Source organism: Ammospiza caudacuta, chromosome 4 (assembly GCF_027887145.1).
Source record: "Ammospiza caudacuta isolate bAmmCau1 chromosome 4, bAmmCau1.pri, whole genome shotgun sequence".
NCBI classification, from domain to species: domain Eukaryota; kingdom Metazoa; phylum Chordata; class Aves; order Passeriformes; family Passerellidae; genus Ammospiza; species Ammospiza caudacuta.
Genome location: NC_080596.1, coordinates 76,983,206 through 77,271,563, shown reverse-complemented (window position 1 = coordinate 77,271,563; position 288,358 = coordinate 76,983,206). Strand labels below are relative to the sequence as shown.

General features: G+C 45.1%; 1 protein-coding gene and 1 long non-coding RNA gene across 2 annotated transcripts; both read right to left on the bottom strand.

Moving 5' to 3' along the window:
- Positions 1-1,488: 1,488 nt before the first annotated feature.
- On the bottom strand, positions 1,489-18,020 carry LOC131557203 (uncharacterized). Its single transcript, XR_009274707.1, has 3 exons — positions 17,988-18,020; positions 3,193-3,288; positions 1,489-2,340 (listed from the first exon to the last, which is right to left on the bottom strand). It is a non-coding gene; the product is annotated as an uncharacterized LOC131557203 (long non-coding RNA).
- A 43,427-nt stretch (positions 18,021-61,447) lies between these two features.
- Positions 61,448-230,705, bottom strand: FGFRL1 (fibroblast growth factor receptor like 1). Its single transcript, XM_058803368.1, has 7 exons — positions 230,529-230,705; positions 229,348-229,457; positions 148,299-148,571; positions 77,012-77,092; positions 72,085-72,369; positions 69,330-69,683; positions 61,448-66,133 (listed from the first exon to the last, which is right to left on the bottom strand). Exons 2-7 carry the CDS (start codon positions 229,406-229,408, stop codon positions 65,721-65,723), a joined length of 1,467 nt encoding a protein of 488 aa, XP_058659351.1. The 5' UTR covers positions 229,409-229,457; positions 230,529-230,705; the 3' UTR covers positions 61,448-65,720.
- Positions 230,706-288,358: the final 57,653 nt, after the last annotated feature.

Genomic DNA, 288,358 nt, shown 5'->3' with positions numbered 1-288,358 from the left:
ATATCTTCCAGAATAATCTTCTCCGTAACTTTACCAGGCATTGAAGTGACATGAACAGGCCTGTAGATACTGGGGTTCCCTTCTTGCCTTTCTTTCACCAGCTTCCAATCAGCTTCCAGTCAGAAATCTTATTCTTCATATGCATCTTTGTCTCTGGACAATCCACCTTTTCCTTCATCTCCATCCTTTATATGGTGCTTTGGAATTCCAAACACACTGCTTAAAGTTACCTGTACTCATTAATATCTGGCTCTGTATTGTATTTTTACCAGACACCTCTCACCTTTCTGGGTGAGAGTCACAACAATTCTGGATGTTGTTTGGGTTTGGAGTTTTTTTGGAGTCCTTATTAGAATAATTTCTCTATTTCAGGAAAGACTAAGACAGTCTCAGTAGACTTGTAGGGGCCTCAACCCAAAGAAGAAAAACATGCAGCTTCAACCACTCATAATCAGTTTAGTGGATCCATTATTCTACCAGTGCATGCAAATTTAGTCAAAATGAAACACTTCAGAAAATGTATTGATTTTGTCAGCACTTTAGTTTAAGAAAATAAAAAGGGGAAAGAATTTCCATCCTGTTGAAATGTGCTGTTTTAAAAATGCTGCTATTTTGGGCTTGGTTTTGTTTCTGAGAAACTTTTCTTTGGCATTTTACCATTGTGTTGTTGGGTGGTTTTTTAAGCATAATCGAAGTAAAAATCAGAAAAGAAATGGTTTTGTTGAATTCTGAAACCTGCAGGTTTAATTTAGAAAGAAAATAATGCATATCTAGTTCAGCAGCAATCAGAACTTGTTTCAGCCGAGATCTACTCTAAGCCAAAAAGCTTAAGTAACTTCCTTACCATCTCCCATCATCCAGCTCTGTCTGGGGAAAGTGGGACTGCAGGGGATTCAAATAACAAATTAACATGGAATCATTACGAGTAATTTAACTTTTGAAATGAGATCTTTCTGCATGAACAATAGATCCATCTTGAGCCCCCTTCTTTCCCACAACTGTCAAACATGCTTGTTTTTATGGGGCCTGGGATAAAACTCAGTTTGACTTCTCGATAACATCTTCTTTGTATCAAAGCAAGTGAATGTATTCTGAAAAACTACTACGTTCATTCAAATTCCAAACTGATTTTTATGTCACATTTTTGCTTTCTCTATGAATTTCTCTTTTCCTCCCCTTTTATATTAAGATTTGAAGATTTTCAGTGTAAAAGATTTTATATAGAAAACTCCTATCAAAGAAAGCATGTGGTTTTTTTAATTAAAGTCTGCTGATGTTGACAACTTTTGATGACTTCTGACTGATCATTCCTAAGTGATCAGTTAAAGCATTTGATCATCTTTTCAGACTCCACTGGGGATAGTAGGCAGTCATACCAGCAAAAATGGAAAGCACATATCTAATTTTTCTTATGCCAACACAATAAAATCAGTCATTAATTATAATGTTAGAGCAAGATAGTTTTATTATTCTTAGTAACATGACGGAGTGTGGGAAGCTAAAGGACAAAAAAATTACTATATGAGAAGAGTTTGGTGTCCTTAAAGATCAAAAATGTCATAATTAGGAAGGTCCAGCAAGAACAAGGTGGTTGTGTGTCATCCCATTAACGAGCAATTAAAGTGTAATTACATGGATGGAAATCAATATGATTAGAAGTGAAAACTTACCATGCCCCAGAAAGAATTTTGTTACAATTCGTAAAGGAACTGGTTGTTTAATTATGAACACACAGAGGATCAGACTTACAATCAGATTCACTATGTATTTTAATTCATGAATCAAGCTTTTGTGTAACTGAAAAAAAGAAGGAGTTGTGATTTAATTAGTGGCATGAGAGTTGGACAACCCGATCTCATTAGGATTAATCACTTTCCAGGAAGCGCCGGGCGCCGTCTCGCACAGCATCTCCCAGAAATGATCACTATTCTGCAGACCTGAGCTGTGTTTAATGCCACTGTTGCAGGAAGCTGTCATTAGCTGTGTTAGGGAGGACAAAATGGGACAGAAGGCTGCTATTCTCGAAGTGAGTGTGGCAATACAGCCTCTCACAGCTTCCTCTTGCTCATTAATCTCAAGATTCGCCATCTCCTCCAGTACAGGCTCGAAGAACAAATTGGATTTTGTTAAGGAGGGAAATAACAGAGGATAACTCCAAAGAAACAAGGAAGTTGGGCAGGAAGGAGTCAGATTTGGAGAAGGTGATGCACAGATGTTTTCAGGAGTTAATACATCCACGTGGGAGCAGCCATCAAAAGAACCATGCAGGGCAACAGAGGGTGCCGTTGTGCCACTGTGCTACTGGTGTAAGCCTTGGTGGGAATGGTTTCTCTCCCAGATCTAGATAAAAAACAATCATATAAACATTTATTTATTTATATAATATTAATATAATATATTTATTTATAAATATTTCAAAATTTTTTTCATGGCAATACAGGCAGGAGAGCATCACACATTTTCACGTAAATATATGTATATATATTTGTATATATGTACAAATAAATAAATATATTGTTGAGGGGGTGAATAAATATAAAAAAAGTTCAAGTCATAGGTAGGCTATGATAAATGTCTTCAGAACACATTCTTTCCTAGCTTCATCTGCAATCCACCCTCTAATTTCTTGATCTGGCAACACACAGGCTCCCAACTGAGCCCTGTCCCTTCCCCTCTCACAAGTGCTTTGTCATTGGAATTATTTCCCCACAAATCTGCTCTGGCTTGTGGTCTATCAGATCAAAGTACTCAGTCATTGACAGCATTTGTTTATAGTAAAAAATGCCATAGCTTCATATCCAGATTTAGCCCCTGTCTCTCAGTGCTGTCAAAAAGGGACATTTTTAGATATCGATGCTCATTCCTGGTTCTCAAGTTATCAGAATTTACAGTTGTAATGTTCTTATGAACAGAGTAGGCTATTTTTGGTCAGAATGATAGACCAAAGCAATTAGGGCCCCGTACTTTATTAACAGGATGGAAAAATAGTCCTAATTAAATATTTTTCAGCTCTCCTAAACATTCCTAAAATAGCCCTTTCTGCAAGGGAAGGGGCATAAGCAGGGGGTGTGACAGGGCAGTGTGAGTCTCCTGGCACTCCTCTGGCTGTCTGCATAATTCATAGCACTTGTTATGTGCCCTGCCCAACATTCATCTGATAAAACCCTCTCCCCCCTGCCGTGTGCTCCTTACCCACGTCCCAGACAGGCACTTGCACGCTCCGTGTGGGATTTGCTTCGCGTGGCAGGAGACGCTCAGGGAGTAAAATCACCGATGCCCTTTAGATCTCTGCAAAGCAGGTCAAGGTCTTAAAAGCTTAAGGGGAGAAGCTGAGCCCTGCAAATGTTGGTGTAAAAGCTCCATTGTACAAACAAGAGCCACGTTCCAAGGATGCTGTCACCTTGGATTTCACTAAAAACCACACCCCCCCCCTCCTTTGCAACTGCTGAACTATTTAGACTGTGAATCCTCAGGACTGGCGACCTTTATTTTGAACCTGGGGATCCTCCAGGGCTCACAATCTCTTCTCCCACCAGGGCACAGGCTTAGGTACATGTTGTGTTGTTGAAATGCAGATCTGAACACAAGTTTTGCGTTCTCTCTGTGTCTGAATGACAATAAAGACCCAGCAAATGACAGGTGCCAGTTGTTGTTTATGGAATATATACATATATATATATATATATATATATATATATATATATATATATATGTATGTATTCAATACAATTTTTGAGCTTTCAGAGGGAACAGCAATGAGATCAGCTAAGCCTCAAAGTAGTTCAGAAACACTGAAGTTTTGCCCCTGGAAGTTTTTTTTTTTTTTTGAATGCATGTTTTAGAAACAAAACCATGCCAGTTATTCGTTATTCTTGCTCCAAAAAGGGTATCTCATCACAGTGCCATCAATTACAATGGACTGGAAACTATGCACAGTATTTCAGTGAAAATCAACATGAAAAACCTTATGGCAGAAAAATAACATGGCTCTTTTTGTATAGACTGATTTGGAATGACTTCTTTTTCTTGAGTTTTTCTTTGAAGGTGAAGAGGATCAGGTCTGCAATAAAAATGTCTCATGGAAAGAGAAGTAGAATTTATCAGTTTGAACAGGTTCAAAATATATGTAAGAAGGACCCCAAAATGTCAGTGGTTTGGAGGTAGAGGGGAACACTTCTGCTCCTATGGTGAATGTCCTAAAGAGGACTGAAAAGCTTTCAAACTTGAAAAATACAGAGTTTTTTTGAATACAAATAAGAGTGACTAACTTCTAAGCAGCAGAAATCTCAATGTGACTGGGGAAGCCAGAAGAGAAAGAGCAAGGCTTCTTTTCCCACCATGTGCCAAATACCAGTATCTGAAAGATGAACAGTAAACCCAAACCCAAACCCTAAACTCCTGTGGAACAGTCTGTGATGGCCAGGACAAAGGAGAAAGCAGCATTTGGCTGCAAAATCCTTCCTGGAAGTGTTCAAAGCCAGGTTGGAAGGGGCTTTGATCAAACTGATCTAATACAAGGTGTGGCTGTGGGTGTGGAACAAGAAGGTCCCTTCCAACAAAAACCATTCTGCGATTCCTTGAAGTTGTGTGTGGACAATGCTCTCCCACATTGCTTTCTTTGTCAGCAAGCAGAGGTGTGTTGAGCCAAACAACAACCTGACCACTGCCACAACACCACTGGGCTGCCAACTTAAGTCACAGTGTGAAGGAGTAACCATGGAGTTTTTTTCTGCTGAACGTCTTGAACAAAACTTGTGTTGGTGCAGGGGAGGCATGAACCTCCACCTACTGTAAATTTGTAGGAGCTGTCATGATCAGCCAGATTTTTCTTTGGAACAAAGGAAATTCTCCTTTTGAGACCTTTATAAGTTACTCTGGTGTCGAATGTTGCCACTCTTGCCCTTCCTGTCCCTTCCCCACCTACCTTTGATGGTGAGCCAGGTATTGTTTGAACGACTTTTACACTGAGGTCTGTTAATTCCCCATTGAAATCGGCCACAACAGGTCAGCTCCTTCTTTACCTGAGCACATTGTGTGCATGAGGACTGATAAACTTACTCATTTTCCATAAGCTCCATGGAATTTATGTTCACAAATGCTCTCTGAAAATGATGCAGTAGCAAAGAGTCACCATGGTCCCTCTGAGCTAGCAGCAGGGACAGTCAGTGCAAGAGAGAAACGTGGCATCTTCTTGGACATGTGCCCTTGACAGAGACCTGAACAACTCTTAAGGTTTCCCCTTGCACTTAAAAATTACTTGAGGACTTAAGTGCCTGGATTTATTCTTTAAGAGCATTTAAATTCTATTTTGCTCTAACTTTTAATCTTCATTTCTCTCCTAGTGCTAAGTCAAAACTGGAGTTTCTATCCTGTGGAAAATTTTGCCATTTCAGATTCTGTTTCCATTCTCAATCAGAATTAAAAGAATGTGTTTAGAAATTTCAGCTTGGGGAAAAAAAAACTCATTCCCATCACCTGAGCCAACTACATTTAAGTATAGCTGAAATATTTCTGCCAATCTGCTTTTATTTCCTCTTTCTATGATAGATAAAATAGTTTTTAAAGTTTCTATAATCTTCTTAAACAAGTCAAATCTATCAGAAGAATTTTTGTTTTGACAGAACGGTATTATTCTAGCAAAAGAAAAGTTACTAGTTATAACAGTTATAAGCTATAAAAATATAAGTCATAATCTAAGTCTAGTCTTTTCCTTCCTTCTGCCAAGTTCATGAGAACACCGAGACATGGAGGAGACCCACTCTTCTTTCTAAAGATCTTTTTCCCTCAGAAAAATCTTTTGCCACAAAAATCTTTTGCTGTGAATGAGGCCATTCATTGATTTGATCTTAACTCTCTGCCCCAGCAAAAATAGAGTCCATAGAGAGCTGTTCCCAATCAAAGGGGTTTGTAGAGTTTGGGAAACAGCTGGCTGTGGCCAAGATGCTCAGACTTTCTTACCTAGACAATTGCACCTTAACTTGAAACTCTAGCACTTAACACTGCACTTAGTCTGCCATGCTACATCCATCCTATGATCTGGAATACCACAAAAACCCAGACAAAGTGCTGTGTTGCCTCTTCTGAAAGAAATGCTGTGCAATCACTTCCCAGAAAGGGCTGCTGTCATTCTGTGCAGAAGCACAGCATGTTGTTTTCTCAATCCCAGAGGTACTCTTGCCCCTGCCCTCCCATGACTGGAGGAGAAGAATGGCGAGGAAAAACAGAGGCTATGGCATGAAACAATTACACAGCACTTATAATTTTCAAATGGGATAACAGTAAATGGCATGAACAACGCACTAAAATTGCAAAACTGCAGTTACCACTGATTTTTGTATTGGTATACTTCACCCCTGAATATATATCAGAAATATAGTCAGATCATGATGCCGTTTCCCACCAGCACAATGGTTTGGCCTTTTTGTTTCTAGAGCTGCGAGAGAAGGTTTTATCCTAACTAAAAAGAGAGGAGAAGATACAGATAATTTTTCTAAAAGAAGAGGTATTTAGGAAATCCTCTATAGCCATAATAATGAAATTTTCCCAGAACATTCAGGTTAAATATTGGACAGCTGCCATCACTATTGAACAGATAGGGAAAAGTGTACTTGACCCTGATGCATCCATGTGCATTTCCCATTGATGATCCTGGAGTTTATGGGGTGCTGAAGTGAGACCACTGTGCTGCGCTAGGTGTTCCCCTGGAAAATGGGCCTCTGGTGGTGGACCTTGCAGCCAACCCCTATCACACACACTTAGCCAAAGGGTCAGACATGGTGTGCCCAGAGCATGGGGACACTGAAACACCTCCATGAGCCTGACAGTCCTTTAGACAATTATCTGTTAGATCTTGAAACTCTCAAATCCCCCGGGGCTGCCACGCCACAGGAAGGTGGGTACCCTTCCCAGCCCATCTTTCAGCAGCGGATCCACGTGCTTTCTCTGGAAGGTTATCCACGTGCCACTGTCCATCCCTGCGTTAATCACAGGCCATTATCTAGCTGCCATTGGCTGGAGTCCTGTCTCCAGGGTTTTTTGGTGGTAAAGGCCCCAAATGAGCTAGGTCAGGATCCAATCTTAGTGTAAGAAGGAGGCTTCTCTCAACTCCTCTTGTTTCAGGCGTAGTCCCTCATTTGACACACATGGAAGATATTTTAATAGTAATTATTATCTCCTGATGCCAAAGTTTGCTCTATAAATTTCTCAAACCCAACTTTTTAGCACACTTTCTCTTCAGCCCTCTCTCTGTATGTATATTTGCATGCACACACACACAATTACATCCAAAATGAGACCACACACTGCCTAAACAAGGCCGTGTTGTGTTTTTGCCACGTAACACAGTAACAGCTAATCTCATCCTTCAAAACTCAGCACCTCATCCAACTTTCTGTCCTGCACAATTGCTAAGTGACCTCCCGAGCTGTGGGATCAGCCTCAGTGTTACACCACGGGGCCCCCAGGTACAGCTCCCAGGCCTAGGGCAGGGGGAATCTCTGCTTGCTCTGTGGCATCTGTCAGCATATTGCCACGAGCTTTCATTCTATATTTATGAAAAGGTGCTGAGGCACAGCAGGCATTATGCATGATCTTCGCCATAAAAAAGGATCATGCCCTTATCATGTTTTCTGCAGTAATTTGCTAAATGTCATTGGTGTTACCCAGGTCTCATTCTGCAGAGCCCTGGCGCGCCGTGGTGCTGCTGAAATGTGGTGCTGTCCTCGCACTCATGTGAGTGTTTGCTCTGTCATGAGATCTCCCAAATGCTGGATGTTTGATAGGCCAGTTAGCTGCCTGAATAAATATTTTCACTTTCTTGTAGTCAACACTAGAGCTAAACATTCAACTGAAAATAGCTTGGGGTAAGCATTGTTGGTTTAAAATTAATTTTGTAATAGATTCTGTTTGTAGAATCATTGATTAGTGTTCCTGTGCTGGCTTTTAAAACACAGCTTAGAATATTGCAGAGAAATAACATTTTTACCACTAGAAGTATTATATTTTAGTTGTGTCTATTTTTGGAAGGCTATTTGAAACTGCTCATGGAAAAGTAAAGCAAAACATTCTAGCTCAAAACTAGAGATCTATGCTACTAATAGAGATTTGATTTTTTTACCTTAATGGCCTATTTTATTTACCTACAGTTAGTTTAGTTACCTACCTATTTAGCTACTTACATTTTGTGAAGCCCAAAGACATTGTAAATTAAAAAAAAAAGAAAAGAAAAAAGAAAAAAAAAAATAAACTTCACCAGGTGCAGATTTAAGGAGAATATTTAAAACCTCAGTAAGGGTTTTAAAAATACATAACAAAAAGGTAAGATCCTACTTTGGACAGGGAGTTATTTTTGACATTATTTGATACAAGAACTCAACATGGATATTTTTGAAGTATGGTTCTCATTAACATTTGGATAGAGTACATTTCCTTTTCTTGATTCAATCATGAAAAAATTCACTTACAGATAGTCCATACAATAGTGCAACCTCTTTCACACATTACTACATCATAATCCATTTGGCTGCACTTGCTTCAAACAGGTCCACTCTACCCATATGGGCTGGCTTCAGTATTTCTTGCTCCCATCTGTTTTAAGTTATCTTCTTTGGGCTGTGTTTTACTGAGAGATGCTCTTCAGCCACATGCAGAAAGGCTGTTTCTGAGAGAAAATGTGAACAACAGGGGACTTTTCTGCTCTCACATCTGTGGGAGTTCATTGGAGTCAGCTGAGCCTACTGCTGTAGATTTTGGCTCTGCAGAGTCTGTTAAAGCCCATTTTGTCTGCGTGGTCTAAGTTTTCATTACAAAACCCGAGAGGCCTGGTTTGGAAATCCTTGATTCGTGTGAATATTCCTGCTGAAGAGCAGTCCTGCAAAAATATGTCTTTTTATTTCCTTTTCCTATTCACCTCTTTCCCTGTAGGACCACGTCCTACATCGTGAAGAAGCAGAAGAACAGTCATTGCCCACGGTTTTTCATCCTCAGCAGACAAATTAAGTCAAAATCTACCAGAGGTTTCTACTGTCTTTCGCAGCCTTTGGTGAGTCTCAGGTTGGGCTGGGCAGCCAGGAGGAGCAAACCCAGCTCACAAGACCTTCCCCTACCCTCCAGCCTCACTGCATGCTCATGGCGTGGTGGCACCATGGAAGTCACTGCCTTGTTAGGAAGTCCACAATCTTCTCCTTTCTTGTTGTGTCCTGAAACTCGATGTTCCTGACACAGTGATGCCACTTGACATTACTGATCCCTCCTAAACACCTGCTATCAAATGCATCAAATCTTTTCTTGTCCGCTTGCGTAATGCCCCAGGTCTTTGCAGCATCGAGCAAAACTGATACCACACAGCTGTTGTAGAGCCTTATTTTTTGTTTTGCAGACATGTCACTGCCCCATGCTTTTGCCCTTGAATTTATTTGCATTGATATTCACCTTATACTGGTCAGGCTTGAAAGGACATTGGATGAAATCCAGGCAGAGTGGTCCAGGGTACTGGAAATGGGGATAAAATATGAACCCTGCCATGACTGTGACTGACCTCAGAGAGGAAGGACAAAGCCACTGCTTCCTTTCCTCACTAGACCCAAAGCCATTATTTAATCAAGGGCTTTGATGTTTATTTCTAGTGAAAGCTTCTATTTTTAGGATTTTTCTTTTAAGGTGATCGCTGGCCTTTGGGCTCACCAAAGATGAGACAGAGGATTTTCAATTCTCATTAATAGCTGGTCATATATTTATGAATAACTTGAGGAAAGGGGGACAGAATGCAGCGGATCTTAAATAATGTATTAAGAATGAGATATGGGTTTTCTTTTTCAGAAGTGAAAATCTGTGATGTTACTGAATTTATTGATGCAGTTCTGCACCAAAATTTAGAAAGAAAATAGCACAGAGAAAAAAAATTAATTAAAACTCTGTGCATAATTGTTTTCATTTCTCCAGAGGTAGTAAGACCATTTATCACAATTTTTAAAATACTTTCTAACTTTAAAATGTTACCTAAAGAATGCAAAAGAAAACCGACATAGCTCAATCCTCTTGATTTTTAAATTAACCTTTCCTTATTTATTTTGTCTTCTGTTAAATCTTTCTTTGTCTGAATAAGTGTGAAACAATAGAAAGGTGTGTGACCATTCCTCTATAATACTGAAATAATTTGTTACAAATGTAAAAAAAAATCTGAAAGAGGCTAGAGCTGTGTAGAGTGTACGTTTATTTTTCTGATATGCAAGTTCAGGAAATCTCCACATGGCATAAAACCAGACTATTCCAGCCCATGTAGGGTATCACATATATTCAGTAGAGGTAACATTATGTGAGAAAATAAAGAAAAGTCCTTTCCTAAAATTACAGAATTTTATGAAGAAAATATTAATGATATATGACTTGAACATAGAAACCTATAGTAAACAGAGGCCACAAAAAATTAGCCTATTCCTCAAAATTAAAGAGGATAATAATAATAATAATATTATGAAAATATAAGTTAAAATAGTATTTAAAATATAGATATTAAAAGTAGAAAAAGTAATAAACTATTTAAACACAATTTTGTGGTTACATTTTATATATATAACATGTTGTTGTGATAATATATATTTAATAATACTCTTCTTCTGATATAATAGAATAATATAATATTTTTCTTATATATTAATATAACAATTATAATAATAGATCAATAATATACTTTTAAAAATATTGGAACAAGTATATAAAAATAATTTTCTGTAAGTAGTTCTATGTTGCTAATTTTAAATTATAACGTTTTTACATAGTATAATACTGCATACATTATATATAATATTGTTAGCTATTAAATGTAGGAATAAATTCTACATTTGGCACTGCCACATTTCCGGTGATTATCATAAGGCTGTATAAAACTTGGATGTAGTTTAATTTTTTTTCTGCTTATTAAAAGTCATGTGAGCATAAAATTATCTTGTATCAGATTATAATTTATAATTTTCACCTAACTTTTATTAATTTAGACCAAGTTCAACTTTATGAGAATCCTGAAATATTTTTATCTTCCACAGGAATAACCTTAGCATGAAAGTAAGGCACAAAATAATTAATACATTCAATAGTTCAACATGTGAACCTTTACTGTGACCATTTTCCACTTTGCTTGTTCCCCTTTGTTTGTTTGCTTGCCTTTATATTTTACATATCTAAAAATATATAAATGGAATTAAATATTAAAAACACATTTGAGAAGTTATTCCTTAATTGCTAGGTAGTTAAGTGAATTTAGGTTGGAAATTATTCCAGTCTGATCTACAAAACCTCTGTAGAGCAAAGATTTCCATTCAGAGGGGCAGATATTATAACTTTATTGTTGTTTCTATATTTTAGTCCCAATGAAGACAGAAGAAATAGATTCATCATGACTGTAGGAATAAAATCTAACCATAAACAGATATCAGTTCTTGTAATTTTTTCTCTGGAAAATTCTCTTATCTAAAGATTCAAATTATTTACTTCTTTAAAGTTAATAACTAAAAAAATCAGAATTTTTAAAGTTGTTCAGCCACTTGATTTGCAATTTTAACTAGCATTTGTTTGAGGGAAAATATTAATTTCACCCCAAGGAATAAATAATATGAGTTACCAGTACTGCAACTCTGATGTGCAAATAAGTACACATTCTTCCTCTGTAAATAGTGTGCTTTCTAAAATAAAAGTCACATTAATATTTCACCTCTACCATGTTTTCTTAACAAAATGGAACTTTTGATAATTAATTCTATAATTCTTAAATCCCACCTTATCTGAATTTGCTTTGAACCCGACAGTAGCACTGTCATGACAAAGAACATTTTAAAAGCTTTGAAACATGGGCTGGCCACTGTGCAGAACGTGTCCCTTAATAGCAGCAGTGGCAGGAGATAGAGGTGCCTTTCAGCTGTCTTTTCATTTTGCCAAGACCAAGTCAAAGGAACTGAAAGGGGACGAAGTGACAATGGGCCTTTGTGTGTCTCAGGTCACCATTTCTGGGCAATGAGCAAACAAACTCTGAGCAGGAGTTACCTGTGCAAAGTGCAATAGCCCAGGTGATTTTAACTGCAGCTTCAATAACGTGCAACATGATATTTCCTCACTGTAACTCAAGAGGAATTTTTTGTTTGGATTTTTTCCCCCTCTGCTTTATTTTTTTTTTTAATTTGGGGACTGTTGGATATGGCCAGAAAGAGCAGCACATCCCTGGCCCAGCCCGGATGGGCTCTTTCCTTAGTCTGGAAAGAGGCATTTGCATCCAGCAGGGCTGGGGACTAACTCAGCATCCAGCAGGGCTGGGGACTAACTCAGCCTAGAGAAGACAGCAGATGAACAAGATAAATCCCACCCCAAAATGAGGGAGCAGCATTGTGAAAATGATACAGTGGGTCAATGAAAAGACACCTCAGTCTCCAGTTCTGGAGGGTGACTGAGCTGCAGTAACAGCTCCACCAGTGAGATGAAGATGTTGGATTTGGGAACATGAGGCTTCATGAGCCCAAGAATGGGCAAACCTTACTGACATCAGGAAAACTTTGATTTCTTGCAGAAATGAATTTGGAAATATGTAAACATATAGACACTGTGTGCAGAGTGAAAAATGATCTAGAATAACACCAAAAGAGTATTTCTGTGTGGGGAATGCGATGTTGTCCATCTGAATTGTTCCCCAGGGCACAGTGAGTTGGACAGGGCTCCTCTGCAGGGGCTGCTGACCGTAAGGGTGGTTGGCTGAATCACTGCCCTCCTCCTCATGGGATGCTCTGCCAGCTTTGATCTTTGGATCCAATGCTCCTGAGGCTGAGCAGCTGCTCACAGGGAATTTTCCAAGAGGGCTGCTGTCTCTGAGCTCGTTAGCCCTTCCTTTGGCCTGAAGCAGCCAAGCCCCAGTGACATTTACTGCTGGTGGAAAAACCCCACCCATTATTTGGCTCTTCTAGTGGAGGATGAGATTAAGAGAAATTCAGGGCATTATACAGCCTTGTGGTGACTTTGGATGGATAGCTGGAGTAACTTGGGGAATAATGCCATGTGTGACAATTTTGACTTTGCACAAGAAACCTCGTGAGCTAGAGGCAGATAAATGGGGTTATCAGCTATGACACAAAACTCGGTCTTAAAGTTGGTATATTTCCTTGTGAATAAGGCCATAACATGTGTTCAGGCAGGTATCACCCACTAAAGCAAGATATAAAGCTTCACTATCTTTCAAACTCCTCAAACTTTGTCTTCTCTCCATCCCAAACGGGAATATTTTAATGTAGTTTTTTAGTTCTTTTTTAAAATTTATTTACCTGGGAGCCCCAAAGGGAGCTACTATGAAACAGGCAAACATGATTGCTGGATTGCAAAAAAATGCCATAAAAATAGGTCCTAAGGTACTGTAGCAGAGGGAAGGTCAACGAAAATTTAACTGAAGCAATCGGAACAGAAGTTGTCAATACAGAAAAAAAATGCCATCAGGATAAAGCAGCTCAGTACACCTTTACTCACAGCCACACCATGGATTAAGCTAGATAGAAATATGGATTTCCAGCTCCATATCCAAACTCTTCTTTCCCTATTCAGTATCCCACAGCCCCACACCCACCAGTGTCCTCTCCCTGTGCAAAGATGTCAGCAAGAGCTGAACCTTGGCTTCACTCCATTTCAGAAATCCCACGGGACTGAGAGAGGAACAGAAAGTGGCTACTGTTCTGGATTGAGAAGAAAGCTCTGAGGTCTGAAGGAGAAGATTTTGGGCTGTTGCTCTTAAATGCTGGAGACACCAGGGTCAGACTCTGGAGACTTGGTAGAGGAATTATGTTCTGTGATTCTGCCCTGCACAGCTTACTCTGGTGGACAGACTCATTAGCAACAATTAACATCCCATATCCAGGCAAGGCTTGTAAAAGTACCAAAGTAATCACTGACTCAAAGCTGAAGTAACATTTAGAAATCAGTTTTCCTGCACATCCAAGCCAAACAAACCAGATTTGAGTTTCTGCAGACACTCAGTAGTCTCATGTGCTGTTTCTGGGCAACAGGGAGGCTGTTACACAAACAGCCCTGCGACAGCTTCCAGTGGGCTGAAAACAGGCTTTTTCAAACCATTGCTGAATGCCTCCCAATTGCATTTTGCCTCCCTGCTTATTTGTTGTTTTGCATTAGGTGACCCTGCTAGCAGTGCACCATCACATGGAGAACATCAAAAGGAGGGTCAGAAGTTATCCCAGCTCTTATCTCATGGCCAACATCGTTTCCCAACCACTGCACATCTGCCTCGCATTTTGTGAATTTTAGCACGTTGAAATCATCGTGGCTCAGAAAAGCTTTCCTGGAGCCTGCTTGGTTGGTTTTCACTCAGATCACTGCTGGTTCATGTCCTGCTCTCCAGAATTTGAATTACTTTGCACATCTGAGCAGTGCCATTGACAGGGGGAATGTCTGAGTGGGGGAGTGTCTGCAAGCCCCGGACCCTAAAGCTGAAATGAGGCTGAAAAGCACCAGCAAAAAGGGGTCAGAGAGAAGGAAGGACAGGACAAAACACAGTAAGTGGTGAACAAGTTCAGGCTGTGAAATCTGGTTAATTTAACTTCTTATAATAAAGTAAGGAACTATTTGCAGAACAGAAAACACAGAAGGAAATATCAGCCTTGAAACAAACGTCATCATTCTCTCCTAATTGCAATACGCAATCCGTGGTGGAAATTAATAAAAATGCAACAAGGGAACTAAGCAAGGAAAAAATATAGCCACAATAATGGGACAATTCTGCAGCATTGACTAGAAGATGTTGCTAAACTGGTTGACACTGATTTTAGACACTCACTACCACCTACAGCAGGTTAAAAATAAAATCTTACAAAGTTTGGGTTTTGGAGAGAGAACAGTGGCAGCTGAGACACAGCAATTTGTACACAAGAGGCCAGAAGCAGTTTGAGGCAGGGATTTGTGTTGTGATATATTTCTACACCTGAACCCTATTACCAAGAAATATTATCAAGTCATGAAAAGCTGGTTAAAATAAATAAAATCAGATTTTTGTAAATCATGCTGTTGAAGACCTGCATGCTCAGGAGTAGTGTTGCTCATTCAGAGTCTAGTTTGAGTTTCCAGGATCAGAGACAGAGCAAAATAAGCCCTTCCATTACCTCAGGCAGCCTGCAGTGAAATGCAAGGGTGACTTCCTTTGACCTGCTGGTCTCGATTTTGGTGTCATGCCCTGATTTCACGTGTATTCTACAAAAATACAGTTTCTGGTTGTTGGGTGATTAACTGTTTGTCCTGCTGCAGTCCTTCCTTCTCCCCCTCAGTCCCACACTCCAGGGTGGCAGGAGGCACGAACTGCAAATTTACTGGAACAACACCGCCAGCAAACCCAGCACCCTGTGACTTGCGTATCCTAAAACCACAGTGTACTTTATTTACTTTCTCTTTCAATGAATGATTGCCATAATAGGGACACTGAGGAGTTAATGCACCCTGTGACTCGCATATCCTAAAACCACAGTGTACTTTATTTACTTTCTCTTTCAATGAATGATTGCCATAATAGGGACACTGAGGAGGCAATGCACCCTGTGACTTGCATATCCTAAAACCACAGTGTACTTAAATTTAAATTAAAAACCCCACACTTTATCTTTCAATGAATGATTGCCATAATAGGGACACTGAGGAGGCAATGCACCCTGTGACTCGCATATCCTAAAACCACAGTGTACTTTAATTTAAATTAAAAACCCCACACTTTCTCTTTCAATCTGAATGATTGCCATAATAGGGACACTGAGGAGTTAATGCACCCTGTGACTTGCATATCCTAAAACCACAGTGTACTTAAATTTAAATTAAAAACCCCACATTTCTCTTTCAATGAATGATTGCCATAATAGGGACACTGAGGAGTTAATGCTGAATGTGTTTCTGGGTGGTGTCAGAGCCTTTGCTATCCCACCCTGTGTCACTTTGGGTGTTTCTGAGTGCCCCGTTTGAGAGCCCCTGGGGCTGGAGCTGATGAGCACGACCAGAGCCTCGGCTCCTGGCATCAGCATTGCCAGAGAGACGCAGTGAGATGGGAACGGGGAGAGCAGCAGCCTTCCAGCGGGGAAAATGCCTGTTTGTCCCAGCTGAAATGCTTTGCAGCAGCTTCCAGACTTTGACAGCCGCCTAGGGAAGGGGGGATCGACTTCACCTCCCTTCCGACCCCGAACAGCCGCTGATGTGTTTGTGCACAACAGCCCAAACTGCAATCTTGCAAGGCTCTTTTTCCAAGAGGAGCAGTAATCTTGGCGGCTCCATGCTCTGGGGATCACTTCTGGAAGCCCCAAGGGACTGAACATCAAATCTTTGAGTAATCGGGGCTCAGCAGAGCCAAGCAAATTCAAGTCCTTTGGTTTGTTTGTTTGGAAGGTTGCCCATGAGCACAGATCCATGCCACTGCCTGGTTTAGGTGAGAAACTGCCAGTTTCTGTGCAGGAACATAGACCTTCAAGACCTTCTCAACACCTCCAAAATGTTCTCTTATTATCTATTATTTTCTTTCCACTTTGTGGGGTTTTTCTAATGCCGTAATTTTCTTTCTGAAAATCATACTGTTATTTAGCTATTTAAAATTGCTATGTACCCGTGAATACAAATCTCTTATCTATTTCCATATTATCTGAGCTATTCCATAAGTTTAAAATCTTAAATTATTGATTGCTTTGTCAAGACATCATTTCAAACATGACTGAAGAGCTGAAATACAGCATTTAAAGTTAGGACACTTTTTACCCTCTGTCTGGAGCTCTCCTTCTCATTTAAATAAGGTGCCAAGCAGGTCACTATAACTTTTTTCACTTATTTTTTTTTAATTTGTTTTGCAGAACTTCAATAATTTATTTCTTAAAATGTTAGTGTATAGCTTAATTTATTAACTTTCCTTTGAGTGATGGAACACAAACTGTGATCGCTTACTGAGCCTGGTAATCAAATATAATTTGAATATAATGTGGCCTCAAAATTAATAGCCCTGAAACAAATGAGAATAGCAGACTCTAAAAAAATTGCCAGAATAGGAGCCCAGCAGGCTTTCTTTAAATGTGTCTTTTAGAAAAATTGCATACTAATAATCCTATTATTCAATGGAAAAAAAAATTATCTTTCTATTTATTATATGCTCTGGAAAAGCCACAGCCTTTTACAATGCTGCTTCTCACAAATCACTTCAGTTTAATGATGTTACTGTACATTTCATCTCTCATTTGAGTAAATATGTTTATTTCATCCTGGAGAGAGATTTTATTTTAACTTTAAGATTATAATTTCTTAGAAGTCTGTCACAGAACAACATGAGCTCTGCCAAATGGAAATACATACCCACCCCCCTGCTGTATGTTTAAAAAAATAAGGATTTTTTCCTCCAGCACAGAAAAAAACTTATTTATTCTGACAAAGAAGCAAAGGACAGCTATCAGAGACACTAAAGTTAACTGCTGCCTGAAGTCATAAACATCTGGTGGCTATTTTAATTGCATTGTGAACTAACCACCAAATCCTCCACTAAAGAATAAAAGTATTTCCCCTGTGCAATACTGTATTTTAGAATTCTTCTCTTCTGAATCAATGTCAGACCTGATTACAGCACAATGAAGTCTGTGTTTCATGCCTGCATCTTCTTGAAAACACCACACACTCTTATTACAATTGCAGGTTTACTCAAAGCATCTCATACAGACAAATTTTTCAGGTTACTTCTGCAAACACTGACTTAGAGATAAAATATAATGCTTAAATCACTGTAGTTTGTTTGCAAATATGTTAGACAGATCAGTACATCTGCACAGAAATGCTGGACATTGGAAAGCACACAGATAACCACACAAGCACACAGATTTGTGTATATGAGATATGGATGTGTACATATATGCATACACACACACAAAAAATGCAGATATTCATACACATATATGCATATACATGTATATATAAGAGGAATTTAAGTAAGTAGTAACACCACCTACCTAAATGTGAACAGAAATTGTTGTTAATAAAATACTTGCATGAGTTGTACGGGGACCTTCTAAATGTCTGTGCTTCCTGGGGAGACTAAATGACCTCTTTTTTACAGATACCAAGATCAAAGCTCTTGGTTTAGATACTCCAGCTGTCCCTCTCGTTGGCATTTGACATGCTACCCGGTCCATTTAAAATCAGGGGGCATGTAAACATTTTAACCCTTGGCAGCAGTATCTGAGAAAGATGCTGGCAATAAATGGTCGTAACTGCCTGGGCCAAATCACATTTGGCGTCCTCCCTTTGAAGTCCATGCAGGCACTGTACCCTATGGTTTTGACAAAGAGCCAAGTCCAAAAAAAGGATGTAGGCTCTGAAGCTGTCCGGATGTGGACTTTGGGATCCAGAGTGGCTCCGTGCTGCTGAGCAGTTGCCTCCAAGCCCACTGCAGGGCTCCCTGCCTGACCTTGGAGGCTTTTTGCCTCGGCTCTGCTCTGGTGCACTCCCTGCGTTGCCCTAGAACTCAAATCCCAATGTTTTTTGTACAAGCAGAGGGGCACCTTCATCCCTCGTGAAGCTTCCTTTGGTGGGTGTACATGGGGATTACACATGCTGATAGGATTAGACCCTGCTCTGAATTTAGTCACAGCTATTTATTTAATTTTTTTTTAAACCATTGCCACAGGAGGGTGCCATTTTTCTGTTTAAGCTCTGGTTGAGCCATGGGGTTCAAATAGTCTGGATCCACCATGCCCCAGGAGAGCAGGAGATGGTGACTGTGATCCCAGGACAGGTGTCCTTGCATGCCCACACCCTTCCCACCAAAGCCAAGTCAGGTCCATGGAGATGGATAAACAAACAGCATCAACAAGATCCTACGGGTAAAAGTGTTACTCGTGGTCCTCACCAACAGGTTGTTTTCTGTCACATTTTTAGAGAAGAGAGATAGCAATGGAAAACCAGGGCCCTTCTCCTCTGCAGCCATGCTTTGAAAGAGTGAGTCTTTTCTGTCTCTCTCTTTCCAGTCTTTGGAGAAACAGTGGTGAACCTCATCCTATTTGATTCCTGAAGGTACTTGGCTTCTGTACTAGGTACCCATGGTCCGCAGAAAGGATGAGCTCCACACCCAGCTAAAGTGTGTCTCACGGGCCTGTGTGTGGCCTGAATTCCATCCTCCCATGCTGAGAGTCCAGTTGCTTGACCCACCTTCATTTTGGGTTTCAGGCACTTAAATACGTTTTCCCTTGAAATGCCAAAGTGTTTAAAGTGCCCTAGGCCAGGCAGTGAGGCAGGCTGATGTGACAATGGTTATCAGAAGTTAGAGCAAGCCTGGCACACAGATGCCTCAGAAGGTGACGCAGAACTTGTTCAACACCACGTATTGCCATGGGGAGGAGGAGGAGGGCACTGCAGGTGGTGGTACATCCCTCCCAGAGACACCTGTGTGGTAAGGAGGGGGCTGAGAAGGCAGCTCTGATGGTTGCTGTCTGGCACTGCAGTGGGGAACTGGATGAGTCCACAGGACCTGGTCCTCAGGGGAAAACCTGAGAACTCATTTTCTTCTTGAAGAACGTTCATGTAGTCAGCTGAAATGGCAGAAATAATGCCGCTGGCAGAGTCCCAGGATTTTTCCCTCTCTAACTACCAAACAGTTTCTGCTGCATCCACTCATTTGGTTTCTCCAAACATCTCCAGATGTTCTCTCTCCTGAACATCTGAGTTTCAGGCCCATAACCCTCCTCACTCTTCCTGGTGCCATTTTCCTTGTGGACAGCCACTTGCATGAAGGATTTGCCTCCTCAGTGCCTGCTCAGCAAACGTGCCTGTTCATCTGTCCCTGCACTGCCTGCTCACCCCTCAGGTCCATTTGGGAAGCAGTCAGGCATCCTCAGGAGCATCCCTGTGCCTGAGATCTGATGTCTATGAGCAAATCTCTGAATTCAGGAGCAATCCCTGAATCTCAGAGCAAACAAGGCCTGCTGCTCTGTGCCCATGCTGCTCTCCTGCCAGTTCTTACTCTCAGGGGTTCATCCAAGGTGGAAGCTGCTTCTGCCCTGGACGTGGCTTCCCATGACATGCTCACAACTTCTCAGGCTCTGGTGGCTCCTCCAGTATTAAGTACATAAAACTACACCCAGAAATGAATTAGCAATATTTAAGTCAAACTGACTGCAAGTGACTTACAGCACATTTGAGTATTTAAAGGCAGTGGCAGGCACTATGCACAGCAAATAAAGGTATTCATGCCATTCTAAGTAGTGGAGAACACATTTGCATTCAACATCTATTGTCAGTAATCGTGTGAGCATTTTATAACAACAGAGATCTCAGCAAATGTGATCTAAGGGGGTCGTTGAAAGGGGAAAATGTAAAATAATGCTAAGCTCTGAAGTTTTTTCCCCAATTATTCTTTCTTACAGAACAGCAGCTATTAAAGTGTCTTGTTAAATATGTGGCCTTTAAGTAAGCACCCACTTCTCTGGGCTTAATATTAAAATTTACTCAGGCTTAATATTCTTTTAAAGTTAGGTTTCTACAAAGAGATCAAACAATCTAACTACACCATTTCAGAGTTTAAACAAATACACTTGGAGCTGTAATAGCAGGATTTGGTTGTTATTAACTGATTGTAATTGTATCAGAGCATTTATTTACACTTCCAGATGATGTTACAGAACACTTTTGGGGAGGTTTTCCTAATAGTGCAAGCATAGATGGAAAAGTTGAAAGAAACAATGTCCAGAATTTCTATAATTAATACAGAGCTGACTGTAGGTGTTTGTAGTCAAGGGATTGAAGAAATTGATGTAATACCTTGAATATTGGTGCTGTTTGAGAATGACTACCACAGCAGAAAGGCTGAAACCTGGATTCCAAGCGTACCAAGCCTGCACTCCCTATCAGTTGCTGATATGGATCACTGGTCACAGCTCTAATTGACTGATTACACAAAAGCTCTTTGCAAAACCAGGACTAAGCCTCTGCAAAGGAGGAGCTGCAGTTCCTAGTGACTGGCTCCAACCAGAGCTTCAAAGTTCATGTAGAGTCACCAAAACTGAATTTGAGGCCTGAAAAGAAAAACTTGGGGGATTTTTCCTGTGCATTTATAGAGTCTGAAGGAGTAATAAATAGGACCAGAACAGTCAGATGAAACATTAATAGCCAGGGTGTAAATTGAGCAGCAGTGTTTAAGAATGTATTTTGTGTCTGTCTTCAAGTAAAAAAAGTATTTAGATCAGAATTTATGAAAAGTTTGGAAGATCAGCTTTTGATTTGCTGATAACAAAATTCAGATGAATTTCAGGAAAAATAACAGCATGAAGTAGCACACCTCTAGAATATTATTTCAGTGATGGGGCTATAAGCTTGTTTTCCTTTTACCTCTTTCAAAACCAATTAAATTAACTGGTGCTGTAGCTCCTTGCACCATAATCTCAAATTTAATTCTGCAATTGGCCTTGAGAAATCTTTTCACCTGTTGCCTTGAAAACAGGAAGAAAAGCAGAGGCAGAGAAAGGGAAGTGTAATCAAAATTCCTGGTAGCAACTGAGGATCTGAATATCAAACTCTTCATCGTCACAATTATTTAGAAACAAGCCATCTCACTTCCAGTATGTGCTGTGATCTCACCTGGCAAAGGGTGGAATACCAGATCAGGAGAACAGAATTTATGTAATAAATTAGAATGTATGTAATAAATTAGTCACATCAAGCACAGTAAGATTTTTGTGTTCTATTTATTTTTAACCCTTTTTCAAGAGAGCTAAGGCATGTTGGAAAAGACCCTCAGAGTTTTCATGGACATTTCAGCAGACCAAGAACAGAAGTTATTATAGCACTGCATCCTAATAAATTCTACCAAACCAATGGGTTTCTCCTTCTCCTTCTCCTTCTCCTTCTCCTTCTCCTTCTCCTTCTCCTTCTCCTTCTCCTTCTCCTTCTCCTTCTCCTTCTCCTTCTCCTTCTCCTTCTCCTTCTCCTTCTCCTTCTCCTTCTCCTTCTCCTTCTCCTTCTCCTTCTCCTTCTCCTTCTCCTTCTCCTTCTCTTCTCCTTCTCCTTCTCCTTCTCCTTCTCCTTCTCCTTCTCCTTCTCCTTCTCCTTCTCCTTCTCCTTCTCCTTCTCCTTCTCCTTCTCCTTCTCCTTCTTTTTAAATTCAGAGAGAAGATAAATGAGTTAAAGTAACAAGGAATAAAATTACCTTCCTGTAAATCTTTGACAACTTCTAGTTTATGGAAAAAGACAAATGTAATTTGTGACAGCAGATTTGTTTTAAAACTTGACCCTTTACAACTGGAATGTCCACAATGGGTGGCAGCTGAAAGACCTGTTTTATAACCCCAACACTTCTTTAACAGTCTTGCATGCAATAATTTCTGCATTCAATTTCCTGTACACGTGTACAACAGCTTGCCCAAGGGAATTGGGCTCCCCTATAATCCTTCTTCTTTTCCTGAGCATTTGCAATTTCTGGTTACTGGAGGATAAAAAAGGAAGAAAAAAAAAAACCCCATTAAAAAAAACCCCTCACTGTAACACTTACCGTATTTATGAAGCAATGAACAAGTTTGCATTTCTTGCTTCCAGGGAAATGGAAAAGATCACAGCGAGATCTCACCAGGCTGTTCCACAACTCCAATGGCTGGAGGACAAGCCCTCCTCATTGTGAGAGCAAAGCTCTCCCTCAAAAAGGTGTGTTCCCCTTTCATCTCTTCCAGTTGAGAATGGAAGAGGAAGGGGAAAAACAAGAGTTAAACTCAGCCTTGCACCTACTGGGGATAGTCCTGAGCCAGCTTTGACAAGGAATGGTGAAGATGTCATTTGGTTTTAATATTTATCTTCTTCACAGCAGTACTGGTCTGTCATGGCACACACTGTATAACTTAGAATTTATTATTTGGCATGGGAAATCATAAGGAAATCCTTTACTTAACAATGGAAAGTGTTTTCAGCCCATTTAATAACTGACACTTCCTTGTCTATTGTTGCTGGGTTTGATGTGGGAACTGCTGGAGGGAATCAGGAGCCCTGGCTTTGCCCAGAGGACTGACCAGACAACTGATAAATCTCCTCTGGCTGGGTGGTTCTTCAGAGCTTACAAACAAATCAGCTACTGAACTAAATAAGGAAATTTTATGCACTTGGTTATCTCTGTTAACTAAAGCTCCAGGCTTTTGGAGCTGGCTTTTGGCAGACAAGGAGCCTTAGTGCTTTCAGGAAAAGCATTTATGCCCTGCTCTAGGCAGGAGCCTCAGCCTCGCCAGGGCTCTGAAGGGACATGTCATGCAGGTCGTGTCTCTGGGATGATGGTGCTCCCACCCAGGCTGTGCCAGCAGATGGGATGGGAGGCACTCCAGGGATGGAGAAATCTATGTTTAAAGTCTGTGTGTGCCTATAGCTCCCCGTCTATATGTATGAAACCCATAACATTTAACAGCTCCTCAGCCTGAAGTGTAATACAGGTGTTAAAGTTTTGAGCTAAGACTGGATTCATTTCTGGGTCTGTTACATGCATCACCTCTGGTTTTGGAACAGTCAGATTCTCCTGGAGCAACTTAAGGAGCCTTTGCCCCCGTTGGAATGAGGATGGTCTCCTGCATGGGTTAGCTCTGCACTGCAAGGGCCTTGCAGGTGCAATTGTGGCATAGATGGTGGTGATAGCTCCAGAAAATTAAACTCTTTCTTTTTTTTTACTTTTCTTCCTATTCTTTCAACAGACAATAGCCACCTTAAAAATCATTTGACCAGGAAATGCTGCTCACTGCACCCAAATACAATAAGAAGTCCAACAAAGGAGCCAAGATATTAATCAATTTTTCCAATTCATTTTAAAAAACCTTTGAGTCGTGTGGCAAAATGAACTCCCATCTGGATAATTTCTGTTGACACAATAGTGGACATTGTGTAGTGAAGCTGCCTTCTTTGATTTGTTTCATCCAGCAGCAAGGATAAATGGTTCTTAGCTCTCCAGCTGCATTATCAGGGAGAGCATTAGCATGGCTGCTGTGCCATTTTTCTCCTGTGCCTCCTGACACGTGCCTTGTCCTGCTGTCACAACAGATATTGCTGCAGCTGGGGACGCTCTGCAGTGAGCACAGCAGCCCAGAGCAGGCACCTCTGCTGAAGGAGGGGAGTGGGAGCCTTGCACATCCTGAAAATATAAAAGATTGTTTCTGCTTTACCTCCTGAGAAAGGAAGGGCACATGGACAGCACCCATTATATCACAGACAGTGCTTGTGCACCCAGGAAGGGCACAGCTCAAACTGGTCTGAGCCAGAAGACCAGGAGCAGTATTATGCATGACTTTTCAAAATTTTTTTCAGCATTTTGGCAGCTGTAAAGCCACATAAGCCTTCTAGTCATTTACAGAATCACAAATTGATTGAGGGTGGAAAGGACCTCAGTAGATCATCTTGTCTGAATTCCTTGCTCAAGAAGCAGCACTTAGGAGTGGTTGCTCAGGACTGTGTCCAGACAACTTTTGAGCATCTCCAAGGTTGGAGACACCACAGAGTCCTTGGGCAATATGTGCCAGTCACCCTCACAGTAAAAAAGTGTTTCCTGATGTTCAGAGGAGCCCTCCTGCGTTTCAGTTTGTGCCTGATGCCTCTCACTCCTTTATCACCAAAAGAATCTCATGTGTCTTCTTTGCACCCTCTCTTCAGTTATTTATTTATGTATTGACAAGGACCCCCAACCTTCTCTTCTTTAGGCTGAACAGTCCCATGTCTCTCAGCCTTCCCTCAGGGCAGATGCTCCGGCCCCTCCAGAATTTTCATGGCCCTTTGCTTGATCACCTCCAGCATGTCCGTGTCTCTCTTTCACTGAAGAGCCTGAAACTGGACCCAGTTTTCCATGTGAAAGACCTTTAAGACCTAAGAACCAGATGGCCCTTTCTTCCCTTTCTTTATGCAGGCTTCCATTTGGTGCACTGCAATAATAGAAAGGCTCTAGAGTGCCAGAAACTTCTCTGTCCACAACACTTGCAAGTTGTCAGTCCTCTTGCTGTGAGTTTGTTTTTCTTGTCAAGGACAGCGCTGACCACTTGTGCTGGCTTAAGAACTGCAGCACTTGGTGCCAGAGGCAGACCTGCAACTGGATTAGTTACAGCTGCTGAGCCTTGGCACCAAAAATCTCCCTTTGCAGAGGCACTGGAACACAGCACACATCCCTCCACGCTGCCCTATCACACAGGTCTGCATTTCCGTGGTGGCATCCGTGCAGTCAGTGTCACTCCTCTGTGTTATTGGGCTCAGCATCACCAGACCCTTCCCAAGCCCTTACAGCAGGGTCAGAACCCAAACTTGGGCAAGATGGATTTTTTTTTCAATTTTTTTGCTATCCAAAACATGTTAACTGAAAGCCACATTCAGATGATCAACAAGAAGGTTTCCCAGGATGGATGTGTAGGTAGTACAGGAGCAGAGCTGGCTGCTCTCTCCACCTCACCTGGAGCCACCAGAGCACAGAGGCTGCAATTCCATGAGAATCCATGAGAATCCATGAGGATCCAGCTGCTGTCTCCACAGTTCTCACAACCTAAAGTGCACTGATTTGCCATACAACCTTATAGATAGATGATGTCAAGGTCTCAACCACCAGTTTAATGTCACTAGCCAGGCAGTGTAGCACTGAGAGAGACTGGCCACATATTTACAGGGAGGTCACAGGTAGATTAAAAAAAAGGCAAAAACCCCACCCTATCTTGATAAAATTCTTTATTTCTGACTTTAAAAACCAGTATCCTGAGCACTATTGAGCAGACTAGGTCCTGCTTAGGAAAGCAGCAAGAACTAAAATGCCTGAGTAAGTGACAGGCACTAAGCATCCTTTTGCTCCTAGGCCTAAAATGCTGTTGTTGCAGGGGACTGACAGCAGACTTACCCTGGGAAACTCTTTCTTTAGTTATTCTGAAGTGTTACATTTTGTTCTGGTCGTGGATGCATCAGTGAAATCAGAAGGGACAACCTGCCCTTTCCACCATAAACTAAGCCCTAATGTCCTTTATAAAGCAATAGGGAGGGATGGTGCAGGATTTAGCACAGTTGGGTTTATTTCACATTCCTTCTCAAACTCTTTATATATTTATGAGCAAATCATCTTATTAGTATGAGGCTTTATTGCCTAAAATATAAAAATACTTCTTGTCTCTGCAATCCTTTGTGTCTCTTGTCTGTTCAGCTTGTAAATTTTCTCTGTGTAAATGCACATTAACAGGACTCCCATATGAGATGGCAGTTTGAGCACTACTGCAACAATACTGTAGCCAGCTCACATTAAATCACTGTATATTTGGTGTGGAAATGACAGTTTCGGTGGAATTAGGAGAGAAATTTATCCAAGAGTCTTTAGCAGTGGTTTAGACATGAATGCCCTTTTTATGTAAAGCGATAGTTGGAAGGATTAAGATTGGGAGGTTAATCTTTCCTAACGGCCAGCTCATTGTTTTCTCATGATTCCAAAATTCTTTGGTGAGAGACACGGTCTGCACAGCTCACCATTAGCAAGTTTGGAATGGAACGCTGACCGCAAAGCAGTCAGGGCTGGATGTCTTGCAAAACTCACTCAAACACTGATTTCCTTCTGAGCCTTTTCTTCTAAAGATGCCAGACACATTCCTGTCCGTGTCCAACAGCTCTGTTTTCTGAGGCAGGAAAGCTTACACACACACACACACACACACATCTCTGAGCAGAGACACACTCAGAAGAGGCAACTCAAAGCCTCTGCCAAAGAACACGTACGCTGGAAAATATATTGATTAAATAACTCGTTTTCTTATCACAGCCTGAGAATGCTCCTCCTTTGTGAGAAAGGCTTCTGCTCATAGGGGAGGCTAACATCAAAGTTAATATTGATTAATGAGAAATTCTAATGATTTTTCTTTTTTTTCCTTTGGTTTCTGAAATGGGAGGTGATTCCAACAAATATTTGGGAAAGAAGGCAATTGTGCTGCTAGGCCCTCCCAGAAGGAGAAATACTTTCTGTCAGAGAACTGGTGGAAAGCAAAGAGGGAAGATGCCGTGAACACTTTTTGACTTAAATCCCAATGTCTGGAATTTAAAATGAAATCTCTTGGTGTCCTGCTCATACATACTCAGTTCAAATCCGCTTCCAAACCCTGTTTGAAAATATTATTGTTAAATCCAGCTATGGAACAAGTTAACAAAACATTTTCATTTCCAGCAGATTTCTCCTTGGTCCTTCTGAAACAAGTTTGTGGTTTAATTTTGTGTCCATCAGGTACTGTGTACATCTATATTTCCTCTGGGACAGTTTAGGTTTGGTCTTGCCATTTGGTGGTTTCATGGCTGTGAACTCAGGGGACCCTGGTCCAGCCAGAGTAAACCTTCTGTCATGAAGATCCAAGCACTTATAGTCAAATACAGAGAAGTCTGTGTTTTTTAGGGGGTAAATCTTCCATATATTGGCTCTGATGGCTTCAGGGCATCTCAGGTTCAGGAGTGACCCAGCATAGCAGGGGCTGCTCCCCTTTTCACACAATCAGCTCAAAACAAACACTGGGGCACAGGGCCTACCAAACAGCCTTACTTTAGGCAAAATCTGCCCCAAAAAATCTTCTGTCCGGTGATATCTGTGGGGTACAGCACATCAATGCACCAGGGAAGGGCGGTCTTGGAAAACCTCCAGGCTACAGAGCTGTGGGATGACATTCCTCAGTCATGCTCCAAATTCTCCTGTTCTTCCATCCTGTTAGAAGTGAAAGTTCTGTTGCTTGGAAATTATTAGTTAGGCTTCCAGATTCTAAACAATTTTAAAAGGGCTATCTTGTGTTATTTATGGCACAGCTGCAATTAGAAATAACTGGCTATAAAAGTGTCATTGTTGGTATCTGGTTCGGGAGCAGCTTTCTTCTCTCTGTTGTTTTTTCCTTCTCTCTGATGTTGGGGAGTTTCAGCCTCTCAAGCTCAGCTGGGGAGCTGAGATTTAAATGGGGGAATTTCTGGCTCAATAACCATTAGCAGTACTGAACTTTCCACCAGATAGAATCCTCCATCTAGACACAGATTTATATTGGTGGGATCAGAGCCTCCAGCATATAAATTCTTTCGAGGCCAGTACTGCCTATATTTATGTTTTTTAAAGTATCTCACTAAAAGGGGCCTTGGAGCCACATTATGTTGGAATTAAAAGTTATTTTTAAATCAATGTGTTCCTGAATCTTTTATGCCATTTTGGCCAACCCTAGGCATTACTCTTGATAGAAAAACAACAATTTAATTTTACTGGTTAAATCATTCCTGACACCTTTCAATGAGGCACTGACCAGAGATAGAAAAAACACAGCAATGAATAGTGTTTGAAACTTCAACTAGGAAGTCCAAATTAGGAGGAATAGATTTCGTGCCATACAAATTTGGTTACTGCAAGTTTGGGACTGAGCTGTATCATTATATTTTATAGTACTATAAAATGAAAAAGTGTTTCTAATGAATCCAGTCCTAGATGTCCCTTTTGGCTTATCCAGTGCAAGTGTGCTGTGCACAGGATATAATTAGCTTGATGCACAAACTAGTGAAATAAATGGCCTTTTAATGAAGCTCAGGGTGTGCAAAGAAAAGAGTAGCCAAAGCAAAAAAAAAAAAAAAGGCAAACAAAAAAAACATATAACAGGAAGTCAAATAAATTTTCTTCTTGCAAATGGGTCAAGATGGGAGTCAGGACCTCTGAGCTGCCCCCTCTTCACTGCAGTAATGTCATTCCATCTCCTGCCGTCCTTTTCCCTTGGAAGGGAAAAAACTCCACAGATCCTGCTGACTTCTGATTCTGGCTCTTTCTGCCCAAGAGAGTGCAAGTTCAGTCCTGAACTAAACAATCCATTTCCTCAGGAACTGTCATTTCGAGAGGAACTTGTCTGGCTTAAATGACTTCAGTTCTTAAGTGCATATAATTTGTAAAGAGCACAAGTCTCAGGCTGACTGCACACATCCCGTGGCTCTTCCTATTGAAAGGCCTTTCTCCTTCCACAATGGACTGAAAAAGGTAATTAATCACAAAATAATCACAAAACATCAGTCTCCATGAGCTGGGCAGAGTGCAAGTGTCTCCTTTGCTCAAAGCAGCTTTGGGCTCTGAGCCCTGGGTCATTTGAGCTCGTGCATCCAGCAGCATGAGTTTGGCCTTTGGACATTTATGATGTTACATGGAACCCAGGATTCTTCCTGGATGAGCCAGGAGAAGGATCCCCTCCAGCCCACAGGGTCACGGGCTCTGATTCTCAGTCAAACACACACAACAACAGCATCAAAAGCTCATAAAAGAGACAAGTTTGGAGGGCAAAAGAACTGTCTGCCTGTTTCACAGAAATCCAAAAGCAGTTGTGCAACTGCAAACACATTAAAGTGTGAGTCAGCCCAGCACTTGGAGGGAAAACAAATCCCATGGTGGACAGATACAGTGAGTAGATGGATCACAGGGCCCACTGCCAACCTGTATTGCTGCTGGTTTAGGTCTCTTCTATTATATCATTTGTAAAACCACCTATTCAGACCAGCTCTCGTGCCATGAAGTGGGCTGTAACCTCCCTGTACGTTGGGGTTTTGCCCCAAAACTCATTATTTCTCCTGCCACACTCACAGTTTTTTTATTTTTCTATGACTCAGGTCCCATTTTTATTAACACTGCCTACTTTTCCTCTTTTAAGGTTTCTCTTCCTTCCTGCTCACACCTCCTCAATCCCAATGTTTGCAGTTACTCTCATTACTTTCCCACCAGTTGGCATCCTTCTGACCAGTCAAACAATACATTTAGGAGCTCTGTTGCTTTCTTCTCACACCGTCCCATATTCCATGTTTCTTCGACTCAGTGCCAGTGTCTGTACTCAATTATTTTTGTCATTAATTTATGTTCATATTTATGCTAAGTTTTTTCCCAGTTCAATCACTATCCTCACCCACCCAGTCTGATGAACTCCTCCTTTGTTTTTCTAAGGAGCATCTTTGTTAAATGTTCTTTGCCTTGACACATTTGCGGAAAATTCATCCTGGTGGAAGCTCAGCTGCTAAAAACCTGCTTTCTTCACTGGAAAAATGAAGATGAGTCAAGGCACAATGAAAGATTGCTTTAAAAGCAGAATTTGACCATTCCCCTTCTACTAACAGGTGAAGTCAGCATCCCCTTCCTCACCTTGTTACACGTAGCTTGTGGCAACATTTACAGTATGTGGGAGAAACAAAATTTCAGCTCGAGAATTTTACACACTGCAGTTATGAACTGTGAAACCATGGCAGGCTTCCACCCTGAAACAGCTGGACTTGCCTGTGGATGAAGCAAGCCCTGTATTTTACATTTATACTTGTCTTATCTACCATAAGGTAAGGAATTCTGGAAAATGAATCAGTCTCTGCATTAATACACAAAGGCCTGCTGCTATCCTCACAAGAAGTGTCATAGAAAGTAATGAAATTATCACACATATCCCATGATACATTTGCATGCAGATTTTCAAACCCAGCTTGGCATGTTTTCTTGGAAAATGTGAGGTTTCAGGTGAAGGAGCCATTTAGTTGTTAAAATATTGCCTTTTCGCAGAGCAGGATTAAACGTGTCTTGGATGCCAATCAGCTCACCCAGTGAAGAGAAAGAGCAGACGAAGCTCTTGGAGTGTTAAAAATCTCCTTAGCTGCTGTCCACCTTCCTCAGCAGCCAGCCTGGTGGGGAGCTGCCTTTTCTCTCCTGCAAAAACACTTGGACATGAGCAGTGAACGGCCTGAGCAAAGCAGCTTGCAGCAGGAGCCTGTGGCTTCTTCCCTGGGAGCAGGACTAAACTCAGTGGAGACAGAAATGAAAAGTGAAAGGTTAATATTTTGGCTCCAAAGCCTTTCTGGCAGACTTGGGATTGACTTTGGATGTGTCAGGAAAAGTTTTCAGGACAAACCCCAGAGCCAAGCATTTCTGAGCATTTTTTGGGAAACTCAGCTGTGCAGTGTCCAGCTTGAGAAGGAGGGATCTGATGGTTCACCTTGTGAGAATTCAGGTCCCTTTGCAGGGATGGAAGGAGTTAACTCAGTACCCCACTTCCTATACATGGGAGCAATGAGCAAATCCTTCTCAAAGTATTTCTCCCCAGCAAGATATCTCAGCAAGACAATTCTCATTCCAGCAGGAGCGTCTGGGCCACGTTATCATCTGAGATGTTTTTGTGTTTCTGCTATTGAGCTCTAATTGCTTTCAGTGAAACCACTCCCAGTGGAAAATCAGTGACAATTTTGTCACTTACTTCGGTTGCACTGAGATTTCTCACATGTGAGAGCTGAGATGTCAGCCTGCCTCTTCAGAAAGGCCTGGGAAACCACTGACATGAGGACACACCGTGCTTGAACATGTGTTCATCAGTCAGACCTCAAAGCTGGCTTCATTCAGGGTAAAACTATCCTCCTTTCCCTACATGGAAAATGAGTTCCTCACTGAAATCTGTGGGGTAAATATAGTATAACAGAAGAGAAAGTCTGTCAAAAAATCAGCCTTTAAAGTGTATTCTGATTTTATAGACATTAGCTCAGATCCGGAGTGTGCTGAAGACAAAGATTCTGCAGCTTAGAAATTGCACTTAAAATGTGAAGGGAGATCTTGGTAATATGGGAAAAAATTAATTAAAAAAACAAATTAAACATTGCCATGCAGTTAGGTACATAACTCAGCTGTGAATCCTCTGCTACTGTGTCTTCAAGGCCGATCTGCCTTTTCTCCAACCCTCTCACTTAGCTGTAGATTGAAAACACACACCTGAAATGTAGGAGATCAAACCCAAGATTTGAAAACATTATTTCTCCTCCAGCTCACCCCTCCTTTTGTCCACCAACCTGATGGGTATTTGACTGTGTACAGAAAGTGATAGGAGTTCAATAGGGCGTATGTCTTTAATAACCTAAAGGTTGTCTGACCTCACAAAGCATGAACGGATAGTCCAGCCTCAGATGAGCTGGAGGGGAGGTTCTCTGCAAGGACACACGTCTGTAGCTATCACAAAGGACCATGTCCCAGCTATCTGAACATCCCTTTGGTCCATAGGTAGGAGTGGGAGAGGAATGGCTCTTCTGGGAATCCCACGAGGTCCATGCATGCCTCCAGGTATCTGAGCTCTGCCAGGTCTTGGCAGGTTTGCTTAGACTTTCTAGCAGAAACTGAGGCACCTGCTGTGTCAGATGGCAGCTGAGAAGAAGTCTGGAGCCCGTGTGCAGAATTCAGGCACCTCATCATCCAGCCCATTTCCCAAGGCCTATCTGGAATTTGATTCCTTCATTTCCCTGAAATGCTGCTCTGAGCTCAGACTTGCAAAGAGGCAGAGCTCAGATGAGATGGTGAAGCCTCAGGGAGCTCTGCTGCACCAGCATGTCTCCAAGTGCTGTGGTCCAGAGGTGTCCAGCATCCAGATGTGCAAGATTCACACTTCTTCAAGCTGGCTGTGGTCTGCCCTGTGTGAGTTAATGACACTTTTTTCACTGGAAAACATTCCTTCCACTTGCTAATCAGGGCAGGGATAGCTGCATCTGTTGATTAAGGAGAAACCTGTGATTAATTGATCCTGTGTGGATGGATCAGGGCAATAGCAGCTCAGTTGTTGAAGGAACACACAAGCTTCAGACTCCAAGTTGGCTACCTCCCACTTGTACTACACCCTCGACACTCAGCCTGTGAGAGCCTTTTTTCACCCCCAGACTTTGGCAAAAGAGCAATGGAAAACAGAACATTTTCAGCATGTAGGAGTGTTTACTCTTGTCATGACACAATTTGGGATTTTCCGTTTGAGCTTGAAAAACAAACCCTAAACAGAATTTATTAGGAAAATAGTAGCTATGAGGTAAACTTGCATCAATGAGCGCCAAGAGGTCAAGGAGACGACACATGACATTTTGGTTGAATATTCTGTGTGTTCCTAGAAGCAGTGTGAAAACTGTCTCACAAAGTATTTGCTGGAACATTACAGTGACTGGGGAATAGGGTGAGTTCAGAAAGTTCCTGAGAGCCAAGCCTTGTTCTGCTCACTTATTACAGAGGCCTTTTCTTTATCCACCAACACTGAGTGCCCCACATGCCAAGGCTGGGCATTGCCAGGGCATGCAGACACCAGCGTGGCCAAGCTGCCAGCAGGAACCACAGGATGCAGGACAGGCTGGTGTCGCAGACATCCCTGCTCCAGCCTGGGTGGAGAATAACTCTGGTTTTTCCCATGCTGCTCCCAAATTAAGCAGTCACAATTCCTCCTGAAAGCAGCCCTAACCACCCTGCCAATGCAGGGCTGCTTCTGGTGAAGGTGCTCTGTTCCCATGAACAGGACAGAAATCCACTCAGCCAGCAAAAGGCGAAGCAAAACTGATGGTGAAAGCTGAATATGAGGAAGAGGAGGGTAGCCATCCTTCCTTGCTTCAAGTTCTGTTATATCACAGAATCATAGAATCATTAAGGAAAGGACCTGTAAGATCATTGAGTCCAACCATTAAACTGTTAACTGATTGTTGCCCTCGTTAATTATGAACCTTTACAGTGCACATCTCTCATCTTTACATCATACTCATTTTTACTCTTGCTTTGTATTTTAAACTCCATAAGTTCTGTGCTTAAGAAGAATTTCACATGCCATGAGATTGCTAATGAAGATCACAAATCAGACAATTCCTTTACTTAGACAGCTGTGGAGGCTGGGTAAATCCTGTGTTGTCAGAGCTCTGCATTCCTGGGTTACTAGCTGTCCACCAGAATCTTGCTGTTGTCCATCTACAAGGTGCCTTGGCATCTTCTGAATAGAAAAAACTAAATACATAAATATTTTAACTATATGTTTTGATAGTTACTCTGGTTTAACATATTCCAGTAACTCTGCAAAATTTGTATGTATTGCTATGTCCCCTTTCTTCCAATTCTGCTTATTGTTTCAGTGTTAATAATGCCATTTCCATGTCTGCATTTCCAGAAATTATTCTCCCTGGTTTACACTGTAGTACAGAGTGTTTGCAGATGATGAATGAAATGTACTGAGATTATGAGAAGGGAATTTGAAGAAAGTCACCAACTGAGACAAACAGGGCAAATTATCATCTCTACTATCACTAGAGCACTCCAAGAATATTAAGTTTTGAGTATTGTGTAGAACTATTTTGCAAAGAGGTAAAACACTACAAAGTGCCCTCTCCCTTCAGTAAACAGGGAAAATACTCCTACAAACACAAGCTATTCTTAGACCATGGGTTGAAACCCAGTGATTTAGGAGAACTCACATACCAGGATTTAGTGTGCTGGTTTTCATGGCTGTGATAACCACACTGGGATAACCAACAGGTCTCTTTGTAAGCTGCAAATGCTGCAGAACACTGAGGTGTGCACAGGGGCCCCTGGAAGATATCAAAATGTGATTCAACATTTTTCTGTGTATCTCTCATATGAGATTCAAATTCACATGCTTTACGAGATGTAATTTACAATGCCAAAAAAGAAGAAAAATAAGTAACACCAGAGAGAATGAGAAAGGTGGGAAAGAAAAGATGTTTCAAATGATGGAAAAAAAATTCAAACTGCATCCGAATGACCTTGGAGGGTAAAGCCACAACTCTATCAGCACATTTCCATGGACTGGACTGTAAACAGATGATCAGGTGTACAGACCACGGGTCACATCACGATGGCTGACTGGGAATGTTCTGGTGGGTCTGATAACCCCAGCTGCTCTGATTGACCTCACACATTAGCACAGGTAAGAACATTTACCCAGAGTCAGAGGTGAAAGGAAGCAATTCCCCTGCTCCCTCTGCCATGCTCTAAATCTCAATTTACAAATCTCAAGTAATTCTGAAAAACAGAAGTTTGGAGAATTTACAGCCATTTTTTCTTTGCATCATCTGTGATAACTTAAGATGTCCAGTAAGACTTCAAAGTTGAAATCCTGTTAGGATCAGAGTGTATTTGAGCATCCAGACTCCAAAAAGAACACAGGTTCAGGTCCCCTTATGTGTAAAATGTAGGTGCACTGAGTCCTTCTGATGTAACCCTAAATTTTCCCCTAAATATTTTGACTGGTACTGTCAGCTACGTTTCTAAGAGCAGCCTTTCTACCAAGCAATAAAATCAAACTGAAACCTAGGTTCAGAGTGAACCACTGGTCTGAGCAGAGGTCCAGTGGCAAGCTCCTACTCAGACCAGTGGGGATGCAAAGGTAAAACTGGCTTCCCTGATATCCCAGTGGCTGGAGAATAATCTTCTACAAGAGAATAAAAATCCTGAGCCCTGGTAACTTTTTACACATATGTATGTCATACGGACTGACATGGAAGGATCTCTAGACTTTAGATGAACACTTAATTGAGATGCTTCAATTGCTGGGCTATCACTACCCCACATTTCAGGAGGTGCAAAATTGCAAACACAGACCCATATTTAGCCTTTCCTTGGGGTTAATTAGGAGGACTCTCCATATGTTGACTGGTTCACACCCTTTCTTAAGTGGTCTGTGAAGTGCATGGGCTAAAGCCCCCAAATCACAGGTCTGGATCTCTTTCTAGAAATTAAGCATTTCAGGCTGAGCATCTAAATGTCTGACATTTTTCAATCTAAATCTCTTATTAGTTCTAGTTCTGAACCTCCAAATACACCTTTGATAATTAGAGTCAGGGAATATCTTATTCCATCCCTGTGAAGAGCCACATGTGCACCTCTCCAAGACCAACAAAGGATAAGTGCCTGGTTGAGGCATCTGTCAGTGGCAGAATGTGACACGCAGACGTTAGACGTTTGTGATGAGGACTCAGTTTTAACTACAGGGCTTTAAAATGTCAATTTTGAACAACCAGGTCCAGCCACTGCTGACACAGGGGAGCACGGAGTTCTAGGACTGAGATAAAGAGGGAAGAAGAATCCAGTCCTCTCTGCTCTCTCCCAGCAGAGCCCAAATCGTGCCTTGGGCACCCTGGCCAGATCTGGCTGGTGTGTGGAGGCATTCCTAACAATCCCACAGCAGATCCCAACTGAAAGACAAATGGAGGTCAAGGCAGGTCCCCACCCTCCCATTCTTTGATGCTGCCCCCTCCCCATGCCCCCACTCCAACCCTTGATGCAAATGGGTCAAGACTCACTCTCCATATGGGGCAATGAATGCTATTTTTAATTTTTGAAAGTTAAACCATCTCTGAAGCTGGATTAGTGGTGGAAGATCCCCCTAAACTACAGGCACGTAAACTGAGGGTGGACAGCTGCTCTGAAGTTCCTGGCTGGGAACCCAAGCCCTAAACACACTGGATGCACATACATGGCTTCTTGGCTGCCCCTTTTGTGCCCATCTGTCACGATGGCACCCTGCCTGCTTAGGAGCTGGTCAGATCTTTGCCCTTGGGTAAGACACCAGGCAAGGGTGGCTGTATAAGGACAGCCTGCATGTGGGGGCAAGAGGTCTCTTCCCCAGGAAAGGCCTTTTCCTGCTCAGCTTGGTGTGGTGGTGCATCCTCACCCTCCAGGTACACCTGTTTGATTGTTGCCTTCCTTATAAATGAGGGAGCCAAGGAGATGAAAAGGGGCCTGGAAAGTTCTGGCTGTCAACAATGAGCCAGGTTGGATTACAGAACATTCCTGAAATACATGCAGTCACCAATGGGGGCATCACCATGATGGTCCCACCCACTGCAGCTCTGCATGACAGGCAGCAGGACCAGGGCACAAATCAAATTTCAAAGGATTGCGCGCATCTGAGCCCAAGATACCACTTGTACATTTGCCTCAAGAAGAGAGCCAAGGGACACAGCCCTTCCTGGCCTTTAGTAGGGTACACAGTGCCCTTTCACATGGGAGCATGACAGGGTAACCATGCCAGTGAAAACTGGGGATTTCATGATGTTCCTTTCAGATATATTCATTTCCCTTTGTATAAAATGGGAGAATCCACTTAATTTGAAGACTGAGGGTTTATGGGCTTCTCTTTCTCCTTACCCAAATCATTTTTTTTTTCCAGAAACAAAGATCTCAAGTTTGTAAGACAAGTAATTTTTGGCTTGATGCTGAAACAGGCATGCAGTGATCTGCCTTTGTATTTATCAGAGACCTCAGCTGACATCTAAGCCCTGGTCACTCTTCAGGACAGCTTCTGCCCTGGGAAGCATAAGATATAAAAATATCAAATGGATGAAGGCAAAAAAAGTAATGTTATCCTGCAACTGACTACCAAGAAATGGCTTATCTGCGCTCACAATGGAAAGTTTTATTTTGGTAAAGCAAATTAGATATCAATGAGACAAGTCTTCCTTTCTTAGAATCATCTCAAATATGTTTTCACCACTTCAGGCTGTTAAAAATGCTGCCTTTTCCTCTAAACCTTTCCCAGCACCTGATGATTATATTTCATGTTGATCTTCTTAGTTCAGCAAAAACTTAAAGAAAAGAAAACTGTTTTGATGTCCCCTGGGAAGTCGTCATCAGGGAAACGATCCCCCAAGATCCAAGACCCTGGCTGAGGAGAGCAGGACCACGTTGGACCCAGTGAGGGTGCCACAACCCCCTCTCCCAGTAAATCTGCACCAGTTTCCAGAGTGCCAGGCAGAGCCCAGCCCTGTGAGAGCTCCAGGGCCCAGAAGGCCTCAGCAGGCCGGGGCAGGCGGCTGGCAGCCCTTCAGAGGCCATTCCTGCACGATGATACACACGTCCCCAAGGGTAGGCCTTGGAAGGGCAGCTGAAGGTCTGGATCCCACTGAAACCCTATAGTCTCCTTGTCCCCCCAGGCTTCTACATAAATTGGGAATAACAGGAAATCTCCAGCTTAGAGGAGCGCTGTGGGGCTCTTGGGTGCTGATGTAATTGCATCTATTTATGTGCTTCAGGTGGACGGAGCTGATGCATCACCCACCACGGCCCTCGTGCAGTCCAAACCAGCCTCCGGCCTGTGCGCACTTTGCTGGAACCTGCTGGCCCCTGTCCCATCGCTGACAGCTATTGAGAGAGCACTTTGAGCCTCTCTGGTGGAGCCTGAATCGCTCTATCACCAGCATGAGACAGCATTTTAATGAAAGCACACGTTTTCCTCACCACCACCAGCCACCACTTGGTGTGCACCCCTGGCTCTGGGGCTGCGTGCAGGGTGCTGGCCCACAGACCTGCCCCAGGAGCCAGGAGTGGACAACGTGTGCAGTTGCTGACCGTAGGCCATTTCCCTCACTCTAATCAAGTCTGACAAGCCCAGTTTCTCCTTACACGTTGAGCTCATGTGTTCTCATATGAGAAAATTTTGTTCCAGCTGCCATTGTATAGTCAGAAGTATTATAGGTTTTGTTCTTCCTTGCCAGGTAGTGTTTTTTCTCTAATTGGATCCATAAGAATGCCCTTACCTCTGAGATGAGTCAGACTTTTGCCAAGTCTAATGTGTGCAGAGGGGATCTAACCTCATTTATACCTTACAAAGTCGTGCTTTTAATCCAGCAAAATGATTTTATCGTTGTGTTCTTTGGAAGAGTGATACGAGATAGAAGCCACCGAGGTGACCTCATAACTCTTAAGTAGTTAATGACATGAACTCCTCTTCCCAGAGAAATCTTCCTTCAGTGTTGTGTCTGCTGGCTGTGCTTTGTAAAATGCTGGTCCTGACAGGTGCCTAAACACAGTGGGTGCACACCTCGGAGGTGAAACAGCCAGAGAAATTCCTGTTGTGTGCAGGCTGGCAGGATTAAGCTGTAGGTGACGTCTGTCTGTCCAGCACGTTCCAAGTTTAGTTGCTTGTGCTCAGAGTGCACTTCTTACTTATGTGTGTATATATATACACAGACACTTTGGTGCCCAGCAAACCATCCTTATCTTCTCACAAAACGTGCCAAGGAGTTCAAAATAGATCTATCCCAGCTTCTCAGCCTTTCAGTGTCCTTAGGGGCACGGAATATTCGTGTGAAGGACCCCTCCTTCCCTGTGGTGCTGCCTCTCTATGTCTTGACCACTGTGAAACGTGTCATGAGGTGAAATCTGAGGTCACGCATACAAAAATCACATCCCCAGACTCCAGCTGCACACACAGACAGCAGCTGAGCCAGGGCTGGAGCATCTCACTTTTGCACTTAGGACTACAGGGAGTTTCCTCTTCATTTTGTGGAGTGAAGTCAAGAGCACAGATACTTCTTTTCCAAAATGCCTTCTGCTTGTTAAATCATATTTCTGTTGGCAGCTGAGAGCTTTTGACCTCTTTGAGCAGCAAGTTCTTTCCACAAGAAAGTTTATATCTAGACTGGCTAGTTCATTACCACACAAAGATCACTTCTTTATAAAGAATGGGGAGAGCATGGTTAAAAACAAAGGAAATTGGTCCCTTTTGGGCAGGAAATCATGGAAATTCAGCAGAATGAAGTCACTGAAACGCTGCTGCATTCAGTGACATGAGACAGGAAAGGCACAACACAAAGCTTCAATGTGATGCTGCCAGGTAATTGCCAGGGCTGAAATCACTCCTGAACCAAAGACCCAGGGAATCCAAGGCTGAGGGCTGCCAGTGCTGTCTGAACCCTTTCTCAAAGATTCAAACACCAAACAGACCTAGGAAAGCTGTTTGAGTAAATGCAGCTTTGAGGAGCTCTGCCCTACAGAACACTTGCAGGCAGCTACACTACCATTTCAGGCTGACTATTGGGATGACACAGAAAGAAAGGGGGGAAACACAGGGATATGTCCACGATGTCTGCCTTACACAATACCTTCCAGAAGAAAGGCCAAGATTTCTAACTTCTTGGACATACTCACCCAAAAACTTGCCAAAGCTTTTCATTCTCTGTGCTGTGAACAGGAATAAGGTAATGGTAACGGGAGGTGAAATTCAATTAGGTGGAACAAAAGGGACCTTTTATGGATTTTCCATCATAAATCCTTTACTCGGATTTTATTTTTTGGGGGAGGGAGGGGGGAATCATACTGTTTAAAGAAATGAGGCATAACTTATAAACCAGTGATGGTGATTAAATAAACATAAATCTGCACTTAGTGAAAATCTGGTGCAAATGCAATAGCAGCACAATCTGCCATTGTCCTTTTGCCAGGAAGACTGCTTAAAAGTAATGGGTAAAAAAACTGCTCTTACTTAGGCATCATCTAGGCACCAGATGGGTGCCAAATGGCATTTGGGATTTTAAATCACTGTCTATGTACTAAGTTCAATGAATCTCAAGCAAGGGACCATTTCCATTTTTTAGAACTTCTGCACTTAATTCATGCTGACTTCCAGCTCTTCCTGTCCCAGTATGATGAGGAATTACAAGGCATAAATCTGGGCTTTGTCCATTGATACTGAGGATGGACTTAAATCCTACTGATGTCAGGGCAGTTGCTGTAAATTTAGACCCTGAATACTCTCTTCATTATGTTATTTTCAATTTTTCCCTGGCACATCTCAAAACATTGTAACTACATAAATATTGTCACACTGTATAAATCAGTGGTGCTTCTACATCATCTGTTTTCCTCCACCCTCAAAACCTCAAATAGCAAAATGAGGAAAGTGAGCATGCAGCACCCAGTATGACTGTTTTCTTTCCTTATCCTTGAGTTATAGTTCCAGAAAGAACAGGCTCATGATCCCACCAAAAACTTCTGGTAGGTGACCCAATTTTAGCTGGTGCTGTGGCCAAAGGCAATGTGGGGTGTCTGAAGGCTTTGGGGCTGCCAGTGATGGAGAGTTTTCTGCCCTGCCTTTGAGGGAGCCCCTGCTGGACCAAGGAGGAGGATGAAACTATCATGTCCCACATCCCACCGTCCAGTTTCACATTACTCCAGTACCAGTGATGCTTCTCAAAAATCCTTGTCAGAGCCATGGCCTCTACGCTTTCCTCTGGGGCATTCATAACCTTTGGGTTATACATCTTCCACTGCACCCCAACCAAAGAAATGGCTCATTGCTCAGCATCTTTTGCACAAGCCAGGCCTGCCAGATCCCCTGGCACTGCAGCCAGACATGGGGGTGATTTGAACACTGGATCTGTTTCTTCAGGTGGTGGATGAGCAGCAGCCATGGCCCCCAAGAGGTGTGCAGAGATGTTCTTTCCAACTCGAGATATTCCATGGTTCTATGCTTATCTCCATGCTGGGTCCTATCTCCCTCAGGAGAAAGGAAAATGGGTTCTGCACTGATTAGTTGGCTTAACTTTCTCTTCCCTGGAGAAGAGAATATGGCAACAAGGAAGTCTGTCTTCTTGTAGGGTCCAAATCCCTTAGGCAGAGCAGCTTTTGGACACAAAAATAACACACAGGCTTTATTACAGAAAATCACACCCCACCCACTTCAGAAGAGGGAACCACATATTTTTCCTTTCCTCCAGAAGCCCACAGCAGCCCAGGCCTTGGAGGGGGAGGATGTGGCCACACCAAACACCCATCACCAGGCAGCATTTACTGCTCCTGCCCCCAGACATGCTGGTCACACATACATGAGAGCTCAGACAGTGGCCCATGGCTAAGTGTGCAATTTTAAACCCATCCAGTTGCATTCTTGGAAACATTCTCCCCCAAGTCAAACCGAGAAAAATATCTGTTCCAAACACCAATAAAGGCTCAAGGAATTGCTTTACTCTTCTATGGCTCCAGGGTTGCAGCATGGTCAAACAAAGAGGGAGGCATGGGAAGGGCAGGATGCAAAACTGCAGCACTTGTTGTCACCTCAGAGGAGGTTTGGGGGTCCCTGGGTTCCAGGAGGAGGTCACAGCACCAGAGCTGTCCTAAATATCACCTATAAAGATGGCAAGCTGATCTCACACAGGACTCAATCTCGTTCTTGGTGAAATCAGTGTCAGGGCTTCTCCTGACCCTCACTGAATGAAGGCTCCTGCAGTGACCCCCGAGTACAACAGGACATCAGTGTGTCCCAGTGTCCAGCTGTCCTCACAGCAGCACACCTGTGCACTGGTGACATGGTGAGTCCACCACAGACACAATTATGCACCCACACATTCACAGGTGTTAGGTCTGCAAAAAATCTCCTTTTGAACTTGATGATGAAAATGAGCCGTGTACCTTTAAGAAGGTGGAGGCTTCTCTTAGAGAAACAATGCTTTGTTTTCATCTTTTCAAAGTGTGAACAAAAGAGTGGTAGGTTGAATTAATGTTCTTTTTTGCAGGGGTCATTATTTGCAATTTCAAGAATAGAGATCTTAAGACAAAATCAGATTCCACCTGTTCTTTAATCGGCCTTTCTTAGAATCTCTCTTTTCTTTGTAGACATGTCCACTAGTCCTTAACCTGATTTATGTGATTGGTCAATTGTGAGTTAATGAAGGGGATAAAATGTTTTCTGGAATGCTGGGGTAATCGACAAATAGCAATGACCAGTAACTGGACCACAGCCAAGACAGGAACTTAATCCCCTGAAGTCCAAGGGTATTGTGAAGTTGCACTGAAGTGGGAACTGAAAAAAACCAGTTACATCATTCCACTTGCTTCCTTAGACTGAGACAATGCACTCACTCCAGAAAGCATATTTGAAGACTAATTATACAGGGAGAAAACAAGCTAGGAAAGAATTTCTCTACTTCTAGGCAAATGTGGTTTAAGCTCAGTTTAAAGGGTTTAATCCTCTTCGTTTCTGGCGACGTTTTGCTGTTTGATGCACTCGGTGCAGGTTTTGTTTCTCTCAGAGGTCACAAACTCCCATCCCATACCTCTGCCTTCCCTAATGACGCAGAGCAGCTCCCTCACCCTCTGTCAAACATCTCCCCTGAGTTCTCAGCGGCAACACCACAGCTCAACGGTTCAGCTGCAAGGATTGAAAAGGTGGGTTTGAAATGCACGTGCACCCTTTGTGTGTAAAATTTAAATTAGAATACAGAGACACTCTTGCCTGCTCTGCCGTGGACTTCGTGCAAAGGTCAGAATTCATCACTGCTGGAGCCCCACTGAGTTGAGCAGGGATGAACTTAGGAAAGCCAAGGTTTCTCAGCCTGGCGGTGTCTGGTTTTGAGCACACACCTCAGGACACGTGGGGGAGAAGGGGGACAGAGGATATTTCGTTGGTCAGTGTTTGAAAAGTTGACACAAAGTTGATCAAAGCTCAGAAGCTCAGCAACTCAGCAGGGACTGAAGCACAGCCCCTGCCAGACAGCCAAGTGAGTTACCACACCTTTGGTGGGTGCACCGTGGGCAACCCATGAGTGATGGCAAGAGGACAAAGGGGACACTGAAATATCCCCTCTGCCCGTGGTGGCTGTCACCAGCGCTGAGAGCTGGCCAGGAGCAGAGGGGAGGCACCCACTTTGCCCTCAGCCTCTGGTTTTAGGAAATTTGAGCAGTTTTCCAGTGAGTTAGACTTTATATGTCCATACAAAGAGGTTTGTATGGACATATGGACACACTCAGTCCTTGCACTTGGAGTGTGCAGCACATCTCCAGAGGGGATTCTGGGGGTACTGCAGGATGGCCCCTTCAATATCCAGTTAACAACCAGATGTTCAGTAATGTTTTCTCAAATACACATCATCTCAGATCTTAGGTCTTGCTAGAATGAAAAAAAACCCCAAAACCGTACAAACGAACTGAAGCGACAGAAACTCTTCATGGACTTCCAAGCTAACACCCTTCCATGTGTTTCTGTGCTGCTTAGGATCATTTTTCTTTCAATGAGTGGTTAATTTTTATACCATTTTAAGGATATTTTTTCCAACAAGAGGCCCTGGAGAGCTCATGTTGAACATGCAGGTGGATTGTAAGTTCTCTGGGGAGAGGACTGAGGTTTATTTGTCTCATTTGCACCTCAGACAGTGGGTCCTGATTTCACTGCTACGACTAATTCATGTAATTGATGGGTAAATAATTGAACAGCTTAAAATGCCTGGGGAGGCCCAGGAGAAGGTTCATGTGGAGCCTTTCCCTCCCTTACAGGAACAGTTGGGTCAGTAATGATGTGAGTGTTGAAGGGAGCAGGAGATGATGTTTGTGGTAATGAGATTTCCAGAGTCAGAGGCCAATGGGGAATTACAAAGGAGAATGAAGTGAGACATGAGGAGTGAGAAGAGATTAATTAGTGGTACGAAACATCCTCTTGGGACACTTTAATAAGCCAGAATCCTCATCCGTGTAAGAGCTGTGTTAATAACCCATGGCAAAGCGCTGGACAGGCCAGCACCAAGCTCCAAGCTCTGCATCCAAATGCAGAAGCTCTTGGCCAGTCCTGGTGGCTCTTGGTCAGTCTCTTCTCCCTGTCTGGCTCTGGCCTGAGCTTGTGGACAACTCAGCACCCCAAACTGAGTCAGGTTCCTCTTCCACATCCCCCTTGCTCCTCAGCACCAGCTCCTTTATGCCTTGCTTCAAGACTTTTACCTCTTCATTAGCATTTAGCAAGCTAATGGCTGCTCTCCCCCGAGCTGGCTGGATAACCGTATGGGCCAGGCAGCTGCATCTCTGCTGTGCTCAGGGATTTGTTGATTACAACAGTTTCCTCATGCAGGGTGACCCGAGGAGCCCCAGCTTCCCCTGCTGCTGATGAGAAGCACATGTTGGTGGGTCTGGAGCCTTTCACAGCTCATCCACAAGGCAAGGGGATGGACAGCCAGCAGTGCAAATTCCTTCTTGCCGTGGGTTCAGGACAGATCCGTGGAGGCTGATGGCAATCAGCATCATAGAAAACTCTGCCAGTAGCCCAGGGTGCATTTAAGTCAAAATTAATCAATAGACATCTTCAGAAGGCAAAGTCCTTCTACAGAAAGACTGGAAAGGGTGGTGTTGGCTGGGTCAGGTCTGGGAGGTTAAGAGGTGGCATTTATCTAATTTCTAATAGAAATTATTTATCTAATTTCTAAAATAGACTTACAAGAATTATTGTAGAAATGTCTTGGGGAGAAATAGAAATAAAAACTCTTCTCATCAGGTTTGTGTGTGGTGTGCTGAGAACATTTACTTACTTTTAAGTAAATTCAGGGGAGTTCTGTCTGCAAGGTGTATCAGAGGTTTCAGAAGAAGCTTTTGTTACTGATCAGCTTTCCAATGCCCTGAACAAAGCTGGAACTCATTAGGTTACAGCCCAAGGTGCTCAGCCTCATCTCCACACATGTTTAACCATAGAAAAGGCTTGGAAGAGGCACCCAGAAAGGTTTTAATTATTCCTTTGTTGTCAGTCCTTAAATGCCGTATTAAGGTATAGCCTATTAAGGTCTAATCTGAATTGAGTTTAAATCAGGAATACAACTGGCCTCAAGCTGCACCTGGGGAGGTTCAGGTGAGATAATTGTAAAAATTTGCTCATGGGAAGGATTGTCAAGCACTGGAACAGGCAGCCCAGGAAAGTGGTGAAGTCACCATCCTTGTAAATGTTAAAAAACCACGTGGATGTGGCACTTGGGGACATGGTTCAGTGCTGGCCTTGGCAGTGTTAAGTTAATGGTTGGACTTGATGATCTTAGAGGTCTTCCCCAACCTTAATGACTCTATGATTCTATAATAATATATAAGCAGAAAGCTGTGTCTATGAAAGCTCAGATCAAGGGCTGATTCACCTATTTCAGGTCTCTTAAAACCTGCTGTGGGTGATTTTCCCATATTCTTTCTCCCGTGATTTGGATCTCGTGTGTCTGGAGTACACATTGCTTGGGCTGTAGGGTCTGAAGCTGAACAAAGCACTCCACATGTCTCAGATATGCCTCTCCCAATTAACACCATGAACTGGAGCTGCCAAGTGGTGACTTAATAACAAATCTATTAATAGTGACTGTTATCAGGGAAATGGGAAGAACAGCAGACAGACAGAAGAAGGAAAACAGTATTAAACGAGACATTTCTCTGAAAACACACTCCAGTTTACCCACAAAACACAGCCAGATAGCCTACAGGGTTATGGCTATGGTTGTGTGGGTGGTAAGGCTCCCTTCAATTTCTGCACAGGAAACTGCTCCAGATTAACTTTTCAGAAGTGATAACAAAAGTGATTTATTCCTACATGCACAAAACCCCACAACAGCGTGTTTATGCATTGCCATGGGCAAAGTACCTTCCAAACACTCAAGATTTTTCTCTTCTCTAGGCATTGTGCATATCAAAGGCTGGTTTTGTTGCTAACTGGGCTATAGCTGATTATTAAGTTTGAAACAAAATCTCAGGTAACGTAAATATTTAGAAACAGCAATCCAGGGGGATTAAACCAACACACAGCCAAACTCTGACAGGATTTATAAATCCCTGTGTTGCTATTTAACATGCAGAGATAGGGAAGCCAGACTCAGTAGGGCTGTGTTGATTAGAGCCAAAGACTAAAGCACATATGAATGGTACTAGATTCAGGAGAAGGCTTTAAGGATCAGAATTAGACTCTGCTCCTAAATCCTAATGAGGGAATTCCTGAAGAAGGTAGTTCACAAACCTCAGCACTCTGAGCTCAGCATAGTGCCTCTATTAAAAAAATTTGAAATGCTGAAGGGGATGATTTTAATGTGGGATTAACAGCTGGAGGTTTTTTTGTTAAATCTAAACACTAAATCAGGTCAGTAATTCTTCTCCCTTCCCTCAAAGAATACTAGAATTGAAGTGTCTTGTGCAAAACTCTGCTGCCCCAAGTAATAACCTACACATCTGTGACGTGAGAGACCCCCTCCAATGTCCACACCCATCTTATAGCTGGATCATTATATCTCCTGGTGTAATTAAGGGTTTTCCTGCAGAGGGGAAGGGGGCTTGGTGTGGTGAGGAGAGCAGGGAGAGGGGAAGGTCTCTCTGCAATACCCATGGAACATTCCCTTCATTTCTCACACGTTCTGTGCCCTTCATTTCTCACACGTTCCTCCCATCTGTGGCCTGAGGAAAACCCCAGCCCCAGCTCAGAGAGGGGAGGCAGCTTTACGTGGTGAAATGCACAATGAGCCCCGTTTGGGATGGAAACCCCAGCCCCAGCTCAGAGAGGAGAGCAGCTCTATGTGGTGAAATGTACAGTGAGCCCTGTTTGGGATGGAAACGCTCAGCTCCAGCTCAGGGAGGAGAGGCAGCTTTACGTGGTGAAATGTACGATGAGCCCTGTTTGGGATGGAAACCCCAGCCCCAGCTCAGAGAGGGGAGCAGCTTTATGTGGTGAAATGCACAATGAGCCCTGTTTGGGATGGAAACCCCAGCCCCAGCTCAGAGAGGGGAGCAGCTTTATGTGGTGAAATGCACAATGAGCCCTGTTTGGGATGGAAACCCCAGCCCCAGCTCAGAGAGGAGAGCAGCTTTATGTGGTGAAATGCACAATGAGCCCTGTTTGGGATGGAAACCCCAGCCCCAGCTCAGGGAGGAGAGCAGCTCTACGTGGTGAAATGCACAATGAGCCCTGTTTGGGATGGAAACGCTCAGACCCAGCTCAGAGAGGAGAGCAGCTTTATGTGGTGAAATGCACAATGAGCCCTGTTTGGGATGGAAACCCCAGCCCCAGCTCAGGGAGGAGAGCAGCTTTACGTGGTGAAATGCACAATGAGCCCTGTTTGGGATGGAAACGCTCAGCTCCAGCTCCAGCACCACGCTGGCGTCAGGGGACTGACCAAGCTATAATTGCATCTCTTTGTGTTATGGGTCCCTTGGCCTCCCTAGGCTGCAGCAAGCTGCATTTGATTTCTTTGGCATCATGCAGAGTGTGTTCTGCCAGCTCTTTGCCCTCGGTGCCTCGTGTAAGCCAAACTGGCCACTCCTGTGACCTCCTGTTCCTTCTATACATGGAACACATTTCAGTGAATTTATAACTCCGCAAATAAGGTCTCTTTTATTCTAATCTGAATGCCCTGTTAACTCGGTTTTGGATCCTCTCCCAGTCTCCAGAATACCTGGTGCTTTATATTTTGGATATACCAGACTGCCTGTTGCTCCAGGTTGTGACAGAGAGTGTCTGGCTCATGTACTTCCACCTTTAGGTGCCAGATTGTTTATTCCAGTTCCCCAACAATCCTTTAAAAGAAACAAAAAGGAGTGGGGGAAGATCATGAAGCCACTGAAAAGTTGCCCATCAGCTCACATGTGTTGCCTGACCACCTAGCAACAAAAAATCCCTCTTGCTGGTCTGTTCAACTTATCCAGCCCATGATTTTGAACAAAGTTCTTCCACACAGGTCTAAGGGCAATGTCCCAGGCGTGGATCCAGAGATGAGGATCTCCCAAACAGTGCAGGATCTCCCAAACTGGCGTGAGAGGAGCCACATTTCCTGGAAATTGCTTTGTCAGAATCCAACCTGCTCGGAGGAACATTTGGGGAGGAAAAACTCTCCAGACAAAACATTTTAAAAATACACTTTGCAACTCTGTGTCTTCTTATTTTTTCCTTAAATGAATGATTTCTTTTTATTCTAAAGTACCATTGAAATTACAGTACACTTACACTTCCCAAGAGCTTTTCCTGATCTTTAGATATCAGAATTGAAATAAACTGGTCCCACATGCTTCAGATTAAAAATTTCTGTGGAACCAATCTGAAATTGGAGGGGAAAAGTTTGGCGTGGAGAATTTTACTTGTTCTTTTTATTTATTACAGGACAGGAAAAGCAAAATCTCTGAAACATCTCACAGGATGGGGAACAAATTTCCTACTGACCTGTGGTGCCAAGCTCTCCAGGCAGAGAGCAAACCAGCCCTTGTGAAGGTTTCTTTCCATTAACAGATGGAGAGAAAACACTCCCCTCTCAACTGGAATATGGTAATGGAGGGTGTAATGAAAATTGTTGAGTAGACTAAGCCAAATGATCAATCCATTCTCTCATTTTCAACTCACCTTCCTCCTATTTCTCCGAATTAATTTGGGTTTTTTTGTACATCTCCTGCTTAGAATGAAGCATGAAAGCTGTGGCTCTTGTGGAGGTCAGAGAGGAGGGTGCAGTTGTACTGAATTATAGCAGCTGACCTCAAACTTTCCCTACTTTTCATGCTCTTATGGTTCCTTTTGATTTCTCGCACTGTCACTGGCTTTGGTCATTTATTCACAGCACTTCACCCTAAAAAGGCCTCTCAGTTCCTGAAGCAGCCTCTTGTGTCTCCCTCATCTGCAGATTTCCCAGCTGAAGCATCCCAGACCATGCCAAAGCTGATGTTTTAGAAAAGCCTCCCAGAGAGAAGATTCAAGTGTTTCCCCTGTTCTCCCCCCGTTCCTTTTCACACCTTTTTTTTCTTGGTTTGGACTCTGGGCTGTATCATCTTTGCAGCCCAGTAAATCTTCCAGAATTCAGCATGTGGGTTCCTGAGTTTCTGTGCCATGTTTTACTGCAGCAGTCAGGAGAAAACAGTGATTTCAGCAGGGAGAAAAAGCGAGATTAGCAGCCCTGAGTGCCTTGCTGGTCCTTGCTCTTGAGATGTTGGGAGGTGCTCAGCAAGGGCTACTGGGCACCGAGGCCTTCAGTTTCATTATGGACATGACTGATGAGCTTCCAAAGGGTTGTGAGGTCTTGGAGGTGTGGGCAAGGCTGTCTGCCACCCTCGTGAGCTGCTGGAGAGCTGATGTCAGTCTCTTTTCAGGTGCTGCCACAGAAGCATATGGTTACTTTGTGGGATCTCAGCACCTCAGGATGGAGGTGCAGAGAGGCCGAGACCACCCTTGGGGGGCTCGGGAGTCCTGGAATGTTGCCAGAAGCGTCTGGTGGCTGGACTTTGATCCTACACAGGAGACCACACCTGTATGAGGACTGGGAGGAATTCACTGGGTGTATGGTGAAGGGATAAGTTAGTTAAAGTGTAAAACACAGGGTTTAGGATTTTGGTACAGGGGGGTCTAAAGAAGTAAGATGGAGGAATTGGGGCGTGTCCTGTCCTTCTTCTTCTTCTTCTTGGCCTCCATCTTCTGTGGTGGTGGTGGCACTTTGGGATTGGTTATTACTAAAAGTGCACCGGTTAATAAGGGTAGAAGGTATTGGGGAGAAATGATAAATATTGTACACGTAACTTCGGGTGTAAAGATAAGTGACCGCCCCGGGGGCTCGCAGTGTGCCCATGGCTGGCTGCTGTGCAGACCTCTGTCGGGCTGAAAGAAAATCTTTTAGATAAACAATTAATAAACACCGAGACCGAGACAAGATCAGAAGTCTCTCCTCGTCCTTTGAAGCGCCGGGCTCTTCAAGGCCATCCCTGGGCCTTTCCAGAACACCTAAACAGCACGGAAAACCTTACATTACTTGAGTATTTTCTTTCCCTCCTGAACTTTGTTTTGCCCAGATAACTATAATACAACTTTTTCTTCTTATTGCCTGTCCCAGGTTTTCAGTCAGAAGGAAAATGACCTGCAGAGGCAAAATGTCATTAAATCTGATGGGACAGCACACAAGGGAAATTCCTCCAGGTGCCAGATGTGAGTGGACAACTCCTGGCTGTGCTCCAAAAGCCCTGCCACATTTGTAGTGGAGGAGTAATGCTGTGTAAATGCAGAGCCATCCACTGCTCTGGGAGCAGCTGCTGCTCATGGCAGTGCCATGATTGGCTCTCATAATCCTGGGCAGTGGGGAAGCTGGGGTTTGTTTGAAGGAACTGGAGAAAAGGAGGCTTAGAGGTGACCTTGGTGCTCTCTACACCTTCCTGAAGGGAGGCTGGAAACAGGTGGGTTGGTCTCTGACAGAACCAGAGGACACAGTCTGCAGCTACGTCAGGGAAGGTATAGGTTGGACATTAGGAAAAAAATTTTCACTGAAAGAATAATAAAGTACTGGAATGCTCTTCCCAGGGAGGTGGTAGAATCACCATCTCTGGATGTGTTTAAACAAAGACTGGACGTGGCACTTGGTGCTACAGTCTAGTTGAGGTGTGAGGGCACAGGTTGGAATCCATGATCTTAGAGTCTCTTCCAGCCTCATTATTCTGCTATTCTGTGATCTGTGATCTGTGATTCTGTGATTCTGTGATCTGTGATTCTGTGATTCTATGATTCTGTGATTCTATGATTCTGTGATTCTGTGATTCTGTTCCCACAGGAGTCCTGTGACCAGTATTGGTCAATAAGGAAACCCAGTGACTTGACCAGTCCAGGTCATTGATCATTCTTCATTGCTGTAATTTTGGATGGTCACAGGGCCAGCAAGGTCCCATGAGCAGCAGGAAAATATTTGAAAATGTTCCCCCAAAATCCAACTTGCCTTTTCAGCTCTGTATCTTTTCCTTTGCAGAGAGGGGGCTTTTCTGGGCACTATTGCAAAGATGATGCCAAAGGGGGAGGGAGGTGTGAAAGCTAAAAGGAGGTCAGGAGCAGAAAGAGATGGCAATTTGGGACTGGTCTGGACCAGAAATACACGACAGCTTGGAATGGTAACCTTACCCTAATCTCCCAGGTAAGGAAAATATCCAGGGTTTACAAGTAATCCCTATTCAGAAATAGAAAAAATAGAGATTTGCAATCAATCTATCCCTACATGTCACTGATGTTCTGAAGCTTAAAATAATAGCCTGTAATCCCAAGTGAGGAAGCAATTAGTAATTATGAGTGCAATATAGAAAACACGTGCAAAAGAAATCCCAGTTCCTCTTTCCTTTCCTCAGAAATCACTCCCTGAATTTTGGATGGGTGGCTTCCATTCATCAGCCCCCAAAAGAGATTTTGAGCAGTGACTGTCAGGACGGCTGTGGATTGCTCTGTTAGATTTGTCTGCACAATTTCCCAGCATGAGGTGCCCACACTGCCCTTTGCAGAGCCAGAGTGGCTGCAGCAGCTCCCAGCAGCTCCTGCACAGGATCTCAGTGGCAAAATGCACTGTTCTACAGCATGAGGTGTGCTAAAGGCTGAATTAAATTACTGTAGAAATGGGTAGTTAAAGAGATTAAAATATTTTAAGACATCCCCAGTGGCTGCCCCACGTGTTTGTAAATAGGAAATTTGATTATTTGGTGGGCTCTGGGTTTCTGATGAACTTGGAGAGACACAACAAAGTGAGGCCCTTCCACTCAGAGCCACAATGTTTTTGGTCCCAAGCACTGCACAGTGCAATAAATACAATATTTCAATGCCAGCAGAGCAGTGATATCATGCAAAGACATGACAGATCACACTTTTCTCATGTTAGGAGAGAGGGCTGGAACATGTGAATATGTGTACAGGAGTCTGTTTGTAATGAAACTGCCATTATGGGGCCCTTGTGTGCTTGCAGTCTCATTTCATCGAGTTAAGAGTGCTCACTTTTCTTAATGTTTGCTTAATGTGTTTACTTAAATATATTTAATATCCCATTGAGTCCATTTCCATTTACTGATGGAGCTTTATTAGAGCATCATAGTGGCAAAGCTGAATAAGATACCTGTGAAAAACATACGTATTGAAAGCACTAAGTGTAAGAGGGCAATGTTCAGTTTTTTAATGAAAATAATTAAATGAGAAAAACCTTTGGGACACACTGAAATAAAGCAACCAGGCAGGAAGGTAAGAAAATTGTTCTGCGTACCCAAAGGGAAACAGTGAAGAGGGCCAGTTTCTTTTTTTATGATGTTGCTCATTGTGGAAATAAATGATGCCCAGTTTGGGAAAAAAAATTTAATAATAGTACAAGATATTGCCCTCTGTGCTCCCAGTTTGCCATGTGACCTCATCACTATTGTATTCCTGGATGCAAAACAGCTCAGTTTCAAGGAAAATACTGGAGATCTCTCAAGAAACCCTATGAGCTGGTAGCTAGGAACTCTGTTCATCTGAAGGAAAGGAAGCTGTCAGAACCCAGGACATTCCTCTGGCTGCCTTGGATGGCTCGAGACCCTGGCAGGGGACTCAGAGACCTTGGCACCGAGTTAAAAACACCTGTGCCTTTGAGTTTAGCCCATGGAAAAAGTTACCAACTTTGTGTGAAGATTTGCAAGCCACGAGAGTTTGAGTAGAATGATAGTGAATTTGTCACAGAGTGAAAATGTAGAATTTTGGGGATTTAGAATGGGGGTTCAAGAGGCAACATGGAGGACTGTGGGTGTCCTGTCCCTCTTCTTCTTCTTCTTCTTCTTCTTTTTCTTCTTCTTCTTCTTCTTCTTCTTCTTCTTCTTCTTCTTCATCTTCATCTTGTCCTCCATCTTCTGCTGTCATGGTGACACTTTTGGGCTGGTTTAGAGTAGAGACAGACTGTCTAACATAGGTGACAGGTATTGGAAAATTATTGCAAATAAAGTACACATGGCTCTTAGGATAAAAAGATCACACCACCCCAAGGACGGTCAGTGTGCCACAACCCGACCTGCCAGACAGGTCTCAGCAGGTCAGAGAAAGAATGTAACAGATAAGAAAAAATAAACAACCTTTAAAACCAGAGCTGAGGGATCCTGACTTCTTCTTCGGTCACGAAGCTAAGAGAAAAAAGACTTTTTAATTCCTGGGGAGCCATTTCAATCGCAAAAACCCAAGAGGAAGGTGTAGTGCCTCCTGGCCTCAGAGATCACCTAAAATCTCCTATTTGCCCCTAGGTGAAGCCAGTAGCATGCAAGCAGCAGACCCTGCAAGGGCAGAGCTGTCCTGGCCACGCTCTGGGACCTTCTCTGGGCAGCTTTGGTTGGTGTGGAGCTTTGGATGGCTCTGGAGCTCCAGCTGGGACATCACCACCTGGCTTCACCATAACAGGTCCTACTGCAGGGAATAATGTCCAGGGATTCCTGGCAAATTTCCTGCAGCCATTCTCATTTCTAGGTCAGTATAAAGCAAAATCCGCACTCAGTGACCTGCAGGAAGAGGCGCAAAAAGCCCTAAGGCAGAAACACCAAGAAATTTGTAACCCACCCTTAAATTGCAGAAATGTTGAGGGGATTTTGCACTCACCCCTCCTGTGTTTCCGTACTGGGAGTGTGGTTATTTCTGCTGGAGGTATCTCAGTGTTGGAAAGACAGGCTGTGGTGGCAAGGGACACAATGATCTCTTCAGAGGGGTCCCAGCTGCCTTCCCCTGCTCAGTGTCACTCACGCTGCCAGGCCTGGGGAGCCAGTGCTCATGCATGCAAAATCACTCTTTTTAATTTTCTGTTTCTGTAACATGACCTGTTACTGCACTACATCTCCATGAGGCAGAGCTGTCTGGAGAACATCTGTTGCAGCCCCAGCTGTTCGGGTACTCCCTCTGTTTCTGCCCTGCTTCAGATATGTGCAAATCACTGACAGCAACACATCCCCCAGCTCCTCCTACAAATCCTGTTTTCTCTGCTCTCACAGGAAGAGGGGGGAAAAGAGAAAAAGAAACTTTGCATGGTTAAATACGGGCTAGATGCTTTATTCTCACCAAATCGCACCAGTGGGGTCATTGTGGACTGACTCATACCAGACAGACAGTAAAAACCATCCCAGTGTTTATTCCCTTTGGAGCCTATATAATTAAAGCTGCCCACCTGCTGCTGAATTTTGCCGTCATTTTTTGATGCTGTGGGCAATGTGATACTCAGTTATTATCATAAACTATGTTAAGCTCTACCCACCATGGGGTTTATGACAACAATCCTTGAGAAAACCGTAATCCTCTGTGCTCAAGTATATCTCCTTGTTATAATGCTTATGATTCTTGGCTTGAGATGATGGCAGATGATGGCCATGAAAGACTTCCAAATATGGGTCCTGGTGACTTGCTCTCTGCCCAGCCTGCCTGCCTCAGGGATGTTGGATGGAGCCATTCCCAGCCCGTCCTTTCCAGCCTTGCAGCACAGCCTGCATTCTTGGTGCAGGACGCATCACTGAGAGATGTGACAGCCCCAGGGGAATAGTGCCCCTCATCTCATCCACACAACCCTGCTCAGGGTCCAGGGGGATCCTCAGTGGCTGCAAGGAGGTGCAAATGCTGGGGTGTCCCCTGAACAGCTCTCAGGCAGCTTTGGAAGTCCCTGCCTCCTTCCCCTGCCTGCCCACAGCATTTATTTCCATTTATTTCCATCCCCACACAAGGGAAAGCCTCAGGATGCCTGGCTGAGGGTGCTCAGAAAGTCACGATTTGGGGCAGTTCTCAGGAGTCTGGATGGAAAATTTGCAAGGGCTGCAATGTGCAGAGCCCTTCTCTCACACCTCGAGTGAGAGTTACCAGCACCTGACTGTCACATAAAAAGGTGTCAAACCCTCTGGGTGTGTTTTAAAGGGAAACGCTGATTGAGCTTTCAAAGGAAGGTTGAACAGAAGAGCACTCCAGGCTGGGGCCCCAGGCAGACTCACGGAATTTGGTGCTTCCAGTTTTGATATTTTGCCTTGGAAAAATGGGAATTATTGACTTGTCTTCTGTACATACTGCACAGGCATTGCCAGAGGCAAAGACCAGAACATGTCTCCAATGCTACACATTTAATCTGCTAAATTAAAAAAAAAACAACCCTGGCTTCTGAGTTCCAAATACTGTGAAATATCCTAGGGACATTGACTGAAAGTATTAAAAATACGACCAGGGGACAGCTCAAATATTTGACAGTTTTGGAAACAACAAAATGGCTTTCCTTATTGACCAACACTGGTGACACATATATTAACCAGAATAAAATAACTGTAACTTCCTCACTAAATACAGCAGTAATAGATTTTGTCTCTGTAAACTCTCTTCATGATTTCTGTAAAATTAAAAAGGTATCAGGAACATATCTTTATATTAAATTATTTTTAATGGCCCACGCACTGAAGATTTTGGAAGTTCATATTTTTCACGACCATTCTTTAGAATTTCTGAGCAGCCAAATATTGAAAATTTAACATATAGTTAGAAAAAAAATCCACACCTGGTATGCTTGTCCCTGTACTGATATCTTCAACCACAATCTCAACAATGAAAAACGATCAAGATTAACAATCCAAACACGTTTCCTGCACAGCCTGGTCATCCATAATTGTTGGAAGCAACCACTTCTCTTTACTGCCAAAATGTTGTCTATCATTTGTTGCCTGATACTCCTGGAGGGACTTAACAGTGTTTAATAAATAATTTGAACCTGCTTGGTAAAATTTCCGTTTAGTGATAGTTGAAATGTGAATTATTTATCATGATTTTGCCCCCCAGCTTTCTTAAGGACAACACATGGTCTTAGAGAGAAGCTTCTGAATGCTTGACATGCATGAGTTGGAGCCACATACAACTGAATTTCTCTAGTAGCTATAGGACAAAGGTTTGGTGTTGACACAGTTCCTCCAGGATGGTACAAATTTCCCCTCGCATTTCTCTTGTACATACTTGTCCAGAAAATAAAGGGAAAAAAATTATATACCAGAGTGCTGATGACAGCAGCTGTCAGAAGGCTGCCAGCTTCTTAAAGGAAATGAGCTTGCCTCCCAAAAAGTTCAGCATGAGAATCACAGTGACTTCCACAAAGCCAAGTTTAACCCAAACCACTCTGATTGCCTCATCCAGCACCTGGGGAAGCAGCTTCACCTTTTAGACAATGTTTTGGAAGAAAAAGGGACAAGTGAAGACCCTGAACAGAGTAACAATTTGGCTGTGCCTTCCACTGGCTGAGAACCGAGCTTGGAACTCAAAGCCACCCCACTGGGGCTTCCAGTATCCCCATCTTGCCACCAGCTCTAATTTGAGGATATAATTGACCTTCATCTTGCTTTGCTACTCTGATGCTCTGAGAGACAGTAAAACGCAGAATCATAGAATTGCTGAGGTGGGTAAAGAGCTCTGAGATCATTGAGTTCACCCATTGATCCAGCCAAGGCCACCACCAATCCATGTCCCCAAGTGCCACCTCTGCATGCCTTTTGACTTCCAGGGATGGTGAATCCACCACTACCTTGGGCAGCCTGTTCCAAGGCCTGACCACCCTTTCTGTGAAGAAACTTTTATAATATTGAATCTAAACCTCCCCTTGTGCAACCAGAGGCCATTTCCTTTTGTCCTGTCTCTTGTGCCCTGGTATTAGAGCCCACAGAGGTCCTGTGATTTCCCAGCATCAAAGCAAGCACTGCTGACATAATGAGGAAGGTGATGGCTTTGGTGCATGGATCCAACTTCAAATTTCTGCTCTTCCTGCTCTATAAAGACCTTTTCATTTATCTGCATTTCAATGTCTCTTCTATACAGTGAGAGGGATTATTGCTATGATTCACAGGGATGTAGAAATTTTTAGTGGTCAAAAATGTGTGAAGACACTCTGGAAATTGAGAGTTACCATTTAAGTACACAATGTATATAATATTTTATCATAAAATTATTTAATGAGTAGGTTATTTCTAAGTTCTATTTTGGCATTGATTTGCCCAGGTGATTTTCAACCTTTTGGTTTCTGGGTCCATTCCAGCCAAGAGGGAAAATCAGCTCAAATGCTGCAGGGACTGGCACCTTAAATGCTGACAGCAGTCATGTTTGCACAGAGGCCCTAGCAGCACTGTCAAGGAACCAAAAAACAAGTGCAAACAAAGCTGTGCTGACTTTATGGCCCCTTACAAATCTTTTCTGGCGTATGGGAGTATTAGGCCTTAAGAACCAAAATGAGAGAAAAGTGTTTTTTCACTTCTCTGTGATAGCGGGCTGAACCTGTCCTTACACGCAGCCTCTGCCACGAATGCACTTTGGAAGGGAGCTCCAGATAAACATCAAACCCTCCTGGTGTGATGTCAAGTGGGAGAGCTCGTGGCTCCCACTGAACCGCGGCAGAGGCCAGCTCGGGTGCCCAGGGCTTGGCCAGCAAAGAGCAGCTGGAGCCGAGCGATGGAAGCGGGGTCTGGGACCAGCAGAGACCCCACCCTGCCCTCCTCCACCCTCTCACCCTCTGGTTCTGCTCCCTGTTCCTACAGACAGGGAGGGCTCAGGAGACCACCAGCCTCCCAGGCTGCACAACACAGCAGCACAAGGAAAGCCACCTCTATCTGCTGACACCTCTGCAAAGTCTGGGCAAAGGTAACAGAAATGGACACTTCACCCATTTGCTGCATACTTATATTTTTTTTCAGCATTGTATTTTATTGTCAAAGCCAGGTTCATCCTTTTGTTTCATGGGATCTGGGTAACAAACTCAGCTTATCCTATTGGCTTTAGTGGAAGAGGAAACAACATTGAGGATCTTCTTCTCCACGCAGTAACCAATCCACCTTTGGGAAGTGCCAGTTTCTCTTACCTGCTTTAGGAAGCTTATGATTACTCTGTTGTTAATTTCGCCAAGTCACTTAAGAAAAAAGATTAATCTATATTTTAAAACATCCTTCCTTGTCTTTGCAAGCCAGGCAAGACATGAACACACTTAAAATGAAAGATGTTCTGCAGTGATGGGCCCAAGAGAATTTGCCTGTTACACAGTGGGCACTGAGTGCTCTAGTTTGTCCTGGGTCTGAGGAAGCCTCCACAGGTTCTCCAGCTGCCTCCTGAGATCCAACACACGTGGAGTTGCCAAAGCCTTGGCTTGACCCTGGAAACCTCTGGTGACATGACACCACTCCCTACCTTTTTTTAATTGATCTTCCCTTCCATTCATGATTCCTCTTTTCACATTCACCTCCTGTCTCAGACAGCATTAGTGAATATATTAGTGTATCCAATTTTCAATATTTATAAAATTAATAAAGTTAATAATAAAATTAATATTGGGTTGAACCTATCCTGACATGCAGGATAACATTAAAATTAAAGTAACACATCAAAATTTGCCTTAAACCCTTACCCAGGCCCTCATTAGTATTTCAATCCGAGCTCCTATTGGTTCCAGGATCTGGACCTCCACCCTTATCTCTCTGATTAAATCATTAACTTTAAAACCCTTCACAGTTTTCAACCCAGTAATAAAGCACAGAAAAAAAGTGGCTGCAAGCTTCACGAATATTTATTTTTTCAGCAAAGAAGGAGCAAGTTTACCCAACAGCTTTTCTAACTGATTGCCTGCAGCAGAAGGAAGCTGTGGCCACGTTAAGGCAAGCAGGAGTAGTTTATTGTTTTAGTAGACACTTCTTTTTCCTTCCTTTTGAATAAATACACGGCGGGGTCTGGGAGGACGTGTGCCAAGAGCATTGCTGGGCGCAGCAGCAGCGAACAAAGCGCGGTCCCAACCGTAACAGAGCGAGCAAGCATTGTTACAAATGTTCTCTTTAGCATGGAAATGAGCCAGCCGTAATAAAAACACCATAAAAACGTCAGAATGACCGATTGCCGTGAAGCGCTCGCCTTCTTATAACCAAAACTTGCAGTGAACTTAGGAAAAATCCTGCCTTAAGAGAGATGCCGTTTTTACTTAATGTTATTGCTCGACTTCTCACTTCACTGCACAGTTAAAAGATTGCAGAAGAGAACAGCTTCAGAGGGGCATCAGTAAAGTCCTGATTGATATTAAATGGCATTCAAGCACCATGGTGGACTCGGGATGGGAGCAAACTGTTAACCGGGGCATTAACATTAACACTGCCACTGCCTCTTTATGAGAATATGGGGCATATTTAGGTGCTAATTGTTTGGACAGCATCAATAACACATAATGCTTAATAAGATACAAATGAAGAGCTGTGTAACTCGTGTAATTCCATCAGAAAACGCTCAGGAACAGCAGCTTGACTTTAATTACTCAGATCAAAGGAAAAAGGCATTTTGAAGTCTGGTCTAAAATGTTATTTATTACTCCTTTCACTAAAGCATAGATCAGCTTGGATAGAAATAGCACTTTGGACTGGATTTGGTTAGTGAAAATAGGGAAAAAAGAATATTCATTGCTTTGCTGATGTCCATGCATATTGGGGAATATGTTAAATCCTAATTACATCAGACCAACAGAAAGGAAAAGAAAAAAGAAGGAAAGAAAAAATGCATAAGCTAAAATGAGGACAAGTAAAGGTCATAGCTCCATATATTGTTCACAAAGACCTGAAGCTGGTAAACACACACAAAATGCAAAATGGGCATTCTCTTTTCTGCAGACTCCACTCCATAAACAGACAATATATATGTGCCACCTAACAGTCAATACAACACCAGCATTTTAAATGTGGTTTTATCAGCCATTATTTCCAATTTCCAACTACAGTAATCCACATTTTTGGTGCTGGGATTTGCTTGTGGCTTTTTTACGTTTGTAGCAAACTTTTAAAAGCTGAGAATCTTGGGCAAAGAAATGCTCTGCTGATAGGAAAAGGTGAAGAGAAAGTCTCTGCCTACAGCTCCCTTCTTAGCAGCATTTTCTGACAGGTCCAGAATGCAGAACTGACCTGGCAGGTGGACATCCCAGCGCATTTGGATGACAGACCCTAACCCATCCCAGAACACCTGGATCACAGAGCATGGAGTGGGTTGGAAGGGACCTCTAAAGATCATCTAGTCTCACCTCCTGCAATGGGCAGGGACATCTTCCACTAGATCAGCTCAGAGCCCCATCCAACGTGGCCTTTAATGTTTTCAGGGCTGGGGCACCCACCACCTCTCCGGTGTTTCACCGTTCTCATTGTAAAAGAATTTTTTCCTTATGTCTAGTTTGAAATTTAAAGACTTAAAGGGCAATAAGTAATTGGAAGATATTAATTGGTTGGTGGTCTTGAATTTTTCTCGGCAGTTTGGTTCTGTGTCTTGGTGCTCTACAGGATCATCAGGGTTGGAAGAGAATCTCAAGATCATCCAGTCCCACTGTCAAACCAGCACCACCATAATCACCCCTAAACCATCTCCCTAAGAGTGTGCATTTCCCATTTATGTGGGTCTGGCTTCACACTGGGGAATTGGAAATTAATTTCATTAATTTCTGCCCCATCTTTCTCTTCCAATGGGCAAGCCAGGGAAAAGATGCAAAAATCTGGGAATGGCTCCATGTGTCTGACTGATTTCCCTCTGGACACTGCAAGGATTTTTTTCCCACTGGCATCTCAAAGAGCTGGAACAAGCTCTGTATGGGTAGTAATTCCATTATTGTAAGGATGTTTTCCAATTATTCCATGTTAATCACCAGCTTTGAGCAGTCTGGAGTCCTGGGCATGCTCAAAGTTCCTCATGTAGGCAGAGGTGCTGCCCAGGTAGGAAAGCCATGATAAATTCCCCATTAATATCTGACCACATCCCAGGGTTTGCTCACCTCTGCATCTCCCCCAGGTCTTTATTCCAATATTTCAAACCTCTCAAGAGTTCCAGACAGCCACAGAAATGGAGTCAACAGAGAAATATTTCCTCTCTTCTACCCCAAGTGTGCAATTTCTGCACAGGGATTTTGGGGTCAGAGGCCCAGGTCAGGGCCCTTTTGGGTGAGGGCCAGCTTTTCTGAACTTCAGATGTCACAGCTTGGACATTTACTGCCTCTGGAGTGAGCAGTGAGACACTCACAGGTTTGCCTCAAGAGAGGTGGAGGTGCTGAGCTTGACCTTGAAATCCCTGGTCCACTCCAGGTACTCCAAAATTCCATCTTGCTAATTAAAATTTGGCTCCTAGTGCAGTTGTAGCATTTGGCTCTAGAGGTGAACAGATTAAAAACTGCCCTTTTTCACTGAATCTCAGAAATCTTTCCCAAATCATTAAAAAAATAAGGCCTTTGCTTGATACACAGAACCCACACAAAATATCAGACCAAGCTGTGGCACACAGGTAACTTGACAATTCTGTTTGCCCTGCCAGCACAAACTCCTGATGTGTAACACACACACACCCACACAGAGCCACACTTCCCTTCAAAACACAGAACTCTAAAACACATTAACACAACTACAGGCTTTTATTCCTTTTTTTCTGCAACTTTTATTACAAAGCCACAGACACATGGTGCCATTCTGTCTCCTTTGATGTGTTCAGTTATTGTATTTGTCACCAAATGAAAACCACAGAACACTTTTTATCTTCAATGTCTGATAAGTTTTCAGTTTGAAAGGGGCTGACCACAGAAAGATTGTCCATACAAAGTTAAAAAATGCACAAACTGGTAGGTAAAGCCATGTTTGATCTGTAATGCAAATAAAATTAACAAAGATAGTGAGTTTTAAGCCTAAAATTCCTTTGATCTTTGAAGCTCCACAGTTTTAAAAGTACAATTGCCTTCTGTATCACAACTTGGCATGTACATCTATATGCCTTTATACATAAAATGAAAAATCTTCTGTGTTCAACATAGGGTCAGTTACCAGAAACAAGACAATGGTTTTCTTTGAACACCCTCTATTTAGGAATGAAGATGCATCCAAATCTTTTCCCACTGAATAAAAAACATGTTCATACACAAGTGTGACCTGGTTGAATTTATTTAAACTATGGAAGACTTTGCAACATAAGCAAGGCACAATCAAGCCCTAAAATTCAATGGCATGCAGTAGGGCTTGGGACAGAGTGACTCAGAAAAGGTCTTAGAGGTACCTTGTGAAGGAAAAATAATTCCTCAAAAATGTGAAATCCACCCGGGCACAGCAAGCCAGTGCAAGGCCCAGACAACAACCACAGCCCCTCCTAAACAGGGCACGTGAGGGTATTTCCCTGGGGGGAAATCTCACACCATTCCTGGTGGTCAGGATGGAGCAGACAGCCAAGGCAGGATGAAATCCCCAGGCTTTCTGCAAATCAAGGCCTTTCTGGCATCTCTCACGGTGCACCCAAAAGCAGAGCAGCATTCCCAGTGCCACAGCCGAGAGCTGCAGCCGCCCTGGGCTGATGCACCGCCCACACAGGTGGTTTAATGCAACATTTGCCTCTGGAGAGCTCTGTCAGCAGCACTAGAGATTTATCTCTGCGGGCAGGGGGAAGCCACTCCTTCCACCGGAGCCATCTGACAAAATGTGGTTTTTGCCTGCGTGATGCAGCACTACGGAGCCGGGTCACAAAGGGCAGGTGGAGAGTGCTACAACAGCCTGGAATTCTGCGCTGCGTGGGAAATGCAGGAGTGCTTCTCTTAGCCCACCAACCCCTCTCTGAGGCTCAGAGCTGCCACTGGAGCTGGTGCCATCAGGAAATCTCTCAGGGTTTGTTAGGGCTGAACCCACAAAGCCAGTGCCCAGCTCTGAGGCTGGTGTTGGTGCTGCCCACAGGGCACGGCCAGAAGCGTCTCCTCGCCACAACACTGGCCCAGAGAGCAGAGAGCAGCCATGGGTTTACAGGGGAACCCTGCCCTTCGCCATGCCCCCGTGCTGCTGGAATGTGCGGGAGTTTGGGACACGCCACGGTGCAGTACGCAGCTTCCCACAGGCACGGGATATGAGATGCAGACTTTAGTATCTCTCAGGGAAACATACACTTAGTGTCTCCTTGAAATAAAGGCAATGCCCTTAGTGTGTAGAGGCTTTTTTATTTATTTTTTAAAATGAAATGAGTCGGTATACTTCAGCCATTAAGAACTCCTGCCCAAACCATGCCTTATATCCATGCCTTATATCAGTGCTCACACTTAAGCTCCTCTCAGTTCTCCCTGAAGCTGAGAGGATGCATATAAAGATATCCTTAATCTGAAATTTAGCAATTTCATAAATCTTTTTGAACCCTCCTGCTGAAAAATACTAGTTATCAATAGGTTGCTTTATTACAACCTCTACAAGAGAGGGACAGCCTTCCTTTAGAGGTTATTACATGGATAACCTCCTCCGAAGGCAAGAAAAGGACTTTTTGGAGCAGAATGCATTGGTGAAGAAAGCAGGAGCTGATTCAGTGTTTCACTGAACCGGGGCCCCATCTCAGCAGCACGGCTGAGCAAACAGGGAACTGTTTGGTTTGCTGGTGATTCAAACAAACCACCAGAAAAAAATCACTGCGGGTCAACACAGAGCAAACACCTCCACAAATGTTCAGAGAAAAGCAAAGCCTAAAGCACAGCTTTGTTTCAGATTAAATAAAGTGTTTCACTTTTAAATGGAGCAGCTGGTTTGGTGGGGATCCCTTTCATGGAACAGGCTTGAGAAGGAAGTGATTCCAAACTTGAAAATTAGCATGTTTCAAATTTTCTTCTTTTTTTTTTTTTTAAACTATCAAACTCTAAATGAGTAGAAAATAAACAGTTCCATCATTGCTGAACCTGCCTTCTCCAAAAACAATGCTGGCCCCTGAAGAGCTGGGTGCCCCTGTGTGGGGTGCAGCACAGGGAAGGTTCAAGCCCCACTGAAGGGAGCAGCTCCTGTGTTCTCACTGTGCCCAGCTCACCCTCCACTGGCTCCTAAAGCAGCTGCAGCTACAAATCAAGTGTTTCACCCACATTTCATGATTTCCCCTTCCGAGCACCCTGAGGCCGAAGTTCCTTTTACAGCCTCACAAATTATTATGCTTTGATTTACAAAATTTTCTTTAAAAAAACCCAAACCAACAAACCACTGCAGGCCTGGGCTTAAAAAACAAATTAATCATCCTCCCCACGCCCCCAGAAATGCACAGCGAAACAGATTTCCCTGTGAGAGAAGAACTCTGCTGCTGAAGATGGCTGGGGTCCATGAGGAGTGATCTGGGCACTGCAGAGCCCCCAGCCAGAACACAGCCAGTGGGAAAGGTAATTTTCTGATGGACGGGATGGCACCAGCAGCACCTGAGGGGACAGGAGATGGCACCTGGCTGGTGTGAAAAGGCACAGAGACAGGTGGCCTCCAGGTTAGGAGAAGCACAGTTGTTCACAAGCTACATCAAGTGTGTTCTGAGCATGGCATCTACAGAACCTGAAAAAAAAAATCTTTATTTTCTTTGATCAAAAATACATATAGAAATGCCTGTTTCGAGGAAAATATCATACATTTTTTTTTCTTGTTTAACAAAATAAATTAAATATACATGACTTCTGTTTAAACTCTATATAGAATTACAAAGGTTTTATATTTTGCAATTGGATTAATTCCCAGTCCATATAGGTATTTAATATGGTCCTTAGTTATTTTCTCTTCTTTCTGTTTTTCCTGTTGTTTGAACTGCAATGCTTTATCACTTACGAAGTGATATCTGAGGGGAGGGGACAACCACACACAACCTAGGTGGATATTTCTCAAATGCAATTTTTTCCTACAAGATTATTTCACTCTCTTTGCTTCTTACAATTTTTTCTAATACTCTCACGTATTTTGCATTGACGCAGAAAATCCAGTAGCTTGTCACTCTAAGCCATCAGAGAAGGACAGTGTGTTTTGCTTTCTTCACCATCAGCGGTTCAATTATTATTATTAATTATTATTATTTCTTAAATATAAATATAAAGGCGTTCTGTACAATGTTCCTTTTTCCTTCTTTCCTTTTTTCCTGGCAGTGGCACTGAGTCCTAGGACCAGAGGAGCGGAGCTGGTCTGCAGAACATCCCACGGCAAACAAGATGCCTTCACCTTGCAGAAACTGAACCAACCAGCTTGCTTAGCTGATTGTGCTGACCACGACTGAGAAGCACGTGGCATTTCACCTTGTGAACAGAAATTGGTTTTTTCAGACCCTCTTGTGTTATTTCCTTTCCCTGGAAGAGATGAACGGGTTATGTCTCCTGGTGCTTTGGCACTGAGCCTCAGGTGTGTCAGAGCTCGAGTCACTCGGGGCAGGAGAGGTCTGGGGGCTCCCCACCAAAACAATGCCCAGGAAGGAATCCAGGCCCAGCCAGGAAATACCACACACACCTCTGGCTCTACCTGCTCCCTTCAGTAACACGGGGAAGGTGTATTGGTTCACATCCCTGTGCCCCATCTCACTTGTTGCCACTCTGATTAAAATATCCAGGAAGGCTCTGCTGCTGGAGACGGCTGTTTCTCTGCTGTGAATTGGAGTTCCTTCATTATTCCTCGGCTACATCCTGATTGCAATAATTAAAAAAAAAAATCTCTTTTCTCTCTGTGTCTTTCTCTATTATATATATATTTATATAGATAGATATAGATATATACACATATATATATACACACATACACACACGCATATACAATTATATATATATGTATATATATATATTTAAAATTACATATATAACCTTTTCTGTCTGCTTTGCCTGCTGCTGGCAGCGCTGAGCTGGCTCGGAGCAGTCTCTGCTGAGGTACCACGAGGGAGAAAAGCCCAGAGGAGCCGCGGGGCCAGCCCTCAGCACTGGTACTGGATGTGCTGGTGCTGGTGCACCTTGCCCTCCACGTGCGAGTGCGTGTGGGTGTGGATGTCCGTGTAAATCTTTGGGTACATTTTGGGGGCCACGGCCGGGGCCAGGCCGGGCGCCTGGGACAGCAGGTGCTGCTGCTGGGCCACGTACTCGTCGTAGGCGACGGAGGAGAGGCAGTCCTTGTCGGGGAGCTGGGCCAGGCCGGCGCGATCGCGGGGCGCCGGGCGGGCCGCGGGGGCCGCAGGGCCGGGCGGGGAGCACGGCTTCTTCTTGGACTGGCACAGCCACAGCAGCACGGTGCCCAGGATGAACACGGCCCCGGCCGGGATGCCGATGATGACGGGCCAGGGCAGGCTGCTGGCTGAGGAGGGCGGCACGGCTGCGCTGGGAGGCTTGGGATCTGGGCACGGAGAGACAGAAAGGGTTAATGGAGCGGATTCAAAACGCGTGGCACACCGGGGCTGGCTGCCGGACAGACTGCCTGCGGCTCTGCCAGAGCAGGGAACGAGGCAGAAACCAGCCAGCGCGTGATGGCTGGAAACCGCTCTGCTTTCAGCGCTCCTGGAAGGACCAGCAACTCATTTTCTCTGGTTTGGGGGTCAGGAGGGGATAAAATCTTTGGGGGATTTTATAACTCTCTTATCCAGGCTTTAATGGATGCACACTAGAGCCAGCCTGAGAGAGTTCCCTAACGCTCTCACTGTGACAGAATGGGCTTTGCTGCCCAGACTGAAGGACACAAGCCAGGACACGCCAGTAAAACCTCACTGTCGCCAGCCCAGGTTGCACAGAGCCACAGCACGCTGCCCACCCACCTCTGCCAGCTGCAGCTGTGCCTGCAAGGGCTTCAGGCACTCTCTAGAAATCCTGTCTGCCAGTCCTGGAGCTGCCCAGCACCATGGCAGGGAGAATGAATGTGGGGTTTTGGAGGTGTTGGCTTGACTTTCCTCTGTGGCTAGCAGGAAGGCTGAAGGATGGGAAAATGTAGAGGGGCTGGTGGCCCCTCCTTGGTTCCCAAGCCATGGAGAACTGAAAGTTCACTCAGCACTGAAGTGTACCCCAGCTTCCTATCCCAAATGGGCTCTACCTCCACCAGTCTCTTTGGAGCTGCTGCTGGCTTTCCAAGGGCAGTAAATTCAGCTGCTGGAGGAGATAAGATGCTTTGGACATCATCTTTCACAACTACCTCCTCCTTTATCTCTCTGCAGCTGGCAGTCAGTGGCTATCCCTGGACAGCCACTCCAGTTTCTCAGCCTGATCTCCTCATTTATAGACCCAAAAGGAGTCCTGGGGATAGGATTTTAGCTGTGAAAGTCCTTGTCTAGATAGCTACCTGCTGGAATATCCAATGCCTTGAAACATACCCAGGCACAGAATTCAGCCTGCAGGGAGACACCCAGAAAACTTCCAAAACCACAGGCTATCTTAATCATTCAATATGTTATATTCAAACATCTATCACTTAGCTTCCAAGCTAACCTTCTTTAAGACACTAATGTCTTTTTCCCTCCTTGACAAATAATCCTATGGGTAGCTTGAAATGTTAAATATATACCATGTGGTCTCTTTGAAGTTGTGGGACCTATACTTTGACCTTAATAGATGAAATTTTGATTCACCAGCTCTGGAAATTAGAGGATAATTTAGGCTGGAAGGCGAGTCTGGCCCAGCCCCCTGTTAAAAACATGACAAGATCAGAGATCTGACCTATCAGCTGACCACAGAAAATAGAAGTCGTCATGCTGGTTGGCAGAAATCCTATGCTGGGCTGAAAAGAAAGTGTTTTGATATTCATCCACGTTCCTCAGAGCTGTCAATGTCAAATCTGGTAGATTTACAAGCAAAACGGTCTTTTTTAAGCCATGGCTTTACAACCACATCTTTGCATCTTAGGGCAAGCTGGGTTCTCCTTCTCCATCACTGCCAATACCAACAGCCCTGCAGGCTCTGGTTCTGGCACGAGGCCTCACTACAGTCCCATTCAAACCCATGGAAAGTCTCCCCTGGTTTCAGTGGGAGCTGGATCAGACTCTCATCGGCCACAAACTCCCAGAGGCTTTGAGTTATATCCCACCCATGCTGCTTTTTCCTGGGTATTTACAGGCCTTTCAGTTATAGTCCTAAATCCAAAATGTTTATCAGGCAGAACTGCACAGTCAGCAGACAGAGGAGCAGATGACCAGGCTGGGATGGTGAGTCTCAAACACAAATGATGCAGTCTCAGCTGGATGTGGCCACCAGCCCTGAGCTCTGAGTTTGGTACAGGGGCCCCAGGGGACCATTGGATGAAAATTCAACTGATCAATCGCTCTGTTTTTCACACTCATTCATTTCATTTCTTTGTGACCCACACAGTTTTTATTCTTCCCTCATTTTATGGGCCCGTATCATTGTTTCCTTTTAGTAAAAGCAATATAAATAAGGGCAAGAGAAAGGAGGAATTTTAGGGAATGAGGTTGCAAACTGTGTTCTTATTCAGTTCCCCTCTCTCATCCTGCAGTGATTTAGTGATTTAGTGTCTGCAACTGCAGTAACTTTCCCCAGCTTGCTCCTCTTTCATACAGGAGTAGATAATTCAATTTATGTCACCTGGATGACTGAGAGGGGCCTCAACAATGTCTGTAAGTATCTGCAAGGAGGTGCCAGAGCATGGACCAGGCTCTGCTCCATGATGCTGAGCAATAGGACACAAAGAAAGGGCAGAAACTGATGCCCAGGAAGTTCCACCTGAACAGAGGAAGAACTCCTTTACTGTGCAGTGACCAAGCACTGAACAGATTGCCCAGAGAGAGTGTGGAGTCTCCCTCACTGGAGATATTCCAGAACCATCCTGACACAATCCTGTGCCACATGCTCTGGATTGACTCTGCTTGAGCAGGGAAGTTCGACCAGATGACCAGCAGTGGTCCCTTCCAACCTGACCCATTCTGTGATTCTGTGGTCATTCCCCACAAAGGGAGAAAAGGAAATATCAACAACAGGATTTCAGCAGGGACTGACTTAAATCAGGGCTGATGTAATCCCCCATTCATTCTTATCAGAACTGGGCTGGCCTAAATCAGCACAGCATCAGAGAGGGCCAGGGAGCCAATGGGCAACAGCAGCTGAATGAATAAATACCATGATGTCACAGACATATTTTATGAAAAATCCTTTCGTTAGGATCTTTTCTCCTGAGAAGCTGAGAGGCCTCAGAAACAAAATGCAAACAATGATTATCTGCTGCTGTGGAATGCAACAGGTGCATCTTTGATTGGTCTCATGTGGTTGTTTGTAATTAATGGCCAATCACAGTCCAGCTGTCTCAGACTGTCTGGTCAGTCACAAGATTTTATTATCATTCCATTCTATTCCTTGCTAGCCTTCTGATGAAAAAATTTCTTTTAGTGTAGTTTTACTATATAATTTTCTTTTAATATAATATATATCATAAATAATAAGTCAGCCTTCTGGAACATGGAGGGAAGAGATTCTCTTCCCTCGTCCTGGGACCTCTGTGAACACCACCACCAAATTTGATGACCCCGAGTGAGGAACACTGCCACGCCATGACACAGAAGACTGATAACAGAGGGGGGAAAAGCATCACAACTCACCAGGCAGGACGGTGAGAAAAGCACTCCGGAAGCTGTAGCCCATGGTGTTTGCCCCGAGGCAGATGTACATCCCTGCATCCTCCTCCTTGGCTCGAGTGATCATCAGTTTGTTCAGGTAGGAGCCGTCGGGGCGGGACCAGACCTCGCCCGTGGGCAGCACGACGAATTTCTGCCCCCCGACGTCGATGGTGGAGTTGTACTTGCTCTCCGTGCCGTACTCCACCCGCTTCAGCCACTGGATGACGGGCTTGACGTCGCTGCGCACCTTGCACTGGAAGGACGTGGTGCCGCCGTAGTCCACCGTGGTGTTCACGGGGTGGGTGCCCGTCAGGATGGGCTTGGACCTTGTCCTCTCTGCACACAAACACAGGGAGCGCCGTGGGAAAAGGGGTTTGCCAGCCGCAGTAACTTGCGTTGTGGAAACGGAGGGGAAAGGTGTAGGAGGGATGCAAAATCATCGTCCAGTCCAACTGCCTGCCCCAAGGCAGGCTGAGATTTCTGCAAACTTCTCCTGCCAGCCTCTTGCCAAAGCCTCCAGTGGTAGATGCTCTCCAAACAACTCCACCATTGTCTGAGGCTTTAACAAGTCTGTTCTCATGCTCAACCTGAATCTTCCTGTTTATAACAAGGAAGTTAATTTTCCACCTGCACCAGACCTGGAGAAAAGGATGGTTTCCCTCTGAGCCCTCATATTTTGGAAGAGCTTCACAAGACCATCCTTTCCAGCAGGATTGTAAGTCTAAGGTTGTGTCAACACCACATAAAGTGAAAGGAAAAATGTACGCCTCCTTCTGAGGAATGTTTGGATCTTTTTTAGTGTTAGGATCAGATAAATCAGTCACAGTTTCCAGACAAGGAGGTAATGCAAACCTCTGTCCTAGGCACAGGAGAAATTATGGTATCACAGTGGGTGGTAACTGCTGGCAATCATCAACTCCTTTTGATGGCAAACACTGTTGGATTGAGCATGTAACAAAACAGCTCCCACCAGCACTGGCTTTGGAGTGAAAGGAAGGAACAATGGACCCTCTTTCAAAAACTCGGGATACTTTCAATATTGAGGGCTCTAAAGATGTGCTTAGGAAACAAAAATACCACAGTAGTCTCTGTAGGCTTTGCCTTTGGGCTGTGAGCAACAATCACAGCTGGGGAGACTGAGACTCAGATAAGCAGGACTTAGGAGTGGAGGCTCAAGGGAGGGGAAAAAAAGGAGGAAATTGAATAAAACCTGTAATGCTCCACAGAATGATGTTAAAAATAGAAAGATGTCTGAAAACTGCTTAATGCCCTTATCTCCTTGACTCTGGTTCCAGCTTTGGTTACTGTTTTCACTCCTAGCCAGCAAAAGCTAATGAAAACAAAGGTTACATACATCTTTAAGTTGATAAAAACCAAGATAAACAGGGACACAGAAAGGGGTTTGTTCCTGGTGCTGTCTGGTTTTGATGAAGTGAAAATGCCACAGCTGCCATTAGGATGGGGCTTGATTCATTTCCCTGCCTCTGCTCCTGGTTTTAGTGTAAACACATGTTTTAACTGTCTCCACACAGCTGCATCTTTATCAATCCCAGATGTCCAGCAGGTTTGTGCCTTCAGAGCCCAACAGGGCTTCCCACATGTGCTTTTAATTCCTGCGATTCTAGGGAAAGGACTTATCAGAGAACAGATCTTTACCTTTAAGAACAATCTTTCACACTGGGATAAACTTTCTCATGCTAAATTGTATGCACAGACAAACAACATGATTTCCAAGTGGCTGGAAGCAGCCCTCCATGCCCCTGCTCCTCATTAATGAAGGCTATTCAATCTTCCCTCCACTCAGCTCATCTTCTCTTTCTTGAGTTGGCGACTCCGTAATCATTTCCATGACAACTTATGATGATGTCATAGGCAAAGCACAGTGATTTAAGAATAAGAGCTCTTCTCTGGCAAACTCAGGAAGGATTTGAGTACAATTATCCTCAGCAATAATAGGGGAAACAGAAGATTAGAGAGCGAGACTCAGAATAGCTAGATAGTAAGAAGAGCAATTTACCTCACCACAATGCAGGGTAATCCCCCACAGCTCATCTTCTGAGGATTGAATCTTTAAAGCTATGTAGGCATCTAAAGATACAGACAGGATCCTAGTGGATGTTTTTAAGGTTTGGTTTTTTTTTTTTAGTAATTAATTTCTGCCTGCCTGGACCTTCAGATGGCCAAACATTTTTTATAATCTGGCCCTAAAGCCTTGTCTGGATAGTCACTCTAACCATAAGATTTCTTGTTTTTCAAGTTTCCCTTGGGAAACTTCTCAATTAAATTTAAAATTGACTGGTTTCCCCCATTCTGACATACTAATCTGGGCTATCCTACATATTTCCCTCCCTCAGCCATGGTACTTGAAAGGAATTTCTCTGTTAGTTCTCTGTCTGTCCTTTAACTGATTCTCTTGTGGAAGACTGACCTGGGCATGACTTTCACCATGCAGGTGCCTGTGGAGATGATTGTTTCCCAAGTACCTCTCCTCATTTCATCTCCTCAATTTTCTTCTTGCTACTCTGTCTTGCCCAATTTTCAGGCCCATTCTAGAGTTCCAGCAGTGTTTTTTTCTAATGTTTTTAGCACTTCCCAGCACCTGTCCAGACATCAGTATTCGCAAGGGGGTGTCAGAGCACGAACCAGGCTCTGCTCCCTTGCCGCCCCACACTGTCTTGGCCGAGCCAGTCCCTTTCTCAAAGCCCCTCTCTGCTCTCCCTCCCGGAGCCGCACTTACGGATCACTTCGACTTTGTACGTCGCGTTGATTTCCCCGACTTTGTTAAACACCCTGCAGGTGTACTTCCCGCTGTCCTCCGGCTTCAGGTTCTTCAGGTTCAACGTCCACTTCTTCTTCTTGTTCTCCCCAATCTCCTGGGCGGTGAGGGGCTTGTTGTCCTTCAGCCAGGTGATGTCGGGCCTGGGGTTGCCGCTGGCCACGCACTTGAGGCGGATGGAGCTGCCGACGGGGCGGGCGATCACCCTGCGCCTCATCTTGGCGGGCTGCGTGAACCTGGGCCGGGCTGCAAAGGCATCACAACGGACTGAGGTGAGCACAGGACACGAGCGGACAAGGAAACTTGTTATGTCTTGAGAGGCAGCCCCATACTAGCCAGTGTGTGCTCTCCCTCATATCAGCTCAAACTGTTTTCCTTAGCGGGGATTCACCACCCACCCAATGCATTTGAATGTCTATGGGATTGCTCTGGCCAATGCATTAACTTTCTGCATAGCACAGTCTCAGAATTTCTGTGTCTGTAAGGCAATTGCACCAGACCATCTCACAAAATAATACCAAAATCACGCTATTGCAGCTGAAGGCAAAATGCGGCCCCATAATCGCACTGTAATTGTTCCCATATTCCACAAACTCCTTGGCCAAGACCAAAGGAAAAAACTCAGATTCCTGTCACGCTGACCATTTTCTCAATTTTTTGCTTGTCATATGAAGCTTCATTTCCTGAAGATGTTTTGCCTCTTAGTTCTCAGTGGTTTTAAAGGGACTTAAGAAGAGTCAGCATCTTTTACATGCATAGGAAAGTCTTAGAAGTGTGACAGACTTTTGTACATTGGTCTGAACTTAAATGTGTGCAATTCATTCAGCTCCAATTTGCAAAACATTCATGTTGAATGGTCCAGAGAAGTGAACAAAGACCCAATAAAACTTTATGAGCTTGTTAATAGAGGATACCCCATGCCAGCCCATCCCAAAACTGGAGAATCTGAAGCAATAGCAGCTGGTGGATAGAAGCATGGGTCATCTTGTCTTAGCAAAGAAATCAACAGTATTTCTAAGAGTGCAGAGACAAGAAACTTAGAGAAATGCAAGGGCCTCCCCTGGCAAAATCTGAAATTTAATGAAGAACTTAAGAGAAATAACAAATTTCTTACAGTTACTTTAGCTATGCCTGTCCAGGAGCACTTCTAACTAAGCCCATCATAGAACTGCTGAAGTCGGTAAAGACCTCTTAAGGTTATTGAGTTCAACCATTAATCTAACACTGCCAGGTCCATCACTAAACCACGTCCCTAAGCAGCACATCTACATGCTTTTTAAGCACTTGTAGGGATTCCCTGGCCAGCTACAGGATGGCCTAGTGGAACTTCCTACTTGACAGCCAGCCCTGCTGCCCAGGGCTGAGGGCCAGAAGCTCTGGGATGTGCATTACAGTGGAGCTTTCCTGAATGGAGGAGGCAGGTCTGCAGCCTCCTGTCTCCAAGCTCTGGGGAATGGCAGCCACTGCCCTCTGAGTCTGTGAGCACACCCCTCAGCCCTCACCCCGCTGCAGCCTTGGCCAACATCCCTCCCTCTGGAAGAGGACACCCTTTGGCATACCCCTTTTCCACAGGGGGAACCATCTGTCTCCACAGCCTTCCCTCGCCCCCCTTGGCTGTCATCCTGGGTCCCAGCCATTTCATGTTATTTCAAACTCCTGCTCAGAAATGCTTTGCTCTCCAAGCAGAGGCTTTCATGTGTAATCCAATGAACCGGAGTAACTCCGGCACTGGAAGTCTTTGCCGTGACAGCTGAGCGGCAAGTGTGACATACTAACCCCCTCCACAGGTCCTGGGGCCTGAATTGCTGGGCTCTTTGGGGTCTTCGCTGCGGGAGGCCCCTCACAGCAGACACAATCCCCCTCCCTGACAATGAGCCCTGTCAGAGCTGCACGCTGTGGGCAGCGACATCGCAAATTTTAGTCGGGGCCGAGGGAGACGTGCTGATAAGGGCTGTCACTGTGGAAATTGAGAAAATGTCTGCAAGGCTCATGGAGAGGTCAGGAAGCAGCCATGCAATGGGTCTGAACAGCTACTCTGTAATATGGCAGTAATTTACTCTGAGACCAGGTCTAAGCAGAGGGGAGATCCTCGTGGACGGGATTCCTGAGCGGGGACTAACATACCAAAGAGCAAACTGGAGCCAGGACAGACACACTCCCCAGCAGATCGAAAAGTCAAGTTAGTGACTCTGAACTCTCAGGAGGACTTGCTGGCACCCCTGCTCAGTAGGGCATTTTAAGACAGAAAGCCTTTCCACCCAAAAAATGCAGGTCTTTAACATTTCTGGTTTTCTTCCCACTGTGACTCCCATGAGCCTGTCTGGAGTTCTGCATTCACTCCCTGCACATGGTTGCACAAATACATACTAAACTACAGGTAAAGCTATATTTTTTTGGACCTTTCAGCCTTTCTTTCTTTCTGTTTAAAAAGGTTAAGTGATTATGTGGTCTCAAAAGCTACTCCAGGCTGCGTGCAATATGCTGAAACCAGATCCCATTTACACAGTCCTGAATGTTTCCTTGACAAAAGCCTGAATTGGACAAGTTTAGAAAAGGCAGTTAACAAAAAAAGGAGAAAGAGAGAGAGACATTCACATTAGAGAGAAAAAGAGACCCAGCAAGCACAAAGGAGAAAGAGGAGAAGCAGCACTGTGAGAGACAGGAAGAAAAGGTCTCTTTTGAGTTGATGCTAAATGTCTGTCCCCAAATCTGTTCCATTTACAGAAGTTTTGCTTGTTGGAGTGCCAGCAAAGGCAATTACAAAGTGCCTCTGTGTTATTCACATGCTTGTTCTCCTCCACATCACTTGGCATTTGCTTCATAAACATGAACCACACATTTGTACAGTATAAATTATGTCCCACTCAAGAGCAAGGGAAAACACAAGTGGATGGGGACAAAGAGACAGTGTTGTGTATGGGTTCCTGGCTGAAATGCTGTTTACCATGAAGATTTATTCAGAGCTAATGAAAATTAAATGCAGCACAAAGACCTGTGAAGGAATTCAGTGGTGTCCTCTCCCTGTGGCACACCTTGAGAGGCACGGATCAGTCCCTGAGGCTCCTGTCAGACATTGCTCACACAAAGTGGGGTGATTATCTGAAAATGTTGTCTGCTGTGGTGCACCACCATTACCCCCATGTAGCGACAGTCACTATCACTTCAGCTTTCATGATAATTACAAAAAAAAAGTCACAATATGATTATGGATTGAAATGTATTTCAAGCCTTCTGTTTAAGAGCTCAGTCAGTTGTGGGAAGACATGGATGGAGGTCTCTGTCTTCCCCCCCCTGTTCCCAGAGATACCACTCTATGATGGTAGATGGAAAGTAAAGTGGAGCTTTTATTTCCACCATGCTTCTCCTCTCACACTTCTCCAAGGGCCCAGGACTGTGACAACACCACCTGCTCCTTCACCCACCATCCTCCAGAGACCTGCAGACACACACCCACCCTCCTGCACACCAGCTCACACCAGCCATTCACTGGTGAGCAGTGCTGGATGGGCTCAGGTGGGTGCAGGGCTGGCCCCAGGCATTTCTCTGCTTGGGGACAGGAGAGGAGACAGGAAGGATGAAAAGAAGAAAAAGCAGAGGTTCAGCAACACTCTGCAGCACACCAGACTCGGCCAGAGTAAGACACAATCTGACATGAGATTGTCAATGCCTAATAATTTTAGTAGGGCTCACATCTTTTCTTCATAATATTATTGTTGTATTGTATTGATCCATCATCCAGTAGCTGTACCAGGAGCACAATGGCAATGAAAAGTGGAGAGATGGCAGCTTTGTATGAGCTGCTGAACCCCTTCTGAAATACTCCTGACCTGTAGTTTATCTAAGACACCCTTTCTCCAGCTCTGAAATGTTGTCAACTGTCTCCAGAATGAGTGGAGGTTACCTTGCTCTCCCCAAGCAAGCTCAGCCTGAGATAAAAATGTAACTCAAGTGTAGCCTGGACTGCACCACAGCACACCACATCCCTGTTTGCCAGCTGCTGAAGAAAACAGGCCTCAGCTTCAGTGGTGGGATGCGCACAGCAAAAGCCTGTCAGGTTCCACCCCTACCACTGCTGTGAGGCTCTCCCTGGTCACAAACGTGGTACAAAGCCATCTCTGTAATATACAAATAAAGAGAGGGATGCACTGCACGAGCAAAATGAAATGCTGTGCGTTGTCCACTGAGCTCATAAACTCACATCACACTCCTGTCAGGAATGGCCAAAAGCTGTTTGGCGTCAGCCTGACAACTTATTGTCCTTCAAGGAGTGCTTGGACCAAACTGGGCCTGCAAGGTTTGCAGCGATTCAGAGCCTGCTCTGAGTGAGTTTTAGCAGTTCCCCAAAGCTCCAACAGCTCCAAAGTCTTATGCTTGAACAGTCCTTGGCCTGGAGAAGCTCAGGCAGGTGTCTGAAAGAGAGGGTGATCTTAACAAATACTCATCTTGGCTTAGTGCTAATTCTCCTGAAGTGAAGTCAGACCTCCCCTTTGCCCTCAGTGGGAGCAATGTTATGCTGGCACTGGAGACTTTTGGAAATACTGCTGTAAAAGTCAATATGCTTTTTATAAGGAGTCTATGAAAGCTGTAAAAGCTGCACATGCAAAAGAAAAGCCTCTGCCCAGAAAAACAAATACAGGGGAGAACCATGCTGGGGTAAATGGCAGGGGGCCCCAGGGCCAACCACAGGCTGCATTTTGCAGGACCCTTGGATGGGATCCATTCACACCAACACATTCAGCTGACACTCTGTTTATTATTTGACCATATGCAAGGAGAACTCACTCTTGTTGCTCTGCCTTTCCTCTCCTTCAGCAGCTGAGAAACGTGCCACACGAACAGCACTGAACCAAGGGCCCAGGAAAACCACAAAACACACACTGCTCCTTACCCCACTGCTTCCCAGAATGGTCTTCATATTCTCCATTGGAGCCTTCGGGCACCTGGCTGTCCTTTCCTGAGCTGGCATCATCTGTGCAGGAAAGGAAAGGGAAGGGAAGATGTTAAGAAGGTCTCCTGCAGGATGACACAGGATTTGCTGGAGACACCATGCAGCCGAAGCAAACTCAACATACAGTAGGCACCCACATCCTGGCACCTACAGCCTGCCCAGTTTAATGAACAATTTATTTTCCTGCTTTATGGGCTTTCCAGCAGGCCACCAAATCAATGGGAGTTTCATCAATGTTGCCACTTATAGCTGACCAAAGCCTCTCTGTCTATGTTTACAGGCTGCTGTTCCCTAGGAGGAGCTGATCTGTGGTGGTACCATCTATGCAAATAATGGCATAAATCAAAATTAAAGATAATAAACCTAGGAGGTGGGGGCAGACTTATGTGATCAGTCATAGAGAGCATAAGCAGTATGATTGTGGCCAGTAATTCACCCTTCAGCTTCCAGACAAAACCAGAAAAGCAAGCAGTTCTGGGGTCAAATGAGCTCTCAAGGGATACTGAATGCAAATTTATGGCTGGTAAAAATAATATTGATTTGAAAATCTGCTTGTGAGTAGTTCTTTTTAATTAAGACCGCCTGTATCGACACAAAACTTTGTTCCTCATCACTCTTGTTGTCTATATCACTACCACACAGCAGCACCAAAATCTCAGCTGTGCCCTGCAGAAATAGAAATCCCTACAAGGTGAAACCCCCATCTTTCCAGCAGCCCCATCTCAAACTGTCACAGCGATATGGCCACCTGTGAGCTCTCCAGGAGGGCCAAGTGGCAGGAGAGTGCCCTGATCCTCCTTCCATGACCTGGGTGATACTGGTGGCCTTACACATCTGCAGCATCCAGATGTGAAAGTTTTTCCTCTTCTTCACCTCTACTGCACTGATTTTCAGAGACACATCAGGTGAAGGCTCATTGAGGAATACAATGGTGTAAAAAAGCCAAATAAAAAAAGAAGTGGAAATATCTAATTTAAGGAAGGAATCCCTTCAAAGGCCCAACTCCTGAAACTCATAAGAAAAGGGTCTTGTGAGCAAAAGACAGGACAATTATTTCTGTAATCTCTGCAACAAAGAGGAAAAACTGATCTCATATATAAGCATGCTTCCCCCAAAAGGTACAAATAGTAAAACTTCTCTTTACAGTTGTTTTACAAGTTGAGTTGTGCTTAAAACAGTATTTAGTGTGTAAACTTGTGTGCAGTCTTTAAGAGAGAAGAATGTGTCTTTAACCCAGTCCTCACCCCGGGCTCTGCTATTTTGGAAAATCATCCCATCTCTTCAGCACAGGGCATTTTATGCCAGCAGATGCTCTGCTCTCATCAGCCCTGTCCCTTAAGCAGAGAGGCTGCAATGCTACGTGCCTTTGTCCCCCCCTGACCCTGAGAGATCTTCCTCTTCTCCTTTTGGCCACTTCAGCACAGTTTCTCCTGGAAATGTACACGTACAGCTACGTACAGCTGCCACTTTGAGGGGAAAAGAAAAACCTTGTGGGCAGCAGGGCTGTGCTCAGAGCTCAGCAGCTCCTCCAGCTGCCTGCCCCATGCCACTGCCCCATGCCACCTGCTGCCACCCTCTGTTGGACACCCTGAGGCCCTCCTGGGTGCCCCAGCCAGCCCCCGGCCCAAACCACGGGCCCACTCAGCAAACACCAAGCTCCACACAGAGCCCGAGTGCCCGTGTTACAGAGGAGCGCCAGGGCCTCCTGAGCTGCACTTTGCGCGTTTATTTTTACAGCCTTGGCAAACCAAACGCAGGGAATACAAAAATACACATTATACATGATGGCTTGCATATGACGTTGTCTCCTTTCAGTCAAAATACCAAATTGACTATGTCCTGGCACTTGGACAGTTTTACCCAAAAATATCCATAGTGTCACAAATGAGCTCTTGGATGCTGTGTTACAAGAGAACATAGTAAATCCCTCAGCACATTTAGAAAAATGTGTTGTAATGGAGAGGAAAAACTGTGGTCAGAGATGGGGGATTCCTGTCCATTGTTAACTGCTGAATATCATAGAAGTGGTTATGAGATTTAAGTGGCAGTGTTCTGCCAATTATACCTTAATCCTGCTGAGATTGATGTACACAGAGCAGGGTATCCCCCTTGCCCACTGCCTCATGTTACACAAAGTCAGCCCCTGTGCCCTCCTCCTGCCAACACATAGCACTGACTGTGGCCTCCACACCTCTTGACTTGCTGCCAAGCTTTTGATGTGAGGAAAATTGCTCTGAATCCGTTTGATCCTTTGAAGATGCATCCTCAGTTGTTATCCCGACAAATCGCAAACCTCTGGAGTCACCTACCAAACCCAGAAAAAGCCATTTTTGGGGAAAGAGGTCAGGTTTACTTATGCCACCATGCTGAGCTGATGGAAGAGATGGTTTGGTGGAGGAGGAAGACTGAAATAAATAACTGCATGGATTTAGGCACATTGGTTTAGCTACACTGGAACTTGCTTCACATGCGCTGGGAATGTGGTAACATTAACAACAATAGCAGAAGTCTTGAGGTGGGGAAATGCCATAAACATGGAAACTCTTGTAGAGCAAAACTGCTCCTTCCCATCCCCAGAGCTGCTCACGGGGTGAAGGATGCTGCAGCAGACCCTTCCAGCTGCAATGTGCAGTGAACTGGGCTCCTGCCTTCCTTGTACCTGAGCAAACTCACACTCGACAGCTGTACCAGACAGAGCTGATTCCTGACTGCCAGAAACTGGATGGATGGAGCTCATTTGGGGAAGATTCCCTGAAGCCCCTGAGTCTCCAGTTGAACTTAAAAAGCATGAGTGAGGCAGTGGAGTAGCAGAGATATGAAGTGCTAATCTGTGATGTGAGTGACACAGGGTCAGGTATCTTCTCTGCTGCATTCAGAGAGGGATTTCAACCTCCCCTCTTGCACCTTGGGTGAGTGTATTAAGCTCTGATCTGTGGGTGCAAAGAACAAAAAAGAGCTGCTTTCTTACTTGGGGAGAGAGAAAACTCAGGAACACCCTGAGGATGGAAGGTCCCTGTCTAATTCAGGCACCATCAATATTTTACTTCCACCTGCCTCAACCACAGACAGTTCTGTGGCTGCATGGAGTTTGTTTCTACCTGCTTTGAAGAACTCTCTTATATTTTCAATTTTAATATCAAGTGGTTTCCAAGGGTAGAGAAACACTTCTGTAGTGTTTTACAGGGCTCTGTGATGCTGAAAACAAAGCCAAATTTCCTGAAAGTTCAGAGGCATCTGGTTCAGCCCAAACCTGCAGTCTGAAGCCTGCTAATAGTGTCAGATCTGAGGACAGTGCTGTTTGCATTTCCCTCCAATGCTACAAACACAACTGGCCTGGCAGTATTCTTCTTAGACAGAGGGAGGACCTGGAGAAAGAAGCCACATCCTGCTCTACAGGAGCAGCATACAAAATGGTGAGTTAGTAGCAGAGATCGTGAGTATTAGCTATATTCAAGAAATGACCTAATAATCCGATTACTTATTCATGCTCTTGTCAGCTCCCCACAGAGGTGGGCAGCTCGGGGTGATAAGCACACACAGAAAAATCAGCCTGCAGCCAAAGGGCAGCAGGGACCAGCTCTGCAGCACTGCCAAGTTTGCTGCCAGCAGATTACCATGAGAGGCAGTGCTAAGAAGGATGAGCTGCTGAAGTATCCTACAAGCTCCCTTTTCTGTGACCTATATTGGAAGGTCATCCTGCACTGGACTTCTTGGACGGCATCACACGCTAAGGATAGCAGCCAGTTGGAATATGAAGTGGAAAACCTGCCCTGCAAAGCAATCACTGACTAATTTTATGTCACGAGTATCTGATGCTAAGAAAACATACACATGATTTAGGTGTCCTTAATGTACAATTTGGCTCTGTGGTGTTACAGAGCATGCTGGCTGGTGGAGAAACCTGAAGGGCAAGGCTCCAATATCGTGTCAGGTGACAGACTTGGAGACATGGGACAAACTCGTGTAGGTCCTTCCCCTCCAAATATTGCACATGGCCATGCAAAGCAGGGCCAGCACGGACAGAGGCCTCAGCCCACTCTTCAGGAATGTCACCCCAGTGGCATCGTCCTCAGCTGTTCTCCAGCCATTGCCTCTCCCTTGCCTCAGGAGCTCATTCCAAGCTGGCTTTTAGGTCTGAGATGCCACAGGGTGCTGGGTGTCCCAAAGCAGGCTGGATTTCTGCAGAAAAGGGATTTCTGTATGTAACTCCATCAATTGACAAAGCCCACTGAGGAGCCTATGGGTCAAAGACTGCCACATCAGTGGGATACGGTTACTGTTTATTACCATGGCAGAATTGCTCCATTCCCTCTTAAAAGTTAAAGCACATGGAAATTCTGCATAACAATCCAGCTCTGAGAGCAACTGATGAGAAATATTTAGATTGTTACTGAGTCAGGATCAAATTTTATTTACCCACAGGCTCTCCATGAAGGCTACATGTTTTAGCCAAAAGGGTATGACTGGTTTTCAGGCCAATACCATGTGCTAAGCATCCAACCACAAGTCAAAACAACAGCCCAATTTTTGAAGCAAAAATCTAGCCATCATATTTCCCCACGATTCACCAAGTTGCTTCAATTTGTTATCATGCAAGGCCCGTCCCTGCTCTGACTTGATGGGACCAGCTTTGGAGCCTTTGATGTCAGAGGCCTTGAAAGCCCCATTTCACAGATGAGCCAGCTTTGCATAAATAAACAAAGCGACCTCTGAACTGGAGCCTGAGACCTGAGCACACTTCAAAGCCCCGGGGGAGGCGCTGGGGGGCAGCGGGGAATGAAGCGATCAGCATCCATCATCAGGGCAGCCCCGCTCCACAGCGCTGCTCAACACGGGGTGCAAATAGAAGGAGGGAGGCAAGTGGGGAGGGAGTGAAATGAGGGGGAAAGTGATGTAATCCAGTCAGGCTTGAACAATTATAATGAGACCTTCTGCCGTGGATGAATGAAAGAAATCTCTCTGAACGCCGGCTGTACGAGCTGACTCTCGCCTTTACCCATCATATCTGCGCATCGTACTTGCTTGGCCTTCACTGCTGCAGAATTCTAGGGAGTGACCAAACTCAGGTTGCTTGTGGGAGGTGGACCTTGGGCCTTTCTAGGAGTTATATCAGAATTTGTTCTGTTGAGCCTAGCCAGGAAAACTTAAACCATAAACTTCCAGCAGAGAAAGACTGGACTTATTTTTCAGCAGCCTTGAAGGTGCAGTAGATGGTGGATAAACACTCCCAAAAGCAAGTGCAATCTTAAAAAGTAGGTCTCTGCAGTTTATCTCAGCTGCATTCAGGTTTTCCTGTCACACTTGCTGGAATTTAAAGGGAAACACAGGGCAGAGATCCCTCTGGGCTTTGTTTTAGGGAGTCTTCTGCTATCCCAAGTGATTTATCTGATGCCCAGATGAATGGTCCATGAGGAACAAGTGTAGGAAGGCAGCAACAACTTTGTCTCTGGGATATTACAGGGATTAAGGCACTAGCTCTCTCCAGATCTCCTTAATGGGGGGACTTTAATTAACACCCCAGCTTTCATTAGCAATTCAGCTGGTATTAACCCTCAGCAGCCAGGGAAAAACAGCCCAACCCACTGGCTAGCACAAACGCCATCTGAGAGCTACCCCTGCCAGCTGACAGCGTTTCATTGCTCATCTTGTGACATTTGGGATGTTTCTGGAGGACCTTGAACATGATCTTGACCTTGAAGTCACTACTTTAAAACACAGGGTTTTTTTTGTTACTGAATAACAACCCTTAACACCTGTGATTCTGAAGAACTCTGTGCAAATACACTCAAATCTTGGGTAAAGAGGAGCAAAGCACTGATTTTTGAGTTCTTGTGATTTTTCAGCTTGTTTTGTGTTTTTTGTGAGGCCTGAACTATGGCTGCAGGACCCTTGAGACAGGTGAATCCCAAGGGTGACTTGAAATCGTTAAGATGCAAAGTCTTCATTTTGACTAATTCTGATTTTTTTCTGCCATCATTGAGATCTAATTTAGCAAGTGTCCACTCTGAACCCTCTTTCCTGCCAGAGGCAGACAGGACCAAACTCCAATGAACTCATCCCATTGACACAAGCCTGGCACAAATATTAGATACTATTTTGAGTGTTTTTTTGTAGATCCTCCATTAACTCTCCATCTCATGCTCACCATTTCTTAACCTACTGTATTAACAGTGCTGGTGTTACGAAAAGACAGAAAATCTGTTTCAAATTTACTTGGAAGGGTTCAGTGAACACAAAGGTATCGGGAATATTTGGATAAAAAAGACCTCATGGAGGAAATCCCTCTCCTTGGGTCCAGTCAGAGAAAACACCTCAAGAAACACTCTGATTTTCTCAAAAAAACTCCACAAAACCAAATGGAAAAACCAACCAAAAAATACCAACAAAAAGACCAAAAACAACCCCCGACCCACCTGACCCACCCCAAAAAAAACCCCACAAACACCAAATTAAAACCAAAGAACTCACAATAAAACCAACATGAAGTTAAAGGTTACTGGCAGAGAATTTCCCTCTGTGACATCCACTGGAGCCTTCACTACCTATTGCCTTCAACTGCAGTTGGGCCAAAAATAACCAGAGGTATTAAAACTGGAATTTCCTGACAGTAAAAATAAAAAAGTATGTGTTGGTGGGGTTTTTTTGTATTTTCAGCTCTGGCCATTTTCATGAGAATTTCCATGCAGAAATTGTCACGGATTTCACTTCAGGCCCAGGGAATCTGTTGTAAGCAGGATGCTTTGCTAAAGGAACATTTGCAGGCCACCTGAAACCCTGGGGAGACTCCACAGAATACAGACAAAAGCCCTGGCTGGGAAATGAAGAAATGAGGCTGGGGTCCAGAGCTGCATCAGTAACTCTCATTTCTGAGCTGTGACGATGTGCAGGCCCGTTGTGTTACCTGTCAGTGACCAAGCTCTGAACTGGTGCTTATTGCTGCATCCCACGTAACCAGAGATGACAGCTTTGAGACCAAGGAAGACTTCACTCTCCTTCACAGAATGAGAAAAAGGGCGACTATGGGGTAGCAAGCACAGACTTATGAAAAACTGGTTTATTTTACAGGCTGTTTGTTACCAATCGAGCTCCAACAGCACAGACAAACCAATTCTACTCCCACTGAGAGTTTCAGCAGCCCAGAGAGGATATTTCACTGCTGCCCATAAGCTGCTACCAGCACCTGGACTAAATATTTTACTACCAATTCCTCCTTAATACTGCAATCTCTGCTGGGAGACCAACATGGACATATCCCTGTTCTGTACTCCTGCATAAAGAATCCTCTGGTTTATTGCTTGGGCTTGATTTAAAAACTTTGGTATGGAAAGGGATCACGAATTTCCTTAGAGAGGTAAATGTGGAGAGGTGGAACTTCAGGAAAGTGGGGTATTTTTAGGGTATAAAGGGATTAATATATAAAAAAACCGAGATAAAAAATGAAAGCCTTTAAATTGAACATATGTGAAAGCTTCCCAAGAGGGGCATCTGCCTGACTATGGAACAGTCACTCAGTAGAAGAGAAAGAAGCTTTATTTCACAGAATCAGAGGATGACTGAGTCCAACTACAAACCTAACACTGCCAAGTCCCTCTAAACCATGTCCCTAAGAGCCATATCCACATGTCTTTTAAATATCTCCAGGGATGGTGATTCAACCACGTCCCTGGGCAGCCTGTTCCAATGCCTGACAAACCTTCCCATGAAGAAGCTTTTCCTAATACCCAATCTAAACCTCCCCTGGTGCAACTTGAGGCCATTTCCTCTCATCCTGACCTTGTTACCTGGGAGAAGAGCCCAGTCTGGCTACACCCTCCTGTCAGGGAGCTGTAGAGACCGAGAAGGTCCCCCCTGAGCCTCCTTTTCTCCAGGTTGAACACACCAAGCTCCCTCAGCTGCTCCTCATGAGATGGGTACTCCAGACTCATCCCCAGCTCCATTGCCCTTCTCTGGACATGCTCCAGCCCCTCAATGTCCTTTCTGCAGTGATGGGACCAAAAATGAACACAGAGATGTTCACTGAGATGTGGCCCCAGCACAATCATTGCTCTGGTCCTGCTGGCCACACCATTGCTGGCCCAGGCCAGGATCCCACCGGTCTTCTTGGCCACCAGGGCACAATCTGGCTCAAGTTCAGCTGGCTCTCAACCAACACCCCCAGCTCCTTTTCTGCCAGGCAGCTTTCCAGCCTCGAACTTTAGAACATGTAAAGCTATAATGATCTAACTATGGCTGGACTATGGATTTTACAATTTCACTTGCCAGAGTTGGCTCATGTAGCTCTCAAAGAGAGCTTTAGTAACTCCTGGAGTACGGTAGGATTGATAAGGAGGAAGACACACAACAGAAAAAGATATTAGTGAAAAAGGAGTCCTTGAAGATTGAGAAATATTCTCTTCTGGCTGTATCCATACAGAGGAATTCTGGAGTTCTGAGTTCATGCAGGATATGACCTGTGCCTACCACACTGACCTGTCTCCTCCCCTTCTCTGTGCTTATGACTCTGAATCTGGTTCAGATCCGCACCTACTTTATAACCTTCCTCCCCTCCTTCCCCAACCACTCTCCATAGTGCTGTGGAGGGAGAATCCTTTCTGAAAGTGCAGCTCTTCCTTCCTTGCTCCTTGTGGTCTCTTGCTGCCCGCAGAGCTCACAAAGTCACCCGAGACACATTCCCTGTCGTGGCTCCATCTGCTCATGGGGATGCTTCAGCTCCTGCTGCAACCACACAAAGAACCACGAGGAGAAACAGCTGGAGCTTTTCACTGCACCGCTGCAATTCCCTGGCCTGCCATCACAACAATTACATTACAAAGGCAGTCACAGCCCTTCCGCCGTGCTGACTCCTCCAGACACCAGGACCTCCCGCCCCACTCCAGGTCTCCATTCCACAGGGGGCAAGAAAGCAATCCTTCCCCCTTTGCTGCTGTTGTTGAGGTTGCTTTTTTATCAGCATGCTCCAGCACACAGAGACAGCAGCCCCGAGAGCTCTGTACCACAGGCACCAGTCTGCGGGCACAGTCTGGATCTGCTGCCTCAGAGCATGAAAGGCAGAAGAAATCAGAGAACAAGATGAGTGGTTAGGCTTCTGCCTTGTCACCAGCACTTCCTGAGCATGAAATAGCAGCCCCCAAAAGACAGCAATTACCAGCCAGCTGTTCCAGGCCCAGAACAAATTTGTAATATTTCCCAGTGTTTTTTAATGCTAGCATCAAGGCTTTCTTAGAGACAGGGTGCCAGTATCTTAGAGGCTGCTCACAGCATAGAAGACAGACTCTGTTTAAAGAGTTTACTGCCTGTGTAGTGCAGGCACGGAGTAGTTGTCACACATATTAAGGCTCCTTGAAAAACATATTTTTAGCATCCCCCCGTTTCGGCCTGGTGGGGGAATGAGGGGGGTCTTGCACTTTATAGAGTTGAGGAGAAAAGTTTCATTTATAACTCCAATCAGCCTTTTTGAATCACAACCATTTCACTGCATTTTTTATTTATAAGAATAAATCACTAGTTACAGAAAGTTTATAAACACTGGGAAGAATTCTGTGATTTTAAGTGTTATCTGACAAATAAGTTTAAACAACCCTTACTTTGGAAACCTCACTCTGGTGGCCAAGTCCAGAGAATGAAAAGAAGGTCAGGGTGACACCTACCTCCCTTCCCTGACTGTGAAAGAGATGCTGGCTACGTAGAGTGGGTGCCAAAAGAGAGGTGGTACGAACACTCCACCCAAAAATACAGGCCAAAATTCCACCTTCAACAATCCTAAATTGCTTAGGGCTGGGGGAGGGAGGCATGCCACTGAAAGGATTAATGCAAGGTTAATGATAAGAAGAAGATTACAGCAGAGCCGAGGATAAACTGATAAGACCTGGCTCCCAGCCTTCTATTTTAACCACTACACAGCTGCTGTCCCCCATAAAATTATACCTCTATCACTCCCCTCCCTACTAGCACTGATCGATGTTTATTATTTTCTTCACCAAAACGTGTAGAACCATCACTGGTACGTGTTCCATCTCCCTGGAAATTCACATGGCCCAAAACAGGCCAGCACAAAGAGATTCCAGAGGGGCTGGAAGGGAGAGAGAGGTCACACATGTCAGTGACTGAGCACAGGCATTACTTTTGGATGGCATTTATAATCAAACAAAAATAATCAATTGTACAGTCCCGTGCCTTCCAAACACTGAGATAATTCCTTAGTGTGGAATTACCCAATCCATCACAATGAACTGGGAATTGCAATCCTGGGCTTTACAGCCAGGAATGTGGATCCAGCTGTTTCTTCCACCCCAGAATGAAAACTATTGAAACATTCTTTATGGGCTTACATATTCCATAGTCTTCTGGTAGAAAAGTAAAAATATCTCCTGTGGAAGAAAATGAAACATCCTATGACAATTACCAAATGAAGCAAAATCTCAGAGAGGACTGCTGCTCAACATCTTTAATGGGAAAAGTGTGTTTGCTTGAGGTGAAATATCACACCTCATCAGGATAAGTAAATAGGCTATTACAGTTTAACTTTGATTTCAAGAAATAACAGCACCTGAAACTTGTAGAAGTGCTAAGACATCAACAGAAGATGATAACTTTTAATTGCATATAACAGCCTAAAAGTGTCTAAGATGTTCATTATGTTCAGTGGGGCACAAGGTGTTGTTAGGGAATCCTTCCTCTCATATTTCAGAAGAGAACGACTTCAGAAATAGTCCATATATGTAATAAATATGAATTTTAATATGTCATTGGCAGCCCCTCATCAGTCACCATCCCACAACTTTATACTCAAATCTTTTTTGATAAATAGACTTTCTAAAGGTTAGGTAAACCATTAAGTCAGAAAGTAAAGAAAAGGCATATGAAAGGGCAGAGAGAAAAAAATAATTTTTAGATTTTTAAACATAGATTTATCTTTTATAAGCAAACCGATACACAGTTGTGTAACAGCAATACGGAAGTGGTGTAATCTCTCTGACCACTACACTTTACAGCATGACAATAAGGTAAAGAAATTGAGATTTTGGGCTCAGTGAAAGACAAAAAGTAGCCTTGGTGTCTGATAGTATCAAGACTTGCAGCATTGCCCCCATAAGCTGTTAAATACATAATTTTATTAATGAAGTGCCATTTACCTTCTGCATAGCATTCAATTAATGATGCATATATCTCCAGGTCATTGTCAGACTAATAATAAGCTGGTTTTAGCAGCAAAATGTTACCACTTTCACAATTCTGTCCAAGAACAACCCTGGACAAGTGGCAATTTTGTTGGCTCCCAAAACAAACTGAATACTTGGCACCCTACCTAACGTGAGGATTACAGTATATTACACAGGATAATGCTGGCCTGTGTCTTGCCAAAATTAAACCTAACCTAATTACACAGAGTAAATTATAGCTTTCCATGTGGGGTAAAACACAAATTGTAAAAATGGTTGCTCCACAATTAACTATATAATCCCAATGCTGTCATTAAAAATTTCTGAAACATGCTTCAAAACAATGACTAGGGCAGTCATTCCTGTGGGATGGAATTAAATTCCTTTGCGTGTTTCTGCATTTTTTTTAATGCCTGTCCTGGCACATGACCAGCAGCCTGTAAGAACAATCACCATCTTAGCATCAGCAAGCACCAGAGACAGAAGCTGCCTAAGAAAACAGAGAATCATAAAATCATAGGACAGCCTGGGTTGAAAGGGGCCTTTCAAGGTCATATAAAAATGTATGAAACTCAAGATTATTTTAGGTAGAATTCAACATATTTTGAGTGCTCAGTAGCAGAGTTACTGCATTTTTTTCGGAGTGAAGGTACAGCTCTCCCCAGTACTGGAATCCTCCGTGGTCAGAGACAGAACACGTCCCATGTGAATGCACTTTACATCTTGGACCTCATTTAAAGGCTTCACTGAGACAAAGCAGGGGCAGGGAGTCCTCATAAACCATATTGAAGAGAGGAAAACGCACTGAGGAGACAAACTAGGGCTGCAAGGGGAACTCAGTGCCTGTCAATGAACCACAACTACCTAGCACCTAACCAGAGTTAGCTGTCACCTAGGACCTTGCCCAGATGACCCATAAAAAACTTTTTCCAAGAGGTATTCCACCCTCTGATATTTAGAAGCTAAAGCAGGTGCAGTTTATTAGCTTCCTATGCAAGTTACCCCATATGGGCTGCTCTTGGAGAGCACTGGAAGCCACAATCTGCACCAAGAGGCCAACTGGGAACATTTAAGTCCTGTATTCAAAAAACAGAGAACATCTCAGCATTATCTGTGGAGGGAACGTATTTATTTTTTTCTAAAAAAATTCTCTAAAATCTCTAAACATTTACTCTAACAAGCACTGCAGTTTACACACCTTATTTTTTAACTGTGATAATGCATTTTATTATTAAAATAAAATACTCATATGAATATTTCATGCTGAACGTATTCCACATGCTGCTGGCTATTTTAAACAACAGATGTGAGAGGGATTTAAATGCCAATTTTAAAACTGTGCAGTTGATTGAAATCCTGTGAGCCATTCATAGATTGCCAGATATTCTATTTACATGATTCCTCCCATGTAAAATACTTCAGGGAATACTCTAGACTCTGGCATAGGGTTTAGAATGATGATGACTGATGCTGGAGATGCCACACAGACAACAGGAGATATTATCTGGTTACATCTGTGCGTAAAATGCCTCGAGATTTTTTGATGGAAGGGGTTATGAATGTGTGAGGCTGAGATGCTGCATTTATGTCCCTCTAAATCATGCTCAGAGATAACAAGCAGTCAGAGCCCCATCAGTGCAAAAACCAGGCACTTTTATGAATGCATTTCATTGCATCCACGTGCTGCTATCCCCCTGCGCAATTATGACTTGTGGGTGAACCTTGAAAAACTGGGGAGGATCGGCTGGAAAGGAGAACTCCAAGGCCAGAACACATCCAGAGGCTGAAAACAGAGACCTTGTGAGGATTGCCTCACACAGTGGGACTGCAGGGCTCGCTCTTCCCGGCCTGCAGCACCGGGGAAGCCTCGGTGGCCGCCACAGGTCTGAGTGATTTCCACTCAGGCTGAAAACAGAGACCTTGTGAGGATTGCCTCACACAGTGGGACTGCAGGGCTCGCTCTTCCCGGCCTGCAGCACCGGGGAAGCCTCGGCGGCCGCCACAGGTCTGAGTGATTTCCACTCCTGCATCTGCAGGCCCACAAATCCCGCGGGCCCCAGACTCCCACGCTCCGCAGCACAGGCCCTGCCTGACAGATTACATGCAAATGCTACAAATACATCACAGGCTGGAGCACAGGAATGCTCACAGTGCTGCAGACACACTCGGGGGCAACAAAGATCCAGCGAGAGCCCTCGGTGCAGTCCCCGCGGTAATGCATCCTGAACGGGGAGCTCCAGCGTGTGGAAACATTCCCAATAATTCCTTCTGTTTTCATTAATAATATTAAGTTTCCTGCTTCTGGGGTATCTTTTGTTTTAACAAGCACAGTTTTTTGTCCCGTCTTCTGAAAGACTGCGCCACTGTAAGTCTATTATTACTATTTAGGCTGAAGTCTTTTAAATGGGCCAGGCATCCATATCCAAAATCAGCAATTTGCAAGCCATAATCTCATACCGACTAGATTAACATGACACCTGAGATGTGTTTTCTTTCAAGACACAGGAGTCTGAATGGCTGAAAGTAACAGAAATGCATGAAAAATTTGTCGTTCTGCTTCAGAAATATATGCAGTGGATTCTGTGGTGCTCATGAGTGACCTTGGGTGATTTTTTCTCGACAAAGAGTCAACTAAAATTGTAATCAAATTGTAATAGTCCAATGGTTTGAAATTACTAGGGGAAAAAAAAAAAAAAAAAAACAAAAAACCAGAGGTGTCTTCTTACTATCTGAAATACCTTATTCTGGCCCAGAAATAATTAGGGGTGGATAAATTATCTGGCCTGCGATTTTCTCTGGCATATTATTTTACTCATGCCTTTCTTCTTCCTCTGCAGGGGGTGCTTGTGGTCACATTGTTCTTTTATTTATGGCTCACAGCCTTTTCGGTGGCAGCACGCACACCCAAGTGCAGGCCCAGGACGGGAATGCAAATTCCTTGGGAGGTAAATGGGAAGAGAAAAATGTCCACACCACGCCTAATCTTTACAAGGAAGGCAGTTAAACAGAAAACTGTACCCTTAAAACCCAAAACCAGGGAAACAACAATGCTTAATTATAAGATCATGATTTGTACGTTTATGAGCTTTGCACAGAAGACTTGTGGAAGCCTAACTGGTTGTTTTGAAATTCTGCTATAAAGCAGCACCTGCGTTTTCCAGCTGATGCATCCCCCATTTATTTTGCTTGTGGTGATTTGCCTCCACTCCGAGCCGGTGGCTCCCAGGAACCTCTCTCTGGCTCAGCTTTCAAGCTGATTTCTCTGACAAGCTGGCAGCAATAAAATAATTCATTCCAGAGGCTGAGAGAATCACCCGCAGCATATAGTGTGAGGACTGCCTGGCAGCGGTACAGAGCCTACGCAACGGGAAGCCCGGGGTAAACCCTGTGCTGGGAGCCCTGGATGCCACAGGGAGGAGGGAAGGCTTCGGTAACCCGACCAGGAATAAAGGCAGCCTCACGGCACAGGGATGGGAGGAACGCCAGACAGGGGCTGCTCCAAAGAGGACTCGCTGAAAGGAAGGAGGAGCAACCACGGAGAGGAATATTTTTAATAAAATCAGAATTTCCGTGAGGAGTAGCAATGGGATGAGGCCTGTGATGTGTCTGTGTATCCATGGCTGCTTCCAAAAGCACAGGGAAGATAAGTGAGGACAAGTCAAAGATCTATGCTTTTGCAATGATTTGGTATAGTTTTGTCAGCCTGGAAAAGCTGGGAATCCACAAGCTGGAAAACAAGTAATCCTTGTGCTAAATAACATGATGTAGGAAGTCTAGTAACTCTGAAAATCTAAAAATTACAAAACAGTGCTACTTCTGTTCAAAAGAAAAAAGGTAAACTCAGAATGTAGGAAGAGCACGGGGTTTTGGATCACATCTGTGGATGGGGCTTCTCTAAGGAAAAACAGCCTTGAGATACTGCATGTCCCTGTGGAAGCCACTGGATCTCAGGATGTCCAAGGCAATCAGGATTTCCCATATCAGTATGATGTGGAATGAACAGCCCAACATCCCACTGAACAATCACCATCCTGTGGCAAGGAACTCTGATTACACATCCCTGGGTACTCCCAAGCCAACCCCATCCGGACAGAGATTTGTCACTGTTTTTTTACTGAACTCCTGGAGCAGGATCAGCTGTCTGATCTATTTGAGGGCCAGGGACCCCACTGCCTTTATGCCCTCAAATTCATATTAGCACAACCCCAGCTGACTCCCATGTGCTGCACTGGAGTCCCACTGCAAATCAGGGAGATATGGCAAGTTCCCTCTGAGATAACACAGCACAAAAACAACGTTTGACTGTGCTGGCCTTGCCCTCTGAGCGCTCAGAAATTATCCTGTTGGAAAACAACCTCAGCCTCAGCACGAACCTCCTTTGGTTTGACTCCTGGCTGGTGGAACCATAACTTGTCAGCATTTCACAGGGTGAGGAGTCTCCTCAAGAGGCCTCCCTGTGGCAGAGGGAACTGCCCCTCGTGCACAGCCCAGCTGCTGGGGCTCGGAGGGCACATTTCCATTGCTCCCATTCAAACCTGCCCACTTGAATCTGGCTGATCCTCAAGGATTCCCTGGCCAATGTCAAACACCTGGCCTGAAGCTGGGGTGGCTCCACGCTGACCCTGCCAGGGAGGTGATGCCCCTTCCCAAGCTAAAGGCAATGCAACCCCACTGTCAGTCCAGCAGGCTTCAAAACATGACATTCAATCCCATGGTGAAACCTTCCCGCTGAACTGGTGGGCTGGGGCTGGCAGAATTCTGGATTATGTTTCTAATTAAGCAGAAAATTGCTTCTATTTTATTTCTAAGCTACGCGTTACTCAAGTGACCAGCTATTCCAAATGAAAACTGCATTGGAAAATTCCCAGAAACTGAGGTGTGGCATTAATTCTGTATAAAGCAGAGCAGAAGGCAGCTGTCTCCCTTCTATAGCATGAGCAGTTAGTTGGTGCCCAGCAGTCTTAAGAAGATTAAATATCACCTTAATTTCAGAAGCCTTCTGCTCTGGCTGTAAAAATGCTGTAACTGCAATAATAATATAACCAATTGTAAAACTCAGCGTTTGGCTTGGATTAATACCACTGCTACTTTATTCCACAGGGAAAGTAGTGCAGTGAATCTTATGTGCTATCTCCTCCAGATGAGAAGGGTTAATTACCCAATATTCATTACAGCGATTGTGGTTTTCCTTGTTCAGTGGAAAAACATTCTGTTTTCTGCTTTACAAACAATGGGTTAATCTTATCAAAGGGGAAAAAACACCTTTGAAAACAGATGGTTTTTTCCATTAGCCTTTTTAAAGAAGGGGAAAAAGTGGAAAAGCATTTTTGGCTAGTCATTGGGAAAAAACAAAGCTAAAATAGCTACTTTGGGGACAGTAAGGCTGGGTAATACATACCCATGTTTGTAGGTGAACACACCACGGATTGTTGTTCAGGGCACATCTCAGAAGAGGCCTTCAGGAGCTGTTATCTCAAAGTTATCAAAGCCCCTTCCTTTCCTTTAAAGGGGAGCTGTGCAGCACAGCACCAGCCAGGCTCTGGGCTGGTGACCTTCCCTGCTGATGGCCCAGGACCTCACCTGTGAACCCAGGAGCAAGGGGCTCCCACCAGCTGGGAGTGACGTGAGGATAAACAGAGCCAAATTGTGAGCCCCTCTGGGACAGGCAGGGACACAGAGAGAGAAGCCTGTTGTTTTAGTGTGTATAACTCACTCAAATTTACCATGCAGTTTCAGCTTGCCATCCCATATTTCCTGCCCTAATCTCATACACAATGTGGGGATTGTGCTGTTGAACAGTTTTTCTCTGTGGATGCTCCACAGGGATGGGCAAATGGATTCCCGTAGGAAAGGCCAGACGCTGCTTTCAGACACTTCCAGGGTTTCCACTGGTCTGAAATGGGAGTAGCTGGTGTGCTCAGAACAACTGAGTGTTGTCATCCACCTTATCCTGGTGGAGGATAAGGCACAGGTATAAGGCACAGAGAGCTGACTGCTTCTCACTTATCCCCGGTGCCTCTGGGTGAAAATGAGGAAGGTATTTACTCCTCTTACCACCTCAAAAATTTTAATCATAGTAATGTTAATTCTGCCTTTTCTGCTGTTCCCAAAATTACATATTATTTGGGTAAGGACTGCACAACTGTTCCCAACTATTTGTGCAACAGCACCTCCCTACAAGGAACCCCTCTACAGAAATAAGAGCAACATTAGCACTCCTTTAGAGGAAAGGCTAAATACAAACTCCTTTTAACAACATGTACAGCATGACTATACAACTATCACAGGCCTGATCAAAGGACACTAAAGCCAATTAAAATATTTCATTGGCTTCAAAGTAGAATGGATGAAGAATATTAATGTTTAAGGATGGATGTGAATAGCACTGAAAGACCTAATAACCTGAAAATGGTCTCCAATGGCATCTCCCTGAAGGGCTGAGCTGCTCTCCATCATATATTAAGGGATTATATCAAGACTGAAGCAATGCCAAAAAAAAAAAAAAGGAAGAAAAAAAAAGCCACGGAAAGCACAAATTGTAAAAGGTCCCAGGAAAAGGAACAATACAAATTACGTAGGAAAAAAGCCTGGATAAAATTACCACCTTCACCCTTCAAAGCTGTTGCCTGAAACCAAATCTATATCACACCTTTGCTGCACAGGGGTATTGCTGGATGGGAAGGTGAAACACCTCGTGAGCAGCTGTGAAAGATGCAAACCCATCTGCTTGGGAACATGTTTGCCTTAGGACAACATGTGTTGTGTGGTTATTTGTGTGAGCTCTTTGATACCTTATTTGATCTGCACCTTGGGGTATTTTTGTGAGTTTAACAAGTTGTAGGCCTTATGATGAATCCTGATCCTTACATGCAGTCAATTGACCCATAGGCAATTTGTGTTGGAATTTAGAGAACATTGCTTTAAAAGTTATCTAGTTTGTCTAAATTTGTTCTGGCTTGCCTGTAGTGGATAAGCAGACCCAGGTTTGTGCTTCTGTCACCTAACCAAAAGCCAAGCTTCCAGCATCCCTATCAAATGAGACAGCACACAAACAGTGTGCCACTGGCAAAGGGACTGCTCCATGCCAGATTAGCACCACCTGGCCCTGAGTGCTTTTCTGTGCTTGGGATTTCCTAAAACATCCTTGCCATGGCCAAAAAAAGTGTATTTTTCAGGAACCTATCCAAACCTTCCTGCCCTCCAGAGCTGGAGAAGTGACAAGTGCTTTACATTCAGCAACAATTATCCTGTAGGAATGGTGGAGAGTGTGAGGCCACCCCAGCACAGGCAACTCACCTGACAAAAGGGGCACAACCCTGCAAAAGGGACAAGGAGGCAAGGTTCCACTGGGAACAGATGAAATGCTGTGAGGATTGCAACTCAGCAAGTTAGTGCTAGTGAGAATGTAATGATTTAGACAGCCTTACTCCATGCAAGGAGAGAGTGGACACCCTGTGAAACACCTCCCACCTTTGCCATGTCCGTAGGGTGAAAGGTAAGTTGAAGGGTTGCCTTTTCCAGCAAAATCACTGCATTTCACTCTGGGTCTCAGATGCTGGATTTTTTGATCATATATTCTCAAGATCCAAGAGCAGGAGCTGGTTATTAAAATGGCAGCAGCTCTGACTGAACACAGTTGACAAGTGCAGCCAGGGAGGGTGGGGAGAGCTGGCTTTTATGTCATACATTACTGCTTCTGAGCAAGGAAAGCATAATTGGCAATAAATGAAAATGAAAAGGAGCAAGCTGATCAAACACTAAAATTGTCATCAAGAAGGAACTGATGTAACCATCTGCAGTGCAGTGCATTGGGACACGGGAGCTCTGCCCCATGAAAAGCAAAGGAGATGCCCTTGGAAAATGAGTTAAATGCCTCATAACTTACAGAACATGAAAGCAGAGACACCTGTAGTGCAAAGTCACAGCTAAAAATGTTTCCAGCAGTAAAGCCAGGCCCATGAATAGCAGGACAGAATCCAGGTTTCTTCCTATGCCTCAACTGTTATACAAATATATATATCTGCATGAGAAGTTGGTACCTGCCTCCTTCACTCCTGCCTAGCCAAGCTCAGAGCCAAGTGAATGCTCAGAGAGAAGTGGGGCATCAGTGAGAAATCAGCTGCACAAAGACTTGTCTTAAATCCTCTGGAATAATTGAGCAGGTCCAAAGGCTCTGATTCACAGTTCAAGCAAGGTAAGATTAGACAAATTCTACAGAAGCCATAAAACAGCAGAAGAAACCAAAAGAACCCAAAAGCCAGTGCAGTTGCTCCAGAGGAAAGGCTGCTTGTTGTGTTGGCTGCCTGTAAAAGCAGCCTCTTTGTCCAAAAATTGTTGGCAAATAACTTCCTAATATTGCAGAAAGGATTTTCTCTATTTCTGCAGAAAGCATTGGCAAGGTGACAAAGTTCGAGACAAACCTTCCATCCCCAAAACTCCTCACCTCTATTATAACAACTACTTATCTTCCAAGAGATTCTGCCCAGAACCAGATAACGCTGGATTCTGGGAAAATTCAAATCTGTTGCTGTAGGACATGAAATAAAACAAGGTAGACACGCAGGTCTCCAAGGTAAAAAAGAGAGCTTTTGATTTCTGACTCTAACATTTATAGATTTCTAAAAGTTACAGTGGATTGGAGGGTGACAGTGCCACCTCTCCAATGACACTGGACAAACCAACAGTCCACCAAATTTCTCTTCTTCCATAAAAAATGCAAAACAGTAAGTTATTTACATAAAGTGTGTAAAAACAGTCCGTTACAAGAATACAAACCTCAGAAAACTTAAAAAAAGAAACTTAAAAAACCAAAGCAACACAAATCTATCTAAAAAATGCCCGTCTGCATCGGACTTCCAGCAGCACCAGCAGTTACCTGCCCCTGAGTGCAGCTAAAGCAGCTTTTCTCTCTGGAGCCCTGCACGTGGTGGGCTCCCCAGCACAAGTGTCCGTTAGCACAACACGCAGGGAGCGCTGCGGCACAAAAGCGGAAGGATTACGCTACAAACAGCTCAGCAGCCTCCAAAAGCCTTCACTATGTTAATAGCCTTTAAAGTGACATTTCAGAGCAGCAGTGGCACCTGGGCCAGCTGCTCGCAGCCCTGCTCCCATCCGAACCCCTCTGCGCTCGCCACGGGCCAAGGTGAGGAGGGCTGGTGCCTGCCTACTCAGGGCTGAAATTTATGGGCTAGGCAAGAGGAGAGCACGCAGGATTCTCCTTCGGTTTCTTGCGCGCATTCTCCTCTACAGCTGCTGAACGTAACTTTAGCAAACATCAAGGAGAACAGGAGGCTTTACTGAATTAAAATATTTAACATACTGGCTAGTCATCATTCCCTTTGAAACCAATACCCATCTGGGATTTGACTTCATGAAGACTGCTACAGTCTTTCCATGCCATGTCCCAAAAAAGTTCAGAAGGGAAGCACATTGTTGTACGCTTTATGTAGGCCCACAGAAAGATTTGGTTTGGAGTGCACATGGACACAAAAGCTTTTCATCTCCAAGGACCTAACCTTTGATAACTGTCATTGCAAGCATTTCATTTTGCTCACTTAAGTAGCGCTATCAATAACTGCCTCCTGCTCTGAAGGCAAACGTGGTCTGCTTTTCCAAGCAAATGAAAACAAATTAAAGCCTTAAAACACCCGTCAGTTGTTCACTTCAGCAATTTGATCGCTATCTTTTTTTTTTTTAAATTTATTTCCAGAAGATCCTTCAGGCCAGATAACAGTCACCCACTGCCTGCAATGCTGCACTGCAGTCCACAGCATGTGTATTTTTTGAGAGCTTCAGTGAAATATGAGCAAGAAGCACAGATTAAATCTGGCCTGGAATTACAGTTTGAACTCTGCAAAAACAGATACAGCAGGTCAAGTTCTCCTCTCAGTTACACCAGAGCAGCATTCCAACAAAGAACAGAAAATCCATGGTTTTTGCCCTCAATTTTTAGGTTATTTATACAACCTGGAATGATGGGGGAAATTAGAAGGATTAAAAATTGTTTGTAAGAAATCAGTGGCAAACAGCATGTGTACAGATCACTGGTTCATCAGCTGAATGCTTGACCGAAGAAAAAAAAAGTGAATCTCAGTCATTTGGGAGAAGGCAGGTAGGTGTTACTGCCTTGCAAGTCCTGTGCCTCTCTGTGGCAATTTCTGGAGCCTGGATGAGTGCAGAGAAAGCTCTCCAGGCAGCAGAAATTCAGCTGCAGCAGCACAGAGCCCAGCAGGGCGGTTTTACTCAAATACTCAGGATTCCTCAGTTATTCTGATTTACTCTGCCTAACAGTATGATCAGACACACAGGCTTTCACACCACCAGGGCTAGGTGCATGCTGCTCCCCAGGAGATCTGCTCTAATTGCATCTGTCAACACTGAAGACAGTTGTGGATGCACGCTCAAAAAAACCAGTGAGGGGAATTTGACATTTACCTTTAAATGGAAAGAACTGACACAAACACAGTGGTAAACGGAGCCCTGTGCAATACAGCCTGGGGAGAGCTCGCAGGGGAGCAAAGCAAGGTATTTCTGATGTGCATTTGGTGAAAACAGCATTGATGTTCAATGTGTTTGAACAAACGTGTGTGAACATAAGTGGATGCAACAGAGTTCCATGTGAGGAAAGGAATGGGGCATTGGAGAGCCAGCATTTACTGCTCCTCCACTTGCTCTCAGTGGGGAACATCAGGGATAAATTTTATCCTGTGATTCCAAGCAGCTGGCCAAAACCATAAAGCTGCAATCTGTAAACTTGCTGAGACTTGTTTTTTTTCCCTTGTCCCCCCAAAAAGGTAATAACTGCCCCTCACACACACACATGCACAATGTTCAGAAATATTAGCCATTTCTCCCCTGCTCCAGCTCTGCTAAATCAGGTAACTGAAGCTTCAAAGGAGAATCACAGTTTAATGGAGCTGTGCTTGCCAAAGAAGACAAAGGACTTTGATTAGATTTCTTCCAGCTTATTTACATGACTTATCTTTTTATAAATTCAACTTCCTTCCAAAGTTGATAATGAGATGCCTTGGAAAAAAAGGAAAAAATGGAATGGTTTGTTTTGTCACAAGACAAGTGATTATTTTTTTGATAGACTATGTCTGGTGTAAAGTTCAAAAACAATGGAAGTAATAGTCTTTAGGCAAAACACATAACTGTTCCTGATAACAGTCTGTGAGGAAAAAATGGCAATTTTCAGAATTCTGCATAATAGCATGGACAAATAACCTTCCAGGAGCAGCTGTCATGGTTAATTTCTCCTCTAAGATATAAAAACAGGGATGGCTTTTTGATTAGATGTTATTTATAACTTCTTTTTTTGCATTGAATTTCTTTTGCCTGAGAAGAGAATGGACATTTCTGAGACAGGAAAGACCATTAGCATACTAGATTAAAATGTTTCCATTTCAGCCCCTGTCATTCTGACTTGGACACAAATATATCCAATTTCTCCACTGTGGAGTCCTCAGAAAATCACAGGCATGCTGATATTTTCCTAAAGTGGCCTATAAAGTGTGGCAATGAGCCTTGTAAATATTGAGATTTTAGTGAAGGAAAAAGAGAGTAATTGCATAATTTGAAATGATGATGGAAGTCACTTTCTAGGCAATAAGTGATACAAAAATGGACAAGGTGATTTGCCCTGATTTTCCATTCAGCAGCTGGGATGCATGGGCAAGACTCACCCAAAAGAACAGAAGGATGGGGACAGATGATCAGGAAAAGGATGGAGCAAAGCATCCCCCTCTGCAGGGAGTCAGCTTGAACAGTTAAACTAACTGCCTCTTTAGGGTTTGCATAAAACCCTGACAATTAACCACTCACCCAGGGCATCTGACAACTTAATCTGGGGGTACCCATGTGAATTTATCCCAATTAACTACCACAGTTAAATCATGCCTTAGCTGAGTCTAAATTCTCTTGAGAAGCACTCACTTCTGGCCTCAAGCTTTTCCAATATATACATCAGCAAAGAAAAGGCTTGTGTGCTTCAGTTTCACTAAAAAAGAAAATATATATATATATTCCATGTCATTAAAGAAAAACAACATTAAAGCAAAACTATGCGTGCAATAATTAAACAAAAATAAAAAGCTCCAGCATACTTGAGCAGCAAACCTATAAATAGTTTCCAAAGAGATTCTCAACATTTCTAAAAATAAAAGCTGTCATAATAAGAGCATGTTGCAATAGCAAATCTTGCTGGAAAAAGTTCTGAACCTTGTGTCTGTGAACTAAGAGAAACTAAAGCAAGAATTTTTACAAGTCACTTGACTCAATATTATGGTACATTAACCTTGATTTTTATTACCTCTCAGCATTTTTGCTTTTGAACCAGACCAAACCTCAGAAATACTGAAGAATACACACATGGGGGTGGGGAGGAGAGAAATGGGAAGATCTGGGCTGTAATCACTGACAAAAATGCAATGTGAGTTCTGTGCTAAAAACCTGAGTGGGCTGTCATTTTATCTGACTGATTGGCTCCATCCACAACTCAAGCCCAGCTTTTCTCCCCACGGGCTATGAATATGAAACTCGAGTCTGAGAACTGAGGGAGGCACAGCCAGGATGGGATGTGGGCTCAGCCTCTCTCCATCAAGGCTACACTCCAGGAGGAAAGAAACTTGCCAAAACATCCATTTAACTGACCACCTCTTATTCAGGGGAACATCACGTGTTTGCAAATAAAGCTGCTAAAAATAAAAAGTGTAACTGCTCTGCCTTTGCACTGATGGGAAAGGCAGATGTGGCCTGTAGCTCTTACCCACCAAAACTTTATTTTCAATTTATGCACCACCCCCTGTTTTATGGTTCACCCTGCAGTAAGATACTGGAAGTCAGAGCTGCTGATTGCCAGTATGAACCTTGTTCTGATCTTTTTAGTGCCTTGTACCAACAGCCTTTGCTGGAAAACAGCTTGGAAAATATTGGGCAAGATTCTCCAGTCATTCCAGGGGGACCACATGAGAGCTCTGAATTAACCTTGGCCAAAAAGGAAGCAAAAAGGGAAATAAAAAAAGTAAGTGAAGATAGCATTCCTGATAATCTCTTTAATTTATGTGTCTAAATCCTGCCCTCTGATAGAAACAGGCGACCCAGTTGTTAAACAAATGCTTGAGCAAAGAATTTGGCACCCACGTTTCTAACCACAGGTCATGGCAAAGGAAATCATCTTTGCTGCCCTTGGCAGCACTGGAAAAGGTCATTTCCCAAAGATGCAGAGCCCCAGGGCTGCTCCAAGGGGCCAGGACACCCCAAGCCCTGAGCCAGAGCACGAAAGGCAGCACGAAGGAGGAGCAAAATCAGTTCAAGCAGCAAAATCTCAGTCTCTTAAGGCAACTGTGTCTTTCTGCATCCCTGCAGGGATGATGAAGAGCTGCTCGTGTTTGACAGAATGGGATGCCAGTGGTGTGGCCAGTGTCCAAACCTTTCCAGGCTTTCTCTCATCTGCCCCATCCCAAGTCTCATGATCTCATGATCATCCCAGAATCATTTACAGACCTAAAGCCAAAGCAGATGCCCTTTCCCACCCTCTGTTTGTGTCCCTCCTGGCTCATACACACCTTTGCATTTGTGGGCAGTCAGATGTCAGAGTGTTACCATGGGACTTTTCTAGAATAAATATTTGAATTGTGATTTCCAGCAACAGAGAGCTCCTGCACTGACTTGTGAACGCTGCTCTTCCACCCTGTGTAAGATCACCAGCAAATGGGAAGGTGCCTTTTGAGGAACCCAAACAGCCTGGAGCAAACACACTGGCACCCAAAACTAGGAGCCAACATAGCAACAAACCAGGCCAGATTTCTCTGGTCAGACTGCCATGTGAGGGGTTCAGCTGTGGCTCACCTCCAGTGGAAATGCAGCGTATGCTGAGTATTTCAGGGATGTGGTGAATGCAGAAACGCAAGCCCAGAAAACACATGGCTGGGTTTACAGGAGAAGCAACGTGGTCTCGTCTCAGGCAGCCTCCCTCAAGTTCAGTACACCTCCATCTATCCAAATATTTTTTAAAAATGCCAAAATTGCCTAATGGTCAGCTGTAAATCCCCTTCCCCATCAAAGGGTGCACACAAACCCCCTTACCCACAGAAGTGTGCCTTTCCTAGCCAGGAAATCACAAGTGGGTACACACAGGTGAAAATAAACAGTTGGAAATTCTAACTTGAATTCTTTTGTATTACTCCTTTGTGGCTCTCTCATGAAGCTAAATGATTCAGATGCCTTTCTGTATGCTGGCTGGCGTGGTGAGGCAGTGAGACCGGACCTCCAGGCCCACCAAAACTCCCACTGCTCCAGAGGAAATAGCTCTGACAGCATCTATGCTTGGAGCTGATTCTGGAAAAACTGTTTTGCCGTCAGTCCCGTGGCAATATTCTTATTCATGAGCTCTCAGTCCAGATGAGGAATAACAGGTGAGCTCAGACCTCTGGAAAGAGGGGTTTCCACTCCAGAATTGATGTTTAACGATGAATTTGTGCCAGAATATCTTTTCCAGAATTTCCAAGCAAGGGAGGCAAAGAGGGCTCCCCAGATGGCTCTCTGTGCCAGTGAGACCTGCAGTAATTCTGCATTTGATCATATCCACCTGAAAGAACAAGAAGTGTTTTGACTGCAAAAGGAATTTTCCAAAGGAATAGCAGGAGGCAAACCATGGAGCCTAGACTTGCCTGTTATAGTGGCCAGTACCCATCTGAGGTTCCCAGCAAGGACAGAGGGAATTTACCTGCACACAAATTTCACATTTTGGCCCCAAGGGACTACTGATACAAAAAAAAAAAAAAGACAAAAGCCTTTCTGCCTCCAAAGCAGAAGCATTTGGGAATCAAGGGGAAATGTGAAAGCTCCTAACGAAAGGAAACATTTCTATGGAGAAACTCCTCGGTGCAAGCAAATTAGAAGTGGAAAAATATCAAAGCACTGGAGGGTTTTATGCAACAGTAGCCAAAACCTTGAAAGAAAACATTGTTAAAGGTTTGGTTTTTTTCCCTTTTCTTTGGGGGGACTGTTTCTTCTGGAGTGGCCCACATTCTCAGGCCTGAATGCTCCCAAATTAATTGCTTTGCGTCCTCTTCCCTCCCCCCGTCCCTTTTATTTCCCTCTCTTTAGCCCAGTCCCAAGCCAGCGAAGGCTTGGCCGGGGCTTGTAATGAACTGGCAGAATGATAAAGAGATGCTGGGCTGGAGGGAGGTGGGGGACCCCAAGCCCACTAATCAGACCAGGATCCCCTGCTTACCCCGTGCCCCACGGCGGGGAAGCCATTAAAGACCCACAGAATAGAGGAGAAAAGTAAGAAAGTTCTTACAAGGAGCCCTCCCCTCCCCGGGCCCTCTCCAGCCCTTTTTGAGAGCAGAGCTCTCGACATGGCTAATCCCCGTGCCGCTTAATGAACTACAAGCTTCCCTTTCACCAGGACAAAAGTTTCTTTCCTTTCTCGGGCCTAATCGCGGACAAATGGTCCCCCCACCACGATGCCTGTTAAAAACCCATTCCCTTTTTTGAGGCTGCGAGGCAGGAGGAATGCCACTGGCAAGAATAGGTGCCCTTGAAATGAGCTCCTTCTGCACTTCTGAGAGAGATAAGTGGGAGATGACATCGGAGTTATAATGGAAAAAATATTTTCACAAGGCAGCATCTGTTGTTTCAGTGGATGCAGCCCCATTTTTGTTCCAGAATGCTTCTGTGCATCTGTCTATATCTTTTCTGTCAGTGAAACAATTACTGCCTGCCCGCCCTCTCTCTGCACACACATACATTACTGGTGGGAATGTTACATGGCTGCACAATAAAGCTGTCACAGCCTGTGTTGAGTTTTGTATGGACAGCAGCCTTCTGCAAGGAACAGCTTTCAGTTTCCTTCCCAAATGAACAACTAGGCATGACTTGTAGCATTTATTATTTCACAGTGTGTGGGTGAGCTCAAATATTCCCAGTTCCATATAGGAACAGGAAGATACAATGTCTGATTGTGTGTAGAATCCTTAAGTATCCAAATTTTATTTTGGTACATAAATAATTATCCTTATTCCAGGATATAATAAAGTGTTTGCAGCGCTCACTTCTCTTAAGCAACAATGAAACCAAGCCATGTATTTTAGTGTCTGACCCTCCAAATATAGTATGAATCTTTTGTGTTGGATGCAGTTTTAGATGGCCATTCAGGGTTGTTTTGTGCAGGTTTACACCACACACCAGTACTGGACCCAGGAATGTGCCAGGTCTGCCAAGCCTCCCTCCAGAGCTACGTCCTCTCTGTGTGACAAGAAGATGTATGGGCTTTACACAAGTAGGGGCTGTTTGAACATCTAATCTGAACTCCCATCTAGTCAGTGCTGCTGTATTTGGCAAAAGCATTTTCCAGGAAAGCTTCCAGAAATGAGCTGAAGGCATCAAAAGATGGAAAATCCATGCTTTCCCTCAGCAGTTTGTCCCAGAGGCTTTTCACCTCCACTGCCTGTCTAGATTCTACCTTGCTTTTGTCCAGACTCACCTTTTAGCTCTGCTATCAGCTTATGCCTTTATTTTCCTAAATTAAAGAGCTGTTTAATATCCTGTATCTTCCGCCCATGAAGTACTTACAGACTGCAATTAAGTCACCTCTCAATCTTCCTGTTGATAAGGTTTACAGCTGAAGGTCTTTAAATCTCTTCCTTCAAGGCCCTATCTTCATCTTGTCAACATATTAGTGACTTTTTGTATAATCCCCATGATATATCAATGTGCTTTTTAATGCATGGGCCCTTGGTTGTGTTTAACATTCCCCTGTCTCACCACTGCTGTTCACGTAGCAAAACAACCTCAGCCCTAACATACAAGACCACACTAGATGCACACATTCAGGGTTTCCTTTCCCATTACAAACCATCCCAGCAACAGCAGCTGCAGTTTCCTGACAGGCCCCCGAGTAGATACCCAGAGCATCTCTGGAAACGCCACCAGCAGCCCAGAGCCTGTCTGGGAACACACAGATGAATTTTTCCCTGCGGCTCTTGCTCCTGCTCTGCTCTCCTACAACACTTCTGCCTGTGCTCTGGACCAACCCAAAAAATGCAGAAGCAACAGAGAACAGAACAAGTAGGACCAGTAACACCTTCAGAGCTGTGCAAGGCGATTCCACATCACTGTGTACTGCAGAACAGAGAGAAGCTGAAACCTGCGGGTGTGCAAAGTAGCACTGTGGCCTTGAGCCCACCTTGAACCACCACATTTATCTAAAACAGGGGTGATGACACGCATTTGGATGAATGAGGCTTTAAACTGAACTAGTAACAGCTACACAGGACCAGGCAAACGCGTTTTTGACAGAAGAGGTCTCTTCTAAGGGCATTTCCCATTACAACAACATTGAATTATGGCTCTCCTAGGAGAGGGTCTCCCCATTCCAATGGCAGAGCCCCCTGATACCTGTGTTACTCCAGTAGCACGGAGCTTATCATCACCAGCTTGCAGCTGAATTCACACCCCAGTCCAGGTGAATCTTTGCCAATGTCTCCAAAGCACACGAGCTATGAGAAATGACAAGCAGTAGTACTTTCAACCACGCATTTCTGACTCCCTGGAGCAGGCTCAGTTTCAAAGGGCTGGATTCTGTTATTATTTCTCTCAAGCCTCTCTGCCCATTAGTACTTGCAGGGTCAAGCATGGGAGGAGGGGACTTCTACTCAGAAAATCAAGCAGCTACAAAACAAAAGGAATCCCGTTCAATTATTCCCAGCAAGCGGATTAAGCAATGAAAGCAACATGTGAGTCTTTTGTGTGGTATTTTTGCAATTATGTTCATTTTTCCTACATTACTAATATGCTACTAGAAACCAGACACCATGCCCAGTAACGTGAAAAATAGGCAAAAGAAGGGAGCCAAGAAGGGGAAGAAACAGAGTGGAAAATGCAAACCAGTAAAGTATTCCTCTCAGCATTTGTTAAGTATCAGCAAGGGCACATTATAGCTGGGTCCCCAGACTCAGGCAGCACTGAACAAAGCAGCAGATGGTCATGCAGCAGATTAGAAATTGCTAATAACTGCCTGTCTGGAGAGCTTTGCTTGGGATTATGGACTTGATGGTGGAGTAAAAACCTGTAGTGACAGTCATCAAAATGTAGGCATCCTTGAAATGGGAAGGGTCCAGGCTTCATGAAGATTTAATCTGCCTGTGCATACTCTGCCCTGCCAGTGTTGGAGAAAGCAGATTGAAAGGTTTTGTGAATGTGTTACTAGAAAAAGTAACTAGATCATGTTACTGTTGTGAATCAGTGCAGCTGTGCTGGCACCAGCAGATCTGAGTCAAAATGAACTATCTGAGAGTCAGGCTTCAGAGACCAGGGAAAACCTCATGAAAATAGCAGTCTCTTAATCTCTTTACAAAAGATTGGAAATTAAGAAACCCATCATGGTCTATGCCTGTTTTAGAAGGAAAAACTAAAACCAGTTTGCTTTGTTGTGGTTTGTTTGTTTTTTTTTAAAGACCACTTACATCTCTTACCAGGTAGGACTGAAGCAGCTCTGAGAGGTCTCACAGACCTTCCCTGTATTTCACAGAGAGTGGAGTGCGTGCTGAACTCTCCACGAATCCCTCTGGTTTCTGGCCACGAGGATTCAACACTTTTCTCCTCAAGTGTTGGTAAAACAATGTACAACATTGGAAGGATGATCATCTATGCTGTTGAGTGCTTGGAATAGTGACTGCAGCACGGCAAGGGAGAACAGAGAGTGCTGCAGCACTATTTAGTGTGTGGTGAGTGTCTAAGAAACTATTTCATTCAGAATTTCATTCACAAGGTCACCCTCATGTTAAATGGTTCTCAATCAAATTCCTGATAACTACCAGCAGCTACTAGTTTATCAGTGTATCTCTAACTACAAGGTGACAGACAACACACATAAGCGTGAAGTGAAGAGGGCGAAGGCACCGGCTTCCCATTTTACTGGGTATAGCCTTTCCCTTGTATGACCAGAGGTATTTACAGAGCAGAAGGCAGATGAAAGCTTGGGAGATGAGAGCTACTGTGTCAGGATGGGCAAATGTGCATATATTTATCCCTGCAGCCCTCCCAAGGACTCCCTGCGCCTTCTGCAGAGGATAGGGTTTCTTTACTGGGTGATGTCCAAGCATCAGCTTCTGCTGTTGGCTTTAATTAATGAAAGGCTCTGACAATAAACTGCAGCAAGCCACATGCTGCACCCACCGTGCTGAACCAGTGTGTGGTTTGCACACGCATTTTTGAAACCCCGTTTTCCTTGATGTGCCTGTAATTTGACTCAGTGGGTCAGTGCAATGTGCACTAGATGAGATGGGAGAGTCCTTCACGGTATCACTCACATGGCCAAAGATCTGAAGCAAATCTATTAAACACATTATGATATTCCAGATATTTAGCTGTGGAAACAAGATCAGGATCTGGCTTATGATCACAAGAAAGAAGTTCCTTATGACCTTTGTCTTCCAAGAGTGAAGGGGAAAATCTGCCACTCAAACATATATAAGGTTTACTGATATAGATTTCAACCTGGAGCAAAAAAACCCTAATGAGTGGGCCAAATGCTAAATCAAAGTAAGCATCTTGCAGCAGTACAGATTTGGGGTACCAGTTGTCAGTTCAACCACACGCTGACCCCTTTCTATTCCAGCATCTTCCAACCAAAGCAATACAGGATTTCCAGTCTCTCTTGAGAATGCAAAGCTCCAAATAGCCTTGGAGCTTTACTGTACAATATCTACACATATACACATTTCAGAACTGCACCTTTGCCTCAGTATAATACCATTTAGTCCACAAGAAAATATCTTCAAAAATGTTATTTTTAAAAGTGTGATAAAGGGAATCTTGTCGCATAAATGATGAAGGAAGCCCAGACCTCAGCATTGTCTGAGTTGTCCTCATTACAGAGGGCAAAACCTGTCAAGTTTAGTACTATTTAATGCCATATACATATACATATATAGGGAGAGAGAGAGAGAATGTATATACATATATATATGTGTGTATATATATATATATATATATATATATAGTGTTATAGTGTATATACATAGAATGGTAAACCATAAATGCAATGGTTTAATTTGACACAATTTTCCCACAGTGCAGGTGCTCCAAAAGCTGGCATTTTCATGCTGTGTTTGCCAACCCAGTAAGACTTTGCTGGGAAATAAATAATGCACAAGGGCTACCCCACACTAATGACTTTCCCAGTAATATTGGTGACATCACCAGCAAGAGCTGTCACCACTTGCAGCCATGGGGCACAGCAGATCCTGCCATGCAGTGCACCCCACCAATGCACACCGGGAGCTGTGGGAAGGGAGTACTCAAGAGTTTATTTCCATTTCCATGAGGAATAAACCCCTGCTAGACTGGCCAAGGTAAACACTGGCTTGCCCTCCCACCTGCCCCAAAGGTCAGGGCTGGTGGGGCCCTGCCAAGTGCTGGCTGTCATCTGCTGAATGAGTGCCATTCCCCATGCAGACGAGGCTTTTCCAACACACAGCTACGGCCAGGCCTGGCAGATGCTCTTCGCTGGTGATTCCAGGACTTTTGCCTTGGCTTGGCTTCTCCCTTTGGACGGGAGTCATCACTAGCTGCAGACAGGCAGGCGCCTGAGGAGGGTCTGTCCTGCAGGCAGGATGTGACCCACCAGGGATGACCAAGGGCTGCCTTGCCCATGGCCCCCAAGCCCACAGTGCAGCCCAGGGAAGGAACAAGGCTGTGCTGCACAAGGGTGCTGGAGCTACCTCTTGTTATTCAGCAGATGAAGGTGTGAAACGTGGTCACTTCATCCACTGCAGAGATCTCAAGACTATATAAAACAGCAGAGCTGGCAAGTTCCCTTTAAAAGTGCTGCTCTTTGTGAGGAAGGCAAAAGGAATCTGTTAAATGAAAATTCCAATTATAATGGTCTTGCCGCATCAAAAGAAAACGCAGTAACTTTGTTTCTTCCACAATAACAGCAGAAAAAGAATCATTTGTCTGAAGACACAAATTAAATATTTGTCTTCTTTGCTGGTAGAAAGGGTGAGGTTTCTCTCATCTGCTGCACAAGTAAATCGTGAGCACTCCCCTGGTGTAACACTACCCCTCTCGGCCATCACAGCAGCGTGAGGAGATTCTAATCACTGCCCCTACTTGCTCTGCTTACAAGTCTTGCCTTAGAAGACAGGTGTCCCTTTGGAGATGGATTTTACTGTCAAATCCCTCTTTTCAGCACCACACCCACAGCACAGGATCACAAAGAAAGGGGATTGTTTAAACACAAAACCACAACTGTTTGATCACAGCAGCGTTATCACTTATAAATGTTGCCAAATCTTTCAAATCTTCAGGTATTCATCTAAAAAAATATGTTCCATGTCTTAAAGATTTTATTCCCTCTTCACCAAAGACAGTCAACTTAAACTCAGCAAATGAGAATAGCTCTTATATACATAACACACATAAATATATTAGACTCCCTTTCCATACATTACAGATCTATTCAAAGATTGGCTCAGGCCAAAATTCAGGATCTAAAAAATCTCAGGTTGTGAAAACACACAGATCCAACAGAATTAAAACCAGTTTACAGTAACATATAAATAGGGTGCACTGCAACAGAAAAATCAGAGACCCCTTCCTCCCCTGAACTAGGCATTAATTCTAGCAAAGCCCTTCCTTCAGGCTACATGGCTTTCTATCAGTACTTGTGAGTCATATTTGATGCAAGCACTATGCAAACCTTTAGGTTTATTGAACTAAACACGGAAAATGGAAAGTTTTAGGGAAGAAATACACAAGTGTCTTGAAATTCCCAATATGTCTTGAAATAAATAACTGTATGGCTAAGGCCTAGTGACCTTACAAAGATGTAGGTTAAAATTATGCAAGAGCAACTAAAATGAAGCTCTTGAGAGAGATTTGAGAATTGAGCAAACTGAAGAGTAGAGAAAAACAAGTAATTTAAACATTTGAAGGTTCTTGCTGCATTAGTGGAAGCAACTTAATAGCTTATTGAGCTGACTCAGAACATAGTAAGTTGAGTCAGATTCAGCAGAACATATCTTTTTAATTATGCATATTCAAATAAAATTTTTTTGGGATTTTCACAATATTTTTATGATAATCAAAGATTCTCTGAATTATTGTATTTATAATGTTTTGGAAATTCCATTTCTCCATCAGAAAATGTTGCTGGGAGAAGTTTCCAAATGGGTTTCGTACACTTTGTTGGTTAAGGAAGCAACCATCTTCCTGTTCACTGGACACTGGGTCCTGCTTTGAGCTCTGGCTCTTAGATGTTCCCTTTTGACCAATATAATTAAATACTAGAAAAAATACACTCCCACTGCCTTATTTTGCAACATCTTTTTTGGTTTCTTGTGGCACACTACTTTAATCTTCAAGCCATAAGTCAATTTTACTTTCATGAAGTTTCTTGCATTGCCAGATAAAGAACTTTTCCTTGGATCACAAAAGAAGCTGGCAAGGCTTGCTACTCCTGGCAAAACTTTACTAAACACGGCTCAAATGCCAAATTTACTGTGAAAATACACAGAAGACTCACACTGTATTCTTGTACTTTACCAACGCACCATCAAATAAGTTTTCTGTGGCTAGCAACCCACAGGCAGGGGAACAAGGGTTATGTTTTATGCTGGGCTTCATTCTCATGGCACACACCTATTCCTCCAGGCAAGACAAGTTATCTCTGGGCCTGGGGAGAGTGTTTGACAGTAACTGATGAGGATGAATGGCGCCCGTGCGCCTCCCCGAGCCAGCGGAGCACGGTAACGCACCATCCAGGATTCGTAATTCCGCGGCTCAGAGCGCATTAGGAAAACAGCCCGATCGATGAAGCCCCCGTGAACGCACCAGCGCTCCGCTGCGCTATGGCACGAGGGGAAACAACAAACGTGTCAGCGCAGCAGCGATTGTTGGATGTGAAATCATGTGGAACGCCTCGTCTGGAGCGCGGCCCGGTCGGCCCCTGTGAAAGCGATCGGCCTCGCGCCATGTTAGCCAACGGCGGGGCGTGAAATCCAGCCTCCATCTGCGCCGCCGCGCTCCGTGCCCGCTGCGTGCCAGCCTCTGTTTTTATTTTCTGGCACCTTGAGCAAGCGTTAGAGACTCTAAATAATAAGTGACATACGGACACTTTGCTGGAAACGAGCACCTGGGCTGGGGCACGGCATTCATTAAGGCCTGACATGCTCGCCCTCTGCGCGCTTTTCGGTCCCTTCTTTTCTTTCCCTTACCACACGATTACTCATGTGCCTACTGGCAATGTGAGAAATGGAAAATGCAGCATGCCCCATTGGCCGAACAACTGGACCATGGTTCCAGAAAAACTCTCCTCTTTTATGGTGCCTTTCATCCTTTTAACACAGCACGCTGAATAAAACCACAGGCACACCTTGGTCAGCTTCCTCATTAGAGAAGACCGGGCGCTTGTTTTTCCTCACTGCATCAAAACCAGGGATGCCATACACAGGTGCACTCAAGCTAAAAGTGTACATGTGTTCTGCTTTAGATGAGAAAACAAATTTCAGGGGAAGTTAACTCCATGTCCATGGTTTTATAATAAAATGCAAAAAGCCGGAATTTCTGATGCATGTTAAACTTCAGAGAAAATAAGAACAATGTGCACTATGAACGATGTTTTTGAGACTTGTGAGGGTTCTCTTGTCCTCTGCAAATAACTGCATGACTAGGGAAGTAAAGGAAAAGGTACACTAGCCAATCACTTCACAAACTTGAGGAGGTTAATTAGCATTGAAATTTGTATTCTTCTAGAAAACAAAACAAATTTACCTTGTCAGCTTGACTGGTCTAGTCTATGGCATCCCAGTTTCTAGTACAGAGCAGACAAACCAAAGGTCTCACAAATGAAGAATGCGACGAATTGTGAAGGATTTCTTCACAAATGAAGAACACAGAGTGGCTAGTGCAGACCCCAGTTTTTATAGCTGGTGAGGCAGCAGAAACAAGAAGATGCAGAAGATGTGTGTTAGATAACTTGTGGGTTCTCAGGACATTGCCAGCAGTCCCACTCTCTGTAGGATTTCCTGATCTGAACATCTACAGAGAAAGCTGTGCCTGGAAGGGTGGAGGGACAGCAATGGCCATGCCACGGTGCACTGGGTAATAACAGGACAAGATGAATATGTCCAGACTGTGTGAAGGAGGAAGAGAGACTTACAGCTTTTACAGCTTTTACCTAAAGCAAGCTGTCATTAATAAAGACAATGATTGCTCCTTAAACTTCTAGTAATGATATGTGTTTATTTAATTGCAGGGGAAGGGAGTTTGCTTGTTTAAAAAAAAAACTACACTGCTGGAGTAATTTCCCTGGGCACCCCATGCTGCCTGACCTTCCTGGTGGCAAAAAAAAACTGTCTTGGCTGAAATGATGTGTGAAAGTAATACAAAAACATTAAAATAAAGCATATACATACACACATATATATACAGGTTCCCTGAAAAACAGGGAGAAGATTAATGATGAGGAATGTAATTAGTCATTAAGAAACACAGCTTGCAAAAAAGTCAAGTTAAAGGAGTGAAACACCAGAGACTCATCAAGCCAAAATCAATAAAGCAGCAGTTAAAAATCCATTTCCAGTTCAGGATAAACAGTTGCTGTGTAGGGAAGGAAAAACCATCAGTGGTAGCACAGAAAAGACAGAAGCAAAACCAACTGTGAGAATGCATAGCCGGAGGAGAGAGATGACAGAGCACAAACTGCATCCCCCAGTGAACAGGTAACCATTCAGCAGGGCACATGGGTGTGAGTCTGCAAGAGAGCAAAGCTTCAGGCTGTGAGATACAGGGCTCAAAAGCAGAGACTGCAGGGTGAACAGCTCGACTTGAATTCTCAGGCAAAATACATGGGCCAAACCAGCAAATGCATTTTTTGGACACAAGGAGAACCCTTTATAGAAGTGGGTAGGCTGTAAACACAACAGTATCTGAGACAGCATCTGGGTTCAGACTTGATGTCATGGCTCAAAAATTAAATGAGAAAAACGAGACCCACAAAAAAAGTAAGAGTAAGCCAAAACAAGTAAGAAAAGAGGAGGAAACACTTAGAAATGTTAAAGTACTCAATATACCCTGACAGTCAGAAAGAAGGCTGAGAAGTGAGTTAAGCCTCCTTAAAAGATAATGCTGCCTAAGCAACACATAAAATTGGTGCCTCTGCAGAATATCAGGCAGTGGCTGGTGGTGGGAGTCAACAAATGGCAAAGGAGCATTTCCAACCTCATTCAGAAGCATCTTCACGATCTTGAGTAAAGAATTTTCCAACCTTTTCCTGGACACATAGAGCATGGATGTAGAGCTGTAATATGGTACCAAAGAAACTGACTGTTCTTCCCAGAAAATCATCTGTGGATTCCTAAACCTTCATTTTTCACTAACATTAACCTCTGCAGGTAGCAATGCTTAACTCTATCTTCTTAAAAAAAATAAAGAGAGAGAGAGAGAGAGAGAAAAGAAAAACAAAAAACCAAGCCCTAATACTTCACCATTTTTAAACAAAAGGAACTAGTGTAGCAGAGGTAGCAACTGTGATGACATCTGAGATTAGCCTATAATCCCCCTTCAGTCTTCCAGCTGGAGAGTGGAGACTGTATGATTTGAAATCTGTGAAGTTATTTGATTTTAAAGGCTTAGCAGGCAAATTAAAGACAGTATAGGCCAATGAAATCAAATTTGCTGTATGATGTGTAGTGCTCTGGATCCAGACTTTATACGTGTCCTCTGTGTGCTTACTCTGATATAAACAGTTACAGCAAAGCAGAAATATGTGCTGTCTGTGCAAGATGGACTGGAATTCTGTCCTTGCTCATGTCTGATCTGCTCACACAGAAATCAGCAGGATCAGCCAAAGGAAGAAAAGTTCTCAAGGCAGAAGGTATTCAACAACAACAAAACCAACAACAACCCTAAAAAATTTGATCGTGAGGGAAGAAAGGTCATGGAGAGCAGAGCGTGCATCTTTATATTCTTTGTGTCATATTGTAGTGTGTGACTAGCTCTTGTCCACTAACTTAATCAGGAAGACATATTTTAGACAGTGACAAGCAGGAATGAATACAGTCAGTCTTGTTTTCACCACAGGATACAGAAATTGGCTTTGGATGTCTTCCTGAAACATTCATTTGCTAGGCAGAATGGGAGCCTGAGGGCAGAAGACTTCAAAAAAGAAAAATACATATATCCCAGAAGTCATGTAAAACACAGGGCTACACTGTCAGTTAGTGTAAATGAATGTAACTCCACTAATGAGAAGGAGCCTCTACAGAGTAAGCCAGAGGAAGATGACAAACTGAAATTGTGCCCTTGGTGACATCTGATCTATTCACAAAAATATGCATGCCTTTTGGGGCAAATTTTACTATCTGTCAGGATTGTTTGGGGAATGTGGGCAGCTCCACGGGCTGGGAGAATCACGAGGGGCAGGGGGAGTGCTCTTGCATAAAAAGCAAAATTAAACATCTCAAGAAGCAAATTCCCCCTCAGCTGCACAGAGGACAATTAGGCCCTCTGGAGCTCTGCTCTAGAAGGTCATTTCAATGCCCAGCTCTCACCCTCTCGTGGCAAAACTCCTGTTAAAGCCACGCTCTCCTGACACTGTGTTGGCACAAAATGTGAGCAACTTTGCTGAAATAACCATCATGGCCATAAAGCTGAGCTGTCTGCCAAGGGGAGTGCAACTACAAAGAGAGAATTTATCTGTCGTGAGTGGCAGCATGGTCCAGTTCAGAGCAAATTCCTTGTCATTGACACATACAGCTCTGTGTGATTTTAACCTCAGCATAGTCACTGGTAAGTCAATAGTAACAGAAGGGGCAGGGGGAGGATGATTTATTTTTCCTTCCTTCTGCTGCAGAGCAACTGCATATTTTCCTTGTCAACAGCTGTGGTCCATATACACTGTAGAGATAGGTAGACATATGGGGAAAACCCCACCCAACAAACAAGACGTAGGACTCCCAGGAATCATTACTACATGCTGAGCATGCCAATATAATGCTATTTGCAGTCTCCTCTCTAGGCCAGCAGAGATTCCAGCATCCTTGGTCCAAAGCAGTTGCTCCTCCCCAGGAGCATGTGCAAACCCTTGTCTTTCTGCCAAACCTGATGAAGGCTTTAACCAGGGAAGGGTGAACAGGTCTCACTCACACACCTGGCTGAAATGCCTCTGCTCTTCACATCGGACTGGCAGCAGAGCTGCTGTCTGTCCTGCCACCTCCTTGTCACAGTAAATAATCACTCAGTCTGGCCCAATGAAAATTAAAAATGTAAATGACTGTGAGGGAGGGGAGGCACTGGCACTATTTATTTTAGAACCTCAGTTTTAAGCCAACATTTTTTTTTTTTTTCTGTAGAGCAGCTCAGCAGAAGTTGAGGTCAGTAGAAAGAACTAAATTCAATTTTCCACTTTCCTTCTTTCACCAGAGAGACTTCTCAAGGAAAAATAACAGTATCTGAGTGTCCCACAGCGACCATGTTATCCAAGTTTTTCAGTCTGAGATCTCATTTCATGTTTGTAACACTGGCCCCATGAATGGCTCTTGGAGAAAATCATGTTACAAATATAAACATATCAGGAACAGATGCAGTCCTGCAGGAAAACATTTTCCAGGTGGAAAAGCAAGCACCCAGAGCACCCACAATAATTGCAATATTCATCTTCACAAATAAATAATATAAAATATTAATTGACAGTCATGGTGGTCTTGCAGCCAGGCTGAAATCTGATTTCAAACCAAACACCATGGAAAAGTGAGCAGCACTGCTGGCATGTCCACAACACAGGTTGGAAGGAATGCCATAACCACTGACTGACACTTGACTCCTTCCCAAAAACCTTCACAGATTTCACAAAAACAACATCTCTCTGCACCCACTCTCCTTCCACTCCCACTCCTGCTGCATCCTCCCATGTGGACTCAAGTTTGATCCTGGCAGCCGCACTGATGAGAGCAACAAAACACAGAGAATCCTCCTCTCCCGGGCCAGGCCCTGAGCTGTGCCTACGTGTCTGGAGCCACAGAGTTTCCTGCCTGGCCTTCACAACGCCAGCTCCTCTTCTGGCGTGCAAGCTCCTCTTGTGCCGCCCGACACAAGGAGCTGCGGATCTGGTTTCATTCCCAAAGGAAGATCACCCACAGACCGGGACCTCTGCGTGCTGGGGAGGAATCTCCCTCTTTCTCTTGCTGGGGTTTATGAGGGCTCTCTTCCAGTTTGCGCAGCAAACAAATGTCCCAACCCAAAGATCGTTCCAGTCAACAGAAAGGCTCCTCTTGGCTCCTACAGGCTTTTGCCCTGGAGAGCAAGGAACTGTAGGGCCAAGAATAGGGTGACACAGATGCCAAGGCTCTCACCCCACGCTCATCCCCACCTGCTCCCCCGGTCACAGCTCTGCAGCCACAGGAAGATGTTTACATCACTGTCCTGTTGACACAGGGCAGAGTTCAAGGAAGCCCAGTAAATCATGAGCCGAAACAGCGTAGGGCTGGGGCCAGGTGGAGGAGAGAGGGGAAGTAATGAGAGCAGAGCCATCTCTTTGAAGAGGAACAAATGTGAATGTTTACAGTCCCCCTGGTGCATTCTCCCTGTGCTGAAAACACGTTCAGGCGCTGGTTGGTTAATCTGCCTGCTGAGACGCTGTGCTCAATGGCAAGGAGCTTATTCACACCATCAACAAGATCTCTGCCCATGCTGCTCTGCAAAAATCCTGGTGGCATGGAAGGCAGCCAGTGCATGAGTCCTGTGTTTTCATATGAGCTGCATCAAAGAGGCTCAATTCTGCACTGTGTATTCTCACAGGGTTGGTGAAATCAGACTTAGTCCTGGCATACAGTGGGATTCTTCCCAAAAAGGAGAAAGAAAAAAATAAAAGCCCAGTCAGCAAACAAGACAGGGCTTGTTTCTGCACTAAAACACAGTACATAGTTTAACAATGTTTCACAAATCTTCTTCATTTATCGTTAATCTGAAGGCATCTTCTTTTTCCCCAGCAGAGGATGTCAGATCCAGCTTCATTTCTGGAGCTACAACATTTCTGGGTTTCCTATGCAGCCCAGAGCATCTCAGATATTCCCACTGCCTGTAGTTACTGCACAGTGAATTAGCAATTCACTCTGTCACTCACTGATTTCCTCTGCCTCATTAAGACTCCAGGAGTGTCTGATGAGAGCATTTAATTAATATTAGTACAAACCGATAACAAGGCCTTGTGGTTCTTTTGTCCATCTGTTTGTTGATCAGTAATTAGCAAACTCAAGGAGACAGTGCAGGACAAAATGAATGGAGGAACAGTTAACAGAGAGAGTCAAAGTCCAGCTGTGGGACATTGACCCAGCAAAATCAAATTTCACACTGAGAACCACATAGAAAAGGCACAATATTAGGAAAGCTTGACATTTCTTCCTTTTAAAAACACGTTGTCCATGCTTGAGAGACATCTGAAAAGCATTTGTGAGACAGGACAGTGATGTACACAGGCTTCTAAAAGGAGGTATGATGACAAGCTCCATCCATTCAGCAAACATAATCCAACCTGTCTCCAGCACAGCCTCTTTACTGTTGTCTCATCTACACCAGAAACATTATACTTGCACCGCTTTATTGCCAGACCCTTCCTTGCTCAAACAGGCACCAAAAACTTATCATAAGGACCAAATCCTGCTGTTGTTAGTAAAATTGATTTATTCCAGCTGAGCAGCTGGTCTAAAGTTTCATTTGCCCTGCAAGAAGGTCCCAGCAGAGATTCACACAAAGAAAATGATGCCCAGGTAACAGCAACACTCACTTGGCTCTGTGGCCGTAGCCTTGGCTGATATCACTGTTATTAGAAGGCTGTTTCAGCAAAAAAACCTTGTGGGCAGTCAGCCTCCCACTCCTGCAGCTTTCAGTGAAATCTCCTACTTGTCTTCAGCCTTTTTAAACCACAAACATTGCTCCTGATCAAGTTTCTTTGTACACTGTGAAGGCAGCTACTGCATTTTGCAGCGGACAGCGGTGGCCTGACTCTGCTGTTCTACAGTCAGACAAACTCTTGCCCGCAGAAGCTGAAAGGCTCCTCTCTAGAGGCAACCACAGACAGGTCTGTGGGATCAGACCAGTCTTTCCTACATGACCTGTACATTTAGGTGTTGTAGCCGTAGGTCAAGAGGGAGCACAGGCACACCTGCCCTGACCACCACCTACCCCATGGCATGACACATTGCCTGGATTCTTCCTTGGAAATGCAAGAATCTTAGCTAACACAGTTTCAGATTTTCAGGCAACCACAACAAGCACAACCAGGAATGCCCAACCACTCACTCCAGACCCTGGTGAAAAAGAGGGTCAATTGCCAGAGGTAAGGACCAGTATTTGCAGGATCCCTAACTGCAAACACAGAGAGAAAGTATCTTGAGAGATCCCTCAGAAAGTCCTAAAGACAAAAAATACCTGGCTCCAACTCTGGCAATGGGAAGATCTTGCTATGTGAGAGATATGCAGAAGACAGATACTGAAATCATTGTAATGCCTCAGAAATGGGACAGCCTCCATTTTGTTGGTAGGGTCCACTGGATTGGGCTAGAAAATAGGATAATATCAATTACTCCACAGAAGCAGCAATTTTCCTTGTGATTTCCTGAATTTTTTGGGGTAGCCAGTCAATTTTAACAACACAGGACCACAGTCATTTCAATGACTGCTGGTTTTGTTATTTGTTATTTACCCTGTAGCCCAGAGACTCCATTCAGGCCACGAGACACAGACCAGGAGCACAAAGCACAAGGTGACATGACTATACAGACAAGTCTGATGTCTGGTTTGCAGGTTTTGAGATGTTATTATTGTCTTGCTGTTGGGTAATTAACCATAAGATGCAATGGTATCAGTCACCCTTCCCGGCACCTGCCTGGCCACATGAGCGATAAGCACAGCCCATTATTTTGCTTTTAGCAAGGGACAAGCACAATTCCCTCCTCTGGCTACCAGGAACAAAATCCTTCAGTCCTATCCGCATAGCAGAAAAACCTTGTGTTAACAAACAGAATTATCAGCACAACATATGACATTATTTGTCCTTCTGACCAATGATTATTGCTTTAAAAAACACATCAAGTGATTTCAGGTATCTCACAGAAACCCAAGTGAGTGACATGTTGACATTTTTAACTGTGTCTTGGCTCAGGCCTTCTGGAAAGTCAAGGACAAGCTTATCTCTCTACCTGGAAATTACATAACAACCTTTACTTCTTCAAAAACAGTTTGCACCACTTGGTTGTTGAATTCCCTGCTGCTCTCCACTCCACGTACTCTGAGGCTGCTGCAGGTGTTTTTCAGGAGGAGACAGGCCCAGGTCTGGATGAGCACCCAGCACACCCAGCACGAGGCTCAGCAGCTGCAGCTGCTCAGACAGCTTTCCTAACACCATCCCATGATGCAACGTCTCCTGCTCAGAAATTACTCAGAAATCCCCACTTACAAAACAGGACACAGGAAGAGTGGGTTTTTTTAAGGACACCCAGGACAGCCTGGCACAACCACAGCTCTGTCAAAATACGTGTCCCTCTGTGGGCATAGAAACCCTTCTGCATGGCTGAGTGAAAGGACCTGCCATGCTCCAAATCAGCACCAGCTGCAATTTTCTCCATGTTTTTAAAATTACACGTGGCTTTCAAGAGCCTGGCAAATTGTCAACACAGCCCCTAGCCTGGTGCAATTTAAGTGCCCTTAATCCAAATGGGATAAAAGACAACGGTTACAGAAACTCTGAAAATTAAGGATGATGTTGGGTTGATGGTTTCCTAAATATCTCTTAAAATCCTGGGGATGCTTTCTGTAGACTTTTATTTTCAGGCAAAACTTTAAAAGCCTGAGCTGCCATCACTTTCCAGGGGAGCTAGCTGAAAGGCTATATTTAGAAGATCATGTCAAAAAAGTTTCCTTTAAATCAGGCTGCTTAGTCTTACCTATGAAAAGATGTAATTTTTTACTCATTTGCTTTACTTCTAGCTATTTCCATATGTACACATTTTTTAAAGGAGAGAGACGACAGAGCTACCTCCTAAACTTAAATTAAACCATCATAAAAAGCCTGCAGAGAAAATGCCAGCTTTGTGACTAGTAAAAACCAACATAGTATTTTCCTGGCACAGGGCAAATGACTGATCCAGTGGTTGTTATCTTTGAAAAATGCTCAAACTATGAAATTCTTGTTTGGTTGGCAGTCACCAAAAACTTGTGGGTTGAAGCTGGCTTATGTGATTTGAGCACTGCTTAGCATCTGTCATGAGAAAGCCTTAGGCTGAGCTTTCCTCCTTTGCAGAATTGCCATGGAACTGAAAGAAAACCTGGAAGCACAAGGAAGAAGCACGTGAACACAACAGCTAATATACTACTAATTAAGTGTTCTTCAAGTGTCTTTAACCATCACAAATTAATGTGATCCTGTCTTCTTGGGGATGATCAGATGACCTCTTTCTGTAAGCCTTTTCCAGCTCTTACATCTGTGATTCATCCCTCTTGGGCAAAACATAAAACCAGTATGCTGATCATCCATCATCGTTAAAAATCTCATTGCAGTTTTTCAAAACAAGCAAAGGAGTTTGTTCTAGCCAAAATTCCAATTTGTAATTACTGTACACTGCATACCCAAAAAACTGCCCTTGGTTTGAATCACAGAAGCATTACTCTAGAATATGTTCTAATCAGAGGAAACAACCTTCTTTCTTCATCTTCTTGAAGACTGTGCAGTCACCCACCCACAGTGGATATAAAATCCTATTTACACACATTCTGTGTAGTCCTGCTGGGTAAAGCATCATACAAGATACTGTGCAGGAGAAAAATCAGCACTGCATGTGGGGCAAGCCATGGGAGTGTAGGAACAAGGACAGAAGAACATCTTGCACACTTCCTTCTGCTGCAAAGTTAAATTCTTCCATGGTGAGTATGGGATACAGACCTCCCAGGAGATCTCACCCTATCCTGGTCCCTCATGGCTATCAGCTTTTCTCCACCTCCTTTGAGCAGGGTTTGGTCAGAAAGGTCTCTCAGGCATTAAACACACTATTCAAAATGACATTATCTACGGAAGTATTTCCCTTGCCATTTTTCTTATGGAAAAGTGATTTTTTTTATTTTTTTTTTTTTGGTCACAGAAATTATATTCTCACAGAAAATTCTGGTTAAAACTCTAGGAAAATTTGGAAAAGAAGTTTTAGGGGCTGTTCTCAGAACGACTAGTATTCTAGGCTTCAAGGGCTTGTTGTGAGAGGCGAAGGAGCACCTTTTGCTCCAAGCCACCCAGAACTGAGAGAGGTGGCGGCCCTCAGCTGCAGCCCCAGTGCTGCTGGCAGCTATGGAAAGGAATTTTCAGCCACTGTGACAGCAGAGTGAAGTCCACTGCTGCTCTCACAGCCAGGGAATCGCACAGCACAAACCCAGCCACATCTCCCTGTGCTAAACAGGGACGTTTTCTCAGTTTGCAATTATGGCAGTATTTCCTCTGTGCTGCTGTTAATGAACAGAAATTATATTTCATTCATTGTAACAAAGCTATAAAGGCTGATGAATCCCAAGACCAAACTGCTGCTGTAGAGGGTCAACAAGGTTTACATCACCTTCATTGGACTGGCACACTCTCAACAGACCCTTCTGATCCTTAATTTAACAACAAAATATGGAAAACTCCATGCATGTAAAATAAATTTTGACAAAAAAAAATCCCACCAAACTAAAATACAAATTAAAATGGAAAATATCCATCATAGTCAGGGTTTAGTTTAGGCAGCAGAACTTTCTAAATTGTAAAAATATTATAACTGCCAATTTGATCCAGGTATGTCTGTGTCCTCATCCCATGTATTCTCCTCTTCACACTGAGACATTCTAGCTTGCTTTAATATACTTTATAAGCCTATCTGATTGGCAAATTTCAACACACAGTGTCTTCCATATGGGTTAGAGAAGTTTTCTGAGGCACCACTAGATCTTCTATCTGTGTGCAGGAGCAAACCTGGCAGGCATTGTTCTCTATCAGCTATATGTGTAGCTAATAGCAGAAAGCCAAATCAAAAGGGGATATTGAATTTTTGACAGTGTGTATACCTCAAACTAGCAGAATGAAACTAATAAAGAAAATATTTAGGTTGTATCTGAGGAAATAAAAACCCAAAACTCCCTCTTGAGAAAAATAATATCTCCTATTAAGTTTTGGAAATTAAGGAAAGACTTTTGATTATGGCACCTGGATTTGTAACACAGGGGCTCAGTTTCTAGTTTCTGTACAAAATTCTTTTGGGACCTCAGGCAAGTTCCCTCCCTCAGTAAAATGGGACAAGGCCTGTCACTCATTATTTGTCTGTACAGTTCATTTATCCTGTAACATCATACGGGTGAGGTCTGTTTCTTGCTACATGTTAGAAAATCAGCACAAAATGGCTTTGCTTTCTGTTGGCACCTCTGAGCACTCTGGCATAAATAAGGAATAATCCCCATGTATTTAAAGCTGCTTGGGAGAAATAGGAAAAAACTGGCTGATGGGGACAAGACAGTAATAAAAAAATTTTAAAAAGATTCTGAGGCAGGAAAGGTAGAGTTCATAGCTGGGAACAGGCAGTAGATTCCTGGGATCTTTCTATCCTGGCAGATCCCCTTTCCTCAATCCCTCACCAAGGGTATATGGTATCATCTGCTCCTTTTTCACCCAGTGGACCCAAGTGTCTGCTGCTGTTTCCTCTGCTGCTCTCACCATGGGAGAGGTGTGCAAGGCATGAAGAAGATAATTCCGCAAGCCCAGTTCTCCCACGGTATAAATATTGAAAAAAATATATGCAAGGTTTTTTCCCGCAGATAGAAACAGATTTCAAAACTGGAGAATCAAATTCAACCTCGCCACATTCCCAAGCAAGTGGGCAACTCAGGCTAGGCCAAATCTTGAGGGAGCTTTCCATCAACGCTTCTGGCCATCACAGCACCACGCTTCAAATTAGAGGTCTGCAAAAGCCTCCACTTCATAAACCTCTATCAGGTTCTTCACATCACACCAAACTGCAAGTGACACAGAGACGAAAGTGGAGAGGGAGGGAGGAGAACTAACGCACTAAGGAAATCAAATGCTGTGCACAACTGACACGAGCACTAAATATTTACCTCCGTTGAAAAACTTTGGCTATTTTCCTTCTTGGCCCTATCAAATCACCTTCCTAATCACAGGCCCTTGTTATTTCTCCCCAGGGGCACGAACTCAGCTTGTAAAACACGTACTTGAGGAAAAGCAAAGTGTTGCTGGTGTGACGTGAATTGCTGTGGAAATGCTGCTCAGGGTCTGCCCAAGGCAAGCTCCAGCCAGGGCTCACAGGAGTCTGAACATCACTCCTTTCTCCCTCTGCACCTCCTGATTCAGCCCCGACCTTTCAGACCATCAGAACCACATTTCACTCATTTCCTAAAACACGAGAATTCTAATGAAAACCTCAGCTCAGCTGCTTTTACCTGAGCCTGAGATCAGCCACCTGAAATAAAGGGACTACTTTTCAATTTGTGTTACATCGTTTTTGCAAGGAAATCGTTTTAGCAGAAGCCACGCGGATGCTGAACCCTTTGCAAGCTGTGAAGATCCACAGGAACTGAAGAAGGTTTCCCCCATGACTGTTGCATTGTTTTACACAAGGAAGGATGACAAGAGGTCAAAAGCAATGCAGGAACAGGAGCCTTTGGCCAACTTAGTGTGCTGAGGACTAGGAAGTCCCAATACAATTTGCTCTGCATTATACAGAGAAATACAGATTCTTTTCAGTGTCCCAAATCCTGCTCCACCCCCTCAACAGTGGCACATTGTCTCTAGAGTAACAAAAAATTGCTTTAAAATATTTCACCCTGGCTAAAGTGTTAAACCAGGCTTCCTTCCACCATTTAAAGCTCACTGAAAAAAAAAAAAAGCCCCAACCTCGCTGCAAAGATAAAATCCAGAAAAAAGTCTTTTAATTATCTAACATCCAAGATAGAAAGAAGCAGAAATAAACAGCTCTGTCTCAAGAATTAGACATAGAAATTAACATTTTAAATATTTTTAAATAGTCTTCTGTAGTTTAAGTGTGACCCTGCACTTATGACATTCTTAGAAACCTCATTAAAGAACTGCAAAGTATTCTTGTGGCAGCATTAATAGCTCCATTGTTGTAGCATAAATAACTGTGTGAAATAATTCCAGATGTAATGCGGATGGAAAGGAAGAGGGTGCCTCACACTCCTTCAGAGCTGTATCTTTAGATGGCTCTTTCCAGCTGGAATTTCCCATTCTGTGTCCCAGCAGTGGAGGTCTGCAGTGCCTTGCACACTGGAAATGCTAAAACGAAGCCCACAATGAATAATAGCACTTTTGTTTCAAACATTCCCATGGTTTCTTTTGAGATCTCTCTCTCTCCCTCCACAGATTCTATATTTTGCTGACTTTTCCTTATATTTAAGCATCAGCCAGCGAGGAATTGGCAACAATTGTGGGACAATTGCTTCTTCTCATCTCCCTCTTGCTGGGGAAAAAAAAAATAAAAGGAGAAAAAAGAATTTAAAGAGATAGCCTGTGTGAAGTGGTGAAGCAAGCTGCACAGTTTTGGAAAGCATCACAGAATCATAGGATGGCTTGGATTGAAGGGGACCTTAAAGAGCAACTGCATCTATCCCTATTGAGCCCCCCCAGCATCCTCTGTGAGCACAGAAATGTCACGGCCAGAGAAAAACCAGGATTCTGCTCTGAAGGGGGACACTCTGGTTAGGTGTCCCTCCTCCCTCTGTGAGAGGCCAGAGGTGATGCTTCATCCATCCCTCAGTGAACAAGGGACTTGGATCAGCATGAATGCAGAAGGGATGAGAACCAGCAGACCTGGGAGCCAGAGCAGCAGGAATCATTCACTGCTCAGAAGAGAGAGGAAAAGCTGGCACGGGGATCTCTGCCACCTCTGACTCCATGGGCAGGAACTTGGCCCCTTTCTAATCTTTCACACAAAACTCCCTGGCACGAACTGTCTGGCTTATTCACTTTCCTAACTTATTCTCTTGCATCTTTCCTAATGCCAAGGAAAGCCCCAGAGCCCCAAGAAACAGCTTTGCCATTGCTTTAACATGAGCACGCTGCTTGCACACAGGAATGAGAATTTAGCCTGGAGACATAAACCCAAATATACAGCTGTGTATGGTATGCTGAAAGCTAACCCAGCACAGAGAGCTGCTTTTATGGGCAGGATTTGTTTTTCCAAATGGGATTTATTTAAAAGAAAATTGAATGGTTATAAAGAGCTCACTCTAACAATAACACAGAAAATGAATCCAGTGTTCACTGCCGGCTTTGCTTCACAGTACAATCCAGACAGAGAAATCTTCTTTAGAGGGTCCTGGCTGCAATGACCTGCCCTGCAGAGCAACCCTTGGGGAAACAGCTGGCTAAAAACTGGGACTCTGCTAATGACTGAAATAAAGGCAGGAATTTCACTGGGGGAGGGGGCTGCAATGACAGCGTGAGGAAGTGACTATGGGAACACCCTGTTTCAATAAACATTATTCATATCAATAGCATGGCAAGGCTCTAGGAGACACATAGGACTTCACTGTCCAGGAAACTGTTGGCACATTCCCCATTTCAGCACCTTCATATGGGCCAGGACTCCTTAAGTCCAAAGGTGTCTCAGCTTCCCTTGGTGCTCCAGCCAGTATAAAACTTCCTGTGAACAGCCTTGCTTCAATTCTCATGGTGTTTTGGTAACTTCTATGGGCACCACTGAAATTTTTACCAATAAACCCCTGATGCTTTAGGCGTCAGCATAAGGTGTCCACAACCTGCCCCACTGAGTCCCTTAAAAAGAAGCACATGGAACCTTTAACCATCACTCTCTTCAAACCCTCTTCTCTGCCTGCTTTTCCCAGTGCAGGACAATGTGTTGATGCTTCCTTTGTCCTGCTTGTCTCCTTCAGTATGTGTCCCAACAGGCCACTACACCCAGTCACAGCAGTTTGTCTGACTGACTGAAGAACAGAAACAAAATTGGTTCAGAGCTGTGCCAGAGAAGGCTTGAACTGGACATCAAGGAGGGCTTCTCTCCCAAGAGGTTGGTCAAACACTGGAACAGGCTTCCCAGAGAGGCAGCCAATGCCCAAACTTGCCAATTGCTCTAAGAGATGCTCTCAACAATATTTTAGCTTTTGGTCAGCCCTGAATTGGTCAGGCACTTGGACTAGATTGTTGGTGTAGGTCCCTTCCAATCAAAATAGCCTATTCTAATCTAAAAATATTTAGCCACGACCATTAACGCTTCTGATTCTACTTGCTTCAGAATTCCAAACCTATTTCAGTGACTAATTAGAGAGACCATCTGATGTCTTTCATCTGGGGCACATCAAAGCCCTTCCTTCTCCAATTAGGCACTGCTCCTCATCCAGTCCTGTCCAGGACAGTGAGCCATGCACTGTTGCACAGATGTTTTCAAGTCACAAAGCAGAGCGTGTGTGGGGACAGCTTTTACAGCTCTTACTGGAAACCTATTAAGGTCATGATATTGAGAAAGAGCACAGTATGGCCTTCATATTTTAAGCTTTGGAAATACCAACCCTGGAGCTGAAAGATTATTTATACTGGAAGCTGACTGCTAGGCAGCTGCCAGGGCAGAGCTAATGAGGGGACTGACTGGTCTATTAACCCTGACATATTCCCCAGCCCATCACCTCCCCCTGGCCTTCCATGGCTGCTTCACACACAAACCAAGGAGTTCTGATGAGACACCAGACAAAACTAATTGTTTTAACCTGTCCCAATGAAATCCATGCAGGGAATGCACAGCTGGTTATTTAGCTCTTATAGACAGAAATTTAGAAATGTGGCTTAGTCCTGGGAGAACCATTCCAGACTCTCCAAGAGCTTCATCAGCTTTTCCTTCCCAGAGAGACATCAACTTTCCAGTCGTCCCCACAGATGCTCTAGTTTTAATCCAAATTAGCTCCCAGCCTATCCCATCACTGCCCAAGATCTCACTGACATTTCAAGCACACTGGAGCATCCTTTCCTTCTCCTGCACTCCAACACTCAGCAGCCACCCTGCACCTGAACTAGCAGCCTCCATTGTGTCTATCTCACATTACCAAAGCTCCATCTTTTCCCCAGCAAACCTTGAGGTAAGATGCCCTGATTAAAGATAAGCCTGAAGCTCCATGCTAACACAAAATTTACTCGACTCCACTCTCCTTTATACACACATACATACATACATACATACATACATACATACATTTATTATATTTATGTTTATTTTCACCTGCCTAGGTTGACTGTCCTGCTGGCCTCAAGCTGTGTTAGGGGAGGTTAAGATTGGATATTAGAAAAAATTTCTTCAGCACAAGGGTGGTCAAGCACTGGAACAGAGTCATTACTTGGGCTCAATAACCTTAAAAGTATTTTCTAACCTAGACACTTCTACGACTCCAGTTTGGAGAAAAGAAGGCTGAGGAGCAATTCATCATTCTCTAGAGCTTCCTGAGGAGGAGAAGTGGAGAGGGAAGAGCTGAGCTCTTCTACCTGGTATCCAGTGCCAGGACATGTGGGGATGGATCCAAGCTGCCCCAAGGGAAGCCTAGATTGAACACTGGGAAGCATTTCTTTACCCAGAGGTTGCCCAAACACTGGAAGAGGCTTTCCAGAGTCGTGCTTGATGTCCTGGGCCTGTCAGTGCTTGAGACATTTGGACAATGCCCATAGCAGCACACATGAACTTGGTCATCCCTGAATCCCTCAGATGATCATTGCAGGCCCCATGAACCTGAAATAATCTCTTCTATTATATGCTATTCCATTCTGATGCATTATGCAACATGAAAATTAAACAGGGTGTATGAATTATATGACAGAAGCAGATTTCCAAGACTGCTGTAGACAACTTGCAAGTTAATGCTTTCTTTACAATTACATTGGCACATTTGCTGAGAAATCCACTGTTACCCACTGCTCAGGAAAACCTGTCAAACAGCTACCAGTGTTAAAAAGAGGAATTTCCCTTACTTAATCTTTTGAGGAACAAGAGGTTAACAGAAAAGGTAAATTGTAAATCTTTCCAATTTAGGAAGTGGGACCATTTCAGCAATATTTTCAAGGAAATCTACAGCCAGTGTGTTCCCAGAATTAAAATGGAAAACCTCACACCTTTAATAATTTCCTGCCACTGTATAGCTGTCAGCATTGCATGGATTCTATCAACCCAAAAGCTAATTTTCAAGGTTAGGAAACCTTTGCATTCATAGGCTTTTGGGTTGTTTTTGTACAGTTTTCCTCCCCCTGCAGCCCCAAGATACCTGGCTGAGGAAAGGCAGCACTGTGGGTTTTTTACGGGTTCTCCCTTTCCCCATAAAACAGGATGCAATGAAGATCTGAACTGGGGACTTTTGCACCACTCCCATAGCTCAAATAAGTTTCCCTTCATGTCAAGTCAAGAGACACAACTTTCACTGGGGCTGTGAAGAAGCAAAGTGTGGCTGCAATTAAATCCAGATGCCAAAACAAAACCCAGAGCCCCTCGAGGAGGAACACAGCCCCTCCAGGGGTACATGTGTGTTGTATACAAGACCCAGGTAGAAAGCAATAACCAGTGGCACACATGGTTAAATGTTCTGCTTAAATGCAAGAACCAGGATTAAAATCCAGGGTTTTAACTCCTTGCCTTGTGCCCAACATGCTGCGCCACCCCATCTCTGGGGTAATGTGCTGACCATAATTCAGATTATGGAGGACTGAAGTTATGTTATGCTGGGTTCATACCACTCATGGATGCACACACCTTTTACCAGCTTATCAGTCCAGATAAACTTTTAATGAAAATTGAGATTTCCCTATTTCTTGGCCTCTTCCTTATATGTATATCGAAGTCAAATCAGCATCACCAAGATCATAATGAGCATTGAGAGTCAGCAGCAAGGAAAAAGGTCCCAACACTTTACTTCTCTTTTCTGTCTATCACAGAAAAAAAAGCTGGTTTTCTTCTCCAGAGGTGTTCTAGGGTATATTATCAGCTTATTTAATCACTGTGAAGATGTTCACATGCCTGTGTTTCAGCCAGAGATGCTCAGGTTACCAGAGCACTACAAGTTATTATTTGATCACTTTTAATAACAAAAGCAGTCTAACATCATAAACACAACCCAAAAAGCACTCCAAAGCACATAAATCACTGAGAGCAGAAAAGCAGCAGATCTAAGAGGAAGGGAGCTCACAGGGAAGGAAGAGGCTACGACTACAGAAAATGTTTTACGGTGCTCTTAATTATTTCACCCTCACAATCCCCTACAATATGCTGCCTTCAAATTTTCTTTTTCACAACAGGGAGAGCATTTGAGATGGGAGCAGGCATTTGGTTCAGCTGCCCACTGTCAGCCCTGCAAACCCACAGGGCACTCTCTGTATTGCCACCTCCACCGTGCGGGGAATGACATCAGCCCTGCTCCACAGAGCTGCGGGCCAACAAAAATAACTGTTACTGACCAAGAGCACTGCTGCAAGGAATATTTTTGGAACTGTGCTCTGCATTCCTCTGAGTCCCCTGCTTCCTAGTCCAAACATATCGTGGCCTAAAAATTCCTCACATTTTCTATGCAGTGTTTCCTTTGGGCTCGCACAATGGGGCAGTTCTTCTGCTCAGCAGCACCAGTGTTCTGGAAAGGGGAAGGGGAAAAAAAAAATTGCAGCACTAAATAACCCTAATGGCAACCACAAGGGCCACAGTGTTATCAGAAGAATGATGCAGAAGGAAACAGAGTCACCTCAGAGTTACCTTGCACTGGCCTTTAGTGAACAAAAGTCCAAAGAATTTGGTTATTCCTTCCATGTGGTGGTAAGGGGACTCACCTATGTTTGTGGTGAAGACTCTGCTATGTAGTGGGGTTTTGCATGGCAGGAGGAGGCCAGGAGGATGCGGCATCTCCCTCTAACAGCACCTGCAGGACCGTGCAGAGGGAACAGAGACCCAAAGCCTCCTCAGCTCCCTGCTCAGCCTCCTCATCTCTGACAGAGGCACAAAAACCAACAGAGGCGAGTTCTAGCTTGTGTCCGGGCTGTGCAGCTGGCATCATCTTCCCAGAGGAGAACAAGAGGGTGGTCAAACACATCCCCAAACACTGTGTGATCCCTTCCACTCCCACATCTGCCAGTGTATTGGCATAAGGTCATTTTGGGAATGACCAAGCAAAGGAACTGGGCAGAATGTGTACAAATACAAACATTCCAGCCTAGGCCAAGCATTGGAAAAAAACTTTTATTCTTTCTTCATACGCATTTCTAGCATTTCCTTTTCTCCTTCGCTGGAAGAATGCAATTTTCCTTTTTATCAAGGTAAAAGTCATGGCTGATCTTGCAGGGAGAAATTACATCCACCTTCCAGTCCATGTTCTTCTCCAGCCCTGTCACAAGCACCACGATTTGCCCAGTCTTGGAACAAATTTCCATTTGAACAGAAACAGGCTACTAAACAACATGAGCTTCACTGGCCAGTACTTTGTTTCCTTTTTTAGCTGCCCAGATAAGAAAAACAATGCAGGGAAAAAAACTAATAGAAGGCATAAAGAGGCCACTTATTCTACCAGTGTTCTGTACAAAGTTTAGAAACTTCCTCTACCTTTCAGTACCTCTTACTCCACCAGTCCTTGATCAACTTTATCTCTTCAGACTCTAAAGGCTGGGACTTGCCTTCTGCTGTGCCCTAATTTCCCCATACATAGTTGGGCCTCGAAGCAAGTGTATTTTAAAAATAATTGTTTTAAATTGTTTTAAATAATTTTTAAAGGTATTTGAATTCACTGCATGTTCACAAACTGACCACTTGCCATGAAACTGTTTTCAAACACAGGGAGAGAAAAGAAAATTCACTCTTTGTAGTGTTATAACTGAGAGATGAGGAATGGGCTGGGGAAATTAGTATTTAGGTGGAACTAATTAGCAACAACTAAAAGCTAAATGACAATGTAACCCACAGCCCCCTTGTGGGACATTCTAAAATGGCTGTGTATTTCTGAAACATTTCAAGGACTTTCATTATCTGCTTGGTCTACCATTTTCACAGCTCAGATAAATCAGTATTTTCTACCACAACATGCAGCTTGGTGCCCTGCAGAATAATTCCCCAGCCATACGTTCCAAAGATACAGAAGCACACAAAATATGATCTCTTTTACTAGCCTAATAAAAATCAGAAAGTGTACTGTATAAATTTTATAGACCTCAAAGGTCTATCTTCCATAGGAACAAACTGGGACTCCAGACTACTGTTGGGCACCATAACACAGAGAAAAATATTTACCAGCTGCTTTGGAAAAGCCACCAGACAGAAGTCACCAGCAAAGCAAAATAACACAACTGTAAATTCACCTGAATCTTTCCTCTCTGAGGAGCTCTTTGGTATTTCAGTTTCCACTCGCAGATTAACACTTGCAGAGCCACAAGGGAAAAAGGGCCAACCAGCAAGGAAAATACCTCTGCCTCTTGGAGCCTGCCCCGAGCAGGCAGCTCTGGACCATGAGGATGCAGAGTGCCAGGGCTCTGCATCACCGTGCCATCTCTGCGTCCTGAGAGGGGTCACAGCTCCCTCCTGCTCAGGGGGCTGGGGCCACAACGAGGAGAGGAGGAGAGGAGAGGAGAGGAGAGGAGAGGAGAGGAGAGGAGAGGAGAGGAGAGGAGAGGAGAGGAGAGGAGAGGAGAGGAGAGGAGAGGAGAGGAGAGGAGAGGAGAGGAGAGGAGAGGAGAGGAGAGGAGAGGAGAGGAGAGGAGAGGAGAGGAGAGGAGAGGAGAGGAGAGGAGAGGAGAGGAGAGGAGAGGAGAGGAGAGGAGAGGAGAGGAGAGGAGAGGAGAGGAGAGGAGAGGAGAGGAGAGGAGAGGAGAGGAGAGGAGAGGAGAGGAGAGGAGAGGAGAGGAGAGGAGAGGAGAGGAGAGGAGAGGAGAGGAGAGGAGAGGAGAGGAGAGGAGAGGAGAGGAGAGGAGAGGAGAGGAGAGGAGAGGAGAGGAGAGGAGAGGAGAGGAGAGGAGAGGAGAGGAGAGGAGAGGAGAGGAGAGGAGAGGAGAGGAGAGGAGAGGAGAGGAGAGGAGAGGAGAGGAGAGGAGAGGAGAGGAGAGGAGAGGAGAGGAGAGGAGAGGAGAGGAGAGGAGAGGAGAGGAGAGGGACAGAAGGACAGAGGAACAGAAGAACAGAAGGACAGAAGAAGAGAAGGACAGAAGGACAGAGGAACAGAAGAACAGAAGGACAGAAGGACAGAAGGACAGAAGGACAGAAGAACAGAAGAACAGAAGGACAGAAGGACAGAAGAAGAGAAGGACAGAAGGACAGAAGAAGAGAAGGACAGAAGAACAGAAGGACAGAAGAAGAGAAGGACAGAAGAACAGAAGAACAGAAGGACAGAAGAACAGAAGAACAGAAGGACAGAAGGACAGAAGAAGAGAAGGACAAAAGAACAGAAGAACAGAAGGACAGAAGAACAGAAGGACAGAAGAAGAGAAGGACAGAAGAAGAGAAGGACAGAAGAACAGAAGAACAGAGGGACAGAAGAACAGAAGGACAGAAGAAGAGAAGGACAGAAGAAGAGAAGGACAGAAGAAGAGAAGGACAGAAGGACAGAAGGACAGAAGAACAGAAGAACAGAAGAACAGAAGGACAGAAGGACAGAAGAAGAGAAGGACAGAAGAACAGAAGAACAGAAGGACAGAAGAACAGAAGGACAGAAGAAGAGAAGGACAAAAGAACAGAAGAACAGAAGGACAGAAGGACAGAAGGACAGAAGAAGAGAAGGACAGAAGAACAGAAGAACAGAGGGACAGAAGAACAGAAGGACAGAAGAAGAGAAGGACAGAAGAAGAGAAGGACAGAACAAGAGAAGGACAGAAGAACAGAAGGACAGAAGGCGCCTGCTCCGCGCAGAACGTCCCTCTGGTTCCCTAGGGGGATTCAGGGAACCTACCTGTGATCCCTTCCTGAAATGCACCGGCCCTTGAGGGGCTACAGTGACACTGAGAGCTCTGGGGTATGTTAAACACAGCCCTCACAGCTGTGCTGCTCCTTGCTGAGCTGGATACAGGAGATGGGAAACCCAAAAGTCACCTGAAAACTCGCTTCCAAGCCAAGGTGGTCTCCACATGGATACAGCTTCTCCTCAAAGTGAGGGGATGCAGAGTGCAAAAACACAGGAGGGGAGAAAATGGAAAGATTCATGCAATTTTTTCTCTTTGGAAACCAAAGTGCTGAGTTGATGCTTTTATAAAGCTGAATGAGTGGGCAAAAAGTGGGAAGAGAAGAATCCATTGACTGCCAAATTGGTGAGAGTGGGAAGATGCTGAATACTGGAGATCTGTTTCAAAGGAAGATGTGTATTTGTTGTGACTGGCTTCCACTTATGTAATTTGCAACTAATTTAGTCCCGAATTCATTAGCTGATTTTCTATGTTTCCAACAAATGAACAAACAAAATCCCTGGATTTGTAGAGTGGAGGAAGACTTCAATAACCTTGTCAGGTTTGGGGAAAACAGAGAGAGAAGTACTGAGACTAAGTTCCTCAAGTGAGATTAACCTCAACAATCTGAAGTATTCTGCACAGGAGAGACAGGGAGTCACACAACCAGCTTAGCCCTGGTTAGTGAAATGAGAAATCCATTCCCACAGTCTAGTGGAAAAAAACAGTGGGTGTCTTCAGCCCAGCTTTAGTCCTAGTTTCAGTGCTAAAAGACAGAACAAATTGATCTGGCTCATGACTTTGACATTTGCTCTGCTATCAGCATCAGCTCTATCTGATAGGATGACACTGCTTAAGCTGTGGTAGCCAGAGGAAATCCAATGCTAAGGAAATGGACATTCATTTAATGTTTATCTAGGATCAGCTCCACCAATGGATTCCAGATGTTGGCTTTAATTGTTGCATTCTGGTATGTTTAAGCAGCAGGAGTTCGTAAGGCCGATTTGTAAATCAGTCTGGCAGACTCATACTGAATCCCATCTCTGCCAGCTTTTCTAAGTCAGGGGATGCTCTTAAAATGTTAAGTACTTAATGTGTCTGCAATGCAAAAAGGAGGAAAGATTTAAAAAAAAATCCTTCCCTTAATGTTCTTTTCCTTTGCTCCTTCTGTCCTTCATTTCCTTCCCGTAAAACTACAATACTTGCCATTCCCCTCAAATGAGTCCAATGAGTCCAGATGAGTCCTAAAGCTAAGGAGAGCAGGTATGAGGATGCAGTCCTGCAACATGGGTGAGGCACCCTGCTCATCATTCACATACATTCCTTCTGAGTAACTCCATCAATTCCCACCACAGCCAGTGGCAACTGCATGCATGGACTACATCCAGCTGCATCCAGCTGCAGTGTTCCTGGTATTTGAACCTCCAGTTTTCATAAAATGGGAAAAAATATTGATTACTGAAACCTTGGGACTGTCTCAGTTCTCAGCTTCCGTATCCTTCTAGCTTGTGTTCAACTGTCACAGCTCTATCCAGAGGTGGTACAGAAATGGCTTTCCTATTCTGAATCCCAAAGCACCATATGAGCTCCAAGTCAGACACCAGCAAACCTAGCAATGGTTTTGTTCCCAGCACGACTTCACACATCAGCTGAATGTGCTGGATTATTGTTAGGGAATTGCTTATTGCCACAGCCAACTTGCCAGTCAGGCCGTGCTTACAGGAGAGAAAACTATTCTAAAAAATACCTTTTAAGTACCATGTCCCTACTGACTATACTCACTATAGCTCATTAAAACTGCTTTTGAAAGCAGTTTTCTCAATTTCCTTTCAAAACACCTGCTTCTGAGAAAGCACCTCAGCATTCAACACATGTGAACCCTACTTACATTTTCCCAGGAATGTGTGCTTAGTACACACATTTTTCAAGAAGTGTCACTGGATGCTTAGGTAAGGTTTCAAAGCTTTCAGCAATGGCAATATTCATCCCATGGAAGTTCATGGGAATTCTTCAAAAGGGGTTGACTCAGCCTCGGCTGACTGCTTTTGAAAAACTCCCCTTTATCTGCTATCTTTGATGGTCCCAGAGATAAAATGCTGAAAGGGCAGTTTACCATCCTCCTTTAACACTACAGGCCTCTAAGTGGGGTCCACTTCTCCCCTCAATAAGAACATGAAAAGCGTTTCACTCATGGCCCGAGTCATACTATATCTGAAGAGAGGCTTGAGGAAAGCAGCGGCTAAAAATCCACCTACTACTCAGAGCAGAGACCAGAGTACCAGCAAAGAGCTGGCCCTATCATCTCCCCTTAGCCATGGTTTAGCATTTGAGGCTGGAGGAAAATCCCACTGCATTACAACAGCAGATCCCCCAAAACAGGCAGGGTGAAGTAAACAGCCTTGAAAATACTTTCCAGGTCCATGGGGCCATAAACAAGCAAAGCCCAAAAGCAACACCATCCCCAAAAGTTAAATCATTATCACTGCACATCCTGCAGGGTGCTGGGGTGGCACCAGGTGTCATGTCACATCTGCAATATTAAAAAGCCAGAACTCCATATGGGAATAAACAAACTGGTTATTTCTCCACAGGAAACAGGCTGCACCAAGTGTCATAAAAGCTGGTACAGAGCTCCAGGGAGATAGCTGTCAGTAAAATACTCTAAATAAAGGTTACAGCAGAACTAACAGGAATGACATGCAGGCATCTTGTTGACTTTTATTCCTCATGTCTGTAACTATTTCTGTGGTCCACAGAATATGAGAAAAAAATTAATAGATTTGGCCCAAAAGACAGAAGAGTGCTTTGTCCAAATACGAGGTGGGAAGGATGTAGTGAAACTTTTACAGAGTTTCTCCTTCAGGATATGCCAAGGATATGACATGGCTTTGGAGCAACCAAGGTGCTGTCACAGGATCTGCAGTATCCCCTCCCTTGCTGAAGATGCTGAAGGGTGGCAAAAATGTCACTTGTGAGCAGCCCAGTGAGCAGCCCATCCTCCTGGTAAGTGAGGAGCTCTGAACACAGGCAGGGCCAAAAATTCTGAAGAAAATTTAACACAGGTAAAGCAAACGAATAGCAATAATCACATACATGGCACAACTTGTGTATTCAAGATTTAACAGGCTAAGTCATAGTTGGATATGTCCATGATGCAGCTTTTGCATAGAACAAGAATAAAATGCATCCAAATCATTCCTTGTGAAGGGATATGAGATACACACGAGCTCTGACAGTACTGAGGATGTTCAGTGGCCAAATTCCTCTCTCAAACAATTCTACCCATCTACCCCTGAAAGATGTTGCTCTTTTGTCTGTTTATCAAGGCAAGGTCTCAAGGGGCCACCACAAAATTCTCCATAATTATCCAAGGACAGAGCACCCAGAAAACAACATCATCTTTTTGAAGGTCACACAGGCATGTTTTTACAATGGTTCTTGGTCAGAGTTTCTCAGACACCTCCTTAGAGGCTCTGAAAACCATCCCAGAGGAAAAGGGGTGATAGAGTCCCTACAGATGAAGCCAGTGTTAGCAGGACACAGTTCCAATGCCAGGAACATGCTCAGCACCTTGCTTGCATTTCAAATCAAAGACATACACCAGCTTCTCAAAATTCACCATCAATATTTTCACTTCCCAGAAGTGAAGGCTGCTGCATCTTCCAAACCTCCTTGAAGGAAAGGGATTAACAAAACCACACTCAAACCAAAGCAGCCCATGAGAGACCTTGGCTGACACTACCCTCTTGATGCTGTTGCCACGAATTTCTCCTGGGTTGGAGTTTCTCCTGCCAAAGCACACACCAGGGCTACCAGGAGGAGCTGCAGCGGGCTGGCAGTTGTCAGGAGACACTGCAAACAGAGCACAAACACTGGGCTGTGCTGGGGACTGCCGAGGCGTCGTTCTTCTCCTCCATCAGATCCTGGAATTGCTCAGCAGGGAATCCCAGCCTGCATCTGAAGGGGATCCAAGTCTCCCAGTTGCCTACCAGTGACCAAGGAGGACTGCCACCAGTTCTCCTCTCTCCTGCCAGCTGCACATTCAGAAAAGGTGAGATGAAGATCCTTGTCTACTTCAGTGCTGAGGTCACCATAACTCCTTCCAGTTTGAAAAAACACCCAACACAAAACCAACATGCCAGGTCACATTGCTTCTCTTTAAGAAGAGAAACATTCAATATTGGACTAAAGAGAAGTTAATGAAGAATTTGGTGGTGATGCTTTTCCAAATCGAAATAGTTTCGCAATGGAGGATTCAATGCCAAATATTTCAAAGCCTTTTGTTGACAATCAAGCAGAAAACTGACTCAACTCAATAGTTCAAATGGCTTGACAACATTTTTTAGGGAAACAATGAACTGGAAGAAAAAAAAGCAACGAAAGGCCTAAGTATCATTTCAATTGTGTGATAAACTCAGACTTAGTGGTTTGGTTGGCATGAAGAGATCAGAAAACCACCCATATTCTGCATTTTTTGCTCTATAACCTAACAACATTCAGTGTGTCTGTAAGAACTTTACATACACACACAGGAACAAACATATCTGAAGCAAGATCAAAGAAAAGAAGAGAAGAAAAGAAAAGAAGAAACACATCAACTGTCTTTGTTGCGCTGGATCATTGCAATGGAAAATAAAATAATTTGCTTCCCTTTAATTTACATGAAATATTTTCTGTACAGGCCTGTTAATAATTGAGCTTGATATTAAACAACAGCATTGTTTTCACTGTTTGTCTCCCTATTGTTCTGTCACTTGCAGTAATTTAAAACAACCCAGAGAAATCACAGACAGATGCATTGTGCAGAGGACAGATGTGCTGACCCACACAGCACTTGAACAGCTACGCCTGCAAAGTGCGTTTATGTTCTTTGCTTTTTGCTGCATATTAAAAGAAGGTTTTCTTTAAAACATTATCTCGAGAGCTGCAAAATACATCATGGGGGTAGAAAGTGAAGGGATAAATTCTGTGTTATCTGACTCCTTTTACTGTTTATTTCTCCCCTCTTTTCCTTGGCTTCGGTGCGAGGAACAGGTTCCATCCCGCCAGAGCAACCAGAATAAAACTGACATTTTATGAGTGGAAACAGTCCAAGCATGGTGGCTTATGCTCTTAACAGCCTGACATCTCAACCTCTGAAGGCAGCAGTGGTGCTGCTTCCAGTGGCTGCAGAACACCTTAAAAAGCAGCACAAACTGACAATGAAAATAAACTACGGTCGCCGCACTGCTGGAGTCTGGCAGCCTTTAACAAATACAGCAGCGCCTGGGTGTTAAAATACATAAATCTGTCATCATTACCAGGCTAAGGGGTCGTCATCCTATTCTCAAAATGAAAGAACTGTGCATGATCAGTAGGGCAGGGAGTTCAGAACAAAGTACGCCTTTTACAAACTCTCAACTGCTGATAGATGGATGTTTGCAAGGGACTTAATGTCTTTAACAGGGTACGTTTGAGAAGGAGTGTAGGTTTCAGAACTCCTGGGATTAGTACTTTTTTTTTCCTTTTCTTTTCCAATTTTATTGCCAAGAAGTGTATAATGTAAACACTCAGGTCTTCTGACTACGAAACCCACATTATTATAAAGAAGGAAGAATCAAAGCCTTCTAGCACAATGATATTATTCACGAAGGACAACATAGAATATGTTCCTCCTCTCATCAAACAAAAATAAATTGGATTTTAAAATAGGTCTGTACACTGATTTTCAGCAGCTCTGTTGATTTTTATTTTCCTTTTTTCATCTTTTTCTTAATGTGGATGCCAAAGACAGCACAGGAAAGGCAGAGAACCAGACCCTACAGGAATGTAAAAATACAGCTCCTCAGCAACCATACATTTTAACAGGCAACATACCTACATGCATGGATCAAGAGGCAGCATGTGAGCAATTGGTGCTGTGTACGTGCACTTACACATAAAAAAGCAGTCTCCAAAAACAACATTCAAGCTACACGTTATAAACTGGTCCAACTTGGCACTGCTCACTCTATAATAAATATTCTTCACTGTGCTTTAATTTACAAGTGTGCCTTTTGGGTATTTCTGAGTTAACTGATACCAAAGAGAAAATCTGGCTAAAACCTCACTATCTGTGGCATTTACTGTGCAAACTGGGGACAGCAGAATGTGTGGTGGCACAAGGGAATGGGGCACAGTGCTCTGGCACAGAGCTCCTGGAGACGCTGTGCCCATGAAGCTCAACTCAGCCTCCGTGGTCCTCTGAGTCCAGTGAGGCCACGCTAAATCCTTCACTCCCAGCTTTCAGCAAGAAGCAGAGGGAGGAGCACAACTTCCAAGGAAAACCTGTCAGGAATAGGGGAGGATGGCAGTAGTTGTAGGGAAGCTGTAGAAAGGCCCTGCTACTTGGAGAAGATAAGTCATCTTGGATGCTTGGCAAGGTGGTAGATATCTCAAAGCTGCTGATGCCCAGGCCTGCAATTAGCTTGATGTCTTCTCATTACTTGGGGTGCTAGTAATTAAAAGACTCCTAAATACTCTTCTGCAGTCATAGCAAACCTTGCTTGGGTATCCAGACCACCTTTGGAAAGCCTGCCTTCCTCACACATACAGATCACCAGCCTGGAGCAGGGACTGCCTTGGCTTTACTCAGGAACAGAGCTACTCCTCTGCATTGTGGGCATGCAGATGTGGACAAATCTCCTGCTGAGCACATCAGCACTGCACTGTCAACAGGGAAATTCCACCCCCTGCCCATATGGAGGATTGCACCAAGACAGCTCTGATTAATAAAGTCAGAGGCAAGAGATGTTTTTAGCCTCAGACAAACTGACGAGAAAAACCCAACGTGAACACCACAAGCTCGCTGGGAGCAGAGGCTCTTTCTATTAATACCATTTAACAGAAGGAAGCCATAAATTGCTCAGATCAAACACGGTTTTAACGTCAGCCTGCCTGGTACTGTGCGTTGCTTTCATTCCCAAACAATATTCATGCAGCAAGCAGAGCTGCAGCTTGCTATTTGCACGGGTGTAGCAGCCACCACACACTCCAAAGCATCTGCAAAGGATTGTGGGCTAAATGCATCCATATGTCCTGCATGCCTGGGATTTACACTGGCTGCAGCTCTGGTTTGCCACAGTCTGCCACAGGATGGAGTATGGGGGGAAATTATATATCCATACATACATGTATGAATTTCATGCTTACATCCATGGAAAAAAAAATCTTCTCATTTCCTTTAAATTGTGAACAGGTGTTGTCACCTTCTTAACTTGGCTTCTATGTTACAGCTTCACAAAGGGAAAAAAGAGATCTACCCGAAACAGTGAGGCTTTTGTTAGCCAGAACATGATGTATTGATAAGCATACTGTAAAGTTTGTTATAAAATCAAATGAAACTAATAAAACCGAACAAAGATCTTGTAAAAACTGTGGACATTATACAGCATTAGCACTGGGCTGCATAACAGATCTGGACTTGGAAGAAACAAAACTGCTGCCCAGTTGTGGCATTTTGCAGCCTTTTACACCCGTCCACCAAGACCATCAGTCAAACCACTCAGTGTTACATTTTTGATCAGTCATTTTTAGGATAGTTACAGCTAACACTGGCACTCACATCATCACCTCCTTATGGATCAAGCTTTTGAAGAACAAATTGTTATGGGCTGTTGTGACATCAGTCTGGTGCAGCACTCATCAAAATGATGAAAACTAGTGAAATTGTTTCCCTGTAGCATTGCAGCAATAGTCACACCTTTTCATTTCACCGTATTTCTTTCTCCTCCTTTCCTCTCCCAAGGACAGTGGACATTGTACAGCTGGATATATTGGACAGGGAGTTTGTTAGACTCTAAATTGGATCTCTCAAATGAGGAAGAAGTGAAAAACCCTTGAAACTCAGGGGGTAGGAACACAAACTAACAAACTTTAACACAAATTAAACAAACCTTAACAAACAAAACTGGTTTTAGATTTCTTTTCACATGCTTGTGCTGTCCCTGAGCAGCACCAGGCTTGGCCAGAGTGTGTGTCTTTATGCCTAGACTGATGAACACTGAGCAGGAAGAGCCCTTGCTTGGGTGAGGGCATCGTTAGCCAACGATGAGTCACTTCCAGTGGAAAAGGAGCTTCACTTCCAAGTGAACAGCTTTTAGCTATGAGTTTGCACCAAAACATGAAAACACTCACAGTTCACTGACTCCTCTACTCTACTGGGACCCGTTCATGCCCATTTCCAGTCTGTTCCCACAGGCTGGCACGCAGGGTTCCCTCACCTGGCCACACCAGCAAGGCAGCTCTTGTTAAGAACCAAAGCCCTTGCTACACCTCCACAGAGGGTGACACGGTGGCACCTCGTCACATGCTGACAAGAGATCCTTGTGCAATCAGCCCAGTGGCTGGGTCTTGGGAAGGCTCCCTTCTCCTGCCCAGCTCCCAAAGGCCCAAAGCAGTCTGAGCTTTAATTAGCACCACAACCATTACGAAGCATCAGTGGCTATGGCCAGATCCTCATCTGGTGTTAATCACCCTGCGTGTGCACAGGAGGCCACCAACGGAGATCCAGCTGCTGGATTGGGGGCCTTAACAAACTAAACACCAACTTGGGAACTGTTTATTGTCACAAGGAACTCTTCATTTCCATCTAACAACTGACTAATCATCATCAGCCATGATTATATGCCCTGTGATTGCGTTAATGGTCCCATGCTGGATGGACTGCCCTTTGCACTTCATGTTGAAGTAAATGCACTAAACTCCATACCATGATCAGCACAGCCTACACCACCTTGTTCTCAAATGCAAAACCTGCATATTTTCTCCCTTTATTTTTGAAGTGTTGACTCATTTCAATTTTTGCTTAGCATTAGCAGACCCTTGGAGCACACACTGCTGACTCAGGGTTGATTCACATCTTCTTGCTGAGCACATCTCTCTCTGGTCCCCAGAGTTCCTTAAGAGGCCAAAACCCAAACATAAATGAATTTGTCATGCTTTTCCAAGATGGCTGGTGGCACCTGACTCTGGGCTAGAAATGTTTTTTCAGCTTTTGCACTGTAAATGAGTTCTGAGACACGGATTGATGACTTCATTGCGGAAGCGTAATGCAAACCATGCTTTACTGAACTTGATTTTTTTCACACAGTATTTTCTACTACTACAAGCAGAAAAAAGAATGTAAGAATAAATATCCATTCAGACAAGGCCATGAATTTTTTCAGGATACTTATGCTGACTGTTTAAAAAAATGGTTATTTTAATGCAAATTTTTAACACATGCCTGTTATCAAAGAGAGCTGTCTTTGAACAAGCTGTAAAAAAGCAGAAAATAGCAGTTGGCTCAGCAGGAAAAAGCTACTTTAAAGATAAATCATCTGATGTCAGGACAGATTCTTGAAGCAATCAATTGCAATAGACAGACAGCAGACATTTAACAGCAAATTTGATTTGTCTGAGAGTGAGATGCAGCTCAGATTCTGAACAGCCCATCAGCAGATCAGGACAACAAGCTGCCCTTTTCCTCCTGCTCTCTGCATCAAGACTTTACTACTCTACAACCCAAATGGAGCAGGCACCAGAGGGGGATATGAACTGGACAGATGATGGATTCCTCAGCAAAATACTCCTCAAAAAAAAAACCCTTAAAGAACAAAATAAACAACTGCAGCAGTCAGAGACATAGGGCAAAAAAAAATAAATTCAGGAGAAGCTGTTTCTGGGACTTACATGTTGATTATTTTTGTGCTGAGATGCACCCAGGCAAGATGGGTCCTTGGCAGTTCACAAACACCAAGTGAGGCAAGAAGGTGACAGCCCCAAACTCTTGCTGCTGCTTTTTTTTTCCTTTGCTACAGAAAGCAGTAAGAAACATGGATGCAGATGTGAAAATGGAGACAGTCTGATCTTTCATCACCTGGTTGAGCAACTGATGCAAGAAGTATTTACTGGCAGCACCTGTAGCAATAGCCCCACATGTTGTAATGCTGGCACACCTTGCAGGATTTGGCCTGCAACACTTCTGCAAGTGAAAAGTCTTCTGTGTTGTGTGTTAGTGAAAGAGGTCATTATGTTACTGCATAAATATTTACCTAGTCTTTCCTACAGCTGTTCACAAACAATTTTCCCTTCAGAGAATGTCCAGACTCCTGGAACTCGGGATACTGTTTGTTATTGCAGAGAGAGCAGCAATGGAGGTCCTCCAGCACTTCCATGTTAGAATACTTTGTTTTCTCAGTTATTTTTGAGTCAGGAAAAGCGCACCCATTTGGGCTAGGTTTTCCCAGGGAGGGCCTGATGGCTGGAGTGTGGCTCCATGTGTGCAAACTCACATTTTGGCCAAGCTGGCCACAGCTCGACAGAGGCTTCAGTTACACCACCACCTGCTATTTTTTTTCTGCAGAACATGCCTCCCTTCAGCACACAAGGTGGACAGTTTTCAAACAAGGAGTAGCTATTCAGCACTTTCTTTCTTCCTCTTTGGCCTTAAGTTTCCTTTTAGAGCACACTGGCAAGGAATTTTTTAATTATGCAGTAAAGAAACCGCAGGTTCCAACCAACCAACCATCTATAAATTAAATAAAGTTACTTTTCACACCTTTAGAATTAATTCAGTTGAGGGAAAAAAGATAAGATTTAATGAGCACCATTGTAGATACAATTTCTGGGGAAGGTATAGCACATTTGTTTTGATGAGCCACACATAATTCTCCAAAATAAGGAACCATTGTACTTAATAACTGCAATGTAATTAAATACTGATTAAAGTTCCTCTTCCAGCATTTGTAAATCCGTCTGCAGTGTAATTGGCATCCCAAATCTTGTGGTGAACCACAAAAACTATTAAGGATAGCTAAGAGAGGAAATTGTAGTTTTGACTTATATTGGTAATCTGCTTTTACTGGCTTACATTTCACACAGGGCTGTATTAGAGCAGGATTCCTTGGATCTCTGGGATCCTGGCCCTGCAGTCTGGGAAGATGGGGAAATAAGCAGGGCAGAAACCAATTGCTACCATCTGGGTTGGCAAAGCCTTTGTTTGAGAATGATGATCAAAATCCCAGAATAAGAGAAGATTCACTTCCAAAAGAGCAGCTAGGAAGACGCAAGATTAGGAGGTAAAGACTTTAGTGTGTGTTATGAAGTAGGAATCGTCTTTTGGGGAGAGATTTAAGAGATTTAGACTCAACTCTGAGCCTCAGCTCCTATTTTATGTGGTCTCGGCCTAATCACCTGGTCTGCCTTTATCTCAGTTACCATCTGTAAAATCACTGTAATCCATCTCATCGGCACTTCCAGCCAGGCAAGCTGGACTCCTGTCTCCAGACAGGCACAGCCACACCTAAGCCTGCTCTGCTCGTGCACTGAGCTGGCTGGCTGCAAGCAAGACCTGTCCTGAAGCCACAAAGGGACGTTCAAACAGTCTTATATTTGAATTATTACATCTCACAGAGTCCAGCTGGGGAGCTCATCTCTGCCACGTCTGCAGGACCCCCCAGTGTTGGAGGGTCCACCGACCTTTTCATTCCTTTGTACAACGTCCCAGATTTCTGCTGGTTCTCTGTACTATTATGGAATACTGTGGCTAGTAAAAGTTAAATTAGTAAGAGTTACATAGCACTGAAAGCAGGCAGAGAGGCTGGATACTGCTGAATTTAGTCACAGCTCTCTGTAGGATTTGGCTAAACCATCACCTTATTCTGCTGCAGCCTCCACGTAAATAACACTGGGGTGACAGCTCCTCACTTGCCAGGAATTATAGAATTATAATTATAATTCAGTTAGAATTATACAGCACAACTCCAAAACTTTGCAATCAGCTACTGAATATTTTCCAGATATTATTGGTTAAATTTCCAGAATGCTCTCTCTCACGTCAACATGAATTATATTCTTTTAAGTCCTAGTGTTTCATGAATCATTTAATGCTGTTCTAGATCTAATATCTTAACCACCTTGCCCATGTCTGACACCTGTGTGCTTTTACATGTTTGGTGTTAGCAGTAAAGCTGGAATAAGAGGGGTTTTTCTCCTTTGAAGGAGTGGGAAAATAGAGAAGCCATATGGTGCAAGAAGCCTAATGAAGTTTTGTGCTTTCCAGAGCACAAACAAAACAGCTCCATCAATTTGATCTCCATCATCAAAACTGACATGCAGTTGGTTTTAAAACACTGCCTCCTTCTCAAAAACCAACAAGGGATTGATTTTCTCTCAACCAAAAGTATTTTCACCAAGACGAACACGAGCATCTGGTCATTGCATTAAATGTCTGGGTCCCTTGAAAGAGTCGGTCAGTGATACCTTGTGTTTACTTGCAGAGCTTGACAGGAAAGACACAAGGGGAACATTTGTTTTCAGGGGAAACTGCTGCAGTGAAAAGCAATTGGTTTGAAACACTACATGAACACAACTGCACCACTGAAGAGAGGGGACGTAAGCAATCCATCAAAAATGGCCTGAGCAACAAGAATGCACAGGGGCACACTGTGACACAAGGAAAGAAGGCACAAAATAGCAAAAGAAGTACTGGGTTTAGCCAGTATTTACAACAAGGATGCGTGGAAATGAATGATACTTCAGCCCACATGTCTGACACAGATTTAGGTTAAAGTCACCCTTCTCTTGGTACTCAGGGATCAATATTTGTTTGCATAGGGCTCAATCTCACACCCACAGAGGCCAGAGGGAGCTTGCTATTTCCTTCCATAGATGCCTGATGAGGCTCTAAATAACTAGGGTTTCTGCCCAGGGCTTTTCAGTGCCAAGTACAATGAATACTATTGTTCTTAACACAATTATATTTGATAATCCAATTTCCCTGAGCAACTGAATTGGAATTTTTGTCCCAATCTTTCCTGAATTCTAGTGCAACGTTTACCCTGTGCCTCCTGACTTTTTGTTTTCATTTGCTTCTGTTGTGTTACCAAGAAATAGGCAGAGTCTTCTTTGATTTACAGATACCTTGATGCCTCTGCTCTGGAATAATGGGATATGGCTAGAGTTTTATAGAAGACAAAGGATGACACGAGAGATCAACCACTTTGGCAACTTCCACATACTGCAAAAGCACAAGCAGGACTAAGCAGTTACCTATAGCATTAATTTCTCCACAGCCAAGAGTCTGAAGTCTGTATAGATATGACTCTGTAAGACTATTTCCCCTTCACCCTGTTTGTTCAGTGTAGCACAGAGAAGTGGATGAATGTGGCTAAGAAAGAGGTGAACAAGGAAAACCAAATCCTCAAACTATGTAAACTATAAGACAACTTTTGCAGCTCTATCCCACTGATGCTACAGGAGTCACCAAAGGGTTTCCCTCACAGAAGCATCTCTTTCCAGAAAAGATATTTACATTCTGGTCCCTTTCTTATACTGGCTGTGCAGCAAAGTGCATTCTCCAAAAATCACCCTGCTATCAGGTGATAATCCTCCATCAAGCAGCACAAAGTGTCTGCTACATGCCCTGAGCCCACAGCAGTTTCCTTTCCTGCTGCAAACAATAAAAAGGAGAAATAGAACAAAACCAGGCCAAGAGCCAGCCAGTAGGCAGCTGGAAACTGCCCTAAACTCTGTCCTCACTCCCACCATCTCAGAGAAACAGAACGTTGTAGACCAGATGCTCAGAACACTGATCAGGCAAAAGGTGAGCAAGATATCTGATCTCACGCTCAGCTTTGTAACCCTCCCCTTGGCTCCCCCAGCATCCTCTAAAACACTGCTTTTCACCCAGCTCTTTTCCTTCTCCCAGCCAAGCCCCAGTGAGCACACTTCTGTGGCAGCCCCTGTAGAGGAATCTCTGATTACCCAGAGAAATGTCTTTGGGAGTCTTTGGAGTAGCCCCAAAATCTCATTGCTGGGCCAAGCAAGCCTTTTGAAAATGTCAAAAGCATTGCCAATGAACCCATGGTCACTGAGACAGCATTTGAAGCTTTTTTAATCCTGCCTCCACCAAGATTTCTCAGGAGCCAAGCATCCCTGGGTTACATGCCAGCTCAGAGCTTTGTTTCAATCCAGATATTATTATTCCTGAAGACACCATGCTTTACAGCTCAGCATGTGGATCTCCCCGCTGTGCGTTTTCATACGGGCGCTCCAACATTTGTTTTGAGAGCTATCCTGTTCCAACAGCAAACATAAAGATCAGTGTGACCTCTCCTTATCACACAGCCTTTCCTGTGTGGAATTCATTGTGATCTGGACCCCGGTGGCTATTGCATCATTTCTGTTTATGCGTAACCTTTGGCACTCTGCAATCTTATCAGCCTGCAGCCGGCTGCAGCAGAAGATGCGCAGCAGCACCGCCAGCCCTGGCCATCCTCAAACACTGGAGGGGCCAGCTAAGAGTGGAGGCCAGTGAATGATTAGCAGAGCTGTAGGAGCTGTAAGACTGTCAGGATGGATGGAGATGAGAGATCTCTGCAGCCAGGTCAGGAACTCGGGGTTCATTGCAAAGGGCCTGGGTGCAAGGCCCTGCTGGGAGCTGCCAAACACAGCTCAGGGCAGGCCCGAGAGAAGAGAGGGGCAGAGAGGGTGAGAGGGTGAGAGAGTAAGAGGGGAAGAGTGTAAGGGAGTAAAAAAGGTAAGAGAGTAAGAAGGGTAAGAGAGTAAAAGGGGTAAGAGAGTAAAAGGGTAAGAGAGCAAAAGGGTAAGAGAGCAAAAGCGTAAGAGAGCGAGGCTCCCGTTACAATACAATAAATCCTCTTCTGTGTTGAATATTCTGATTCTCACTAACCAATCTAGTACAAGATACAAATCTTATAGCATTTACATACTGCCTATAAGAATCATTACATTACCACACTGTGTTACATTTTAAACCCTAAAAACTCCTCTTTGGGCCCCTTCTGCCGAGCTGGCAGGGGCTGCTCTGACCCTTGGGCCTGTCTGCAAGCAGAGGGTGTTGTTCCATCAAAAGGGCATCACCTTCAGTCCAGCCACACCATTGTTTTCCAGTTGTTCAGTAACTAAGTTATCTCAAAGCTTGCTTTCATTTCAATTTCGCTTATAACTTCTATATTCTCCAAATCTTTTGCCAGGCAATCACATTTATAAGGCTTTCCTGTATCATCTTCCCCAACACAGAGCAAATCTGCAACCTCTGACATGAAACGAGCTCTGTCTGTGGCTCCAGAGCAGGCGAGGCCTGGCGGTGCCCGGCCGCACTCACCGATGACGATGAGGGTGTAGTTGACGTTGGCGCTGCCGAAGCCGTTGGTGGCCTTGCAGATGTAGGTCCCCGCGTCCTCGCTCTCCACCTCCTTGATCTTCAGGCCCTGCTGGAGGATGCGGAACCTCGTCCAGCCGCTGTGGATGGTCCGCCCGTCCTTCATCCACATGGTGAGGGGCGGCGGGTCGCCCTCCACGGGGCACAGCAGCTTGATGGTCCTGCCCAGCCTCACGGACTGGCGGTGAATCACCTTGTCAGCGATCCTGGGGGGGCCTAGCAAAGAGCAGAGACAGCGACAGCTGTTATGGCTTTTGCCAGTGACACAGCACTGATTCAAAGCTGTGTCATCAATCCGGCCATTACACTGACTGCTGTACAGAATAGAAGGTGCTTACCAAAAACCACTTCCAACCAAGGCTGGAAATGTCAGCAATTACAGAGACTTGAAGGTGTAGCTTTGCAGCTCAAGCTAACCCACCAGGGAAGCCTGGCTCTGAGGCTCTATTGCTTTTCCAGCATTTTCCTGTTGCAAGAAGGAGCCCAACCACAAACTTTTCTGGTGTATTTGGTAAAGAAACTGTAGTTGTTTTAAACCTAACACCTATCCTGAAGGTAAAATTAGTAACAGGGGTGGTGCTTACAACAAAACACTGCCCCACACCCCCCAAATGTTTTAATTCTTTCGTGTTGTATGTACAGTAATTTCCTTTAATAGTCACCAGATGGGCTTTATCTGAGACACATAAGCCTGCAGTTGTTGAACACAGAAAATTCATTGAGGAGTGCTTCAATAAAAGGCATAGCATAGCCTGATATGTTAACATTGCTTATAGTCCAAAAGAGGATATTTTTATAAATTTCCTTAGCAACCCTGCTGGTTTGACCCACTTGACAAATATTTGCTCTTTGTAAAAGGTGATAATTTCATACAAAAGAGAGTGTCCCTGGAATGTCAGACTAAAAACACTGTTTGCCACATGATAACAGGATGCACTTGGACAGGCCAGCAATCAGAAAAAAGAAGTGATAAAGACTCCAGCAGTGGGAATGCTCCCATAGCTGAATTCCAATTGAAATTCCTTCCCAAGGCTCTGAAAAGTTGAGAGACTTTTTCCTGCATCTGCCTTTTCTGCCTTTTCATTAATTGCACAAGTTCTCTACACAGATTGCAATAGCAGTGCTCTTCCCAGAATAGTCTTTTAATGGGTGTGATAATAAGTGCCCTGTTCTTGCACAAGGACAAAATGTTTTGCTAAGAATTGCTGATGCTGAGTTGCACCCCAAACCCACAAGATTTTTGTGGGATTTGGAACTGTTCCCTCATATTTTACTCCTGTTCCTAACGTTTTGCAGGATTGGACCCACAGGGAATAAACTACAGAGATCATATTTGCACTTCCTCATGACTAATTCCTATTATTCCAAAGTCTGCTTGATTTTTCCTCAGCATGACTGAGGCAGTACATACAGTCCAGCTCCTGAATGACTCCAGAGCTGCTGTTGCAGTTACTCATGTTGAATCCCACCCATGAATTTTGCAGCTTTGCTGGTGAAAAGAAATGCTGCTCAAGCCGAGAACAGAGTGGTGAACTAACTTATTAAAGAGTTTAACTAAGAGGCTGGTTAAATCAATGGGTCTGAGAGGCACGCTCAGATTCTGATGAACTCCTAATGACCCAAAGTAAGGACCTTGAGAGCACTTATTCTGAAAAAGTCAGAGATAACAAAAAATAACAAAGAAGGCAAAGATAACACCCACCCCTTCACATCTTCTGCAGTCACCTGTGGGACAGGTCATGGGGGTGATGGTATCCTCCCATACTCCAAGGGACTGGCAAAACACCTTGAGAAATCCTGCCTGTCCAGGTGTTTCTAAAAATTCCAAATCACCCTTATGTTCTTCACCTTGTGAGATTTCCATCCATCTCTGTGGATGGAGAGACAACCCCAAGCTCTTTTGAATGCTGGTCTGACACAAATTGCATTGCTGAATATTTTAAAATGAAAATCCACCCATGAAAAGGGGCTCTGTGTATTGCCTTTGATAAGGCAGAATTCACAAACACTGGGTGAGAATCTGCCCCCAGTTTCTATTTCCCTACATGATGCACTCACTCAGTGCAAAGGAGCTGAAATGCCCAGACAAGTCCACAGACTCTTTGAAATTCTAGGCTGGCCCTTGGAGAGGTTCCTTTCTGACTCAGAGCCCTATCTAACCAAGTCAAACTTTACGAGTCGTTTCACTGCAACCTGCCTGTGAGCCAGGACTCTACTTCATGCATATTCAAATGACAAAAACAGATCTATAATTAGTACTGGGAAAAAAAATGCTTGGTGCAGGGCAGGCAGGGACAGTGGGGAGAGGAGCACCCTCCTCCCAGCTTGGAAGCCTGCTGCAGGCTCCTTCAAAACCCCTTTCCTTCCGACATTCATGGTGACTCCTGATGAATTTGGAGACCTGGAGGAATCAGATAGTTTCCCAGTCACGTCATGACTCCTCTGGGGCAGCCTGCACAGGCGGGGCTCCTGATGGCACCAGAGTTGCCTCTGGATCTGTCACATGTTTGGGTCAGTGGTAAGCTTGGTCCTCCTAAATGCCATTTTCCTTTGACTGACCTTTCATTCTGAGGAATTGTTGGATCAGTCCCTGTCACAGGATCTATCCGCAGACCTTTATGACATTTAGAAATGGGCGCGTTTCTTAGAGCCATTCTGCCTTAAAACATTACTGCAGCTCTTCATCAGCTCCTCCAGCAGCTTTCTCAGGAACAGGAATAAAGCCCTCCCCTCACTCTTCTTTCCTGCTGTGAATTTTGCACTTCTCAGTAATTTATAGCTCTAGGACAAAGATGATAAGACCTTGTTTCTGCTGTAAGTATTTCCATTTCATTACCTATCATCTTTGCATTAATAACTTTCTGCTCAAACTGTACTCTCTGGAGTCAGTGTTCTGATGTAAATATCGAGCATCATGGTAATTATTGCAATACGGTAATTTACTACAGTGTTTACAAAGAACCACAATATAATTCAGCACCTTCACATACACCAGAGGCTTCAGACGCCCTGGCAAGCTAATGGTAGCTGGACCTCCTGAAGCTGGGCTACAGCAAGAATAAAATATTGATATCATCGGGATGTCAGTCTCTCTTTCTCATGTACAGGCATTCATTGGGTCTTATTTCACTACATATCTGCAGAGCCCTGCCTTGGGACTGCAACAGTGACGGATGAATGCTTTTCCAGTCAAGACACACTTTGGCACATCTCACCACTCTGCACCATCAGAGGCACCAGGGGAGGCAGCAGAGAGGGGTAAGTTTGTTTTGAAAAAAGGCCCTTCTCCAATATCCTCTGGGCAGCGGGTGCCACTGACACAGAGCTGCCTCACACTATCTAGGCAAATCTGCACTATCTAGGCAAAAATATCTGCACTATCTAGGCAAAAAACACCTTCCCCCTCTGAATCCAGATATTAGGCTGCTCAGCATCACTCAGGTTCTCTTGGAAATTAAAGTCCAAGGTTTCTCTGTGGCAGTTCCATCTCCTACTGCATGATAAAAAGATGTAGTAAAAACACGCTGAGCCAGCCAATTTTCCGTGTGCAGCCCTGCTGCTGACAGGAGCTCCCCACCTTCCAGCACTGGTCCCTAACATGCCAGGGGGTGTCCAGGGGAGCAGAGTGCCCAGCCAGCCCTCCCAAGGCGCTGCTTTGGGATTGTCCTTGTGTCTGACGCCGCAGGGCTGGGGCGCGCGTGCGGGAGCGGAGCCCGGCACTGGGGCCCTGCAGGCTGGATACACATCTACAGCTGCTCGGCCAGGCAGCACCCCAGGAAAGCACCTGCTGCTTCACCTGCAGCTGCCAGGGAGGTAAAAACAGCCTGAGCCCTGGCGCTGACCGACTTCCCATCCCTCGCCGCTGCCGGCGTCTGTCCCGTGCTCTAAGGCAGCAGTCAGAGGCAGATGAAATTACTGCTCAAGCAGCCAGAGTCGTGATCTCTGCTGTCCTGGGCTCAGCTTTGCGTCATGTGTGAGCAGAAATGCTCTAATTGAGTGCAATACCCTATGTCTGCTCACTGTAGCACTGCTCCTGCCTTGTTTGTGGGCAAGGCAACACCCCAGGAGCTGGAGAGCAACGCCATAAGGGATCATTCTGAAGCCTGAAAACATTTCATTAAACCAGGCTGTTAAAATAGTGACTTCATATATTTACCAATGCAAAATTAATGCTAATATGGATCATCTTTCTGGGCAGGGGGAAATGAATCCTGTCAACTGCAATGCACCTGCACTCACAGTCAAAGCTCCTGGATCCTTTCAAGGTGGAGCAGCAGAGAACAAGTGCCCTCTGGCCCTGAGTGTAAATCCTGGAGGGGTCTCTACACTGTGCTCCCCCCAATTTCTTAGCCATTAGGCAGTGATTCTTGGAAACATCCACCTATTTTAAGTGCTGAGAATCTCCAATTGGTGATGCTTCTGAACACAGCATTTCCTTCCTGCAGTATTTTTTCACGGGATATAGGCATGAAAACAAGGCCCTAGGTAGATATTCCATCCAAGATTTTTAGGCATTTTTGTAGTCAGGAAGGGAGAGGGAACTCTTGCAGTTCTCCAGCAGGCAAGGACAGCTCTCTATGGCCACGGGGCATTGCTTTTAAGCCCCATCACAGTGGAGAGGGCACAGTTGGTTCTACAGCCTGTCTGAACAGAAGGAGCTCGCTCAGAAAATTAAGCCCCACCTCAACACAAGCCCAGTGGAGCAGGTTTTCCTAAATCCTCCTTGTCCTCAACCCAATAATTTGAGAGACTAATTTCTTAATATTCTGTCTGAGGGAAAAGGGTGGGATTTGACATCTGAGGATGTGACTCGGGAAGAAGTGATGAGAATGCAGCTGCCTTCCCCCGTGCTTCGTTGTTATTCTTTCTCCAAACACAAACTAAATATAACTTTGCCCCATAACATTCAAATAATTTTAGTTACTAGCAGGGATCATGCCTGGAGTTCCAAGGGCCAGGGTGCAATCAGGCTTAAAATATAATTTAAACAACCCAGAACCTACATTTTCCACCACTGCTTGTAGTTTCCCCATCTGCAAATACATATAAACACAACCAGAAAGAAACCAACAAGCTCAGCCAGATGCCAAGTTTTCTGTTCAAGATCATATAAACTCAGTCAAACATTAACAAGGAAATGCCATGATCACCTCATTTGTTTTAAATATTTCTGCTCATATACATGCAGACAAGTGTGCAGATTTATTTGCCTCATTTACGAATACAAGCAACTGGAATCCCCATTCTGTTCCATTATATAAAAGACAGACTCTACACCTGTCTTGCTGAACAGCTGGGCAATTTTCAATTTATATCCACTATCCTACACCACAGAAAAGCCCCTCTTGCTGCTCTGCTGCTGACACTGCTTTACCAGCATTCCTGCTCTCCTCCACAGTGCCTTGGGAAGGGATAGTAGCTGCCATTTCTTGGCAAAAGGAGTTATGTAAAACCCAAGAAAGCCTCTTTGCTTTAGCAAATAGCTATTTCCAGGAAGCAGCAAAAACAACTTGTAGAAGTGTATTTAAGATGCAGCAGTGGAATAGCCTGGAGCTTCCTGTCCATATTTCTCACAGTCAAAAACACGCACACATGTAATTATATTTTCCTGGGCTGCACTGCAAAGTTCATGCACTCATTCAACTCATACATGCAGTAAACATGATTTACAGCTCTGTGTGAAAACCCTCTAAATATATGGTGTTTTGATAGTGACTCAAACCCAGCACTATAATTTAGCAACACCTAGCAGTGAAAGCTAAATGATTTCCCACTTCACATTCCTAACTTTCCATGAACCCCTTTTTACTGCTAACCTGGGGAGGAGATACTGCTTCTGCAATTGTTTGGACTTATCCTTGCTATTCCTACAACTGAACTGCACACTAATATCAAGCTTCACATATGGTGAACGCACCAGCACTGACCCATGTCCTATGAGACCATTTGCCATCACACAGTTCAAAGTGAACTTTATTAACACATTAAACATAATTACAAAGAGGAAATTCCAAGGAAGGTCAACAAGCCCGGACAGTTTCTTGGAATGGAAAGTAATTTATAATATCCACATACTGTATTGTAAAGTTTATAAAGAAGTTAAATAAGTTTTAAGAGCCCCGTGGGTTATGTATATTTTATTATTTAATACCAAACACATTCACTTTCTATGTAGATAAGACTTCTTTTGAAGTGCTGTGTTAGCAAATTAGCAAAGTCATTCACAATGAAGCACCCAAACAGCCCATCAACATGGAGTACCACAGATAGTGTATGTCCTATGAGGAAAATAGAGTAAGCACAGAAATGCTTCATTTCAACAGTGAGACAAAGGAATTGGACAGAGGTTACCAGCCAAACTGCTCATTTGGTGGAAACACAATCTCTTACACCAAAACTTGAGGCAACGTTTGACCTTCACCATGCTCATCATGGTAAAACCTGAGCTTCCAAAGTCTTTACTGCCAAGGTGGTTCACAGCAAAGTGAATTTTCTTTACCTTTCCAACACTTCAAAACGTACACAGGCAGCTGGAAAGGACCACCTAAAAGCCATATTTGAAACACACATCCACAATTGCCTATCTTGGGGTACCTGCAAAGCTGGGCTGGACAATTCCTGCTTACGACCAGAGTTTAACCTCTTCTACAATAGTTTAACCCTCTCTACAAGACCAGCATGAGGATTATGCACTCACACTCTCTGCATATCATTAATACCGTTATTTGTATTGGCATTCAGGCTGTAATGATGGATGAATGGACAGAGGCCTGGCTCTGCTAGGACAAACTCTACCAAGGAGCAAATCTCACAGGGAAGGCTTTACAAAGCAGTGTTGGGAACAGCTCCAATCAAGAGGAGTAGGTGTTCCTGCAAGAGAGGAGCTCTTGGCTCTCTGCACAGTTGGAAGCCATTACATGGAGAGCAGAACTGATAAAAATGCTTTTTGAGAGAGATAAAAGGATGAATGTGTTGCCCATGTATCCCATTAACTAATGGAATAAGCAGTTCAAAGGACTGGTGAATCCAACATCTTTTCATATTTTCAAAACAAAACAGTTTGCATTTCCAAAAGGTATTTGTTAGCCAAGTAAAGTAGGGGTCAGCGTGGGGGTAAATGGTCCAAATGCTTTGGTATGTGACATGAGGAGATCAGATTAGATGAGCTAATGGGTCCTTCTTGGCCTGAAAACATAGGCGCCCACAGACAAAAACAATGCTTATCAAAAACAATCAAAAGATTAAAGAAAAAACCAACAGCATCTCCGTAGAACAAAGACTCTGAGCGAGGAACACAAAAACACCACAAGTATTTGCTGGCCAGCCCTGATGGCTGGTCAGGCTTAGGTTTGGAAATCATGGACTGTTTGCAGAAGCAAGCTCCAGGCTTGGGTGCATGGCTCTGCCCAACAACCACATGGAGAAAACAGCTTTGCAGATCCATTTCACAGCGAGTGAAGTGCCATATCTTCCCTTTCTTCCCTCCCTCTGTGGTAGGAGCTGCTTTGCTGATGAAATGGGTATTTATTGATAGCACAAAAAGTACCTGACATATTTTTACATGAGTAATAACTGGCCCCTTGTGTGAAGGCTGCCAGTAAATCTCCTACTCTAGATGTTCCAAAACTAAGAAAACTAGAATATCTGGGAATGTGTTCCATTTAATTAAGTGCCCTGCATACACATTTCACTGACATTTAATAAAATAGTTATTGTATGTTGAACAATTGGCACTTGATTATTGCTTAGATTTATTAGTTCAACAACAGTAGATGAGATATGTATCTCTTATGTAGTTTCTAAATCCTTTGAGCATATGTTTCCAATAATCAGTTGGTATTTATTTAACATGAAATTACCATCTTATTAAATTAAATGTGCATGGGTGACATTCAATTTCAATTGTTGCCGAACATTTTTTCAGCAGCAAAAAATAGTAACTTTATCCCTCAGATTTCAAGGTAGCAAACGCAAAGGAGAGTTAAGATTACTTCAAATTACTTTTGAGGAAACAGACTTCATATGCTGGAAAGTTTCTAGTGTGGAAGAAATGATATTATTTATTGTTTCTCAAGTGCTGCCAGTGGGATTAGTGTGGGCCAAAGGAGAGGACTAATATTTCTACTCAAAAGCTAAAATTATACTGACAGTGCAGTTCAGGTATGCAGCTCAATGGATAATCAGAAAACTTTTCTTAGAGAAGAGATAAGTACAACAAAGGTGTGTTGGCACACACACCCTCACAATCTATCTCTTCCATTCCCATTCAAGAAGGCAAGCCCATGTAAAAAATGTCATTCCTAATTTGTTGGGCATTTTTTCAAAAGAAATGGCCTTAAAACATGGCTTCAAGATTTTAAAATTAGAAGGGTTTTTTTTTTTCTTTTTTGGCCTGCTATTTCCAGGAAGGACAAACTGCCTAATTCTGGAAGAAAGCTAGAAATCCTCTGGCTTGAGGGAGGATCCAGAACCCAAGTGAAATTCCATAGCCCCAACCTGCTCTCTCCAAACCTAACACAGAGCTCCACCATCTCCACCACAGGTCACAGAGGGACCATTCCTGCCAACACAAGACATTTGTTTGCTTCCCATAATCTCTGGGAAACAATCCAGTCAGGCAGCCCTGAATTACCTTCTGGGTTGGATCTACCCAAATTTTAACATAAATACCATTATACTGTGCCCTTCCAACTGTTCCCCAGCCATGCAAATCCTGCTTCACAAGCCCAGCAGATTTTCCAGCCAAATCGCCCACATCTTTAAGACTTTCAGTAAAACAAACCAAGCACTCCACAAGACTCAGTTTAATTCACTTTTTTTTTTGGTAACAAAACTCCCCTTCGAGCCAGCAGTAGCAACCACATTCCAAATGCCCAGATTCCAAAGATAGGTGTTTATTTCTAAGACAACCTGCTGATTGCTGTCCCCTTCTGTGTCCCTCCTCCCTGCACGCAGCATTTTGTCACCCATCCATTTAATCTGAACAGTTCCTAGAAAATAGGATGCCCAAGTTCACGTTTGGTGACGCAGACTCCCCTTGAACCTTGGTAGTCAATATTTAACCCAGTCTGAGCAGTGTGCAGGGTTTAATAAGTAATTAGACGTTTCCCTTATGGACAGGCTCTTGTGTGAGCACTGTGCAAGCAGGAAATTGCAAGTGTCATTGTTTATGTCTGCAGGAAAACAGAAACCATGATGGTTGACTCCGTGCCATGCACAGGAACGATGCAAACACAGACCTTTAAATAGCTGGTTTGCCTTCCTGCTAGCCCACAGCAGCAAGTTTTCAGCCACAGACTGACACAGAAGCCTTTTTCACTTGTATCCAAGGAATTTGTTTTCCTCAAAATACTCTTAAAAACCTTTTTAACCAGAATTCACTGTAAGGTATAAAAGTGGAGAAGACTTTAAACTCTTCCATCCACTGCTGGTTCCTACTGGCCTTTCCCAGTAGCCAGGACGGAAAAGGTGTGATTAGTGCACTAAGGACTCAGAAGAAAACCATCCTGAACACTCACTCTCGATCATGAGACACTGCCAAAACATCCCTAAGCCTTCTGCTGTTGGGAAATCAGTGGCAGTGCCCTGCATGGCAAGGCTGCTCTCAGCCCTCCCTTCCCTCTGCCCTCGTCTCTGGGGGCTTCTATGTTTGGTCACCACAAAAGCGTGGTAACAACTGTTTGATGGTGACCACAAAGAGATAAACATTGTGGTATTTAAGAACTGGAGATATTTTCAGAGGCCTCACTAGAACAGAAAGCATTTCCAGCTGAATGGCTGCACAGCAGGCTTGGTATGGAGACTTTGGCAGAACTGTTTTCCTATGAGAAAATCACATTTTTGTCAAGATGCAAGACTTTACCTGCTTTTCTCTTCCAAAGAGTTTTGCTTGGTTTTCTCCCCTTTTCAGCTTGAGAAATATTTTGTGCAATAACTTTGGCCAATCAAAGTAAAACACACACAAGCAAAAAAGTTGTGGTTTTAAAAGTATGTTGACTAAGCAATGGTAATATTTTTTAAATTGGTTGTTGTGTTCCTAAAATCTGAAAACAGAATTGATTCTGGACAAGTAATAAACAAATATATATATATATATGTGTGTGTGTGTGTGTGTGTGTGTATAAATATGTGTATATATATGTGTGTGTGTGTATATACATATGTCTGTGTGTATATTTATATATATAACTTGTCCTGCTCTGGAAGAAAAATTAAAAGTAAAAAGACAAATCTTGTTCTAAAAGAAAAATGCAACTCATCTTTAAGACATCAGCATTTTAAAATCTGCCTGAAACCATTCACTGCTGCCCTACCAAAACCTCCATGGTAGGCGTGATAGGAGCTGGCTCTTTCTCTCTGAATTAAAATCTCATCATAAAGGTCTGCCTTACATATGGCTATATCAGTGTCATAATCTGGACCAGAGACATACTTTAAAATCAATTCTTTGACCTTCACCACCAATTACACTTTGCTTCACATCATGAAGCTGGTTTGGTGCACATGGACTAAGTTGCTTTCGTATGAAATTGAGCTGCAAGGGGCATTTAGTTCTCAGAATCAGACTAAAGCTATTCTGAAGTGAAACACTCCTCTGAAATGGAGGTGCCACATCCTCAAAACCAAATGTTTTGCTTTATAGATCCCATCTTCCCAAACCCCACCAGCTGCTAATGCAGACAGTCAGCAACTGCTACCTGGGCCCCAGGGAAAACAAAAGCAGAAGCTGTCCTCTGGCATTTCCATTAACGAGCACTCAATCTACATGACCAAACTGGAGCTGATCCAGAATAAACTCCCAAAGTGCCTTTAGTGTGAACATCGCCTCCTCAGCACCAAATATTTCACTTGAAAGATTTGTTCCTGTTGTGCCATTCTACAGTCTAGCCTATACACACCTGCACATCACTTCCAGGAGGGGGAAATACTTGAATGCACTTTAAAATAAAGTTTTCCCGGGGTTGATTAATTGCAAACCTACATTTAAACTCAACAGACACCAAGTCTCCTGCATAGGGAAACTATCACTGAATTCTTATAGCATTCCCATCTGGTTCCTGCTCTTCAGACACTGAAGCACACACTACCTGATGTAAAAACACAATAGACTCACTGGGACAGAGGCAAGTGAAGCTTTCTGCAGCCTGCCTGCATCTGGGAGAGCTTCAAACAGACCCACTTCCTCTGTCCCTCCTCTGGTTCGCTCCCAACAGGGTTAGCGCACTCTTAGCTGGCTTTTATTTGGTTTACTACCAGGAGAGAGTGACGACTTCTTGCTCTGTCACACTTACTATGTCCAATTGCACCACCTAGGACTGCCAGAGGCTGTGCTGTAATGTCCTGGGACTGTTCAGCTTCTAAATCAGATAAAACCAGACTTGCATTTAATCTGGTATGTGCAAAGGTCTGCTGCACCCCTTGCTGCTCAAAAGCTGCCTGATACCACCTGGAGGAAGATATTCCTCCTGTACCTCTACTGCACACCAGCATGGCATGTGTCAGGATGAATGGTACTAGCAAACCAGCACCTAACAGTGTGGGTATTGTAGGTATACTGCAAACACATATTTAAAATATAAATCCATTTAGATTCCCCAAACTATGAATTTTGAAATACTTCTCCTTTGCTGAAGATCCCACATTGCCTGCCTTTCATCCCTGTACATCTGCATCAAGATGGTGCTAATTACTACTTGATACACAAGCGAACTCCCAACCCCCTGTTCTTAGCACAGCTTTATTTGAGCTGCCCAAACTCCAGCAGCTACAGAGGCACACGGGAGTTGTGCTGACACTGCTCCGTGATTCCGAGCGACGCCATTCCGCTGGCGGGCTGCGTGCTGGAATGTAACATCATATCCAGCAGGTAGATAGAGCCACTGGAATATCAATTAATGTGCACTCCTATTACCTCAGTGTCTGGTAATGTGCAGTCCCTCCTGCAAGTGGAAGGGGGAGAAACCTTGAGAGCACAGGCTCTATCTAGGAAAAGCTGTGCATGGATAAATATTGTCTCGATGCGGAGCTGCCCGCATCCCACGGCGCACGTGCGGGTACCAGCACACGCACGGAGCATCAGCTGTCAGCAGGAATTCCTGCCTCACTCTCAAGTGCTGCCACAGCCTGTCTGCACAGCCTGCCCCGTTTCTGAGCTTCCCCGCTCACTAAAATAGGTTTTACTGCTGAAGTGACTTGAACTTGTTCTTGAAGCCACGTCAGGAATCACTCCGTGCTGCTTGCTGGCATTTCTGAGCAAGGAGTCAGGAGGTCAAAACCCAAGGTCAGAGAACAGCAGGCATGCAGGATCCCTTGCTGTACCTGAGGCTGGAGAAATCAGCACATTCCTAATCAGCAGCTAATCCCCTAATCTTTATTGCATGTAAATTCCAGCCCCTTCCCAATGTCTGTGCCATGGTGTTCTCCAATCTGATTATGGTGAAGCCCCATTGGAAGACTCGTCGATAAAAGATGGAAATGTGTAAAATCGATTTGCTGTATATCACAAACAGTGCCGCAAACCCCTCCGGGGATCAAAGAACTGCCATCAAACAGCAACAAACAGAGGGCTGTTAAAAACACTTCTTATCTAATAGTGGATGTGACTATTTAACAAAAGACAAAATTCACTTCCGAAGGGAGAACAGTGCTCCATTGTTTGACTGACAGTAAAGATCAGTTCATGACTTAGGCAGTGTAAGAAAGGTCATCATTTAAGGCCAAGCTGTAAAAGTGTGAGGACAGAAGACAAGAGGGTCTAGATGCACTCTGACTCACAATTTACTCCACCAACAATCTCAGCTTTACTTCCAGAAGGTACAGCAGCAGCACTACGGACATGGAGCAACTGGTCAATTATTTTTGGTCAATTATTTTGTCATTTAGCATTTATCTTGGTATGAAGCAATAATCATGGGTAGGGCTGAGCAAAACACTTCAGCTTTTGGTCCTGAGCTCAGTCAAGCTTTGCCTGAAATGGCCCCACCAAGAGGGTCCAGAGCTTTGGCCCACTGGGAACAGCCTGGACTCCACTATTTTAAGTACAGTGGTTTTTGAAAACAATAAAATTTGATAATGCTTCTAAAAAATAAAATATTTTGGCAGGACCCCACTCTCCTATGTCCCTTTCCTAGGGTAAATATAAGGGAAACAAAGCCTCCTTCATGTAATTCACCAGAAGACACAGAAAAATTCTAAATTGGAAGAAAGCAGAAGCCAATCCAACTCCTGTGTTTCATCTATTGAGGGGACTTTGCCAGAACCCACAATTTTAATTTTTAAATCTTGTGATATTAGGTGCTTGTTTCTTACTGTCTCTTTTCGGAGGGCATGATCCTGAAGGAGAATCTCCTGTTTATTTAAACACAAAAGAAAATTTGTGACCTTTGCGATTGTGGGGAATCACTAAATGCTCTGAAAACAGGAAACAAATAAATAAAATCCAATTTGTTCCAATTTGTTGTAACATTTAAGCTATTTCAGCCAGAGAACTGGTTTTTGTGGGGTTTGACCAAGGAGTGTTGAACACACAGGATTAGTAACGTGAGCATTTCCCACGAATGTGTCCCATGTGATTTTTTTTTTAAGCATCTTTATGACATGCATTAACAAAAGGCTGCACTGGCTGTGGGATCCAATAGCTGTAGGATCTGAAATAGCTTATGCTCCATCCACCATACAGGAGATTATAAGCAGGTGTCTCTCCTAGAGAAACTGGCACATTACAATCAACAGGAAGCTGGCTCGTATTCCCAGATGTTTGTCATTATGGGAAGCAGGGAGATGTTAGGGTCAATAAAACCACACTGCTACTCTTGCAGCACCTACAGTCCAAGAGGGACTTCAGTAGCTCAGCCCTGCCATTGATAAAAGTTTTACAAGACCTCTGCTCCAAACAGCCCTGAAATCAAAGGTCTGTTTACTTAGCCTTTGCTTGCTGGGCTTTAGGATAGTGCAAGGAAGATCAAAGCAGGGACCTCGTTTAACATGTCCAAGTACACAACCAGCAAGTCTGTTTATGTTGGATTCCTACATGCTGAGAGTGCTGCTGTCTGTCAGCACTTCAGGCTCATTTTCAGCAATATTGGGTGAGGAGGGAAATATTCAGAAAGACCCCACAGATTTTGGGCCTGCTGAAACAGAAGCCAAAGTCGGAGCAGGGAGCTCTGCTGGTAACTGTGACTGCCAAGGTCAAACACAAACTCCTTGCAGGGAAAAGGAAACCTTCATGGGTCAGAGACCTCTGGTCTCTACTGAAGGGCTCCACCACTAAAATGCAGCTGAAGTCTGCATAAAGAGCTGGAAATGCATTTTGGCTCTGTATAATTTGGTTCTGTACTATTTGGTTCCATATAATTTTTTATTGACAATGCATAAAGAGATTCAGTTTGGCACTGGTAAGGGACGACACCCTGATCACCTCATGCACAGAAAGAAGGGCAACAGCCACCAGCAATTCACATCTCCCACTGATACCTGTCCAGCCCCACACTGGGGATGGGACAGTTTACAATGACAGGCAATTTATTAACAAAGCTTAATTTCCAATGGCCCTACATTCTGTGGAGCCATTTGCCAGGGCCTATTAAGGGGCAAGAATCTGCTGACATCTTCATTTATATATTTGCTTGTTTCTCACTGTTGCATTAATGTCACTTTATTTAGAAAATTCATCTATATATTTAGAAAAGGCTGAAGATTTGCAATGGCCTTTGTTCCAAGCGTGGTGGCAGTGGGATGCATCACAATCAGAATCCCTTCTACATGACTTCCCATTTTCACAAAGTTTGAACTTAGTATCTCTCACATCACTCCTTCTCAAACAATGTGTGTGAAATTGGTTTATAGGCTTAAAAGCTACTGGAAGGGATGGAGATGGATTGACCCTCAGAAAATGTCACCGCATGAATTTCATCTCTTTAGGACATCAATGTAAAGACCAGCCAGAAAAGGACAGGTATGAAAAGGGTGCTCAGACAGAAGGAGACAGCTGGTATTTAACTTTGGAAGTAAGGCTCTTTCTTTGAAAGATTTATCCGAGAATTTAACCCCCATCTGGTATCACAGCAGAACCTCCACCAGAAAATTGAATAACAAAAATGTTGCGATGGATCCACTTTTTGTCATTCCTTTTACTTTTCTCAGGGTCCTGTTAAAGTTTCCTAGGAAAACCCTTTCATGTTCTGAGCAATGTTGCTCAAAATAAATATAAACCTGGGACCTGCAAAAGGCAGTAACCAGTGTAAGGAAAGCTCCCAACAAACTGCTCGCTCTGGAGCTGCCTCCTGCATCTCCCTCTGAAACACCCAAAAAGGCAGAGACAAGGCACTGGACTGGCACTGGCCCATAGATGAGCCCAACAGAAACAAATTAATAACTGCTGCTCCTTCCCTTGGCTTCACAGAGAAGTAAAATTATCTAAGTTAGTAAGTTGTAAGGACCATGAGGAGAAAATCTCACAAACTGTGGGCTGGAGGAGCCCCTTTAGGTCTCATTCCCACCCATCTCTCTGGACTATCTGCAGAAATGAACTTTTAAAACAGAGACAAATTAAAGGGAAGAGAATCTAATGAATAAAGTACTTTCTTAGGTCCTTGATAGTCACACAGCAAGGGTCACACAAGGTACCAAAGTGCCACAAATTGCACAATTGCACAAAGCTGGGAACACCTTCCTCTCTCGAGGTGCTGTGAGGACACACACCAGACTGCAAGGCACCCTGTGATCACAGGCAGATGGGAACCTGGATGGATATGCAGCTCTCAAAACTCACCAAACAATCTTCTCAGTTTCCCAGGGGAGATCCTTTCCCTAAGGAGGCAATACAGGCAGCTTTGTTCCACCTCCTTCCACTGCCTCCAGTCAAAATCCGCATCTACACTCCTCAACCGTTCCCTGCCCCTCCTCCCGGCCCTGGTATCCAATCCCTTCGTACACTTGCAGACAGTTATTGTCCCCTCAGGTGTCACTTAGCCAAGCTATACACATATTTACAAGCAGCTCTTTTAATCTTCTCACATAAATCAGTCCCCAGTTGTCTGATCCGATCATGCGGGCCTGTCTCTCTCTGTCCGGACGAAAACCTCGCCTGTCTCCCTGACATCTCCTGGATGTCGAGCTGTCAGCTCAAGCTCAGAGCTCTTAATCTTCCTCCCCCTCCCCACCTCCTTCCTTAATTGCTGTGGACACTGCTACTGTCCTGCCTGTCGCTCAGGCCCACAGCCCTGGTGTTATTTTTGCTTTGCTCTCCCTCCAGCTCTCCCCATCCTGGCTCAGACCCTGAGCCAAAGTCTTTCTGTAGCTCCTTGATAAGCCCAGCCCTGGCTGCCCGTCCACTCACTTGGAGTTTGCATCCAGACTCCCATCGTATTTCATCAAGACTCCTCTGCTCCAGCCTTGGCAATGCACACTCTTGCCTCATCCATATTAATTTTTTTCTAGACACTGCTCTGGCCACTTCCCCCTCTCCTCACATCCACCTTTGCCTTTCCCTGCCACATCAAACAGCTGCTACTTTTCTTCACTTGTCAAGGCTCCTCTGGCCTCTTCCCAATCACTGTTCTGCCACCTCTTCCTTACCAGAGGTCCACCCTCTTCCAGCTGTGCCAGATGTGCAGGCTCTCTCCTGCCTTTTTACATTTTTCAGAGAAAATCGTAGATATTTCCTTTCCTAGGTGTTTCCTTCCTGGCTCTCTCCCTGCACATGCCCCTAAAGCTTTCCTGCACCAGGAACCACCATCACTGGTCAGCAGCCAAGCCTGGCGTCCTGCTGGTCCTCATGGCCAACAGTCACAGACATCTTTTTGTGAAAATCTTTTCTTTAGGATTTTCTTGCTGAAGCTGAGAAGTTTCAGCAACAAATGTAAACAATGATTACCTGCTGCTGTGGAATGCAACAGGTCCACCGGTGATGGGCCCCTCTTGGATGTTTATAATTAATGGCCAATCAAGACGGGGCTATCTCGGACAGAGTCTGAGAGAGCTGCCTTTGTTATCATTCTATTCTATTCTATTCTATTCTTAGCTTAGCCTTCTGAGGAAACCTTTTCCTTTTCTATTTCTTTTTGGTACGGTTATAATGTAATATATATATATCATAAAATAATAAATCAAGCCTTCTGATCATGGAGTCAACATTCTCATCTCTCCTTCCACCTGAAGACCCCTGTGACCACGGTCACACAACACCATCAAACAGTTTAAAACCAAAAGAAGAAGAGATTTAGATCAGATGAATGGGAGAAATTCTTTACTCAGTGTACTCTGGAACAGGTTGCCCTGTTAATCTGTGGCTGTTGCATCCCTGGAAGTGCTCAAGGCCAGGCTGGATGGGGCTTGGAGCAACCTGGGATAGTGAAGGTTGGAAATTGATCTTTGAGGTTCCTTCTAACCCAAACCACTCTATGATTATAAGATTTTCTGATCTCACTGCTGCTTTGCTCCAGCCATCTTCCTGCCATCCTCTTTCATCTCATATCCCCAGGGAGCTCTTGGGGCACAGCTTTCTTGTGTCCACACACCTTGCACAGTGAGGTGAAGGCCCTGAGCACAGCAGTGACACACACAAATCGTGCTAATCACAACAGCTTCACTAGCACCTCTCTGCCGATTACCCTCATTTCTGCATCCACAGCATTAATGTATAATTGCATTTTAACAAGCTTCATTAGCACATTGCCTTAGTAAAGCTTAACACAGCCCAAGCACCCAAGGAAACCTCATGGTGCTTTTCTGCTCAATATAATTTCCAAGTCTTCTGTAACCTGATTTGTTAGGAATAACCTCAGGGCTGTAAAGCTTTTCTTCTGCCATCCAGTAATTAAGGAATAATTTGTCACGGAGCAAGTCAAGCTGCAGGGCAGGAAGGCCCCGTGCAACACAATGGAGCTGTGTAAACCAAAGCCCTGGGTACAGGAACAGAGCATCCCTCCCCTCCTTCTTCATTAGCCAGGAGCTGGTGCTCAGCTCCTGTAAATGCTGCACAGACCCCTCAGTAATGCAGCTCATTACCCTCTGTAATGCTGCACAGACCCCTCAGTAATGCAGCTCATTACCCTCTGTAATGCTGCACAGACCCAGCAGTAATGCAGCTCATTACCCTCTGTAATGCTGCACAGACCCAGCAGTAATGCAGCTCATTACCCTCTGTAAATGCTGCACAGACCCAGCAGTAATGCAGCTCATTACCCTCTGTAATGCTGCACAGACCCCGCAGTAATGCAGCTCTTGCTGCAGGCAGAGGGGTAATGCAGGGAATAATGCAGCTCATGTGCACCCTGCCAGCACACACTGGCTGTGCCTCTGCCCCTCCTGTATTTTTCTGGACATGCTGCAGAAAGGTAAACAGCCCCTTGCCAAACCGTACTGCTGGCATGAGCTGTGTGATGGAATAGGATTAAGAAATGGGCTGCAAAGCTTTTTTAAAGAAAGTTTTATGAAGCTCCAAAGGATAACTGAAACTCCATATTTTTTAAAAAAATAACCAGCTTGGGAAGAAAAATGTGAGGAATTTAGGAATACAACAGATTGAGCACAGGTAATACATCTATCGAGTGCGAGGGGTATTTCTGTCTGGATAGACCTTTTCCAGCCTTAATACTTTTCCCAGTTATCTCAGTCACATCAAAGTCAAACACTTTCCCAAGCATTCCTGGAAAGATGCTTCCTGTTTTGGTGAGGGAGAGGGTATTTTTAAGTAAAAAATGATCTGACTATGCTGACTGTGTATGAATCCCAGTCACAAAACCAGAAATAGTTTTGCAGATGGAGGTTGTTACCTGATTTTTTTCCCTTAACTTCCATAGTAACCAGATTAAGGAACTGTTGGCAAGCCTCAGTAGCATTTCCAAAACCATATGTAGGAACAGTATGGCAGGAATAGAAAGCTATAGAATATCAACAGCTACATGGCCCCAGACAGCTGTCTGTGAGAGCAGAAAACATGGGGTTAATGGCTCTCCTATACTTTTCTTTTAGCACTTGCAGACAACTGAGGACTGGTATGGAGATCATTGCTGGAAATTCTCCATGCAAAGAGACACACTGATCTTGTGAAGCGTCAGCAACACTCAATTCCCATTAATTTTAAGGGAGATCAAAGTTGTCAAGCATTTTGTAAGGTATTCTAAATCTGTGGACAGATAGGCTCCCATCTCACTATAAAAACAGGCTGTCTCCCAGCAAACCCCTCTCACACCTTTATTTATCCATGCTTTGCAATTTTCCAGCTTCAGCACATAAAGAAGAACAAAAACCCAGTTGTCAACCATCTGATACTACAATAGTTGATTCTTAAGGAATATATACTTCTCACATCCTACTACCATATTTTAATGTTCAGAGGTAAAGGAAAAACTTCACCCATCCCCACCTTCTTCCCCCTTAACCAGACAAATAAGGCATTCAGCTTGTCTGAATTTAAATTTTTATTGGAGCTGATCCAGCAACCAGAGCGCATTGCTAGAAGCCAAGGTCCCGCTTCCTTCAATACACCTCCTTCATTCTGACTCCCTGCTTTTGTACAGCTTTGGTAATCTCAATCTGTGGTCAGGGATAGGATAAAATTTCAGCTATTTCCCCCCTCAACTGCACAGAACAGGGCTTGCTCTTAAATCAAAAGCCCTGCACCCTAAACCTCTGGTTAAGTACTCAACTATAGGCAAAGTCTTTGAATCATCACAGGCTTCTTTTTCTCTTTTTCTTAGATATAGTGCTGAAAACCACAGAAGTGAGCCCAGATCTCAGGAATATCAAAGGTATTCAGAGGAAAGTGGGGGAAGGGGGCTCATAGGGTGGCTCCCCCAGTGCTTTCTTGGCCTGATCTGAAATAAATGGCATTACCAGTCCTCACCAAAAATGTAAAATTTCCTCACTTGTTCTCTAGGGCATAAGAAAATATTGTAAACTGAGAGCATTAGGAGGAGACAGCACCTGCAATCCAAGCAGAAGTCACTTTTCTGTCACTGCCTTGGTAAATGACCTCCACCTTCCTGCATGGGATGGTGGGGCTCCCACACACCTTCTACTGATGTTTAGATTTCCCTCTCTCAGTACTTCTCCTTTTTTCCTCTCATTCCCTCTTCTGTCTACAAACAGTAATTCAAGAGCCACAATCACCCCTTTGCTTGGCTTCAGGTCTCTTGCATGGGCTAAAGTTACCTCCAATTCTCCAGCATGGTTTGGGGAATTTATTTATATTCTGTGTTCTGGACATAGACCCCATGTCTTGCCAAGGGCTCTCACGGGTATTACAAAAGGAACACTGACAAATATTTATGGAACCTAAAGTGAAATTCAAGACACTGTTAAAATAAAGTTTGCTTTAGGTTTTTTGTTTTTGTTTTTTTTTTTTTTTAATTCTCCTAAAGAATTGACCTGGCTTTTTTGGCAAAAAGACTAATCCAAATGCTATCGGTATCTTAGCAGCTCATAAGAACCACATGCTTCAAATAAAGCCATTACTATCAGACATGCTGAGTGGTTCAATTAAACAAATATGAAAATAGACACTTCATCCTGCTTTAACTAAGTGGGATCATTTCACTCCTGAATCCAGAATGAAAATGAAAATGATATAGTATTTATAGAGCAGCTTTTTATCCTGAAAGATCCCCAAGGATTACAGAGACCCTGCTTCACACATTACTGAGATGCTGCCCCTTCCAGGGAGGAACACATGAGCTGTCCCACTGCCCTGAGGAATGGCACAGGGCAATGCAGACAGAGGAGCAGACAAGAATTCCACATTCAGCTGAAACTATAGAAAGGAATTTAAGCACACAGAATAGAGAATGTTTAGGCTGGAGCACATCCAGCACAGAGGAGGTATAGTGATCTGGTGTTTCAAATACAGAAGTTAAGGCAAAACAATAAAAAAGTGCTGGTTCAAAGTATCCAAAACCCAAAATTTAGGGAAGAAGGGGAAACTCCATCTTGAAGGTGAACAATTTTGTTCCTTCCACTTCAGTTGTGCATGGGAAACTCTCTAGAAGATGTTCTTGCTGACCATTCCCTTCAGGAATACAAGAACCAGGAGCAATAATTCTTGGCATAGCTGCCTGTTCACACAAGGATGACACAGGATATTTTATGAATTAAAGGCTTCAAAAAGCTTTGTCTGGTGGTCCCACACACATCAGAGACAGGAAAATACCGGGTCCATCTACATCACACATTGCAGCCAGGATCCCTGCTGGCATCTCTGCCTCATTTCACATTATCTGCACTTCAAATAAATGCAGCCTGTGGGGAGAGAGAGAGACTTGCCCAAGGCTGCCCTGTGAGTGTGTAGCAGCAGCATCAGGATCCAGTTTTGACTGCCAGTGCTCACTGTGACAAGCAGGTGATGCCTCCCCACTCCAGGACAAATCCCCATGACTTGCATGAGGAGATCAGCAGGCCTCAGTGTAAAATGTCAAAAGGTGCCCAAACATTTTCCAGTAACATTCTCTTTTGTGAAAGACAGAAAAGGAAAGCACTGATTTATGGAGCAGCAGCATGGCAGGTCATGGCAAACAGGGAAAATCCATCTCTTTAAGAAGTTAGGGACACGGTGACATGACATGAAGTCATGTGGGCACACACCAAATGTCAGCTCCAAGGGTTACAGCAAGGACTGGAACCAGCTCAGTGTCAGGAGTTCAGCCGGTGGATGTGCTCATGATGACACATCTGCAAAGAATCAGTCACAGCACAATTTGGATTGGAAAAGACCTTTAAGATCAAGTTCAACCATTAAACCAGCACTGTCAGGTCCACCACTAAAACCAGGTCCCTACAAGTCACATCTGCACATCTTTTAAATCCACTCAGGTACAGTAAGGAGAAGAAGCCTTGAAAATATTACTGCAAACATCCCCCCAGCACAGAAATGGGAAAGAAATACAACTGTGCCATGAGAGGGTTTACCTGGCACACAGACTAGCACTGGCATGAGCCTCTCTGCAAAACAATTAGTAGAAAGCACCAATCTTAAAAAGCTTCTTTCTTTCTTCCAGTTCATTTAGCCTGAAGTGGAGCAATCAAGACTCTTCTGGCAGGATATCACATTCTCAGTCTGCAGCCACTTAAAGGAAGAGGACAACTATTGCAGAGAGATGTCCCAGGAGAAGAAATCATTGTACAAGTGAAAGGGATTTCTTTGGAGTGACTTTCAAATAATGTGAAGCTGCTCTTTCTCTCTCTTTTCTTTTCTTTTCTTTTCTTTTCTTTTCTTTTCTTTTCTTTTCTTTTCTTTTCTTTTCTCTTCTCTTCTTTTCTTTTCTTTTCTTTTCTTTTCTTTTCTTTTCTTTTCTTTTCTTTTCTTTTCTTTTCTTTTCTTTTCTTTTCTTTTCTTTTCTTTTCTTTTCTTTTTTCTTTTCTTTTCTTTTCTTTTTTCCCTTTCCTTTCCTTTCCTTTCCTTTCCTTTCCTTTCCTTTCCTTTCCTTTCCTTTCCTTTCCTTTCCTTTCCTTTCCTTTCCTTTCCTTTCCTTTCCTTTCCTTTCCTTTCCTTTCCTTTCCTTTCCTTTCCTTTCCTTTCCTTTCCTTTCCTTTCCTTTCCTTTCCTTTTTTTCTTCTCTTGTCTTTTAATCACTTTTTTCCCCCGGTACTGTACTTCAAACCTTTCTTTTTCTAGTCAGCAGTTGTTCACAAACCTCACTTCTGCGGTTTCAATGAAATAAGTAAGGCAAATAATCATGTACTGTGAGAAGGAAGGGGGTCACTCCATGGCCCTATAACCTCCAGGCACTTTTTTTTTTTTTCCCAGACGGAAGTGGAAAGAGCAAAATGAAAATATTCAGATTTAAGAGATGAGAAAAGAAGATATGGCATGATGTGTAAAGAAAACTTCCAGTGGCTCTACAGGTTGTCAAGAGATAAATCAATTCTCTTATTTATTTGTATTTTAGGGTGCTTTCAGTACTCATGGAACTCACATCACTGACAGCAGAGGGAAAAGTGCCTCCATACAGAGATTGTGCATTTTCTGCCATGACAGGGATTGTGTCCTCAGGTGTGGCAGAGAAGGAGGGTACAGAGTTCAGCCCTGTCTGGCCTGAGGTTGCACAACACAGGACAGCAGAACTCCAGACCCACACAGCATTGCAGGAAAAGGCTGTGGGATAAATCATGGCTAAACAGGTAAGGAAAATAGGTGCCAGCTCTGCTTTGGGAGGTGCATTGGACTGAGGCCACCAGCTCTGCTGCTGTTTTGGAACAAGAAACCCTCTATTTTCACCCTTGAGCAGCAGCCAGGTTGGACTAAAGGGCAGCAGTCTGACCTGGAAGGAACTCTGTGCAGCAGCCTGGAGGCAAAGCAGCCCACAGCACCCACGGGAGCCAGGATTTCACACAGAGCCACTCTGTCCCTCTGTCCTGTGTGAACACGCCGCTCATGGTGAGGCAGCCCGTGCCATCCTGCCAGCCAGGGTGCCAGGAACACACCCAACCCAAAACCCAGGGCATGGTGAACATCTGCCATGCCACTCTCTGAACTGCAGCGCAGGGCTGTGCACAACAGCACACACCTGCAGGACACGGAGATGTGGCGCTAAGGGCTTTGCACAGATGGGCAGCCAGAACTTGTGCCTTGGAGAACCTCTGGCTGGTGTTCAAGGAAAGAAACCAAGGCTGGCAGGAGAGCTCCTTCTCTCTGCCACCCTCCCAGTGCCTTTAGGAAGGCACACTGTGCTCTGGCTGCTGCTGATGCACCTCTGCTGATGTAGCCATGCAGCAGCAGCATTGCAGCAGCTGCGGCCTGCACAGGCTGAGTGCTCCTGCTGATCTCCCACTCAACTCCTCTGAGCCTGGAAATGCCAACAGGCCATTTCCGACTGTTGCTGGAAATGAAGGCAAAGTGGAAAGGGCAGAGGCAAAAGAGGATGTTTAAACAATGCAACAAATGACTGAAGATGCTCAAATTTATTTAAAATCCATTTTTATAAATAAAAAAAATTATTGCAAAGCTCAGCATCTTACAATCAGTTCCTCTGCATATGTATATACACACAGCATGTAAAAATACTGCATTTTATCACATCTCTTTGCAGATCAGGACATGACATCAACCTACATCCAAAAAATCCACGTGTGTGAATTGCCATATTTCATGAGAGTAGAACTTTAGCACTGGGTTACTGAAATGTGTGATGTGACTCCACAACCACGAGGGCTCCCTCCCTGTACCATGAAATCCATGGCTATTTTAGCACATGCAGAGCCTACTCTCTGCAGCAGCATGACTTCACCAGCCCCACATTCAGAGAATATTCATGGCCTTGTCTGCCCTGCAAAAACTGACCCCAAAATTCAAAAAAACCAGTGCAGTACAGCCAGTAGCAGCAAGAGCAGTGCTCTAATGCAATACTGGACTCAGCTGTTTTTAGTGTTGGATCTTCTAATTCTGCTCAGAGTTGGGTAAGAAAACCATGGGCAGAAGCTCCCACACCCCAAAACCCCCTTGCCATAGTCTAATTGCAGCAGCCATGAAGAAAGTGAGGGGAAAATGGTTTCACAGTCCCCGGCTATTTTTGTGAAATGTCAAAAGAAAAATTCTATTACAAAGAAGGGTAACAAAAAATAATGAAAGTAAGAACCTCAGCATTTTCTTAAAACTTTAATCTGTGAACATTTTTCTATCTGGTCAGATGTTCCAGCAGCAGTTTGGGAGTGTTTCATTTCAATCCTGGCAGCTGTTATTCATTTTTTATCTTTTCAAGCTTTTTTGTAAAAAAGTAACCTAAATTGTAGATTAAACCCAAACTATGCCAAATCAGACAGTCTTACATTTCATCTGAAGAAAGTAAATGGCAATCACAACCTCCCTGGGAGACAATTTTATTCCTACCATTCTTTATTTGTACAACAATTAGTCTTTTTCTGATCCAAGATAAAGTCCCCCAGGCACAGTTGTGAAACATGATAATAGCAGAGTGCTGGGGTTTTTTTAAATGAACTTGATGAATGACCAAAATCAATCACTCCCTCAGAATTTTAGTTATGATGAGCTGGCACTTCCACCCTGGAAGTGTTGCCTCCAAAAATTCTCAGCTAGACCCAAGGGTGATACAGGAGCATCCTCAACTTCCATGTCTCACAGCAGTTCATGGGTGTTATGTCATTGCATGGTGCTCCAGCAGCTGTGCACTGGAACAGCCACGAGCTGCTCCTCTCAAACACAGAATATGTAACATTTCACGCACATCAGACTTTAAAAAGAAAAAGGAACCCCTTCTCCTACATGGCAATGTCAATGAGAAAGGAAATGAGCTGAATTCCTTCGTGCCCAGAGCCAGTGAGCTGTGACACAGGGCAGCACAGCAGCTCCCCACGTCAGGCAGGCAGGAAGAAAGGCACTGAGACTGTGCCAGATGCATCTTCTCATTTCACTGGCACGCAGGGATGGGCGAACGCGTCAGCAGCGCTCCCCTTCCCTCTGGGCAGGCCCCATCCCTCCACTCCCTTCCAGGGAAAGTGAAACCACAGCAAAGGGACCTCCCTTGGGAGGCACCTGGGAGGCTGCCCCGCGCAGAGGTGTCTGTGTGGCCTCTGAGATCTCCCATTCCTCTGCACAGGTTAAATAGAGGGAGAAGCACTTGTGCCTGGAATTCCCCGAATTTCATCACCAACCACCCAGGGCTCAGCCAGGGCCAAGCGCTGTGGTTACTGCACAGCCACACTTTTATTTTGGGGTGATGAAGGACCATTCACTGCAGCTGGGGAGCCTTGAGGGGTGGGATGTGGGTGGGTGGGTGCCTCCACAAACCAGACACTGAACCAGACTCATGCAAACAGCTGAGACCCTCAGTGGCACAGCACTTGTCCTGCTCTTGCTGTGCTTAACCTGTGCCAGCTGCTGCCTGAGCCATCTCCTCCAGGACCTGACAGAGGCATAATTCAGTCTGGGGAGGCGTGGGACCTGCTCTCCATTCCCACCTCCATTCCCACATCCATCCACCTTCCCTGCTGCTGGGTTATGTCAGCCCAAAACCTCCTCTGGGGAGGAGGAACAACAGCTGGTTCTCTCCAAGCCATCTCACCCGATTAAAGAAAACTCTGCAAACAGTGCTTACATGATTTTATTGCTGATGGGGGCACAAGGCAGAGGAGGAACAGCCTCACCCTCCCTCAGCTGTGCTCTGAAAAATTCCTGAAAAAAGACAATTGAACAAGAAGTTACCACTTGTAGCCTTTAGTTTACAAGAGCAGAGCCAAGCTGGTAATAACAGGGCTTATATAAAACCATCCAAGATGCCACTGTGCTCTTTTCACCCCGAGTTAATGGTATCAGTATATTTTCATGTAGTCACAGCTTCTGGAGTCATGGGATAACACAAAAGGATGAACCTTAAGGAATTTTTTTAGCTGTTGTGGTGACAAGCTTGTGGAAAGCTTGAGAATTTGAATTCTTAGCCAGAAAACAAGTAACCAGTGCCTAAATGTGAATTTTTAAATATCTTAATATCCTCTTGAGTACTGGAGACTGAGTCATGGTTCTGGGAAGGGTAACGTTACAGCTTTATGGTCTGCTGCAAGACTTGGCTGGGATGAAATCAGGTTTTCTGTAATAATTTGGAGCCTCTGTTCCCTCTGTGGAGGGGATGGTCCTCAGCAAGTAGCAGAGGATGCCTGCCTATTAAATTCACATTAAGTTAATAGAATAAACTTCTTAGCAGTCTTCACAGATCAGGACAAGGCAATACATTTAAATGCCTGTGCAGATTTAGGCATCTATTATTAAACACTTGAGTTTGAAGGCTTGGCCCCAACTCCTTAATGTTATTTCTTCCATATAACGTAGGTCTAAATTCAAATCTCAAAATTATCCTAGTGCCTGTAAAGTAACCTGAAATAAAATGAGATGAGCAGTGGAAGAAGTATCTTGCACCAGGGACCATAACAAGGTCATATCAGAAGAGCAATTCTGAGCAATTCTTAGGCAATCCCAAGCAGGGCCTCTCTAGCAGGACATAACCAATGCAGAGTGAATCTGAGATCAACAAATCTGCACTTGGGCAGGTGGCTAAAGCTGCACAGATCACTTGAATACAAGAAGTCAACTGTACTTTTTACTGTCCCCTGACCTCCTCCCTCTCCTCCCCTCCCAAAACATAAGCAAGCAGCATTTCTGGAGGAACTCACAAAATACCTTTCAGATGTTCACAAAGCAAAGTACGACATGCTGAGGGACATGGCAGGGGTTCCCCTTCTTTCCTGAGCCCCTTCACCCATGGATCCGCAGAGCCCAGGCTCCAGTGGCTCCAAGTGATGTGTCCTCTGCACTGTTATTCACTCTAAGAGTCAGCTCATGCCCATCAGCTTTAAACCAGGACACATTTGGACCCTCATATCTCCATCCCACACAAAAGCTCCCCTTCTCTTGGAACAGAACCCTCAATTCTGCATCCCCACAGCCTGCTCCTGCTGTAGCCCCCTACACAGCACTCACACAATCCTTGTTATTTATTAACAGAGCCATATATTCCCTGCCAAATATGTTTCCCCTTCACACAGCTCATGGGGCCATTCAGCTCTTTGCCAAGCAGACCTTTCAAACACAGAGTGTTACAACTAAAAGGGCCCTTGTAGTTGTGCAGTGTTGTGAGGAGAAATGTTTCTTCCCTGACACAGGTACAGCTCCAGCCTTGCTCATGGGGAGCACAGGGATATTGCTGCTATTATCCCAGGGCACAGGGAGCAGCCTGGGGACACAGGTCCATTCCCAAGGGGACAACTTGATGGCCTGGATGTGGCAGGGCACAGTCCACCCTTATCAGCCCACGGCTGGGAGACAACACTTGGGATTTTAGACCTGGGTTCATCTCACTGGATGATTCTTGATTTTGCAGGAGACATTGCACTCAGCTCCCTGCTCTTCGATCTGAAACTGCCACAATCCGACCAAGCTGACGCCAAGTGCTCCCCAAAACTCAAAACCCTGCTCACCTGCAAGCCCTCACACAACAGCAGCTCAGCCCTTGCAGGAAGGGATTCCTTCCCTGTAAAACTTCCCAGTAAGAGTCACCAACCTAAAAAGCCCTTGCAGACACAGGGACCCCAGCAGGACCCACCAGGCTGCTGCCATTGTGCGTGGAGAGCGGGAGGCAAACGGCACTTGGATTATCAACCATCCTCATTACGCTGGCAATCAGGAGCAGGGAGGGGCTTTTCAGGAGCCCTGGATGGCCTGGCAAGCACCACTGGTGCTGAAAGATGAAGGGACTTTTGCTCCCCAGCCAGCCAGCAACTTCAAAGCCTTTTTCATTCAGTTGCTGTTAGGGCAGTACACACACACACACACACACACACACACAACTGCTGTTAAGGTATCGCCAGCCCTGGCGCAGGTCAGCGCTGCCTGACTCAGGCTACAACTGCCTGCTGCAAACACAGGGCACACAGCTTGCTAAAAGGGTTTTTATCTACACACAGCTAATGCTCTGTGCCCAACAGAAACGCTGCAGAAAGGACCAGGAGAGATTCTGTGCAGCACATTACTCAAGACGTCGGGTGAGATTACAGCCAACCACTTCCAGCTGCCTGCATTTCAGTCAGGAGATGCCAATTCGAGGGGAAGTACAAAATTGGGATGAAAGTATATCAAAATTGATCTACTGTAAAAAAAGTTTTAGGTCTAGGATAGAAATTTATGTTTCTCAGAACAGCCACAGCCCAGATCAGAAAAATCTCATTGCAAGCCCTGTAATAAATCAGTGACAATAAGAGCTACATATGTTCTCACAGGTCTAATGCACACACTGATGCACCTGTACAGCTTTCCTCTCTTCATGCCCTGAGGAATACTGGCTTTATAAGAGTAATAAAGAGTGAGAAATGAGACTGAGAGAGCATCACCTCAAAATAGCTTGGCTGGTGAGAATCAGCTTCCCACCCACCCCAGTGATTTCCCTCCCACAGAATAAGCTGCTGCACCTTTCTGTCTCTTTCAGATTCTTTCCTTGCCAAAACATCACCTAACTCCAAAATGCAATGATAAAACTGGAAAGCTTTCTTGTGATAAGAGAATCTGAATGATCCCTTTTCCCTTTAGAATCTAGGAAAGATGTTTCTCACTTCCAAAAGTTTCAGGATCAAACTCTATAGTGGCTTTTCTAGGGGAGTTCCCTGCAGTATCAAGCCCCAGCTAAGGTATGATGCAACAGGTAAGTGCAAATCTTCAAAGGAGAAAGGGTGAACTGTGAGAAAGAGCACTATCATAATTTTGTACCATGAGACAAACATAATAAAAAAGGAAAACACATTAAAACTCTTCTTAGGCCAGCTGTTTGCTAGTTTTGCCCTGAAGTATTAACAAGAAGAGAATGAAGATACTTAGTAATGAGGTTTAAGCCCATGGTTCCCTTTGAAAGAATTTTCACTGTCCTGTGCACTCAGCAGATTTTTGTTGAGCAATTGAAAGATGCTGTTTTCAAAGGCAGGACTCAGCCCAGTTAATTGTTACACCTCTTTGTGCTGCCTTTTCTTTCAACGAGAAGCAGCTCAAGGTTTGCAGGAAGGAGCCTCGGGGCTGCAACAGATGTCATGAGCCACTTCCTACAAATTAGAAAAGGAAAGTAACCCCCTCAGGTTAATTACGGCGAGAGGCCACACACAGAGCTGGGTAATGAGCCTGTGGGATGGAGAGAAGGCAACTGCTCCATATTGGATTTCAAGAGACAGAGCATGAAATCTCTGGTGCTGACTGCATGCTTTCACAGCGCCAGAGCAATGCCTCCTGCGCGGGGAGGACACGGTCCTGCTGGCAGGGCAGAGCTAAGGGAGGACAATGACATTGCCCAGCCACCCTCTGAGGACGTTTCTCAGTGTTCCTGCCCTCCCAAGGCTGCCACAGCACAGGGGACTTTGCACCTGCCTCCCTATTTACACAGGTGCAAGGTAGTTAGAAAGCCATAGCCTAAGGACCAAAGTGTAAAGACAGGGACTTGGCTGACCTGGATGTTGTTGTTTTCCTGGTGGGATGAATAGGCCAAAGTCCTTTCATCTCTCTCTGCCTCATTTCCCATCTATATAATGGAGATAGTGGTATTTATTTTCTTTTTTTTTTTTTTTTTTTTAAGAAGTGGCTATATTTTCACGAAGGGAAAGCACCAGAACAATCCTAGTTAACATCATCACCAAACAGCCCTGTAGCAGCACAGGTTATGCCTTTTTTCTCTCTTCTTTTCCACTCTCCCCACCCCAACAGGTTGGTAGGAGCCCATCTTGTTTTTTAAAACTATTTCCTTAGGTACTGGGTCACTTTTAAAAGTCACAGATGCTTGCTTAAAGTAAATTTGTGCAGTTAATCGATTGTAACTCAGCCCTGAATGTTAGCTGAAGAATCAGCCCCATGTTTCCTTCCACTAAAATATACATTTATGGTCAGGTTAGCATGACCTGACAACAAAACCAGCAAGGACAAAAACAACCCTGAATGCGCCAGCTAGAGTGCTAGAAGATTTATTTTAGAGGGTGGGAAATAGTTTGATGTTTATTTAAACTGTGATTTGCAGATGGGGCCAGGGGGTGTTTAAGTGACAGTTAACGGGTTTGCCTTTAAAAAAAGGAGAATCCTGGCAAAAAAAAACTGAGCTGCAGCTTCACAAGGGAAGGCATTGCTGTTTCCAGAGGAGAGGTCACTGGGACCCAGGACACCCTGCACAGGCACAGCTGAACCTCCTGCTGCCAGGATGGCCTCAGGTCCTGAAGAATTGGGGATAAGTAACTGTGTGCTTCAAGGAACTCGTGCAGTGGCCAGGAGGAATAAAAAAGGTCAACGCTTTCAGGCCAAGAGGGACACTTTGCTGACATTCCATTTTGTGGGGGAAAATAAAGTGAAATGTTTTGGGTTTGTTCCAGTGCAGAACAGTAGGGTATTTTTGGTCTCAGAAAAGCCATGGAAGATAAATCTGCCATAATAACAGCTCCTCCTGCAGCATCTTCCCAGTTGGGTGCACATCACCTCTGGCACTTTTGTTGACTGGGCTCCAAAAGGAGGATGAGAAGCAAAATTTGAATAATTTCAAATCTCATAAAGCATGACCAGTGCAGAATAATACACAGTGCCCTCGCTGACAAAAGCACTGAGCACTGCTTTGTGGCAGTGCATTTTCATCAACAGCTTTATCTTCCAAGTGCACAGGAGGATATTCACAATAAAAATGACTACTGGTCAATGAATGTTAGATGTCTTCCAATTTTTCCACACCCAGAAATCCAATCTCCAGACTTGAACTGACAGTTGCATGTCATCTTACTTCGCACTTCTTCAAAAAGAAGGCATGCCAAATCCAGCCTGGTTTCAGCAGGTAGATTAGAGGCTAAGAAAAACTGGTTTTCTTGAGGCAGGATTAGCTTGAGGTGCTCCTGAGATAATCTGTCTGCCTTCCAGGCACTCTCTAAATACTCAGAGGCACCCATTTGTCATCACTGCTGCATTATCCCTGCAAAAGGCATCATCCTTGCATGATGGAGCTACCTGACCTGCAGGGTGGGAGCGTGCATGCCTCTTACCTTGTGTGTGCATCTACTGGGGAGGATAAAAACAATTTGTGGTCTGCCTGTAACAAGCTGAACACCAAGACTGCTTAGATATCGCAGAGAGACACATTGTGTGATGATCACTCTGTCCCAACAGCCCAGGGTGGCACAAGCTGAGTTTCAGGAATGTGGATGGTAGATTCAAAAAAATGAATCTGTTCAGCAGTTTCAGTTTCTTGAAGCAGATATGAGGGGCACAAGCACCACCTGGACAGTTATCAATGTCCTGTTAAGAGCAACAGGATGGCAAGCCAGCCTGGAAATCTAACAAAAACTAAAGTCCTGCTCGTACTTGTACCAAATTTTCTTAGGCTCAAAGGGTTTCTCTAAGATTTGAACAAATAATAGGATCAGAGGGTTTTAAGACGACTCACATACGGGGCCTGATCCAGCCCCCAGTGCAGCCAGAAAGTTTTTGAAAAAGAAATCTCCAACTTAAATCCAGCTATTGTGATTTACACCAGCTGAGGATCTCTCACCCTGCCTGCAATGGGAACATGCCCAGGCTGCCTGCCAGCACTTCTGGCTTTGCTGCAGTAGGAGTGACGTTCAGGTATGCGTGACCACTCACCATCAGATTTCTTCACAATGACAAGCTTTGAAGTCAGAGCACTTTGCTCTCCTTCCACAAACCATTTTCACTCAAAACAATAACTATTTAAATGGGAGCCTCACCAAAGCCATTTCAGATTTCTTTTTTTTTTTTCTTCTTTGTCAGTGGCAAAATATAGTTAAATCACTATAGGTTGAATATCTCAGCACTAAACTACTTCCAGTGCTGGGAGAGAAGACACCAATGACTTCACCCAACATTACACAGAAACCTAGAAAGAATAAAAGCGAGCAAATAACTGTTATTGCTGAAAATCTTGTAAATCTCCTCCCTACAAAACCCACTCAAAGTTGTCTTTTCATAGCCAGCGGGGCTGCTAGAGGCTTGAATGTGATTTGTGGACCTCATCCTGCCTATTCAGAGCAAAAGATAACACCTGCGGGAAGCAGGGGAAAGGTTAAAACCTGGTACCTCTGTGTTTTCCTAAGTGCAGAGCTTGGCACCAGAACAGAGCCTGGGAACAATGGCAGGAGCATTGTGCCTGTTTTCTTTTCCCTTAAAGTAACATTTTTGCTGCAGTGTCATCTTTCTGCTCAGCCAAGCAGGCGCTCTGGGTCAAATCAGCTGCGTGAGCCGTCAGCAGATTTTTCTGGCCCTCTCAAAAGATCTTCAGGCATTGTATTAAGAAGCCAAATTGGTGAGAAAACAGGAAAAAAAAAAAAAAAAAGTGGACAGACTGCCCACACGTTTTACCAGTCAGGCGCTCGCATGACTGTGAAATAATCAGCATTCTTTTGGTGAAATGTAGCAGCTTTAAACCAGCAATCTGGCTTCCCTCTCTGGAAAACAGCGTGCTTTCTCGAAAAAGCTAAACCCAGAGTATTACAGCCTGACAGCTTCAAAATTCCTCAGACCTCCCACAGGAATGGCTCACAAAAGAGCAGGCTGGATGTCATCCACCCATCCCAGGGAAACAGACCCTCTGATGGAAAACCCTAAGGGAAGGCATAATTTCCATTTACACCATCTTTTAAGTTGTGGCTAAGTGGCTTGTTTATAATTGCTGGATTTAGGTGAGAAGGGCTTCACCTCTCCTTACAGTTCCTGTAATGCAGCTTTGGGGCCTGTTGGGTCACTTCCCAAACAGAGAAAATAGGAGAAATTTTCCTAGAGTTCTTTCACATGTTTTGGCAGGGATCCTGCAGCAGACACGGACACAAACAGCACAGAGGACAGTCCCACTTCCACAGCCCTCTGCACACACCATACTCAATTCTGGGAGACACTACACACCAACTTTGCAGACAGACAAGAGGCACTGAACAAAATTCATCACTATTTGCCAGGATTTCCATAAATCCATAAAAAAATAATCAGCATTTTTAAACTGAAGTGGCATTTTTAAAAAGAAATGGCATTTTTAAAAAAATCCACCTTTTCTATACAGAATTTCTTCAAGGGCTATTGCTATCCCAAACAAAAGAAATTGAGGAGTCACATATGGCACTTCCACACATAATAGCTACCACAAATCCCTGTGGTTGTGGCAACAGATTGCTTAAATTGATGAAGACAAAAGTTTAATTGCTCATAATTTTGCCACACTGAACCATTTGGTCTAAGTCTTTCCAATGCCTGGAACATATAACTCCATTCTTATGAGAGAAAAATAGCAGAACATCTAATTAGAAATTCTATGATTTGGCATATTCACACATGAGCTGAATTAAGGCAGAAAAGGACATCTTCAATTCTCTGTTTTGCAACCTTAGTAAATAATTTGATTTTATGTATTTGTAAATTTATTTAATTTATTTAATGCAATGGTAAGTGAATGCTAATTCCTAGTACTTGGCAAGCAGAAGAGTTGACTCAATCATTGCTGCACATTAAGTAAAATATTATGGCTTTAATTTCTATTTGAACAGTACTAGAGGAGTATCCTCCAAGCTTCCCTGCTGCCTCTTCTCATGTGAACTTCCTGCAGTCTGGACTATAGTGAAAGCCAGATAAAATCATTTCTGAAAGGATACAGAGGCCTGAAATGCAAATCAGGGGAAGGAGTCCTCAGAAAGGGGTCTCCATGCAGATCTGGTAGGTTATCAGGTCTTTACCTGCCTGGTAATCAATCCTGGTGCCTGATCAGCTCAGGGGATGGACCCGGAGGAGCACAAAGGCTCTTTATTCCCTGTGCTCACGGTGTGACTCTGCTGCAAAGCCTGGTTTGCTGGGAAGGGCAAGGTGGAGCTGGACACGGGGCCTATCGGGTGACGTTAATGCTCAGTCAAGATATGGACCTTGTGTTGGAGTGAGACAGACAGCCTTTGAAGAACATAATCTGTGTTGCCAACAATGGCTGGAGTGAAAGGAGCTCGCTCTGGTTACCTCAGAGGATGGACTGGTAAAGCAAAGTTGGATTCTTATCAAGATGTTGGGTTTGGGTTTTTTTTAATCGTTGATTCATATGGTAATGGCTGTGAATACACAATGCAAGGTCTTCAAAGGGAGGAAACATAAGAAGGGTATAGTTTCACCCAGTTCACCTTAAGGTTCCACACTTTTGTCCTGTGTGATTTTTTTTTAAATACATAAACCCTGCTATCCTTGCAGGGACAAACGCTATCCATGTCTTTTCAGCTTCCCTCCAACTCCAGTTGGACGCAGGCTCGCCAGCAGCAGTGAGAAGCAGCAGCTCTCCTGGGGTGCTGTGTTTCTCAGATTGACCTTAGCTCTGTTTACCCTTGCTTCCAAAGTTTGGGCCAACATCTGCTAAATAAACAGCTGAGTGCTGAGGCTGTGGGGACAGGGAGGAGGAGTTAAAAACAAATGGGATTGTGCTGAAATGAGAGAGTAGAGAGGGGAGCTCTAGAGAGATTGTTGTGGGTCAGCACACACAGGCAAATCCCTTTGCATCAATAGAAAACCTTCTTCTGACATCTCTGACCCAGTTTTCAAGCACGCAGAACATAGCTATCCAAAGTTCATGTTCCAGTTCAGACTGAAGCACTCTCCTAAACACCCAGACAAGCCACACTGCTCTTTCTTCTGTTTCAGCCCCATTTCCAGCACACTGGAAATACCCAGGTACTTCAGCCGTGCAAGTAGGGCAGTACCTTATATTTAGGACAGCAGAATATCTTTTCTCTTCCACCAAAATTCAAATTAATCATCCCAACAGTTTGGCAAGCATGGGGGACAGAAAGGTGTTTTCAAAGCTGATGTGTTCATTCCAACACATCACAGTTTAGACCATCACTACCACCAACCACAGCATTTCACAAGCCATCACAGCTCCTCCCTCATACAAGAGGTGTCTGACTACGGCACACTTAGGACTTTAGGTCTGTGCACTGGCCTGTACATCACTGGAACAGGCTGCCCAGGGAAGTGCTGGAATCACCCTCCTTGGAAGTGTCCAAAAGGTGTGTGGATGTGGGGACATGGTTTAGTGGTGAACACAGCAGTGCTGGGTGAACAGCTGGGCTCAGTGATCCTGGAGGTTTTTTACATCCATAACAATTCTGTGGTTCTATCCTGTGCTTGTGCTTCCTCGGGTTTTTGGCAAGGGCACCCTAAACAAAGCTCAGCACTCCTGGCAAGTGAGGATGCTCAGCACAGATCAAATGTGTAGGTGTTGTCTCACATCTACAGCCTCCCTAATCTGAAGGTGCCTCCTAGGCCACCATCCAGGCACTAATCCTCCCCTTATTTACCAGCACAGTGCTCCTTAAATAACTGTATCCTCAGTATTCAGCCTTTAAAGCATCAGGATTAACATCCCTTAAAATAAAAAAAAAAAACTGGGTAATATGAGAGCAGATATTCCCATTATCCACATATCTACATATTTTTTAATTCCAACCAGCATGTGGTCCTGGTATTATCTCATGGCAGTGTGTTCCAGAGCTTATCTGGAATAACTTTGCTTTTCATCACCTTCAAAGTTCCCTGAATATTTCCTTGTTTGTGGGTCAGGCTGCTTTTGGCTTTCTGGACAGCTCTGTTCATACTCAAGGCATCTAAGAAACAGATTCCAGCTACTCTAAGACACTGAAAAGAAAAAGAAGGCAAATGAGGCTCTCCTGGACAGCAAACTATCCAATACACAGCATTAGTGAAACCAGCACAGTGTCATCTGAGGTGAGCACAAGACCAAGAAAACAATCTCAATACTATGCAGGGCTTTATACCAGATCTTGAAGCCCTGAGCAATCCAAGGTGGCTAATTAGCTAAGAAAATCTAGTGAAATGCAACATTTCTTAATCAAAGATGACAGCTAACCATGAATCTGCTTTTGATATGAAAACTGATTGTTTACACAAGGAAAAGTGGTGCTGAGTTTGAGCAAAGCGTCATTGGCTCAAGCCAACCCCACAGGGAAATTGGGTGGAAGTCATTTTGTCTGAAAGCACCTCACAGAGCTATGCTGGAAATCATCAGTGAGCATGAAGAGATGGGGACCAGTAAGGTGAACTGGTCAGTGCCTGGGCAGGAAACCACCCAGGATCAGGGAAAAAAGGACAACCTCTAGGACCTTCCCTAGCAGAGTTCTTCCAAAAGGACCCACAGGGCAAACCTTGCTAAAGGCATCACTGACACTTTTGGCAGAGCATAACACAGTTTTTAGAGGCTGGAAGACTCTGTCTCAGGGTCTCCAACCCATCCACCACTCCAGGAGCAGAGCTGGATGCCACATCTCTCCAGAGAAAGCTGATTACAGAAAACTTGCCATTTTCTACTGGAAGTATTTCTATGAAGCATCACTATCCTTGTTTCACACCTGAGAAACTCATCCCCATGCTGGTGATGGCAAAGACAAAAGGGATTTCTCTCAGATCAGTCAGGGAAGTGACTGATTCACAAAGATTTAAGTGATGGCTTGTTAAGGGTCAGATGAGAGAACAGTAACCATCAGTCTTCCTCTCCTTATGGTTACATCCTTGAACTCCTACAGTGGAATGGATCTCAGGTACCTCAATCATAAATTGGGATATTTAAGGGTTAAATAGAGATTACAAAGCATTTTCTCTGCTGGTGAGAATGCATTCAAAATCTTTTACAAATAAAATTTTTAAAATTACAAAGGAAGCTCTACTGATAACTCTCACAGTGAAAACTCCCTGAACTACATTTGTAATCAAAAGCAGCAAAATAGTAATCTAAGGCTGTTGAGTTCACCTTTAAAAGAAGAAAACTGGAAGAAGGAGGGAGCTGAAATCTGTGTCACTCGATAGCTCCTGGCAAACTCTTCCTGGCTTTATGGTTATGCTTCTAAATCCTCTCAATTTAATGGTGTAGGTTTCCCTATTTTTAGATCACAAATTAAGGCAGCTCTGCTTTTTCCCCTGCATTATTTTCTAACCAGACCATGGTTATTAAACTTAGCAGGCAAAGAAACGAGAGCGCCCTTTAAATAAAAAGATTTTAAAAAATAATAATAAAAAAACCCCCACTGCACAATCAGCATAACCACACGGCTGGAGAAAGAAAATCACTCCCAGGGGCTGACAGAGCTCTTGAGTTTCCACTTCAGCGGCCCACGAGGCAGCTCTGCTGCTGGGACTCCCGGGCCCCAGAGGTGCCAGGACGTTTGGCGGAGGAGCTGCCTTGGCACAAGGCTCCCTCCAGCACAGGTCACCCCCAGGGCTGCCCTGAGTGTCAGCCCACAACGCTTGGGCTGGACTGAGACCAAGGAACCCCCAGTTTAATGCAGTAATCGGGGTGAATTTGGCGCCTTGGGGCCTCCTCTCTGCCCGGCTGCAGCAGGCCTTGGGGGGTGTCTGTGCCGTGAGGGCACGCTGTCCTCCAGATTGTTTTGAAACAACAAGAAAAAAGCTTATCATAATCCTGCTGGCAATTAGAGCCTGGCTGGCTGCAAAGTGCAATGCATTTATCAAAACCTCCTTTGAAGGCGCTGAGGGAAGTGAATTTGAAGCTGTTGGGGACTGCAGGAGTAAGAGAGCCCAGCTGCTCCCGGGGAGCCTGGACTGAGGCGAGGGGGCAGAGGGAGGAGGGGGAATTTCCTTGTCTGGGACACGCACGTTTTCCATCAGCCTGTGTGTGTGTGAGGATAAATAACATTTTATCTCTCTCCCTGTGTCTCTTGAAAGCCAGATTACAGCTGGCACGCTTAGGGGGCTCTTCCTGCAAACTTTGCCAAAAAAATTAACCACTCCTGGAGCCATAAATCATCCAAGACCGGGCTTCTTCTGCCTTCATTCCCACCAATGTGAGAAAAACCCAAACTTAGAAAAAGTTTTTTAAAAAGTTGCCAGTTTCATGAATGTCAGGAGGCCAAAACTGGCACCTTTTGCCTTTTTTAAACATGCATCAGCACGAGCTTCCCAGAGGCAATTCATACACAGCAACATGTTGAAGGGGCTCACCTGCCCTTGCCATACAGTGAAGCTCTGGTTCAGCAGCATGAGGCAGGATTAAAACAGTGTAGTCTTGTAAAAACCATCAAAAGTAAGAGACACAGTTCCCAGAACCTCTTCCAGCACAGACTGGGTACTGGCATCTGATTAAATTCTCTAGACCCCCTTAATTCCCAACCTAGCACCCACTGATCTCTGCAGCCCTACAGACCTCTGGACATGTTTTTCCCTCTCCCTGCTATTCACAAGTCTCCTTCAAGGGCAGGGGGAGGAAAATTGTTTATGATGCTCTCTCTTCCCATCTGCTTCTCTCTGTCCAGTGTGGACATGCAACGCTTGGCCACAGCTTGGAGCAAGCGCATCTTCCCTCTGAGCACAGACCATAGCCCTGGATGTTTGTGCTGTAATGTAAGTTCTGTCCCCCCAGCAGGCAGGAGGTGGATCAGGACACCAAACCTCCCCTGCCTTAGGGGGAAGGAGCTGAGTCCAGCCCATGGTGCAGCCACCCAAAACTGCTCTGGCTCTTTGCAGAAGCTTGTTGGCATACACAAGCCTTCAGCACAAAAAAGGGGTGTCAGAAGAGGGAGTAAAAACCATGGGAGAATGGGAATAAGCAGATGAGAAGGTAAAGATGCATTAAAGATTAATTAAATTGTCCTGAGCAAACTGTCTGCACAGAGCAGGACCCCTGTGTCATCTCCATGCATCTGCACATCCCCTTCCAAAACAGCCTTTCTCCTCTGCAAGGTTTTGTTCATTCAAAACCACTGAACAATCGTTGCCTTGAGTATTATTTCAATCATTCCCAAATGCCTTTCCTTTGGAGGATTCCTGCTGAGATCCCAAGCTGGGTTCTCCACCAGAGTAAATCAGCCCAGCTACTGTAATGGGGCTGCTGATTTACATCTCCTAGAGACCCACCCTCCTCCCAGCCAACTCCCCTCCCTGTGCTCACCCCTGCACAAACCTCCTCTAAAACCTCCTGGCAAAACCTTGCTGTGCATCCTCCCCTGCACAGGGCTATTCTTGGGATTTAAGGAATGTGGACATGATGCTGCCATGAAAAGGGGCACTGTACTGAGTTTATACATGGGAAGGTTGCAGGGATGAGAGCGGGGTGTAGTGGCCTTACATCTGTGACAATGTTACAGGGATGACAAGGGCAAAAAAAACTTTGATCAGTCCCAGAGTACAAATGCAGGTTTATATCCTTGCCATCTGGCAGAGTATCATGTTAAGAGCTGAGCGGACAACAGTGGCTGCTGCTACACAGTGTACTAAATACCAATAAAAGCTGAATGGATCTGCAATAGAGCACACTTTAGAAATAGCTGTGAAAGGAAAATCTAGGCCACTAAGTGCTGTTAAAAACAATGTCCTTATATTTTTTCCCTTCCCCTTACTATTCTCCTCTGTTTTGCTTCTGCTCTTGGGATTCCTCTTCCCTCCCTTTTCCCAGCACTGGTAGCTGCAGAGAGAGGGATCAAGTGAAATGCTGAACCTAAACTGAAGGTTGTGTTCACTTAACAAGCACTAAATGTCGGTCAGGAGGGGCGGACTGGCAGCTGCCCTCACAGCTGAGGCCAATCCCCCTCCACAAATGGTGAAGCACAGCATCTCCACAAATGGAGGAGGTGGCTGCAATCTCTCCTTTCTTGCCTCTTCCTTCCCTACTCAGCACAAAGGCATACAGGACACACATTGACCCAGAGACCCATGGATAAAACCCTGGACCGCTGTAATCATTGTCTTTTGCACTTCTGCAGAGCTTCTTCAGCACAAGCTGCTCCAGTCATTCCCTGGGCCTTGCCCAGAGCAGCCACAAACTCCCAGCTATGATCAATCCACCACTGCTCGGTGGGGAACGCTGCTCTGCAAACTTCTCCAATGCAGATGTCTCAGTTCAAATGCCTTTCACTAGAAACTAAGTGGACACACTCTGCCCTGCACTTTCCACATGCCAAAAGCTCAGACACATACAGGAGTGCCTTACACATTGGTATTTAGGCTGCCAAGAGACTGACTGTCCCTCTGATGGGCATCAGGAGGAACAAAACCTTATTTCACTCATGAGTTCACTACAGTTTAAGGATATTTGCCCATGTTAGGAGCAAAGTCAGCAAAAGACTGTTCCCAGAAATCAGTTTCAACACCAAGACCACCACTCCTGCTATTTAACCTCACAGGCCACAAACCTCAACCCAAAACATCATTCTTCACACCAAGCTGTATAAAATGTCTCAGCCACCAAACTGTCACACAGACAGACACAACACAGAAATGCCAAGAGGGACTCTCCAGTGATGCACTGCAGAAAACACCAAGGACAATGGCACATTTTCTAAGGAACCCCATGGGAGCTTCTCTCTCTGCTTTGGTATGCATTTCCCATTGAATTAGTAAGAATATTAACCAGCAATTAGAAGAAAAATTTAGCCTGGCACTTAGGTCTCATTGTTACTAAGCTTTCCTATCAGGAAATACAAGGGTCTCAGAAGGGAAGCAATGGAAATGATCACTCAAAACAACTGAACAGGCTGCTAGAGTAGACACTACAGGCAGCAGTCCTGACCTGGCAGGAAAAACCAATAGCCCTATTCTTCCTCTTTGGCATCTGTGATCCTACAAGTGCTCAGTCATTTCAATAAATCCTTCAGCACCTCCATTTGGTTTCATTATTTTATGGGCTTATTTCTCAAAAGAACTCACTGCCCATCATTCAGGCCAGCTTTTCATCTTCCCAAATGTGCTCAGCACCCAAGAGGCATCTTTGGAAAGTCCCAGGGGAGGTGGCAAGGACCCTGCCAAGACTCTGAAGCACTCAGTGCCCATTTCATGGCTGCCTAACTCTTCAACAGGAAGAAATGTTTGCATGATGCTCTTAGGGATGTTCACACTGTCAAAAGGGCTAGATACTGCTCTCCCAAAGTAACTTGACCCATTTAAAGAACTTCTCCAGGAAAGCCAGTTGAGTATCTCTGACATCTGCACTACCACAGCCACTCTAGTATGAACCATCCCCTTTATCTCACTGTATTTTTGCTGATAGCTGAGCTATGCAGTGCAGTGGTTCTGGCATCCCAGCAATGGCTAGTTATCAGGAGCAAGAAAGCACGAGGTCTGGAAACTCATGAAAACATTCAGAGGTGATATGTGAGGGACTGGGAGAGATTAGACAGGGCTTGCTGGGGCTCCAGGAATTCCTGCGATTCAGAGGTTACATGGCGGGATTTCTTTTTTCCATGGGACAGCAGCAAGACAGAATTTCCATTTCTCTTTAAAGCTGTTTTCCCAAAACTGTCACACATATACAGCTTCCCCTGGTTTTTCTCCAGATGGGGTACCCAGGGCAAGTCCTTAGAGTAACAATCCTGATGTGCACTGGAGAGACTCAACCAGGCTCTCATTTCACCAGGAGCTAAACTCTGGAGCCTGACTGACAGCAGCCACAGCTGCCTGCCCTGCAGTTCACCACTTAGAAAGGGCTAATTAGTATGAGGTAATTAGTTTCAGGCAAAGAATGTTTGAAAACTAATCTGTGTGTATAAGGTCAGCCATCCTATGTTTTGTTCAACATACTTTATTCTTTGCTGCTGAAAGAGACCCCAGAAAGATGATGTAAGACACCTAAACCAGGCAGATGCTGGAGACTCAGAGAATCAAGTGTTAAACATACGAAAATGCCTAAAGATGCATCTTCAACCCTAAAGGCTTCTGATGTAACAAGCATACAAAATGTGGAGGTTTCATGGATGATGTTAATTATCACAAAAGCTCATCTGCCTTTCCCAAACGCCTCCACACCTAGGTTCTTGCTTTTCCAGGGGAAAAAAAAAAACAAAACAAGGCAACACAAGAAGTGATCCAGCAGAAGACAGAAGTGCTGACAACAAGCTCTGGCCAGAGCTGTGGCTGAATTCATTTGCCACTGGGCTCCTGCCCGGTCATGGGGCAGCTGTGAAAACAAGGCCACTGGGAAAGCACCACATGAAGCCAGAGTGGAAATGCCAACACAACCCCAAAGCAATAGCAGCCAACCTCAACCACAGACACTACAGTGGCAGCTTTCTTGCATTGTTGTTGTTTTTCCCTAAAATAGCCTGTCAGATAAACAGAGCCAGTGATTAGCTAAGTGCCATCCTCTCTGATACAGGCTTGGCCATTATCTGCTCCTGACACCTAACATGTAATTGCAGTGCAACACCCCAGCAGGACAGCCCGTCCCAGGAGGGACTGAATGGACTGACTGGGAGAGTTAAAAAGCCAGGAAATGAAAAGGTTGCACTCCAGCGGGGTGAGGATGTCAGAATGGGGATTTCTGCAGCAACAGCGCTGGAGAGGTTGGCTACCCCTCAGGAGCACACCCGGATTCCAAACCTGGGTCTGGTAAGGTTTCCCACCCACAAAAATAGCCACATGCTCCCTGTCAACAAGACCTGGGCTCTTCCCTCTTTCCTTCCTGTTTATAACACATCTTCTGAGGGATGTCAGCAGAATGAACAGCTCTCTGTGCTCCAGAGACAGCCCCTGCCTTGCCAAGTGAAAAATCTCCACAGAAAACAAGAGGGGTGAGGAAGAATAATCACTCTCTGGCCATCTTTTTTTTTTTTTTTTTAACTGCTTGAAAAAATAAAAATGAATAAATAAATAAAAAGCCATTCATTTCAATGATCCTGTTTGCCAAGCAAACATATGAACACCCTGATGAGCACAGTGGAAGAGCACCATACCAAGTCCTGTATACCATACCAAGCACCATACCAAGCTCTGGGATGGACACAAGCCATGCTTGCCCCTGAATGCAGGACTGAGTCCCCCAAAAACATGCCACTGTTTAAGTGTTTGCTGCAAACAGGAAGGTATCATATTTGGGAACTTCATGTTTTCCATGCTGGAGAGAGAAAAATATTTGGACAGAGACAGCAAAGGGAAGGCTGTGTGTCTCCACAAGCAGTGCACAAACACACCCTGCACCAGCTAGGGACAAATATGCAGCCCCCTTTGTCTCTTGTTTCTCTCATTTTACTCTTATTTCACCTTTTTCTCTGAAAGAAAGTTACAGTTTACCACCTGTCCAAGATGCAAGGTCAAGTGTCTCTCTCTTTTAAAAGGGAAAATATATTTCATTACAGATCAGAGATTTGATCATGGAGATCCATATCCTGGGACAGCAACCTGAACTCAAGATGAAGAGCACCTCACTGTCCTGCTACTCCTGTGTCTTGGCCTTTTTGGAGATATCCCTTTTCTTCTTATACAAGTAGGTTTGTCTCAATAAAAGTAACAAAACAATTTCAGGAAAGCTTCATTTCCCAAAAAACATTTCCATCATCTCTCATGGTAACTTAACTTTCTCTAAGTATGCAGAGTGTGAGCCCAGCTGCAATGTGTGTGTTGTGCAAACCTGGTGAGACTGCTGAAGTCAGCAGATGTGGTGTGGATTTGCAGTGCTTTCTTGGAATGAAGAACTTTGCCTTCTATTTATCACACACTTCCTTGCTAAAGAAACACTCTTAAAATGGCATTCACATTTTCAGTAAATGCTTTAGGAAAAGAAACAGAGAAGACCATCAATTACCAAGGAAAAAAAACCAAAACACTATCCTAGGCAATGGCAAAAAACAGCCTGTAATCCAAGTTTTGCTGTTACACTGACACAAAATTGGACTCATCCTGATCTTGTCCATAACGTGACTGCTCAGTCACTCTAATTTAAACAGCCAGCACAAAGCTGTTCTCATGCAAATAATATACAAATCTGTCATGATTTGGTAATACTTAGTTTAATTTGACAGCTATTCATACCATCAGACAAGTATTGATTATAAATAAAGATAAAGAATGAAAAACTCGTGTTAAATCCTAGGCAATTAATAACTAAAGATAGACAGAGGCAGATGAAATCTGTCAGCACATGGAAAGGATCCACTAATTGCATTGCACATAAGTTGCAAAAGTAGACAGCTTTTACTGCTTTGTTTTTCAGAAAGACAAAATTATAAGAGAGCTTAAAATTATTATGCCTTAGCTTAAAATATCTGTGGCTGCTGCTCCCAATTGAAGAGGAAAATGCCACATCTGCCAGGCACCTTTCAGGTGTCCTACCCCAGCTCCCCTGCTCCAAAGGGACTTGGGACACCATCAGCACCCCCCTCATACTTATATTTCCCTCCTATTAGTCAGGTGACTTCCCTGTTGACTTTACTTCCTTTTCTTTAATGTCTCTAAGGGTGAGCTTTCCAACATAAGTCCCATTCATATTTAATCTCTACCTCTATTTAACGTGTCAAGGCTCTAATAAGTGAGGGGAGCACTCTTGGCCAAAGGTTTTCCTCTGATCTGCTTGGTCCCAACAGGCCCAAGGAAGTGGATATATCTTGTATTTGCAGGGTTCCCAGACGAAGGAAGGAATGATGAATCTGACTCCATGTTCTCAGAAGGCTAATTTATTATTTTACGATACTATATTATATTAAAGAATACTATACTAAACTATACTAAAGAATACAGAAAGGATACAGACAAAAGGCTAAAAATATAATAATGAAAACTCCTGACTCTTTCCAGAGCCTCGACACAGCTTGGCACTGAATGGTCAATGAGTCAAAACAATTCACATGAAACCAATGAAACATGCACCTGTTGGATAAACAATCTCCAAACACATTCCAACACAGCAAAACACAGGAGAAGCAATGAGATAATATTGTTTTCCTTTTTCTCTGAGGCTTCTCAGCTTCCCAGGAGAAGAATCCTGGGCAAAGGGATTTTTCCAGAAAATATGACTGTGCCAGATATAAACTCCAAATGACAGAGTTCACACCTGGGAGGATGCAGCCAGCAGCAGGACATGTAAGCACCCCAGCCACACAGCACACCCACCACAGAGCCACAGAAGCAGTGAGGTTGGAAAAGACCTCTGAGATCACCAGTCCAACCCGAGACCCAACATCAGCCTGGCACCAAGTGCCACATCCAGCCTCTCCAGACACCTCCAGGGATGGGGACTCCACCACTGCACTCCTTCAGACTGAGACAGATCCACCCCAGGATCCAGCTCCCACCCCAGCCTTCCTCAAAGGTCACTGTTAAACCCTGGGAGAAGGAAGAGAGCAGTCACAAGTGAAAACGGCCACCATGCAGGTTAAGTAAAAGCAGTTTTGAGGACTGCAAGAGGCTGAGGTGCTGGGTTCACCCCAGTCTCCTCTCACCTTAGAAAGAGACCACTTTAGAGAGCCACTCCACATTTTTTTTCAGGAGCAGGAACTGATCCCACTCTTTTGGCCCTCTTGGAGCTGCTTTGCCTCTGAGGCCTATTCACTAGTGCAGCTTAGGCTGGCACAAATCCCATAAACACCTATTAAATTAAAGTGTAAAGACACAGGATGGGACAAGAGCTGACCCTGGCCAGAAGCACCACAAAGAAAGGCTCCAATAGCAGTGGTTCAGAAATCCTGTTTCTATCTGACCACACTTTCATCCCTTTTTTCCCCTGAAACCCTTGGTGTCCTCACTGCTCACAGCTCCAGAGCTGGCTCCCAGTCACCAGGACCTTTCCCTCTCTCTCTCCTGTTGTGCCCTACCACAAGCACCCACCCTTGCCCACCAGCACTGGCCATCCCCACACACCCAGGGCACACACCCAGGGCACACCAGCCCTTCCCACCCTGTGTGTTCCATCTCCCATGTCACACCCTGCCCACCCCACCACCAGCCCAGCCCCTCACGGCACACACTGCAGCAGTCCGGATCACTACCTCAGCAGACAGAACCAGGACAAACCCTTCTCTGCCTCAGCTGCCAGTTCTTCCTCCCCCAACCCCAACACCAGCAGACATTGATCTGAAAAAAGTCACCTTTGAAGCCAAAACCCGTTTGCGGGCTGAATACTGGGAAGAGTGGGCCTTTTCTGTCCATGCTGCCCAGACACTCCAGCAAGCAGCACTATCTCAGCTTGGCTCCCTCCTCAGCCCCAGACAAAGGTGGCTTCCCTCTTGACTTGCTATTTAAAACCAAGACTGGCACACGGCGGTTTCAGATTAACAAGCTGGAGCCATGGGGGGCGGGTGGTGTCCCTGTCCCCTGACCAGAGCCAGACACCCCCACAGCAGAGCTCCGGCCTCCTCCATGTCAGATGAGCCCTTTTAGTAACTGGTGGCTTTGTCCTACTGTTTAATTTGAGGAGGATCATTCCCTAAAACGCATCAGAAGCTGCAGCTGCAGGGGAGTGGAGGCTCAGCCGGATATATTGCATAAATGTAAGGGTTTATTGCATTTACACATCCCCTCTCAGCACACTTTACCAGAATAGCTCTTTATCTGCAGACATGGCCCATTGACCCAGGCTGAGCGTGGAGCCTGCACTGAGGTGAACAGCAGGACTGAAAGCACTTGGCTCCCTGAGCTGTGGCCCTGCTCCCAGCCTGTCCCTCAGGAGCTCACAGCTGGGCACTGAAAGCCTCCTCCACCCAGGGCCTGGCACAAAATGGGTGTTTGGTTTCACGTATGATTTCAGAGATTTTGAAATCTGAACCAAAGTGGAGCAGCAGCAACACCTGAAGTGTGGAAATTGTCTTACAAGGAAAATCTTATTTTCCCTCAGAAAACAATGGACCTGTTGGAGGGAGTCCAGAGGAGGCCACAAAGGTGCTCAGAGGGCTGGAGCCCCTCTGGTGTGGAGAAAGGCTGAGAGAGCTGGGGGTGTTCAGCCTGGAAAAGAGAAGGTTCCATGGAGACCTTCTAGCAGCCTTCCAGTATCTAAAGAGGATTTATAAAAAACACTTTAAAAACACTCATCCCCCTTTAGATAGGACAAGGGGGAATGGCAATTTAGATTTTAGTAAGAAATTCTTTACTGTGAGGGTGGTGAGGGACGGGGACAGGTTGCCCAGGCAAGATGTGGATGCTCCATCCCTGGAAGTGCTCAAAGCCAGGTTGGACAGGGCTTTGAGCAACCTCATCTCATGGGTGGCACCCTTGCCCAGGCAGGGGGTTTGGAATGAAATGATCTCTAAGATCCCTTTCAATCCAAGGCATTCTATAATTCTATGATGATTTTCAATAGGCTTGTCTATGTCTCAGGTTCAGCAAAGCCCACACAACTCTGGGAAGAACTTTACTTTCAGTGGGATAGGATTGCAATTTCTGAAGGAAAATAGTTATTTTTCCTTTATATATAATATTTATTTTACTTCATATTTTTTTTAAGTCTCTTTATCAGAGGTAATGTAATCACACACACAGAAAATAGAAGAGTGTATATTTGTCATTCTTTGATGCCCAGGGCAGTCATTTGCAGTGATGTAAAACAGGTTAAAGCCCTGCCACATGAACACAGTAAGATTTTACATGACTGCTGTGGCAGTTCCTCCAAGGTCCCAGTCAGGACCAGAGCCCCAGACTGAATGAGGTACAGAGCAAACACACAAAAAGAGAGAATGTCCAAATGGACAGACCAGAAACAAAACAGGAGGATAAACAGACCTATGAAATTATTTGGCCACAGTTCCACAGGACATCAATTCTAGGGCCAAGAATCACCCCAAGGGCAGGTCACACCAAGCTCTGCACAGGTTTGCACAACTGTAAACGAGCAGACACTTTAAAATCAGACTCACTGCAGAGGGGAACATGGCTTTGGGGCACCAAGAGTCCAGACACATGTGCCAGGAGCCTCCACTTTACAGCTCACAGCTGCACTCCTGCTTTCTGTGGCAAATCAGGACCAAAAGAGCATAATCAGTAGATAGTGACATCATTTAATACCTTTGCATTCTTAGTGCATCTGGCCAAGAAGAACAGCAGGCATTTTATGATGATTTGGGATACAGGTCCACTGCTCTCAGGATTTAGTGTACTGCAGGATGAGAAGCTTGGGGAGACCAGTGCTGGGTAGAGTTAAAAAATAGCCAGCAAGAGGATTAACCTAAACAACTGCAAGAGGACTGACAGTGATGGAGCCTGGGTGATAAAAACCAGGTGCAAAACACAAAATTACTTTTACACTCAGAAGCAACTCAAAAAACCCCACAGGAACATGGACAGACATTTATGTCATCCTCGTGTGAGCACAAGGCAGCAACATGCAGATGGTGAACAGCTCAGGCTGAAACCATCTGAAGGGCTGAAGTGAGAGCCCCCAAAGCTGCTGGATGGGAAGAAACAACTGCAGTGGGTACAGCCTCACAGCAAAATCTGTAGGCTGAAAGGTGTAGGTGAAATCTTGGTATTTCACATTTCACACCGTGCAATGTGTGCTTCTTTCCAGCGATGCCAGCACAGCAGTGAGGTGACATCATGACTCACAGCACCCAAAGAGAGGGGCTGGAAGCTGAAGGGACAACTTGCAGGGCTGCATCAACTTTTCGTCCCTCCTGATGCTGCTGGTACACACTAAAAATACTTGGCTGTTGTAGAAAACACCTGAATGAAAAAGAACAGCATTTGTGTTCTAACCCTAGGAGCCTCATGACTGAAGTCAATGAAAAATCAAGTCTATGACCGCTACAAGACAAGTCACATCCTAGGCTAAAAAGCCACCATCAGGCCCAGCAGAGCTGAAACTGGGGACAGAAAACCACCAAGACCCTCAAGCCCATCACCAGGTGCTGGCTCTTTTGTGTCCCTTCAGATTCAGATGAGGAGAACAGGCATTAATTCCACAGCAGATCTGTGGTTTAGGACTCCAGCCCTAAAAGGGAGGCTTTGCCTTACTTATTTTTACATTCCAGTCATACATAAACAAAGACTATAATCTGCTTTTGAGGATTTAAAGTGTGTGGATCTCGCTGTCCATGTTAAGGTGTTTGGCTGGTGCCACCATCAGATGTGATGTGCCAGGCTGACTTTTTTCCCTCCCCTTGTCACCATCATATTTTCTGGAAAAATCCCTTTGCTCAGGATTTCTCTCCTGGGAAGGTGAGAAGCCTCCAAGAAAAAGGAAAACAACATTATATCATTTGCTTCTCCTGTGTTTTGCTGCTTTGGAATGTGGTTTGGAGATTGTTTATTCAACAGGTGGTTGTTTGATTGGTTTCATGTGAGCTGTTTTGACTTTTTGGCCAATTGAGGCCAAGCTGTGTCGGACTCTGGAGAGAGAGTCACAAGACTCATTAGTATCTTTCTAGCCTTCTGTCTGTATCCTTTCTGTATTCTTTAGTATAGTTTACTATAGTGTTCTTAATATATTATAGATCATAAAATAATAAATTAGCCTTCTAAGAACAAGGACTCAGATTCATCTTTCCTCCCTTTGTTGGGGGTCCCAGAAAATACAACACTCACCTAATGTTTTAGAAAGGGAGGAGCACAGGGACCAACCTCCTGCACTCAGACACCTGTGCATAGAGGCAGTGCCTTCCACCCAGTGGTTGGGTTGTTAGAAGAAGGGGAAGAAGAGAGAGAAACTTCTCTCCAAACTCACACACCACCTGTCCAAAGGGTCAGCTTGCTTCTGGCACATAACACACTGGATTTGGGCTGTGAAACTTCTCAATGCAATACATCCGTAAAAGTAACAACCACCAGAAAAGGAAAGAGAGAAGGTCCCTGTATCTTGCAAAATGTAACTAGCAGGAATTAAAATGTAAAAAAAAACACCCTCAGGGGTCTTCACAGAAGCTGTAAACCCCAGCAAGTGTTTTGCCAGGTGTTGCCGTGCAGAGCCTGCTGTTAAAGTGACTGTCAGCTGGCACCTCGCCTGTCTCATTGTCCCAGTGCCCCTGAGCCCACCGGGCAGGCAGTGCTGAGCTGGGCAGCCAGGGACATCATGAGCCAGCCCTGCTCAGCAAGGGCTGCCCTGGCTCTGAGCAGCTGAATGAAGTGTTGTCACTTCCCAGATGGGAGTGGGGCAAAGCACGGTGCTGCTTCCTGATGCTGTTATTTTATTTTGCGGCGGCTTCCCCTTCCCGCTGTCTGAATGTCACAGATTACTTCACTGCTGTGCGAGCGGGGACGGGGGAGCACGGGGGGAAGTGAAAAACCTGGCAAGCGCTTCTTCCCAATCTGCCAGCATCCCCGATGCCCCAGCAGCTGCACAGACACCAGAGGCTGGAAGGGATGGGTGGCAAGGTCACCTTTTGGGAAGCTGGAGCCATGCTCGGGTCAGGAACAAACCTGCCATGGTCTGCTGATACCCACAGACCCCACTCTCATTCCCATCTCTTTAATCCCTCTGCACTAAGGCTGGGATGTCTTGCTGGCTCAGGAAATATAAGCCCCGGGCTGCTTTTTGGAGCCTGTCAGCAGTGCTCTTTTGTCAAGCAGAGGCCTTCCTGTCAAGTGATACAAAGTGCTTGCTCTCCTTTTCCCCCTGGGATCCGCGCAGCTTCCTCCCGCAGCAGCCCCAGCCTTTGTCAGCCTGAGGGAGCAGAGCAGCTGGCAGGACTCCTGAGAGCCTGGCAGGGACACAGGGACACAGGGACACCGCTCTGCACGGCCCCAGAGCTCACCCCTGCACGGCAGCCAAAGGGCTGGGCAGGACAGGCAGTGGGAATTCGGGACACCAGGCCGGGGAATGGCAGAGATCACCAGTGAGGGTGACCAGAACAAGCACAGCCACCCCGTGATTCCACACAGGGTACAGAGAGCTCCTTCCCACAGCAGGACTAAGGGTCCAGCCAGGCATGGAATGGAGCTCTGAGAGAAATAACAACAATAAGAAACAAAAAAGACACGGCATGGTTTCCCCAATGAAACAGCAGTGAGAATGTCAGGTTCTCCACCACTCAGGAGAAGTCTCTTTCACGAGAGCATCCTTGCCTTCACTCATCTCTGAAATTTTACCTAGCCATGGCCCTGTTTTGGGGAATTGACTCCTTATCTGCAAATTGACACAGCTGGGGGAATCTAACACTGAACTACAATGCTGTCACTATCAGCTAGGTCATATTCTCTTTCTCTTGCTGCTTGCTTTGGTGGAAGCTCTTCCCTCTGTGCCTTGGATTTGTAAAGCAGAGACAAGGATGGCAATGACCTCTGTAAAGCATTTTAACACTTCTCCACTACAAGGTGCAACACCCACTAATTTCAGCAGGACTGTTGCCTGAATAAGGCAGCACTCAGAGCTCAGAGGTTAACCTGAGGCTACTAAAATCATCCTTCATTTTCAGACAAAAAGAAGATGAAAATAAAAGTATTCTGCTTAATCTGTTCATTCTGAACAAGATGGAAAGGAAAGATAACTGAACAGCAGAGACTGGGGCAGCATGGAATGCCACCTTGACTGTCTTGTTTGCAGGGTCCCCATATAATTGTCAGTCAGAAACAACTGTAATATCTACAATATCTAGTCAGAGTTGTGTATCAGGAGCAATTAAATTTAAAACATTTGCGATTTCTAAGCTTAGAGAGCACATTGAAATCCCTGCAGAAAATGCAAAAAGTCAGGGAAAAATTAGTGTCCCAAGGAGGCCTTTTCTGATTGCAATGGAGGTCCTGAATCACATTCTCCAAGGGAGGGGTAGACCAGGGCAGGGCAGCAGCAGGTGGGACCACTTCTCTCCATAGCAGCACCAGCTTGTGGAGGCTGGAAGTACCAGCTTTGAACACTGCCAGCTCCAGGCCAAAGCACAGATAACATCTGGTAGTGCACAGCACTGCTCCAGAGTAATTCAGGCTAGGAAGCACCCACCAGGACCCAGCCAAGCAGAGTTCAAGCAGACAGGTTGCACTAAATCCCATGTCAACATGCAGCCTCAGGCTCTGATGTCTGGGTTGAGCAAGTGTAACTCTCCACTGATCCCTGGGATGGTGGGGAAAACACTATCCTCACATCCCCCAAGGCACAAAGAAAATCTCTTCATTCTCACTTCTTTTTCACCCCTCTTAAAGTGATGGCATTCCTCACCAGCTGTAATCAGCACGCACACTCTCCCAAAGTGCCATTTAATACCGTCACACAAAACTGCTGCGTGACCCACTTTGGGTTATTATGTGCAATAATTACAAGGCACCACAGTCCCGGTCTGCCAGGCTCCAGGAGGCTTTCTGCAAGGGCATTCCCTCGATTCTCCCTTCCTGTGGACTCTCAGCTTCATGCCTGGGAGATGGACAGCATTTCTCTCCATCACATCCACCCCCACCTCCGCTTAATTTCATGCTTGGACTGTGACTACACTAACAGGGCATATCGAGTTTCTCCCTCATACACTGATTAAACCGACATGGTGCTTTGCACAGTCTTTCACAGGCTCCTTATCTCACTAACACGAGGGAGGAAAAAGCACAAGGACAACTCTGAGCAAAGCAACACTGTCTCCTTTCCTGGCACGGGCAGAAGCCTCTTTGGGAAACGCTGCGCACCCTCTGTCAGGAAGCCGAGAGAGAAAAGCTACGACAGCTCAAGGGCTTGTCAGGGCAGGCTGCTCCTGCTAAATGGGAAATTCTGGAGGGCCCTAACAGTGTTTTTCAGCCTTTTCACTGTATTTTTTGAGGAGATGGGTAGAGATCAGAGGCTCAGAGGTGGTGTTTCAGAAATGGCTTCTGGGAGCTCTGCAAGAGATGCCCAGGAATGGGCAGTGCCCTGCCCTACCTCAGGGCATGCTTACGGCAGCCAGAGTCATGGCTATGGTTGCACAGCACTGAAGCCACAGCTGAAGGACCATCACTTTCCATCAGTCTGAAATTCACCATCTCAGTGTTACCCAAATTATTTTTCCCAATATCGCCTCATCTTCCAGGCTTTGGTGGTGTTGTAACCTAGCAAGCTCACAAAGCTTTTCTGTCTTGCTTCAGGACTAAAAAAATACTTAAAAATATGAAAATATGAAAGATTTTAATCTACTCCCATTTCTTTGATTTTTCACAAGGTCATAAAATAATGGAATATTCCAAGAATAAGAAAAGAAGGGAATAATTAGAGGATGCCAACATGCCAGGTGGCAGAGCCATGGATAGAGGCATGAATGGAGAACAGCTCTCCTGGCTCTAGGGCCTTGAGTCACTCCAAACATAAGACATCCAGAGCAGCAGAAGACACACCAGGTCATCCATATGGAGATGGTACATGGGACCCTGAAGCTATGGAATGCCTACAGCCCTGCAGGGTAACAGAGCCTTGGGAAAAGGTCCCCATGTGCCAGTTACCTGTGCTCAGAAAAGCAAATAACAGCCCAGATTTGCCCAATGAAGCACAACCTATCAAAGACTCTATTTGACAGGCTCTTCAGGCAGCAATAGAGCAACAGGGGCACACACTGTCAAATAATTTGGTCCCAAATCAGAGATTTCATCAATCCTAGGATTTGAAGCTCTAAGAGACCTTTGGAAAAGGCATTACTTTGCTTTTCTCTCCTCTCTTGGGCTTGAGCCAACTACAAAACTGCTTTGGTACCTTAAGACAGACTTTGCACTCCTCGTGGGCTTGTGAAGCACTCACAGCTCCTTTCAGCTCCTACTAGAACCATTCAACACCTTTGCAAGTTCCTTGGTTTCTCAAAGGAGCCAGCCCAGCATCTGCAGAGCCAATTACAGGAGAGCACAACACAAGTATAAAAGAACAGACTCTGTTTCCAACCCACACATCAGAGACTTTCCTTAGAGAACCTCCAAATTCACCACAGGCTTACTGGCTGCCTTCAAATCTCCTTGCCACAGCCCTTGCAAAGAGGGCAGCACCTGGAAGAGGAATGGAAGCTGATTTCAGAGGTGGATTGATTACCTGGGCACACCTCACTGATGTAAAGGTACCAGCCCAGATCTCAGCTTTTCCAGCAAACCCTTTGTCACAATAAGCTGCATTTGAGAGAGACTTTTCTACTCACACAGACCCACAGGTGACATGTGCAGTTTAAAACAGGCTGGTTTCAGGAGCATATTTCCTAGTTTGGCTTGGTACCATAGAACTGCTGCTGATACCACAGCTGAGAGGAGCTGGGCTATCATTACAGATAGATGGTCTGCTGGAAAGTGCTTTCACACACACACACAGACACACACACAGACACACAGACACACACACACACAGACACACACACACACACGTGCACGCTGAGCTTGGCTGGGCTGGTTCAAACACCACAGCACTTATTGCTCCTTGAGGCCCATGAGTTCACTTCCAGGCTCCCAGCCAGCTTGGAAATCACATCACCCACGTGAGCAACAAGGTTGTGAGGAGACATTCGTCAAGAAAAACAACAGTTCCCGAGTGCTGTTCCCCACTGGACACATCCCAGCAACCCTGAAACCAAGATAGTAACTAGTCAACACTTTGGGGACTATCCTTGGTGAGGTCAGCCAGAAATGACTGCCCACCATCACCAATGTCAGGCCTGCCATGCTGGGGATAAAGGAGAAAGCACCTACTAGGCCTGGCTGTTCTTTGCAGGGAAGCACAGAAATATTTAGTCACGTTTTTTAGTGTTTTTCTGTCAAGTGAAAGGGCCAAAGAGGCATAAAAAGGGTGTAAATCATTTATGCTGTCTAGAAGAGACAGCTGAGCACAGGGCACCTTTCAAGGACCTCCTTGCAAGCACCAGCCCAAGGGACAAGGGCAGGATACCAGGTAAGCAGAGGATGGCACACTGAAGAGGCATGGAGCAGTGGTGGGTGGCCCCATGTGGTCCAGAGGGCACCTCATTTTCTGACATGCTTCTAAAAGTGCCTGCAAACCACCACAGGTGTCTTTACTCCCGCAGAGTAGCACACACCGGGCAGACAGCAAGGCAGAGAAAGGAGTCTCAGAGATCAATATTGGTACAAGGCCCTTTCCCCAGATTGTGCTGGCCCTTCAAAAACCCTTCCCACTCTGTCCTCCCTCTCCAGCACTTGGTCCAGCAGCTTCAGCTGCATCACAGCAGGGTGAGAAGTGGCTCTGAGACATGAGGGGGAATAGGCCATCTCGTCAGGCCAAATTCAGATACCTCACAAGCACATGCCATCATTATACAAGGGAATGAAGATTTGGCCCTTCATATGGGGCTGAAGTTTGTGTTAAAGACAAGGTAAAGTCAGGGCAACCCCCTCGTTCATCACGGTGTAACAATCAGCATGAAAACACAGCCATTGATAAAATCAGGTTTCCCATCCCTTCTTGTGCTTCTCTTGCTTTAATTTTTGCTGATAAGAGGTAGCTCATAATCTGGGGGGAAGGGGAGGCTGCCTGTGTTTTTTTCCCATTAAACTGTGGCAGCGGTGTGCAGAGAAGCACAGCACTTCCCCTCCCTCACCGGGTAAGCTGCAGCACAAAGGCTTGGGGCTGATCTCACATCCTCTCCGACAATTAAAAGTCAAGGCCAGCAGCACAGCCAAAACTTGACACGCTCTTTTAGAGAACAAAGGTCACTAGATTGAAGTCTTCACTCCCTGCTTTGGCCGCAGCAGCATGAAACCTCCTCTTCAAAATCTAAGGCAGTTGAATCTTTATCAGGTGATGATGGCTTTTAGGAGAATAAAGACAACTGACCTCTGTGTCTTCCCTCCTACTGTTCCACAAGAAACCTTCAGGCTGCCTAATTAGTATAAATCATTTTCCAGCAAGTGCTCCTGCCCCATGAGGGCCTCATCAGACACCAGGTCCAGAGACAAAGCTCCAATGAGGCTGAAGGGAGCCAGGAGCTGGATGGGCACAGCCACCACTGGCTCCAGCTCCCCCAGGAGCTGCACAGGCTGAGGTGCTCATGCAGATGTGCAGGTGTGACCTCCCCAGCCAGGAGACAGGGGCTGGAGAGGACAGCAGCTGGGCAGGAAACGAGCCAGAGAAAGGCTACGTTAGAAACTGCAGCACTCCTGGTGTTTTTGCACAAATAACGCTTTTTGGAAGATTAAATTAAATAAAAAGTCATTACATGGTTAAATGGCTAATTTCATGGATACAGTCATAAAGCTGACAGAAGCCAGAGCAGCCACAGGGAGGCCCTGTCCAAGCCTGACAGCATCAACACCCTCTCAAGAATGAGGCTTCACTCAGTAATTTGGTTTGGGCTAGTTTAAAACCAATCCTCAGAGCATGTTGCCTGGTCAGCCCAGGAGCTTCACTCTTGAGAGAGTCCAAAAGACAGACTCAGCCATCTTCTTGCTCATCATGGGGTAGGACTAAAACCCATTTTTGGAGGTTCTCCTGGCTTGCTGTCCCTTCTTAATGCTCCTTGCTTTGCCCAGCACACTGAAGCCCTTACACAATTCAAAGGTAACCTCCAATTCGAGGAGATTTTGTGTGGCTGGTGAATAAGATCTAACATGATGCCAACTCCACTTTATCAGGTCAAAATAAAGATAACCCAAGAGGAGAACCTACAGTGGTGGCCTGAAATTGCCATGGGTTTCATCCTACTCCTTCCACTGCCTCAGGCAGACTCTGGGAGTGCAGGCTGATTGCATTTCCCCACATGCTTCAGTTCACTTCTAGCACAGATTTTGTTCCAGCAGAGAGCCTTCCCAGCATCTCTCCAGCAGACAGGGAAAACCCCACCAAAAGGGTATTTTTAGGAGCTGTTTCCTCCTATCAATCTGAAGAGCAAGTGGCATTTCCCTATCATTAGCCCAACAAAAATAGAAAGCACGAGGCACCACAGTGTCAGACCTCTTCACTTCCATGAAGAACTGAGTCCTGGGCTCTTCCACACTCAAGCTCAGATTGCAAAGATGAAACCAAGAAACCCCAACAGCACCACAAAACCATTTGTATGCTCCTATGAACTTGGAGAGATCTAAGTTCAAAGCAGCACTAAAACAAAAATCAAACTGACTCCTTTTCTCCTCACTGCACAGTCATTGTGATGTGGTGAGAAGGAAGATTCAATCATCAAATCACCTGAAATTATTTTGTTGCATGACTTTTCAGCAGTGCAATGAGTCTGATTGGCCCAAAGAAGAGTGAGATGGCAGCAGACAGCCAGCAGCAGGGAAGGATGGGGGAGAGAAGGGCCTCCAAAACAAAACTCAATGCAAAATACCATTTTTATATGAAACAGCCTCTGCTGACAAACAGTTCCTTGTCCCAACACAAAGAGCATGCTTCAGGCATGAGTTGCCGAGACAGAATTTCCCCCATGCAATTCCCTGCTCAAGATATGCTGCAGAAGCCAGTACTGCCTCCATGTGCCCTACCTGCTCTGGGGTTAAGATAAAACATTTCCAGCCATGTCCTTACATAAATAACTTCTCCATTTCATGCATTGATCTACTCCACTTTTGCTAAGACAAACCCAAAACCTTCCTCCAGTCCCACTGAAGTGAGAGGGGCTGCACTGCTGGGACTCAGGCAGAGCCACTCACCTGTGTTAACTGAGGCTCAGAAAACATTTGATAAAACATAATGTGGCTCTGATCAGGCCACAGTAATTGACACCCTAAATTTCAGCATGTAAAATAAGTCTTAACAACTGTGTCTACCAAAAAGAAATCTTAAGTGTGAGGGGGAAAAAATCCCAAATTTTTGTCAGTTTTCTTTCATGGGATATCAATGACATCCTAAAAGATTAAACGATATAACAGAATAAATTGTATTTTAACTCTGAGATCAACTCACTTAATACTGTGAAGATTATCCCCAGAAAACTGGAGTCAGGTTTATCAGACAGTAATCACCTAAATTAAAAAAAAAAAAAAATCTCACCTCTTCCTAAAAGAACAGTGATTAAAAATAATTGATAAAGAAGTCATAAAGGACGAACACACATATGCATTCACCCTGCTCCTTACTAAGCACAGCTCCTAACAGGAGATAATGGAAGCTGCTTTCAAATGAAATGTCTAAATGGGCCTAGAGCTTGTTTTCTCCAAACTCAGCCAGGCATTACTGCTGCCACAGCCACTTTCAATCAAGCTTTTACTGCAAAGGAAAACAAAGGAAGAAGTTAAATCCATGGGAGATTTCCAATGAATACTTAAAAATCTTTTCATGGGACAGAGTGAGGGAACTCTGTACCAGCAATGACCTCAGAAATCTTGTGAGTTCACTCCATTGCAGGCTGTTCCCTCTCTCCCCTAGACTTTAATTAGCTAATTCAAGGCCTTGTATGGAGGAGGAAAGAGTAGTGCTTAAGCAGCAGAAAGTTCAGCTGAATTTGCTGTGTGCTCGGAATTTAACAGACAAACACCAAGATCCTTTTGGGAACTGTCATTTCCCACAGTGAAAGGTGGACACACGGCCACTTGAAGCCTTTCAAAGAACCAGGGACACAGAGAGTGTCTGCTCATACCAAGAATTTGCTGAGATTTGTGTGCCACCCTGCACCTTCCATGGGGAGAGCTGTCCCCACACAGGTCTGTGCCTGTGCACACTCACACACAGCACACACCCGAGGCATTCTCCCTGTGTGCCTGTTTCTCCCCCACAAGCTCCTTTCACCAGCCTGAGGAACAAAGCCAGCAGCTGAAAGATCCAGCAAAAGTGCCTTGTTACACAGAAGAAAGAGATACTTTAACTCAGCTGTCAATAAGTTTTGCCCATTTACATGTGTGCGGAACACTTTGAATAAATTACGTTTCCAGGATTTAGCTCCACGACAGTGGCCTGACAAAAGGGGACTTACAGCTCCAGGGGAGAGGAGGGGGACAAGGGGGAAACACATTCTGCACAAGACAAAATCCCTTCCAGAACCATGAGGGCAAACTGGGTTGGCATTTTCCTTTGATGAGCACAGCTTTTACATCACTTGCAATCTATTTTCAGCCACATTTTCTGCATTTGCATCCAGCACAGTCACTTCCACATATGGTCTCTGTGGGGGTGAGGATGGGATGGTTTTGCTTTTTTAATAACAGACACAGCAAAAGTAAAAACAATGGGGGAACCATAGGGTGCTGCTGATGTCAGGTGGAGCTGTGCCCCTCTGGGCACCAATTTTACTTGGAGAGTGAAATCTGCTGTTCCAGCTTTTAACAGAACCAGCAGCCAACAGAAGCACTTGCAAGACACTGGCTGGCGTTTGTATCTTATTTTAAATATGCACACAGATGTCCCCAGGTGACTACTCTGAAGAAAATTGACCTGTGGGGAGTGAAAGAGAGGAGGATGCAGTCTGTTATGTCACCACTGGGCAGGAAAAGCAGCTTTCTCATGGACCAGTACTCCTACACCAGGGGAATCACTTCTGCATTTTCCTGAGCAAGACACCCTAAAGAGGAAAAACTCACTGGGGTAAAGCCAGTGGGATTATTATAAGAAAAAAATTGGAAATTAAGTTTCCTGCTTATTGGGAGAAGACTACCAGATAGAAGAGCCTCACCTCTATCGTTTACTTGCCTGCAGGGAAATAATCATACAGAGAGGTGCTAGAATGGATTTAATCAAGCACAGGTTCGTGCCCCCGTAAGAGATCCAGCAGATGAAGCTCCCAGCTCTGTGCCAGGCAGGACAGACCAGCCACCCCAATGGTACATGCTGATCCTCACATCCCTCAAATTGTAATGCCATGAAATAAAACCTGGCCGCATTCCAGGACTGCACTGGTCACTGACTTTAATAAAAACAAGTGAAGTAAGATAGATCCATGAGGCTGAAAGTCAGACAGGTTCCCCACAAAAACAGCAACTGGAAATATCCCCAGCTGACAGGCTCCACTGGGCTTTGATGGCAGCAGCTTGGGATGGGCAGCCAGAAAGACCTAAAGACTACCCAAAACCTCCCTCCTCAAAGGCAGCAAACACGAATTCCTGACCTCCCTGATATGAAAACCAAATACACTGAAAGCAGGAGAAAAGGAAACCACCGACATCACAGCTTCGTGTTTAGTATCAATGGGAACATGCCGAACCTTTCTTCACTGCTTCAAACAAATGAGTGACTCATTCCCTTTGCAGCAGCAACCCTCACAGCCACTGCCAGCCAAAGAAACAACGTGGAAAAAAGAAAAACCCATGTCTATTAGGTGAGTTCTCTGCCCCCACAACCCACCAGCAAAAGGTGCTTGACAAATGATCCTGCAAATTTCTCACGGTCCAAAATACCCTCTCTGCAATTACCACCTGGAGCCAGTAAAAACCACTGCCAGAAGCGTGCTGATTTCCATGCTCTTAATCTTATCTGTGGAAGAGGATCCAGGGCATCAACTTCACTGATGTTTCCAGGAAGAGGAGCCCTAATCAAGCATTTCTGCCCATGAATAACAGACAAGGAATGTCTCCACTTGGCCAGCAGTAGCCTGTGAAAAATTAAAAAAACATTGTAAAATCGGCTTTGGAAGCAGGGAGAGCTGAGGGGTGATTGCTGTCTTATCTCCACCAGCCCAGATGCTGGAAGGGCAAGGCTGACCCACAGACAATCACTCTGAGACAGCCCGACCAAATCCACAACAGAATGGGTCTACGATGCTGGGTGGCCATCACCCAAAATGGAGTTCTCTGCTAACAGGTGTTTGGGTGTTTTGTCTTTAACAGAGTTGTAATAATCACTGATTTTCTTAAAGTTTCAGCTGCTGTGCAATGCAGAAATTACAGCCAAAAAACACCCTTGTTGTTCAGAGAACTCTGAACATGCACCAGAAATAGTCAATGGATCAGGTATGAACCTGAGACTAAGCAGACCCTTTAGCTCTGGAAGGCACCAAATGGGCCAGATTGACTTTTACTAGAGAATACCCCTGAAAAAGGAAAGCAAATGTTAACAAGTCCTTTTTCATGCCAGCTGGGTCTGCTCATTCCCAACCAAACCCCCAAACCTGCATGCTTAGCAGAGAGTGCTGCATCTGCCAGGAGCAATTACTGATGCTGGAGTGCCTGCTCCTAAGCAGGTAAAGTCACTTCCAAGGCACATGGGCATGCAGATTTAGCCATGGCACTTTCTTAGAGACCTGAGCACAGCAAAGGGTCAGCAGTTCTCTCTGGAAGGCTGTGTTGATATCTGCTGCAAGATAACACAGCCTGAAGGCAAAGGAACTTTCTTATTTTCTAGGCTCGTTATCAGTTGTTATTGTAAGCAGAGCAGTACTTTGTCAAATGCCCCTTCGTTCTGACCTCCCCATGGGCAGGACCCACTAAGATCTCAGGGAATGTGAAATAATCATTAATATACTCTCTGGCAGTGCTAATAAATCATACAGCTCAACGTCTTTTAACAAAGCCATAAAACTCTACCAAAGACACATCAATAAACTGCACACTGGAGAACCATTCCACCCCCAGCCTCTTCCCTCGCATTCCAAAAATGCAGAAAAGCAGCAGTGACGTTGGCTCCATCCTCTAATCCCCAAATCCCTCAATTACACCAAGGGAGCTGTAGATAACACAGATTTAAAGACCCAAAAGGAAGCTTTTTCAGAGGTAGAAGAAAGGTGTTATATCAACAATCCTGGGTAATGGATTCATTTACTGTGACACTTCTCCCTGTGCAGACAGACAGGCAACACAATGTCTACAGACATTATGCCTCCCATTCAGAGAGGAGTTTGGTGGTACCTGAGCCTTCTGCAACGAGCTGAATCTCATGCCATAAGGAAAAGTTTTGCCCGTGTAAGGAAATGGGCTGGCTCACATACTAATCCTTCAAACTCTCACTGAAGCCTGAGGGTAAATTCACATATATTGGCTTTAAATTAGCCTTTCCTTTTCCACTTCGAAGAAGCCATTCCTGATTGACACCACAACATGCTCAAAACCAGATCAAAACTCAAAACTCCTTCACCTCTAACTTCAGACACACAGAGCAGAGGCACCTGAGGGGTCCCTCATCTCTCTTTACAGGAGGAAAATGTGCTTTTAGGCCATGAAGCATCTCAGTCTCACACAGGTAAAGAGTGGGACAAACAAATCCTGTTCTGCAGCACAGCAGGGGCTGGATGAGCTTTTCTCCCTCCCATTGTCGAAGGGACCACTGGGGCTCTGCACAGAGCAGTTTCTGCTGGTGGCTTTTTCCAACTGCTGCCACAACTGGATGCCCCCTTTCATGGCAGTGGGACTCCAGGCCATGGTGTCCACCCTTTGCAGTTCCCATGAAGCAGGAGCTGCTCTATCAGCCCTGTATCAGGCCATGGTGAAGGCCACCAAGTCCTCTGCGTGCGTCACCAGCCTTGTCAGCAAGGGCAGCACCAACCCAGAGAGGAAAGTTTTGCTTCCAGCTCCCGATCCACCACCCACAACTCCTCCTCCTGGATCCAGCTACAGTCCCTCTGTTAGGACTCTAAAAAAAAAAAAGTTGTTTTCAGGGTCACTGTGAAATGATGTTGTTTTCAGCAAGCAGAACTGCCTGAACCTAATTTACTGTACATCCTGTCTGTACTTGACAATGAAAACACCACGCAAGGCTGCAGGTCAGACCTCTGAGCCCCTCCTGCTTGTGATGCTAATTCCTGCATGCTGATGAGAAAGCCCCAAGGGCTATCAATCCTTCCCACTCTGGGGTATAAACTGATCACCAGGAGGAAGGAAAACCGCCTCTTCCCTTACATACATATAGTATTACACACAAAGGAGCAAGGAGCCTGTGTGTGAAACTTGCACAATCAGCTGCTTTGTGGGGAGTGACCAAAACATTTCATAGGAACACAGAGCAATGTTCTTGGGTGTTTGACTGCAATGTGTCCTCAGGCAGGGAACAGTTGGGGGCTCTGGGTAAGAGTGACAGGATATTAAGCAGCTATGGAGTGAAATAGAGCCCATTCAGCTCTAAAAACTCATTGAGGAGGGCAAAAAGCTCAGTGGGAATTGCCTGATTTTAACCTGTAGACTTTAATTACTGGCACTGCATGCAGATATGCATGAGCTATAGATGACTATGGCAGCATCACCATTAGCTATTCCAGGAACTTAAATATGGCCAGGACTCAGCTCTTGGGCACATCTAAATTGAGGTGTCAAACTCCCATTACAGTCTGCAGAGAGGTGGTCAATACTGGCTCAATGCCCTACTTACCAACACCTCCATCAGCTCTGAGGGCAGCTCAGACACCAACACATAAACGAGATTTTGTCCATGAGCTGAGCACTTCTCATGGTGCAGGGCAGCATTCCCATGCCTGGTGGGGTGAGCCCCATGGAGAGGACAGAGGGGTCCCCTGCAGCCCCTTCCCCACTTGTAGCCACCTCCTCACAATGCAGAGGCTCCCTGCCCACCCACAGGCTCAAGGCAGCAGCACAGCTGGATCAGAAAATCATCTGCAGAGCTGCAGCTGCCATGGGATCAGCTCCAGCTGAGCAGGGCACAGGGAGGGAGCCCAGCCCGAGGGTTCCTCTGGGCTGTCCTGATGCTCCCTGCAGGCAGAAGGCACCAGGAGAGGGCAGGCAGCGAGAGGAGCCCTGTGGGCAGGCAGGAGTTTTCAGAAATGCTTTTTCATTCTCACTAAATCCTCTACCCAAACCTCTCCCTTTTGCTAAAAGTCTTTGCAAACACCAGCAAAACCTTTCCCGTTAATCTTTCTCCATCTGGCTAAAACAACACAGACTGTCTGTCTCCAGGGAAGGCTGTCACAGGATATGGGGGAGGAATCTATCATTTGTAATGTACGGAAATATAACTTACATCTATCAAAGGCATTCGCTGCAAAAAAAAACAAATATGCAGCAGAGATTGGGAGGCCAAAGCCTCACTGCCTTCAAGCTACTGTGCTCAGCAATGGTGTGAGCAACAGCCCGAGCAAACCCAATTAATTTGACTTGTAGATTGCATAGATTAGCAATTGTGTTCCAGTGGTAAATCCCACAAGGAGCCCCTCTTGCTTACATTTCTGTACAGCTCCTCATTTGTTACCTGAATATGTAAAGGCACCTATCTAAATCCCTTCCATTTCTTTACTGCCAGGCATGCAGCCCAGGCTTCCAACAGCACCTTCCCACCAGGACCTGTCCAGATCTCTGCACATTTTAGTTCTGAAAACTCTCCAGTGCCCATGTCAGGAATATAAGCGAGAACCTTGACCCTGAGGCACTGAGGGGCTCAATAGAGCTGTTTACAGCAGTCTGGAAAACAACTGAGCTGTCTGCAGGACACTATTTGTGATGGGCTTCCCTGTAGCCACAGCCATGCCAGGGCTTCTGCACCCTCCAACACCTCTGGCTTGACCCAAATTTAACATTCAAAGGGTTCAGATTCAAATGTGAGACCCTCTGCATGATAACAACCCAAAATAGGGCCATCTAAGCAAATAGAAACACCTCCGTCTGAAAACTGGAAAATGTTGTATGATCTACTGTTAGAGTGAAAATTATTCTTTCAGCTTTATGAGCAGCTATCTTTCAAGCAAAAATGCCTGATGAAGAAATATACAGTCAAAGCTGCATTTGTTTAAAGCCAGAGATGTCCCTTTAAAATGAGGTCTGTGAAGCTGGAAAAAAAACCAAAACAAACCAGTGAGGACAGAGGGGTAGTGAAAGCTTTTCTCCTAGTTTTTTAGTACTCTATCTACTAAAGAAACATGCTCTGCTGGTTAAAATAAGAAAAGCAAGATTCTACTGATATTGACTGGATTTCAATATTTCTAAAAACATGAGCACTTCATAAATACACTGAAATATTCTGTCATCGCCAGACAGAACATGCCAGTTTTCTATAAATACAGACATCTGGCAGTGGTTTTTTCTACTGCTATATATTTCTGGTGTGAAGAATGCTATTTTGTAAGCAAATGCATGTTGGAAATTAATTTCATATGGGACAGGTTACATTAAAGAGCAAGAAGGATTTGCTGGGCAGAAGCACATAACAAAACCAGTGTTCCCAACCAGTGCTGCTGACCCTCTCTGTGAGGTTGCCTTCACAACACTGTAGGCATAAAATATGTTCCTCCAAGCAGTGCTGTGAAGCTTAATTAAAGCATGCCCACAAATTGCATTGAAATTTGAAAAGGGCACTTATTTTGGCATTGTAATTCCAGCCATGGTGAAACAGCACTGACAGAACTACGAATATTAAATATCAGCAAGCAAGAGCCTGCTTGGTACAAACCACCTGAGGGGTACCACAAGCAACAGCCAGGTATATAAAACCCAGTGCTGTAGGGCTATGCCATGACTTTTAGTCTTTCCTTTTTTTTTTTTTCTTTTTTTTAATAGGATTTCCAGTCATATCTATGTCCTAATCTGACCCATGGTACAACCATCCACAGAGTTGCATCAGACAGAGGGCAGGGAGGAATTCTTTCTTGTGAAGGTAGTGAAGCCATGGAACATGTTCCACATCTCTGGAAGTGCTCAAGGTCAAGCTGAGGAAGGTGTCCCTGCTTGATTTCTAAGGAGATTTTTTTTTTAAGGTGATTTTTAAGGAGTCTTCCAACCCAAACCAGTCCAGGATTCTATGATTCCACAAAACTGGGGATACACAGGGCCATTACAAAGAGGTGAGGACAGGGGGAACACCTCCCTTCACTAAGGGCTCAGCTGGGCTGAAAATGGACCCCAATATCTCACTCTAAGGGTGACAGGAGATCTCTGTGTAAGGGCATGGGCTGTGTTTTCTATCCACATCTGCTTTGCTCTATGAACTCCCTATAACAAAGTTATTAGCATCAGCAGATAGATCAATTTCTGACTGGAAAATTTTCCCTTCTGGTTAACATAAGCCAAGCATAAACACTCCCTCAGAGGTTAACAAAAGCCAGCAGCCCAAACAGGGACAACTCTGCGAGAAAAGGGGAGTGGGAGTCAGGGGGAGCTTGAAAAGACAATTAATCACAGGTTTTCATACACCTTAACACATTCCTGCCAGTGATCAGGCATTTAGCGACTCTGTATTGCTCCTCACCCCCTTTAAACCCTGTTTGGGGGAAATATTTTCCAAGTGGAGACACCACAACAGATCCCAGAGCCATCCTCGGCATCCAGCCCCCACTGTCCACCTTCCCCACTCCCTTCAGTAAACACCACTAATTCCCTAGCTCCATCAGACCTTTCTTTTCCCTTCCAAATCAGCCTAAAAGCATTTTGGTACCAAAGACAAAAAGAAAAGCAGGGAGGACCCACTAAACCACAGAGCCTCCAGACAGCTCTCAGCGCCTGTCAAAGGCTTGCTAAAAAATCCAAATAAAGACAAACACAAGCAGCCTTGATAGCTTGTGTTATCTTTGCAGGCTGGCTGCTGCCTTATCAGCTCTGACAGAACCCAGCATTTAAGAAAAATTCAGTAGTCTTTGGGTGGAAGGTAGTTCCTAAAAAAAACACGCAGCCAAATTGCTGGAAGTTGGTACAAGAGGAGAGGGTGAGTGGGTAAGAGACAATCTGAAAGGCTCCACTATGGTTTTGCTGTTCCTCCCAGGAAATGCACTGCCATGTAAGATTTTCAATTATTTAATCCATAATTCACCCTGTATGTTTCACATCCACTGCACAGGCCAAGAGCTACAAGGGTGAACAATGGCTCCAAATGCTGCTTGCTCACGTTAGGAATGAGAATGGAATGGAATTTAGAATAGAATCCAGGCAAAGCCAGCAGCTCTTCATAGCAGGTTTTCAAGCTCATCAGAAATGGATGAAGATCTTCTGATCATAACTAATGCTGGTCTTAATGTGCCACTGCCATGATGGGGAAGATAAAGATGTTTTGTCCTCATTATCACTTATAAAAAAGATGCTCTCTTTTTGGATAAAGTCTCTGTGGGAGGATTTGGATGTTAAGAGCACTTTTTTCATGAAAAGCAAAAGTTGTGTTTGCTCTCACACATACCTCACTGTGCACTGTGCATTTTGGCAGCCCCCTCACACAGGGGTTGGACTTTTCCTATGCAAAGGTGTGAAGGTCCTGCTCTTGAAAAAGTTATAAAATATAAATCACCTTTGCTTGACATTCATTGATGTGTAGAATGAGTTAGGAAGAGAGGAGCTGTCTCAAAGCCAAGGGCTGCTTTTCAGAGTCTCATTTGTAATGTGACAGGGGAACAGCTGGGGGAAGGAATCAGCCTCTTGTCAACCCCAGAGGGAAGGACAGACAGACAGACATTCCCTGGGGAGCTGCCCTGGCATTACAAGCCCCTCTGACAGAGGGTGAGTGGCTCTCTGCCTCTGACCTGACCCTTTCTCCCCCAGAGAGTCCTCACAAGTCTTCCTAAACAGCCAGCAAAACCTGAAGTGACACAGCTGGGCTCCCAAAATAACCCCTTTTCTTTATTTTATTTTCAATTTTTGCCCAGGATAACGCTGCAGGGGAGGCAGAGGAACAAAGCAAAGGGAACTGCAAGAGTGGAAGGTCCTCAGCAAGTATTTCTTTAAATACAAGAAATCTCTAGGTGTTTGAAGTATGTGCCCAAACACTTGGGAAAATGGTGTCTGAGAACAGAAACTTCTCCAGTTGCAAAAGTGCAATGAAATCCTTGGGTTTGGACCTCCCCTTGTGTGCCTCCAGTGTTGTGCTACATGGGTTCAGTGGATCCAAACTGGGATGAATTCAAATAGATGTGTCATACACAGTTTTCCGTGTTTTATTTGACTTTAATTACTTCTTAGCAGTACTGCTGTTTGAAAAAAAATCTTTCTCAATTGAGGGTGTTGGTTCTGCCTAGGGCTGCTGGGCCCTTTTCCACTGAAATGCCCTTTCAACAGCCACCAGAAGCCTTTGCAAGGAAAATGAAATCTTTTGGAAGATCTCTTTTTCTGTGACTGTGTGAAAATTGGCCTCTATCAACTCTCTCTCCTTCTCCCAGATTTTGGTTGTTATTTCCACCTTTCTAGAAGGTAGAAACCCATGGTGGGCTCCAGCAGGATGTGGAGCAACACTTGGGAGCAGTCAGACCTTGCTGGTGGCATGGATGAGGAGGATGATAATAACAGTAATAATGCCTGAATAATCTGTGTATTTCTTTTTTTTTTTTCATTCCAGGACTTTTGATGGTTGTTTCTATAAAAAATAAGCATGGTGTAATGCCCTTGTCAGGGCAACATCTGCTTTGTACAGGGTGCAGAGGTACCTCACCATTCTGGGGGGTACATGGTAAATAAAACTCAGCTGGCCAATGGGTCTGGTTTTGGAGGGGCCCTTTGTAAAGGGTAAAGCAAAGTAAAACAAAGCCTCTCTCCAAAGAGCTGCTGCATTTAACACTGCAGCTGTCTGAGTTCAACAGCCCTGACCACCACAACGCTTCGGTGCCATGAGGCCTTGCAGGCACTAACCCCAATCTAAATAATAATAATAGTAATAATAATAATAATTAACAATAATAATTAACAATAACAATAACAATAACATAACAATAACAATAACAATAATATCACACCAGCTATAATAACACCTTTGCCTTATGCTGTGTTCATCGTACCAACCAAAACCCCTGTTCACTTGCTGACCTGCTCTCTGAGAGCAATATTAAATATCTCAGATGTGGCAGTCCTCCTCAAGCTCTGCTTTAATAGTAAATACCCTCCAACACATGCCACAGACACAAGGCCCTGAGTCAGTTTTACACTGTGTTAATTATGGCAAAAAACCTGCTCAATTAATTTGCAGCATTTTTCATCTGCCTCAAACAATTTTCTGGGTTTGCACTTTGGGGTTATTTTGCACTTTATACTATCTGCCATACCCTTGCAGAGATAAAAGGGAATGCACCTGTAAGTACACAAATAAAAATATCCAAATCAAAATGCCATTAAAATTCATTCAGGGTTACTCCTTGCTGCTGTTATTTCAGTTAGTGTTTGACAACTAAGCTGCTCCCTTTTTTTCTTTCAAACACTTGTCTCAGTGAAAGTCTGATGATGTTTTTCCTTCTGGAGAAGGAAACCCCAGAGATGTATTTTCAACCTCCCAGCTCAGTGTTTCCCAGATATTTTGAATAAGGCAGGGACTGTTGCCAAGATTCACATTTTCCCCAGATCACCACACAGCCTCACACTCTCAGTTTAAAGCCATCACAGATGCAGGGATGGACCCTGGAGTGGATTTTACTGCCCTGTTCCTCTTGTCCTTCTTGTAGATTGTGAGTCAGCGTGGGAACCTACACTTGTCCCTCTTCCATTGCCCAAGAGGGACCCATTGTCCAGGTATGAGAAGGTTTGGCAGATTTTAAAGCATATTTAAGGAAAAAAAAAAACTTTTTCTGTCAATAGGTAGAGTTATTGAGTACCAGGTTCTGCTTTTCACACCTGTACCTGAGTTTAGTCTTCCAAGGCAGAGTAAAGCAGCCTTCATATGGATACTGATATATACATCAGGATCTTCCCCCCTTTCCAAAAAACTGGATCAAGAGGCAAAAGCCACAGCTTCTCCAGGGTCCTGGGTCGTGTTTCAGAAGGTTGGACATGTGTCAGTCACCCCTGGACAGAACTCCTGCACCATGTCTCAGTGGTCAACACAAACATCCCCTTCCAGAAATTCCCTAAAATTGTTGTTGGTGCAGCCCTGCAGCGTTACCTGTTTAGCCTGCTGGCTCTCTTATTCTCCCTGGAAAAATATTTTCAACCAAAGGGAGTATTTTGGCCAAGTTATTTTCTCTGCCTTATTTCTGCAGCCTGCTGAAGCAGTGCCAGAAGTTTTGTAGAGATAAAGCCAAGCTTGAGGAGAAACTTCTGGGTGAAATCCCACATTCAGCTTGGCTCCAGGGCGGATACACACTGTGCCTGGACCACAGGGAACACCTGCAGCACTGTTTGCAGCCACCTTTGCTGCCCACTGTGCTTCTCATGGAGCAGCTCCTCCCTTGCAGCAGGCAATGCCATAGGCAGGCCAGCAAACACTGACAGGATTAACTCACCATTTCCCATTTCCCCAAAATGATCCTTCTGCCTCAGAAGACAAAAGCAGAGACAGAGGAAGGAAGGTATCACCCATTTCGCTGTAAAATCCTTCCAAATTTCAAGGGATCATTGAAATAAACAGAAAATTGTCACGATACAGAGTGTGAAAGATGTAACATCCCGGTGCAGAATGCCAGCAATACACTACCCCTGAGCTGAACCAAGAGCCAAACATGACTTTTCAGGCTTCACACTCACTGCCCCCAGGCTATGTTACATTTTGCCCCGTGGACCTTGATGCATCTGAGATTCCTAAAGAGTCATTTTATAAATGTTCCCATAAATATCCAGTCCTTCAAAGTACTGAGCCTTCCTCCATAAGTGGGAACACAAGAAAGGACTTGCTGCCTGTAAGGACACTGAGATATTCCACAAGCTCAGCCCATGCTCCTCTAAGAATTTAAACCATCACATCTTTTTCCAGGTTGGCTCCCTGCCCAAGTTTCCTCCCCAAAACATCCAGAGCAAGGTCAGAGGAGCTCTCCCCTGGCACAAGGGAGCTGCCAGGCTGGGAGCAGAGGAGGACAAGGACGGGCCAGCGATGGGGTCAGGTTCAGCCATCTCCAGCTGCCATGAAGTCACACCTGAGAAGGATTTACTGCCAGGATCCGAGTGGCTGCAGTCAGGAAAAGGAAGGGGGGTCCTGTTTGTGCATCTAATGACCCAACTTAGCAGGACAGGAACCAAGTGCTTGACCTTTCCCAGCATCACGTGAAGCAAATGCTCCGTATGACACGGCTCCAGCATTATCTACCAGGCACAGGTGCATGACTGCAATTAGAAATGACCAGCATTTCACACATAACAGCACCTTTCAACCCAACTCAGCCCATCCAAAACCACTCTGAGACTCAATTACCATTTTCTTCCCACCCAGCCTTGCCAGCTCGAGCAGCACCAAATAATTCCCCATGAAGTCTCTCAGCTGTTATTTGAAAATTAAACTGGAAGTCACAACACCTCTCTGCACGCTGGCAGATCTTACACTTGGCATTTGGTTTGTCCCAACACCATTCCTCACCCCCAGCCCTAAACCAACTTCCGTGGAGAACAATGCTGCTGGTTTGTGTCCACAAGAGATTTATTCCCCCCTTTCCAGCAGCTCACAATGCCCACACCTTCAAGGGGCAGTAGCTGCTTGAAGCAAAGGGTTTCCTTCTGGTTTGTGGAAAGAAAAGGCTGCCCTCTATAATCAGGGTATTGTTCTCCCTAAATGGAGCCAGACTCTGTAAACAAGCTGCTCTGCACAGGCTGGGAGGGTGAATGCCAGCGTGTGTATACACACAGGCAGGGAATGTGTCCTGCTCTGAACAACAGTGAATTATGTTAATTCATTTCCTCTGCCCAAACAGTGCTAATAAGCTTCGGGAAAGGAGGAGGAAAAAGCAAACAAGATCCGTTACAAAAAGGTGAGGGGGAGAGGTAACCAAATAACTCCGCCAATGTCTCCTCTGGGGAAGGGCACCCACAGCTCAGATGGGCTGCACACAGCCCTCCCTCCGTCCTGCTGCGGGTGGAAATGTGACAGCAACAATTTCTTTCCTTTCTTTCCGAAGGTTTCAGCCAGTTTTCACGAGTTCAACCTTGTGAAATGGGAAATGAGCCCCCACCAGTGCCCTGATCCACAGCAACTGCATCCCTGGGGGCTTTGCACTGCATGTGATGTGAGTGCTCCAGCGACCAAGCCAACACGAATAGTCAGAGCCTATTTGTGATTTTCTAACAGGAAAATAATTTCACTAAGCAAACTGCCATGCTTTGACTCAAAACCCTGATTAGCACAGTTTGAAAACAGGGCAGCATACTGTTCTGGGAATTAACTTGCTTGACCCCTAGTCTATAATGGCACTCAAATAATCTGTGAGTCAGACCAAGTTGAAAAACTCTTGGAAGACCACACTGAAAGAATTTACTGGATTTATTGGATTTTCTTGGATAAAAGAAAAATAAGCTTCGAACTCCACTTAGTCTGTGGCCTTCAGAAAGACAAGCTTTTTCTCCTGACAGTATCTAGAAGAGGAAGACTGCCTATGCTGAGCAGCACTTTTTGGATCTCTTTTTAATGTACTGGAAACTCTCAATAAATAGTCATAATTATTGCTATGGTCTATTGCTATGATTACTTTTGAGCAGCAGCCTTGCAGTAGTTTTCTTCTTTGGTATTGAAGGGAAAGTAAGGGACAGATTCCTAACCCCGTGAATCCACAATCCTCCTCCAAACAGGAATTCTCAAGGGGAGGAGAGCCCTGAATTTAACTTCAATTTAAATATCCAAAGGCTACTTTACCAGTTGCATACAAGGACTACTAGTCTGATGTTTCCAATGATCTTCCAAGGAGAAAAACAAACCTGTGTAAATCACCATCACAAAATATTGCTTGAAATCCTCCAAACCCTCTGGCCTACTCCTGAGCAGTCAGGAAATCAGGAAAAGCATTCTGCCTTAGGAATACAAGCAGGACTTTGCTCTGGTCCAGATAAAACACTGGCCCATCCCCACCTCATGGTTTCTGCAGCTCCTGAGCAAAATGCTCTCACCAGCCTCCAGTACTTCTTTATATCTCAGAAACAACAGCTGAGTGCTCAGAGCAAACACCTTCAGAGAGCAAACCCAGCAACCAGCAATCAAGTGTCCCAAGCCACTTCCCTGCATATGCAGATATCTCCCTAACAGGTTCGTGATTCCTTGTCAATCAAACAAGGCAAAGCAAACACCTGCTGACTGTCCTGGCCGTGACTAAGTTGAAAGTTTCACTCTCATTAGCCCTTAATGAAATTAGCCCTGGTAATACTGCATTTCTGATTGGCTGGGAAGGGCAGGGAGGAGGAAAGATACTCATCAGCTCTGATCTGTTATTCTGGTTTTATATTAACTATTGCAGATCATGATGAACCCTCCCATGGCATGGTGCCACCCTGCACAGAACTGAAACTCAGCCTGGTCCTGTGAGCCTCCAGTTGCTGCTCTCTGGCAGGATTATATACTTAAATCCTACTCACACCTACTCAGCCACAACTCACTGAACCTAAAGGGACTATCACCTTTGTAATCCAACCCTGAACATTAAAATATGAAATGACTTATCAGAGCATGGAGCCTGATCTCCACATGCTGGAGGAGCTGGCAACTCCTCCCCGGTTTTTCCATTTCAAACAGCCCAAAATTACATTAAACACTTCCCAATGATACTGGTCTGGATAAAGAGATGCTGATATTGCCACCAAAATGTTGTGTCAGTCTGCAGAAGAACAGGGAAGATTTAGATTCACCCAGAAGGTGAGCAAGGTGGCTCACAGCACCCTCTGTCTGAAGGGCATCCACACCCTGCAGGAGTTAGAGCCACCAGTTTAATACTGACTGGTCAATGCCAAACAAGCATCCTCCCTTCCTTCCACAGAGTCTGGAGTATCCCTGGGGAGATATTGCACCATGTTCAGAGGTTCATCCTGTTACTCATTAACCCCCCCATCCTTGACACGCAGTTCATACACCTGTAGCTCATCTGGCCCTTGCCACTGCTTAACCAGCAGCTACAGACGTGTCTCAGATCTGTGCTAACAGCTCTGAGAACAATCACAGAGAAAAATAACTTCCTCTGTTACTCCAGCTCACACAAATCCATTAGAGAGGAAGGAGGAGGGAAAGAAACCTGTTCACAGAGCTCCAGCATCTGCAGCTGCCCAACTCCAGTGCTTTGGCTTGAACAGCTTTCCCTTTTCCCTTCTTTGTGGTTGATTTGGCCTTGCCCCATTCAATCTCCTTTGTTCTGCCTAGAACAAAGGAGATTGAACATCCACACAAAGCAATAGTAAAGCGCAGCACAATGAAAGCATCCCTTTTACATTACAAGGCTTTTACTCAGTCACACATTGGCCAAAAGCCAATCAAGTCTGACACCTGTATGTGGGGGCACCTGGGAGGGCACAAGGGATGAGAGAGCCACAGCACAGACCTGGGAAAGCTGCATCCCAACATCCCCTTCAGTCACACACTGCCTGCTCGAGATCCTCTCCCAGGCACCAGCAGGCCTCAAGAGCAGGGGTACACCAATTAATCTGGAATAAATTTTATCTTGGAGGTTGGCTAACACATTTCCCACCACGTTCCTCTCCAGCTTTTTCCCTCTCCCATATCCTGGGCTGAACTAACAAGCCCAAGGCTACCACAGAGATGTTGTGCCAGTCCACATTAATACCTCACTCTTAAGGTTATCAGTTCAGGGGGTATGTGGAGCAAACCTAGCAAGGAGAATGGGAATTTTTTAAAATTCCTGTTGCACAAATTAAGTCCACATTTCTCTATTTGTCTGCTGTTCCTGTGTTTTTATCTGACAGGCACAAATACTGACAGCTCCTAAAATACCCACACAAGTCAATGCCACCCAAGTGGCATCTAGGGTATGACACCTCTGGCATTACTCACTTGACAGGGTACCTAAGATTCTGTGAATTTCTCATGAAATAAATTTACCACCTATGAGAAGAAATTATTTTGTGTCCCATCAAGCTGGAAACCACTTGTAGAGAGGCTGAGCATAGAGGTGCAGCCATCTGGAGAAACATTAACCTGCTCCAAGGAGCCTCTGTTCCCAATTTACATTTTTCTTCTTTCCTTAGTGAAGCTCAAAGTGAGTTTGCACATTTAATGGAAGAAGTAGCCTGGAGTTATTGGCTGAATTTCTTTGTGAAGAGTGGAGGGGCTGGGATGAAATAACAACATCAGGTTCCTTGCAGAGACGCTGTGTCTCTGCTGTGATACCAGGGGGACACTGAGTAATCAGAGCAACCAACCCAACTCCACACAGCCCAGGTTTATTTCACTGGGAATGGGAGGGGGAAAAAAATCAGAGATGGGAATGGATTTAGCAACAAACAGCATACACTCACTTATTTAATAACAGGCAATTTTTGAGCCCATCCAGACCCAGAACACTGCCCACAGGACGGCTCTGTGTCTTTGGGGATAAACTCTCTGCAGCAACCCGAAGTTTAAGCAGAGAATTTTCAAATTGTTTTCAGCCTTGGCAGTGCATGCTTCACCCATCAGCCAGAGCTGGCAGTCAGTAGCAGCAAAATGTGCTTTTCTAGAATAAAAAATGTGAGTGCAAGCCATGCAGCCAAGCAGGTGAGCGGCACACTCTGCCCACACCCCCTCTGCTGTCACACATGAGGTGGGTATCACAGATCAGCTGAGTTAAGTCACCCTTCAGGGATGGATCCAAAGCCCGTGGGAGTGAGTAGGAGTCACAGCACCAACACTCTCAGGCTCTGAATCAGGCCCTGACCTGTCACAACTGGCATGGGCTGCACCTGCCTGTCTCATACGACATCAGGACAGCACTATCAGATTAATCAAGCTTGCTTTTGGAAATATTTTTCTTTTACCATAGTACCACAGTTGCTATACAGAGCAGCAGACTGAACAGGCTTGCATCAGACAGAGGTGTTTGCAACTTCTGTATTCCCACTGGCTCCACTCTCAAAAAGTCCCTTATATGACCAAAAATGTTTCACCTTGCTGCAAAAGATTAGAACAGGTAAACACAGCTAAATAGGTATGGGGGCGTTATTACCAGAGAAAGCTCCAAGTAAAGGCTGATTACAGAGAAAAAGACAAGGAACAGAAATCCAAATTAAATGTTCCAAACAATATCAAATGCATTTTAGCTTGAGCAGCCCACCAGAAAATACAGGAAGAGGTCAGATGAAAGACAAATTACTTGAAACAAGACAAAATGAGGAGGGTAATGAAAGAAATGTGAGAAAAGAGAATTTCCACCAACTCCTGTAATGTTGGGATACATTTGCACAGATCCTTTTGGCAGCTTGGTTTTACAAGTCACTGCAGACACAAGTAGGAGCTTCACATCTTAGGAACATCAGCTGCACCAGTTCAAATCTCACTGGATAAATAAAGCTATGACTAAAGGTTGTTGCGTTTCTTTTAATTCAACCTAGGTGCAAGAGGATCTCTGCATTGTTATTTTCCACCTTCAGTGGAAATTTTTATCTCTTCCAGTAATTAATCTAAAAATGCACAGGCAGACTACTACATGGAATTCACAGTATTCCATGACGAGTGTTGTGCACCCAGATGTATCAGCGTCACTTATGGTGAGACAGACACTCAAAAAGGAATTATCAGAGAGGATATTGGAAAAGATCAGCTCTATCAGCCAATTCATGTCAAATTAAAAACTTCACCTTTAGTCAATAAATTGGCTTTAATGGCCCTAAATCTTGAAAAGGGAGTTCCTGCTCGCTAGCAAGTGTCACTTCTTTCTCAATTTCAAATTATATTTTTTTCTTGAAAAATACACTTTCCCGTAATATCTCAAGCACCACCTCATGGCATATGAAAGTTACTTCTGCGGCTAAGACTCAGGCTTTGGAGTCCAGCCTTTGCTGTGTACAAGTTCATCCCAGAAAAGAGACATTTGGATTTGCTGCTTGCGTCTTTTAATGAAGGTCAAAGAAACATATGGACTTCGAAAACAGAGTTATAAAAACTTTAGGGAAAATCTAGATGTATTAGAGCAATTTGCTGAGTTTTGTAATATTCCTAATTAAAAACAAATAAAATCAACCCTGATTTTCCAGTATGACGCACACTGAATTTTATGTTTAAACTCGGCCACAATTTAAAGCGGCCGACAGCCTCAGAAGAAGGGAGGAACCAGCGTTTAAAAAAATAACCAGGATTTTCTTAGCTCTTCATGTTGACTCTAGGTACAAGTCATGCTGGCAGATTATTCATGAGCAAGTTCCCCAAGAGCAAGATCCAAAAAATGCCCCAAATTTCTCCAGAAGATGTGCTGTGACTTCCATAAAATCTGAATCAGCATGTTAGATCTGAACATGCTTCTCTTTCACAAGCGAGAAATTACCTAATCGTTCTATCTGGTAACAACCACTCAACAAGAATAAAGGTGTAAAATAGAAGCCAGTAACCATCTCTGTCACATTACCATTATTTATATTTTCTGTGCTTACTGAAGGACTCTTATAAACCCTAAAGTTACAGAATGGGAATTCTGTTCATCAGAACGAAGAACTCAACTTCCAAAAAATAAAAAAAAAACACCTCTAGCAACCAATTCCCTTTTCTTCAGTATTAAGAGAAGCCAAAATGGCACATAACATTATTTCTGCACAAAACCATGGAATGTTGATGTGGCCCAATCAGCAAATTCCCTGTGAAGCAGACACCAAGCAGGTTTGCAAGCCAAGGTCGCTCAGAGAAGTGCCAGAACAGAAAGCAATTAAGGTCCCGTTCTTCCCCTCCCTACGCAATGCACCGAAAATGAAATCAACATCCAAACTAATTAGTTTCCAGCAGAATATCAGTTTACTTGCTAACAGGAGGGTGGTTACTGCTCTTACCAAAAACTTCTAAACATACCATGCAAAATCTTGCTCAAGCCACGGGACCAAGCCAGGCACATCCCAACGTTACCATATACGGTCACCAAGGCGAATATGATGGCAACTTGACAGATTTGGAACAAATATTGCGTTGTCGGTCACTGAGATAACACAGGCAGGAAAATATCAGATTGTATTACCTGTGTCCAGCTGGAGGTGTGGCGTGGCAGGAGCTACATTGCTGCAGGACATAGTCACTAAAGGTTAGTGACCCAGGATGGCATTAATCCCTGCAGAGGAGAGCCAGCACAGGACACTGAAGACTTTTATGCCCAGTATGGGGCTGCTTGGAGAGAGCAGGAATGGAATAACAGGAGGGATGAGCTGCTGGACCTGCACTGTTTTCCCAGGTTCAGAGCAGGCATTATCCGTCGAGGCTGAGAACCAAGCTGAAGCTGCCAGGCTGAAGCCCCACACCTTGGCCATCAGCCGAAAGGCACAATCCCTCTTAGAAAACCACAGCACACAGGTTTGGTTCTCCAAGAGTGGGTTTTGAGCACACAGATGTTCTAGTCTTCAGCCGCAAGGGAAAGAAGGGGCTTGGATATCTACCAAAATAGCTCCCGAGGAAGAATTTTTGGTACAGGAGATCCCTAGCCTGGAATAAGATTGGCCACTGAGAGTTATTCTAGACTAAGTTTTTTGGAAGGGTTATTCCAGTGCATTTACAGGTGTACACAAGCCCTTAGTCAAAGATTTTCAACCTCAAAAGCATTGGTTCAAACACAGGCAGAGCTACCTCACCCCTAATCCCTTCAAACACAGACAGTTCCACCACCTGCACCTCTAAAATCAGACCTGCTCTATTTTGCCTGGATACTTAAGAGGTACCGCATCTTTCTTAAGAGTTTATCTTGGTCTGCTAAGATACTCCTTTTCTTACAGTGTCTTCTACATCAGTGATGAGATCCATTGGTGGGACAGAGCCAGCAGGCACAGATCCGACGCTGGAAAAACGCCCCTTTTTGCTGGGAGGTGGGAAAAAAAACTGCTGGCTAAACCCAATCAGTCGTTCCTGCAGGGCCCTTTGCCTTAAAAGGTGTCACCTAAATAAAGATGTAAAAATAATACAACGCAACATTTAATGCAAGATTGCAGCTGAGCATTCAACTGTCAGGAAATAGCAAAGCTGGAGCGCGTGGGCAACTTAACTCTGCCCCCTTGTGCAGATGCACCACGGCACAGCCCTTCCCCAAGCACAGGCTCAGCATTCAGCCAGCTCCAAATTAACACCCCGATTACAGCACAACCTACTTTTGCCTAAAATGAGTAGAAAAGAAGGACCATCACTTTCCCAGAGCACCTCCTCAGCCACCTTCCCCACCTGATGGCCAGCAAGCACCTATCGAACTTCTGATGCCTCGGGTCAGGAGGTGCCGGCACACTCCAGGCCACGCGTGTCTAACCTGCAGTCAGCACACAGGTATGAAATGCTGTTTGGCCAAAACAAAGAGCCCTTCCTCCTCCAGAGAAGAGCCTCACGACCTCAGGCTGAGATTTGGCCGAAGGAGTGCCTATAAAACCTGAGCGACTGCAGCAGGTAACGTTCACACATCGCCAGCGGCCAAAGCCCTCGTACCAGGCGTTCAGAAAAACTCTGCAGGCACGTGAAAAGCCTGGCACGTTTTTCCAAGAACCTGAAATTATCCCAGTGTAAACACCTAGCAATTGGAGATATCTGTCAGCACAAAGTTTCAAAGTTCTGGGAAGTGTCTCATCTCTGCTCACAAGTTTGATCTTCCATCTATGTCCTTCACTATCAAAAATGTTCTCCTTCTTAAGGAGGTCTAAAGCAGGACTTAAATGTCAGAATTTTGTCTCTGTTTTCACAGCAATGACTCCTTTTTCTTCTCTGCCTCCCCTCTCTTAAATCAGCACACAAATGAATGACATTTTTCGTGGGTTTGGCCCTGGCTTTTAACCTCTATTTCTTGTTAATTTTAAACAACCAGAACCGTCTCTCCATACACTTACAGCATGGGTCTTTCCAGCTCTGAAAAGTGTTCAAATAATCCAATTACCAATATGATCCTATCAAAGTTATATTTAAAAGACCTTTCCACGAGAAAAATAATGATTTACTGAAATTACTGCTGTTAATTTCCCGTCACTTCTTCACATGACAACAGCCCACAGTGCTTCTCTTTCCAGGGGCAGTAAGTGTGAGAGCAAGACAATTGCAAACCAAATTTAAACAGGGTCAGCCAGTAAAGGAGCTGATACTCAGCTCACATCAGAGACAAGAATCTTTTTGTCTTCTCCTGCCCACTTCAGATCTTTTCCGGAACTCCACCAACTTCTCAGGTCCATTGCAATAAAATACATCCATGAAGTCATCTTAATTCACACACTGCTGCCCATCGCCCACAACTTAAACTGAGTCTCCATTGTAAGCCTTGCCTGGAATTCAGACTTGAAGGAATTACAGCCTATAGACTGTTTTCTTTTTCATTCAGCTTCCAGCCAAATCATTTTATAGTGCTTTTGCCTCCATAAAATATTTGCTTGAGAGCCAATGCCAAAAATAAAAAAAAAAAAAAGCAGTGCACTAAACCAAACTTGAGTTTTCAGAGTAATTCTCCCCCTCTCCTTTCCCACCCTCACCCCCAAGATTTATTTTTGGCAAGTTACAGCCCAAGTGAAGGACAAGTTTAAACCTTTTAATTTGGAAGTCCTTCACACTGGATGACTTCAAGGTTTTACAACAATTCACAAAACTCTGAGACTGTTGGGAATTGCAGCTGGAGCAATCTGCATCCTAAAGTTGTACCCCTTTTCTCCTGGAACAATGCAGCCCCTACTTTGTGACCAGAGGCGGGGGAGCTGAAATCCTGGATTCCCATTCAGGCTTTCCGAGGACAGCACCCACCAAGGTACAGCACAGGCAAAGTGCAGGAAGCGCCACCGCTCCTTGCACTCTGATCCCAGAGCTTTGCTAAAAGCACCTTGCCATAAAGAAACTTCTTTTTTTTCCTACCCCCATCATTCCCAGGTCAATGTATTTCAATTTGCCTCTGGAAGGGTAACCTGTTTATTGAAATCTGATCAACTGCTGGAGCCTCGACGCTAAAATACGCTCTCGCTGTTGGGAACTGTCATTTGTCTGTCACCGGGGAAGTTAATGGATGTGTTTGTTTAGCTTGTAAGTGGGAATACACAGGGCAGGGGCTGGAGGGATTACAGAAGGGGAGAGGTATTTCTGATCCACAGAGGAATGCAGTTGCTTTTCTTTAAAATTGTCTGTGTATTTTTACACAGGCACCAGAAAAGCCCCTGGAAGTTCACCTGTGCCTCAGAGACCTCAGCGCAGCCGCAGCGACCGCGCTCCATCCCAAACGCCGCCCCAAACCTCGCAGGTAAGGAGGGGCACACGTGGGCATGAGCCTGAATCTCTGTGCAGATAAAAATGTGCAGGGGACGAGTCCCTGCTGACAGCAACTCCCCTGGAGGGTCCCTCCGGGTGTTAGCAGAGCCCACGGAGCAGAGGGAAGGGACAGAGCCACAGGGCGAGCGCACCGAGCGCGGTCCCCTTACCTCGCGCTGAGTCCGAAAACGCAATTATCCCTGCCAAAAGGAGCGCCAGCTGCAATTCCATTTTGAAAACCAGATCCCGCCGTATCGCACAGGCTACTGTCCTCTCAGACCTGGAGGCAGGAAAAAGGAGAGCAAAATAGTTACTGGGGGGAAAAACCCTGAACAACCCTCAACTTTGCGGAGTTTTAAATTCTATTGAGAACACTGGCAAGAAGAAACAGCAAATGAAAGAGCAACGTACTTGTAATTCATTCCTTGGTGCTCAGTGAGTAAAACTTTGCCCTCCTGTCTGCTTTAGCCTGATATAAATCAAGAACCCACTGAGGCCAGTAAGCTCCTCTAAGTTTACAGTTAATGCATAATTCTTTAGTATCCTGTACAGAACCAGTCTGGAAGGCAAACAAAACGCTAGCAAGTGGCCATAAAACAAGATTTCAGGTTAACAATTTGCGGAGGAACTTGGTGGAAGGGGGAGGAGGAATGTTACTTCTCCCATCAGCAGCCCAGAAAACTGTGTTGCTGCTCCAGTGCCCCTCAGCCAGGCTCCGCTCTGGGTCCGCGCCTTGCTCCACTCCGAGACTTCTCTGTACAGCACTGATTCCTCCTTTCCTCCTCTTCCCCCACCCATCCCCGGCACCGTCTCCCCACCGACAGCCCCACTTGTTTCCGTGGGCTCCAGAGGTGCGTCCCAAAGCGCAACCGCACTCAATTTCCCAGATTCTTGAAGATGCCTTCGCTGCGATACGCACGCCCGGGGAAGATCAGGTTTACATTAATTACACCCCATTCTCCTCCTAAAACTCTCACTCTCTAAACACTGTCTGGATTCCTCACCCCTGTAAACTCCCCGCTTTAAACGCCCCGTGCCCCCAGGACACACAACAACCCGCGCACAGCATCCAGCCCAGCGAGCGCGGCCGCTCCGCCGTTCGCCGCGCCGATCGCGGCAGCGGGGCCGGGGCTGCCCGGGGCTCGGCGCTAACGGGAGATTCGCGGCCGGGGCCGGGGTCGGGAAGGGAGGGAGGGAGGGAGGGACGAGCGGGGGGACACCCGGCGCCACGCCAGCCGGTGCTGCCCCGAGGCTCGCAGCTGTGCGGGCCAGGGCGGTGCGGCGTCCCGGGGTGTCCCGGCGTGCGCCGCTGCGGTGTCCCGGCGCGGTGTCCCGGTGCGGGCACACTTACCTCGGCTGCCGCGGGCTCTAACACCGCGCGCTGGAGCCCATCCCCGCCGCTCGCCGCCTCATGCCCTCCGCGGCCACGGCGCCCCGCGGGCGCTCCGCCGCCGGCCTCTACCTCATGCCCCCCTCCCCGGGGCGGCGGGGCTGCCTGGGGTGCCCTCCCCACGGAGCGGCTCTGCCCCTTCACCGGCTTTTAACAACCTCCCCCCTTCGCCCCCGATTTTTTTTTCTACTCGAGAGTCACGGGCGAGGAGGTCAGGGAAAGGGGGGAACCTTGTAAATTATTTTTTTCCTGCTTTCCGGGCCGGGCTGAGCGTGTGTGTGCGGGGAGGGACAGCGGGGACCTGCCAGAGCCTGCGGGGCTCCGCGCCGCGGGATGCCCGGTGATGCCGTCCGGCGGCTCGCCCAGCCGGAATCCCGTTTAAGGAGCGAGGGGAGGAGGGGAAAGGGGCTGGGGAAGGGGAGGGGAGGGGGGGGGGAGAGCCGGGGAGAGAGAGAACCCGGCGATAAAGCAACTTTCCCTGCAGGGCTTTGTGGCGGCGGGGGCCGAGCCGCCGCGGAGGGAGGGCGGCGCGGGGCCGGCCCGCTCCAAACTTCGCACCAATCCCCGGAGCCCCGGCAGCCCCCGCCCTCCGCCGGGCCCGCTCCCCTTAACCCTTTGCGGGCGGTGCGGAGCGCCGGGAGCGGGGAGCGCGTCCCGCAGCCGAGCGCGGCGGTACCGGCACCGCCGTGCCCCGAGCGCTGCCCTCCCGCAGCCCGGAACCGCAGCGGCGGTGCAGACCCCCGAGCCCGCAGCCCAGAACCCCAGCGGCGGTGCAGACCCCCGAGCCCGCAGCCCGGAGCCCGCAGCGCCCCTCTGATGCAGACCCCCGAGCCCGCAGCCCAGAACCCGCAGCGCCCCTCTGATGCAGACCCCCGGCCCGCAGCCCGGAGCCCGCAGCGCCCCTCTGATGCAGACCCCCGAGCCCGCAGCCCAGAACCCGCAGCGCCCCTCTGATGCAGACCCCCGAGCCCGCAGCGCCCCTCTGATGCAGACCCCGAGCCCGCAGCCCAGAACCCGCAGCGCCCCTCTGCCCCGGCCGTGGGAACCCACCGCGCACGCTGCCCCGCTCTGAATTCTCGGCTCGGATGCAAATGATGCCAGAAAGAAGCTGGCCTGAACTAAACTAAACCAAGCGGAAAATAAACTGTGGAGATGTCAGTTCCTTATATTAACTGTTACAGTTATTTATTGTTTACTTTGAAGCGCGACTCAGCTGATGCATCCGCTCTTACAGCAAATCACTCTTCATACAGGATCAAAACCAACCTGGCAGAATTCACCAAACAGACTAAACAAACGACAAGAAAAAATACTGTCTCAATGGCTAAACTTTCTGTATCTCAAAAGAAATATCATTACTGTTGATGTTATAGTTTCTTAGATCTCTTACTTGATATGCCCCAGCATGAAGACCTCCTTGAAAACAAAGTTGTCTCAGTACTAGTTCAATGTGATAGGCACCAGGAGAACGCCTAAACCCAAGCCAAGAATTAGTTTGAACATCTGTCTTATCTGTTTTGTTAGTGTTATGAAATCACACCCTCTATTTTTATTGTTATTACTAAATATTTTTACTGAGTGGTTCCTGACAACATTAAAGCTTGATACACAAAATCAATGTGAAAAACATGTAAGACTAAACATATAAACCCCTTGAGCCAGAAACAAAGCAGCTGATAACACTGTTTTTGTATTTTTCATATTTATATCATCGTTTTTATCATTAAAGTTAATTTCAGCTGAGAAATCCCAGATGAACTCCTCCTCCTATCAGGCAATAACTTCAGCCTCATTGATTTCAAAGACAGTGTTGACTGAGGGAAACCTTCAGGAACTTAATTTACATGGTCACGTTCATGCCGCGCCTTCTGACAAAATCACTCTAACTTGCAGGAGAACGAGAGCTCATCGTCATGCTACACCTCAGGGCCTGATGTGTAAAACACCTCTTTGTAACATTTCCCAGCCATCTCACCCCAAAGGAGTCAAGGTCTGTTCCAAGGACATCACCGCACAGAGACCGAGGCTTAAACCCCAGCTACACCGTGACTATCTTGGGTGAGCTCTTTCCCCGCCTCAATCAGCTCTGAAAGAACAGATCTTCCAATCCAGGCTGTGCCCAAGCCCAGCACCGAGCACCCAGCTCAGGCTGGACACAAAGGATAAAAATCCCCTGCTGGATCCATTCCTTCCATCCTCACTTCCTTATTGAAAATCACACGTGTGCCTTTGGAGGCTCCAGCATCTCCCAGACTGAGAATTTCTCCTCGCAGTACAACTATAAAGCAGCAAAATCTCTCCTGCAGCCTTCCACCAGTGGGAAGGTCTGGGAGATGAAGGATTACAGAGGTGGTACACAAGAAATTAAAAATTATTCAGGCGCCTCAGCACCTTCAGATGCCCTTTAAGCCCCTTCCTTAGGCATACAGAAGCTTTTTAAGAACATGATTCCAAATTATGTTGCAAAGGGATTACATGAGGCAGGGAGTGGAGCCCACATCTTCCATACCCCAGGCTAAAATTACTGGAAAAGAAACCTTTCTGACATCAAAATTTCAGCACTATTTTTAAATTCTTTTTTTTTCAGGGGCCTGAAGGAAAGTCTGAAACCATGCTGTAGGCTTCATCCATCTCAGCCCAACACCATAGCAGAAGAATAAATGTAAAATATTGATACAAGAAAAATAATTAATATTCCTGAAACAGCTCCTAGTTTATCAGAAACAAAATCTCGTGTTGTTTTCCCAACACTTGTACCTAAAAAAGGAAGCATGCAGAGCTGTGTTTTTCTTCTGGGCTGGCTGTAATTTGCAGGATGATTGAGTAGTCTGAAAGTCAACAGCCCGAGTTTGCTCCTGCACCCCACGGTCCTGAGACAAGGCTGTGGGAAAGCAGCTTTCTGGAGCTGACAAACAAAAACGAATGCTAAGCAACAAAATACAAAATCCGTGTCTCCACATGGCCTGAGAAGCAGCCTAACAGTCCATTTGTATCCCGTTGTCCCCAAAGCCCTGTTTCCGGACCATGGCTTTTCAAATTTTGCATAGCTGTGATGGTCTAGTGAACATCCATCCCCAGAGTGACTTTCCTTATGTCTCCAAAACCACAAGCTGGATTTTTCCCAGCTTTTTTTACCTCTTTTCTCACAGGAGCTGCTCACCTCCTCTATCACACAGTCCATTTTTCCACATTTTCTCCCTTCCAGCTCGACCGTTCCACCTTTTCCTTTCCCCCTGCAGATGACCTGGGAGACACAGCTCATTCAGACTGTCACCGCTGCCCTGTTCCAGTGATTTTGTTTCCAACTGCAGGTGGCAGCCACGCAGCCATGGATTGCCCATGACACGGCTGCAGTGCTCCGAGGGACTCGGGCTGGCAGCGGTGAGCACGGGGCCCTCGGTGGCACATGGGGACATGCCACAGGGGCTCCATGGGGACATTGCCCCAGGGGCTCCATGGGGACACTGCCACAGGGGCTCCATGGGGACACTGCCACAGGGGCTCCATGGGGACATGCCATGCCACAGGGGCTCCATGGGGACACTGCCACAGGGGCTCCATGGGGACATGCCATGCCACAGGGGCTCCATGGGGACATTGCCACCGGGGCTCCATGGGGACATTGCCACCGGGGCTCCATGGGGACATGCCACCCGGCTCCATGGGGACATTGCCCCAGGGGCTCCATGGGGACATGCCACAGGGGCTCCATGGGGACACTGCCACAGGGGCTCCATGGGGACATGCCACCCGGGCTCCATGGGGATATGCCATGCCACAGGGGCTCCATGGGGACATGCCACCCGGGCTCCATGGGGATATGCCATGCCACAGGGGCTCCATGGGGACATTGCCACCTGGGCTCCATGGGGACATTGCCCCAGGGGCTCCATGGGGACATGCCACAGGGGCTCCATGGGGACACTGCCACAGGGGCTCCATGGGGACATGCCACCCAGGCTCCATGGGGATATGCCATGCCACAGGGGCTCCATGGGGACATGCCACCCGGGCTCCATGGGGATATGCCATGCCACAGGGGCTCCATGGGGACATTGCCACCTGGGCTCCATGGGGACACTGCCACAGGGGCTCCATGGGGACATGCCACAGGGGCTCCATGGGGACACTGCCACAGGGGCTCCATGGGGACATGCCACCCGGCTCCATGGGGATATGCCATGCCACAGGGGCTCCATGGGGACATTGCCACCTGGGCTCCATGGGGACACTGCCACAGGGGCTCCATGGGGACATTGCCACCGGGGCTCCATGGGGACATTGCCACCGGGGCTCCATGGGGACATGCCATGCCACAGGGGCTCCATGGGGACATTGCCACCGGGGCTCCATGGGGACATTGCCACCGGGGCTCCATGGGGACATGCCATGCCACAGGGGCTCCATGGGGACATTGCCACCGGGGCTCCATGGGGACATGCCATGCCACAGGGGCTCCATGGGGACATTGCCCCAGGGGCTCCATGGGGACATTGCCACCCGGCTCCATGGGGACATGCCATGCCACCGGGGCTCCATGGGGACACTGCCACAGGGGCTCCATGGGGACATTGCCACTGGGGCTCCATGGGGACATTGCCACCGGGGCTCCATGGGGATATGCCATGCCACAGGGGCTCCATGGGGACATGCCACCGGGGCTCCATGGGGACATTGCCACCCGGCTCCATGGGGACATGCCATGCCACAGGGGCTCCATGGGGACATGCCACCGGGGCTTCATGGGGACATGCCACCCGGGCTCCATGGGGACATGCCATGCCACCGGGGCTCCATGGGGACATTGCCACCCGGGCTCCATGGGGACATGCCACCCGGCTCCATGGGGACATTGCCATCACGGCTCCATGGGGACATTGCCATCACGGCTCCATGGGGACACTGCCACCCGGCTCCATGGGGACATTGCCACCGGGGCTCCATGGGGACATTGCCATCACGGCTCCATGGGGACATGCCACCCGGCTCCATGGGGACATTGCCATCACGGCTCCATGGGGACATTGCCATCACGGCTCCATGGGGACATGCCACCCGGCTCCATGGGGACATTGCCACCGGGGCACGGCAGGGCGTGCATGGCTGGGCGGCTCCGCGCAGCTGACGGAGCACGTGAAGGTGCTGGAAGGGCATGACCAGGATTAGCACATTCCCTCCCTCCGCCTGCCACGCCGTCCCTGCAGCCCTCCTCTGGTTACCCAGCCACGCGGGGTCAGCCCGAGCATCCCTCCCGGCTGCCTGGGTAATGGGGACTGCTGTGGATGCAGGGAAAGGTGAGAAACATGACTGATCCCTGGGTGGATCAGCTCTGATAAAGCATTTGGTGTGTGGCAAGGGCAGCACAGAAAACGTCACATGGAATGAAAATTGTCCTGGGAAGACGAGGAGCACAAAACGCACTTTTCCATTTGCACAACACCAGAGTCACTGCCTGCTCCATCTGGGTCTGTAGCTAAGGCTGAAATGGTGTTTTTTAGAGAAAGCAGTGTTGTATGAGAGCAGAATCTCTGCCTTCCCTATATGTGGTAGCTGAGACCTAGCTATAACCTAGATAAAATTTAGAGGGGATGAACAGGCAGATGGAAAGATCAAACAGGGTGATACAGCGCTGAAATCTATGTCACATGTAAATATACATTTAGTCCCTTAGAGAAGGTCTGCTCTGAGTGGTGCTGCAAAGAAACAAATGGTTCATCATATGCACATGGTTCACTTCTATACATGAAGCATGAATCCCAATGTCTGACAGAGGGAAAGGGTGGTAACAGGGTTAGATGTCCTATCATCCAAACCTTGGGTCCTGTGCAGAATGCTGGGGGGTCCCACTTCCCCATGGCCATTGTATCAGGGCTTTCCTGGCTTTCCACAGCACAAAAGATCCCTCTGCTGCCTTGTGATCTCTGGTCACTGTGCAGATCAGAGATCTCTGTGATCTCTGTGTTGGTCTGAAGCACCTCCAGGAGACAGTTCCCAGCCCTTTCACCGAGGACCTGCACACACTGCCCAGCCTGGCTGTGCCTGGAGAATGTGCTTGGATTTCTCACTGCTGCTAAATCTGCACATGACAGCATCTGCAGGCAATCATTTCCACCATTCCCATTTGGGCAGGAGGCCCTGCCTCTCTTGGCCAGGTTGGGCACGCTGTGTCAGCACTCCCTGGCACCGGGGAAATGTGACAGCCCTGAGCAGAGTCCAGGAGGTGCCTGGGGAATGCCAGGCCATCCAGCCATCCAGCCAGCCCATCCAGCCCGGCCCATCCAGCCAGCCCATCCAGCCCGGCCCATCCAGCCAGCCCAGCCCAGCCCATCCAGCCCATCCAGCCAGCCCATCCAGCCCATCCAGCCCAGCCCATCCAGCCCATCCAGCCCATCCAGCCCAGCCCATCCAGCCCATCCAGCCCATCCAGCCCATCCATCCCATCCAGCCCATCCAGCCCAGCCCATCCAGCCCATCCAGCCCAGCCCATCCAGCCCATCCAGCCCATCCAGCCCATCCATCCAGCCCATCCAGCCCAGCCCATCCAGCCCATCCAGCCCATCCAGCCCATCCAGCCCATCCATCCAGCCCATCCATCCAGTCCATCCAGCCCATCCAGCCCATCCAGCCCATCCATCCAGCCCAGCCCATCCAGCCCATCCAGCCCAGCCCAGCCCAGCCCATCCAGCCCATCCAGCCCATCCAGCCCATCCATCCAGCCCATCCAGCCCAGCCCATCCAGCCCATCCAGCCCATCCATCCAGCCCATCCAGCCCAGCCCATCCAGCCCATCCAGCCCATCCAGCCCATCCATCCAGCCCATCCAGCCCATCCAGCCCAGCCCATCCAGCCCATCCAGCCCATCCAGCCCATCCAGCCCAGCCCATCCAGCCCAGCCCAGCCCATCCAGCCCAGCCCATCCAGCCCATCCAGCCCAGCCCATCCAGCCCATCCAGCCCAGCCCAGCCCATCCAGCCCGGCCCAGCCCAGCCTAACCCAGCCCAGCCCAGCCCAGCCCAGGAGGATGCATCTCTCTGGCAGTGTGTCCCTCATGCTGCCTTCCCAGCAGCTGCCAAATGAATTTCAAGGTCTCAGTGCCTGGGACACACGACTCAGCTGCTTAGCTCATGTCTCCAAGGTGGGTGACAGCAGAAGAAAACTCCTTGCTCCAGGCTAAGCTGAACTGTCCTGATGAAGGCCAGGAGAAACAGCATCCCAAACAGCACCATGAAGTAAAGACCAATATTCCCTGGGTGCCAGCTTCAGGCAACCTTCTCTGCTCCAAAAGGGTATATAAGAAGGTCCTAGTGTACTAAAACACTACAATCCATGCAAAATTCTCCTTCCTTGCAGGAAAGGTAAGAAAAAGGAAGGGGTTTAGATCAAGCAAGCTAGATGGAAGAACACATAGAAGGTTTTAGACACACAGGGCCCAGACCTCATCTGCTTTTTTTCTCTCATCTGCTTCTCTCAGTAGATCTAAAAAAAAGATACTACATTTCCAACAAAATCTGATTCCCTTCTACCCAACAACTACACCATGATCACAGGAATAAACCACATCTGAGCACCATTTCCACACTCCTGGAAGGTGCTCACCTGTTCAAGATGAAGAATATGGTACAAAAATTTTATGGCAGAATTATTTGCCATTTGTTTAAAAGAGTTATACTCCTCCTTTTGTTAATTGTATCTCATTCCTCTTTTTCATATCCCTTTGCATCACTCTGTGCTTCTTTCCACTCTTAAATATTTGAAGGCAGTTCTGTAACTCTGCGGTTGTTCAAACTACAAGTAGTTAAAGTTTCCAAATGTTCTCCATAAACACATCCTTCCTCAGGCCCCTTATCCTTTATATCACTCAACACTGGTTTCTTGGAGTCAGTCTGACACTGATGTATGAAGGATTTGATTTTGCTTTCCTTCTACATCTGGCTAGAACAAGAGTAATCCCACTGGAGCCATTGGAATCGTTCTAAGTGAGAAAAAAAAACCTGATCAAACCAAGAGATTCATATTCAGTCACTATTCAGTCCAGGTAGGCTGAGCTGAAGACTGAATTTGCAACCTTTGAATCCAAATATCTCATTCTGGGAGAAGACCACAATTTTTAAGGCCTAAATCTCCTCTAATTGCTTCTTCACATTATCCTTCTGTTCAAGGAAATTTGTACACATGATGGTTTAGCAAACAAATGCAGCAAAACATGAAAGAAGAGTTGTGAAAAATAACCAAAAAAAAAAAAATAAAAAGAAAAAAGCCCAATATCAGCAGACAGAATGAAAAACAGAAATGTCAAGTATTAATTGCTGAACAGACGTGAGGAATGTTAAGGGAAACTGTTTGGGGATTTATGTTCAAAAAAATAAGACAACTTTCCAAACTATTTCCTTTCAAATCTCTCAGTATTTTCCATAAATTCCATGTGCCTGTGTGGTGCTCTCTGATAACATACAAATCTGCATGCATAAACTGTTTTGAAATGTTTGTACAGTTTCATCCAAAAATATGACTATATGTTTGTGTTTTAATTGTCAGCAATGGCAGATTAGGCAAGAGCCGCATGCATCATGTCAGGGGCACTGACTGAGTTTAGGTGGTGCAAGCACAACCTCTCCCCTTTCTCCTGGGTCTTGATAACAAGGAGAAACCAAATTATCTGAAGGACGAACCTGCAGGAAAGCAGCAGCACAGCCCTGCTCTCAGTGGCCAGGGTGCTGGCCCAGACAAACACCCTGAAACCAATAAAGCCATTGCAGATTGATGCAATTGTTACCAGGAGCAGAAATTTGCTGATTTCCAAGTCTCACACATCAGAGTTTTTGCAAATCTGCAAAAAACTGAAGCCTTGTTGGGGGGTAGGTGAGGGGAAGCGGGGCTGACACTTTGCCTCAATCAGTGTTGTTTGAAATGTCTTTCATTTATTAACATTCTTGCTGAAGCCAAACTTTAGTTCCGCTCTATCAGGAATATAATGCAGCTGCATTTTCTGGATGGGAACACCACCAAAAATATGTTAACTGTACAGTCAACAGCTATGTCTTGTTTACTCTCGTGCATAAAAACCGCACGGGAATGATCCTCAGAGGAAATTTCTATCTGTGTGCAAAGAGAAACAATAGCACAGATTGGAATGGGATGCTTGCTGAGAAATGGGCTGGCAGAGCTGTGCTGCCCTCTCCCCAGTGAGCATCTTGCTGCAGCCTGCCTGGGCTGGCAGGAGCTTTGGTTTGCCCAGGGTTTGTCTGAGAAACTCCCCTTGATTGCCTCAAATAGAGACCCAGCCTGGGCTGGTGTGGTACAGAAACAGAGCTTGCAGGGAAGATGCATCCAGCACCTCAAAGCTGTCAGTCCTGGACGTTCCTCTGAGAGATGCAATTTTTCTGATGCTTGTGGATGGCCCTCAGCCCATGCAGCCACACCAACACCACAGGTCAGCCATGGTTTTATCCCTGATGGGGGATGAGCTGCCCGTGGGGAAACCCTGAACTCAGTGGGGATTTCTTTTGAAAAACTCTTGCAGTTTGTCAGAAACGTAGGCTGGTCTTTTTGACTTTTTGTTCATTTTGACTTTTTGAGGAATATTTAGAGAAGTAAATGTTTGTAATAAATGTTTAATTACATCTTTACTTTTTTCTCTTTGATGTGCAGAAGCAAAAATTGCTTCTGAGAATGTGTTTATTGATACATGTATAAGTTTGAACTGTGCACATGACTGATATTGAGTTATGTCGGGGGCCACGAGTAATAGCAGCTTCTTCAAGCCAGGTGTCATAAGCTCTTGCAGGTCTATTTCTCACCCAAGATAGCTCAGCTACCTTTGGAGGCATAAAATTAGCAGGATGGCTTCTGTTGTAGTGTTGGAAACAGAAAGGTGTAATAAAAGGCAGAATAACAAGCAGAGAAAAACCAAGCCAGGTGCAAGAGGTTCTTGCTCTTGGTAAAACACCTCACAAAAGCGATTCGTTTCTTTGTTCTCTTCTTATTCTAGTAAATTGCCCAGGTGGGACTTTTTGGCTCCTGTCCAATTAGCTATCCTTAAGTTTGAGGTGAAGTCCCCAAGTTCCTATCGAGCAGAGAAACTTCTGGGCTTCTTTCCTTTTTGAGAGGACAAAGGACAGTTCTGTCGCTCTGTCAACAGGGAGCACATTCCTACAGCTCAGATGTTCTCAGACCTTGTCCTGGTGTTGCTCCCATGGCTTCATCCAAGAGCACTGTTGGGGTGTCTGGGTGTGCAGGGCAAGGCTGTGTTGTCCTCTCACACCAGGAGGACAAGCCTTGATGGACCTGAGGAGCTCTGCCCGCTCATGCACAGCCCAACAGGATGGATACAAAATCCACCGTGGCATGATGCGCCAGAAACTGCACAAGGAGCATCTGCCCCACCCTCCCCAGGCACAGAGAGGGTTAAATATTAACCACACCACGTCTGGTGAGGGCTGGCTGCCCCCTGAGCCATCCCCAGCCAAGGGAAGAGCAGAGAGCACACTAAGGAGCCCTGGAAATATGCAAGGAGCTGCCAACGTTTGCTGCCAAACACTTCTGTCTTTTGACAAAGATAAATCTGTTGCTTACTTAACCCAGCCTTTATGAAACTCACAGCTCTGGGTTTCCAAAATAACAGGAGCAGAGTGGGGCTGGCTGGTGTCCTGGTGAGCAGCAGATGTACTCAGGGCAGTGAGAAGGTGACAATGTATCTCATGGGAAAAATGGCTGGATTGTAAATCTTATAGGATAGAAATAAATAAGAAGTTAACCTCCATGGGCCAGGGGACTTATCTTCTCATGTTTCTGCAAAGGCCAGGTGTCTGTTTACTTAAGAGAGCCATTAAGATATAGTGTTAATAATGAAGAACAAAAAAAAAATCTGCTACTCAGAAAGAATACTGAACATAAAAATCTTGCATGGCAAGGCAGATGTAATGCAATAGTGAGAGAGCAAAAGGTGACATAAATACATAAAAGGGTGTCCTCAGCTGTCACACAGTTTGTAACCCAAGGCCAGAGGGAAGAGAGATGTTGGGACACAAGGCACAGCACCCAGTGCAGTGCTGGCTCTGGACTCCAAGGTCTGCTTACTGAGGAGCTTTTATCCATGCTCTACCCAACTGTGAGTCCAAACAGATTAATGCCATCCCAGGGTTTGGGTGGGGAGCTTTGGTGGGGCTTTGGGGCCTGCCTCCTCCATGAGGTCCTACATGTGGCTGACCAGGCATTACCCATTTCTCAGAGCTTTTATCAGATCTCAGCCTTCCTGCAAAAATGAGCCGGACTCCACTCTCATTTTCAGACCGTTTGCTCAGTTTTTACAGAGATAGGTGCTGCAAAACCACTACAAATACTTAGCTATAAATCTCACTGGTCCCAGGAAATACTAATTTTCTTTCAATACCACAGTTATTATCTGGCAAGAATATAACCCCTTACTCTGCCACCCCATGACCCAGGCTGAACCTGTTTGGCCTGTGTTATTGTGCTAGTGTAATTCAGTGGAAAAGAGATTGGATTAAACAGGCAGCTCTGGAGGAGTAAATAAAAGGAACATGCTTTAAAGAGTAAATAGACAAGTCTGGGTATAATGGAATAACTCCTGGTCGTGCTAAATCAAAGAGAAAATAATGCCCTCACTAAAATCTGCACATGGGTGTTTGTCTCGGCAAGAAAGAGAACCAGCAAAAAGCAGAGGGGAGCAGAGGATGATCTGGGGCTGTCCACAAATCCACACTAGAAACAGTACCCCAAAAAATGAAGGAGAAAAAAAAAGAGGAAGAGGAAGAGGAAGAGGCAAGCTCCGTATAGCAGCCAACGTTGTGCTGGGGAAGAAACCACCAAATTTCTGAATGGTCTGCACAAGTTTCACAAGTTTTCCAAAATGAGTAAAAGGAGTATATAGAAAGCTGGGAACTTCAGTTTCTCACTGATTGTAGATCAAATTTGTTTAGCAGCAGAAATATTATTTTCTTTCCTCACTGCCAGCCCTGCAGCTCAACCTGGAGTTGCAGGTTGAGTTCTCAACTTCCCCTCCCCTTTTCCTTTCACACTTCTCTAGCAAAGCAGGAGCATGTTTGATGTTTGAAGGCAGTAAGGGGATTTTCCAGCCCAGGGAATCCTACAGGAGCAGCCAGAGCTTCTGTCCAGGCCAGCAGCACAATGCCCTAAGGCAGGAGAGAGGCCTGGGAGAATTCAATATTCCCTGGCAGCCTGAGCATGAAGATTCCAGCTTTGGGAATGCTGAGCTGGCATTATCAATCAGCTCAGCTTTAAAGTCAATTGATTTGCCTTCCTTCACAGGCAGTTTTACCCCCAGCAAGAAGTTGAGAAGCTGCTGACACAAAGCTCACTGCTTTCCCCCTCTGCTCACCAGGAATTTGTACTCCAGGAGCGCTGCAAGAGGAACAGGGCACTCACCTCTCCAGGACCAAAACAAGAAAATACATTTGTCTGCAAGCCAGTGGCTGATTCTGGCTGTGTTCACTCCTGTATAATCCATGGTGGATCCTGCTCTGTCTCCAGCCCTGCAGAGAGCAGGGAAAAGATTTCAAAATCAACTCTCATACTGCTCGTATGGGCATTAAGTATCCAAGTGGGGTAAAACATATGTGGAGTCACATTTCAGAGCTGACATCCACATTTTCATGCAGTGGCATCAGAAAAAGCACATTGTGCATAACCCAGGGACATTTGTTTCCCATCTGCAGAGGAAATTCTCAGCACTTTAAAGGTGTGAGGGTCCTTCCCATGGGAAAAGGGGACAGTGAATCTGGGAGCCAAAAATGAAGTTCCCTTCCTCGTTTCTACAGTGACTTTAGTGACAGGGCTTTAATGAAGAGTTTTGACAATATACAACATTGTTATTTGTTGGCTCAGCTTTATGGATGTATTGCTTCTCCTCTGCTAACGAGGGAATAGGGATCATCATTTCAGCTGAAAGACATGCAAGTGCAGGAAGGCTAAAAATACACAATTTTATGCAGGCATTTTTCTAACCAGGCCCTAAATGTCTTCTTCATAAATCATTTGCAATTATGAAAAGGGTGAGAACTCAGAGTCTTGATGTGGCCATAAATTGAGATACCCAGATTGCAGACACAACCATCCCTACCTGAGCATAGCACTTAAAGTGAATAAATGGAGAGAAGGAATTGCACATATTGTAAAGTTATACAGTGCAAAAGAATTCCTCAAGGAATACAACTTCCTGAGCCTATGACAAGGAAATCCAGGCCAGGCATTAGGGAAAAGTGAATACATTTCAAGGCCAGGCAGAATTAGCAAGATGATCAATCTGAATAATACAAAGTGCCTGAACTCAGCCATATTTTCCAACAAAGTGGAGTAAGTGTGACTCTGTTGTGTGATCCAGCACCAGGGTGAGGGCCTTGGGTTATGGACACCAAAGTCATCTGCATGAAAGGCTTCTCAGGGCACCAGTTCAGAAAAGATTCAAAAGCAAAGAGATAATTAAAGCCGCAGGTCAGTATTTCCAAATCACTGACCATGACTCCTGGGGGAAGAGCCATGCCAGTGGTGTGCCCTGGCAGGACACTCAGCTCTGCGAACCCCTGTGCATGGGGCAGATGGATATCAGTGCAAGGAGTGGCCCGCCACAGCTCCTGCTTTCACCAGCTAAAAGTTCCTTACAACCAGTCCTAGACTCTGCTTTCATCTGCTCAAGATTTACTCCCAAAGTGTGTTTTCCCAGTGAAGTTGCAGGGCTCCCTCCTGTTGACACCATCTCCAAGCTGTGCCTCATGAGAAGCCCTCTGGAAGGTGCTGCAGGATGGGCTGGAGGAAATCTGGGTGCAGGAAGCAGGGCTGCATGTCTTGGAACTCAGGAGTCCAGAAAAAGAGCACAAACACAAAGCTTTGTCTGTGAAAATGGCCTGTCAAGAGAATGTGGAATAGGAGAGCATTTGGGATGGTGTCTATTAGAAGAAAATAAGAAGACCCTTGTCTTTGAGTAGAGAAACATTATTTCTAGCACTTGTATCCTTGTAGAATTACTTTTCTTAAACATAAGTCCATGCTCTTCTGAAGATGCAGCCCAAGAAGTTGAGTCTGGCATGTGCAAGCACATCTTAGTGATTAACAACTACTTTTTGCACAGCTCTCAGAGGTGTGCTGTGACTTAATAGTTCAAACATGTTTATTGGATCTGAGTAAATCCTTGTGGGCCACTCAGAAGTGACACAAAACTCACAGTGTTAGCCCAGTGACATTTCTAACAAGTCTGAAGGTAGAATTGCAGCTGATTATAGTAATGAACTTTGGTAGAGTGGTTGTCCACAGGCCTGGAAATGTGTATTTCATTGAATCCTAGGCATGAGAACAGTAAACATGTAGTCGGGTGAGTTGGACAACAGAGGTTTTCACTGCAGGAGGGTTTGTCACCCAGAATATACCCAAGCACAGCATGGATAAGCCAGATACCAGCCCTTTTCCTCTCACTGCCACTTCAGATGTCAATCACATGCAGCTCCTGATTTAGAGCAATCCGTGCCATCACTCTTGTGAGCTGGAAGTGAGAATGCCTGTGTGCAGCCCAGGATGCCAGCACAGAGTCAGGGCACATGGTGTGAAAGGTGTAGGTGTAGGGCAAGTGCCTGACACCATCATCCCCTAACAAGCACAGCTTGCACCAAGAGCGAGCTGAGCACACGGGCTGAGACTGACAAACTTGGTCAGAGATGGGCTGCAGCCACAGAATTCATCTTCCATGGCTCAGGAGCACTCGGGCCTGGAGCTGCCATTCAGCCTGTTGGAGACAGGCAGTCTCACAGAGACACAATGGTTTCCTGATCCAAATACCTACATGGGCACATGGCGCTCCCAGCACCTTCCTCTTCCCCTCCCATTGTCCTGACATGTCCTCATCAACTCACTCCAGTTTGCATTGTGTTTGGAGAAGCTTTGCAAACATTCCTCAGCTTTGCTGGGAATTTATTTCTTCATCCCAGTTTCTGCTGAAGGTGGCCTAGGAAATCACATGTTATTCTGGGCTATAAGGAACTATCCATGGCTAAACATTCCCCTTCCACACCATGGCACGAAGACAAAAGAGAAATGGAGAATAAATGCCTCAGTTAGGGTTGAGCAACAGAGGGGTGGTTTATTCCTCTACTGCTGGACTCTCCTTGTGGTGCAGGGACACCATCTAAGCTCCATCAGAGGCAATATGCCACCACCTTGTTCCTCATATCTGATACCATGGGAACTGAGTTATGTGATTTCCTAGATCACATCAAAAGTTACTGGCAAGATCCCACATGGAATAAGTCCCTGAGACCCAGAAGTACCAGTGAGCAAAAGGAAAAACAGGCTGAAAGCTCTGCAGAGTCCTCCACTCGTGCTAGAATGGGTATTGATGATCATTGGAACGCTGGTGTGGCTCAGGGCAGACTCTGTGCAGGCACGTCTCCATTGTGCTCCCAGTGCATTCCAGAGCCACCTCAATTCCTGTCAGTGTCTGATTATCCCTCCCTTCCCTTCATAGCTAAAGGAAACACTGGAAATGCCAAGATTTACTTTTGTTTATTCTGTCTTTATCCATCTCTCCCTCTTAGCTAGTAAGTGCTGCACAGCCTCTGTTCTGCCATGTACAGCAGTAGTGTGTGAATAATAAATAACAATGATATGCTTTCAGCCAGAAAATAAACCCCATATGTGTCCTCAAGTATCTCTTTTCTCTTGAAGTATTCATGCAAACATTGGTTCCAGAGACTGTTATAATCCTGTTTACTTGTCAATGCTCGGAGTGAGCATGTAATTACAGTTCCACTGTAAGATACTTAACATGTAATTCAATGGCAAAGAGCTGCCACGTTATTATAGTCTTATAAGTTTGGATTTATGCCCTGAAATCTAAATTAGTCCCAACAATTTCTGTTCAGAGGAGGATAATTTAATGCAAATAATATCAAGCTCACCGAAGAGCAAATTTTACCAACACAAAAAAAAAAGTGAGCAAGTAATTTTAAATTTTTTTAAGCTTGTTTTGCCACCACAGTTTTCTTGGACTTGAATCTCACTAGGCAGGCGAAGGGTTTGTGTTTGAGTTTGATTCCAAAGTGACATTAAAAGTATCAGTGGCAATCAGAAACCTTGGGAATCAGTTCTGTCCTTGAAGATAGACACAAAACTTCTGTCACACATCTCTTACGGTGATACTAAAGTGCGACCTTGATGTCAGTCCTGAGCTAAAAGAAAAGGAACTAAAGGAAATTATAGGCATATCTAGCCTTTGCTCACTCATTCACTCTGGTGTAGCTGTCTTTAGGATCTGTCATTGTGCTACTGCCTGTCAGACCATCATGATCAACTCCACTAATTGGGCCCTGCCTTTAAAATAATCCATCCTCAGCACCGCGGTACTTCGCACTCCTACGGGCCTGTTCATTCAAGACTCTCTGAGGGCTTTACATGTCCCGACTGCTCAAGCAATGCAATGTGCCCAAGAATTTGGTCAGAGGCACAGCAGGGTAGCTGTGCTTGCCACAAGACACTTGCACACTTGTCTATGGGCACAGGCTGCTCAAGGAGCAGAGGGAGGACTCCAGCTCCTGGCTGCACTCCTTTTCTGCCCCATGTTTTGTATGAGCCTCAGTTTCCCTTTTGTAAAAGGAACTTCAGTCTTTCAGCCTCTCCAAGGGCAGTCTGACACAGCCATGGGACCACTCAAGAACAAGTGAATTATACATGGCCATGGAATTGCCTGGGTCTCCTTCACCACCTTTCAGCGAGGCTGCCCTTCCCAAGCCATCCCCTGGCTGCTGAAACTCATTGGGTACAAAAATAAGGCAGGCACTTTGTTCCAAGGCACAGAGGCCACAGCTGGGCTGGGAGCCCATGGGAGTCATAAAACCATGGGCAGAAAGTCCCTGGAGAGGAGAGGAGAGGAGAGGAGAGGAGAGGAGAGGAGAGGAGAGGAGAGGAGAGGAGAGGAGAGGAGAGGAGAGGAGAGGAGAGGAGAGGAGAGGAGAGGAGAGGAGAGGAGAGGAGAGGAGAGGTGCTGACAGCCCGGGGTCCCTGGTACATCACCTCTTGGGGTCTCACATGCATCTGCTGGAGGGTTTGAGATTTGCTGTGGGGGTCAGTAAGCAGCTGGGCTGCTGGATTTCCAGCGTGCCTGCCAGGTTCTGGCAAGCTGGAGGGGATGTGTCCCCATGGAAATCATGCAGGCACGTGGATGAATGTGCAATATCCTCACGTGTGCACATGAACACATGGGGAGAAGGGAGAGGTGAGTGTAGCACTGGCTTGGATGCATTTGCAGAAGCACAAGAGGACCCCAGGAAGAGAGAGGAGTGACCAGCAACACGGAGGCCATCACCTGAGAGCCACCACACACCCCTTGGAAAATGCCTGGCCATTTAGCTCTCCTCTTAGCAGCCCTCCACTCGGGTTTAGAGAGAGCTCGCTGATGGTCCAGGTTCATACAGCAGTTGCATTGTGCCATCTTCTGGTTAAAGGCTGAGGACTCCCTCTCCAGGAGCCCTGCTTCCCTCCAGCACACAGGGAAAGGTGTTTTCTTCTTATGCCTTCAAGAAGTGATACCTGGAAATGTCGGGGCAGCTCAGCTGCTGTGGTGTAACATCACTGCAGAAAGGAGCCACAAGCCCAAGGCAGTTTGTGAGGATCACAGGGACAGAGGAGGGGCCAAACACAGCCCTGCTCTGCCAAGCCTGATGTTCTTGCCTCCAGGAGAAATAACATTTGAGAATATCTTTTCAGTGACGCACTGAGATACCCTTATACCCACTTGGCTGAACCTCCTGTCGGTGATGAGCAAACCCTCAGGAAAGTTAAAAAGAAAGTGGACTCAGCAGGGTCCTCAGAGATGAAACATGCTCATCCCTCAGTAAGGAGGATCACAAATATCCATAAATGCATGAGGACACATGTTGAGAGCTGCTGCCTGTTACTCATGTGGATCATGAACATGGGGAACTGGATGTTCCCAACCCACCCATTGCTGCAGAAAAATGAAGATACAAAACTGCAGAGGGATATATGATCTTGGAAAGAGGGCTGTTTGTGGAGAAATAATTGGTCTGAATGTGCAAGCCTGAACCAGATGCAAAAAAATTAACTGACAAATCCTCTTGTTTTTCCAGCAGCACAATTTATAATATAAGTTTTAAAACATAGCCCCTGAAAGAGGAGTAATTTCCAACACTGCCACGTCACACCCAACCCTGACCTCACTTGCACCAACACAGCTCACTCGATTTCAACAGCAGCATTTCTCCACCTACCAGGATCACTTTGCAGAAGTAGGTGTGCAGGAGGATGAGTTCAAAAGGAGCTAATTAGGCACAAAGACAGACAAATTAGAAACAAAGACTTCACTAAACACTGGTTAAGCAAACACAGCTCCAGGGATGATCCGTGCTAAGGTTTGCCATCAGCAGTACTAGTGCGAGCTGGATGAATTAGGTGCACAGCAGTCCCCACCAAAGAGCTGGCACATAATGGTGTTGCTACAGGAAACAGTATGAAAGGATGAAATCACCTCCTGTTCCAAGAAAGGGAAATAGCCACTGCATTTCAGACACTGCAGAGCATGGGACCTGACAGACCTGTGGCTGCATTTGCCATCCTATTTAATTGTTTTAATGAGCTCTGCAAATGTGTTTAGTCTCAAAATGTCTTTTTATAGTGTTCTGAAATTTGAAGTAAATTTCAAAAATTCAGGGTCATTTTGAAAGCAGTCTGCTGATGTCACACACAGGTATCGACCAGTGTTAAGGTACTGTTTTGCTGTCGGCTTAACTGAAGCTGGAGAAGCAGGCAGAGATTTTTACAAGATTTGCATGACTCCAGCCTGGTCTGCCCACTTATAATCTGCCTGCACTTCCTGACATGCTGGGTATCTCTTGAGCAAGTCTGTCATCAGGAGGAGCTATGGGAACCTGTCCAGATTCTGCAGTGATTCTGTCGGTCCGTGCCCTCAGCGATTTGGCACAGGAGCAGTGGGAGCTTGGATTGCACCGTGCTGCAGCCCAGCCCTGTGTGAGGTCTCTGGGCATTGCATGGGGAGCAGGAAAATGCTTCCTGAGGCTGAGCTCACCCTTGCACCCTGATCACCAACAGCAGAAGAAGGATTTTGGGTCTGAACTTGGATGTTTGGTGGGTACACATGAGAAATGAAGCACATCACCATCTCCCAGCAAGGAGCTTGGAGCTTTGCTAGTGTCTGACCACTGCTGTTACAGTCATCTCCCAAGAATAAGTCCTGGCCTGCTCATTGCATCATTGCTTGAACACCCTGGTAGTAAAATATGAAGTGCTTTTTCCCCCTGCAAGTGTACCAAATATCAGGCCCCCTTAGGTATCAGCTTTTAAGCCTTGCAGCATTTTTCTTTTGATCATTTCTATGCCTACATTTCTATGATTGTATAGGCTAAGACTAACTCAAATATTTCATATGGGGTCAGGGCTGTGGGCCTCTGAAATCAGCAATCTAAACATGTAATTATTTTGTTGTTTACTGCAACTTTCAAACTTTCTTTGAACTGTTTTTTTCCCACTGAATTGACTTATGGGTTGTTGTTTATTCATTGCTGCATCAGGTTTTCCTCCTCTCCACTACAGTTTGGCTCTGTCCTCCTACACTTCTGGCATCACAAGCTGACAGTTCAGGTTTTCTGCCAGGTCCTCTGCAGCACTGTGCATTTTGCAGGGTCCCTTGGCCTCGCTCTCCCTTCCTAAAGAACTGTCCCACTTCATCCCATCTCCATTCACTGCTCTGACTGCTGCTGGAATTTTTGACCCATCTGTCTCTTTGCCATTTTGCTTATCACCTCCAGCATTCCACCCTACAGGGGAGCTCATGTCCCTGGTGAGGCCCCATTCCCTGTCCCCAGGCATTGCAGATGGTGCTCACAGCCCATGGATCTCCCTGAGACCCTCTGGGACCAAGAAAGGAGCAAGATCCCAAATGACCAGGCACTGGCATGGTCTTGAAGACCTGAAATAAGAGTCACCTCTACTGCTGACCTCCTTGGCACCCTGCAGTGCCCAGGGGAGCACCAGCAGCAGCAGCTCTCTGCTCTGGTAAATACATAGTCTGAGCAAGGGTATTTATATGCAGTCTTTAGCATGGTGCGATATCAGACATGTCATGGGTGCACTAGATTCACTGCCTCGACCAAACTGGGAAGGCAATTGTACAGTATTTTTGGCATGATTTGGTTTTAAAATGGCCATGTTTTCTGCTGGTCTGCTGGTGATTGGACACTCTCCTGCCAGTTGTTGCACAAACTCCTTCAACAGACTGTGAAGTCTGGACACTTCCCCAGAACAAACAAGCTAATTGCACAGAAGATGCCAAGACCTGATTTCACTGTCTCCTTAAAGGCAGGTGCCATGTTTGTTTGCAGCCAGTCTTCAAATGTCTTTGACCTGGAGTTTCACTGACTTAATTTTTTCTGGCAGTTTTTTCTCTCTAGATGCATGATCCTTTCATGTTGTCCAATTCCCACTGGCATCAGAGAGAATTTCGGCTGATCTAGGGCTAAAGGACACAGCCCTGGCTTTTTTTAGCTCCCCTAGGTGCATTCCATCTATTGATTTATGTGAGAAATGGTTGCTTTGCCTTGGTGGAGAAACAAAAACACCCAAGTGTGAAAAGACAAGGCGACCGAAGACACAATGGTCGTGTCGTTCCTGAAATGTTCGTCTCACTGCAGAAACAACACTCTGCACTCACACCAAGTGGTAAGTGAGGACACAGAATTAGCCAAAATAAACCTCCTTATCTTAAAAAAATTCAGCTCCCTAAAGCCAACCTGGATCTGATCTGTGTGAACAACAAGAGAAAGTGCAAGAATGCCGAGATATTTCTTAAAATAATATTACCATAGGACCCAACAAAATATAAGCTCTGCTCACAGAACAAAAGTTATTTGCAATTAGCTCTGATATGATGCCCATGAGAGGTCAGATGGAGAGCAGAGCACTCACCCTTCTACGTCTTCCACTTTTAATTTGCAAACGTAGACAACGATCCTGTTGGGAGATACCTTGGCTGGACATCAAACACCAAGTGGTTCTCATTGTCTGTGAACTTCCCTTCAAAAGCAACAGGACCCCTCCTAGCATGGAAGGAGGCCTTTGGTTAAAATCTGTGTATTAGACTGAATTCACCAGTACCACTGAGGCAAGGATGACCCCCAGTGTGTGGCACTGGTTAAGGGGCTTCATTCCAAGCCCTGGTCCGATGAAAAACTTCTTGTGTTGAATAAATTGTTTTTCATTAACACTTGAGATGTTCTTTGTGTATGACTGTAAATCCCTCTTGGACACCAAGTCAAGCCCTCAGGTGGTTTAAAGAGGCATATGACAGAAAACTCAGTAAGGTCACTGAGTGTGTGGCAGGGAAGATGTCCCACACCATGCCTTGAAATCATTCCTCCTTGCTCCCCTGATCCAGCATCATGGATGTCACCCAGAGGGATTTGTCTTCCCTGCACAGTGCAAACCCCTCCAGCACCAGACACAAACGTGTCTGCCCCAATCCTCCTCCCCACCTACAGCACATGGATCAGCCCTGGGCTGGGACATCTCTCCCCCTCTCCTGCCTTGCTACGAATCATCACTTAAAATCCACTTTCCTTGCCTGTGGTGCAGTTTGCCTTCCTTTTTGCACAAAATATAAATGCAAGGGGGCCCCCACATACATATTTAGGTGCTTGTACCCCAGACTGCTTGTACAGGCTTCATCTTTCTCTTTTAGTTAACATAAGCTGTCAGGAAGAAAAAGATGTCATGTCATGAAAATGCTATTATCCACATGGCTCTGGTAGTTGACAAACTGACACCTCCATGTGATAAATGCAGGGCTTTGCATGGGATGAGAGTCCAGTGCAATCCCACAGGAGTCAAGCCCATCAATGAGCTCAGACCAAGAAAATTCTGCTGCTTTGCCAAGTATTTTGCAGGGAGAGAAGATTTTCTCCTGGGACACTGTTTCCCAGCAGGACAGAGGTGAAATGGGACTTGAGTTGTGCCCACTGAAGCCCATGTCCAACTTGTATGCCTGCTGGAAGAATTCCAGCTTCACAATCAAACCACCAGTGAAGCAGAGCATCCTCAGGGAAAGACTGTTTGTCCTTTCGTGCCTGGCAGGGAATCTCTCAGCACAGTTTCAATCACACAACACAGTCAGCAGTAATGTGGACTGAATTGTTGCTCCTCAGGGGTCTGTCTGCCAAGAAAACTGAGCAATGACTCATGCAGTGGCATTCAGAGTGAGGGAAGGGAAGGACCCAGAGGTGAAAAATGATTCAAAAGCACAGAGGTTGAATTCCATGGGAGGACAGGTCAGTCCCACACACAATGCAGGAAAATGCCCTTGCAGTGCATCAGGGGGATGGAGCAGAGCACTGGGTAGTGCAGAAATGTCTTCTCCTTGGACTTCTCCTTCTCCTAAGGCAGAGACAGCATTGCCATGAAGAGGTAAGTGATAAACATCTGATCCACCATGAACCAGGATATCCAGGGAGTTTGGATGGTTCAGGGCTGAACCTGCTCATTGGAAAGTAGACTGGTGGCAACCAGTGGAAATGTGGACTGGAAATTTTTGCTGAATTTATTCCTAACTTACAGGAACTACTCAGTGGGAGCATTCAAGAAATGGGCCAAGATGGGCTTTCCTCAGTCAGAGGTGGAAAATTCATTAGACCCACATTTTGTTGGGTCCACTGTGACCCATGCAATATCTGTGTTGGAGAGAACCAGATGTGCTCCAATGATGTTTCTGGGAGATGCACTAGATGAGCCCTTGAAAGCAGGCTGCACAAGGGGGAGAATACATCCCCTTTGCTTCCAGAAACATTTGCTTTACATCCATTACTTTACTCATAATAACTCCTCCCCCCCACACCATTTACAGAGCCCAAGTGACCCATCTTTTGCATTTCTTGCTGCTTTTACAAATCACATGTAAAAAAACTCTACCTTCTTTCACATGCACTGTTCAAAGGAGAGAGTCAAGCAAGCGAATATGGAAAACTGTTATAAATCCTGTTATAAAACCAGTTATAAAACCAGTGGCTCCTTGTTACATCCCTGTCCTCTGCTTTCTTGCATGTCTTTGTCCATTGAAGTCCCTCCCTGCTTACATACCACCCTCCTCCAGCCCAGGCTGGGCATCTCACAGGAGGCAATGACACCTTGGGGGCCAGGAAGGGCCAGGTCATTTTTACAGGAAAATGGGCAAGTTCTGGAGAGATCATTCCCAAAGAGGCAGTTTTGCCTTGAAACTAACACAGAGTACATGTCTGTGCTTATGGGACACCTGACACTGCCAAAAGGAGGTTGGAGTGGGAAAACAAACCACCCCCAGCCCTCAGCTTGCTGCCAGCACCAAGTGTGTCCAACTGCTGCACTGGAGAGACCCCACCACCATGGAAAACTGGGTCAGGCTGCAGCCCTCCCACAGCTGGGCATCAGGAAAAGCTACAGGGGCAGGTTCCAGGGCTGAGTGGCAGCCAAGCAGGGCCCCTCTGGGCCAGGGCTGGGGTGCAGAGGCTGGGGCTGGCTCCTGGGCTCACTGGAGCAAGGATGGGTTTGCTTTTAGCAGGGCAGGGGGTGCAGAGGCTGGGGCTGGCTCCTGGGCTCACTGGAGCAAGGATGGGTTTGCTTTTAGCAGGGCAGGGGGTGCAGAGGCTGGGGCTGGCTCCTGGGCTCACTGGAGCAAGGATGGGTTTGCTTTTGGCAGGGCTGGAGGAGTTGCTGGCGTCATGGCCAGCTGCTGAGACCATGTCTGGGCCCAGGCACTGATTAGAAACTGTCCCAGACAGAGCAGGGTGAGGGCAGGCGGGGAGAGGGAGTGATGGATTAACCCATTTTGAGTCACACACTTTATGAAGAGCAGGTTCCTTTCTGCTCCAGCACTGAGTTACGCTAACAGGCATTGCTGAGACGGGGCCTGAGTGAGATTTATTTATCTTGAATCCCTTTAAACATTTCAACACTCCATGGCTGTGCACCCAGCAAGCCTGTGAAACCACATGCCTCACAGTTCCTACCCTCTCCCTACTATTCCCTCCTGGCTGTTTCACTCCCTCCTTGCTGCAAGCCAGATTTCTTGTCAAAATTAAAACTAAAGGCATAGGAGGCATGCACTTGGCTTTCCCCTGTGCCACCTGGCAGGGCCTGGTCCTGCCTGGGGGTGGTGGGACCTCTCATCAGCACATAATCACTGCTAAAAGACCCCGTGGCCTCCTCTTTTTTTCAAAGTCCAAGGCAATATGGATACTGGGGAGCAGCACAGCATGGGACACAGCATCTTTGAAATGGTGTTTACTTTGGAGTGCCTCGTGCTGCACACAGGATGTGCCTTGAGAAGGGCTCCTACATCTGCAATCCATCACCCACAGACCTGGCTGAGGAGCTGAGGCTATACAGCCCATTTTTTAACTTCGCCATCCACCGACTAACAAAACACAGTGGGAATGGTTTATGAGCTGGCACTGAATGGCACAGCAGCCCCAGCACTCTTGTTTCCATCCAGCACCTTTGTTTGAAGGATGCACTGGCACCATCTGTACTCCCTGTTAGATGTGCATAAACCGCTCCATCCACTTCAGTGAGTTGCAAAAATGGAAAAGGACAGCAGCTTTTTTAAAGATATTTTTGCAAAATGAACAACCAAGGCACAGAGAGTTACCCTACCCTTTCACTGCTGAACTGATTCTCCTTTCTTTGAACCTGAATTGAAGGGGCATGAGGTTCAGCCCTACTATTCCAAGCTGCCTAAACATCTTCCCCCCACCTCCAAAAACATGAAATTCACTATCCAACAGAGCAAGAGTTCCTTGGGAGCAGAGGTGAACATTTCAGCCTCCTTCCTCCCAAGCATCCTCAGTACCTTCACCAGCCTCTCTTGCCACACCAGCTGGTAAATTCTGTGCTTTGCTATTTTGTTGTTTCTACCATTTCAACATTCTAACACCATTTAGAACATTTTCATCCAAAGATCACAAAGTGCTTTACAAGGCTTAGTTAATTAAGCCACTGAAGTATTATTACATCTCTCTTATGGAGGAGAAAGTCAAGCAGAGATGTTAAATGGTTTGCCAAACGTAATATGAGTCAGTAGCTAAGTTGGGAAAAGAACCCAGGAGTCCTGACTCTTAACCCATGGCTGTAAACCATTTTTCTCTATAAAACAGAAATTAGGCAAGCAGAAGGGTGACAGCACAGCTTTTCATTTTATTTGAGCTGCCTTACAATTAGGACAGCAATAGAAATATGGATTCTTAATCTTGAAACTTGGAACATTTGTTTGAAATTGACTGTGTGGACATTTTGGGGCACTTGCTGCCTTTTGAAGTTCTCACATCGTTGTCATATTTGAAGAAACTACTGTGATAGCATGAGTTATGGGCTTGTTGCAGGAATGAGCGCTGTTTTATCTGGGAAGTGAGAGCAGATCATTGTAACATCACTTCCAAACAGTCTGACAAATTTATGACATATTCCTGCTAGCTAAAGGCATAAAATCCACCAGAACAAGTTACTGTTTGTTCTCCCTGTTACTAAAGAGGAAAAGAAGGGAACATAAAGGTGAATTCTCTTGCAAAAAAGGACTCTTCCACCAGCCCAGCCCAGCCCAGCCAGAGGAACTGCTCCAAGTCTAAAGATAAACACAGCGATAGCAAGGGCATTTCCACAAGGAGGCCAAAGAATTTGAAAGAGGAAGGAGTAACTGGGACCCCAATGAGCCATTTGCCTGTATCCTGCTGTCCATAAGTTTTATAAATTATGGGAGAAAAAATGCTGTGTGTAACTGAAAGCTGCCCCCAGACACCAATAATTTGTCTGACCCGCATCTAGGCGACCAATCCGCTCAGCTCTAACTACCCTTGGCAGCCTCGTGCCGCTCGTATTTTTACATGGATGAACTGTTCTTCAACAATTTCCTCCAGTGTGCTCGCAGCACAAACAGGCTTTTCTTTGCAAGCAGGTATGTGTGCCTTCTTTTTCCAGTTATTCCTTTTCTCACACACGTGATTCATGTGGCTATTTGAGAAAAAAAAACACCCAGCCCCCGCGCTCCTTCCTCCTAACAAGCTACAAGCCCTGCTGCAGTTTTATGGCACAGGCATGGAGAGCTTTGCTTAGGTTTGGACTTTCCTGGTTTAGAAGGCAACAGCATCACATTTTTCTTCCATTTCTCCAAGTCCTATTTCTATCTTTCCCTAACATTTGCCTGCAGTACCATGGTTTCTTATTCGAGAAACTACAATCATAATAAAAGCCAGGACTTACAGTTGCAAAATTTGCATTGCTTTCTGGGGTGATTCTGGGGCTGAATGAGACATGCAGAAAAAAATCACCGAGGAGAAGGAGAGATAGCTGGGAAAGCTGTGCCATCACCTCTTTAAATCCAGAGCTTTTGTCCTATGTGTTTGCTCCTCATGGCTAAACCTTTAGTCCTTTGGGTCTATGAGACAGAAGATGTGGTGGGAAAAGCATAAAAGAGAGAAAGCAGATGGCAAGGGCACTGTCAGACACACATTGATATATGAATAATATATGTATTTGCTCTTTCTGTGAAGGAATCCATCATAAGCACCAAATGCCCCATGACCTCGGGGTCTAAGTGCAGGATTTAGGGCCTTGTAGAAACGTGCCCTTGCTCTTTATTTAACACCAAGTGGGATTGTGCCTGTATGAAAGCAACACATCCAGTGGTTTCCAGCAGACATTTTGATGATGGATTGCTGGCATCACTTGTTTTCTTTTGAAGGCAATTCATTTATCAGAGACAATTACTCAACTGATAAGTTCAGTGTGTTCAGCTGTTCGTGGCTACACAGCAGCTACAGGCCAATAAATATGAGCTGCAATTAGCTTGATTAATGATTTCAGATCACTAAACTGCAACTTTGTTCAAGATAAGGCTCTAGGAAGCTTTTCTGCTGAATCTGGCAAGTTTACTGGCGTTGGTGACACTACCTTCATTGTAAGCACCCCAAGCCAGCAGCTCCTTCAGTCTGAGTTTGTGATAAAGAGAGTTCCAGTCCTTGGAATTTCTGAAGAGCTCAGCAGGTGTTTGGTGGGGGAAGTACAGAGACAGGGAGCCCCCTCCCATCTGCCACATTGCAAAGTGCTAAGGAAATTGTTTCCAAATTTAGAAGTCCCTTAATTTAGAAGTTTACGAAGTTTGCTCCCTCCCCCAGCCTCCTGTTTTACTCCTCTGGGCTGCTGACCTTCACCTCCTCTGCCATCCTTCAGCCCAGCCAGCCCTGGGTGTTGTGGAGCGTGGAGCAAGGGCAGCAGAGCAATGCAGAGCAGCTTTTGGAAGCACTTTGTTTGCTTTAACATGTTGGCTGTCACCAGCAGTGCTGCAGAGGGACTTGCAGAGCAGGGAGTGTGCTGGCAGCAATCCCTCCAGGTGGGATGGCATTTGCCTTTCATTCATTTTCGGGCTGTAAGGAGCACGAGGGTGAGTGCCTGTGTGCAGATGCGTGCACCTACACGCTCTGCCTTGCTGCCCTCTGCTAAAGAATCAACGTCACTGATTGCTGTGCCACAAGCCCAGACTGGTAAGGACTGTGCTTGTGGAGGAGCAGTTTCAGAATTACAGCCTCTGCTGAGCTCTAAGTACAGGCTCCAAGCCATGAAACGAGCTGGGGTTCACCCCTCTCTACCCAGTGTGTTTTACACAGACCCAATCCCACCTCCCACTCCTCCCAGCAAAGGCATTTCCAGGCAGAAACCTGTGGAGATTTGATTTCAGTGGTCTGGGAAATGATGTGATTGGCATTTCACTTTGGATGGACATCAGGTGAAATTCAAACCCTCAGACATTCCAGTTATAAGGTAGGCACTTGCCTCAACCAGCTCACTCAGAGCCTGGAAGTGGGGTGTCCTCCCTGAATTCAGGGGGGAAACACAAACCATTTGGTGCTTGTAGGAATCTGCTGTTTCTGGGCTCAGGGCAACACCAGGCACAGGGACAGGGCTGCAGTCCCAGCCTTTTCTCCAGTTTAGGTGCTAAATTATCTCTGCAGCTCTTTCTTCCCAAGCTGAGAGTCTCAGGTCACCTTCCAAGGAAGAAATATTGGGAGAATGCATCCACCACTAGAGCAAGGGTCCTGCAGCTCCAGTGTAAGATTTGCTTGTGCAGCGCAAGATTTGGGGTTCAGTTCCAACATTAAGATGGGGAAAAACAGTGCAACAACTGCTGCATTTCACCTCCACATCTTCAATCTGATCTCTGTGTGGGCACAAAGAACGAGAGCAATGGAGCAACCACAGCCATGAGGAGGAGGAGAGGGAAGAAGAAGAAATCTTACTCGCTCACTCCATTTTCAGGGCACTTCCCTCATTTCACGTGACACTTCAGAGGAAAATACACTGCAGCTGTTAATTTAATGCCCCTCTCATTTCTCCATTTTACCCTGAGAATGCATTTAAAACATAGCATAAATATTTGGAAGTCAATACCTTTCCCTGGGGTATTTCCTCACAAATGACAAGTAACAGGTATATTTTATTAGCTCAATTGGAATTGCTTTCTTCCATACCAGCAATTCATTTGTCAGCCACAGCCAAACACTGAACTCTTTACCAGATGTCCCCAGGGGCTGAATAAAGGAAAAAATAAACCCAAACAAACCCATCCCAAACTGTAGGTACACAGTTTGTGTACTCAGGGATGTGGATGGGCTCATCTTTCAGACCAGCCTGAAGCCAGGAGGGCTCTAATGAAGCCTCCTGGAGGAGCCTGAGTCCTGGGGACCATCGCTCACCTGCTGACCTGAAGGGCTGAGCAAGTATGACAGGAAAAGAGGAGAACAGGAAAGGAGGCATTGTTGATCCAGAGATTTGATAGAGGCCCTGCAAATCTGATCTTTATTACAGAGAAAAAGGAGATTTTGGTGTCATTCTTTGTAATCTATGGCTGTTTGGTTACATCATGAAACGGAAATATGCCTGTCAGAAATGTCACCTATAGCTTGGGGGGTTGGTTCAGATGAAATCTAAATTTTTCCAACTTTTAGCATGCTTCTGGGTTCTTGGGGTACCAATGTGCCAGTGTCACCCCAAGGAAAAGGTTGACAAATTTGAAATCAATAGATAAGCAGCCTTGAGAAGAAGATTAAATGCTGAGTAAAGGGTTTATGATTCTCAAAACTTTTCAAGATTTCTTATCCCAATTCTGGGGCATTTTCATCGCAATCCTACAGTTTTAATCACATCATCAGGTTTTTACTGGAATACAGCTGTTTTGCAGTTTATATTCAGCAGATAAATCTCCTCCAGTAAGGAAAACCCAGAGATCTGAGACAAATGTGCTCAGAAAGTGGCCAAGAAATGAATAAAGCCAAATCAATATAAAGGACACGTGGCCATATCCTGGGCTTGGCTGTACCAGAGTAAATTCCAGCCCATCAGCTTTGCTCTCCCTGACTTCAGACCTGCAAAGCCAAAAGTGGTCCCTTCATCTGCACACAAATAACATCTGAAGCAAGAAGAAGATGGACTAAGTGGGAAGATGAGACAAAAAGAGAAGGAAGGCTTCACCAAGATGAAAGGCAGGACTGGTGACAATCTGGAGACAATTTCTGAGTCAATTTCCACAGCCTGGTTTCTACAAAAACACAGTTGTGGCACATGCACTGTGCTCCATCCCCTACCCACCCAACCAGGATTTTAGCAGGCCAATGATAACAATCCCCCCTGATAAGAGAGTTGTGCCAAGGTGTACCTCACTGGCTGGGGCACAATCAGGATCCAGATGAAATTGCAAAGGTGAAATGATGATGTGACCAAACCAGGTCACAGAGAAGGGCCAGGCTGAGTCCAGGTCATGCTCTGAACACAACCCACTCCAAACCAACCAGCTCCAGTGGCAGAGAGGATGGTTTGGCTCAGCATGGAGGGGAACATGGTGTAACAAGAACAGGGAAGCCCCATTTGACCGTGGGCTGCACCGTGCCCACACAGAGAGGAAAATCAGCAGAATGGACAGGGGAAAGAAGAATCCACCAGAAGCTCTCCCTGAGGAATGCTCTCCTGATGGAAAACTTGAGGGGTTGTTGAGACACTGATGAGGTTTTTGCTGTTTTGAACTGGACTCAGGGAGTGGCCAGAGCCCAGAAATGTGAAGGTCTAGCCTGTGATTTGGGTTTGAAGTACAGAGCATGACAGCTTCAGTCCAGCTCTCCCTCTTTTTTATGAGCCCCCTCTAACTACTGAAAAGCCTCAATGAGGTTTCTCTTGAGCATTCTCTTTTCCAGGCTGGACACCCCCAGCTCTCTCAGCCTGTCTCCATACGGAACGTGCTCCAGCACTCTCAGCATCTGCATGGCCTCCTCTGGATTTCCTCCATCAGGTCCACATCCTTCTTATTTTGGGGACCCCTGTACTCCAGGTGGGATGTTACAAGGAAAAGATGTGGAGAATCACCTCCTTGGACCTGCTGGTCACACTTCCTTTGAAGCAGCCCAGGATGCAGTTGCCTTTCTGGGCCGCATTTCAAGCACAAAACAGGGGGATAACAACTGGCCACAACTATTTTTTACCAAGCAGGCAAAAGTGGGGGTGGGAGCCTCCCAGCCCCTACAGTGGGCAGGAGGGTTTGTTGAATCTGTCCCATTCTGCCGACCCCCAGATCATTTCCCCCTCCAACAGCTGCAGCCATGGGGGACAGCAGGGCACGGAGACACACAGCTGTCCCTTCTGATCCCCACACAGCCCTGACAAGGGTCTGGCTCTGGGACCAGCTCTCCTCAAACCCCACTCCTCATGAGCTGTTCAGGACAATTTGCTAATTTTCTTGTTTTTCTTTTTTTCTTGCCTCAACCACATCAGTTTGGAGAATAGGACATGCAGCTGCTGCTCGTGAATTTTGCCTGTTCCACTGCTTTCAGCTAGCAAAGCTGCAGGGCAATGGGAGAAACACACAGCATTTACAAAGTAATTTTTGCATTTTAAATACTCCACAAAAATATATTTCTCCTTGGCCAGCACCCCATGTCTGTGAGATGGTTTCCAGCACAAGCTGCTCTTGATCTATACCCCCAGCATGTGAACAGCAATGATAGTTTTTGCATAATTCAGCTGTCACGAAGTTCTTAGAGCAGTTTGTTAAATCTCTACTGTAAGGCTCATGTAAGTCCTGCCTGAGGGAAAGGGTTTGGGCTGTCTGCCTCACTTTTCTGTGTTTTGGAGGAAAGGGGGTTGTTTCTGCCAGTCAGCTGAAGGGGATTTGGTAACAGGAGAGCTCTCACGGTGGTGAATGTCACTTCTCACAGGGAGGGCTTTTTCTGTGGCGAGCTCTGCACAGCTGGAATCTGAATGGAATAAACCTACAGACTGACCAAACACAAATGAGCTTTTAAAAGATCTGCGTCGGATTTGTAAACCCTGGTCCACAAAGACCTGGCTGCAGGCACGAGGACAAAGGCTTTAAAAGAAGACTCATCCTCAAACTGGGTTGGATTCCCCAGTACAAAGGGGACCAAACAAGAGTATTAACTGCATTTCTCCTCTATTTTTTTTTCCGGTTTAGTTTGACCCTACCCATAGCATAGTTTCCTGGCCTGGCTTGATGTAAATGGCAACTTTATAAAGTTGAACTGGTCTTTTTCTAAGGTGGAATTTTATTTTTTTTTTTTGATACAAAAAGTTCAGTATTAGATGTAATCACTTTTTGGCATGCTATCTAAATATGTGTTTTCTTAGATTGATTGACTCCGTGTAAAGACCTAAAGGGAATAAGGTTCTGCTATTCACTATTGTCAAAGCAATACCCCAGAGTCCTAAACAAATTTGCTGTGGCAAAGGTAGGAAAAAAATAATAACCCTGCTATAATTATGTTGCCTGAAGCTACTGCTCTGACACCACAAAACTGAGGTTTTCTGTGCTGTGTAGGAACTCAACTGATACATTTTTCCCTAATGCATAGTCACTTTCTCAATGGGACAGCATTTTCTCCCAAGGAGCATCCCAAACTGCTCAGGTTACAGGGGGTTAGGTCTTGGTGTTGCTAGAGAAACAGCACAATTGTCTCAATGTGCACAGGGTAAAGGGGCAGGAATGCTGAAATGGAGAACCAGAAACTGCCCAAAATGCAGCCACATCCACACCAATGGTCCTTACAGCAAATTTAAATCATCTCGAGTTCAGATGACTGAATTTGGCAAAAAATCAGCATCATCCCTGTTCAGCCACTTTATGTGTTGTAACAATTAACAGACCTGTTGATGCAGTTCTGAAAACTTCAAGGCTGATGCTTTGAGATCTGAGCAGGAGGTTTGACTAGCTGGTCTAGTTGGGGGATTGGAACTTGATGATCTGTAAGGTCCCTTTCAACACAAACCACTCTATCATTCTCTCTCCAGACATCCCCTCTCCCAGCCTCTCTTCTCAAAGGTTGTGTGCAGGTCTGCTCCTTCTTTTGCCACCAGCAGGGCTTCAGCACTTGGCTGACAAATAAAAAACCTGCCTAGAAGGGATCACTTGACTCAGGGAAAAAAAAACAAACCCACTGTCATTCTACTGTTTGAATGTTTTTGCTTATTAAAAGAAATAAAAGTACTCATTGTCATAATTGCACAGACTTTTGATTTATACACTATTTTTTGGTCAAAGGTGCATGTAGTCTTAAAATCTCACACAGACAACATGCTATCAATGCAAACAGCCTGGAGCGTTTCAGGACAAGCAAGCACTGAGAAACAAGATTTTTTTCAGAGATTAGTGAAGGCTTCCATTTGAATTTTCATAGAGAAATTAAGTCTAATTTTATCTTTGTACATAAGAAAATACTTGGGGTCAAGAGATCAATGTCTAGATCTATTACAAGTTTCTTTTTTTTGAAGACCATGGGAATAAACATGTGCCCAACTTACCCCTCTGCTCTATTCTTTCCCAGTTATCCAAGAGACATAAAGTGTTTTTTAATTAGATGATTAATTATCAAGCCACCAGATCGGTCTCACAGCAACTGCATAAAACCAGCTTTACAAGTTGTATCCATAGCACTTCCAGGAAGAGTCCAGGAAAGCAGATTTTGCACATGACCCTGATGAACAGCAACAGTCAACTGCTTCTCCTCACCTCTTCAACTCCTCTTTTTAAGTAAAAGCTGTTCCTTTTATTTCTGATCAGCCTCATACGTGTTGTCCCTATTTCACACTCAAACCATTCTGTTATTCAATGAAAATGGCATTTAAAGTCAAGGGAGCAACAGAGCAACAGCTTATCTAGGCCCTGGGCTGCAAATCTGTCAAAAAGAAAATTTGGAATGGGAAAAAAATTTTGGAAGGCTTCCATGGCAGTGTGTCTCTGAAAAAGTTCCCATTCACTGAAGCCACTCTTTGTCTGCAGGATGTGGGAGCAGTGGAGGACACTCAGGTAGGCATGAGCACTGCTGGGCACCTTCCCCAAACTGTTACAAAACTTCCCCAAAAAATCTTTGCATTGTGGCTAAGGCAGAGTATTTATCAATACTGCTACCCCATATCATGGAGGGATATGGGGTAAGCGTAATTTTGATTTTAGTCTCAACCTGAGTATTACTGCAGCTTTTCATCAGGGAAAAATATTTAGTTGATCAAAACCACTTCTTGTCCTTGTTGCCAACAGGAGGTAACAGGCAGGGAGTTAAAAAGGACCCTTGTTGCTCTATTACAACCCTCATGCTGCTGGCTTGGATGCTTGCAGGGAAGCTGAAAATGTCCTTACAAGCCCTGGCCCTGCTCTCAGTTTGGCTATTGGGACCTGGAGGAGAAAAGGAATGTGGGTGAATGACCATGAAACTTATCATGCAATCAGAACTTGGTGTTCTTACCCATTTCCAAAGGGGGAGAGGGGAGCCAGCCAGGAAACAGAGCGAGACCTAAAAAACACACAAACTAAATTTGATTAACTGAAGAGGAGGAAAAACAGCAAGTTAGTCTCACTTTGAAGGTTTTATGTCAATGCACAAAAACACATTTGTATTTAGGTTTCCAGGCCTAAAGTAGCTGTGGGAAGGAAGAGGGGGCTTTTTTTATTAAAAATATTTATTGAAGCTTTATTTTAAAGAAGCCCTAGTGCTCTTTGAAACATAGCTTTGACAGTGTGGTCTCCAGGTGGAGATGAAATCACATCTTATTGGCATGATGGGGATGGGGAGACAGAAGGCACTGAATGTTCATAGAACTGCAAGAACACATTTGCAGAGGAAAGGGTCTGTAATGCACATGGATGACTTTTTTGGACACCACAGCACCAAAGCAAGATGAACCCATGTGCATCATGGAGTGAGGAGCCGTAAAGTCAGTCCTGCTCTTATCCAGAGCACTGAGATGCCCTCGGTCACCTCTTGGATGAGGCCTGGAAAGGACACTGAGCAAGATGATACAGAACTGGGAGGAGCTGTGGATGCCCCCAAAGGCAGGGAGGCCCTGCAGAGAGACCTCAGCCAATGTGAGGGCTGGGCAATCACCCACCATGTGAGGGTCAGCAGGGAAAGCGCCGCATTCTGCCCCTGGGATGGAGCAGCCCTGGGTGTACGGACAGCCTGGGGAGTGCGGGGCTGGAGGGCAGTGCCAGGGAAAGGGACCTGGGGCTCTGGTCAGGGGAAAGCTGAAGGTGAGCCAGCAGGGCCCTGGCAGCCAGGAGGGACATCCCTGTGCTGGGGACATCAGGCCCAGCATGGCCGGCCGGGCAAGGCAGGGATTGTCCCGCTCTGCTGGGGCTGGGGCGGCCTCACCTCCAGTGCTGGGGCAGCTCTGGGTGCCACAAGGTAACAAAAACATCAAACTGTCAGAGAGTGCCCAAAGGAGGGCACGGGGAGGGTGCAGGGCCCTGAGGGGAAGCCGTGTGAGGAGAGGCTGAGGGCACTGGGGCTGTTCAGCCTGGAGGGACAGAGAGGAGACCTCAGTGCAGTCACAAATTCCTCCTGAGGGGAACGGGAGGGACAGACGCTGATCCCTGCTCTGTGGTGACAGTGCCAGCACTGAGGGAACGGCCTGAAGCCGTGCCAGGGGAGGTTTGTGTGGGATATCAGGAAAAGGTTCTGCCCCAGAGGGTGGCTGGGCCCTGCCCAGGCTCCCCAGGGCCGTGGGCACAGCACCAGCCTGGCAGAGCTCAGGGGGTGTTTGGTCAATGCTCTGGGCACAGGGGGTGACTCTGGGGATGGGGCTGTGCAGGGCCAGAGCTGCACTGGATGTCCTTGGGGGTCCCTTCCAACTCAGCTTGTTCTGTGATTCTCTAAATGAGTGCTCATGGAGTGCTCCATATAATTTAGACTAGAAAGGTGGCAGGGCCACATCCTACACTTCTTTTGGTTGTCAATGGAGCACAGCCAAAAAGCACCAGCCCCATGAGTGTTCCTGCACTTGTGAATGTACAACATGCCTCATGCTATGAAGTCAGGCAACCCCTGCACAACTGAAAACAGCCTTTGTTCCTCCATGAAGGAGCACGTGCTGCCCCTGAGCAATCCACAGCCTTGCTGAAAATTCACATCACCATTCCCATGCTTGCTGCTCATGGTCTCCCAAACTGTATCCTGGGCAAAATGCACATTGGGCCAGACCCATGCCCTCTCCATCCTATACCCAGACCATTGTCCCCACAGCAGGCCTGACCTTTGGATGAGAAATCAGGGGTCCTGCTTGCACCACACTTTTCAAAGTGCACATTAACCCTGATTGTCTTGGCTAACTCTCTGGAATTTCCTTCCTTGCCCCGGAGACAGAGCATTCTGTGGAAATGAAAATTAATACTTACAGGCGACTAGAGTTTGGGTGTGTTTTCAATTATATATTGAAAAAAAAATAAAGAGAGAGAGAGAGAGAGAGAGTGGAAATTCAGTGGCTGTTACAAATAAGCCCATTTTAATTGTAAATTTATTTAGCAGGAGGTGGAATTAATCACCTAAAAGTGAATGGGGGGAGAGCCCCAGTGCTGCACACAAAGCGAGGAAAGTGCGAATCACACAGTTGGCATGAGATCCCATTTCAGTTTTGTTAAGTGCAGGGGTTTTAAGTCCCTGAATATCTCACTGTTCTTTCCCTCCTGTTCTCCAGAGGGAGAACAAATGCAAATGGTGTCGTGTTAGAAGGGGCTAAAAGGGCACCCTGTAATAATCCATTGCACGAAACCCCATGGATCCATCAAGGAGGGAAGGTGTAAGAGCCTTCAGGAAGCCTGCAATAGCCTCTGTGTACACATAACACCTCCAAAGGAATTTTCTGCAGCTACTCAAGAACAGACCCAGGTCTATTCACCCCAGTTTCACCCCATAGCTTGCACATGGCTAGGCAGCCCTCAGAGAAGCACAACAGAGGGCTGTACACACCAAAATGACCCCAGCCAGATGAGAAATGGGCTCTGTTCTTTCTCCCCTTGTGCTGGTGTTGGGTTTGACAGTCTTTCCACAGCCTGTACCCCACAGCACAGCGCAGCAAGAGCATGAACAAGCCCCCAGCAGCAGCCAGTCACTTTATAACTCTTCCCCACACCACACCTACACCTTTTCCACACCAAGCAAGGACAGGAGAGGCCAGGCAAGAACGTGGTACCCACAATTCTCCAGCAAGCTCATAGGCATGCCAAGTCCCAACAGAGGTGGCCACAGCACAGCAGGCTGCAGGCAGGATCCAGATCCCATTTGTGGAGAGGAGGCTGAGGTGCAGGTCAGCTCCAACATGTCTTCCACACACATTTTCCTTGAAGACTGTGAATTAATTTTGCATGGGCAATCTCTCTGTCATTTCAGATTCCTGCTCCACTAACATTCAAACTTTAGCTGTGCAAATAGGAGAAATATATTCCATGTTTCCAGCCAGTGCTTGTCACATCAGTGAGCATTGAAACCTTCTACTGTCAATGAATTTGTTCAGCTCCTCCTTGAACCTGCTGATCCTGTCTCCTCGAGTGCCTGTGGTTGCACCTCCCCTGATGTGTTGGCAATGCTCTCCCTGATGCACCATTGGCCTTCTTGTCCCCTGGGGCACTGCTGGAGAGCTGCTTGTCCACCAGGACACTCAGGCCTTCTCTGCAGAGCTGATTTCCAGCAGGTCAGTCCCCAGCCAGCAGTGAGCTGGGGTTATTCTTCCCCAGCTGCAGAACCCTCTGTTTGCCTCTGTTGAACTTCAAACAGTTCAGCTCATCCATTACTAAGAAGCTTTTTTAAATTTGAATTGCACTCTACAACCAGCAGCTCCTTTCCAGGTGTTGGTTATAATATTTCCATTTCCTGTAATGACTCAATCCTGAGAACAAAGTTTATGACCAAAAGGAGAGGGATCACCAGGCCACTTAGTCACCTCCAGTGAGCAATCTGCACATGACACTTAACTACTCTGTTGGGGTTTTTTTAATTATTAGTATTGCAAACTGGCTCTGTGATGCACTCTGTGTGTTGCCCAAGTTTCTGTAGGAAAACCCAATTTTGAAACTGCTACATGCAAGAACAAATATCAGCTGTGACCATGAGAAAAACCATGGGTCTAATCCAAGTGACCACAGCTTGCACGTAGAGTATGAGCAATCAGTCAGTTTGACTCTTGAAAAACATACACCTCTCTCAGTTACAGGGTTTATCCTACAGGGGGAAAAATAAATCTCTTTGCAGTGTACGAGTAGGACTGAGAGTCATTAATCCATCGGTTTGGCCAAAACTTCAGGCCAAAAACATTTTGTTTGTGTGTGTTGAAGCAGTAATTTTGTGCAGGTTTCCTTAGATGTGAGTAAGATATCAATCCTCCAAAATGCCATGGAAAGCCTCACACAAAAGCACTCATTTAGTTCTTGAAACGGCAAAACTGATTTTCTAAGCTACTTTCTAGGAAACACTCTGTGAACCATGAAGAATTTCTCAACAGGAAAAGAGCTGAGCAGAGGGTTTGTGACACTAAAGAGAAGCTCCTACTGCCCCAGATTTGCTGCACAGTCTGTTACCTCACAGCCCTTCCAGAACTAGTTCTTCTGACACTCTCCACACCAGGGAAGTGTCACATTCCCCATGCACAAGGGACAGGCCTTAGATACCCAAAGGGTACCAAGCAAAACAAGGTCACCAACAGATGATCCTTGGTAGCACCTTCACTGCTGGGCATGAATGCCTCACCGCAGGAGAGGAGGCAGGAGCCTGCAAGGGAGATGAGGGGCAAAGAAAGATAAAAATAAGGGGAAAGCAACAATTACAGTGACATTGAGCAGCTGCCAGAAAGGCTGAGGGGCAGAAGGTGGATTATGCCACAGAATTAGAGGCTGTAGCATTGCAGAAAGGTAACAGCTCCCTGCGCCATGAAGGCACAGGCTGCATTTGAAGATTAAACTTGATGCTCTCCCTAGGATTCCAGCAGCCTGCTACTTTCACTACAAGCTCATTTTCTGATGGAATAAAGCAAGATTTCAAGCATCCTTCTACAGAAAGTTGTCTTGATGGACAGTATGCCCAGGGAAGTGGTGAGATCACAGCCCCTGGTACTGTTCAGATAACAGATAAATGTGGTGCTTAGGGACATGTTGTCATGGTGGACCTTGCAGTGGTAGGTTAATTAAGTAATTGGACTTAATGATCTTAGAGGCCTTTTCCAACCTTAATGATTCCATATGTACATGCATGGTATGTACAGATTATAGAACTGGTTGGTTGATAACTCCCATATTGATAGGTACATCCAGATTTATGTGATCTGCAAAATTCAAATTTTCAAATTATTTGGCTTAAACATGAGACACCTGGGGAGAAAAAGGAAAAAAAAAAAAACCTTATGATTTTTGAGGGATGGACAAGAAATTTCCGAAAGTGGGGTCTGGCCACATTTTCAAAAGATGTGTGGTGGGCTTCCTGTCTGCATTTAAAATATGTTATTACTATACCACATGCTGACTGCTTGCCAGTGAAGGTATGGCCAATCCTGCAGGCTGTTTGCAAGCAGAACATAACCAGTACCTAAAAATTATAGGGAATTACAGAGCTTAGGAACATTTGCAGGATTTTCCTCCTGGTGCCTACATTTGCTATAGGCTCTTTATTTCAGGGTAGCCTCAAAGCTTCTGTGCAGTTACTCACCCTGTGCTGGCTGACACAGCCATGAGCCTGCCAAGCACCAGAGATGTTCATGACACTCTCCTGCCCACACCCCTTCATCCCTTCACCCTCTCCATGCAGCTCCAGTTCAGGGCCAGGAAATGAGTTCCGTTTCAAATACTGGCAGTGATGCAACAGTGATTGCACCTGCCCAGTCAAACCAGGTAAAAATGATTCCCATGTGGTTTCCTCAGAGCAGCAGCCTGGAATCATGGTTTGGGTTGGAAGGGACCAGCCTGGTTCCAACCTCCCACCATCCCAGGTTGTTCCAAGCTCCATCCAACCTGGCCTTGGACACTGTCAATGATGGGGCATCAACAACTTCACCGGGCAGCATGTGCCAGGGCCTCACCACCCTCACAGGGAAGAATTTCTTCCATAAAATACCAGACTCCATTTCACCAGGTAGAAAAACGCTTTAAACAAAAAGTATTTATTTAAAGATTATCAATAGCACTAATTTACATGCTATTCAATAGGGATATGTGGGTGCATTTGTTACCAAATCCCAGATGTTAAAGCTCACTCAGAGCCCACTGGGGCTTTGCACAATGTTCTGAGCACTGCAAGCCAAAAGTGATGCTGGTAACACCTTCCCCTGTTGTGTAATTGCACTGAAGAAATACCAGCTCTTTCCAAATTTTAAGAAAAGAAGTAGGAAAAGAAAAGGATAAAAGGGATTATATAGATCACCTGCCATACGTGGGGGAAATGCACAGTAAAAGAAGCATGATAAATCCTTAGATCAAAAAGGAACATTTCAGCTGTAAGGAATTTTTTGATGATGTTTAAGCCTAAAGAAAAGCTATAGCCAGGCACACAAATATGATTATGTTGAGAAGTGCTGCAGGTGGGTATTACTAAAACAATGGCCACGTCAGGAATAGAAATTTAGGAGGAGAGTGAAAGGACTGGTATGAAGGCATCCCAAAGACAAAAACAACCCATGACCCCACCACTTGCAACACAGATATCAATACATGGGAACCAAATCCCTTTGGCACATCAGCATTGTGCAGCCAGAAACTTGTGAAACTCGTTCCACTGGTCCCCAAATGCAGCACAGGAGATGCATCCAGAGCATGGAACACAGAGAAGTCACACCAGGGAAAAGTGGGGTTATGGACAGGGCACCAGCAAATTAAGCCAGGAAGAAATTAAATTGAGAGGAAGCAGGAATGGGCAGTTAGAAATGACAGTGCAGCAGCTGCTGTGAACTCTGCCCCAAGAGGGCTCTCAGCCTTCAGCAATTGTCTTTCTGCAGGTATCCCTGCTGCACTTCAAGAGTGCACACCCTGTGCGGTACCACAGAAAGGGCTCAGAGTCCAGCAGGATGCTCTATTAAAAAAATAACATAATCCAAATTAACTTGGGTTGCACCAAGTTCTGACAAACCCCTAATGACAAAGGAAAGGAAGATTTCTCCATCTATACATTGCAAAAACATTCCCAGTCATTGCCACTGCTCCTTCATCAACAGCCCCCTTTCCCTTGCATGTCCCCATGCAGCAGATTGTGCTCTCCTCCCTCCACAGACCAACATCATCCCACAGTCATACAATCACACAATGCCAATGGCAAAAAAAAAAAAATGGAGTATTCAAAGCCAAGTAGCAACAGATGTCTCATTTACAAATTGCCACCATTTCACAAGACAGCAGGGAAAAATGACCATTTTGGAGACTCTCATTGAAGTATTTAATTCCCTTCCCTGTTGATTCACCAGCATAAATCTTACATTGTGATTTTGATGAAGGAGGGGTAAAAAGGAGACTCTTTTCACCCAATCCACTATTTTAAGGATGCAAGACCATCCTCAATGCTTTATGACAAGGTCCACTGGGCTTTGTAGGCAGCTTTTTTAACTTGCATGGCTGATAAAATGAAAGAAAAAAAATCACCTTCTCAGTCCTGCAACATACAGATTTATGTTATGGCATCTGGATCCTTGGGGTAACCTAGCACATTATGCCAACACTTGGCCAAATCTGGAGGAGTTTTTCCCTGCTCAGCAGAACTGTTTTACTGCAAGGCTTGTTCTTCAAAGCCCCTCGTGCTGCCTGTGGTGCCCTTCTGATCACAGGATCTTTGTGTGACTGTCACAGTGTCATAAACATCATGTGAGGGGGGAGGCTCAGAAAGCAGAGTCTTCCCAGAGCTGCAACGCTCCAAAAGCAGTGCTGACAATACTCCAACCATCCCAATTCTGCCAGCCAGCTGGATATGCCCTGGAAAGCACCTCATCTTCCAATTTAAGTGTCTTTTCATCACCCCAGTGGCAAATGAGCTCCAGCTCTATGAACAGCACTGGCCTCACAGAAACCCTGTGTCAGCCAGCCCATCACAGCACATGCAAAGCCCTTTCTGTGAGAAAAGGACCAGAGAAGTGTTCAAAGGGCACATGTGGACAGTCAGCTGCAGATAAGGATTGTGTTTGCTCAGACATACACAAATTCATGGTTGACTAAGCACAAAAAATATCATGCTTACCTGGGAAAGGCTATAAATAATCCCAGTGAATGGAGCACACTGCTACAATTTACCTGTGGAGCTGAGAGCTGCAGTATCCATCAGACAATGCTAATGTCCTCAGATTTTAAGGGGTTGTATCTTCAACATCAGCAAGTGCACTGCTCCTGTAGCATATTAATACTTCAATATCAGTGAGACAGCTGCCTCTTCATGTACCTGTGTCCTCTTCCCTCCCAGGTGAGCAATACCAACATTAAATCTGACATGTCTGCAACTTGACAGAATTATTGTGGAAGGGAGAGACTTCTCAAGTGCCTCTGGCTTTTTGCACATAGCCACACAAGGACATGCCCTGTGGCTGTGCCTGGGAGCTCAGGACACACAGCAGCCCATGCACAGCCACGGGGCCATTACAGGCATCAGAGGCACTAAATTCATGGAAAAACACCTGCAAGAGTCTTCCTGGACAAGATTTCTGGGTAAGAGCAAAAACTGGCTGAGATATGGAAAGACATTATCTCCGCATGAGATAGGAACCTCAGCATCCCATCCTGTTGGTGCAGGCAGAGCCCAGATGTGTTATCCACTTCACCCAGGGAGAGCTGAACATCAGATCAGGAACACAAACTTGGGTCAAGACCTTGCTCTGTCCTCAGGCACGTTAAAGGTGATGCATCTTCCACAGCTATCAGGGAGTTACACAGCTCGCATGGAAAAATATCTTCATAAAAGCAACAATCCCAAGGGCACACCGTGAGTATGGGCCCACCAGAAGATTCCAGACCATTCCTTTCATTAGGGATGGGGACAAACCCCCAACCCCCCAAAAATTATATATATAAATATGTATGTATGTATGTGTGTATATATATTTGATCTGCAGTGGGAAGGGGAACAGGCCATGAATGCCCTCCTTCAGCTGCAGTTAACCGAGGCTCCTCCTTAGCCTCAGTACACCAAGAGGGAAATTATTTGAGCCTCAGGGATAACTGGGTGGGTTTGGGATGGAGGGAGCAAATCTTCCCGCTACGACAGCCTAATAGTACCACCTGGTGGAGAAAGCCAAATTTGCTGTGCTGCTCCGGAGTGGGGCTGCAGAGGGTGCCAGGAAATACACTGAAAGAAGATAAAGATGTAACAGGACTATTCAGGCTTATTTTCCCATAGAAACTGAATTTCCCTCCCTTTTCACGAGGCACTCAGTGAGGGTGAAAAACACATTGGGACCAAGCAATTTAGTTCAAGTGTCCCACTACAAACCCACTCCCATGAGGCCCTTGGTGTAGGGCATGCAGCAGCCTCCTCTTGAACTGCTTATTTTATTTTATCACCAAAAAACCAACCAAAAAAAAAAAAAAAAAAAAAAAAAAAAACAGCCTCCAAGGATTTGTCAGGAGGCAACCAGGCAACCAGGCAGCTAACATCAACCCAAACAGTACAAACAAGTGTCTCTCAGTGATAGGCATCTCCAAGCAGAGAAATTTCACAGCTGAATGTTAAAAAAAAATAAAAAATCAAGGCCTCTGAAATTTGAATTAACAAAAGAATTATTTGGAGAATGGCCTGGATGAAATAGGAAATATGAAAAGCTACAGAACTAGAGGACTAAATAAATTCCTATGTCTGCATATATCTAAGTTTTGAAGTGTTTAATTAGAGATCTTTCCAGAATCTGGAGACAAAATGTTCATTTTTGACAATGAAGGGTTTCATTACACTTAAGTAGCCTCATTATGCATTTCCATCCTGGTGTTGAATCAATTAAGCATGGCAGCAATAAAGCAAAGTGGAACTAAAACTAATGTTCTAGTGGGAGCTAAATCACCAGGATTATTCAGAGTGAAATGTTGCTTAAGGAGACCCAGGCAGAGTTTATTTACTCTGGCAATTGTCCCTGTGCTGTGCCATGCAACCTGGAGAGCCTGACCTGCTGCTGCACCCCTCCAAGCAGCAGCAAATTAAATCCCTAAATCGTGGGAGGTGTTTGCACTCTCATAGCTAATTTAAAACTCTGAGTAAACTTATTTTTTAATGTATTATACAGATAAGTCAAATAAATATGTTTTAATAATATATATCTGAAACAAAAATCTATCTAAATTAAAGTTCTAAGGGAAAGACTCGTTCAAAACCAGCAATATCTTAACAGAGAAATGGTAAATAACTTCCACTTTTTATAAAGTTGTGCAGTGCAAAATCCTGAGCAAGAGTTTTGGCTACTGCAAATCAGACACTGTTGACTTCTATTCAACTTACAGACTCCTCCACAATTTGCCACAGCCACTAATTAGTTTACTAAAGACTCCCTGCCAGTTGTGAACCCCTGAGATGATGGAAGTTGGAGTGTTGGAGTTTTTTACCATGCAATTAATTTTTCCATGTGTTGTTTTCTCCCCTCCTTGCTCTTGGCTCAGCTCACGCTGCTCTGTCTCTGGATCAAGCTGAGCTCAGCTCAAGCATGGTGCTGCAGCTACGTCGTGCTCAGCCCAGGGATTTCTCACCAGATGTCAATGCTGTTTATTAAGAGAAGTGATTGTGAACAGAATTGCTCTGAATTTCAGCCAAAATAGGCTTTCAAATTGCTCAGGCCCTTCAGATCTGCAGGAAAACCAAAGTTTGGGTTTGAAAGTTTCAAAGTTTGCAACAGAAAATGGAAGTGCTGGTGGGAGGCAAGTTTGGGGCATGAGCCACCCAGTCTCTGTCTCGACAAAGGAAAAATCAGATTTTACCTGAGTCTTTGGCCCTGGGTATCTTGTCAGTGACAGGGGAAGAAAGGTATGAAGCAACCCAACCAGATCCTCAAGCTGTTGCTGTGGCATCCTGCTGAAATCAGAATACTCTGGTTTCCCACCACTGCTGGAGACAGGCTCTGTCTCAGTAGCTTTTGCATGGAGACATTTATTTTGTGAAAGTTTCAAGTCAAAAGCTTAGTGCTCCCCCTCGAAAGACAATTTCATGAAAATATTTCCTTAGATTAAGTAATTTTAATAGCATCCCTCTAGATGCCATTTACATACCATTTGCCTGGAAACAGACCAGCTTCCAGTAGGAAAGCAGGCAGTCCTGACCCAGCATCTCCCAACCATCCTGTGAAGACAGAAATGAAATTAATCCCTGGTTGACTTCCCAAAAGTTGCACAATGAGATAGAAAGTCACACCAACTCCAGAGCCAGAAAACTATCAAACTGGGGAGCAGAAAACCACACCACTGCTTCTTCCCCTTTACAGCCAGCAGGAGCTTGGCCACTGAGCAAGGAGGGACTCAAGGTGTTGGGATGGGGTGAGGGGTTGATGTGGAGGATGGAGGCCCTGGCTCTGCAGGTCCTGCCAGGGTGGGCTGTGAGGAGCCAAGGAATTGGGTAAGAAAACAGCCTGGCTTGTCTCAGAGTCACGGCAGCGATACAGCCCTGCAGAGTGTTCCCATTGTAAGGAATTGGCATTTTCTGATGGAAAAAAAATAGTGCTCAGCCTGGAAGCAGTTCTGTAGTGAGCACTGCCAGCACCCACTGCAGTCAGGGTGTTTGAGGAGCCTCTTGCTTTCTCAAAATGACATTTCAGAGCCCAGTCTTGGGCTCCCCTGTTCTCACCCATCTTGGCTGCTCTTCAGCTTTCCGTAGGATGGGTCAGCAGCAAATCTTGTGGCCACTGTTCTGTCACCACATTTCTCTTCACAGAGGAAAGCAAGGCACAGTTCTTCCCAAGAATATTTCTGGGATTCACATTCTCTGAACCTCAGAGAAAGAAAACACAATTCTTATCTTATTTGCTGTGCCTGTGTTTGTGCAAAAGTAGAATGCAAAATGGAGATTGTTTACCCAAAGTGATGGAGTTTTGTTTCCTTGGCTAAGTGTGCATGTGTCAGGACTGTCAAGTGACAGTCACAAGATTCTGTGCAGTGGAGTGCAGTGGAATGCTTGGCAGATTCAGTTTAGATGTAATGTAATATAGTACAAAAATAATATAGTATAATAAAGTAATTAATTAGCCTTCTGATAACTGGAGTCAGATGCATCATCCTCTCCCCTCGTCAGGAGCAGAATACACTGTGCTGTTCTGTGCTGGGGTTGCTCCACATGAGGCATCCACAGTCTTGCTTCTTTCCTGGATTTGGGCAGATATGAGGTTTGCAGATCCTGTCTCAGGAGGGGTTTTTGTTCTTCCATGTCATTTCTGCTGTTGTTCAGGCTCCAGGAAAGAAAGTATTGTTGTTTCCCAACCCCTCTCATGCTTCATGGGGACATTCCCAGCCTGAGGCATCTGATGAGATGTTGGAAAGGCAGAAGCTGCCCACTCTTGCCCATGCAAAGAGTACTGGAAAAATTATGTATTTGGCCCTGCCAGCAGCGTTGCTTCTGGACTTTCAGGGGTGCAAAGCATCCTGGTGATGCCTTGTCCTAGAGGACATCCTACATGGCTGGGTGGGACCTGCCAGGGCTGAGGGCCCAGCAGGAGCAGCAAGCTGGGCAGCGAGCAGAGGAGCTGCTCCAGCTGGCAGATCTTTACTTGTGCTACTCCCACTCAGCTCCACACATCTCCAAAACTTTAAGAAAGTTCAGGCCTGTCCACAGGCCCCTTTGAGCTTCCCCAGCAGAGAGCCCCACAGTTCCTGTCCTACAGCTCAGGCTGCAACTCATCCCAAATGCCTTTCTTCTGGGGAGGACTGTCAAGAGAACAATCCCTCTCTAGATGTGGCATCCTGTGCCCTTCTTGGACCAGCAGGGAAGCCACAGTTCCTTTCTCTTTCTCACAGGCATTTCTGCAACCTCTTCCAGTGCCTCCCCAGCCCCATCCCTCACTCTCCAGTCTGATTTTCCCCCCTGCCACGGGCCCCAGGGAAGATTTTCACAGAACCATTTAGTTTGGAAAAGACCTTTAAGATCATTGAGTCCATCTGTTAACCTCACACTGCCAAGTACTGAACTGTGTCCCTACAGTGCCATGTTTACCTACTTTTTGAGCACTTCCAGGGACAGTGACACCATCCACTCCCTGGGTAGCCTTTTCCAAGGCTTGACCACCCTTTCAGTGAAGAAATGTTTCCTAATATCCAATCTAAACCTGCCCTGAGGCAACTTAAGGACACTTTCTCTTCTCCTGTCACTTGTTACCTTGGAAAGAGGGGTTTTCCAGCTACCAGAACACAACCATAGGCTAATGAGTACTCAGTAATGAGCTTTGCTGAAGACTTAGCCCTGGCAAATCTGCTGGGCTCAGGGCATGATGCAGTACTCAGGTCAAAGCAAGCAAAACCTGGTAGAAGAAGCGATTTGGAAACCCTCTGGAGCCCTAAGGATCACCTGTGTGCTTTGCCAGGGAAAAACAGGAGAAAAGTCATTTCACACAAGAAGGATTTTGACCTTCACTGCTGAGTTTCAGAATGGGACTCATCAGGGTTTGGATTTACAAAAATCAAAACTAGGACTTACTAGTATCCAGCAACCGGCACCATTTCACTGCAGGCAGCTGAGCAGGGTCTTTTCTCAGTCACACACACTGCAGACAACCCTAAAACATCTTCCCTGGCTCACCACGAGGCAAAGCTTTACCTCAGCTCAAAAGCTCTCCATTACCTGCCTTGTTGCCCCCACACTGACCTTCATTACTCCCACAGATCAGACTTCTCAGGCCCCCACCTTACAAACCAAGGTGAAGCTGAGGTGTAAGAGCCTTCCCACAGGTTGTATCAGTCTGGGAGGACATCCAGCTGTACCGCCCAGATGAAGGCTTGCTTCTGGAAATCGTGGTCCCAACAAATGTTATCCACTTCCCCTCAGTGTCCTCCATGAAACCAGCCACAGAGAGTCGGTGCCAAGGACCCTGCAGGAGGAAGATGCAGGAAGAATTTGAGCCATAGCATGTCTTGGGGCCCTGTCTTTGCCAGCCAGGGCCACCAGACCTGGACAGAGGGTTACACACAAGCAGAGCTTCCCCCTGTGCAGCACAGTCCTGGAATAGCTGAATATCCAGTGGGGAAAACTCTGAGCCCCAAACACTGACTCAAACCCAAAGGAGAGACAGATATTCAGACAGCATGAGATTGGATGGCTCTGTAAAGTCCAAATTTCACTTCCAGTGCTGCATACCAGACTCTGAGCCATATATGCCCTCTCCCTTATTACAGAGAAATTACGGAGAATATTAATACCAAGAAATGAATTAGCAAAATCCAGTTTTTCCTTACTACTAGCTCCATCCCAATGCTCATGCCCAGAGTGGCTCTCTCTGCAGCATGGAAGCCCACTGGCACACAGCTGCCCATGTTCATACCAGTGTCCTCCAGGAGGGAGGGACACCTCCAAGCTGCCATGGGCTCAGTGCTGAGCCCCAGCCAGCTCCCAGGCTGTCTGCAGTGCTGGCCAGGGACTGACAATTCAACAGCACAATTGAGCTGCAACGCCTGAGGACATTCCTTGGCTCTGCTCAGCTCCTGGTGTAGCTGCAGTTCCTCAGAGCACTCCCTTCCTGCCTTTCATAGCCAAGGCCTCTTTGATGTATTTCCAGGGTAGGTTACAAAACTGCTGCACAGAGACCCTCACATGACCCCTGCTCAGGGAGCACTTCCCATACCCACCTCCTGCATGGGCACTCATCATTACACAAATAACGTATTTGTTTTTATTTCTTCTGCAAAAAGAGCACCAGGGAGCTCACCTAGAAATGGCCAGATTAGTTCTGAATCACTTCTAGCTGCAATTTTATAGGAGGGGATGAGTCTTCTCCATGTCCTTATAGCCCTGGCTGCTCATTTCCACCTGCAGCTGGACATCTGCACAACCATCCAAGCACCAAGAGCTGTGCCAGGTGTGCAGAAAAAATGCCTTTTCTGGAAGTGAAGGGGCTGGGTGTGGCTTGGAACAGCTGCACAAAATACTGCTGACCCAAGTGATGAGCAGCAGGAGATGGAGGAACCAGAGTAGGAGGCAAGGGCATAGCAGGCCAATATTGCAGATTGAAAGACAACATTGCATGCCATCACAAACCCATTGGTGACTGCCATGGCATTTGCAAGTTCACCTTCTTAAGCTGGCATTAAATTGTCTCTACAAGCTGCAGTCGTGCTGCAAAGTGCCATGCAGACACACTCTGCATGGAGAACATCTTGGTGAAAACAAAGCAAAACAAAAAATTAAGGAAAATAAAAGGAAAAAATCATTCTAACCATCCCAAGGGGATGGTTATATTTGGCCTAAGAGCACTGTGGGAACAAACATCAGCAGTACCACATATAGGTGTCAGTGCAATTTTTCTTCCTAAACAAGAAGTCTTTTGCTATTTAAAAAACCCATCTTGTTCTCAAGAACATTCCATCCCTGAATTCCACACACAAAGCTTGGATCGGATGTCTACTATTCATATATTTTTCCCTCTTGGTTTCAATATGAGCTGAGGAGCATTATCGGCAGGAGTTAGAGCCGGAAATAGGAAATGAGATGGAAATTGTTAACAAGGGGGAAAAATAGCTCAAGAAGGTTGATCCTTCTAAGAACAGCCACCTTTTACAGCCCAGGATTATGCAACACTCAGAGCAGGATCTATTCAGCAAAATGAAAATTCAAGACACTGCAGATTTTGATCATGCTGGTCAGCTACCCTGTTATTTGCTGTTTTGTTGTGCCTTACAAATGCAGAACCAGAAAGTTGACAGTCTAAGCATGAGGGGAATGGCAGGTGGCTACATGTTGTTATCTGTGTGAACAATCCAGGATGGGACAGAGGGAGAGGCACCACTATTCTCCACAGTTATATCTTTGTGCTCTGTGTATTGTGTTAACAAGCAATAAACACAAAAACATGGAGGGAGAAAACCCAACCACAGCTAAATCTGAGTTACTGCTGGTGCACATTAAACAGATGAAGTTGGTACCACAGGGCAGGAGGACACTAAATAACAAATCAGTGCTGCAGGCAATTTCCAGTGCTTCTGTCCAGTGATTTTCCCATTTGTGCTCTGCTGGTGTTAATGTCTAATCTTGTTCCAAATAATTTATCCTTCCTGAAGACCAGCGCTGTAGTCTTTGTACTCTCAATAAAAACCTGCTTGTGTGCTGGGAAATAGCAACACCCCACTGGCTGTGAGACAGGTTCTCAAGGGACACTGCAAGTACTTATTGCTAGTGGTTATTTACAGCTAGAGCAGAGAAAACCAATTGTTATTCTCTTCTTCTGGAGAAGAGTCTTACCCTGGGGCAGGATGATTTAGGAGTAACTACAAAAGAGCATGAGCAATTGGGTTTGTGTGACCTGAACAGGTAACCCCTTCTCTAAGATAATGAAAACTCCTCATGTGCAGCAACAGCAAAGTGAAACGGGCTTCCTTGAGCTATTATGAATGTGTCCTATTTTACACTCTCACCAGCCAGAATGAACATAATTACAGCTGCAGGAGAGTAAATCCTTGCCATATGCCAAGGTGACGATTTGCTCTCTGATCCTACCTTAACCTTTAGGACAGAATGCATCAGCAGAAGCTTAAACTCTCATTCCCCAAGAGGCAGATTGAACATATTATCAATATGTACACAGCCTATACTGATGCCATTTCAACATATGTTGCTGAAATTCTGATGTTTTGTTGGCACTACCATTTAAGATTCAATTAATACCCAAAGAGAATCCCTAAGCAGTGTGGTTTGGCACTGCCAGGAGAGTTGATGATGCTCCTCACTGTGTATCTCAAGGATAAAAGCCCATCTGGCAAATTGTGCAGTACAAGAATAACATAAATGTATATAATGGGAATTTAAGATGAGTGCTGATTAACTAAATGTGCAACAACCACAGATTTTAACTGTGGATTTGATCAAAATGGTGAGCATAATCCTAAGAACAGATTATTTAGTTATCTTAAGGACAGCTGTGACAGGCTGAGATCCTGTGGGTTTGGTTCCAAGAGAACAAAGCTAATTTTGTCTTTCTTGACTTTGGTATGGGTAGTTTTGGGATCCCTGCAATTTGCTTCAATTTGAAGGCTAAGCATAAATTCAGCAAAAATAGTTTGCCTGACTTCAGTTTAAAAACATCCTCAGTCATACAGGGACTACTGTGTTTTCCATCTCAAAATAAAGCACTCCACTGCCCAGAGAAGGGCAACATTCTCACCTACAATTAAACCCTATTCTCTCCTCAAAGTTTTATTCTGAATTGTTGCTGTTTATTCTACTGTCTTCTTTGCTTCTATGTACACACACAAATGGCATTTCTCTGTTCTTTAATACTGAGTAAATTACATAACAAGGCTTCACAGGGGTTCCCCATAAACAACCTCACATTAGACATCCACTCTGCAAACATGCAAACTGCAGTATGGCTGTTTTGGTTTGGCTCCCACTTTAGGGCACATTTCTTCATATGCTGGTGTATCTTCCACCAGGGCAATGAATTTCAAACCAAGGGAGACACTTTCTGAAAAAGGATGAGCCTCATCTTGCCTAGAAAATTACAGCTTGAAGATTTTGTCCTTCAGCAGCCACAGGCACAAGGGCAGCGAGCGAAGGGTGCAGATCCTGACATTCCCTGCCAGAGGCACTGAGAGCATTTGCAGCCATTTGTCTGCTCTGGATGCCACTGTTGCATGGATGAGATGGGAGATGTTTTCCAAGGGAGCGCTTGCATTCCCAAGGTTTATAAATGGCGTGTACTGTGGGAAATGAAACAAGTACAAGCAAGGGATGGAGAGGACTTCCTCTTGCACTCACAGAAACAAAGCCAGCCCTGGGGATTCCAGCTGGCATCACGAACCATCACATGTGTTATTGTCCAAAAGGCTTTCCAGCCTCACTGGTCTCAGGCTCTTCGAGCCATACAGTGCCCAAAGAGAGCTTCAGCCTCGGCTTTCCATTAATGAGTAGTGCACTGGCTTGAACTGGATTCACTCCTTAAAATTGTATTTTAAAATGTATTTAAAAGGAGTACTGGACTCTGTAATGAGCTGGATTAGCACCTCAAGGGGATAAAGGATGCACATCTATTTTATTAATCTTCCCAATGTATTAGAACCTCAGGCTCTGCACAGAATGGTACAACACAGTTTGGGGTTTGCAGGCTGAAGAATTCCTGTGGGCTGCTCAGTGCAGCTTTTTCCTGGGGTCTTCAACAGCATCTTTATTTCTCTCCTCTCTTTCTCTACTCAAATCTCTTCTAGGCATTCCCCAAGAAGAGACAAAGCAAAACCCTCAGACCACTCATGTTCAATCATTCCCCTAAAAGGGGTGGTCAGAGTGCACCCAGGAGCTTTTATTAATTTAGCTTTCCCACACTATGGTTACTTTCCTGCTTCTCCTGTGTAATTAGAAACTCATTTCCTGAGGGATACATGTCTCCCAGAGGGGAAACAATAAGAAACATTTGGTAATCACTATCCTATGCTATAAGTTTATTTTAAGGCTGTAATTGCTGGGAGCTCCGAGGGATTTGGGGGATATTTATTGTTACAGCAGAGCAAGTCAAAGTACTGGCACTAGGACAGAAAGCCTTTCATCCCTGGGTCAGCAATTCAAATCCAGAACAGGTAAACAGTGGATATAAGTTGCCTTCATCCAGTGAGCCCTCAGGGGTGAAGGTGACATTGGTTTGGCTGCCTTCATTTATTGCTCAGCAGGCAGATGCCAGGCTCCTGAGCCCACTGCCTCTGGGTGACCCCACCAATGTCTCAGCAGGACCAGCAGGAAAGGTGTTGGGAAAATTATTTCTTTTCATAAAACCAACTGTATGGTAGAGGGGCTTGCAGCCAAGACTAATCAACTGGAGTATCAACACATCCAAGCTCCTCTTCTCTCCTCCTCCAGATTCATCCTCTGGCTTTCAACAGAATGAACAGTGTTCTGATATTGCAAATTTACTCTGTGAATCCCCCATCTGAGCACCCCTCATGCAGCCAAAGGAAAACAAATCCTATTACTGAGCATGAAATCTTCACAGGCCTCACCAGCTGCAGGTGGATCTGCCCTGAGTATGGTTCTCACGCTAGACCCAAAGGTGTGGTGGATGTGAGACCTGCTCCAGGTTTATGTACTGAAACCCCCCTCAGCCAACCAGCCTGGCAGTCCTTTAGGGTGCCAGACCCCCATGAGCTGCTGGCTTTGTCCCTTCACAGGCACAGGCAGCACAGACCTTCCTCGTGCTCCACTCCTGGGCGTCCCACACTCTCCATTGCAGCTCTGCACTTTGGGCCTTGTCTCCTGCAGTGTTGCTCCTGAGCTGTCCAAGATGTTTTCAGGCAAACACAGCACAAGAAAACAGTGATATCTGACACTGCAGCAGGGCTGGCCCAGCTCCAGCACAGACCTCAGGCAGGGCTGCAGTCTGGGACCACTCTCCATCCTTGGTTACGTGAGCCTGAGTCTCGAATACCTCCAGCAAATTCAGCACCACAACTGCACATGGAGGTGGCACATTCACAACCAGGATCTGGCTCTGCAGTTGCAAACACCTCTGCTGTGAAATTTGGCTCCAGGACAAGTGGTTATGTGGGCTCAGCCACCTGGCAGGCTGAGCACACACACCTGCCTTTTGGGGAGCCCTTGTATGAATTGAAGGCTTCTTCTCAGACCCAGTGACAGCTCCTGGTTTGGCCAGGCTCACCTTGGTTTTTTTGGGAATGTCTGAGGGCAGAGCTGAGCTTTGAAGCATTTAAACCTAAAAGATCCAAGTTTTACGAACCAGAAAAAACATAAGGTGCACTCGGTCCCGACACCTTGCGCACAATTTGCGTATTTCCCCAACAAGCCCTCCCTAAGCCATCCAAAAAGTCAGCATGAGGTTTGTAAATGTGGACAATTTGACAGTTTTATTTTTGATGAGCAGAGCTAAGTTACACAACTTTTCTCGCTGTTATTTAATTGGCTTAGACATTTGAAATTAGACCTAATTACTTTTCTCACTCCATTAACGTCCAGTGACAGTTGATTTCTGTTTTGTGAGAAAAGTTGGAGCTTTTGCTGAATTATTTGACTTCCAGCTTGCTGTGAAGGATCCTAGGAAGTGACAGCAACAACGTCCTTGGCTGGTTTATGCTAAAATGCCTTTTGCACACAACCTGCTTTTCACCCAGGTCAATTGGCCATAGTTGAGCCTCCTTGGATCACAGGTTAATTTACTTTGTGGAGAGTTTTTCCTCACCAAGCTGCTGTGGACAGACTCCCACTGCTCTCACTGCTGGAAAGTGCTTGACTGCTACCCCACACTGCTTGGCTTGGCGCTGGCTTTTGCACTCGGGTGTTTGTCTTTGCCCCAGGTTATTCTGGAAGGATCTCTCCTCCCCATATAAATTCTTGTGGGCAAGGAGAACTTTGCCATGTTGAGCTCAACTAGCACTTGAGGTCGGGTAAAGCTTTCCAGCTGCCCTTTCCCCCTGCACTTTTATGTGCATCCCTTCAGGGCACGGCCTTTGCTTGGCCTGCTTCTTCTCTAGAGAGAGGATCCTTGCAGAAAGATATTTGAAAAACTAAAATAAAACCCAAAAAAACCTCACAATACAAGGGAAATATGGGAACAGCATTCACAAGCTGGAGAAATACAATCTCTCCATCATATTTGGCCTTAAGATCAGTGCTGGAAACAGAAGCAGTTGTGCACTGAGTCTATTCAGCATCTTCCACAGCCTGGCTGACACAAACAGGAGAATCATCACCTGCAAAGAGGGTGACCTGGGGCTCTGGGTGGAAATGGAAGGACAAGAGATGGGAAAACCACAGCCCTTCCAAGAAATGGCTTTCAGGACAGCATTTCCTGGAGCATGTCCAGAGAATCAAAAAAAAGTAATTTTGTAAATGTACAATTAAGACAAAACACAGCAGTGAAGGTCTTGCCGTCAGGCAGACTATTTTTGGCTCTCCTAGTTTCCTGGAAAATACAGAGAACACTCTTTGACAAGATTGAGCATTTTAGTCAAAATGGTTTGATCATGGCTTCAATGACATGATTAAAATACATGGCTGCAATGGCTGTGCTCCACTGCCAGATCCACAAAAACCTATCTTTTATACTTTTTAAACTTTTTTTATTATTCAATACATTTTCCTCTTTTTTTTTATCAACTCTAAATATTAATTTTATGCAACTCATATGGAAAAAATATCACCAAAATGCTGTCTAACACTTCTAAACCTTGACATCCTCCCAGGGTATTCAGAAGTACATCTCTTTTTTTTTTTTTTTTTTCATTTTGTTTCAGCACATTTCAAGGCAGAGACACGATGCACTCCTGACCTTCCTGTCATCATGTGGGGCATTTTTTTTTCACCTGTCCACAATATGCCTGTTCCAGGCCATATTCCAGCACCTCCCTCAGTGCTACACAGCCTTCTCTGTGGAGCTGTTCCCTCAAAAGGAAACAGATGGGGAACAGCCATGGTTAGCACAGGACACTGCCTCTTATCTCTGTGTCTTCCAGAAACACATGGGGCCAGCATCCTCCTCTCAGCTTTCTGTGTGAGGACACATAGAAAACAATGAAATTCTAATCCTCCACCAGAACGCCCAGAAAAATCACAGCTCGGTCCATGGCCATGAGCTGAGTGCAGCCTTTCCTTAGGCTGCTTTTGTCCAGCAGGTGCTTGGTCTGCAGCTGTGGCCCTTTTCAGGCTGCTATCACACCAACATTGAGCCAACTTTGCACCTCTGGGATGATGCCAAGTTGACTCAGTATTGGTGTGATAACAGCCTGAAAAGGGCCATGATTGTCCCTGCTGAAGTGGCCATTTCCCAGGATCCATGGCTTTCATCCTCAAAGCACTAGCTTCCTCTGGCTTCCCTGAGAAATGCCAGTGAGGGGAATTTCCAACAATTCCATGTGTTTGTTGGGCTCTAAGGTCTTGGCACAGCCACAATCCACACTATGATTTCCTCATACACCCAGGAATGATTGGGTTTGCAGAGTGACATCTGGCCAAGCTGCAGGATGAGACTGAGGGGCAAAAGCCATGCTTAAAGAGATGTCAAGTGGGTTTACATGCTCCTGACCTGTAGGAATACCCAAATCTGCCCAACACCTCCATGCTTTCCTAAATCTGTTTGACATCTCCCATGCTTCAGCCCTGTCTCCTCAGGGCTGGAAGAAGGAGAAAAGTCTGAGTGCTTTCCTGACCTCCCCATTTGCAGTGACAAAACCATCCCTGTGCTGATTGCAGCCCATCCCCATGAGTCATGGCCAGAGCAGCCAGGAACAGCCCTCCACTGCAAAAAACAGAGCCTGATAAATCATCCGGAAAAAATAACCTCCTGGTTTGTTAAAATAACCTCCTGGTTTGTTAAAATAACCTCCTGGTTTGTTAAAAAATCCTCCTGGTTTGTCTCTCCCAGCCTGCCCCTCCTTTAGCTGCTGCTCAGAGCCATGGCAGAACAAGCTGGAGGGAATATCAGACCTTAACCCCCGCCCCAGTGCAGCAGGCAGGGGTGGGCAGGGAGTGTCACTGTGTTCCTAGAATTGGTTGTCCCAATCCTAGTGCTCCTCAAGATTCCTGGTAGCACTATCTGAACTGGGAATGGCAGCAGGAGATACAGCAGGAAGGGCAGAAGATGCACAAGGAAGTGGTTGCTTACCTTCTCTTAGCCCCAGAGTTTTTATATTCTGTAGGAGACATCACAGCAGCTGTTGCAAAGACCGTCACAGAGCACAGGGGTCCCTTAGTGCACAGCCTGATTTGTGTGTGCACCCTGAGGAGCAGGATCCAAGGGCATCTGAATTCCTCATCATTTACTCTGCCTGAAGTAAGGACATGCCCTGACAGAAACACTGAATTTGATACCAGTACCTCCTGTGCTGGGAGAGGTCACAGCAGTTGGGTGTTAGATTCTGGTTTGGCTTTGAAAGTCTGTAAAATAAACACCTGCACCTCATTTCAGCCTAGCAACTGCACCACTGGCAGCATCCCCACCAGTGAGCACCAGCACACAGACTGGGAGGGTCTCCTGTGCTGCTGACACTTGCAATCCTGAGCAAAACCAGCCTGAAAATCCTCCTATAAATCAACCCCACTCCACCTTCAGTCAACACCTGTTTTCTTCCCTCCTGCTTAGGAGGGAGTTCATTACCCCAATTGCTAACAACCTTCCCAGTTCCTAACCTAGATTCACTCACAGCCAATTCATGCCCATTTGTTCTGGTGCCAACATTGTCCCTAGGCTGAAATAACTCTTTTCTCTCCCTGGTATATTTATAGAGAGTCGTCACATCCTCCCTTGAGCTTTTGTCTTGCTAAACTAAACAAGCCAAATCCAGACATCCCATCCCATGTGACAGGTTCTCCATAGCCCTGTTTCTGTTTGTTTTGTCCTGGGAGGTCTGACCTGTCCAGCCCATTGCAGGTCCTACACATAGTGCAGGGTGAAGAAGAAACAGAAAAATGATGCAGCAGCCAGGTTTTGACCTCAATTCACATTAATAGCTCCTAAATGCCACCGCCACACTCAGCTCATGCAGCACCTGTGATGGGGCAGAGCTGTTATCCTGTGTGGGCAGCACAGCTGGAAGCCAATAAGTGAAGCAATAAATCCAAGGGAGGATGCACAGCCCAATAAACCAAATAAACCCAAGGGACGATGCCCAGGGCTGAGCACTTTGTGCTGTAGAGATTTCTTCACTAGTCAGGGGGATTTCTCCATGCATGGCCTGGGTTTTGTTCCTGTCATGAGCCCATCCCTTAAAGGATTTCACACAATGACCAAAGCAAAATGCAGAGCAGCAGCACAGTGGCTTGCATTAAATAAGGGACAGCTCACAAATTAAGGAATATTTAGTGGGTATTGAGGAAAGACAAACACATCTGGACACAGACTTTGGAGAGCTGGGAAGGATGGGAAGAGAAGCAGCAATGCCATTCTGTGATCTGAGTACAGCCTGCCCCATGGCACTGAGTCCTTTGAATTTCCCCCAGAAGCTTCTCCCTGCACAGAAGCATACAAATTGCACAAGGAGCTTCAATAAATTAAAGCTCCTAATTAAACTCCTGATGGTTGGGCCCCTAATCCGAGCACTTGCTTTCAGAACTTTGTTTTTCTTTGGACATGCATTTTCTCCCTATGCTCGATCATTTTAAAGGCTGTATTTCAAATAAGCCTAGTCCTGGTCATTCTTACAGCAGCACTGCACCACTGAGATGTACATCCCTGACCACAATCTGCCCAGAAACAGAGAGGTTGTTAAAATCACTGTCACCACAAAGAATGAGCCCTTTTGTCAGCTCCCAGAGGCAGGGGACAGAAGGATGATGCTGAGCTTTCCTGCTTGTGTGAATTTATTTTGATTTTGCTGATGGATGGGTGTTTGG

Bases quoted from the DNA above. Each gene is read 5' to 3' on its own strand.
- FGFRL1 (XM_058803368.1), bottom strand. From the start codon at position 229,408: ATGGAATTGCAGCTGGCGCTCCTTTTGGCAGGGATAATTGCGTTTTCG. The intron at 72,370-77,011 runs GTAAGGAGCAGT...ATGCCTTTGCAG, and splicing joins CCATTCTGGGAAGCAGTGGG to CCCGGCCCAGGTTCACGCAG. The intron at 66,134-69,329 runs GTGAGTTGTGAT...CTCCGTGCCCAG, and splicing joins TTTTCTCACCGTCCTGCCTG to ATCCCAAGCCTCCCAGCGCA.